Below are 210,122 nucleotides of genomic sequence, written 5' to 3' on the forward strand. Positions count from 1 at the left end.
GAAAGTAAACCCTATAAGGTCAGGAACCTTATCTGTGTTCCTGTCCACAGCAACTTCAGTTACAAAAATAGAGCTTAGCACGTTAATAGCTTAGCATTCGATACTCGTCTTCTTGTTTTAAATGAATGCATGATCTTGAAATGCCTATACTAAAATGTTTATAGTTTGGTGATGGTTAGAATACCAGACAGAAGTGTTGGAAATACCAGAATCTTGACTAAATAGATGGAAAGGATTGCCCAAACTGAAAATCTATCCAAAAGAATAATTTAGATCTTTATAAAAATAACACAATTTGTTGAATATGATGGAATTCAGACAATTGAACAGAAACTATTATTACACTTAACTACATAGAAAGCATATGTGAATTATATATTCAGTAAATCACAAACAAGTTTTCCAATTCCTTCTCCCCCTAAGGAATTGGTAAAAATCCTTACCCTAACTAAATCTTTTTCACCTTTCAATTTCATTTACAATTTCAAGCCTCATAGAAACCAAAGAGGGATTCTCTGATGCCCTGAGTTAGGTTAGGTCCTCCTGTCATTTGCTCTCACAGATTTTAAAACTTTTTTTTTTTTTTTTTTTTTTGGTTATACTTAACACTTTTGAATTTGAACTTAAAATTTTTTTGATGTTTATTTATTTTTGAAGGAGAGAGAGACAGAGTGTGAGTGGGGGAGGGGCAGAGAGAGAGGAAGACACAGAATCTGAAGCAGGCTCCAGGCTCTGAGCTGTCAGCACAGAGCCCGACGCGGGGATGGAACCCACAAACCGCGAGATCATGACCTGAGCCAAAGTCGACGTTCAACTGACTTAGCCACCCAGTCGCCCCTGAATTTGAACTTAAATAACAATTTGTGTTATTATTGCTTCAGTGCTAGCTTTGCTACTATTATATGTTCTATGAAAGCAGAGCTTTGTTTCATTAAGGTAACCCCCAACACTTGCTTAGTGCCTGGCATATATCTGTTACTCAATAGATACGTAATGAATCAACTACTAAATTAATGAAAGAGTGAATGAGGGAATAAATGAATGTATATGAAATGTCACTGAGTGAGCAGTCTCTGGTCTGGTCGAGATTCCTCTACTTTGGGTGTCCCCTGAATTCTGTTGATGACCTTTAGCTTGTTCGTTTTCTATGCCAGTGTTTGCAGGAATGTCATTTTCTTTTATTGTGACCCTGATTTCTCAGCAGAAAGCCTGTGTTTGCTTTGAGTTTGTCCAAAATAATACTCTTTATCAATTTCATCACAAAGGAGACTTTGTTTTGTTTCAATAAGCTCTGCAAAGATGCCTAGTGCCACTTATTTCTTATCAGAGGAACCTCCCTTTTATTTGCATGACCCTGGAGTTCTCTAGTCTTTTACTCTGCATTCTCTGTGTTCCTTGGTCAGCAGCCTCTATCTTCTGCCCACATTGCACGGATGGCAGCTAAATTCTCCTTTTGGTGGACAGAGTAACTTACTGATTGGGGTCAGAGCTACAAAGAGATCCCCACTGGGCAGAAATATGCACACAGTGAAGCTTCCTTTGTAACTTAAGAATTATTTCTGGCTGTGGGACACCTGTGGTTCAGTCAGTGGAGCATTGGACTCCTGATTTCCGCTCACGGCATGATCCTAGGGTCGTGGGATCGAACCTCATGTCTTGCTCTATACTGAGTGTGGAGCCTGCTTAAGATTCTCCTCTCTCTCTTTCTCCCCTCTCCCCCTCCTCCTCCCTCCCCTGACTTACGTAAATTCATGTTCTCTCTTTCTCTCAAAAAAAAAAAAGAAGAAGAAGAAGAAGAAGAAGAAGAAGAAGAAGAAGAAGAAGAAGAATTATTATTTCTGGTTAAAACAGGGAAGGCTATTTTCTAATTTAACTATTTCAAGTCCAGCATATCTGTAAAGCATTTATATTATTTCTATTTAAAGGCTATTATAAATAATCATATTATTTATTTATTTAAATAATAATTTTTCTCCACATAAAGATTATTTCTTTATGATAGTCTACAAGTGGAGATGCTCAAATTGCTTGTCTAAATGTGTACCGTCAGGACAAAAGAAGACCATCCTTACTGAACTCTTCCTGACTGCATGTTATGCTTTTTAAAAACAAATCTTTAGTAATAGTATTGCTGAAAAATTATAACAATTTGTTGTGGTATTTCTTTGATTATTATCAAGAATCAGCGTGTTTGCAAATGAGCTGGCCAGGTGGATTTTCTCTTTTGGGTAATGATCTCTTTTATGAGTATTCTATCGACCAGTTATCATTGGGCCCTAGGACTTTTCATATCAGTTTGCATGAACTGTTTATGTAGATGATATATTAACTTTTATATTTTATTGAAAACATTTTTCCATTTTCATATTTACCTCATGGCTTTTTTGCATAGAAAAATCATTTTTATAGATTCAAATCTGCTAATCTTTTGCTTTATAATTTCTCCTGTTTATTTCTAGGCTTAGGTAATCTTCCCTCTTATAGTAGTTTTATAAATAGATGTCCGTAGTTTCTTAACATGTTTCTATTATTGGAATTTTAGATACTTAACTTTTTTTTTTTTTTTTTTTTTAAATTTTTTTTTCAACATTTTTAATTTATTTTTGGGACAGAGAGAGACAGAGCATGAACGGGGGAGGGGCAGAGAGAGAGGGAGACACAGAATCGGAAACAGGCTCCAGGCTCCGAGCCATCAGCCCAGAGCCTGACGCGGGGCTTGAACTCACGGACCGCGAGATCGTGACCTGGCTGAAGTCGGACGCTTAACCGACTGCGCCACCCAGGCGCCCCAGATACTTAACTTTTTAATCAACATGGAATTTACTTTGGTGTGTGGGATAAAGAAATCAATTTAGTTTTCATATTTCTAGACACTTGTCCCAATACCATTTATTAAATAATTCATCCCTGCCCGATGGTTTATTATGTTTTCTTATGGCATAATGAATACTTATATGAAATAGGATCAATTTGTGAGTATCAAAAGCAAAATTTCTTGGGCAAAATTTTCTCGAGCACAGGCTACATTCTGTTATCTTGCTACAAGGGCACCAGCAAGGTGACTGAAACAAGTGTGTCAGTATAAAGACGGAAGGATTATATAGATTATATATAGGAATTCATTTTCATTTACCAAGTCATAAAAACATCATGTCTTTATCAGTTGTTACAAAAGAATTATGTAATGGGATGGTCTATTATCCTAGGTGTGCATTAAATTTTTCCAGTATGTTTTAGAATGATTTTGTTACTTAATGAAAACAAATCACTGATATTTTGATGGGAGTTATAGTAAACTACTTATTTGGCATCTAAGGCTCAAGTCTCCAAGTTTCTCCCCTATTGTGCCAGCTGCCCCCTTTCAGTCTTCTCTGCTGGATTTTCATCCTTGTCCCAAACTCTACATTTTGGTGACCCCTAGACATCTCTTTGTGGCATTCTCCCCATAGATGACCTCATCCAATCCCACTGACTCTACATCCCACCTCTCTGCTGATGGCCCAAGAAGTACCCCTGAGTCTCAGATGCATAGCAACTGCCTGTTCAACATCTCCACTTGGCATCTGATAGACATTGCAAACTTAATATGTTCAAAACACAGCTCTTCATTTCAGTTCCTAACTCCTACTCCTTCTTCAGTCTCTGCCGTCTCAGTTATGAACACTAAGATCCAACCAGTTGCTTCAAGACAAAAACCTAGGGGCCAGCCTTGATATCGTTCTTTTTCTCACTCCTCTTACCCAACCCATCAGCAAATCTTTTGTCTATTTCTGTATAGATCTGGACTCTACTTCGGATTCCCCTGCCCCTCCTACCCCAACACAAGCCCATTTTTTCCAGCCTGAATTACTGAAATAGCCTTCTAACTGCTCTTACTACTTCTCCCTCATCTCCACCCTATCTGTTCTCAGCACTGAGACCAAACTTTTTTTTAATGTAATTTTTTTGTTTTTTTTTGAGAGAGAGAGAGAGCACGAGTGAGTGAGGGGCAGAGAGATAGGGAGAGAGAAAGAGAGAGAAAGAGAGTGCAGAGCCTAAAGTGGGGCTCAAGCTCACCCAAAGTGGGGCTCAAGCTCCCCTGGTGGGGGGCTCAAACTTATGAACTGTGAAATCATGACCTGAGCCGAAGTTGGATGCTTAACTGACTGAGCCGCCCAGCTGCCCCCAGACAAAAATTTTTTTAATGGAATTAAATCACATCCTCACCTGATCAAAATTTTCCAATGGCTACCATCAGATTTAAGATAAAACCCAGAGCTTATATGGTCCACAAGGCCCTATATGATCTGTCTCATATCTCCTACTAGTCTTCACTTGCTCTATCTCAATAACACCGGGTTACTTACTGTTCTTGGTAGACATCAAGCATGGCTTCATGTCTGGGTGTTTGCGTTTGCTATTCCCTCTGCAAAAACACCATTCCTTCAGACAGCCACATGGCTTTCCACTGCACTTTATTTAACTTTCTGTTCATATGTTACTTCCTCAAAGACCTTTCCTGATCACTTCATTCTAAACAATATTCTCCTCCTTTCATTCTCTCTTGCTTAACCCTGTTTTATTTTTCTTTAATGCACATATTATATTCAATGCACCTGACATTATGTTATAGTAAGGCTTTATTTGATGTGTCAGCTCCATAAGAATCTAAACACCGTGTGGGCAGTCTTTGTGTTATTCATTCTTTGTATGGTTATCCCCTAAAACTTTGCTAGGCATGTAATAAATGTTCAGTAAATACTTGTTGAGTGTCTTGATTAAACCTTTATTATTTAAAAAATATTTAAACATTTAGAACAACGTCTTTGTGTTCAGTAGCACAATGTGTTTTTCCATTTTCTCAAGCTCTAATAAATATATTTCAATAAAATTTTGCTCCTTTGTTTAAATAGATGAAAGATAGTATACATTAAATCTACTTCTAAGATATTTTTGTTGTTGTTGTAACAGTGTATGGGCTCTCTCTGTATTCACTTTTTCTAACAACCATCTCAATCTTTTTTAGAACTACATATTAATATGCATTTTAAAAGTTTCCAACTGATTATTTCAATTATGTTAGGGTGCTTTTGATGCCTGTTTATCTTGCATCCATCTCCTGTGTTCAATCAATTTTTAAGTTATTTCTTTGAACCTGCAATTGTATAATGACTTCATTTAAAAATAAGTGCCATTTTATCGCTTCATTATTAATAATATACCTTTAATTTTGTATCATGTCTTATTGCACTGGTTATAACTTTCAGAACAATATTAAATAGTTTTCATTCTTTTGTACATATTTTAATGGGGCTATCACTAATGTTTTACTATTAAATATAATGCTAGCTATTGATTTTAATTTTATACTTGTTATATTAAGAAAATATTTTTTCTGGGGTGCCTGGGTGGCTCAGTCGGTTAAGCATCTGACTTCGGCTCAGGTCATGATCTCGTGGTCCGCGAGTTCGAGCCCTGTGTCAGGCTCTGTGCTGACAGCTCAGAGCCTGGAGCCTGTTCCAGATTTTGTGTCTCCCTCTCTCTCTGACCCTCCCCTGTTCATGCTGTCTCTCCCTGTCTCAAAAATAAAATAAACATTAAAAAAAAAATTAAAAAAAAATATTTTTTCTATTTCTACTCTTAAAATAATGCTATTAGGGATTGGTGTTAAATCTTATCAAATGTATTGTATATAGAAGCAATTAAATATTTTTTGCATTTGACATAATGATTTGATGTATTATTCTAATAACTCTCCTATTATTTAATGATTTCCACCCTCCTGAATATGGCTTATTCCATTACTGCATAATGTAACTTGATATTTGCTTTGCAAAGTTGTGGGCATTTTATGTCTCTCACTATGTATTGCTGGACATTTTAGTTCAGGGTTTTCTTACTGCCTTTTCTTCCCTTTCCTGTCCCCTTGCTATTTCACTATTAGTACTAACACTTATTATTACTGGCCAACAGATAATAGGGAAGAAGCCATTACTTCCCTGCTTCAGAGTCTTGTCTCAAAAATACCTTGCCATCTTCTTAATAAGTAAAAAGGACCAGCTGGCAAATATTTGTAGAGGAAGGTTCCCATTAGGCTGGGTTAGCAGCACATCATCTTCCATTATAGATAAAAGTGTGTGGAGTCCCCATTTGACCTTCGTTAATGGGAACTACCATTTGTTAAGAGCCTTTCTTGTGTCAGACACCTTACATCTCATTCAGACGTCACACTAATCCTAGGAACTGGATATTAATATTCCCATTTTACAGATTGGGAAACTAGAACAGAGAAGGGTTAAATAATTTGAACCAGCTCAAACAGATGTTGGGTGGCAGAGCTGGGATTTAAATATAGGGTTTTCTGGTTCCAAAGACCCCTCTCTTTCTGTACAGCTACAAGGCTCCCAGGGCAGGGCTCTGAAGAAGCAGCAGCTTGGTAAAGGTGATAAGAGATAGCCATAGATAGCCACACCACAAGACAGGGTATAATGACTACTATGAAAGAGGATCAAGCACGATGTTTTTCAGTATGCTTCAGATTCACTTGGAGAATTCTGGAGAGCCTTTCAGAGGAGGTGGCATCGAATGGGGAGGAGGGTCTTGGAGAGGGAGAGAACAATAGGGGCGCATAATTAGGAAAGCCTAAGATATGTTTACAAAAGAAACAACAATGCTCTTTGGTTGGTGGATTGTGTTCATGCTGCTGTGTAATCAAAGATCAGGCTGGAAACTTAGATTGGGTTTCTATTGTGGAACCTAAAAGATAGATGGAGGGGTTTATTTTGAAAGGGTAGGCTGTGAGGTTACTTATTTGTAGTTATCTAAACAAGGGGTTAGTTAAGTCAGATTAGGGTAGATCAAAGACGGTAAAGATGGGAGAATGAGACTCCTGCAAGTGACTATATACATCGTAGACAAGAAATAAAGGGAGCCTGATTTCAAGAGTGGCAGTAGGCATGGAAAGCTGGGACCTGGTTTAAGATCAGATACAGGGGTAGGTTTGTTAAGCTTGTGCGGATAGGATGCTGGCTGCACAGGGAGTGGCAGAATCAGAGATGCTTTTGGGTCACTGAGAGCCTGAGCCACTAGAAGGACTTTGCCCTAACAGATGGAGTGATACTGGAAGCAAGGCTGGCTGGTGGGCAAAGAGCTGAGACACCCAGACAGAAGGTGGTTGTTTCTAGAGAGTGCGATTTGGAGTCATCTGCCCAAAAATGATAACTGACATTGGGGAGGTCGTTAATGTTTTTTATGAGAGTGGTCTTAGGAAAGACCAAGAACTGAAGCCAAGCAGAGATTGTCAATCATAGTTATACATCAAAGTCAGCTATGGATCCTTAAATACACACACACACACACACACACACACACACACACACACACACACACTACTGGAATAGCTGAAAAAGCTCCGTCAGAATCCCCAGACGTGGACCCAGACCCTGTATAATTTAATGGTTGCACAGGTGATTCTGGTGGGCAGCCAGAGCTGAGAGACACTGGGGCATGGGTAAAAATTTGCCTTGAGAAGGGAGGAAGAAAAAATGATGTAGCTCTTTTTCCTAACCCTCAGAGGTTCTCTTTAAATTTCCTCTTTCACATCCATTGAGCATCTCTTCGTTTTGTAGATTCTACCAATATGTAGCTAATACTTTGAGAACCTTCTAGTCACTTTAGCAGGTCTATATCCCTTTTATTATTGACTGTTAACTGAAAGTAAACCATTCTTTTAATCCAGGGGTTGCAAACTTTCTTTCAGTACGGGATACGCTGCAGAAAATGAAATCTTGTATGAAATCCCAACATGTAAACAGACAGACAGAATACCGTTTGGTGATAGCCACAGCCTGGAACCCGCTTACTTTCCCACTGTCCCCAGCAGGGATTTGGAGAGTTCTTCCACGTCAAGATCTCTTTCCCACAGGTTCAGTCTCCCCCCTTCTCGGTAAGGAAGCTAAGGTTTTTCAGTTGCAAAGTCATTGAGCAAAGGTGGGCAAATTAGGGTAGATCTCCTATGTCCTTATCCAGTGTTCCTTCCTTCCCAGGATGTTGCCTCCCCCGCTAACATCTCCCTCCCTACAACCCACCTTCCATTCCAACAGAGAAAAGCTCACAGGGAGTCAAATTACCCACAGAAGCTTTGCTACAAGGTTAAGTGAGGGAAGAGTCTGTACCTCCTGGCTGCCCTGAATTATGTGGTTTATCTACAGGGATCTCATTTATCCGCGCTGCTCCAGTTTCAGCTCTCCCCGGTGATTCCGAGTGGCCTGTGCAATCGTTATCTGGCTAACTCAGGGAGATAAAAAGCCTTGTTAGTTTTAAAGGGAAAGTTTCTGTGATTGAAATTTTATCAGCAGGATGACCATGGACATACGTTTTTTCTTGTACATATCTGAGAAAAAAGGAATGACACCTAAGGAATTGTAATTGAAAATGAGAATTATTAAGTGCCTTTTGCATATTTCATGTGACTGTCAAAAGAGGGTGCTTTGGGGAGCATATTCAGCATTCAATACACTTCCTGATTATCCCAAAGCCATCTCCTGACTGCACCCCAGCTCATTGGAATATTTGTCACAATGGGAGGAACTACACCTTCTTAAAGGGCTAAGATACATTTCTGACCTGAGGAGAGTTAAGTTTGAATTCCTGTGTCTTTTAAAATGTATTCAGAAACTTGAAGGATTCTTCCCAAACAACTCCATCTAGGAGATTTGCCTGCTCTACTCATTCATGCTATTTATTTGTACAACGTGTCTTTGCTGAGTTGAGTTGCTAATATTTGGTTGTATAATCATGCCTTTAGATGGGATCAGGAAAAGCCAGTCCATTTCTCCATTAGTATACAGGAACATATTCAATCAGAATATGATTGAATTCAGAAGATTGAATTATTATCTTTTGAAGGAGACTGGAGCACGATTTTCCTTTTCTTAATGCCACGTGATTCTGCAGAGTACCATGTAACTCACAACTTCTTTTTCAAGTCTCAGAAAGAGAGTGGTTGTTGTCTCTAAATTATCTCCCAGCTCCCTGCAAGAATATACAGATCTTTCATTTCTGGCATCATTGCAAATTTTCTTTATCAATATTGTAAGGAAGGGCCTGGGCTTTGTGTCCACGGGGGAGACTGTGCTCTAAGTACATTCATCTTTAATTTATGGTAAGTCAGCACCCAAACTGACAGAATGGAATCTTTTTCCCAGCTGTGGCAACCTCATGTAGATGACTAAAATTCACAGGCACCCTACTTTGTGTGGCTACCCATCATAGGTGCTTATCTTAATACCTACTTGTATCTCAGAGCCCAACTCACATTTATTCACATAGTAGTACTGAAAAATAAATTGGAAGTTCAATAAATGAATAATTCAGCTAACACATTCAGTTTTTAATATCTGAAAAATTCATGTTGTTTACATTTTCTCCCTCAATCTCTCTCCTTCTTCCTTTGATTTATATCAGCAGCCAAAGCAGCTGTGGATTGAAATACATAAGTATTAATTTCTCGATCCAGATTTTATTCCTTCTCCTCCCTCTCTCTTCTGCCTTTGGCCACTCTTCATCCTCCCTCAACTGGTCATTCAGCCCTGTGTGTTGAGAATAAGCTCACCCAGCTTTGCATATTGTCCTGGAGGCTGTGGCTAAAGGTATATAATCATGATAATGATGGCATGCCTTGGATTTACAAAGACTTCTCAGTGTACAAAGGACACTTAGTTCATTATCCCTGAAGATGACAAGGCTTGAATCCACACAGGGCAACTCCCCCCGTCCTCCTACTAGGAGACTCTAGGAACACGTTGAAGAGTGTACTGAACTCAGTATTTCCCCAAATTCCCTGGTGAAGAGCATCACCTGGGTACTTGTTACAAATTCAGATTCCTGGACCCCAGATAGATCTCCTAAATATTTTTGTCTAGGAAAATCTGTGTTTATATCAATAGCCCTAGATGATTCTTATCACCAGACAAAGCTAGGAAACACCGCTTTAGAAAGACTTCTATTGTTCTCAGTGGCTCAGTGCCAGCAGTCCTGGGACGAACCAATGACCAAGGTGCTGGGCATTTATATGGTGGCAGGTTTATAGTGCCAGAGGTACATCAATAGCAAGGTACTAGAGTTTCCACCTGGGCTACATTCTTGGTCCTGGAATGGTGCTCCAGACGGTGGTGGATCCTGAGGGACTGATGAGTTAAGAGGAAGGAATAGGTGTCTCTTAGTAACAGAGATTGACCTTGTCTTTTTTCTTTTCTTTTTTTTTAAGTAGGTTCCATGCTCAGCATGTAACCCAACACAGGGCTTGAACTCATGACCATGAGATCAAGACCTGAGCTCATATCAAGAGTTGGATGCTTAACTGACTGAGCCACCTAGGTGCCCCGCGATTGACCCTATCTTAATTGTCTTGGCCCAGACCTGGTGTTCTCTCTGACCTAGGTTTGCAATTTGGATGTGTTCCTCCTCCCAGCGTGGTTGCTTGGTCCATTAGTGTAACACTGTACAGAGTTGTTCCTTTACTTCACAGAATATCTTCCCTGCTCCGGATAGGGTCTTGGAGAGAGGTAGGTGGTAATGGGCCAGCAGAAGCAGGTAGAAACTGAAGTTTGCAAGTTGTTTCTGGAGTTATATAGGCAGCAAGGTGCTATTGTTCAACGTACAGTATTTCAGTTAATCCTAATTCATCATACTGAGGGGTAATAGTTCCTGTTCTGTACCTCAAATTTTAGTTTTCCATGGTGATGTTAGGTATTTATAGAGCAAATTTGAACATAAAATTTTAGATTTCCAACAATCTTACACCTTTTTATTTTTAGAGGATAAGCAATCATTGAATTGAAATAAAACAAAAGTTGGCTTTTAGTTATATATCACTGCTGTGTACTTTATGCCTAATAACTTAATTATGTCACTGAAATTGATGAATTTGAAGAAACATGGAAAATTACATTGGCTATGGCTGTGAATCTAGTGATGTGAAGATGCTGGATTTATGTATGTTAATTTGATTCATATGCAAGTCAAAACACGCATATTTTTAATCAGCAGATGGTTTAATATGCCTTCCACACTTGTAAAAAATGAAAGTACTGCAAGCTATTTTTTGCCTTGTCATTCATTCTGTCAACAGTATTTATTGTGAACTTAGTCAATGTGGTACATATGGGTAAGCGGCAGAATTACAAACACAATAGAAAATATGTCTCGTTTGTAGATAGAATAAACTTGAACACAGATTTTTTTTCATTTTATGCTTTGAGAAGTATTTCTCTAGGATTGTATGTGTCATTTGAACTTTATGACTCAAGTAAGATTTCCTACATATTAGAATTTCAGAACTGTTTGACCTTCCCTTGTCATTTCACTAAAGTTAATCCATTCATTCACTTATTCAGTAAATAATATTATGTACCCAGCATGTATAGAATACTTGCAACATACTACAATGAAAACCTGATCCTGCCTTCAAGGAGTCTACGGTCTGATGGAAAAGGCAGCTAAACCACTGAAAGGAAAACTCAGGTTGCCAGCTTAGAACGTAGCTATATGCCCTCAACCACACATCCCCAAATCACCTCAGATGTGTTGGATTCTCATGGGAGTGTTGAGAGTGGCCAGAGTTTCCTCTGGAAAGAGAAAGACACAAGTGGCTGGTCTCCTATCTGAGACTGTGCATTGGAGAGGGACCCCAGCTTCCTGATAGTTCTTTCCGGAGAGTGTTCCTGCTCTCAATAGTGGAGTGTTTCCACTCTTAAGTTTGCTAGGGAAGCTCCTTGTTTAAAGGGATGCTTGGATAAATCCCTCTGTAAAATAGATCCTTCTATATGCAATTGCCTCTTAATTTATTTTTGCACTTCTCTTAGGTTTCCTAAAGTGAGGACGCATACAACTCATAGCCTTAGAATGCATGTATTGGACATTTAATTTTGATCATATTTAGACTTGTGAGAGCAACTTATCAACATTTTGAACTATTCCTCTATTTGTTATTTAAGTATAGACTTTTTTATTGTGGTAAAACATACATAACATAAAGTTTATCATTTCAACCATTTTTAAGTTCAGTGGCATTAAGTATTCATAACTCTGTGCAAATATCACCACTATCCACTTCCAGAGATTTTTCATCATCACAAACAGAAACTCTACCTATTAAACAATAACTCTCCATCCTCTTGCCCTTCAGTTCTGGTAAGCTCTATTCTACTTCCTGTAACCATGAAATATATGCCCTTTTGTGTATGGCTTATTTCACTTAGCATAATATTTTCAAGGTTCATCCATGCTGCAGCATGTATCAGAATGTTATTCCTTTTTAAGGCTGAATAATATTCCACTGAATGTATATACCACAGTTTGTTTATCCACTTATCTGTTGATGGACACTTGTTTTATTGTCACCTTTTGACTATTGTGTTACTAGGAGCATTGGTACACAAGTATCGGTTTGAGTCCCTGCTTTCAATTCCTTTTTTTTTTTTTTTTTGTATATACCTGGGAGCAGAAATGCTGAATCATATGGTAATTCTGTTTAATGTCTTGAGGAACTACCAAACTGTTTTCCACAGCAGCTGTACCATGTGGTTAAGCATGACTTCAAAAACCTATTCGTCCAGAGTCTTGACCCCATTCAAATAAATGATTTGGATATAAGACATTCAGTCTTGATTAACATAACTAGTTTTTGTTCCTAGAAGTTTTATCTTAATGCTACCATTGTAGAAAAGAAAGAAAAAGAAAAGAAAAAATAGCTCTGGAAGAGGCTTTTATTTATGGTCTGTATGCATGCCACACTTTGTTGGAATTATAGCATTTAATTCACTCCGACCTGAGTTCTTACCTCTGTCTATTTCTTACAGTTGCACTTTTAGGGCAGGAACCATGAACACAGGTGCCTTAACAGGAGATGTGCTCAATAGGTATTTGTGGCTGAATCAATTGATTCTGCATAATAAAACCTAAGTAGATATCTGATGAATCTGTTAGTATCTATTCCCTGTTTCTGAACATTAAGTTCAGTGTTCCACCCATTATAGATTCACTAGAAAGGAATATTTCATCACAGAAGCAAAGTTTTTAGAGGCTAAAAATGACTGAATGTGAAAGAGACAATTACTGGATATGCATGCCTACCGCTAAGTGGGGGCAGATTTCATAAGGAGTTGAATTCTACTTAACTGTGAAGTAATTTGATCTGGTGATGGATGGAAGGTGAGGTTTATATGATGGGAATGGCCTTTTGAGATTGTTTGTGGAGTTGGGAGTGACTTAGGAATGTAAGAGAACATGCAGGCATGTTTGCCTTATAAGAATAGAAATGAAGACTGTTATTTGGTGGAAAAGGAAAACACTGAAGGGCTTGAGATATGGGGCTACGAGGTTGGAATCTTGACTGATAACCACAGCCTGGAAATTTGAGATGGACTTGCCTCTGTTCTAATAGAGGATTTCTTGGCACTATTTTGGGGCACTGGAAAAGTTATATTTTCCTCTTCTTCTTCTTCTTCTCCTTGATTCCTTTTTTTTTTAAATGTTTTATTTATTTTTGAGAGAGAGAGAAACAGACTGGGGGTGGGGGGAGGAGCAGAGAGAGGGAGACACAGAATCTGAAGCAGCCTCCAGGCTCTGAGTGGTCAGCACAGAGCCCTATGCGAGGCTGGAACACACAAGGGGTGAGGTCATGACCTGAGCCAAAGTCAGACGCTTAACCGACTGAGTCACCCGGGCGCCCCTGGAGAAGTTTTCAATTAGCAATAATCATGCCTCGGATAAACCTCGTTGGCTATGATACTGCCACTGCGCAAAGCTTAGGGGCACTGGAAATGAAAGATATAATAGGTTTACATTTTTTCTCTGCAGAATGAAGTCTGCAGAGATTTATATCAATCATATAAAAATATTTATTAATAAAGAAAATATATCAAAATATTGACAATAGTTTTTCTTGGAAATGTTGTCATGGGTGATTCTTTAAAAATGTTTTTTTTGTATTTTCTAAATATTGTGTAAAGAGAATATGTTATTTTTGAAATCAGAAGTTAATATTTTTCGGGGTGCCTGGGTGGCTTAGTCAGTTAAGCGTCCCACTTCAGTCAGGTCATGATCTCACGGTAGGTTCGAGCAGACAAGGTGGAGCCTGCTTGGGATTCTCTCTCTCCCTCTCTATCCCTCTTTACTCCCACTTTCTCTTTCTCTCAAATAAATGAATAAACTTAAAAAAAGAAGTTAGTATTTTTCTCTGGAAAGTGCAGTTTCTAATTAATAACTTTATTTTGGAGGGAGGGAGGGGCAGAAAGAGAATCCAAAGCAGGTTCTGAGCCTGGTACTGGGCTCAAACTCACAAACTGTGAGATCATGACCCTAACTGAAACTGACTGAGCCACCCAGGTGCCCCAAAAGGTGCAGTTTTAAAAGTTCACATAGTATTATTAGGAGATTTTTTTTTTTTAATTTTTTTTAACGTTTATTTATTTTTGAGACAGAGAGAGACAGAGCATGAACAGGGGAGGGGCAGAGAGAGAGGGAGACACAGAATCTGAAGCAGGCTCCAGGCTCTGAGCTGTCCGCACAGAGCCCGACGCAGGGCTCGAACTAACGAACCGCGAGATCATGACCTGAGCCGAAGTCGGACGCTTAACCGACTGAGCCACCCAGGCGCCCCAGGAGATTTTTTTTTTTAATGTTTATTTATTTTTGAGAGAGACAGACAGAGCATGAGTCGGGGTGGGGGTGGGGGCAGAGAGAGAGGGAGACAGAGAATCTGAAACAGGTTCCAGGCTCTGAGCTGTCAGCACAGAGCCTGACATGGGACTGGAACCCATGAACTGCAGGATCATGTCTTGAGCTGAAGTTAGACACTTAACCGAGCCACCCAGGTGCCCCAGGAGTTTTTGATCTAAGCCATAGAAATAGGCATTGGCTAATCAGAAAGAAAATTTACTGGAAAGAACTCAGCTAGCTTTGGGAGCAGAGAGAGGGGGGAAGAACCAGGAGGATCTGAAAGGTGGTCTCAGTTCCTGTATCATTGAACTCCAGGGGGTTTTTGGTCTTTTTCTCCCTCTACTCAGTATCACAAAGGGTAGCTTCTGAGTACTTGCTCCCTCCTAAGGTGAGGGAAGGGCCTGGCACCTTGATTCACAGGCTTAGCTGACTATTTCCAAAGCAGGAGGAAATTGAGGTGCTATTTTCAAAAGAAAGTAGAATAAAATCCATGCCTGTTTTGTCATATTTTGTAAAAGACAGAATCTTACTGTACAAGCAATTATAACTGATTTCAAAAAGTGAAACAACTATGTTCTACATATACTTGTTTAATCATGTTTTTGAGACAAATATACTTTCTATGTTCTTCCTTGGACTCTGAAAGCTAATCTTCTTTAATGGTATGTGTGGGTATGGGATTAGAGGAGCATGGGGCGGGTACTGATCTTGGGGGACCAATTGTTCATAGAAAAAAATAACATTTAATTCACTCACTTTTCAATTAAAGAACAGTAGGCACAAGAGTTAATCCATTAACTATGAGAATACACTTTAATTTTATATTATGACTCATTAAAAAATATTTTAAGTTGACCTCATTTCACAATGGATTTGAGGTGGGATGACCCATTGTCTAATCAAAGTTTTTTGATTTGCAAATGTGAGGTTCCCATTTCAAAGTAGCTAAAGACAAAATGGGCTGAGATGGAAGGATTCTGTCTAAAAATCTCATAAACCTCAAGGACAAGGTCCTCTTGAAGAAACCCAGAAGTAGAAAGCCTTTAGCATGGCTGGAGGCCTTTCAGAAGACAAAATGCACCATTTGTGTGGCCCACGCTGTCAGAGTGCTATTTCTCTCAGCATTTATGCTTCCTTCCTCTTTCTGCAGAGAGAGAGAGAGAGAGAGAGAGAGAGAGAGAGAGAGAGAGATTGGCTTCCTGCTGGAAACACAGGCACCCCAACTCTCCTAAAAACATCACCGCCATTTCAGCCACAGGAAGGGATCCTTTTTTTACTGAACCCCCTTGAGTGAGAAAGACTCTCTGGCAGGCCAGCCTGGATCTACACAGCCCTGTCCACTGTGAAGTACAAACATGGCCAGAGGTGGGGAAGTGTTTTGTGGCTGAGAAAGGCTGAGAGAAAGGGGTGGGTTATCAACTGGTCAGACAGTGCACTAAAGGTCTGCCCCGTATTAGTTCAAAGAGACAGAACAGTGGGGGAAGAGAGGACAGGGGAGGGAAAAATAGAAGAAGAGTGTTACTGAGGGAAACATGGAGAAGCTGGAGGTGATTCAAGAAGAGAAAATCAAAAGGATGGGGAGAAGCTCAGAGGAGAGTGTTTTAAGTCAGGATACTTTAAGCTGCATGAAACTGAAAACCCCTCTCACAGTGCCCGTAACCAAGTGAGTCTCTCTTATGACAGGAAGTCCTGAGGTAGGCTTAAGTCAGCCATGCAGCAATGTCTGCAAGGCCTAGGTTCTCTTCAGTTTCTCACTCTGCCCTTGTTGGTACGGTCTTTACTATCAGACTACATATAGGATCGAGCTGTCGTATCCAAACACAATTAAATCCAAGGCCAAAAAGAAACCATCTTTTAGGTGTGAGGAACCCCTCAGCACATTTTCCTCATGTCTCATTGGCCAGAATTGTGTCACAGCCCATTTCTGAACGAAACATTGGCAAGAGCCAAGTTTGTCTTAGAAGGTCAAGACATCCCTTGGAGCCTGGCAGGGGACTGGTCTTCCCAGAAAATATGGATGTTAAAAGAGGGGGGGGCACTAGAACACTCCTCAGGTTCTGAGAGGAAGGAGGCAATGGGGGAGGGGAGGTAACCAGCTGTGCTGGTTGCATAGAAGTGAAAAAAAGGACTAGAGGAGCAGAGACAGTAAAAGGGAGAGGAGGGAGGCAGAAAAGTGGGCAAGACGAGTAAAACAGAGACAGACAAGCTCATTAAATTTGGTGTCTTAAATTTGGTATAATGCTGTTGTCATATCTTGCTGTTCAGCTCTGCAACTGTTAGAAGAACATGCTTTACCTATTTAACATGTTCTCACTGCTATTTGAAAGACTGGTTAACTTTTTGGTAGTTAAACTTACTAACCATTTTTCAACTTCAGAATTACAGAGGAGATGACCATAAGAGTCTCCAGGGAGAAAACTGTTCTTCTTCTTTTCTTCTTAAGATAGATCAAAATTTAAGGAGAAGTGAGGAAGTTGTGATGAAATACATACAATGATTATTTAGTTAATTGTTTAGTCTTTTTAATTTTATCTTTGTAACTGTAAAAGCAATATAGCTACATTAAAAAAAGAATTGGAAGCCAGAGACATGAAAACAAAATCACCCACAATCCCACAACCAACAACTGTTATTATTTATTGAGAATTGACTCCTAACTTATTTCATCCAATTGCATAAAATTTTTGTAGGGTGATCTATTTTTCAAAACAGTTATATCATCCACATTGTACACATTTCAAAAACAAAAGGGTATATTAAAATATACAGCAGGTCTCTTTTGTATCATATCTTTTAGTTTTCCAGTGTGCTCCCCAACCCCACCCCAAACCTCTATTATCAATTTCTCTTATTTTCTTCTGTAGATGACTGACCCATTAACCAGAAATATGTGTGTATACAAAGCTTCCAGTCTCCTTTGTCAACGCTCTTTTTCTTCCCCTACAAAATGGCAGCCCATTGTGTATCCTGTTTTGCACTTTTCTCTTTTCATTTAACAATATTACTTGGATATAATTCCATATACAGTGCCCTGGAAATTTAACATTATAATTATTCATATTGCCACATACTCTTTATAATCATCATCCTTAATGGCTGCAAAATGTTTGAGTAAATGATTCATTCGTTAAAAAAATATTTATCAAGCACCTGCCACCTAAGCAAGGCGCTAGTGATTCTAAAATTAAAAGGAGATGGACCACACCCTTGAAGGAGTCACAGCAGAGTGGAGCAGACAGGCAGGGAAACAAGTAATTACAGGTAGTCTCCTACTGCAAAATGGAAGAATGTAGGAAGTGTTGAGGGAACAAAAGAAAGAACCTTGCAAATGCTGGATGGGTGAAATAAGTGAAAGGGATTAAATGCACACTTACGGTGATGAGCACTGAGCAAGGCATAGAATTGTTGAATCCCTATGGTGTACACCTGAAACTAATATAACAGTGCATGTTAACCACACTGGAGCTAAAAAGTGTTGAGGATAAGTAAGAGGAGTCAGCTTGCAGACAAAGGGCAAGGAGAGTGTTTTAGGCAGAGGCAAGAATGACATGGGCACAGGCAAAAAACATGAAGTAACATTATGGTCCAGGTTCAGGTGGCTACAAGGACACGGCCATAGTCCCTACCCCAGGATCTTTAAGCTGTGGCCAAATCTTCAATATAAATAATGCCATCATGTACAAATTGCAGTATATAACTTTCCCCATATTTTGGAGTATTTCTTTGGCTAGATTCCCAGAAGTGGGACTGCTGAGTCAAAGTGTAGGCACTCCCTGACCTGGGACACACAGCCAAAATGCCTTCCAAATGGATGATATCCCTTCACAAGGACCAGCAACGAATGAGGAAACCAGTGCTCATTATCTTAATACCTTTGTAATTATTTTCAAAAAAAAAATTATTTATTTATTTATGTATTCTTTTTAAGTAGGCTGCACACCCAACGTGGGGTTCAAACTCATGACTCTGAGGTCAAGAGTTGCATGCTTCACCTGACCGAGCCAGACAGAGGCCCCCTATCATTAATTTGTTTTAATGTCTATTTCTATTACTGGTAAGGTTGATTTTCACCGTATATTTATTACTATTCGTATTTGTTTGTATATAGTTTGTTTTCTGTTTATATTCAATCACTGAGATTTCATATTTAGCTTCAGCTATATGAGCCCTACTTACAGACATTCAGATTTTTTTTCATGTCTGCTGTCAATATTCTTTCCCTGGTTTAGGTTGCCTTTTAAAACAATGCTTGATGCATTTTAAGATACTACCCAGTCATATCCACATCATTTTCTTCTTTTGCTTCTTAGCTGAGAAATACTTCTAGCTAGAGGTTAAACAAATACTCTGTTTTCTTCTGGTTTGCTTTACAAATGTACTTAAACTTACTTTTGACATAGGAAATGGGAATTCAACTAGTCTTCCCGATTACTGATGAGTTATCTGAACTCTCCCTTCTTTGTTTTTATTTCAAAGATAAATCCTGCTTAGGGATCAACTCAACTTAGATCCAACTGGATCTAATTTCCAGTCCTTTTCTGAATTGTGTTAGCTCTACTTAAGAAAGACCTTTCCTCTGACTTATCCAGGAATCTACAGGAACTGTTCTATTTATATATATAGAAAGAGTTACAATATCGCAGGAATAGGTCTAGGTAAAGCTTCTCAGTGCCTTCCTGTTAGAAGGGAATCTGCTGTTGAAGGCAGACCTTACCTTTGAAGCTTAGCCTACCTGGTTAGTATGCTGTGTGTTTTCCGTAGGTGGAGGGCACTTATGAGGGAGAGAGGGTTCTAGCATCCAAAGGGCTGAAGTCACTGTGTTAGCTAGTATCATAGTTCTGTGGTATTGAATAGATAGGATCTCCTGATCCTCTCACGTTTGTGGGTCCCCTGTGACCTCAATATACCCTCAATCCCTCTCAAGGCCAAGCTTATCTCAAAGGATGGTTTATTGCAAGAAAAAGCAACTTCTTGCCCCTCCAAAGCTGGATTACAGGTTGTCAACTAGCTATCCTATTTTTGAGAAAAGTGATAGGCAGTTAACCAGAGAAACCCTATGCAAAAGGTTCTCAAACATAAGCCTACTAAGTATCACATGGGGAGTTTAGGAAACGCGCAGATTTCTGCGTGCAGTACCAGGTTACATGGGTGGTGCTGGAAATTTTTCCTGATTTCATCTCTCCTTCTAATTCTGTGAAGCTTGGAAAAAACATTCCCATACACATTTACACACAGTTCTGAACTGCTCATATTTCGAACCTGCTCCCTAGCACCCATGAGGGTGCTCCAGGAGGAGGTCGGATACGCAACCAATAGGCACACCTTCTCAGCGCTCTAAAACAGTTTCCAGCCACGCGTTCTATCCTTCCCCAGGGGTCAAAAGCTTAATGGTTTATGATTTATAATCCCAATTCCAACTTCCCAGAAGACTTCCTGGAACCAGTCAGGATCTTCGGCACTATTCCTTCTGGCGGGGGCATTTGCTGTCCGAGTTTGTGTTTATTGCAAGACCCTAGGGTGAGAATTGTATCCCGGCTGGGACTCCTTTGAGCCATCTCTCCTTGGTTGTCCGCATTTCTGGGACGAGGCTCATGTTTCCGGCAGGTGGGGAGGTTGGGTTGGAGCCACACTTGGATTCCGGAGACGTTCCTTTGCAATTCTCCCAATCTACTCGCCCCATTTCCCGTCTCTTTTTTCCTCCCCCTTCCCCGCTCCCCAACCCTCTGCTCCCAGCAAAGTCTACGACCCCTTTCCACTCACGCTCAGTGGCCGGGAGTCTTCTCTTGCAGCACTACCGGGTGGTGGAGGAAGGGGCGAGTGTGGTCACACCCGGAAGGGGGCTTGTCCGGGAACAGGGGGCTCGCAGGATCCGTACTACCCAGCCCTCTCGCCCCGGAGCGACCCTCTCCCCCGCGTACCCCCAGATGCAGTCTGCCGCAGCGGGTGGCGGAGAGGGACCAGCTGCTCTTCAATCCCAGTCTCTCCGCCAGGCTGCTCCCAATCCCGGGGCGCGCTTCCGCCTCCCTTCCGCCAGTCTTCCTCCCCACCTACTCCGCTGCCGCGCTGGGGGGTCGGCGGCGCTCCCGGCTGGTCCTAGAAGGGGCGGGGAGAAAGGCAGCGGGAGGAGCGGAGAGCGGTGGCAGGAGGCGGTGCGGCTACGTGGGCCCGCGGCCGCCCGGGAGCGCCCGAGCCCGTACGCGCGCGCGCGAGCCTCGCCGAGGCTCTGGCGGCGGGCAGCCGGCGGCAGGGCGGAGCTGCGGGCGGAGGAGCCGCGCGCCGAGCGGGCGGAGCGAGCGGCGGGCGGAGCGAGGGGTGGGAGGGCGCGCGCGAGCCGGCGGGCGGGCGAGCGAGTAGCGTCTCCACCAGCATCTGCTGTGGCCGCGTTTGCCCGAAGCTCGGAGACCGACGGACCGACAGATCGCCTGGCGGACAGACGCGGGCTCTCGCCTTGGGCTCGGGGCCAGCTTTGGCGAGGCTCGGGGTTTGCAGCGCGCGGTTTCTCCGCTAGCTCACGGCCACCCCGGCTCCGGCGGCCTCGACGCGCAGGGGGCTGGAGGTGCGGGAGCGGCTCTCCGCCGGTCGGTCCCCGTGCGGCTCAGCCGCGGCCCGGAGCTGCGTCCCAGATCCCCTGCTCCCCTCCGGGCTGCTCCGAGCAACGGTGCTCCGGGGCTCCAAACTCGGGTTGCCGGGGCAAGTGTCTTCATGAACCCAGAGGATGTCCGGGAAGCACTACAAGGGTCCTGAAGTCAGTTGTTGCATCAAATATTTCATATTTGGCTTCAATGTCATATTTTGGGTAAGTTGGAGCGCTTCTGGGATTTCAACTATTGTGGCCGATCGATCCGCGGCGATTTCCCCCACGTTGCTTGCTGCTTTTACTTTTCGCAGCCCCTCGGGCGCTTGCCCGAGCCAGGAGAGGCATTTGCCTTCCGCCTTTCCAGCTTGCGCGTTGGAGAGATAAACATTTAATCCTATTTAGGAGTGGGAAGAGGTAAAAAGAAAAACCGAGCCGGAAAGGGGGCACCCAGGCCTTGGGGTGGCTTTTTAAGGGACGAATAGCAGGGATGCAGATGAAAGAAAGGCTCGGCAGTTTGAGAAATGAGCAACCTCACGAATTAGATTTGCTCCCGGTGGGATATGGCTGTTGGGCTGAGCGTGGTGTCATAATAGGGAAGGCTAATCGGGCAGAGCCGACCCTGAGGTCCACCTTCTAACGGGGATCTGATTGGACGAGGGCTTGGCTCCGTGTTGCCGCGGCTGGTCTGTGCCATGCTCAGCGTGTATCTTCTTGCACCATCTCGGGCTTTGTGTAGGATGCAGATGCAGTGGTATACGGTTCTGTAATGTCCACGTAAATAACGCTTCCTGCGCGCTCTTCCCCATCAGCTGGAAAGCGCTCCTTTTGCATAATGGACTGGCTAGTGGGCGCGTGGGGTGGAGGGTTTTATTTCCATGTGTATCTTCTCAGGGTGATAACAAGTCACCATCAACATGTTTCAGTGTGTTCGTGCCTCACGTCCTCCTTTTCTAAGGAGTGACACAGAGTGGGCCGTTTTGGGGAAACCTTGGAGAAATGCAAAGAGAATGTATGAGATACGTTTTATTGGCGGTACGGAGAGCAAATGCTTGAACGAAAGATTCAAACCACGCTCTGGCTTTGCTGGCAACACAGGGTGCTGGGCACCTATTGTAATTAGGCTGGGATGCCTACTCTTTTGTTTTGTTTGGATTCTTTTCCTTGATTTCACAAACGTGTTCAGCAACCAGACAAAGAGTTCACTAGGGCAAGGAGAGAACGTTGGTTCAAAGACTGTGTTATTCCTGCCGCCCCCCCCCCCCCCCCCGCCAATCCCATCCCATCCCATCCCATCTTCTTCCTTAATGTGCCCCCCCCCCCAGTGGAAAGTAAAGATGGTGGCTGTCTGGGGGTGTTTTCCAAGTTGCTATTCAGTGTAGGTTCAGTATGAGACACACAATAATGCAACGGTGGGATCAGTCATAATCCACGGCAGTATGCACACATTGTGTGTTTATTTTGATTGTTCTTTAATTTTAGCCATTTGTTGTAGACATGTACAGCTATGAGAATAGTTATCCATATAGCTCTGTATATTCATTTTCTTTTTCCTACTCACATTAACAAAGCCATTTTTACATTTTTTCCTATTTTCTGTTGAAGTGTCTTGCATTGGTTTGCATGTTTTGCAAAGGGAAATGGAAGGGTTTGGGGACCACTCTGTGTCACCATGTCATCTGTCCTCAAGACTCATAAAGAGAATGGGGGGGGGGTGGAGAACATGAATAAATATTGTATCTAGTCATTCACAGACAGGTTTGTATGTTTTTCTTGCCAGAGATTGTATGTGATTCCTGTGAGTGGTCGCCCCCTCCCTGCTGCAATTAATAGGAAGAAGAAATTATTTTTTTTCTTTGCTTCTCTTTTTGTCATCTGAAAAATGTTGAAAAGTGCTGGGTAGTCACATTTCTGAGTGAGGTGTTTTGATTTTATTGGACCTTGAAACTTTGTGACTTTGAGAGTCAGGGACTACTGAACTGAGACTGGACCTTGTTGAGGTAATGAGTCCAGGCCTCTGCATTCTACTTGAACACTTTCAAAAGTTGCATGTTTCAGCTACCGGGCAACAGAAAGCACCCAGGGGCTTTCTCTGTAGTTTCATAGCAGGAGGTGGAAAAGAAATAAAGGGATTCGGGCCTGTTTCCCTAACAGTTTGGTGTAGTTTTGTACAGTATACAGAGGAAAATTTAGTATTTTCTGTGGATTGGGTTGTAGCAGTTCCACTAGAACTGTGGAGTGCATCAAAGAATTACGGAATGCGTGCATAGAGATTTCCAGAATAGAGCTTCCTCTTGTTTGATTTTGAAGGTCTTTTGGCGGGAGTTTTATGGGAAGCCTGAGAGGAAACCTAGGCTGTGGAACTAAACAAGCTACCCCAGGCAAAATTCCTTATAGCCTTTCTCTGCTTTGTATATGCTTCCTCCCTCCTTTCTGTGCCTAGTGCCTTTTACCCAGGTACCCCTTCATACCTTTCCTATCCTGCTGTCTACTTCAAAATTACCCCATATTTAAATCTCCCAGTGTGTCAGTACCATAGTCTCTCGTCACAATCAGCAGGACGGTAACATGACATTCGATTAAAGTACAGTAATTCAGACTAAGATATTAGTGACTGAAGAACGGGGGTCAGTAACTTGGCAGTCTGCTTCTGTCAAGTTGCACATCTCTACCCAATACAGAGTTACCATCCTGTCAGTTACTGCGAGAAACAGCAGACTCGATGCTACCCTTACACAGTTATGAAGAAGAGATTCATAATAGAGAGCACGGCTTCCTAATCTTTCATTTTCATGCTGTGAGATGCTAGAATAAATGTGACATACATCGAGGACGTTTGGAGGTGTAGTTCTGGTGAAATAAAATTGACATGTGGACATTGTCACCCTGGCACTGTGAGCTTGGTTCTCTTGCTAATGGGTAGTTTGACTCCTTGCTAGTCAGTTAACTGCCCTGGGCCTCAGTTTCTCAGCTCTTAAAATGAAGGAGTTGGATGAATTGTAAGGTTCTTTCTAGTTCTGACAAAGAATGTATCTGTCACGTTCCAATAGGCTAGGGAAGAAAAATACAAGAGATGGGCACCGTGTATAATGAAAATAGCATCTATGGGAGTACTTACTACAGACCTTTTCTCTTACTGAGAGTTGTCTGAAGATCAGTTTTCTTACTTCATTTTTTCTTCTTGGCTTATTCACTCATTGGTGTAGTTTGCATTCTTCCCTGTCCCCAACTGTGAATCTCAAATGGAGTCCTGTGAGTCATTAAAAAAAATTTTTTTTTATTATTAGAGTTACAGTTTGGTGTGTAAAATATGAATCCTTTTATATAACAGTTGTACGATATTCTGAGTAACAAAGTCAACATCTTGTACAGATTCCTTTCTCATTAGTTGTCACAGGGTGGTGGGGAAAATCTCATTTTCCCTATTTAATGTTGGAAGACCTCAAGCCAGAAGGGAATTGGTTTTATTGAGGGTGTCACCCTACTAGGACATTTCTTGGAAAACCCTTAGGCTGCTTTGAGGTGGGTGAGGGAAGAGACAGGGAATTTTGTTTTAAAGTCTCTTTTTTTGGGGGACTGAACCCCCACATCACCTCACACCATTAATAGATGTTTTGCTCTGGACTTTTTTGGATTTTGGTTTTAATGCTTAACTGTTTGTAGGCAAGTAAATTGACCTCATTCTGGTGTTGTTGATCTGTTGTTATGTAACAATCAACCCCAACTCTTAGTGGTTTCAAACAAAACTTTTTTATTATACCTCACAGTTATGTGATTTGAGCAGGCTCATCTGGGCAGTTGCCCTTGGGGTCTCTTGGGCAGTTGCAGTGAGATGTGAAGTCTCACTGAGGTAGGGTGGCCAGGATGCTGTACTCACATGACTGGCAGTTGATGTTTGCTTACAGCTCAGCCAGGATTGTTGGTTAGAGCACCTATTTGAGGCTTCTTCCTGTCTCTGAGACTGAAAGAAGGTTCCAGCCAGTTAAAACTACTTACCTGCCCCATTGTCACTTTTGTCTGTTTTACTCGTTAAAGCACACATGGAGTCTGCTAAATTTCAAGGGGGAGAAGAAAGAAATTCTACCTTTTATGGACAAACGTCAAGGTCATGTGGCTTGCGGCCATCTTTGGAACATACACTCTGCTGCACTGAGCCATAATTTCTGGTTTATAAAGGAAGGATAACATTATCTAATGGAATTATAGTTTCAAGGATTCAGTGAGTAACATATTACCCAGTACAATGTCTCAATATGTAACACATGGTGACTATCATTATTGTTATTGTCTCTAGACTTTATACTGGTTCCATTCTGCACTGTAGAACTTCTAGAATACTTTAGCCTGATACTTTGGCATCATTATCACTAGGAAATGTTAATACCTTTAAGATCTTCCTAGGATTCAGTAAAATGGATTCAGTAAATTTGTCACTTATTAGAAAAAAAAGCCCCATGGATCAGTGGAAACCTTGAATGACTTGGGAAAACCAAGAATGGCTTGGGGACACCAACTGGTTTTTCTCTTCTCTTTACAGTACAATTAGAACAGCCTTGGATACTTGAGGCCAAATTTCTCTTTGATGTGCTTTCAAATATTACATTGTGTCTTTAAGAGGAGGTTTATCCTGGGTTGATGGCAGAATATTGTATCTAATTTGTTTCCACAGGGCTTAAATTCAGAGAGGAGAGAGATTTAGGGAACCTTGTGGGGGGGCATCAAGTAGGAAGCCTTATCTTATGATTCACTATAAATTGTAAGATGTTCTGGAATGACGATACATCAGCAGTTTATAAGTCATAATTTTTGTTTTAATTTGCTAGACATCTGTTAGCTTCGATGGCAACCATATGGGAGTCTAAATTGCCTTTTGAATTACAGGGAGATGGTAGGAAGAAAGCTAAATATGGTTATGAAAGTGTCATATGGAAAAAGTGTAACAAAGGTGTATAGACCTCAGTGGGGAAAGTAATTGAATACTGAACTTGCTTGGTCTGGCTGTTCACTCTTGGGTCAGTGAGAAGGCACTGAAGCATTCACACTTGATGATATCCCTGGAAGATAGAAATGAAGCAAAGGGGGAAAAGGTAGAAAACCAAATGATGTTCCACCCAGCATCAAATTGCCAAGGTGAGCTAAAATGGATCACTCTGTCTTAATGTGTCCACAATAATAATCCCAGGCATAAGGTGAAAGCAACCCGTGTTTTAACAAAGCTTTATAATTATGGTCTCTTTCTTCTAAGCATCTCAAAGCATCTTAACAAGCATATTATGACATCTTTGTGACAGATGAAGAAACTGGAGCACAGAGATGTGGAGTGACTTTTGAGCTGTTTGAAGAAGGTGTCAGGGTTCGCTTTTCAAGTATTAAGTCTCCTCTAGTAACGATAGCCCCAGCTTCTCCTTTGAAACTTATTTTAGAAGATGCTTTTAATTTTAAAATAAAACATCAAGTAAGTCACTTACATCTGTTCATAATTGAAAAGTGATAAAGTTTTTGCATATGCCTCGATTAACACCACCCACTAGCATAATGAGTTAGGATGAAAATGTTAGAGAATATGATAGTATAATAAACTATGTGTAGTCTATTGAAAATTCATAAATGAAAATTGGATTATTAAAGACAATTAAAGACAATGGAGTACTGAAGACACATGCTTCTTTCTATATGTGACACTGATGACTATCTTACATTTCTAACCTCTGAATCATTAATCATCACTGGGTTATAAGGGCCTCACCTGCAGGGACTGTCTCTCCATCATTTTCATAATCTCAGTGTCTAGCACATTGTCTGGAACATAGTAGATGTTTAATAAATATTTGTTGAACGAATGAATTATGAAATCATTGGAAAGTACCTAGACGTCATCTCCTCTAACTTCCTATTCAGTGAGACATTTTCTCTAACATCCTGCCAACCCATCTAAACATGGATCTGTTTTTGGACCACTTTAATTGTTAGAGTTTCACTTGTCCTCCAAGTAGATGTAGTATGTTTCCCTGTAACTCCCATCCTTGTAATTTACTGTGGCTGATTTTTAATTTTTGTTTTGAAACAATCTTAGACCTACAGAGAAATTGCATGTGGTATAATTTGTTTTTATCCTGAATCTTTTGAGAAAAAGTTGCCAGAAAGATGGCTGTCACACCAACACTTCACTGTATATTTCCTGTAAACTAGGGTATTCTCCCAGATAGCCACAGGACAGCCATCCAAGCCAGGAAATTACCACTGATACATTACCATCATCTAATCCTCAGACCTCATTCAAGTTTCCCAGTTGTTCCAGTCATGTCTTGTAAAGCAAAGAATCCAATGCAGAACATACATTGTATTTACTTAGCTCTTTCAGTCCTTCTCTGTCAGGATCTGGACACACTTGAAGATTATAAACCAGCTGTTTTGTATAATGTCCCTCCCTTTGGGTTTGTCTTCCATTTTCTCATTCTTAGATTCAGACCGTGCATCGTTGGTAGGAAAATTACAGAAATGGTGCCGTGTTCGTTTCATGGCATCCCATCAGATGGCACTGATTTCTGTTTGTCCTGTTACTGTTGATGGTCACTTGATTAAAGTGTGGTCTGCCAAAGCTGCTCTGCCATGAAGTTACTCTTTTTCCTTTTGTAATTTGTACATATTTTGTGACAGGTTACATCCAAACAACGTAAATAGCCCAGTCCCCATCAAAATTTCAACCTGTTAATTTATATAAATCAGTAAGAAGTTGCTTCCTTTTCTTCAGTGCATTTTAAACTGTTACTCTCCTGGGGCACCTGGGTGGCTCAGTTCGTTGGGTGTCCAACTTCAGCTTAGGTCATGATTTCACAGCTCATGGGTTCGAGCCCCGCGTCGGGCTCTGTGCTGACAGCTCAGAGTCTGGAGCCTGCTTCAGATTCTGTGTCTTCCTCTCTCTCTGCCCCTCCCCTGCTCACACTCTGTGTCTCTCTCTCTTAAAAATAAATAAACATTAAAAATAAAAAATAAAATAAACTATTACCCTCCTTACTTTGATGTTGCAGTTGGTCCCAGGTTTGGTGGCCATGCTGCCTCCTGTGCCATTTATTTATTTATTTGTTTGTTTATTTATTTTTAATGTTTATTTATTTTTGAGAAACAGAGGCTGGAGGAAGAGTAGAGTGAGGGAGACAGAGGATTGGAAGCAGGCTCTGCATTGACAGCAGAGAGCCTGACATGGGATTCAAACCCACAAACTGTGAGATCAAGACCTGAGCTCAACCGACTGAGCCACCCAGGCGCCGCCCCCCCCCCCGCCCCCTCCTGTGCCCTTTAACTCCCATCATTCTTTGAACATTTCTGTGCTTTCTGGCAGAACAAGATGTTCCAAGCTCATTTTGTAATTTTGGGGTGTCATCTATTGTATCAGTCATTTCTCCAAGGAGCCTTGGTTCCTTTGAGTGGCAAATGTTATTTAGAAGCCAAGATCTAGTTGCTAAGTGTGCTCATCGCTATGAGGGTATCACCACCCCTGGGAATTCCCAGTAGATATAATGGCGGCATATGTGTATGTATATACATATATGCACATATGCATATATTACATATGCGTTTCTATATTTATTTATATTTTGAAAATCATGATTTCCATGATACCTCAAATCCCTATTTGATACCATGGGGTTTATTCTAGGTTTTTCCTTTTCTATATTTGTAAATACCTTCTTTGATCGTGAGATTCCTGGCTCCCATTATTCTTAACAGTTTACTTATTTGATAAGTTCTCCTCATATGTAGCCAGTCTTCCACAGCTGCTCCTGTTGCCCTCCTTACCTGCTGATGCTGCAACATGAATGCCACAACCCTGCACCCCAAAATACCCTCCCTACTCTGATTGGGCTCTGATACTGTGCTCTGGGCTTCCACATCCCTCTTCATACCCGTCTTTGCACAAAGGCCTACCTTGCTTGGTCCCAACTAATGGCTTTAGGACAGAATTTTTCAGAAGAAGGGAAAGGGCCTATATAACACTTTTGTGATATGAAACAAAACTTACCTCCTTTCTCTATAGCCCTTCAGTATTTAAAAACAGGTATTTTGTCATTCCTAAACCTTCTGTTTTCCATCTTTAAAAACTGTTCTGTTTTCCAGCTTTAAATTCCTCCATGTATTCTTCATGTACAATTTCCAGATTGTTCTTTGCCCTTGTCACAATACTCTGCCTGTGGTCAGCCACACTTCCATTAATGTAGCAACCAGAGTGGAACACATTCTTCACTCACTGTTCCAACCATGCAGAAAGCAGTGGGCTGTTACTATTGAACTTCCTCTTAAGTCTCTAGGCCATGCTGGACCTATAGGTAGAAGCCTCTGCCACCGCCTGGATTTGTCTTTGAGTAAGTTACTCTCACAAATTATTTCCTCAGTTGCTTCTCTCAAATATGGGGAAAATAATTCCAATATCTCATGGAGTTGTTATCCAGTATTAAAGGAGAGCATGCACATGAAGGTGCTTGGTAAAAGGTAAATCTCTCAATACAAATAGTAGTGATTAACCTCAGCTAAACCACACAGGCTTTTCTTGGCAGCCAGAGAACATTGTTGGCTCAAAGTGAATTTCTAGTGAAATGAAACCTTCACTTCTTTTTCAGGTGAACTTCTGTCAAACTCATCTCCTTAGGCTAAGTGCTAATCAGCAGCCCTAACCCTCTAGTTAATTATTTGAATTTAGATTTAGTGCTATATGTTTATCCCATTTATATGTCTTATTCCAGCCCTGCAGTTTTTAAACTGTGCTGCCAGAAGCCCTAGGCTTCCTTGAGGTATGCTTGGGCTGACAGGGAGTATCTGTGACCTCTCTCCCCGCCTGAGAACTCAGCCATTAGGTTTGATATTTTGGGATACCATGAAAAACTTTGCTTGAAAAGAGGGGTCTCCTGCTTAAACAAACTATTGAAAACCACCATTCTAGCTTTCAGATGTTTTTGAATCTTGATGGTCAAGGCATGTTTTAACAAAATCATTGCTTGTGTGGGTCCTTCTTGTATGTGTGAATCTCTTCATGCCCAGGAAGTCCGTCTCACTAACTAGAGTGACTTCTGTAAGATCAGTTGGCATTTCACCTCTTTATAGATGTAGCAGTGTAGTTAGTAAGTTGTTAGGAAATTTTAGTCTTCCCACCAGGGGATCTGATTCAGTAGGTCCTGGATGGGGCCTTGGTATTGTGGGGTTTTGTGTGTGTGTGTGTGTGTGTGTGTGTGTGTGTGTGTGTGTGTGTTTGTTTTGTTTTTAAATGCCTGCAGGTGATTCTGATGCCCAGCTGAGTTTGAGAAGCTCTGGTTGTTTTTCTTGGCAAGATGTAGCATCTCTTCCAAATGCTGTCTGGAGAGGACACTTGGGGGAGCTGGGAGTGGGTAGTGTAGAGCCATGACCAAAGAGTGACTGATTTCACCAGCACATGAAGCTAGTGTTCGTTGCTTATGAGAAAAAAATAATGCGGCCTATTTTATCCTTCATGGAATTTTTTATTAATCCAAAAATGCCAGTTTATTTTTAAATCTGAAAGTCCTAAAAACAAAATGAGAAAATCTCTGCTAAACAGAACCTCTTGTGCTGCAATTAGTATGCTAAAAATTAGCATCATATAGGGATAGAAGCTAGTTATTTACTCGACAGGAACAGTGAAGAAATAGACATTTTGTTCTTTTGCCCTAGCTGCCCTGCACACTTCAGAGCAGTGGACTGGGTCTAACCACAGATGCCAGATAGTGAACTGTCCTCCCCTTCAAATATCGGCCTCCCTGGCCAAGGTGCTCTTCCTTTCCTGGGACTTTCTCCTGTTTCTCCAGCCCTCCGTACCCTCATTTGGGGATGGGGTGAAGGGGAGTTGCTTTCTGTATCTCTAGGGCAGTTTTGTTGATTTCACTGCTACAATGCCATTGCAGGGACATTTCTTCTCCCACATCCCCGTGTGCGGCACTGTCACAAAGAGCTGACAGTGACACAACACAGGAGACTCAAGCCTGATATTTGTCAGTTTACTTTTTTTTTCTCTTGTTAATTTTTATTTAAAATTTTTTACTATTTATTTTGAGAAAGCGAGTGACGTGTGTATGTGCGCTCACACACGTACACACGTGTGACCAGGGGAGGGGCAGAGAGAGAATCTCAAGCAGAGAATCTGACACAGGGCTCAGCCTCACAAGCTGTTAGATCATGACCTGAGCTGAAACAAGAGTCGGACACTTAACCGAGTCACCCAGGCACCCCTGTCAGTTTACTTTAGCAAGGGAAGCTTCAATGTAGAATATTCAGAGTGTGCATAATGAATTTTCAGATAATTTTCTTGATTTTTTCCTACCCCCTTTAAAAAGATTAGGTATTTGGTTATGGCTGGGCTCCTAAAGTGGACATTTTTTGAAAGAAATAAAATCTGGAAAAAAATTCTAAAGTATTTCTCTGAGATGTTTTACTGGGGCATAGTTATCACACTGCTCTGAAAAAGGAAAGAAAAAGCGCCTGGGTGGCTCCGTTGGTTGGGTGTCCGACTTTTGATCTCAAGTCAGGTCTTGATCTTGTGAGGTCAAGCCCTATGTTGGGGTCCACTCTGGGCTCTGCAGTGGGTGTAAAGACTACTTAAAAAAAAAAAAAAAAGACCCAGAATGGGGGACAAACACTGTGAATGCAAGGTATAATTTTTAAGCAATGTAATCACCAACCTTGATAACCAATTAGTATTTGGAAGTAGATGGCAAAACACTTTGGCTCCTCTCATTGAAAAGGCAAAGTGATGTTGTATACCTCTTCCAGCTACTGTTTACTATTTACAGAAGTATTATAAGACATAGGGCTCTTTTTACTTGTTGAGATTTTTTTTTTTTTCTAAATTATACTTGGCACTAAGTCTTGAATTTCTAAAAATCTGGAGGGAACAGCTGGTGCTCTAATAAATATTCAGGCCAGCTATTTTAATGCTTTGTACTTCATTAAGTAGTCCTAATAAAAGGGGAATACTTGAGTTAAGCATTTCTCAAAGTATGTTTTGCTTCCAACAAAAATTTCCCCCAGCTGTTAATATTTCCCCCCAAGCAGCCTTAAAATTTAATTCTGCCAAGTAAGTAGTTCTAATCACTATTGAAGCATTTAATGCCAAAAGTTAGTTCTCCTGTTTTAAGGTATAGTTCTATAAAAATGCCCCAGCCCTTTAACGGATGCAGACTCCACAGGTCATTGACCTTGTGGAAAAATGGTTTATTTGGGACCGTATTAGAGAGTGATGAAAAAGGTGCATCGTGACTTGGGCAGGCGAGGAAGCAGGCTGAAGAGTATGGTGTTGAGTTTGGATTTCACATGTGTCTGATTTTTACCCAGCTCTCTTCCCAGGCCTGTGACCTTAGGTTATTTTGTCACCTTACAGTTCAATCTCCTCATCTGCAAAATGGCGTTCTTAGTCGTAGTGTTAATTGATGTCGTTAATAGTAGTATTAAGACTCAATATCTGTCTTGGAGTCATGAAGATTAGAGGAGTTAATATGTATGAATGGCTTGGAAAACTCAGTAGATATTAGCAGTTATTACTGTTTTCCTCAACACCCATGATTTTTTTTTTTTTTGATTGTTTTTTTCTTAACTTCTTTCAGAACCATTCAAGTAATCTTACATTGTAACATATATTTTTTGTTCTCTGTAATGTTCTGCCTACATAAGCGCATTCTCAAAATAACTAAAGGGAAAAGAGATCTAACAAATGTTCACAGTGTTCTTTTCATTGTAATGAATGGCATGTAATTCTTATCATGGATACCAGACCATGAATTTGCATCTATTGTTTGTTGTTAATTTCCCCGTTTTTCTTTACCCATTTAGATTCCCTTTTCATTTTCTTTGCAAAACCATACGGTCTTGGTCTCCTATTAGTGTTTTGTGCTGGGACAGTTGAGTTTCTGATGTTGAGCTCTGGTGTTAGGCCTAACACCTGGCGGAAATAAAAATCTTTTATTAACATCTGTTGAATCGGGATATTCTAGAAATATCTGGATGGCTGTAACTACATATTTTTAGCTTTTAGCTTTTATGGTATCATCAGTCATGTATATTTTGGTCATTGTTTTACTCTGTATTTCAGAAAAATTCTTTAGATTGTTGAAGGGGCCTTCAAATTGGCACACACGTAGAATTTTGGCCTGAAGTACCTGGTCATTGACTAAAGGGCCACCCATCTTGGTGACTGACTGTGTGACTTCTCTGGGGCAGTAATGGGGTGCACTGGGTGCTATGCTCTTTTGCCTCCAGTGGCGTCACGTGACACAGAGGACCCAGAGTGTCCTAATTTCTTTCTTTCTTTTTTTTTTTTTAGTGTGTTGAATTTTTATTATCTAATTGTCATCGTATTTTCTTGACTACTGGGTTTAAGAACATAGCTTCATTTCCAAACATTTTTGTTTTTTTTATTTACCTTTCCATTAATTGATTTCTTTTTTTTCCCCAATATATGAAGTTTATTGTCAAATTGGTTTCCATACAACACCCAGTGCTCATCCCAAAAGGTGCCCTCCTCTGTTTTTTTTTTTTTTTAAGTTTATTTATTTATTTTTGAGAGAGACAGAGACAATGTGAGCAGGGGAGGGGCAGAGAGAGAGAGGGAGAGAGAGAATCCCAAACAGGCTCTGTGATGTTAGCGGAGAGCTCTATGAGGGGCTCGAACTCACAAAACTGTGAGATCGTGGCCTGAGCCAAAACCAAGTGTCAGATGCTTAACTGACTGAGCCACCCAGGTGCCCCAGGCTGTCCTAAATTCTAAGCATAATCTTCTCTCTAATTAGGCTCACCTCTAGGAGAAAAGGCCAGGGAATGCTAATTTAGTAGGTGCAAGGAGCCTTGTCACTCACTGTTATGCAGAAGGTGTACAGAAAACCCCAGCCCTTGAAAGGGAAGGAGGAGGGATGAAAGGGAGGGTAAGTAGAATTTTTACTGTAGTGTTCACTGGTCAAAAAGAATGATCTGTGGAGCATGACAGGATATTATAGGAGCATACTTAAGGTAATTTTAGCCTACCTGCAACATGCCCAACACTATTAATTTTGATTCCCTCGTTGGCCTCACAATCCTTTGATGGTTTGTGACTTCCCTTTGCAAACACTGAAGTTATCCCCTTGTCCTTCTGATATGTGCTAGCCAGTTTCTGTGAGGCCTGGAGGATGGCCCACCTGATAATCCAAACAGCGAACCCCAAAGTTCAGTCATTTGCAAGCTTCCTGCATGGTTTTGGACAAACTCTGGTGCCACCTCAGAGTTTCTCAAATTTTAATGTGCATACAATTCACGTGGGGAATCTTGTTTAACATGCAGATTCCGATTCAGTAGGCATGAGAGAGGCCAAAAATCTAACACTTTCATAAGCTCACTGGTGAGGCCACGGTGGCTGGTCCACTGATCTCATTTTGAATTGCAAGGATCTAGACCATTGCAAACTTATTCTTTTCTTTTAAATCAATTCTGTTTTTAAACCTTAAATACATTTATTAAAAAAAAACACTTCAAAAATATAATTATTCAAATACATACAGTGACGATAATCTGGCTTATTAATTTCTAGGTAGTGATTGGTGCCTGCTAGCAGGCCTGAGTCAGAAGCTTATTTTCCTTTGTTACAACAGAGGTTAACAAGTGTACAAAGTGTTCGACGTCCTGGCATCAAATGAAGACTTTCTCCTTGACTAGACCAGAGGATTAAAAGAGAGTTGAAAAGGAAGTGACTTTCTTATTCAAGATTGTTTAATGCTGTATTCTAAAATCATCTCTTCTGGCACCCCAGGTCACCAGGGAATCTCACTTTGGGGAGCCCTGCTTTTAAGTAATTCGAAGGAAGGCATACATTTATAAGCTAAACTCTATTAGTGAGATGGATGGATCTCTAGAGGTAAAATGGTTGGGGAGATGTGTTGAAAGTTTTGCCTACTTCAGGTTCTGTTTCCTGTCGGGGAAAAAAGAGAGGTACCCCCCATTTCTGAAAAGTTGCTACCAGCTCTGGGCCCAATGAGTAGTTACATCTTAGGCAGAAAAAAGAAAATGCTTTGGAAAATTGGATCTCCGGCTAATAGGAGGTTGACCTTAAAAACTGAGGAAATCTATCTCAGTGGGTTCCTTTTACATCCATCTCCTCTTCCTTCAAGTTGCTTTGGATTATGTTCAATTTGGAATGAGTCCATTTACTTGATGTATTCTTTAGAATAGGGCATTTTCTTTATACTTTTCTACTGTAAAAACAATACAGCAACACTAATATACATTTTTTTGAAGGAAAAGAAATTCACCACAATCCCAGTAATACTTTCTTTTGGTTCAGTTATATTAAAAATGGAGACTCTTAGTGAAATACTGTGAGAGCAGTGAACAAACACCCCGAAACAAACAAAAAGCCATTTTAGGGTCTCACTAAAGAGACTTGTAGTCTCTTACAAGGATTTGAATTTAACAAACCTCGGTTACTTAACTTTGTAAAGGAAAAAAAAAAGTGCTTTTCCATCAATAGCTTAAAATTTTGTTTTAATGTTTATTTATTTTTGACAGAGAGAGAGAGAGAGAGAGAGAGCACATGCAGAGGAGGAGCAGAGAGAGGAAGGCGCAGACTCCAGGCTTTGAGCTGTCAGCACAGAGCCCTGTGCAGGGCTTGAACTCACAAACTGTGAGATGATGACCTGAGCCGAAGTCAGACGTTTAACTAACTGAGCCACCCAGGTGCTCTGCCATCAATAGCTTTTAAGCATTTCTTCTGACTTTACCTGCATTTCCCCCCTCAGGATAACATTTAGAATAAGTGTTTCAACATACAGAACAAATACCTTGTGAATAAACATCAATTCCACACAACCAAAAAAAAAAAAAAAAAAATCAATAGATCTCCTTTGGCATTTGAAAAACCCTGTACTTTTAAACGAAAGAGTTACAGTGGTAGGTAGCTGAAAAACAAAAACCCCAAAACCCAGGCTCTTAGCTTTAAATATTTTTCAACATGACCTTTATGTAGACAGAAAAATAAAGCTGAAAAATTTCTGAGCACCAGTTGTATTATTGGTGCCCTGCTTATCCAAATATGTGTGGCAACTGCCCACATGGTAACTCATGTGACAAATGCTACCTCGTATTTTTTTTTTTTTTTTTAATCTCATAACAGTAATCCTACGGAAAATAGTGTTTATTTGGTACTAGTTCCTTTAGCTTTGTCTGTTGGTTGCGGAAAGAATAAATTGAATGAAGAGATGGCTAGATGACCTAATTCCATGTGGCGTTTTCATTTTTTTCCTGAGTCTGCAAGATTTAATAATCCCTAATGTTCTTACTGTATGTTTTGAGAGTTTTAAAGTTGCTCTCCAGGGAGGATTTGAAACAATTACATAAAAGTTTGAAAATTGTGTTTTATTCTTCTTTTTTTAAGATACAGAATCAATATCTTAAAAATGGAAGGACTGGGGCGCCTGGGTGGCGCAGTCGGTTAAGCGTCCGACTTCAGCCAGGTCACGATCTCGCGGTCCGTGAGTTCGAGCCCCGCGTCAGGCTCTGGGCTGATGGCTCGGAGCCTGGAGCCTGTTTCCGATTCTGTGTCTCCCTCTCTCTCTGCCCCTCCCCCGTTCATGCTCTGTCTCTCTCTGTCCCAAAAATAAATAAAAAACGTTGAAAAAAAAAAAATTAAAAAAAAAAAAAATGGAAGGACTGGTGTCACTAAAAAGAGGAGAGAAATATTTTGTATTTTGTGAAATACAAGTATTCCATTTAGATATTTATATACTTGGATTTTTAATATATCAGTATAAGTCAGTAAATTATCAAATATATATCCTTCATGAATATTAAATATTGATGTATACCCTTGGATTTTTTTTGTTGTTGTTGTTAGTAGATATGTGCTTTCTTTGGAGAAAGACAAGCTTCCTAAATGACCATATGACCTCCAAACAATTTTATTTATGATAAAAGACTAAAGTTTCTTTTATGACAGTTTAGTATAAATATGCAAACCAAATGAAAAACTTTTTTAAGTTAAAAATAAAAACCAGAGGGGCCCCTGGGTGGCTCAGTTGGTTAAGCATCCAACTCTTGATCTCAGCTCGGGCCTTGATCTCGAGGTCCTAAGTTCAAGCCCTGTGTTGGGCTCCACACTGGGTGAGAAGCCTACTTTTAAAAAAAAAAAAAAAAAGAAAAACCATAGATCAGTTTTAGTCTCGATGGCATAAACAGAAAAAAAAGACTGTGATTATATTTTCGGTTCTTAAATGAAGACTAGAAAATGAACTCTTTGAACTATAAAATTACTACATCTTAATTGAAGGCACCAACAGATCATTAATTATTGCTAAGAACCTTTTTTTAATTGTGAGCTTTCTATTGAATATCCCCTGCCTTGCCCCTCTTCTTTCTGTGAATTTAATTTCAGAATTGTGAAGACCGAGCTTTTTGCTTTCAGTGAAGGTGAATCTCTTTCTCATTCCTTAAAGAGGTTAACCTGCTGATGACAGAACAGAAGGTTGGAATTATTTTCAGCAGGAATGAATGGCGGTACAGCTATTCAGTGTTCTTTGGTGGATCTGTTTAGTGCCCGGGTATTGGAACTATCCTTTCACTGGTCTTTTGCAGTCCTCTTTATATGATCTAAGTATTTCTATGTTGAAAAGGACCTGAAAAATCATTTAGGTTTTTACCTCCTTTCCCCGCCCCGCGGGGTCCTAATAGTGAATCCCTCCTCCCCCCCCCCTTTTTTTTTTTTGCCCCAACCAAAATTTTCAGCAGAGCCAGCCACGTTAAAACAGGGAACAGCTATAAAACAGGAGCCTAGCGTCTCACGGGGCTCACGCCTCCTCCGCCACGCTGCATGGGGAGAGCACGCAGAGGGGACCAGGAGAGGCCTTGCGGATTTTGCTGAGGATGGTGGGGAAGGCATCTGTTTAGCATTTACGAATTCACCTAGAAGCCGGTGTTGGCTTGTGTTGCCTGTACGCTGTGGGCGCGCAGAATTGCCCTAGTTTTCAAGTGCTAGTGCTTCGGCTCCATTTGGTTCTTCTGAACGGTTTTGGTGCATTCTGATTAACATCAACCTTGCTTGTGTGAAGTGAGTACTCAGGTCATTTACTATGTATTACTCTTACGCTTTGGAATGAACAGACTCAAAAACTTGGCTTCATATGGATTCCATATGTGGCTTTTAACACAAAGCCTTTCGATTAATTTGCACATAAAGTTGCATATTGAATAGATTAAGCTTGATGGTGTAGGTATTATTTGAAATTCTTTGTCATCTCTAATATTGTTCATATTTAAACAAGCTACTAGGTGTTTGAAGTTTCTGTGGTGATGACCTTAATCTATGAATTCATATAGGTCCTATTTGGTTTATTTATTTATAAATGTTTATTTTTGGGGGAGACAGAGCAGGAGTGGGGGAGGGGCTGAGAGAGAGAGAGAGAGGGAGACACAGAATCCAAAGCAGGCTCCAGGCTCTGAGCTGTCAGTACAGAGCTCGATGCGGGCTCAACTTCACGAACCATGAGATCGTGACCTGAGTCGAAGTCAGCCGCTTAACTAACTTAGTCACCCAGGTGCTCCCCTATTTGGTATTTTTCGTATTGAATGCAGCTACCCATGGAATTTATTTTGTTTTGCACCATTAGCCCCAGATAGTCACACATGATATAAAAAATGGGACATTGCTTCTTTATTTATATATTTAATTTTATTGTCCCCCATCCCCCATGCTAGACAGAGAATACTTCCCCCCCTGTTTAAGGTAGTGGTTAAGAGTGAGACTGACTGCGTTCAAATACTGGCCTTGACCCTTTGAAGCTGTGTGACTGTGTACATTTACTCCATCGCTCTGAACTGTTCCTTTTGGGCAAAACGTGAGTCTACTTCTAGGATAATTGTAAAAGTTCAATAAGATGTTGCCATGGATCCCTGAGAGGGGTGAGCACTCAGCGGATACTGATACTGTAATCAAGTGTAGAATAGATGACAACTCAGGACAGGTGCAGGCTTTTGTTTGGTTCATTATCATCTGGGAAAGGTGTTGGTGTCCGGGAGCCTCACCTTTCCTTGTTAGGGAGATACACTCTGTATAATAGAACTTTTCACTCACAGCAAAGTTTTGTTTGTTTGTTTGTTTCCTTTTGTCCTTCACTCACTGGTAGAAATTGTACCTCCATGCTTTCCTTTGGCAACTGGATCTGCGGGTTTCTGGCCAGGACACCTGCTCCATTCCCCACTCTCCTGGACCCTAATTTGCTTTCCTGTTTAGCTGCAGCTGTCCACCATGCCCATTCCTGGCGTGACCTGATCAGCACTCTGTTTCTATATCACAAACACTGGCTTTTTTCATAGTTCTCATGTCCTGTCTCGAGGGTCATTTTGAGGCCACAGACCTACCTGGGTTGTTTTTTGTTGTTTTTTTTTTTTTTTTTTAATGGTAGTATATGCAGAAATTACAGTTCCAAAAAATAACATGTGTAGATCTTATAGGCATATGAAAGGCATAAAATTTTTTATGCCTGGAAAAATACCTAAAGTATTGTAGCTACCCAATACTTGTTAATTGAAATGAATTAGTTAAATCTAAAGTAATTTCCTTAGCTTAGGAAAAAAACTAGCATCCATTTCGGCCCTCTGCAAAGATTTTTTTTTTTTATGTACAAGTAGGTATGTTTATGAACCTGTTTATTAATATATAACTTATTGTGATAATAATTACAACTTTTTAAATTGAATTTATATTTGTATACTTACAATTTTTTGTTATAAATGATGTTTATGGGCTGTTGAACTTTAAGGAATCTGGCATTTTAAGTTGTGTTTTCACTGTATGGAATGTCAGAGTATAATTCTGACAAGAAGAAAGTTGCCTGCCTTCCCAAAGTTAGTGCTTTTCAGAGTGTGAACATTTGCCCAGTGGAATTTTGTCTCGTTTTTCATTTTCTGAACTATCATAGGTGATTTTTCTTCCTTGAACTGTATAGATGAAGATTTCTGGAACTGAAGTTTTTCCCAGATTGAGACCAGCTTCTCTTCTGTCCATTATTAGTTTGGTTTTTTTATTTCTTGTTTATTTCTAATCCTAAGTTTCCAAAGGTGGAGGAGGTGAAAGAGAGGAAGAAGAGAAGCAAAGGCCATTGTCTTGAGGGAAGGATGTGCTTGGGGGGAATCCTAGACTGGGCTATTGGACTAAGCAATTAAATATGGGATGTTTCAAAGTTCCTTTCCAGTGAGGGGCCTATGCCCAGCTTTTGTATCCCATGACGAGTGTAGTAGAGGTTCATGTGGTGGAGTTTCTGGGACCATGAACCCCATAAAGATAATTATCTAAATTTAGGAATATGCACAAGTTATCAGAAGACACTCCACATGTTTCTTGTGCTTCTCCGTGTCTTACTGGGTGTGCCAGGAATCCTCTTTACCTGGGCCATTTCTTAGAGGTGTATTTGCAGTGAGCAGTCTTGAAGGATGAGGTAATGTCTCTCTCTGGAACAAAGCGTAGTCTCATTTACTGCTTATTATAAAGCAGAAGGTTCCCTAAAGCACAGGTTCCTCAGCTGTGATGCAGACATAGAGCAGCACGTGCAGCTTCCATCTGGGCCCCTCTGTGCCAACCCCCCCGACCCTCAGACTTTGGGACAAGGAGAACCCACTCAAACATGATGCTCATGCTCTCTGCTGTGAATACTAGTCCTTTGTCTCTGACCCAGGTGTTTCGTGTCTTCTGCCAGCTTCCAAGAGATGGTAACAGGTTAATTTATTACCATGTAAGTAGAGTAAAAGCAAATAAGGCCTAGATACAGGTGTATTGTGTGTAAGTTGAATACTTATCCAGTTAAATATACTGAGCTGTGTCCTGTTTAGACCCTAATCACCTGGGCCTAACCTACAAATAGTGTGGTTAGGAAGGCAGTAGTGGGTGGTTCCTCAGAGCTTTTCGTGTACTTCATATCTATGCCCCTGGCCTGTGTGTCTCCAGGGAACCAAGGGAACCAAGGGAGACCACGGCATCTTTGCCAAGAATTGTATCCTGAGTCAGGTAAGATATAAAACTGAAATATGCAAGAGGTTGATCTTGAGAGTACTGAGCAACAGAACCCAGGAGTATTGGTGGCGGTGGGAAGAGAGCACACAATATTAGGAGCTTAGGAGGACATCTGGCCCTGAAAGAAGAGATATGGGGAAGTCCAGGCCAAGGCAGCAGGCCAGAGCTAAGAAGAGGCAGGAAGAACCCATCTCAGAAACATCCTGGCTCTGCTGAATTGGACTGGGGAAGAAAATTTGTTTGCTTTGTGATATTTGTGGAATGAATTGTTTTTAAGCAATCACTTAACCTGTTGGAGAGTAACACCGAGATCATCTCCAAGCTGGTTTACGCAGTTTAGAGAGCATTTATATTAAGTCATGCAGCTGATGAAAGGCAAGTAAGAATATTTGTTTAAAACAATATTTTTTTTGTGTTTTTTCTTCATCAAATACCTGTAAAAGTGTATTTACTTGTTAGCTGCAGTAGATACTTGCTCTTTCCCTTGTGAAAAGAAGAATATGACCTTATGGTAATTAGACCTGATATTAAGATTTTACATCGAGGGGCGCCTGGGTGGCGCAGTCGGTTAAGCGTCCGACTTCAGCCAGGTCACGATCTCGCGGTCCGTGAGTTCGAGCCCCGCGTCAGGCTCTGGGCTGATGGCTCGGAGCCTGGAGCCTGTTTCCGATTCTGTGTCTCCCTCTCTCTCTGCCCCTCCCCTGTTCATGCTCTGTCTCTCTCTGTCCCAAAAATAAATAAAAAATGTTGAAAAAAAAATTAAAAAAAAAAAAGATTTTACATCGAGAGTGGACTCTCAGGGCTCAAATATGAGGTAAGCTATTGAAACCCCACTCCTGTTGTTTTAGTGTGAATCTTATTTGCATTCAGTCAACCAAATTCTAAATATTTTTTATTCATTTAATGATATGTGAAAGGTATTAACCATCTATAGCCATCAAAATGAGATCCATGGTGACTGCTGAAATCTAAGGATTCATGGATTAAGAGTGCATGGATCAGGAAGTGGATTTTAATGGGGGAAATATCTGTGGGAGTGACCCCTCTGTCCCCCATCCCCAAGGGCTGCACAACATAAGTTGTGGTCTGTACAACTTCCTGGGATATGCATGATGCTCCCTGGAGTTGTGCAATGTGGAGCTTTGTGTATATTGGGCAGTCATCCAATGGTTGAAGTAAGTGGCATGTGAAGTGGGTGGTCCTTTAAGTTAAATGGGTTCAGACATTTCTGCGTAGTGTGATAAGTACCACTTGTGCCTTTCAGCCCTTGAATAATGAGGGTGATGTTGGTAGACATGAGGGCTTCTCATGGGGACCTGGGAGTTCCCTGCTAAGGAGAGGTTTCCTTAGTCTGACAAAGACCCTCAGGTGCCTTGGGACTTTGCAGACTGGGCTAAAAAAACCTCAGACCAGGATCCACTCTCCAACTGGTCCTTATTGGGCCCAGGGAGAACAAAAGAACTGCAGCTGTTGACCCTGTTACTGTACCCTTGAAATCAAATAAACCAGTGGTTTGCTTATGTTAGTGAATAAGCTTGATTATTCATATTCAAAGTAATTAACCTTGTTTGTGAAGTGATTGTCTGTAGTTCCCTTTGGATCTTGAATCCAGGGTATGAAGAGGCTGCTGACCAATTTCTTTTTTCCGGTTTCTTAATACAGTTACTTTACTTTTTAATTACATATGTGAATATATATAGCGCTTGCCAGTGTAAATGCCCAGATTAATAGAGATCACTTTTTTGTGTAGAAGATTATTGCTTGCCTCTGCAAGTAATTCTAGGAAATAAAAACCAAGTATCAACATAAAAACTTTTCTTCACTATTCTGGATGCATTTTCATAAAAAAAGACTTGGGAGTGGAACTCTCCCTACTGCATGAAGATACACTGCTATTGCCTTCTGCAGCAACTTGGTTCTGTCCTGCCACTCAAGCTTTGAGGACCCTTAGCACACAGAGGATGTCTACTTTCCTTACAGCTAGGTGGAGGTACCAGCCCCCAATGTGTTTCTTATTTCCTGCCCAGGTGAGCTGACAACCTCCAGAAAAGCCTAGAGGACTTACCTGTTGTTCCCATACCCCCATCCACTAGCAGAAGTCACTTTATACATATGTTATATAAAGGGATTTCAAATAGTGGAAGTCTGTGGGACCTGGCATCGTTAAGGTAAGGATTTGAATCCCAGGCAGCTTTGCTGCCCTCTTTAAGCTTTTTGAGACTTTGTCTCCTCATGAGTAAAGGGAGTATGTTGAACAACTGTTCTCCATAGTTGTCCCATGTTTCTGCACATCTTGTGAGCTGGGGCACTGACTGCCTTTGTTCTGGGCTTTTTAAGGATGTTTGTATAGTGAAAAGCCTTGGAAGGTAGATGCCCATGAAAAAAAAAATACCTGGGTTCCCTAAGTTCAGGAGCCCTCTCTTGTGGTCCTGATCACTGTGTGAGCCCTCTTTGCATTGTCCTGTGGGAAGTGTTGCTCAGAGAGCTGGCACAAGTATAGATACTGTGGCTACTGCCACTGCTGTGAGTAATAAACCATCCTTTGTCTCTGACCCATGGGTTTTCAGTCTCTCGCCAGCACCCATGGAACTGTGGTAGGCTAACTTGTTAGCTTGTAAGTAGGTTAAAATCTTGGATCCTGCACAGTACTGCAAGTCTTAATCAGTGTATGCTTGTATGCTCTGCTTCTGCTCTCTACCACCTGTCCCTGCCCTGGTTCAGGTCATTACTATTTCCCATGTTCAATATTATAGTACCCCCTACCTTCCCAACACTCCATTCTCCCCATTCTGCTATAGAGAGATTTCTCTAGTGGCACATCTGATTGTGTCACACTGTCCTGCTTTAAGTACTTACTTGGCTCTTAATTAGGACAGGATTAAAGCCAAGCTTCATTACAGGGACCTTGCCTACTTTTCCCCTCCCACATTCTCTTCTGTTCCCCAGCCGTATGTGTATGGAGCAATGGAGCAAAGGGGTAGATCTATTTGATGTTCATTATAAACTGTTCAGGTTCCCTAAGTTCACTTCCCTCTGTGTTGTGACACAGTCTGCTGTGTATGCAGGTGTTGCCTGGTCTGCTTACCATCCCCCTGTGGGAATTGGGGCCTGGAGACTAGTGAATCGTGAACTCCACTTTCCTGACTGTAACTTTGCACTTATCTGGGCTTTCAGTGACCTTTCCACCATTTCTGTCCACCTTCTTTTAAAGGTATAGCATCTACCACAGAAAGTTGTAAAGAATAAAGAGGTCATGGGTACAAAGCACTGATCTCCGGGCCTGATTAGTGCTGGTGCTGCTGTAATTGTCTTTGTAAGAATTGGTATCAGAATTACAGCCTGCCTACAGGCTGTTGGTTACAGAAGCAGCTCTGCTAAACTGCTTCTATTCCCACCCCATCATTTAGGTGTACCCCATTTAGCCGTTTAATCCTATAGCATATATTCTGTATAGATCTTCAGAAATATTTAAAAAAATAATAAAAAAATACACCAGAATCTATTATAATACTGAAAAGAAGGCGATTATATAGGTTTCTTCTGGCCAGTTGGATGGCCTCTATAAAGGGGGGGGGCTGTGGAGTGCTCTTAGCCTAAGTGCTGGCCTTTTTCAGTTTAAGTGGGTCTGGGCAATCGTTTTTGTTTTGTAGTCTTTTTTTTCCCTGTTAACACCCTATTTTCCACCTGATGGCCTTTGATTCACAGCAAATTGTTTTCTAATGGATAAATCAAAGGTGGGTTTGAATGGTTAACATACAAGCTGCCTATTAAATTGTGAAACTTACAAGCTGTCACATCATATGGATTCTCTGTCTAGCTAGGTCTACCATTAGAACCATTTTAAACAATGGTGAGAAGATAAGCATTAGTCAATAACCCTCCCTCCTGCAGGGACTGTGTTGTTGGAATTGCACGTCTATCGGGTGCTTGCCACCTGGGTCTTCTCTGGTGTTGATTCATTTGGGGGCGCATTTCCCATGGTTTCTGAGGTCCTTTTGAGACAGGACCTGAATAATGCAGTCTCATCCCAGGTCTTGACAGCACCTGGCTCCCAGAAAGCATTCCATAAATTGTTTTGAATGCGTGAATGACTAAATAGGAAAATGTGCTTAGTTAACAGTAAACCACTAGCCGAATGTGAACAAACCCCCCCTCCCCTTCTCTGATGTGGAAAGATGTGCTGGTGCAGGAGTCGGGCTGGCAGTGCAATTTGGGGTGATGGAAAATGGTTACTATACTTGGCTCTCTTTCTGCCTGTGCCCTGTCTTTCTCTTCTCTTGCACCTCTGTCCCTGAAGAGTTAGCCAGCGTGGCAGTAGAGGAAGTTCTAAGTAGTGTATTGTCCTGATTTCTGCACTCTGTTTCTCTGTTTTAGTTCAAACTTAAGGTGCTTTTCAGAGAATGGTTCTCTTTTGTCTCTTCTTCCACCCCCTCCAGTTAGGGTTTGTAATTCCTTTTATCCTTTAATTCTCTCCACCTTGCCTCTGTTCCAGTCTTCATCTGTAGAGACTTATCTCTGACACAATCCTCTCTTTCCTCCCAGAGCCACAGATTCCTTCTTTGTGTTTCCTGGATACTTTTTGGACCCTTTTCTTGAATGGGTTGGGGTACGTCTGGAAGGTAAGAGAATGGTGACTATATATCTTTAAACATTGGGACAAACCTCTCATAATGGATTTTTCCCCCCCATTTGTGGACTTCTTTTGTACCAAACACTTTTAGCATACACATTAACCCACATTTAATGAATTGGTTTATTTCAAATAATTATTCAAAGGAAAAAAGTGCATATATATGCAGGTCAGTTAACATTATTTGAATATTTGAAATGCAAGCTTCTAGAAAATCTGAGGACATGGTAGCAAAATCTTAGGTAGTGAAACTTGATGATGCTATAATCCAGTCTTTGGCCCCAGTTTTCCTTTGTTGGCTTAGGTAGGACAAGGTAAAAGGTCCTTTGTGCCTATCTCTTGGGAGATAGCGCTATGGAGCGGTGCTGTCACTTCCTACCACTTGAGCTCTTGTGAGAAATCTTGATGCTTGAGTACATATTTGCCTGCATGTGCCGTCAAGGTCACTGAAAAAAGTCAAAACCTTGCGAAGTGGGGGGGTATGATACAAATGTAAGTTCTTAGTAATTTTTACTGTGATTGGGCATTTTTACTTAAGTGCGTGGGAATTCTTGGCTTGACCTAGAAGAGCCTGGACGCTGTTCTGTTCTGTGTGATATACTTCATGAAAATCTAGTCTTTAGGGGTAGTGGTACAGGGTGGTGTAGGCATTGTGATCCAAATGATTCCTTTCAATTTATTGATCAGATTGTCTCCAAGGGTGGCTACCAATAATCATTTTAAATTCTGTTCATCCAAGTGATGAAATGGGATCCGATGTGATTTTACAGATTTTTAATCCTAGAAAGCATTTGAGATTTGAATACCATCTCCAAAGATGAAAGGCAAACTTGATTTATCACTCAGAACTCTAATAACTTCATCTTCAATTGTATTATTGGGTGATATAACTGAAGAGGTCACAGCAAACACAGGATATTGAGTTGTTTAGGTGTGTCCCCTTATTTAGGTTGTTGAAGGATTCATTGATTTGTGGGTGAGGGAAAACTGGCAAGGTAGCTTTAGCATTTACACTTCATTTGAACATTATGTTGTGAAGGATTTTTGAGGCTGTGTGAACAGGATTGTGGGGCAAGTCTAGGGTAATTTAGGGTTGTATAAGGAACTGGCTTGGGGCGCCTGGGTGGCGCAGTCGGTTAAGCGTCCGACTTCAGCCAGGTCACGATCTCACGGTCCGTGAGTTCGAGCCCCGCGTCAGGCTCTGGGCTGATGGCTCGGAGCCTGGAGCCTGTTTCCGATTCTGTGTCTCCCTCTCTCTCTGCCCCTCCCCCGTTCATGCTCTGTCTCTCTCTGTCCCAAAAATAAATAAAAAATGTTGAAAAAAAAAATTAAAAAAAAAAAAGGAACTGGCTTTGCTGTATTATGTTCAAGCCTTCCCCCCCCCCCCCCCCCCCCCGGCTGAGCCAGAATTTTGGCAACCTTCTGACCCATCACCAGGGCAGGTGTTAACCTCTCCGTCTCTTTCGCATTTGCCCTCATTAGTCTATCTACACAACTTTTGCCCTGGTCTGAGGTTTCATCCTCCTCCCTGCACTGGTCGCCCACGGGTCTCTGCCTCCTACCTTCTTCCCTGTTGGCACTCTTTACCCTGAGCCAGAGAGGTCTTATCTCATGTCTCATGTCTTCTGTCTGAACGCACTCATGACACTCCATGCTGTGAGTGCCCTCCTCAGCTTCCTGTTGTCCGTGGTCTAGCGTAAAAGGCTCCCCATTGTTTTCTCCTCCAGTGCCCACCTTGCAGCCTTATCTTCTCCTCCTCTCCCACTCCAGGCCTCTGGCCTTTTTCTTCTCCTTGGAGTCCTTCCTACTTCAGACTCTTTTACATATGCTACTCCCAGAGCATGCAGGGTTCTCTCCGCCCCCCAATCGGTTAAAGCCTTGGAATGTTCTGTCCTATCACCCAGGACTTCTCCATCTGACTATGCATCATAATTGGTTTAGACAGTTATTGCTTGTTTGGGTGATTATTTGATTGTATTCTGCACTAGTCAGCTTCCAGAAGGCAGGGGCTATACGCTGAACGTGACATTGATGGTAGCCTGATGCCCTGGGGTAGGGTGTTTAATGTGCTCCATAGGACTTGGTTTTCCACAGCAATTTGGATTTACACTTGTAGTCCTGGTGTCCTGACTAATAGTGTCCCCTTTCACTTTGAAAATGACTCATTTTGGATAATAGCATATATAGTGATCCTATTTAAAACCAAAGGATGGTGAATGACTCAGGTATGCTTCAATTTTCAGGCTCCTAGTGCAGGGTGGGAGGTGGTTGTTGATAAATTCTCATCTGGCTGAAGATAATTTATATTCTTGAAACTCTGGCAGCATGTATATATGGACTTTCACCTCCCCTCCCCCCCCACCCCCCCCAATATTTTGAAGAGGTAAGAACATCCCACTGTGCACTTAGGATTTTAGAACATCATTGTGAGAGGCATCAAGGCTGTTACAGAAACAGAAAATAAACACAGGGTAGGTACTTCTTCCAATCAGGGGCTGACAGCTTAATTGGAAGGGGTTGAGGCTTTTTGCACTTGTTGGGCCACCAAACACGGCACTTGCTGTCCTCATTCTAGCACAAGCTGGTCTCCAGGTGGCAATGGGTTTGTGGGGGACCTGGTGGGAAGCACAGGAATAATCTACGCTTCAGTTTCGCTGCCCACCTGTAGACGTAAAGAAATCATGCAGGTGGTGCCAAGTGATCTTGTTGAGTTTAAAAAAAGGGGGGGTCTCTGGGGGGCTCGGTCAGTTGAGCATCCGACTTTGGTTCAGGTCGTGATCTCACAATTCATGGGTTCGAGCCCCACGTTGGGCTTTGCGCTGGTGGCACGCAGCCTGCTTGGAATTTTCCATCTCCCTCTCTCTCTCTGCCCCTCCCCCACTCACACATAAGCGCATTCTCTCAAAAATAAACATTTAAAAAAAATCTAAAAGGCAGCACGAGGCCCTGCTTTTCTAAGGCCTGTTATGGCCCAGGCCCCCAGAGACTCAGTTTCCTCTTCTCTGACTTGGTACCTACAAGCGCCAGCCTCAGGGAAGGCTCTGAAGAATGGACGAGAACACGCTTTGCAAGACACTTTGAAATTGGTGGCCCTTTCAGGGGAAAAGGGCTTTTTGCGACTCCAGTGTGAAGATATTTTTTATCTGTGCGCATAGCCTGCAGTCTCAAAACCACACCCACAAACGCGGCCTGGCTTCTGTGCCTCAGTTGCTGAGCCTTGAAGCGGTGACTTCCTTTGTGTTGGCCCCGCAGGGTTGGAAGCCCGGGGAGCCTCATAGAGGCCCCAGGCAGTCGCGAAGGATGCCAGAAAACAAAGACAACACAAAAACATAGACCAGAGAGAGGGTGCAGGTGTGTTCAACTCCTAGGCCTGGGCACTCGCACCTGGCGTCAGGGAGGGACAGTGCACTAAAGCCACATGCCTCTGGGATATCCCGGTGGACCTAAGGAGAGTCTGGTGATGGGCTCTGTGAAATTTAGCATCGCCTTCCTTGCGGTCCTGCCATCTTTTGGTTCGAAGGTTGTGTGCAAAGGGCACTTGCTTTGCTTGCCCAGTCGGTTTAGGCCAGAGCAGTAGAATGTGGGAGCTGGGCAGGACTCATGGACATTTTGCTAGTCCAGTGATTCAGCAAAGCATTTGTGAGATTTTGCTAATAGTTAAATATCTACTATAGGCTGAATTTTAGATTGGCTAAAAAGAAAGGTGAAATGAGGTAATCACAATTATGTGATTTTTTTTTTTTTTTTTTTTTTTTTTTTTTTTTTTTAAGTTCTGGCATCTTGTGTTCCCTGCCTACCAGAAATATTCCAGGAGAACCGTGATAATGCCTTTCGTCTGCTAAGCCTTCCAGATGGCAGTTTCTTAGCCAGTGAGCAAAAGAGGGAGTGTGAGGTTTATGAGTAAGTTAATTCTCTTCCTTGGTATGACCCAGTGAACTCTTATTTGTGATGTGTACCGGGTGCCAGTGATCTGTCATCTGAAGACCTTCGCCCTACAGGGCCTTTAAAAAACCACTGCACCTCCTTTTAAGGGGAGGACGTCTTCAAATTCCTAGTAATAAATGACTGCCGTAATAGAGCACTTAACATGCTTTCTCAGGATACTTTCTGTGATCTAAGTGGACTCCACGTTCCTTGAGAACAGAGGCCTTCCCTCCTGCCAAGTAGCGCCAGTGTAGAGGGAAGCTGGGCTGTGCCTTTTCCAGATGGCGCATGGCCTTAGTTCCTGGACTGTGTTTATAGAGTTCTTCCCCTGGCTATGAGATCCTCCCTCGTACTCATTTGATCCAGGGATGTTGACTGAGCATGCACGCCTATAACTACAGTACAGGATGGTTTCAGATAATTCTTGGATTTTAGGAGCTCTCACTCCAGTGGAGGAAAGACTTATAAATAAATACACAGAAGGGAAGTGGTATGTATGCCCGAGTCTGGAGTGGTCAGGGAGGCTTTCAGAGGAGGTGATGTTGCTGTGCATTTTGAAGGAAGTTTAGGGATTGTCTGAGCACAACACTTGCTGTGTGTGTCTGTGCACGCGCGTGTGTGTTTTTATGATGTTTGTTTATTTTTGAGAGAGAGAGAGACTGAGAGTGAGTGGGGGATGGGCAGAGAGAGAAGGAGACACAGAATCTGAAGCAGGCTCCAGGCTCTGAGCTGTCAGCACAGAGCCCAACACGGGGTTCACATTCATAAACCCTGAGATCATGACCTGAGCCAAAGTCAGACGCTCAACGAACTGAGCCACCCAGGTGCCCAGTGCTGTATATATATTTTTCCCCTCCCAACAACAGAAAAAAACCCTCATCAAACTTGCTAGGATGCAGAGCTGAGCCTACATTCTGCATTTTGCTGTGTATACCCCTGTGCACTGTGATAGCTGTAGTGCTGGTTCTCTGGGGTCCTCTTCCTTTGTCCTGTTCCCAATCACTGTGAAGGCGCTTGCAGCCTGCCTTGGCTGTAGCACTCTTTGAACTCGTATAGTCGATTCTCAGACGTTACCACTTAGTTTATCTGTTAGTTTTGTTCCCTAACTGGATTTTAAACTCCGTGAGGCCAGGGACCACCCCATCCACATCAAGCACAATTGCAGCAGGTGCATACAGCAAGCACTTAGGGAAGGCTGGTTGAGGATTTTTTATATGTTCTTATTACCTGGCTCTGTAAGTCTGACAAGACAGTTCAGCAATGACTCCGGTATAAACAGAGTGGTGTTTTTTGTTTTGTTGCTTTGGTGGTTTTGTTTTTAGGAAAGCATGTGTCTGGTCAGCAGCATATCACCAATTTGATGTCCATTCATTTATTCATTCATTCATTCATTAGCTAGCAGGCTCCACCTTTGGGGATACTCCTCTTTTCCTACACTGAATTTTTCTGAATGCTGCATTTTTACTGTGCTGGGGATTTTTTTCTTTAAACTCTATAATTGTTTTGATAAATCTCTATCTCTTGGATACTGACTTAGAGATAATTCTTTTCCATTAAGTACTTCTTAGTGTGGTTGACCATAAACCGTTTAAGAAATCACCGCATTTATTAACGACTTTTGAGATTTGGCAGCAATTTAAATTGATAGTAATGGAATGCGCTTTGAGTGGAGAACTGTTCAGACAGACAGTGTTTCACCCTGTAAACCAGGGTAGAGAGGAGGACGTTTCTGACAGGAAAACCTAACTTATCTGTGGTTTAGGTCAGTGTATCAAGCAATTCAAGACTCAGCAGTAGTGATTGCTGTGTAAGAATTAAAAGGAAACACATGGTAGGCACTGTTTTAAGTGCCGCATGCATATATTAACTTATTTAATCCTCCCAGTGCCCCTATGTGATGTCTGTGCTGTTCCTCTTCACCCTTTGCTGCTGAGGACATTGAGGCATGGAGAAGCATGTGACCTGTCCATGAGTATGGTCATGTGCCCATAAATAATCCCTGTGGGACTGAAGATATTCTGATTACATATAGTGTGTAACTGGAAGATTAGGAGATTCAGAAAGAAGTTACTCTTTTGACAGTTTAGGGCAATTATGTTTCTTGTTTCCATCACAGATTGTGCATGCTTAGGATCGTTAGCTTTTTCTGGTTTTTCAATTGTGGAAAAAAAATCTATATATGATGATTACATTTGAACTCTTGTAGAGGCTTCTAAAACAAATAACTTCATGTTTTGATAAGCTAAGAGACTTTCAAAGCATTCCTGTTTCCCAAGCAAAGTGGTTTCAGTTAAAAATGATAAACTTTCCCTCTTTGCCGATGATGCTGGTGAGAATGCCTTTGGAAAAATGTGAGTGTAATTTATACATAATATGCTTTTTCTCTGAAGTCTTATTAGAGCAGAGTGTGTACTCTGTAGCTTGGTTTTGGTATCCTAGCAAGTTGGCTATTCTGTTGTTGCTGCTGTTTTTTCAAAGCTGGGGCTGCAGATTCCTGTGCTTTGAGGGACCAGGCAGAAAACAAGCCATCAAGGGGCATCTGGGTAGCTCAGTCAGTTGAACGCCCAACTCTTGATCTTGGCTCGGGTCATGATCTCACGGTTCATGAGTTTGAGCCCTGCGTGGGGCTCTGCACTGACAGAGTGGAGCCTACTTGGGATTCTCTCTCCCTGTCTCTCTGCCCCTACCCTACTTGTGCTGTCTCTCTCAAAATAAATAAACAAACTTAAAAAAAAAACAAAAAACAAAAAAAAACAACTATTGAGTGTCAGGAGTGGGGCTTCGGTAGGGAGTGATCCGGGAGTGAGGTAAAGGATCAGCCGAGCTCCTGCCAGTCCTGGCAGTTGCTTTCCTCCATTGATGGCTGACCAGAGAATACACGGCCTGTGTTGACAGATGTCACCAATTTTCAGTTGGAAAAACACATTGTTTAAATGAAAACTTTCCCAACTTCAGGACTCTGGAAGAAAATTCAAGTTAAACCGGTACCAGAGAGCGTGGTGGGCCCCACGTACAAAGGAGAATAGGGGACTTGGAGGGAGCTCAGCGTCCAGCCCTAGACTCCCCTCCTGTGGCATGAAATTTCTGCTCTCACGTGCCTGTTTGATTGTGCAGTACATACATGTATCCCCGAAAAGTCTTAGGTAAGCTAATTTTCTTTTCTATATTTTAAAAATAGCCTTGGGGCGCCTGGGTGGCGCAGTCGGTTAAGCGTCCGACTTCAGCCAGGTCACGATCTCGCGGTCCGTGAGTTCGAGCCCCGCGTCAGGCTCTGGGCTGATGGCTCGGAGCCTGGAGCCCGTTTCGGATTCTGTGTCTCCCTCTCTCTCTGACCCTTCCCCGTTCATGCTCTGTCTCTCTCTGTCTCAAAAATAAATAAATGTTAAAAAAAAAAAAAAAAAAAAAAAAAGCCTTGTACCTTTTAATGGAAGGTTAAGAGACTTCTGATGAGTCCTTTGTACAGCGAGTAATCACTCACTGTATTTATTTTGTATGTTTGTACTTCTGTGTTTCAATGGAGAATGGGGTTAGATATGGTGTACTGCCTGAGTTAAGGAGGTCATGAGCTAGGCATGCTTTGAGTTACTCAGATTCTTCTGCTGTGGTGTTTGTTGTAATGGGATGTGACCTGTCAGGGGAGCTGTAGGTGCTCGGAAGAGTGGCCCTTAATACTGGTATCTAAATTCGATGCATGTTGCCTGTATCTTCCAGTTTAAAAAAAAATCTATGTCAGTCTGGTTCTTTATAACCTAGTGCTGTTACTGTTTTATTCCTCTCCCTCCCCCCTTGTTTTATATTCAGTCCTTCTCTGGCTCACAACAGCAATCCAGTCCAAAGATTTACTTTTTCTATTTCCAACGCTATCATTATTTTTATGTAAAAAGTATGCTTTGAGTTACAGCAATTCATGGGGATCAAGCTTCTACTCTGTAGGGAGAAAAGAGATGTCATTTGCTACAGAGTTTACACAGACAAATGTCCTGCTGCATGCTGTGTTTCCACTGTAATCCAGGGGTTTATTTGTGTGACGCTTAAAGAAAAATTACCATATTTGGGCTGACTCTAAGCCAAGATGATATAGGCTCAAAGTTTTTCTTGGAGGAATGGGGGGACAAGGGGGATGGAGACATTTGGAAGAAATAGTCCTTTCTTCCCTATTTTATCATTGGGTTTTCATTTACAGATTATTTAACACATTACATTTACTCATGGAACTCTGTTGCTTTTGTTTTTTCTGGGCCCCCTTTTTTCTTTTGAAACAATTTCAGATTTCTAGGAAAGTGGTTAAGAAGACTGAAAAGGAACTCTGTGTGTGTGTGTGTGTGTGTGTGTGTGTGTGTGTGTGTGTGTATAAAATATATCCTTCACTGCAGGACTCCATTCGAGTTTCTCCAGTTATTCCAATTATGTCTTTCACACCTTTCTAGCCTCCTTTGATCTGAAAGAGTTCCTCATTCTTGTCTTTCATGATGATCACATTTTTGAAAATTGCCAGCCAGTTCTGTAGAACATCCTTCCTTTTCTTAGAGGGTATTCTGTATTCCTCCTGCAAACCCCAGCTTGTGTTACCTTCTCTGCAGAGAGGTAGGCTGTACCCTAAAGGACTTGGTGGCTGTCTCGTTTAGGTTTCTACAATGCTCCATTAATACGTTTATTTGAGCATTTTTGATATTCAGTCAGTAATTACTGTTTGATTTCTATGGGCCATGTAGGATGCATTTAAGAATGAAACAGACTTAAAAACAAACCCTGCTTCTATGAAGCTTATTTACATTTTAGTGAGAACGTGTAAGCTTGCATTTTAGTGAGGGTAACAGACCACTAACAAGATAAATAAACTAGCAAGTATGTCAGATAGTGATAGGTGCTAAAGAGGACAAAATCAGGTGGGAGAGAGTGGGGTGGGTGTGATGGTTCTTGGTAGGGTGGCCAGGAGAGGCTTCCCATGAGGGTGATTCTGGAGCAAGACTCCAAAGGAAGTGAGGTAAAGGCCATGCAGGTATCTGTAGGGGAGTGGTCCAGGCGGAGGGAGCCTAGAGGGTACAAAGGCTTTGCCTTGGATGGGCTGGGTGTATGAAGGAGGCAGCATGGTGGCTGGAGCTGAGGGGAGAGCGGTAGGAAAGGTGTAATGGGAGATCAGTCAGGGCTTCTGGCCATGGAGTGTCCATGAGAAGCCTTTGGAGAGTTTTGAGCAGAGAAGTGACATGATCTGGCTTATGCTTGAGAAAAGAACTCTCTGTTACATAGGGAATAGCAAATATGTGGGGATAGGAAGAAGGGTAGAAGCAGGGAGAGCGATTAAGGGAATGTGATGAGCCCTTTGCATAGTTGTTTGTCCTGAAGGCACACTGAAGGGACTTAGTGGCTCTCATACTTGAGGACAACCCATTTGTGTGGGTTGTTGGTGATGCAGACTTTTTTTTTTTTTTTTAACATAGAAACTAGAATTCATTAGGTCTCACCTGTATTGTTAACAACTACCCTCCAGGTGATTCTCAGGTGGGTGGTCCTTGAACCACAGGTTGATAAATACAATAACAAGTGATTTTGGAATGAGTGAATAATTGGTGTATGGAAAATCCTTTAGAGATACTTAGGTATGAAGTGTTTCTGCTCTTCTTGCTTTATTTCTTCTAAACATATTACTCAATTTCTAAAAATTCTTGTAGTGTAAATTTTATAACTGATTCAGTGCATAAAGCTCTAGGCAAGAATGTTTTTTAAAGAGCAGTGTATTTTGTGAAATAAACATAATACTGACATGCTATTTTCCAGCCCCCTAAACACATGGTTTTGGAAGGAATGGATAAATAGTACTAATAGGATTCATTTGCAAAGAAGCTATTAAATGTATTCAAGAGAAATTGGATTCAAGGAGTAGGTTGGATGAAGCCATGAAAGAGAGGAACGAGTATTTTAGATACAAATGTGTGTTTTAGAACTGGAGTGGACCAGGTCTGGCTGGGTGCTGTATTGTCCCAGAGGTCCATGGGATGTATCTCTGAAGGAGCCCTGGGAACAGGGTTAAGTGCAAAGCGTTAAGTGGCTTTTTTCTTCTTATTGAATTAAAATTCAGTCTTGCATGGTAATGTTCATTTGAACATGAAAACAAGTTGTGCCTTTTTTTTTTTTTTTTTTTTTTTTTTAAATTGTGATGTTGTGGTCAAGAGCATGGACTTTGGAGCCAGACTAGTTTCACATCCTGCTCTGAACTATCAGTGTCACTCAGTTTCCACATAGGAGAAAAATAACAATACCTACTTCACAACCTCATTGTGAGGGTTGAGAATTAATGATCATAAGGTACTTAGAGCGGAGTCTGGCATACTGTAAGGACTTAGCAATTACTGGCTTTTTCCTCCTCCTCCCCCTGCCTATTTTTATTGCTATTGTTATATTTCAGTGCTTTCAAACCATATTTTGTTTTCTGGAATGCTATGCATTTTCAATGATTGTTGTTTTAGGATGAGTATATTTATTAGTCGTGTCTAGAAATAATGCTCATTTGTACCTCTGGTTATATAAAGTTTAAAATCTTAAGTATAGTGTTTGTCCTTTTGTATTTATGACCAGCACTTCCTGGAAGTCAGTTGCCATCACTTTTGTAACATTAGCTTCCCCCTGCACTCCCCGTATAAAAGAGGGATGCTCCTACTTGCTTGAGAGATGTGTGATGAGCATTAATGAATAGGTTAATGTTTGTGGCTCTACCCCATTAAGTACTAATTAGCATTAGTTACTGATCTTATAGTCTCTCCAAGTACAGTGATCAACTGATTCTTTGAATCAGGGGCTTAGAACTTTTTCCTATGTACTGTGGGAAATAGTGCGTGAGAACATTTGCTGTTTTATTACTACCCATATCTAAAATTTTTATGCCTCCCCAACAACAAAATAAAGTAAATCAAGTAACTTCTTGTAGAACTTACTAATAAAATGTTACTTGTTAAATTATATATTGAGTCTTTTGTCCGCTGGGAGATCACCATCTTTCATTTTTTATTTTATTTTCTCATCGTTTATGCAGCAGTTCCATCTGTACTTAGCACTAACGTTCTAAAAATTCCCACAAGTCTGTGAAGACCGTATAGTAGAGGCAGTCCTAGGATCGCAGTTTAAAGAAAAAAAAAAAAAAGTTTGTGTTTCAGTTCTATTTCACCAGAGGTAAGATTTGGAGCTTCTGTACCTCAGGACCTTGGTCTATAAAACAGGGATAATAATGCTTTTGAAATAGCATAAGTTAAATACCAGGCACAAACACCAGCATGTATGCCTGACTGTAGCTAATACTCACAATGATTTTATTACTTTTTCCAATATGGTTGAATGTGGTAATATAACTGGAACCAATTTCATAGTTTTCATAAAAAGCAAAAGAAGATATTTTTTCGGGTCTTACTGTCAATTGGATTTCTGCCTGACATAGACTTACCTTAAAGCTCTTATTTCCAGACTTGTGGAGGACACCTCTTCTGTCAATTGACAAAATTATATCCTTCAAAGGATGTGAATATGCAATTGTGTGTATGTTATATTCAAATAAAGTAATTCAGTGTGATGCAATTTGACATTTCCCGATTTTTGTATGAAAATTGTGGGTCACTCAAGGAGTAGGTAACCAAGGGCATAACTCTATATCCAAGGAGGGGCTTGGCCTGAACCAGACTGGCTTCTGCTTGGCTAAAGGCAATGTTTATTTAACCCTGAGACTTTTGCTCCCATAATTACAAAGTTAAAATTCAATTCCTTGCTATGTAGGCCTGAAAGGATTAGTTACACTCTTGATTGATATATAAAGAGTTTTATAATCTCTGGAACTATGTATGGCTTTTGTGAAGTGAAATAATCTAAACCGTAATTTTGAAATGGGACAGAACATATTATCATAGGTTTATTCTTAGGATTCTCCTCTTTTGATTTGCCTCTGTAATTAAATATCTACTTGGCGGTGAGGGTGTATAGAGGAATGATTATTCTCTCGCTTTTAATCACTGTTGATTTCTTCGTGTTACTTTGAAGCGGTGTCCAACTGTCTTCCCCGGCTTTCAGACGCTTTGATGAGACAATAGGACTCTGTTAAGTACATAACCAGATTCTTTCCACACAGCTCCCTCATGAGGTCTATTTTAAGTTAGGTGGCTGGATGTTCAGACTGAAAAGCATTTATTCACCAGTTCTGATAAAAGGTCAAGTAGTTTAACTTCTTACATAGAAGACCGAGGAACCTAAAAGTATTGCTCTCTACCACCATGACTCCTTCCTTGCCCCACCCTGAAAAAAAAAAAAAAAGTGTAGAAAGAAGTAAAATGATGCTTATCTTCTTTGTTAAAGTGTTAGAAGTGAGACCCTTTTCAGATTTGTTCTTATTGGTGAATCTCTTGTCCTGCTCTGTCACCTTCCTCTTTCTTATTCCACCAGTTTGATTATTTTGTTACATTCTACTTATAAGATGCTCCTTTGTGCAGATTCCTTTTCCTCTACCCCACTATTCATTTTTTGGAGCTCCTGAAAGGTTCTGGCCAAGCTTCTCATGTTCTACACTCTGTATTTTCTCTTAAGCATTTTATTTTAATTTATCAAAAAAATTTGTTAAAATATATATATATTTTTTTAATTTTTTTTTCAATGTTTTTTATTTATTTTTGGGACAGAGAGAGACAGAGCATGAACGGGGGAGGGGCAGAGAGAGAGGGAGACACAGAATCGGAAACAGCCATCAGCTGTTTCCGAGCCATCAGCCCAGAGCCCGACGCGGGGCTCGAACTCACGGACCGCGAGATCGTGACCTGGCTGAAGTCGGACGCTTAACCGACTGCGCCACCCAGGCGCCCCAAAATATTTATTTTTGAAGGAGACAGAGCAAGCATGAGTAGGGGGAGAGGCAGAGAAAGAGAGGGAGACATAGGATCCCAAACAGGCTCCAGGCTCTGAGCTATCTGCATAAGAGCCTGACGTGGGGCTTCAACTCGCAAACTGGGAGATCATGACCTTAGCCAAAGTTGGATGCTTAACCCACTGGGCTGCCCAGGCACCCCTATGTTAGTTTATTTGTAAGTTTATTTGAGTGAGAAGAACATGAGCACAAAAGCAATGGAGCCAGCAGGGGCGGGGGAGGGGGGGTGGGCAGAGAGAGAGAGAGAGAGAGGAAAAGGGGGAATCCCAAGCAGACTCTGTACTGTCCGTGCAGAACCTGACACAGGGCTCCATCCCATGAAGTGTGAGATCATGACCTCAGCCAACATTGAGTCAGATGCTTAACTGACTGAGCCACCCAGGTGCCCTCACTCCGTAGCTATGGCTGTGGAGTCTCCAGTTTTTTTTTTTTTTTTTTAAATTTTTTTTTTTTAACGTTTATTTTTGAGACAGAGACAGAGCACGAACGGGGGAGGGTCAGAGAGAGAGGGAGACACAGAATCTGAAACAGGCTCCAGGCTCTGAGCAGTCAGCACAGAGCCCGACGCGGGGCTCAAACTCACATACCGTGAGATCGTGACCTGAGCCGAAGTCAGACGCTTAACCGACTGAGCCACCCAGGCGCCCCTGGAGTCTCCAGTTTTAACTCCAGAGCCGACTGGCTTCTTTTCCAAGCCTTTCTCACCTGACGTTTCCACGTGAATGTTTTAAAGGGCATGTCACACCCATCAGTCCAAAACTAATTCATGTTCTTTCACAAAAACTGGTTCTTCTTATTTTCAAAGCACAATCTTGAGGTTTACCCCATCTGCTTACAACTTCCCAGGGAGCCCTCAGACATTGCTGATGGGAGTGGAAATAGTACAGCCCCGGTGGAAAACACTTTGGCAGCTCTTCAAAAAGTTAAACAGAGTTACCGTATGACCCAGCAATTCCACTCCTAGGTATTTGCCCAAGAGAATAGCAAACAGATGTTCATATAAAAGGTGTCCAGGAATGTTCAATAGCAGTGTTGTTCATAATAGCCAAAAAGTCAAAACAAATGTCCATCAACTGATGAATGGGTAAATAAGATGATCTATACATACACTGGACTGTTATTTGGCTGTTATATAGAGGAATGAAGTGCTGATACATCCTATAACATGGATGAACCTTGAAAACATTATGTAAAGTAAAAGAAGTAAGACCCAAAAGGCCACATATTGTGTGAGTCCATTTATATGATGTCCAGAAAAGGCAAATTCATAAAAACAGCAGACTAATAGTTGGCAGGGCTGGGGAAGAAGCAAACAGGATTGCCTTTGGGGATATGAAAATGTTTTAGACTTAGATAGTGGTGATTATTGCACTATATTTTGAAGATGCTAAAAATTACTGAATTGCACAAGTGAAAATGATGCCTGTATTAGTTCTTTAGGGCTGCTGTAACAAAGTACCACAGACTCAGTGCTGTAAAATGGAGAAATGTCTTGTCTCATGGCTCTGGAGGCTACCGGTCTGAGATCAAGGTGTTGGCAAAGTTGGATCCCTCTGAGGGTGTGGAGGGAGAATCTGTTCGAGGATTCTCTCGTAGCTTCTGATGGCTTGCTGGCAATCTTGGACGTTCCTTGGCTCATAGACCCTTCACTCCAGCCCTGCCTTTGTCTTCACGTGACATTCTTGTTATGTGCATGTCTGTGTCCATATTTCCCCATTTCATAAGGATGCAGCCCTATTGGGTTAGGGCCCAGCTTAATTATCATAACTAATTACATCTGTTACAACCCTATTTCCAAATAAGGTCACGTTTTGAGGTACTGGTTTTGACTTCATATGCATTTTTCAGACACCTAATTCAACCCATAACAGGAACTTCTACGTTATGTGAATCTTACCTCAATTAGAGAAAACCCCAAACCAAAAAACAACTGTTAGGGAACTTCTGATTGCTGTCAAGTAAGAGACCAAAGCCCTGAACCTAGGCTGGCCCCTGCCTATCCCCTCAGCCCTTTCATTTTCTCTTAGTCCGTGTTCTGGCCTGCTGGCTTTCTCCCTTTAACAGCAGGACCTGTGCTTACGAGCTGCTTTTATTCCTGTTTTTGCCATCCCCTTCCTTCCATTTGTTGAAGCCTTTCCACCTTTCCAACTGCAGCTCCAGGGATATTTTCACGTAGGGCTTCCAGGATAAGGCAGCCTCTTCTATTACATATGCTACCCTTCATTTGGTTATCTACCGCTGTGCACCCAAGCACTTGGAAACTTCTGGTGTTAAACAGCCACCGTTCTGTTCTGCTCTTGGAGTCTGTCAGGACTCCAGGTATGTCAGGAATTCAGATACACTGTAGATGAGTGGTCTATCTCCTCTGTGATGTCTGAGGTTGGCAGACCGGTTAGAGCTCAACAGCTTGGGGCTGGACTCTTCTGGGAGCCTGTGTCTGGTGCCAGGCCTGGGATGACCCAAAGACTGGTCTGACCAGCGCTCTTATCCATGGTTCCTTGATGTGGCTTAGACTTCATCACAGCGGGACAGCCTCAAGATAGTTAGACTTGTTACAGGATGGTTCAGGGCTCCATGAGTGGGTATTCCAGCGCGCAAAAAAAAAAAAAAAAAGCAAGAAGCTGCACGACCTCTTAGGACCTAGCTTTGGCAATCCATAGCATCATTTCCGCCCCACTCTCTAGTGGTGGAAGCTGTCCAGGCCCCCTGCCCCAGATTCACAAGGGGAGATCTAGACCTCCCCTTTCAATGGAGGAATATCAGAATTTGCAACTGTGGTTAAAAACTGCCACAGTACTTCTCCATCTGTGTTCATTCAGAGTGTTCCCCTGTAAATCACTCCTTTGTGTCATCATTTGATTAATTTGTCTTTCCAACTAGGTGATAAACCTACTTTGCTCACCATAGCATTCCCAGCATCTAACACAGTGGCTGGTACATAATGGGTGCTTGGTAAGACTATGAAATGGAAGTTGACTGTGAAGAATTCGAAAAGGCACAGCAAGGGAAGGTATTCCGTTCTATCCCAAACCTCACGAGCTTGTGCAGCGAATCCAAGCGTGACCAGTAGTAAATACGCCCAGGGGCCCGTGCCTGTATTTTTAATCCTCCTGATCTCCATTGTCCAGCCATAAATCTGGCTGCCTGGTGACTATTGATACTGCAGGAGACCCCTGAGATCACTACCCAAGAACACATCCTCTGGATGCCAGCAATAAAACATAGCAACACAAGTATAAGTGAAGCCAAATGTTTGCTGAATGAATTCCCCACAAGAGAATAAACAGAATTAAAAACTTAGAGTTTAAATAGGCTAGTACTAATAAGGTATGTGTGTGTGCTCATGGATTGCTGCTCATGGATTGCTGTGCCTGTTGGGTGAGGAAAGGAAGGTAGTAAGGGCTATAGCTTATTTTTAACAGACTGACTTTATCAGAGCTGTGTGGGGCTGATCATATTTATTTAACACGCTCTGCAGAATTGAGAATGAGATTCTCCTTCCCATCTCCTCGGCTCCTCACTTCTTTGAAAATTTCAAGTCTGAGACACAGACACACACACACACGTAACCTTGCCAGGTACACGGTTCGCTTGCTCCTCCGGCTCCTGCATACCGCTTGACATTTGTGCTACAGGCTTGGCAGCCGAGTGCCAGTTTCCCTTCCTTGCCGGCAAATTTTCAGGGCAGTCATTTACACAGAACCTCTTAAAATGCAGAGGGATGCGGTTCAGTAAATTAAAATGCAGTTTTAGTTTTTGCTTCTACACACCAAAGACCCCAGCACAGTGTGGGGTAATGTTAAAGACACTGGCTTTGGAGTCCTGTGGACCTGCGTTTTGAACATTAACCCTGCCACTTCTTATTGCTATGATCTTAGGCAAGTTAGTTACCTTCCGTATGCCCCCTTCACTTAAGGGGGAGATCATAATAGAGCTGTTAGAAGAACTTAGTGAGATCCTATGTATGAGGATCCTTATACAGTCTGGCACATAGTGAATGCTCAATCAATGTTAGCTATTATGACTATTATTATGCAAATGTAACTGCTTGGGGTTTACTTGGAATTTAAATTTAGTAATATTGGAATGGCTTTCAAAGAGTGCTCAATCTTATTCTGATTTTGCTCTTAATTGGAAAGTAAGGTTATACTGTTCTAAGTTTGGGATATTTGTAGGTTATTAGTGTGATTGTTCCCACCTTGTCTTTAATACTTTTTTTTAAATGTTTATTTTTTGAAAGAGAGAGTGCGAGCATGAGCAGGGGAAGGGCAGAGAGAGAGACACACACACAGAATCAGAAGCAGGCATCAGGCTCCAAGCTGTCAGCACAGAGCCCAATGTGGGGCTCGAACTCACGAACTGTGGGATCATGACCTGAGGTGAACTCAGATGCTCAACTGACTGAGCCACCCAGGAGCACCCCCCCTCACCACCCCCGCAACCTTGTCTTTAATACTCATGACTTTTGCTTTGAAAAGTGTCTATTCAAGAATAAATAGAAATTGAAAAGGAGAAATGGCTTAAAATTCCAGGACTTTAGAAAGTTGAATGTATTTTTCTGCCTTTTTCTGACATTCACCATAATTAATGCTGTCAGAATAGATGCGTTGATTTCAGGATGTCTGGTTTAACACTGGTGATTCCTCCCTTTCTGGACAAGGGTCATCATGGGAGGAGCTCTCCAAGGGGGCCTCAGTTCAGAAGGTTCTTGATAGTTCCTACTTGTGTAACCAGGGATGGTGGTAGATCTGTGGTCTGTTGTGAAGTGAATTTGGAGGAAGGAGAGTTGGGTAACAGATGGTTTCTTGGATATCTGGGGCCTGTCCAGCTCTACGCTTTGAAAAACGATGGGCCAGACCTTGAACTGGCACGGAGGAGGGCTTGATTGCCAGAGCAGGAAGTGAGGTCCTGGGGTGATATCTTTGGGGCAGCTGCTGCTGGTGGGCTGGCCCTGGTGGCATTAGCTTCCCGTGGTGTGGTGAGGTGGCTGTGTGTGGCACAAAAACAACAGTGAACTGGGAAACCTGGCCTGGAATCTGAGGTCCTAAGCACTTAGGAGCCACTGGCCTGTTTTGGGAGGGGTGTCAGCTGCTCTTTGCCTTGTGGGGCTTCTGCCGTCTTTGTCCTGGATGGAAATGTGTGAATGTGGGAGCCAAAGATCTATGCGTCCTGCACTGGTCAGCCTGGTGCTCCGGCCTGTGTATGAGAGCCGTGAGCAACGCTGTGTGGGAGGGCTTGGCTGTCCTCTTTGACTGTAGCTTCCAAAGACTAGGCGCTTAACCCAGAATTTGCTAACCTATTCTGATACCTTTTCGGACTAATTAAATCATTCTTGGCTGGGTGCTACTGTTTGGCCTGCCTCTTCTTAGCTGGGAGTCCTTGGGCAAATTACCTAATTTCTGTGCCTAATTTTTCTTCTCTATGAAGAGGCCAGACCAGATGATGATAGAAGTATAAGATCTTTAATGCCCAACACTGATTAAATCATCATATGTATCTTCATACGTATATATATTTATTTGCATCTACTTGACACAGGATGTTACATTAGTTATGGGCGTACAACTTAGTGACTTGACAAGTTTATGCATTATGCTGAGTTCACCACAAATGTAGCTACCATCTGTCCTGTTACATTGCTATTACAATATGTATCTTCATATATTTTGGTGTTTGCTTCTTTGAATAATGGGCTCCACAAATTTACTTCTTAAAGTGAAGCACAAACCCTTTCTTTTGCTTTTCTTTTTTAAAGATTTGGGTGGTGTTTGTCCATATCTAGCTTTTAAGAATTTGGAAATCAAAGTATGGATCATTATTTTATTTTATCATTATTTTATTTTATCATTATTTTATTTTATCATTATTTTATTTTATCTTTCTCTGAAGCCTGGAAAGGATCTCCTCTCATTTGTTGTTGGGACAGTACTGGTTGCAACTGCTGTTAGGGAGGTAACTTCCAGGACACATGACATACAATTATAGAAGCATATTCTTGCAGTGGCAGTGGAGGCCATCTGGTCAACCCCTTCAGGTTGAGAGGAGGAGACTGAGACCTGAGAAAGGTTTCACCACTTGTCTGAGACTGTGCAGCTAGACCCTGGGAGGGCTGAGACTATGCTTTGTTCTTTGTGATGTCCCTACTGTCCTTTGGGCATCAGATCTAGCTGGTTTCTTTATTAGCACTTGTCAGAGTTACCAGAGGTAAAGACCTCACATTGCCTCTCCTCTGACCTGTTAGGTTCTTAAATGCCAAGTGACCCATATTCGGAAGAATTATTTCAAGGTAGAACAGACTCCAAGAGCTTTGGGCTTCCTCTTCAGAATGGTCTGTGTAAACATGGGTTGTTTCTCAGGAATTGGGCTCAGGTCCTGGAAGTGTCCTTCATGAGAGGTCACTTCTTATGTCCTCCCCAATGATTCCTTTTTCTCTGAGGGCTCTAATTTTTAAGAGGGAAGCAGGGGTACAATTCTGAGGATTGATGCAGATTTGATGGAATGCAAAAGAAGCAAGAGCTGAGTGGGGTGGGTTAATATGGAACTAAGAAACCTTGTGACAGAAAAGTGCAACCAGAACGGCATTGCAAATCTACCCAGCGTTTGGATGAGGTTCTAGTGCAGAGCTCTGGGAAATTGGAAACCTTCTCTAGACATTGTGTGTGCATTGTCTGAGGTGAGTTGCAGCATCTTTGTCTTGCTTCCTTTTGGTTCTTATTGTCCTAGTTCTTGCCTAGCTGTAGCTGCCAAATGCCCTGTATGTTTCCCAGGACTGTGCTGCCGGCCAGATTTGGCCATTTCTGCCTTAATTCCATCGCTTCTTCCTAATTGAAATAGACACATTTACCTTATTTTCTTCACTCTATGACATTGACTTTTAAAAACATGGAATTCCAGTGGATCAAAGAATCAACGTGTATATTTAATGTAGTGTTTTTCTTTTCCCTAAAAGCACTGTTGAGAAATCTCTGCATCTGAGAATCTGGAAATACTGAATTGAATGCTGTACTCTCTCAGTGAAGAGAGAAACTGAGGGATTGAGCACAAAACAGAAAGGAAGGGCCGTGAAACCATAAAGGTGGGAGTGATTTGCTAAGTGCAGTGGAAAAGTACTGTATTCTGTTTAACCCCCTGAGGTTTTCAGGCTTGGGTAAATTTTGCACAGGGGCGGCCTCTCAGCAATTTTCAGGCAAGTGTGGCACTAGGCTCTCCTGGTCCCACAGCACAAAAACTCTGTAGCAGGGGGTTATGGTTCAGATTATATGTAACGAGAGGAATGAGAATCTCAGGAATATCCAAAGATGGAAACAGTGTTCCTGTGAGGGGCCAGGCCTCACAGGTCATATGTTGACAGGTTGCTCTGGATCCAAGATCTAGATCAGGGGTGTCACCAGCAGGAGTTTGTGACTACTGCCTCTTTCTTTAAACCAGCTAGGATGACTTTTCATGGGTCTAGCTAATTACCATCATCTTTGTTAAGTAGAACTTTTAATTAAATTCTTTATCCTGTGATGTTGACCAGAAGGGCATAGTGTGTGTGATGTCAGGGAGGAGGGTAGAAGGGCTTGACTGCAAGGCCATGTAGCGTGGGCCTCACGTGCTCGAAGGGCCTCAAATTGATTCTGTTACTGTTCTCTCCACATGAGCCTCTATACTCAGTCACAGAGACAAACTGGCAGGATTGAAAGAAGACGGCATTCATCATCCAAATCTAAATTTGTTTCTCATTAACGGATATTCTGCCTGTAGTGCACTATGAATTAATATGTTTTATAAATCTTGTAACTGTCTTATGAAGAGCATAATTAGTCATAAGTGTTTGGGTGTTAGAAATGTTAATTTGTTCAATGTAGGTATTAAAATATCTTGTCAATTCTTTATTAACATAACTGAGAGTATTAAAATCGAGAGTGGCTCAAGCCTTTCTTGACCTCTGCAAGGTCCCGCTGAACCATCTTTGCATTGGGTCATGGGCTCACTTAGAGTCCAAACAGCTGGGAGTGGGGCCATCACTTGAGCTGGAAAACTTTGTCCCCATGGTACTGGGAGCAGCCTAGGGCCTTTTCCTTAGAAAGTACGGTGGGTGTGTCAGGTCTGTGGCTGAATTGAAGATGGGAGTCTGGCTTGTAGGACTAGAGTAGGGCCCTAAGCAGAACTCTGAGTTAGTCTTGAGATCCCTCCCTCAAGTTTTAGGCAGCTCAGCTCCTTTCTCTGCATCTACTCTTGTAAGCTACAGATGAATGATACCAAGTGACTTTTGAAAACCGAACACTGGAAAACTCATTTGTGCTTTGAGATATCCAGCCACTGCTGAAATACTTTCTTAAAAATGAAATAATTGTTTAGGCAGTTGGCAGTTGTTTTGGTAAAATTTCAGAGTGAATAGCTCTATGAGCAGAACAGTTCCAGAAATGAAAGGATAAAGACATGCAAGAGGCTGTTTAGTTAGCTAGGTGAAGGCTGGAAGTGATAATTGGTTGTGCCTAGGGAGGGATAACATTGGAAAGCAATGAGAAAATGCAGCTTGAGTGTTAGCATTGTTGGGGGGGATCTTTGAGATGAAAAACTGGCATTTAGCAGTGACAATGACCATGCGTTTTAAACTCATAGACTGCCTCTCCCACCTGACCCCTCCCCGCATTTCTCATTATCTACCTGTAATAACTTCTGCTGTAACCACCACCAGGAGAGATCTTAGGCAGGACTGGGTTATATCAGTCACCATGTTTGTTGTTGTTTGGCCAAAGCTTTGATGTCTACAACAGGGACTAGAAAATTGTATGGGGAAAGACTGGTGTGTTAACAGACACTGAAGTAAGCAGGCTGGGACTCTGTTGCATTATGAAGGAAGGGATTTTGGGCCTTGGTGTTTTGCAAAGACCACATTTGCATTATCAGAGAACACAGGCTTATGGGTAAGATGGTTGCAGCTGTTAAACTAGCTTAGTGTATATGGATTCTTGTTCACTCACAATATCGCTTTTCCGTGTGCTTGTTGAAACTCTAATATCCTGGGTAGGTTTTATTACAATCATTTACGGTATGGTCAGAATATCTGGAAATACGATGAGAGAGTAGAGCATAGCCACCATTTGTAAGCCTCCTACTTTACGGACAGATTGCTTATCAGAAATTGGGGCACTATTGTACGTTTTTCTTCAGACTACTTTTGTATAGAGTGATTGGGTATTTGAGTATGTTATTTTTGCCAGGCAAATGTTAGGTTAGTACCCCTCTCGATAGGGCATTGTGCATTTCAATCAGCTGTGGAACTTAGAAAGTGCAGATGCTGGGCTCAGCCCAGAGCTGTTTGACTTGGTCTCCAGCACAGGGCCCGTCACTGTCCTTTTGACTGTGGTGTCTCTTCCGTCCTCCCAAGTTCCTTCAGTAGATGCACACCGAGCTTGGTGACTGTCACTGGGCTGGGTATAAAATGGTGAACAAAACAGAAATGATTCTTTTTTTTTTTTTTTTATTTTTTAAAAAAAAAAATTTTTTTTTTTCAACGTTTTTTATTTATTTTTTTTGGGACAGAGAGAGACAGAGCATGAACGGGGGAGGGGCAGAGAGAGAGGGAGACACAGAATCGGAAACAGGCTCCAGGCTCCGAGCCATCAGCCCAGAGCCTGACGCGGGGCTCGAACTCACAGACCGCGAGATCGTGACCTGGCTGAAGTCGGACGCTTAACCGACTGCGCCACCCAGGCGCCCCAAAACAGAAATGATTCTTGACATCTTGGCATTGACCTCTATAAGGGAGCCAGGGAATAAGTACATAAATACTGCAGGAAAAAGAAATGTATACATTTTGGTAAGTGCTGTCGCGAGAGAAACAAAACCCAGCATTTGAAGAGGAATCCCAGAAAGAGCACTGCGTAGGTTGGGGGGAAAGCCTCTCTGGGGAAAGGATGCTGTAGCTGGAACCTGAGGCATGGGGAAGGCCAGCCAAAAGGTGAGAAGAGCTGCAGTATTTCAGGCAGGGGGGCAGCACGTTGGAAGACCCTGAAGTGGGGAAAGGCTGGCTGGGGAGGAGGGAATGAGAGAGGAGTGTGCTCCTGGAGAGATGACGGAGGTCATGCTGGGTCTGTCCTACATTCCCTTAGTATTGTGCCTACAAGGTGGCCTGCCTATGTTGCCCTTTATCATTATCATTATCATTGCTATTTTAATTGAACTTTTATTTTGAGATAGTTGTAGATTCACTTGCAGTTGTAAGAAATAATAGAGCGATCTCATGTACCCTTCACCTGACTTCTTCCAGTGGTAACATCTTGCAAAATGATAACATCACAACCAAGAAACTCACATTGATACAATCCACCAAGCTTATTCAGATATCACCAGTATTTTGTGTGTTTGGGGGGCGGGGTATATGTAGTTTTATGAATTTTTTATCATGTGTGCATTCATGTTATCTACCACAATAGTCAAGGTATAGAACAGTTTCATTACCACAAGGATCTCTCATGCTGACTTTTTAATTGAGATATAATTGACATACAACATACTAGTTTCAGGTATACTGCATGATTTGATACATGTATATGTTGTGAAATCATCACCTCAGGAAGTATAGTTAACATTATGTTAACACACATTTAAATGTTCCTTTAAAGGCAAAAGGGTCCTTGCCAGTTACAACATTGTTACTGTTTAGGTCTGCTAAGCAAATTTGAGGGTACTGTTGGCTTTGTTCTGGAAATTGTAAATGGATTTCACTTGAACATTACAAAAACTAAAAGATTAAGCAAAAGAATATAATTGAAGGATGTATCATTGTTCTTGTAAATCCCTTGATGCTTAGCCATTGTCTTCTAGCCTTTTCATTCAGTGCTCACTGTCCCCTGCTTGCAGCACTGGGCTTTAAGCCTTCCCTTCCAACCTGTCTCTGTGATGTTTGTTGCCTGTGTTTCCTTAATGTTTTGTTTCCGTTTTTTCTTTTTTTTTGAGTGCATAGTAGGGAGATGGGATAGAGAATTCACTTAACTGTTCTTTGGAATGCAATATACCTCAATTTCCAATGAAGGGATCCTGGTGCATTTTTGACAGGTAGTGGTTTCTCTCCAGAATTAGGAAGCCCAGGAATAATGAGGTACAACTACGTTATTGATGATAATGCGTTACTACACTTTAACTTTGGGACAGAGCCCTGTGTGCAGTTGGAACATGTTTTTTTGGTACAGGGGCCCCTAGCTGAGGGGCAAGAGAAGGCTGAATTCACGGAAATGTAGCTTGCTCTCCAACCTCCCAGGCCATAGAGATGGGTCAGCCTGGTGGAAGGGGTCTTTTTGTATTTCTCATAAAGCAACTTAGCAAGCTTACCCATTTCTAAAATAAGGTGCCCTAAGGGCTGTCAATGGCCATGCCAGAGAGAAACCTCAGTGAGGTCTGGATTCTGCCTCCCTGCTCAGGACACCGTGTTCTTACCTGGTGAGATGTGATTAGAACCACATTTAGTGTTCATACCACATGGAGCCACCTCCCTGTCTCTCATGGTTACTGGTTTTATTTTATTATCTAAAAAATCTTAATTGCAGTGTAGTTGACATACAGTGTTATGTTAATTTCAGGTATATAATATAATAATTCAACAATTCCATATATTAGTGCTGACCACAGTGAGTATGTTCTTAATCTTCTCCTATTTCACCTATCCCCCACCTACCTCCCCTCTGGTAACCATCAGTTTGTTCTCTATAGTTAAGAGTCTGTTTCTTGGTTGGTCTTTTTTTTTTTTTTTTTTCTTTCTTCTCCTTTGTTCATTTGTTTTTGTTTCTTAAATTCCGTATATGAGTGAGATCATATGGTGTTGGTCTTACTGACTTATTTCACTTAGCATTATACTCTCTAGATCCATCCACATTGTTGCAAATGCAAGATCTCATGCTTTTTGATGGCTGAGTAATATTCTATGTGTGTGTGTGTGTGTGTGTGTGTGTGTATAATCTCACCTTTTTTTTTTTTTTTTTTTTTTTTAATCTCTTCATCTATCGGTGGACACTTCAGTTGCTTCCATATCTTGGCTATTGTAAATGCTGCAATAAACATAAGCATACATGTATCTTTTCAAATTAGTGTTTTCATATTCTTTGGGTAAATAGTAGTAGAATTACTGGATCATATGATAATTCTAGTTTTAGTTTTTTGAGGAATCTCCATACTGTTTTCCAAAGTGGCCGTACCAGTTTGCATTTCCATGATCAGTGCATGAAGGTCTCTTTTGTCCCCCGACATCCTTGCCAACATTTGTTTCTTATGTTTTTGATTTTTGCCATTCTGGCAGGTGTGAGGCGATAACTTATTGTGGTTTTGATTTTGCATTTCCCTGATGATTGATGTTGAGCATCTTTTCATGTGTATGTTGGCCATCTGTATGTCTTCTTTAGAGAAATGTCTGTTTCATGTCTTCCGTCCATCTTTAATTGGATTATTTGGATTTTGGATGTTGAATTATATGTTATATATGTATCTTGGCTTTAACCCTTTATTGGATTTATCATTTGCAAATATCTTCTTGCATTCACTATGGCCTCTTTTTTGTTGCTGATGGTTTCCTTTGCTGTGCAGAAGCTTTTTTTTTTTTTTTTTAAACATTTATTTATTTTTGAGACAGAGAGAGACAGAGCATGAATGGGGGAGGGTCAGAGAGAGGGAGACACAGAATCTGAAACAGGCTCCAGGCTCTGAGCTGTCAGCACAGAGCCCGACGTGGGGCTCGAACTCACAGACTGCGAGATCATGACCTGAGCCGAAGTCGGCCGCCCAACCGACTGAGCCACCCAGGCGCCCCCAGAAGCTTTTTATTTTGATGTAGTCCCAATAGTTTTTGCATGTTTCCCTTATGAAACCTTTCTAGAAAAAAGTTGTTATGGCCAATATTAGAGAAATAACTGCATGTGCTTTCTTCTAGGATTTTTATGGTTTCAGGTCTCACATTTAGGTCTTTAATCCATTTTGAATTATTTTTGTTTATGGTGAAAGGAAGTCTGGTTTCATTCTTTTGCGTGTGACTGTCCAATTTTCCCAGCACTATTTGTTGAAGGATTGTCTTTTCCTTATTGTCTAGTCTTCCCTTGTTGAAGATTGATCACATAATTGCGGGTTTTTCTGGGTTCTCTAGTCTGGTTCGTTGATCTATGTGTCTGTTTTTGTGCTAGTATTATACTGTTTTCATCATTGAGCATGATGTTAGCTGTGGGTTTTTCATATATGGCTTTGATTATGTTGAGGTATGTTCCCTCTAACCCTACTTTGAGGATTTTTATCATGAATGGATGCTGTACTTTGTCAAATTGCTTTTTCTGCATCTATTGAGATGATCATATGGTTTTTATCATTTCTGTTGATGTCACGTATCACATTGATTTGTGAGTGTTAAATCACCCTTGCATCATCCCAGGAATAAACGCCACTTTTTTAATATGTCCAGTTTGCTAATGTTTTGTTGAGGATTTTTGTGTCTATGTTCATCAGAATGCTGTCCTGTAGTTCACTTTTTTTGTAGTGTCTTTGTCTGGTTTTAGTATCAGGGTAATGCTGACCTCCTAGAATGAATTTGGAAGTCTTCCTTCTATATTTTGGAATACTTTGAGAAGAATAGGTATTAAGTCTTCTTTAAATGTTCAGTAGAGTTCATCTGTGAAGCCGTCTGGACCCTGGACTTTTGTCTGTTTTGTTTACTGATTCACTTTCTTGGCAGGTTATCCATTTGCTCAGATTTTCTATTTCTTCTTGATTCAGTTTTGGGAGATGATGTTTCTAAGAATTTATCCATTTCTTCTGTCCAATTTGTTGGCATATAAATTTTCATAACCTCCTCTTATAACCCTTTGTATTTCTGTTGTTATTTCTCCTCTTTTATTTATGATTTTATTGAATCCTTTTTTTTTGGTGAGTCTGGCTAAAAGTTTATCCTGGTTCCTAGTTTTAATGGACATCTTAATGTCTGTGTGTACAAATCCTATTTGTAAGTATTTGATATATTTAAAAGAGTTAACGTTTCATCGCCATGGTGAACTGACATTTTAGCTTGTCAAAAGTAGTAGTATTTGGGTATAACTGGAACCAGGTTTCATTCTGGGCAGTACCTTCCACAAGTGTGTGTGTTGTAGTTATATCATAGAACTTTCCAAAGCATTTGTACTTTGATAGTACATTTGATTCTTGTTATTGGTACTTTTAACTGCAATTTATAAAGAAGGAAACTGTGGAAGGGGGAGGTTAAGTGGCTTTCCTCAAACCAGTATTGGAGTCAGGGCTAGAAAATGAGTTCTCTGCTTCCTTCTGGAATTACTCAGGATGTGGATTAGTCTCCTGTGACCAGAACACCCCTGAGTACAGTGGTCCTCAGATCATAATTCAGAGGTGAGTAGTAAAGCCTAAGAGGGGGAAGTGCTACCTTCTTCCACCCCTGACCAGGTGGCTTTGTTTGTTACCATGTCTCAAGTCAGTGGTTCAAGTGGCTATATCTTTAAGAAGGCGACCCTGAAGTTGACACATCCCTTAAAGTCATATATCCGTTGTAGTCATAGGAGTTTACCCAGCTTTAGGGGAGCCTGGGAAGTATAGTCTCCCTTGGGGGGCGGGGGGCGTGGCATGGCTGGTTAAAAGTATTGGGGCAAAGGAGCAATGGGAAGATGCCAGGGTATGGTCTATCACATTAGTCATTCTTCCTTCTTGATGCAATATTAGGGTGTGTGAGGGACACTAGATGAATGGTTAGTTAATAAAGATGGATAGTGAAGGGCCACCACAGGACATTTTATGATGTTTCTACTGTAGCTCTTAATCAGACTGTTTTTTTTTTTTTTTTTTTAACATATGCTTGACTGTGCTTCTTGGGTCCACTTTGTTTGCTCTTTATCAGAGTGCTTTGTGGTCCTGTTTATGGTTGGTACCTGTAAGACCTCCTAGGTGAGTCCAGCTCCTGATCAGTGTCCATTTTGGTAGCTAATTTTGAACCCAAAACAAAAACGATGTTGGTTTACCTGTCATCAGATTTTAGAAGAAAGATTTCTGCTGTGAAAAGCGACTGAGTAGAGTAGAGCTCAAGCAAGAGAGGGCTGTGTAGGTTTGGGGTGTTTTTTATACAGCAGCTGGGCTAATTATTGCAAATTCTATTAGCTTGTTTGTGTTGGATGTGGGGCCCTCTTGCTTGTTACTTGAGGGCAAGGTGCTCCTGAAGCAACAGAAATCAGTTAGCCTGTGACTTATCTTGTGCTCCCCTTCTGCTCAGAACCCTTCATCTCTAGCTGGTTGTCATGTTCACTCTCCCTCAGGTTCAGCTCTGTCTCCCTTGGTCTTTCCCGGGAGTGGGGACCTTCCAGCCCCATTAAGATAGGGGCAAATTGTGCCTTGCCCATCCAGGGAGTTTTGGGGTATTAGGAATACTCTGAACCGAGAAGTGGTGATGATGAACAAGCTGCTAGAAGCTTGTCCTTTAATACACCCATGAGTCCGGAGAAAATCTGAATAGATTTTCTGGGTCTGTACCCAGAGCCCAAGAGGATGGAGACTGGTTTGGGGGCTGTGTTCATGAGAAACTTCCTTCACTCCCCCACTCCTGTCCCCCATACTGCTTGGGATGCTGGCTGTCACCACTGTTGCTCAAAAAATGGATTCCCTACAAACACCTCCCTGGATGAATATGTCTATTTGGGAGGACCAGCAACAAGGGACACATCTGGTTTAACTTCCACTGCCACCACCACCTCTGCTTTTGCCCTGACCCTCCCTGCTGCACCTACTTCCCTTAGAATGCACTAGGTTGGGTGGTCCTCCACTCTGGCCCCACAGTGGACTAACAAGGAGCTTTGAAAAATCCAATATTCAGATCTCCTCCTTAGCAGTTTTAAGTTAATTCGTCATGGATAAAGCTTGCACAGCAGTCTTCTCTCTCTCTCTCTCCCTGCCCCCCCCCTCCCCCCGGTAATATTTTTTAGTTGGATTTAATATTATGATTGAAAATCCCAGTAGATCCAGGTGGACTGTCCAGTGTTGGTGGTTATTTTTTTCTTTTCTTTCTTTTACTACTCTCTAGGCAATTGTCATTGTGACCTCCTAGTCTAATCCTAATTGGCTACATAAAACCTTCTAAATTTAAGTCTTACGCAAGGGAGTGATGTAAGCCTTGGTCTGTGATAAGGGATGCTTTGCTCAGTAAACAAATAAATACCATTTATCAATAATTGCAATTTCGTCTGGGGGAGCAACAAAAGAATTTAAAGGTAGTGGTGGGGGAAAAGAAGAAACATATGTATTTTTTGAGGGTGAGTACTGAGGGTTTGGAGTTACAAAAATCTTCAAAGGCACATCAGATATATTGGGGGGAGAGACTGAAGGAAGTATTGTGTGATTTTTTTTTTTTTTTTTTTTTTGTGGGTAAAAATAAGGCACTGCATTTATTTCCTTTGTAACAGTGGGAAATTGTTACAGATTTTTTTTTTTTTTTCTCCTGGAGAGAAAGGATGCTGCCACTTAATACTGGGGAGGGTGAAAATGCTGAGATTTGGTTGGGGTCAGGAGACCTGGGCTTCGTTTTCCTATTGTCATTTCCCAGTGTTGGGATCTGCACTGTCACAGAAGACTGGCCCTCTCCGTGGGTGGTTCACTGGGGACCGGGAAAGGAGGTCAGGAGCTTGTAGCTCCATGTGGAGCTGCCCTGGTGGGTGGGTTGGTCACAGGAGAGATTCCAGGTAGATGCCTGCTGTAGAGACTTACCTTTGTCCCTACCATCTCTGTAGCAAGAAGTAACCCAGATGGGTCTGTGAATGCCTCAAGTTACAAGTCCAATGTTGTGTGTGTGTGTGTGTGTGTGTGTGTGTGTGTGTGTCCATTTTTTCTAGGGGAGAAGTTCCATAGCTTTTAAAAATCAGAAGGGATTCAACTGAAAGAATTCCTATCACAGGTATGTTTGTCTGTGATGGGGGAGGGACATCTGCATAATGGAGTAGAGAATCCTGTGAGTTGAAACGATGTTTTTGGCCATTCATTCACACTCCAGCAGCTTATGTCTAGCATGTTATGGATAAGGCACCGAAGTTCAACTTTCTCTTCAGATTTTTCAAAAAGTAAAATGCTAGGTGCAGTGTATATAAGCTTTGTTCAAGGCATTACAATGTTTTTCTTAACTGTGTATTCCAATCACAGGCACAAGTATTTAAGGAAGATTGTAACAAAAATGTATATGTAGACAAAGAGGACTGATAAAACATAAATAGATGGTCAAAACCACATGGAGGAAGGAGGGGGAATGATTATACCAAATAACCTAGGCTAGCAAAGTTCTTGCCCATGAGCACTACATTTAAATCTGAGCTTCCTGGAAACCAAGGTAGAAGGAGAAACGGGGTGAGTATTAGAATTCCTTCTTAGAGGGGCGCCTGGGTGGCTCAGTCGGTTAAGCGTCCGACTTCGGCTCAGGTCATGATCTCACGGTCCGTGAGTTCGAGCCCCGTGTCGGGCTCTGTGCTGACAGCTCAGAGCCTGGAGCCTGTTTCAGATTCTGTGTCTCCCTCTCTCTGACCCTCCCCCGTTCATGCTCTGTCTCTCTCTGTCTCAAAAATAAATAAACGTTAAAAAAAAAAAATTAAAAAAAAAAAGAATTCCTTCTTAGAATTCTTTAAAGAAAGCACATTACTTCAGTAGGTGAGGGGTTAATGTCTAAGGTTTTTACAGCAAGTCTTCATGTATGTGCCATCCTCTGCACTTTTACCAGCCACATGGAAATGCTTTCTTTGTGACCGCTTTCTACAGTTGTTTTTTAGAAAAAGTCTTTGTGTGGGATACTGAGATCGCAGCATGTGGTTCTCTGAGCTCTCTCCCCCATTCTCCTGAGAACTGGATTGTTTGAGCTGCCAGGAGTTGTAACAACCGATAAAGCAAGATTATACCCAGAACGGGGACAGTGAGCAGGGTGAGAGTGGGTTTTCCTTGCCGACCTCCCTGCCTGAGTGATGATTTTCCTCTGTGGTCATTCAGGATCCTGAGCAGAATATCCGTTGGATATCTCACCTTACGGAGTGGCCCTTTGCTGTGGTCAGTTTTCTACCTTGCCACTTTATGAAGAGTTGGTGTATTGTTTTGTTTTGTATTTTTACCTTCTTGCAAAAGCACATTCACGTCGGGACCTTTCATTAATGCCTCATAAAGATGAAAATGTATTTTTTAATTTGGAATGAGACTTGCAGTAGAGCCTCTTTAGAATCAAATTGCATTTCCTTATCAAGCTTTCATTTTCTGTTCTTCTTCATTAAAAAAATAGTCATAAAAATTTGGGAATGGAAAAGACTTTTTATTCAGTTCATTTTCGTTCATATGTGTTCAATAGTTGTGTAAACTTTCCCACTTGAGCCATTGCTAATCATAGCCACTAAGTTGTAGTCTAAAACTAAAAACATATCCCAATACAGAAATACCTCAGAATACATTTCCTTGATAATCGTGTTTGATCTGGAGTGAAAGGTAGAGAATAAGATGGGCAGTGGAAAAGGTTTAAACCCTAGCATAGGTATATAGAGAATTCAGAAAAACTGTATCTCCCTTATAGTTTTATCTAGGAATAGTATGTGGTGCAGACAGATGTTTCCTTACTTTTCCTTGAGTAGCTTGTGAGGAGAGTCTGATATTGCTTTGGAAGGTTTTGTGGTCTAAGTGTTCTGGGTCTGTCCTGTTTTCTTTTGCAAGTACAAATCTGAGCATGAATATTCCAGAATGGGGGAAAGCCAGAATTGGACTCGATGAATTGCTTTATGTAACAAGGACTATTTCAAGGGTATGGGTAATCTGCAAAAATAAAATCAAGCTTCCTTTGGCCTATTGCTACCGCATCACATGAAAATAGTTGAGTAGATTCTCCTTTGATTCTGAGAGCACATCTAGGATGCTCTGATGTAAAATATAGGCTGCTGTGATGTGCATGATTCTGGATGGTCCTGACTGCCCAGAGCAGTTGAGACTGCGGTACAAAGTGATGCCATTCAACTGCCCTTTGGGAGAAATGTGCTATATGCATAAAAATGCCGTAGACAGAGATGACAAATGGTGGTTTCAGCATGAGCCGCACGTCAGGTAACCAGAACATGCTCTGATTCCAGGGCTAGAGTTGCAGTTGCTTCTGATGAGGGCAATTCCATGAAGTCCACACAGCGGAGAGGAGCTGCAGGGAGATAGCATATTTCACAGTGGTTTGTGGTTTTCCGGAGCAATCCTGGATTGACAGCTGAGATACAGAACCAAAAAACACACATTAACTCAAAATGGGCGAATTTTAAACAGCCACATGTATATCTCTAGTTTTTGACTGTTTTTAAGTCTTTAGAAATTGGTTCTTCCTGTGGTTCTTCCCAGGGATGGAATAGGCTGAGGGATTGATAGTTTGGGGCTGAGCTAATTTTTTTTTCTTTTTTAATTTACATCCAAGTTAATTAGCATACAGTGCAACAATGATTTCAGGGGTAGATTCCTTACCTGTAAGGAATCGCCCCTTACCTGTTTTAGCCCATCCCACCCCCCACAACCCCTCCAGTAACCCTCTGTTTGTTCTCCATATTTGAGTCTCTTATGTTTTGTTGCCCTCCCTGTTTTTATATTATTTTGGTTCCCTTCCCTCTGTTCTGTGTCTTAAAGTCCTCACGTGAGTGAACTCATGATATTTGTCTTTCTCTGACTAATTTCACTTAGCATAATACCATCTAGTTCTATCCACGTAGTTGCAAATGGCAAGATTTCATTCTTTTTGATTGCCGAGTAATACTCCATTTTGTGTGTGTGTGTGTGTATGTGTGTGTACACACACACATACACACACACACACCACATCTTCTTTATCCATTTGTCTATTGATGGACATTTGCGCTCTTTCCATACTTTGGCTATTGTTGATAGTGCTGCTATAACCATGGAGGTGCATGTGTCCCTTCGAAACAGCACACCTGTATCTCTTGGATAAATACCTAGTAGTACAATTGCTGGGTCATACAGTAGCTCTATTTTTAATTTTTTGAGGAACCTCCATACTGTTTTCCAGAGTGGCTGCACCAGTGTGCATTCCCACCAGGGGTTGGGCTAATTAAAGGCTGTGTAAACACAAGGCATTTTATTTTATATTTAAAAAAAATTTTTTAACGTTTATTTGTTATTGAGAGACAGAGGGAAACAGCATGAGCAGGGGAGGGACAGAGAGAGAGGGAGATACAGAATCCGAAGGAGGCTCCAGGCTCCAAGCTGTCAGCACAGAGCCCAACGTGGGGCTCAAACCCACAGATCGCGAGATGGTGACCTGAGCCGAAGTCGGTTGCTTAACCGACTGAGCCACTCAGGTGCCCCCTTTTTTAAAAAATTTTTAAATTTTTAATTTTTTTATTTTTATTAAAAAAAAATTTTTTTTTAACGTTTATTTATTTTTGAGACAGAGAGAGACAGAGCATGAACGGGGGAGCATCAGAGAGAGGGAGAATCTGAAACAGGCTCCGGGCTCTGAGCTGTCAGCACAGGGGCCCAATGCGGGGCTCGAACTCACGGACCGCGAGATCGTGACCTGAGCCGAAGTCCGCGCTCAACTGACTGAGCCACCCAGGCGCCCCTTTTAAGTTAGCATTATAGATGGACTGCGATATCTGCAGAATATTTTGCTTAAAAATGGTATGCTTGTTGTCCTCTGGGCATTTTTTGGGTCAGAGACTCCGGAGATTTCCCACAGGGGGGCACGGTGCATAGCAGCTGCCATGAATGGGAGGTGGAGGAGAGGCAGAAGTATGTTTCTGCTCTTCTCACCTGCTATAGTTGTAGGTCGGTGGCATTGTCCACAGATCAGTCCTGGAAGGGCAGTGCAACATTCTTTTCATTGAATTAATTAGCACTCCCACAACTGAACTTTAGCCAAGTCGTTGCTTGATAATTGGCATATTTCTTCCCTGACATGCTGATAATCCAGTTATTGCTTCAAGGTTATATTAAAATGTTTGACTCTTTCAAACCTTAGACCACCAGACTTTCTGAAATAGTTCTTTGTTTTAGCAACAACAAAAAAAGAGAAGCCTAAATAATCTATTACTGACAAACCATTATGAACTGCCCTTATTCATGGAGATATTTAAAAGATTTTATATTTTACGTATGTATATGTAAAATATTTAAAAGATTTTATATTTTACATATGTATATGTAAAATATTTAAAATGTAGAGCAAGTGGAAAGTGAATCGAATTTTGGATCTGCTGAATTTGAAGAGCCTGGTAGCACCTGGGTTTTTTAAGAGTGACGTCCAGGGGGAGAGAAGGGTTGAGGAATCCTAGCTGAGTGTTTCTGGACAAGCTGCTTAATACTTTTTAGCCTTTACAAAAGGCTTGAAATCTGGTTTTTAGGGTTGTGTTAGAGATTAAATGAAGAGTCCTATAAAGCATACAGTTGACCCTTGAACAGTGTAAGGGTTAGGGCCGTTGACCACCCACCCCCTCTCCCCCCACCCCGACCCCCCGTCAAAAATCTGCATATAACTTTTGACTCCCTCAAAAGTTAACTACTGATAGCCTCCTGTTGACCAGAAGCCTTATTGATGACATAAGTGGTCAAGTAACACATATGTTGTATGTTATATGTACCATATCCTATATTCTTACAGTAAAGGGAGCTAGAAAAAAGTTATTGAAAAATCATAAGAGAAAATACATTTAGAATACAATACTGTATTTAATGGAGAAAAAAGAATCTGTGTCTATGTGGAGCTGTGCAGTTCAGGCCCATATTGTTCAAGGGTGAGTGGTACTAAGAACAGAGTATATGCTCAATAGATACTCTCTTTTCCGTTTCCCTTCTTGTGGATTTCAAGGATAGTTGTAAAACGTTTTTACACATTTGGGAACACCACTTTCTCCAAATATAAGCCTCCTGGGCTGGTTCCAGTTTGTTCGCTTATCTTGAAAATTGGAACTTCAGACTGCATTTGGCGTTCAAGTATGAATCCCACTACTGTTTAGATTATGGCAGGAGATGACTTCATAGTCCCTACATGTCTTATTCCTATTAACATGTCCCATGTCACGTTAGCTATTTTACAAGACAATGCCTTGCTGATTCATCTCAGTTCTTCAGTTCCAGAACGGCATGGTGTCAAAGATGCAGTGACGCTGTCATTTTGATGAGAAGATGTGAGAACAGTTTTCAGTGTGAGAATCTCCTTAGCATTACAAAGCATTCATTTTTGTGGAAAGAAGTCTTCAGGAAGCCCAGGAATTGACTAAAATAACCTTTTTTTGTTTGTTTGGTATCAAGTAGAGAACCTATATGAAGCTTGAGTGATTGGTGATGGGGAGCACCATTGTATGAACGGAGTTTTGGTCTCCTTTCCTAGAGTGGACAATAAGGAGTTTACCTGGTGCCGCAGCACCACTGAAATCTAGAGCACTGAGAGCTCACTGCAGTGCTGGGTGATTGAAGGTCCTAATATTCTCTTTTTTTTTCTTTCATCCTGGCTCACCCCATTTTCAACAGTTCCAAAGGTTAAGTTAGCATCACACAGGGAAGAGGAAATGGCAGGTGATCAGAGTGGTAGTTCAAAATGACCAAGTAATTCCAGAAATTCAAGAAAGTAATTGTTTCTCAAGTGCCTATTAGGCTTGGGTTGCCTTAGAGTCTGTACGACTCAGAAGTGATTAGAGGAGTTTTGTGGCTTTTCTAATCTCTGCTGGCTGGGACTGGTCTCAAGCTCCAGAGTAAGTAGCAGGGGGATAAGAAATCTCAAGGAGCCAAATGTGGACACTGGCTCTCTTTTCCACTGTGAAGAAGAGCTGTGTCTGTAACGTGACACAGGACCAGTCCACCAAAGCCAATTGGACTTTTTTTTTTTTTTTTAAATGTTTATTTTTGAGAGAGAGCAAGCAAGCATGTGGTGGAGGAGCAGAGTGAGAGGGAGACAGAGACTCTCCCAAGCAGGCTCCATGCTGTGAACACAGAGCCTGATGTGGGGCTCGAACTCATGAGCTGTAAAGCAGATTGGGCTCTTATGGTACATTAACTTTATATTGTTTAATTGAAACACTTCTGATCCATTTGAAAGTGTTTGTTCCACTAGAACTAGAACTCGGAGATGGTTGCATAAATCAGAACTGTTTTGTCCATTGCCTGGATGATACCTAAGCTGTCTGGGTAAGTCAGTTCATGAGAGATGAGATAGAAGACAAAAACCAGGGGTGCCTGTCTGAATCTTTTGATTCGGCGCAGGTCACGATCTCAAGGTTTGTGGGTTTGAGCCCTGCGTGGGGCTCTGCACTGGCAGTGTGGGGCCTGCTTGGGAATCTCTCTCTTCCTCTCTCTGCACCTTCCCCAGTCACATGTGTGTGTGTGCTTGCTCTCTCTCTCTCTCTCTCTCTCTCTCTCAAAAATAAACATTAAAAAAAAAAGACAAAAACCACAGTGGCACTGATTTTGTCTTTCACGCCCTAGTGTGAGCTGGCTAATAATGGTTTTAGGTTCAAAATCTGTTAACAGACTTATTTTGATAGCAGCATTGCTTTTATGCTTGAGTTTCTGAAATCTGATCTTTTATAATAGGCCCATGGCAAATGTTCTTTGTCAGCCTTGTGAAAGCATATGATGTTAATGATCTAGCTGGGAGCTTCCTCAGCAAAGTGCCTGGTAGGGTGCAGTCTAACTGAACTGGTAGTGAGACCCCTAAAGATCGTACTCTAGTATAGATGTCATTATCCCGCTTTCGAATGACCTCCTCACCACCACCATGCTGCCGTGACTGTGGGTTCTAATGTAAAAAGAACATGAGACTTTTTGAGAATTTGTGAGCAGAGAATGTAGAAGAAGGAAAGAAACTGTGAAAAACAAATAACTTTGGAGGACACAGAATACGATGTGGCAGGTGTAGCTTATAAACACAGTGAACTTCCTATCCTAAAAGGAAGAATAAATCTTCCCCTGCCTTGCCTCCTATACTGACCTCTCATTATTTCACTTCATTGTCCTTATTTGGAATAAGAGGAGTATTGTAGGATTATAAAGATGGCTATCTCTTTAACTTTTGTTTCAACATCTTCATTTAAAGGGGTTACCGGTGTTTCATGCAAAGATCCATTTAATCGGATTGCCTTCCTAATCCCTAAATATGAGCAATTAAACAGGGGCAGAAGTTTTGATTTGTAGGGGGAGAGGAAGGAAAGGAGAAGAATGTAATTTTGGAGACTGATGACACTTTGGAAGAGAGATGGGCTGGTTCTGTGGCTTCATTGGGGATTTAGAGTAGGGGTGATAGGAGGGCTGTGAGCACTTAGCCACCTATGGGGGTGGGGAGAGAGGTGCGTAAATGGGGCTTCGTCCGAAAGAAAATTCGACATTGGCGAAGTGTTTCTAGTTTTGCCAGTAGAAAAATGCAGAGAAAATTCTCCTCCTGTACACACCACAGGCCTCCTTACATCACAGGTCTCCTTTCGACCAGTTCAGCAGTGATAGTATCAGGCACACAGCAGACTGAAAAGGCCTTTGTGGGTCCATTTTTAAGCTTTATCAACCATTTAGCAGTTACCAAAGATAATTAAAATGTACTCACAAGAATACGTGTGTGTGAGTGTTTATACCAGTTCCAGATGGACACTGGAAAACAACCAAGGTGTCCATCACCCAGGGAATGGTTAAACCAATAGTTGTATCATTTATAAGTGGACTGACACTCAAAAAAGGACCCAACTATGGCTATATACAGCATGCACGGATTGCAGAAACATTGTGCTGAGTCAGAAGGGTGACATAAATGATTGCACACTGTAGGAATCATTTATTTGAAGTTTTGAAACAGGCAGAACTAGTATTTACAGAAAGATCAGTAGTTGTTTGGGTCTTGGCATGGGGATTAAGGGAATTTTGGGGGGTTGGTGGGAAGGTTCTAGATCTTGATGTGGAATGATTACATGTGTATACAGTTGTCACAACACACTTAACTGTACATTCAAAGTGAGTATATTTTAAGTAAATTATACCTCAGAGTTGATTTCTTTTTCAGTTTCCGTTAAAAAAAGTTAAAAAAAAAAAAAAGGTAAAGAAAGTACTAATTATGACCTGTTTCTATAGAAAAACGTTACTTTCCAAGTGTAACAAACCAGTTAAAAAATAACTTTCTAGGCTGTAATTCGTAAGTAATGGGGGACTATCGGCACTTTTATACTGGTCCATTTTGATTGTTTTGAAATGTCCTTCTGGATTACATGCTTATTTCAAAAGCTTTTGGGGACTTTTTAAAGTGTATATTTTAACAGGGTTTTCCTGTAGATCTTTGGCAAACTTAAGGAGTAAACAGTATAAACAGTATTACTTTCTGGCACATTTTCCTCTTGTCTTTCTTTAAGTGACTCTTCAGTTCCTGTTGTTCCCGCTGTTCCTGCCTTTGAATTTAGCAGACCAGCAAAACTATCCTATCCCTGCAATGAAGAGAAAACACCTAACATATGGGAGAAGCCTAGCAGAGCAAAGTGGCTGATAGAATTCCAATGGGCTATCAAATAGGCAAAAAAAAAAAAACTAGGGAAGCTGATTTCCTGCTTGAGGCAGACATAGGTATTTGAGGTTTACTGAGTTACCAAAATGTGTGTTCGTTCTTGTCTTCTCAGGTTCCTGCACCGATGGGTATTTATTTGGAGAGTCAGCTACTTGAAGAGCTCCTAGTTTAAGATCTCAAAATTTCATAGCTATTATCTTGTCAAGGTAAACCTAAATTTGATGAAACCCAAATTAAAGGGAATTAAGTGTCTGAAGAAATCAGTATGTTGTATATTTGGCATGTAAAATGTGGGATGAAGTGGCTGTTCAGTTTTCAAGGGGGCTCCTCTCTTCATCTAGATATGGTATGTTGGAGTTCAAGACCAAGTTCACCTGGGCTGCCAGACAATGACCTAGAGTTCCTTTCCTGATCAAAGCCTTCTTCAGGATAACTCCTCTTTCTTAATACTGATAACTTGGCTACAAGAACCACTTCACCCTTGAGGGGCCTGGTTTAGGTAATGAGTAGAAATGGCACCAGACTTGGAGTTTGACTCATGTTCAAGTCATGACCCTGGCCAGCACTGTGACCTCCATTTCCTCATCTGTAAAAGGGGGATGTCCACAGTGGTTTATGGAAAATTGGATGAGATGAAAGAAGCAGCAACTTCTGGCATTGTGCCTGGCACATAATTGGCTAGTGACTTTGTTTCCTTTGTTGGGCAGCTTCCTGGCTCTGGTCCATATCACATACAACTATATGTCCAGTGGCACCATAAGCATTTTGTGGAATACTTGACTGATTACTAGGGGGCTAGAGGAGTTTGTGATCTGTGTGTGGCTCCTTTTGAAATGGAGGTGGTGCACCTTTATTTCCTGGTCTCTTGTCTACTTTGCCTTCCCGATATACAGTGGTGTGACTGGAATTGCAGACAGCAAGCAGGCTAGGCTGCTGAGAATCAGTCTGATGTTGGAAGCTCATTACCTGTGATTGCAGTAGGGGAAAGAGGTGTGACTGTGTAAAATGGAGCTTGATATGCTATTGAAATAACTCAGCAGATTCTTAAAGAAGAAAGAAGTAAAGGCGGGGGCGGGGGGACCTGACCACCCTCTGTGGCAACAGTTCCTTGATATGCTTCTCCTAAAACGGCAACACCAGATAGAAGATACGGTGTATTTTGCCTCAACATTTTACACTTTGGTCGGAGGAGACACACTTAGCACAAGGTAATGAACATTTCTGTTCCATGGCAAAGTATTTGTAAAAACTTAATTACATCATTGGCGTTTCCGTTCTGAGTCTAATTCTGGTAGTCTGTACGTGGATAACCTGCTCCTATCCAATTGTAGGTCTAGGCAATTGTGGAACGGAAGCAATTATCCAGCTGATGTAAAGAAATCCTGCCAAGGAGGAAAGAAAGGCGCCCCTCACCCTTTTGTCAATTACTCCAAATTGGTGTTTATAGGGAATTAAATTCCCTGGTAATTGCCCCCCCCCACCCCCCACCTCTTTCCTTTGTCTGTTAAAGCCCTCATCAGAGGCTTTTCCTGAAAGCCCTGGGAATATTTCCGGCTACTTCTCCAAGTCAGGCTGGTGAGCCAGCTGTTAAACACCCACATTCTTCGGTGCCTCCGGCAAGGATTGGTCTTAGTTTGGGGGGATTAGATGACCCATGAGAAAGAATACAAAAATATGCCTGCCTCAATTTGCTGACCCATGTTTGCTGTGCAGGAATTCACAATGTGATGGCCTACAGTTGTCTGCTATTAAAGATTATGTAGGTCTCCTTTCCAGCATGGACCAGTCCAGGGTGGACTTTCTTCCCCTGTGGAGAGCACTGAGGGGGAGGTGTTGTGGAGGGAGCCTAGCATTAGCGATCGGTGTATGGAGTCTTGTCACAGAACCGCCACCCTTCTGCTGTATTATTTTCTAGGCCTCATACCTATTCTGGGCCTCAGGTTTCTCATATGTAGAATGTAATAGGAGCTTATTTTCCAGCCAAGCTTCTAGGGTTTTTGTCAAAAAATAAACGTGACATTTATAATGACAAGTTGGAAATGAACACCTTAAAAAACAAAGCACTTGACAAATGTAAGATGTTATTAAATGTAAACTCAATGACCTTATTTCAGTGCTCACATTAGAGAAACAACATTTGAAGTCTTCTGGGGGCACACAAATGATTGGAAAGCTTAAATTTGCCTTTGGCAAGGATCTGTTAGGACAGATCCATATGCCACAGGGCCACCTTATCTCTATGAATATCATAACTGAACTTTCTTTGGCTTTCTTTTCCTGTCATTTAATCTTTGTCCTTTATTTTCAAGCATTGGGAATAATGGGTACCCTGGGAGATTTTTACAAATAGTGAAAATAAGTATAAGGACCAATGGGAGATGAGAAGAGATTCTTTAATTTTTTTTTTTTTTTTTAATGTTTAGTTTTGAGAGACCGAGCGCAAGTAGGGGAAGAGCAGAGAGCAAGGGAGACATAGAATCTGAAGCAGGCTTCAGGCTCTGAGCTGTCAGCACGTTAGCCCATTGCGGGGCTCGAACCCACGAACCGTGAGATCATGACCTGAGCCGAAGTCAAAGGCTTAACTGAGCCACCCATATGCCCCAAGAAGAGATCCTTTAAAAAATAGGCAGTGTAGTTTTAAAATCCTTTTTTTTTTTCAGAAGTGGCCGACTCAGGAACAGAAGAGAGTTGTTAACTTTAAATTGAAATTAACACCCAGTACTGCCCTTTCTTTACTTAGTGAGACATATGGTGAGAACAGATTTCTCTGGTCCTCTGCAGCCTCTGTGACTGGTCACCATGTTCATGTGACATTGGCTCAGTTGCCTCACTTCAAAGACTCCATGATGCCTTGGAGTCCTAATGCCCCTTTTATTTTGTCATCCTGCAGACCATGATAAAATTAATTCCTTTTTAACTTTCTGAGACATGACCATTTTTACAAAACAGGAAAATGAAAGGAGTCTCCAAAGTGGTACACAGAACGTCCAGTTTGCAGAAGAGAGAGCTCAGGCCTGTGCTTGGCTGGAGGATGGCTTGGCTGTGAGTTTCATTTAAGAAACAAGTAAAAGGACAGGGTGGGAAGCATAGGGAACGCCTTCGGTGAAATGCCAAAGGGGCCAGTTATTATTATTGGAAGACTTGGAAATGGCCAGGCCTTGTGGACCTGGGCCCAAGTGCCATGGTCTTTGTGGAGATGGCAAGTGTGCCTCGCCTCAGTGAGGTCTGCACAGAAGGAGCTTGTTTCTGACTTGTTTGCTTCCCCCCCGACCCCACTCACCTCCTTTAGAGTGGTGAAATACATGTTTACTCTTCATGGAGCTGAGGAAAAGGCAGACGGCCCAGGAAGAGACTAATAATGAGGCCCCTTTGGAAGGTGTGAGACAAGTTGGCAGCATGGCTGCCCGGGGAAAACACAATGGGTCTTTGTTTGCCATGGAGAACGCTAGAAGTCCTGGTGTCTCATGCTCCAGGGTTCTGTAGCTCTGGGGAGCCTCGCCCTCCCTGCCTGTGCCAAGCAGGGCTGTCTGATTGGATTGCTGGTGCACACAAATGCCTCTTCATCTCTGCCTGTGACCCACCAGAGCATCTCTTTGTTGTTGTTACTGGGGTATGCTGAACTGACCCTTCCGCAGCCCCCACTCTCTTGGGGCTTCTTCACTCTTCTGGAAGGATGGCTGGGAAGCGGTCGTTGGCATGTGGTGGCGGCAGCACTGCATGCGGGCCATCGGAGAAGACCCGTCAGAGGAGAGAGCGGCCCTGCATTGGCCCCTCACCCTTGGCTTTTGGCCCCCTCTGCCTCCCGAGAGCCAGCGCATTCAGTTCCCTGCCTTTGTGCCGGGGGCAGGACAGCACCACCTCCTTGGCTTCCCTTTCCCCTTTGGAAGCCAAAGTCACTCCTCCAACTGGGGAACTGGGAGTTTCTTGTGCATGCTGCCGGCTCGGTGGGGAGATCAGAATGGGGATTCTAACCGCTCGAGTGAAGAGTTGGCAAGGGCGCATGTGCTGTGCCATTGTTCGTTAGCTGTAAGGGAACTACAAAAACAAGTGTCTAGAATTAGATTCAGTGCTCCAGGACCCCTTTCCTTTTTCCATTTAGACTTTCTCAACAGAAGCTGCTTTTCGCTTGATTAACTGTACAAACTCTCTTTGGAGTTTTGTATTTTGGAAACCACGTTGCCAAAGGATAATTGTTAGGTCTGTTGTCAGAGCCCCAAATAAATTCCTCATAATATAAAATGGAGAAGAAAGAATAGAAGGCTTTCATCTATCTTCTTGCCTATTAGTGAAAGACTACTGAGTGACCTAGTTCATCTGCATATTAAATGTGCTAGACCTATCTCTGTCCCCACCCTCCCCCCTTGCTTTGTTCCCTTGGAAACGATGCCCTGGCTCAGAAATTGCACAAGGCTTACTGCAGATGTGAGAAGGCAGTTAATGGGGAGATGTTGGATTTTTGCAAGGTCTTCAGTGGTTAGTAGAAAAGAGAGGAAGGGGAAAAAAAATTAGAGGTTTGCTCTTCTGGTAACAGATCCAGAATAGTACTTTTAAATGAATTGCAAGCCGTTTTTACCTAGATTTTAAAAGGAAATCATACTATAGCTTCTTCTAACTTGAGACTACCCTTAAAGATCTTTCCCAGTACATTTGGCTGTGTAGGAGGTCAGGTGCCAGTGGACACAAGATTCAAAACGTGCCATTAGGGAGTCTTGACGCTCACCGCTTTAACAGCGCTGGTTCTTCCAGATTGTGTCGTGGTGTCTTATTTTGTCAGGCCAACTTTTTCGGAAGACTGAGAAACCGGATTTAAAAATAGGATTTAGTCAGCGGCCAGAGAGCAAAATTGGCGCGTCTTCTCAGCTGCATATGTAGTCTCCATGTCGTGGTGCCACAAAGGAACCTTCGTGATCTCCTACGGGGTCTCATCTCACAGTTGAGATTGGTGTCCAGGGAAGGAAGCTCGATCGTCCAAGGCACAGATCTGGTTTGGAGCACATTCTGGATTAAAAATCAGATTTCTTGACTCCAAGTCTTGTGCTGTTTCAACATCAGTCCCAACCTCAAGAAACCACTTCCTCTGAGCTATATCAGAGGTAAGGGCAGGTAAAGACAGTGCAAGAATGCTATTCTCTTGAAGCTGGCCACCAGTCTGTTGGCTTGAGAAATGGTGGGAGGAGGAGGCATGGTGTCCTCAAACTTTAGGTTTCCTCTTGTTGGTATTTGTTGTTGAGAGAAGGAAGTAGATGGAGTCTGGAACCTTGGGTGCTCTGAGGATAAATTGTCAAAACATGCCTTGAGTCGATTCTCTAGGCACCTCCATTTTCTCTGAAGTCTGATTCATCATGCTTTGCATGGTGATAGTCCTGTAGTATGAGGAGGCAGATGTCCTTTAGGGTTCTCCTCTTGGAACCTTGGGACAAGGACAAGTTAGCTTGAGGAGATCACAGAATCTTTGACTTGGAAAGCCTGCAGGTTAAAGTAGGAACCAGTTGTGTCTTTGCAAATACTCTTGTGTATTTACTCCTCATTTGTAAGTCTGTTTTCTTACCTGCTGGTTATTTGTTCATTGATTCATTTATTCAACAGTTATTGAGCTGGTGTTAAGTGCTTACATAGTACGATGGTGCTTGGGAAGCAGGGTTGAGTATTCTACACACTCTCCAGCCTCAGTAATACTTAGGCATATGTGCTTGTTCAGTAACTGGAAAATTTTAAATAAAAAGCATTTTTGATTGCTTATCTTGAATGTTAAGGATTGGATAACTTTTCCGTAAGATGGCAGTCGCTCAAGTGTCCTTATTATATAGTAAGAGTAATTCAGAAGGTCTCTGTAAGGTCTTGCCACTCCTTTTCCTCCAAACAAGCTCTGGTGCCAGAGGGTATAGTGGGTCCCATGGCCTTTGGCTCAGGGGGTGTTTTGAGATTGGGAGGTGAGTTTAGGGGCAGAGAAGGAGCCAGGGTCAAGGATGGCAGGTGCCAGTCTGTGTATGTGTACAAATACCGCAGAGACCTATTGACTGTGTGGTGGAAGTTGGATGGGAATAGGGAATGGTGAAGCAACACATCCTCCCAGGTGTGGTGGACAGAAAGCCTGCCATGACCCAGGCTCTCTGTGGGGCACTGGACATGTACTCTCCCACTCCCTCCTCTGAACTACATGAGGGTGGTCTGGTTACCTACTTCTATATTGCTGATGAGAACACTGGTGCACTGAGGCTCAGCAACACCGACAAGGTCATGGGGTCATGTGAGAGAGCAGGCGCTTAATCTGAGACTCTCTGCTCTCTGAGCCCCCCTGGCTCTTGCCTTCACGCAACACTCCTCTCAAGTTGAAAATTTGTCAGGATCATGGGGCTAATTGCCTTCCTTCTTTTAATCATTCAAATGCCATCTCTGTAGAAACAAAATGAAGGAAAATTATGCTGGTGTATGAAGAATAAAAGTAGAAATCTAAGACCAAACTGGTAAAATGAAATAGAAGTGAAAGGGGTCAATGCATGGCCTTGACTTTCAAACCACTTTGCCTGGATTATTTCAGTTGACAAATTGAATTGGGTTACGGTTGAGGGGGATAGTGGGAATGGAAGGTGGGTGACTTCTGGATGAATAACAACATTTTGTGTTCTAGATGTAAGTAGATCTGCCTCTTCTTGTAGATACCAAGGACTGTGTTTTGTTTTTGTCTCACATAGGGAATTCACAACTCATGGTAGTTATTTTACATCTCTTGTGGGTACCATGCTTTCATGCATACTTGTCTTCATTCTGGTCATTAGTACTTTGATACAGATCAAACCAATGTAACCCCTGCCCTCAGGGACTTGCAGTTTTAACAAGGGAGACACCTTAATTACAGCATACAGTTGGCCCTTGAACAACCCAGGGTTTACGGGCACTGGCCCCCATGAACTTGAAAATTCATGTATTAAAAAATAAATAAAATGGGAGCCACCTGGGTGGCTCAGTCGGTTAAGCGTCCAACTTCGGCCCGGGTCATAATCTCACAGCTTTGTGATTTCCAGCCTCATATGCGGCTCTGTGCTGACAGCTCAGAGCCTGGAGCCAGCTTCAGATTCTGTGTCTCTCTCTCTCTCTCTCTCTCTCTCTCTGCCCCTCTCCCACTCGTGCTCTGTCTCTCTCTCCTTCAAAGATAAATAAACATTAAAAAAATTTTTTTTTTTTTAATTTTTTTTTTCAACGTTTTTTATTTATTTTTGGGACAGAGAGAGACAGAGCATGAATGGGGGAGGGGCAGAGAGAGAGGGAGACACAGAATCAGAAACAGGCTCCAGGCTCCGAGCCATCAGCCCAGAGCCTGACGCGGGGCTCGAACTCACGGACCGTGAGATCGTGACCTGGCTGAAGTCGGACGCTTAACCGACTGCGCCACCCAGGCGCCCCTAAAAAAATTTTTTAAATAAAACTCACATATAACTTTTGACTCTCCCAAAACTTAACTAGTAATTGCCTACTATTAACCGGAAGCCTTACTGATAACATAAACAGCAAATTAACATCTATTTTGTAAGATCTACATGTGTGTTATATACCGTGTTCTTAGAATAAAGTAAGCTAGAGAAAAAAGCTAAGAAAATCACAAGGAAGAGGAAAATGGATGCAGTACTGCACTGTATTTATTGGGAAAAAAATCTGCATGTAAGCGGACCCATGCAGTTCAAACCTGTGTGCTTCAAGACTTAACTGTAGTGGGATTAGTGCTGGGGAGGCACTGATAAAGAATATAATGTGAATTCATCTTTGAATTTTAGTGATGTGGAAAATAAGCTAGTGGGAAGACATTCTGGACTTCATTTTACAAGGAGCTAGAGGATTCCTGAAAGAAAAAAAAAATTGTTCTGCAGCATTGTTTGCCTCAAGACTTGGGATTTTAAGCTTAGGGTAGAGATCACTGTGGGTGTCTTGTCGATGAGGCTTCTGTTCACATCTGTGTGTGGCAAGCCGGTGAATGCCGTCCTGCACTTACTATCAGGACCGGAAACAAATCTCTTCTGCATGCTTTCCCATTTCATTTTACTCCTGCGTGTGTGGTGTGCATTGACTTTCCTTGCAGGTTTGCATGAACTTGGTCCTAGACAGCATCATAATTTGAACCAGATTACTAGTGGTAATCTCTTGGGCCCAGACATCCTGGTCAGCACCCGAGTTTCTCCCTACTGGGCCTCTAAGTTGACCTCCATGTCTAGTTAGTCTTGTGAAAAATAGTGGGATTTGGTTTCATGCTGTGCGTCTCTTAGGCAAAAAAAAAAAAAAAAAAAAAAAAAAGGGTGGGGGGAGGGGGCAGACTGCTGGCTGTACAGGTGATTTGGAAATATTTCTTGTTTTGTTTTTTTAATCAAAGTTGGTGGCACTGAAAACAATGGGAAAGAATTACCGTTCCTTTTTCATACACTATAAAATCTGCTAATGATGTGATTACAATATATTAAGTTAATTCAGTAAATACAACATTAATCCATTTTGGACTTTATTGTATGGTGTTGTCCTTGTTTGTGGAGTAATGTAATTGTGATAGAGTAATTAGTACCCTACAGGGGGATTAGCAGAAAAGATTGAGATAAAGGAACAGGAGAAAAGGAGTTGCCTAAAAGAACGGGGAGTGTAGAAAGTTCTGAGTGTAGAAAGGAGCTTCCTGAGGGCAAGGTTATGCATTCCTGACCCTACTTGCACATGGAAATCTGCTAGTGATGATTGACTGGGTTATCCAGGGAAAACACATTAGAGATGACAGAGTTCTGAGGTGGACCCCCTTTTCTCTGTAAGCAGTTTGGGATGTTCCAGCCAAGCCACCCACACTCCTTTGGGCTTTGCTATATTCTCTGAAAGGTTTTTCCATCTCTGTAGTTACATGTTTTCGTTATTTTGTTAAAATATCTTCTTGGCTGTCCTCGATTCTATACAAGTCTTAGAAAATGAAACTCAAATCAGGAGTTCCTCAAAATGAGTACTTGTTTTCTTTTGAGAGCATAATGAGCCTCTCAGAGCCAACAAATTGTTCCAGTTATTTTTTCTTGCCCCTTTTACTGGTTCTGGGGTTTCTATTGGTCAGCCTGTGCATCCAGATTGAAGTCATTAACTTTGGTCCACAAAGGAGGGATTTGAGTAGAGGCAGTAGAGGGGAGAGAATGGAGATCTAGCCAGAGTCTCTCGTTTTCCACAGAAATTACAGTTGGAAAAACCTCCAGGAACAAATTACATACTTCTTCACAGCCCCTGCCTGGGCAGCAGACAGGAAGCTCTTTCTATACCTGTCTGCACCTGGCTGACATTGTAAACATTCTTAAGTGACAGGTTTCTCATTTTTAATTGAAAAATAGGCTTTCATGTTGTTAAAAATTCTGTGGTTTGGCTTTAAAATCGAGTATCTCAATTTATTCACAAGGAAATTAGACATGGTTTCTAGTTTTCTTATAATTTGTCCAACAGTGTTATTCACTGTTCATATTGGCTATTATGGCCATCATCTTGGTGATCTGGTGTCTGTTCTCCTCTCCTTGACTTTTCTCCGGGCAGCCTTCTCCAGGTTGCGTAGGTGAGTTGTTCTCCACTGCTCTGTGCAGGAGAGTTGAAGAAGCGAGTGTTGATGGGGCTTCCAGCCTACCCTGGACGGCAGAGCCTGGGGTAATTCTACCCTCAAAATCTTCCCAGTGTGCATCAGAGTGAAAGAGGTCAGCTAGACAGCTCAGCCTTGCCGGAACTGAGCAGTCTGGGTCAGGAGAGTTTTCCCTGGACTTTGGGGTGGGGTAGGCCGGTCCATGCAGCCCCCTTTATCAGCCTCCATTTGCACTAGCTGATCAGAATGGACGGTCACCACCCACAATAGTTTCTCAGACCTCTGTGTGTAAAACCTGCATCTGAACATGTGTGTTTACAATTGTGATGGACAAGAGCTTATTTTCCTTAGAGTAACGGACCATTCTTTTTCACCTAGTATTTCTGTTTTCTCTGGGCAAATAGGCATGAAAGGTTTTGTTTGTTTGTTTTCCTAGACAAAACCTGGAGAGACTCACTAATGGAAAAAAAGGTTGTTGTGTAATGTGAAAATGTCACAGAGCAGATGTCTTAGCCAATCATCATGTATGCATATAAATTATTTTACGGAATGATTTGAACATACTCTTGGATCTAAAGATTTTTTTTTTTTAATTTTTAACATTTATTTATTTTTGAGACAGAGAGAGACAGAGCATGAACGAGGGAGGGTCAGAGAGAGGGAGACACAGAATCTGAAACAGGCTCCAGGCTCTGAGCTGTCAGCACAGAGCCCGACGCGGGGCTCGAACTCACAGTCTGTGAGATCATGACCTGAGCCGAAGTCGGCCACTTAACCGACTGAGCCCACCCAGGAGCCCCTAAAGATTTTTTTTTTTAAAACCTAATCTGGCATATAAATACAAGTGTGTGATATCAACAATAGCCAAAGTATGGAAAGAGCCCAAATGTTCATCGATGGATGAATGGGTCAAGAAGATGTGGTATATGTATACAATGGGGTATTATGCGGCAATCAAAAAGAATGAAATCTTGCCATTTGCATCTACGTGGATAGAACTAGAGGGTATTATGCTAAGCGAGATTAGAGAAAGACAAGTACATGACTTCACTTATATGAGGACTTTAAGACACAGAACAGATGAACATAAGGGAAGGGAAGCAAAGATAATATAAAAACGGGGGGGGGGGGGACAAAACATAAGAGACCCTTAAATATGGAGAACAAACAGAGGGTTACTGGAAGCGTGGGTGGGGGGATGGGCTAAATGGATAAGGGGCATTAAGGAATCTACTCCTCAAATCATTGTTGCACTATGGTAACTAACTTGTATGTAAATTTAAAAACAAATTTAAATAAATACAAATGTGTGAAAAATTTCACATATATTCTTACATAAAGTTTCATAAATTGCAGCAAAATAATTTTTTTTAAAAACTTTTCATGTCCATCCTTCATATTGCTTATGAAGATCTGATTTGAATAAACCTAACTTGGACACTTTTGCTCTCCATAGATAAGCCTAAGTGCCCTCTTAATGCTGCATGAGGTGGCTAGGATTAGAGAAAGTCTTGAAAAGCGACCTTGGTAATGGGGAGTGATGGCTGTGTGTGGAAGCCTTAATGTTGAAGTACATTCTTGTAATGCAATTTTTCTGTCTTTATTGTTTTCTTACCATTTTAGTGGGAAAATGAATAACCATGTTGTTTCAAAGAAGTGTTAAAAAATAATCAAATTTAACAGGATGGAGCTCTGGCCTTTGGTTAAACATTCATTTCCTCAGCTCATGTTCCTGCGTGCACTCTCTCTCTCTCTTTTAAAACAGAACTACGAATCTTTTCTTTTCTGCAGAGTTGCATGGGTTGTGCTATTAATTCTTTCTCAGGTTGCTCATTGGTTTAGGGCACCAGAAATTTAACTTGCTCCTGGTTCATGTGAGAAATGCTGCCCTGAGGCATAGGTTGGTGGAGGTTCAGTGGTTGGTGGTGGTTTTTCCTCCCTCTGATTGAGGTTATCATGGTTCTGTTACAGGAGGAGGAACATGTGTGCACACACTGGAGGATGTCAGGATGGAGCTGGGAGCATGGCAGGAGCAGGGCCAGCTTGGGCTTCTTGGGAATGGAATACTGGTGGAGATGTTCTGTGGCAGTTGACCATGCCCTCTCTGAGGACCTGCGGGCGGCAGCTGTTGTGCTTCAGGGCTTTGTGTGGAGGAAAGCTGCCCACTCCCCAGCTGTTCCACCCAGCACATCTCCCTGTGCCCTTGACAGTCATAATCACGCCAGGGGTATTTATTGTGTACTAGAGAGAGAATACAGGACAATGGTCAATGTTGTGGGGCACATGTGGGTGGAAAACAGACCATCTTACTTTCTCTAGAAGCTTCCAGCAGGTGTGCCTTGGGGTGGTGCCCTGCTCAGGTTAGAGGAGGGGACTCCTGAGATGGCCAGAGAATGACGAGAGGAGAAGCGGAGAGCTGTGCTGGACCTGGAAGGAAGGAGGTGGTGCTGTCTACTTTTGTTAAATGGGACAAAGACAAGAATGAAAAGAATGTTGAGGTTTGGGTGGATGTATATTTTTGTTTACTCTTTCAGATGCAGTATGCTGGGAGGACCCCTTTCTCAATGCTTGTTTCATCCTAGAGCTCAACAGTTCTGTCTATTCCACATAACTTCACATTCCTCTGCAGGGAATTTCAAGTCTCAAATCCAGTGGGTGTGGATTTTCTAAATAAAGGGCAAACTATTCTCCACTTTCAAAAAGGGAAGGGACTGTGACTGTTTTGTTTGCATCCTATCCCCCAAGCCCAGCACAGGATTTGGCATATTATATATGCTAATAAATACTGGTGAAAAGAAGGGAACAATCGAGGGGTTATTGTTTGGGAAAGAGCCAAACAATATCATATGGGAGGGGGAATTCATCTCTCAGTAGATAAAACCAAATATAATTGTGGGATTATTTTCTCTTCAAGTGTAAGCATTTAGGGGGATGGTGAGTGAACTTTTTCACAGGTTGGGTTTGCTCTTCAGGGATATAAAGGTGATAGGGTTTTCAGGGCATGTTTCAAGTTCATGCCTGGGGGAGGGTCAGTGAGATTTGGGACTGCCACTTGACCACGCAGCTTTGCATAATTGATTAACTCTGCGTAGCTGTTTGCATTTCTTTCCTAAAATAAATTTCATTTTCTAATTAGCTCTCCAGAATTAATAAGTGCCAAAAACAGGATGTGTGTCGAATCTTATGATCTGATGTGATGTGGGCAGCTCCTCGATAAGGTATCATTCATGATCTTGAATCTCTCAGGGCATTCTTCATTCCTGAATTGGTAAACAGGTCCTGAAAACAGCTAATATTTATCATTTACTATGTGCCAGGCATTGAACTGAGGACTTCACTGAGTTACTTCCTTTGATTTATCTTTTGATCATAAGAGGCACCCTAAGAGTTAGCACTACAGGCATCTCCATTTCGAGCTGTGGGAACTGATTCACAAAGTGGCGAAGCCACTCAGTGTTGACACAGCCTTGAGTTAGTAGAGTTGGATTTGAGCTGAAACATTTGGGCTCTGGAGCCAGTGCTCCTGCAGTCCAGGCCACCTTGCTGCTTTTCTTTGTCCTGGGCATTCCCGTTTTCCGTGGCGCTTCCTCATTTCTGCTGCCTATCATCCTAACACTTGTCAGATGTGAAACAGTGTGAGTGGGTACAGTATCTGTCTGAAATAAATGAACCCAAATATCATAACATGGGTTAAAGAGCTGGGCAAATCACATCACTTGCATGATGATAGGTCCTGATCATGTAAGGCATTCAGAAGTCAATTTCGGAGCAATACTCTGTGGGAAAGTTACGTATTTTACACCGGCAGAGATGCTTTGGTAGGAGAAGCCATATGTTGAGAGACGTGGAGTTTCAGGGTGGAAAATTAAGGATTCTGGTTGGCACAACCATTGGAAAATCTTAAGGGCAGTAAACCTTTCAAATTCAGTACGTTAGTAACTTCTGGATGAGAAGTGCCAGGTACTGTATTTCGTAGCCCTTAAATATAATGTGTGAGCATTGTGGTTGATAAGCAGGGATGGACCCTGCTCTTTTCTGCTCATAGAAATATGGAAAAGAAGATGAATTTTTTTTTTTTTTTTTTTTTTTAGAGTTTCGTTTTAGATTTTTTGAAAAAATGTTTATTTATTGTTGAGAGAGAGTGTGTGCACAGGTTGAAGAGGGTCAGAGAGAGATGGAGACACAGAATCCAAAGCAGGCTCCAGGCTCCAAGCTGTCCGTGCAGAGCCCAACATGGGGTTCAAACCCACATATTGTGAAATCATGACCTGAGCCAAAGTCGGGTGCTTAACCGAGTGAGCCACCCAGGTGCCCTAGATTTTGGGTTTTATCTTAAAGCAGAACATAAAACAATTTTTTAATCTCTATGAATATCTGGATAGAGGACTTAATAAAAGCAATAGCTAAGTTTATGCTAGAAAAAGATCTTTATTAGGCATGACATCTTTTGAATCACAGTGTCTGGATAATCAAAGATAATGTGTTCAGATAATCTAATTTGGTGTGCATCTGTTTATTTTTTCCTTATTTTAAAGGCAAAATATATGGATATTGTAGATTTGCCAGCACAACTTTAAATAAGATTTGTAGCATTACAGGTTGATTGAGTTAAATAATTTGAAGTTTAAAACAATTTTTTTAATGTTTTTATTTTTTGAGAGAGAGAGCATGAGATGGGGGGAGGAAGAGAGAGAGAGAGAGAGAGGGAGACACAGAATCTAAAGCAGGCTCCAGGCTCTGAGCTGTCAGCACAGAGCCCAACATGGGGCTTGAACTCATTAACCGAGAGATCATGACCTGAGCTGAAGTTGGATGCTGAACCGACTAAGCTACCCAGGCACCCCAGTAATTTGAAGTTTTAATAAGATGAAAAAGTAGATGGGTACACATAAACTGGGGGAGGAAAAAAATACTGTTTTTTTAATCTTCTTATAAATCACATGAATATCCAGAAGGTGAGAGAATACTCTAGGCTTTCAGAGAAAGGAAATAATTTTTTTTTTAATTTTAAGGAAGATGGTTGGAAATGGCATTGGATATCATATTCAGGATATTGTACTGTAGCTTCTAATGAAAGAGGAAAAAGTTCCTAGAATACCGTGTGAGGTACTGATTATTTAGAAAAATACAAGCCACAAGAGATATTTTTTCTGTTAACTGAGATATGTAAAAGAGCTTGGATATTATTCCTGACCTTCCTTCTCATTCTGAAGAAAAGAAGCGCATGGGTTAACCCCAGTGGCTCAGGGTCCTAGTTACCCAGTAAGTAATCACAGACACCTGGTAAATAGAGAAGAAAATAAGTACGAGGAGCTGGGTGCTGGCAAACTGTTCAGGTAATATGCGTGTTGAAGAGCATAGAGTGGAATGATTAGCGTTTCTATGGTCTCATTGGGAAAGATGCTGACAGTGTGGGCTTTCTTCTTTACAAATAAATTCACCCTTCCCCCCCACCCCCTGCCATTAGAGATTTTTTATGTGTTCAAATCGTTCCCCCAAATTTAGAAAACCTATATATAAAAGAATAAGAGTGTGTGTGTGCGCACTCCCTGCTAATAGTGCTTATCCCTGCTAATTTATATATTATAAAGTAATTTTACATATTTTTACAAACATTTGTATATATACAACATATTTTATATTTGTGCTTCATCTTTTTTTCAGTTTACCACTACATCGTGAGCTTCCCTCTGTGTCACTAGATCTTCCCTGAAAAGGGGATTTGTAGGTACTGCATTTCTGTGGCTGTGGAGAGCCCTGATTTGCCCATCGCTGCCTGGCAGTCCATGCCCCCATGTGTGGCGTCTTGTACCTCTTGGCTCCTGTCCATGTGCGTTCCTCATGCTTGTCCTCTGGTCTGGGAACTCCTGCTCCCACCTGCTTCACCCAGCTAACTCTTCACCTTCATCCTACTCTTCCTTATTTAAATGGATTTAAATAAAGGGGGAAGTGGGCAAAGACTGGTTTCACTGGATCACAAAAAGTAGGCTTGGTAGGGCAGAACCGTCTCTAACCTGTTCAGTAATGTCATTTCTTGGGTGTCCATTGCCGGTCTGGTCCCTTGTTAAGCTCCCTTTGTGCTTTCCCGTAATATTCATCGTTACTCTGGCTTGGAGGTGGCGTTCTCATTTTGAAAAAGATGAAACCAGGGCTGGAAGTAAGGTAGGAGGCAGAGCCAGGATGGAAATCCGTGTCTGCCTCTGTGTCCTTCAGTCACACTACTGTTGCTTTTCGTTGTGACTCACTCCACCATGGCCATGGGAGGAGGGGGAGAAATCTCTACGGGGCACATAGTGAACCAGCACAGCTTGTGTCCCTGTTACTGCAAATACAGATGGTCCCTTGATTTATGATTTTCTGACTTTGACAGTGCAAAAGCAATACACACTTAGTGGAAACACTACTTCAGATTTTGAACTTGGACCTTTTACCAGGTTACTGATATGTGGTCCAGTGCTGTCGCGTGATGCCGGGCACTGGCGGCAGTGGCACCTCCCGGGCAGCCACGCAATCCCAAGGATAAACAACAGATGCACTTACAACCACTTTGTTTTTCTCTTTTAGTACAGTAGTCAATAAGTTACATGAGATAGTCAACACTTTATTATAGAACAGGCTTGTGTTGGGTATTTTTGCCAAGCTGTAGGCTAATGTAAGCGTTCTGAGCGTGTCTGAGGTAGGCTAGACTAAGCTGTTTGGTAGATTAGGTGCATTAAATTTATTTTCAACCCACAATATTTTCAACCTATGATATGTTTATTGGGATGTATCTCCAACGTAAGTTGAGTAAGACCTAATCCATTGTAAGACTTCCTTAATTAAACCCCTTAAGTTAAAGAAGTCTCTGGGAGGGGTGCCTGGGTGGCTCGGTCGGTTGATCGTCCAACTTCGGCTCATGGTTTGTGAGTTGGAGCTCCGCATCGGGCTCTGTGCTGACAGCTCAGAGCCTGGAGCCTGTTTTGGACTCTGTGTCTCCCTCTCTCCCTGCCTCTCCCCCTCTCCTGATCTCTCTCTCTCTCTCTCTCAAAAATAAATAAACATTAAAAACAATTAAAAAAAAAAGTCTCTGGGAGAATGCTCAAGATCTGTTAGGAATAACTTTAAAATTTCCTGAGAGTTAGTCTTCTGTTATGTGCATATAAGTAAAGTAAATGCTCTTGGTGGAGGACAGAAAATCACCTTTAACAAAATCTATCCGTGAGGGAGGAACCTGCCAATCGTTAATAGTTGGTGAGTTTAGAAAAAATAAACGCAATTCAAGTTCCATAAGTGCTAAACCTTTAAAGGGAGAGCATGATTATTTTGGTGAAAGGGTTAACTAAGGATTAAGGAGTCAGGAGATCTAGAAAGTTAAAATTTCTCTTTGTACCAGTTTAGTTCAACAAATACTTTCCCAGGCCACATGGAATGATTAGCCTAGTAGAAAATTCTTGGCCTTTTTTTAAATGATGAAATTGTGGCCAGTTTTGTAAATACAGTTTATTCTTGACTCTGTAAACCATGGGTCAGATTAATTTTGTAATGCCCCAAGGGAGGTGGGTAGATGGAGAGCTGGTTTCTCTGCTTAGCAGTGTTAATGGCCCACTTCTACCATGAGATTCTAGTGTTCTTGAGTTGTCTAAATGCTTTAGTGTTCCTTGCCATGTAATTTTAAACTGTAGGCACATTTTGGGGGGATAATTTTTATTCATAATTTGCTTAAAAAATAAACTAAAGCAGACTAAAACCTAGAACATTTTGTGCTGCTGCTTATTCATTGTTTAGTCATTGGTGGGTGATATGAGGAGAGGAACAGAACTCAACAGTTTGAGGATTCTTGCTCTCAAATCAAAACCGTATTAGAGGACTGTTTTTGTACAGTTTGAAACCATGATTTAGATTCATTTATGTACTTTAAAGCAGAGTTACTCTGATCAAAAAGTTGATATGTGATGACTTAGAGTTACAAAATGCAATAGACAATAGAGAGGAAGAATCATTTATAAGATATATTTGCTGGTGTGCATTTCTCTATCACTGGGTCAGACTGTAGAAAAGAACTAAAATTCTGGGGCCCTGAGCTTATTCACCCAATATGAATGGAAGAACCCCTTCAGGAATTTCTAGAAATTATTGGAGTTGCTTGGCTTGGTAGCCATGCACAGAGCATGAAGAGAACCAAATAAATTAAAAAAAAAAAAAAAAAGTGGTTTTCTGGTTGTGGCACTGTGTGGCAAGGAGCTCTTGTCTACACTTGGAGCCATGTGGTCCATGGGCCCTCTGCAGTCCATGCAGGTCTTTGTTTGTGGCCATCATCTTACATCCAGGGCAATGGCCTCATTAAGGTGAACAAGCTGCCCCTCGGGTTGATGAGCTACACACAGTGCCTCACTTGCTTTGGGCAAGCAACCATTTGCCAGGGTGGATGTCCGAGTCCATGCAAAGGGTGGTGGTCACGTAGCCCAGATTTATGCAATCCATGTCTAAAGCCCTGGTGACCTATCACCAGAAATATATGGATGAGGCTTCTGGGGAGATCAAAGACCTCCTCATCCAGGATAACTGGATTCTGCTGGTTAGCTGATTCCTGTTGCTACAAATCCCAAAAAGTTTGGAGGTCTTTGTGCCCATGCTTGCTACCAGAATTCCTACTGATCAACCCATCATGGGGAGCAGGGTTCACCTTTGTAATAAACAGTGGTCCTGAGGGGGAACAATTTTAAAGTGTGGTAATGGAGAAGTGCCCTCCCTCCTCCAGCCCCCTACAGCCCCTCTGCCATAGGAAAAATGGGCTTGTAGAATTTTTCTTGGGGCAGAGTGTGTGTTACTTGAGTTGAGCCCTTGATGAAAACAACATATGGTTAGTTTTATGAGGACTTAGAGACAGATGGTGACCTATGGGCTAATTATGCAGTGGGCAAGATTCTGTAAACAAATCACTGTGATTGTGACATGGCTCTTTCTCAGGAGTTAGACAATCTGGACTGTTTATTGTCACATGAGGCAAACATGTTCCAGGTGAATGGGGAAAAGGTGCTGCATGAGGGAAGAATATTTACAACTTCATCTCCATATTCATTTTTGTGGCTAAAGGCAAAAAAGCGTAGCAAGAAGATCAAAAAGGCAGTACAGTGAAGCCTTGGCTTAGGTGAAGGTGGCCTGACTTTGGGCGGTTGACTTTCTGGAGGGCTGAGGGTTTTCCCTGTTGAACATCATTGTGTTTCTTATAATCGCTTTGAATGCGCCTCTTTCTGAAGGCTCCCTTGCCCTCTGAAGACATCGTGTTGGGAACATAAATAAGCTGTTGAGATGAACTTGGCAGGCAGCTTCTACCTCAGAGCTATCACACTTGCTTTTTAATCCGCCTGGAGCACCTGTTCGTGGACAGCTCATGGTTTGGTTTTGCCCAACCCAGCTCATTAAGATGACATTCCCTTTCCTTCTCCTTGACCTTAGCTTCCTTCACCACACTTTTCAGTTCTCTGACATAATTTTTACTTAAATATTTATGATGTGACCTCTCTTTCCCCAAATGTAAGCTGCACGGAGGCAGGGGCTTTGCTCTGCTCTCTGCTCTGACCTGGGCCCCTGGAACAGAGCAGGCACATGGCAGCATTTAGATATTTGCTGAAGTAATTAATTGAGTTAAAACTCCTTTAAATTTAAATGTAACAACTGTGTTACAACATGGGTTTGTTCTCTTGTTTGTACCCTGGCCAGCTTTCCCTCTTGTGCATTGCGCCTGGGCTCATGGTTCTCGTGTTTGGCCCACTGTGACGTTGATGTCTTTGTTCTCAGTGTCCCCCCCCCCCCCCCCCCCCACTGGACTATCCCATCCTTCATGGTGGAAACCTTGGAGGTTTACCATTACGTCCACAGCGTCTAGTGATGCTTGATGGTACTTGTTAAATGTATGAACAAACTAATTCACCAAGGGAAATAGTTGCTGTCCTGGGCTCACTCTTTCACAGACCCCTATGAGGTAGAGGGTTTCATGCCCATTTTGCAGATGCTGAACTGAGAGAGGCAGCTTTGATTTAAATCCAGATGTTTGACTTCAAGGCCTATTACTGATATGTTGGTAGTTCCCAAACTTTTTAAGCCCAAGCACTGCTCCCCCCCCACACTTTCACTGTCAAATTTCCCAAACCTCACACAGAAGATGTATTTTGTTTTAATGTTTACTTCTTACTTTTAAAGATTTTGTTTCTTTTAATGTTCATTTTGAGAGAGCAGGAGCACAAGCAGGGGAGGCCAGAGGGAGAGAGAGAATCCCAAGCAGACTCTGTGCTGTCAGTGCAGAGCCTGATACAGGGCTCAGTCCCATGGAGCATGAGATCATGACCTGAGCTGAAATCAAGAGTCGGACACTCAATCTACTAAGCCATCCAGGTGCCCCACAGATTTTATTATTATTATTATTATTATTATTAATTATTATTAGAGCAGTTTTAGGTTTTCAGTAAAATTGAGAGGATGGTATGGAGATTTCATATATACCTTCTGCTCTCACATATGCATAACCTCCCCCATTATCAGTGTCACTCACTAGAATGGTAAGGGTGAACCCATGCTGACTCATTATAATGCCCAAAGTCCGCAGTTTACCTTTTGTGTTCACTCTTAGTGGTGTATATTCTGTGGGCTTGGACAAATGTATAACGACATGTTTCCATCATTGCATTAGATGTATTTTTGCTTGTCTGATAGAATGGGATTTTATTATACATTTTTTTCTAAGTTTAATAGTATTTGCTAATGTTTTTATTAACTATACTAACATTATACATCTGAAAAATAGCTGGCACACCCCGTGTGGGAAGCCTTCTTGTCTGTGTCAATTCTTGGTGCTCCCGGGAGTTTGCCGGCCTCTTGCAGAGACTGTCCCCCTGGAAGCCTTGGGCCCACCTGTCACAACATCTGCCGGGCCCTCTGGCAGCATGCAGCCCCCCTTCCATGAGTGGCCACAGACTTCTGGGTGGGCCTAGTTCTTCAAATGCCCTTCAGGCTTGGGGCCGGCCCCTTTCTCACTTCTAATGTGCTGCTTTGTAGTAAGTCTCTGGTTTGAGAGCTAGATAATCCAGCCAGCTAGAACTTGTTGGAATGGCTCCCAGTGAGCTGCAGGAACTCCTACCTGGAGTTTGGTCTGTTGCAGCTGCACAACAGCCAGCTTAGCTTGGTTCTGTATGGACTTACGGTAGAGGAGAGGAAGAAACGAGTGCTAAGATGAAAGCACATCGACCTGGTCGAGTGTCAGCATTCAAGGGGAAAGTTGGCTTCCTGTGGATGCTTGAAGACCCTCTCCCTCTCTGTGCCCCTCCCTCTTCCCCCCTGTCTGTGCCCCTACTCTCTAAGCTACCCTGGCTCTCAGCTAGTTCAGATACTATGTTGTGTATTTTTATACACGTTGTTTTTTTCTTTCCCACCCTACAGAAGGCTGAAATTTGCACTTGGGATTTATATATGCTTATAAACAAGGCAAATTAGGGGTACAAATGAGAAGCTACAGTGGATGTTTACTACAGGGGAGTACTAGTTTTTGTTTTTCTGCTTTATCGCAGAACATATCTGAAACTGCTTTTAATGTGGGAGTGTCTAGACTGCAGCCCAGGGTGAACCAAGTCCCACCTAGTGTATCTACAGCCATTTGCCATTATTTGTGCCCTTTTTTTCATGATAAGGCTGAAAAGCCACCACCATAATGTGAGATATTGATCTGTTTCTCCCCCCATCTATCAATTTACTCATCCATCTACCCATCTTTTCATACCCTAACTTTTCCAAAACCAAAATTTAATATACTTACATATATTAAGTGTATGTATTTAATAAACCCGGTTTTAGGAGTCAAAATGTAAGGTAGAGGATATATAGACAGACTACGGCATTAGAATATTTAATAAGCACTGAATAAATATTTGCTATTAACATTAACTATTACACTTTTTTTTTCATTTATTGTTTTTAATTAGGAGAATGGGTGAAGGGAAAATAAGGGATAAAAGTAATGTTTTTGCACTGGTAGGCAGTTGAACTTGCCAAAAGTTCAACATTGATTGGCAAATGTTTTCTGAGCTTCCTATAAAGCAGTGCAAAGAGTGAACCACCATCAGCCCTGTGTTACAAAATACATAATACTGCTTAGAGAAGTTCTAGAACATGGTAAAGTTCTAGAACATGGTAAAGAATTTTTAGGGCAGCTTCCTATACTGTTCCTCAGCGTTGGCCAGTGGGACAACCAAAAAATACATCTCAGTAAGAGCAGTCTACCAGGAACAAAAGCAGTTTTGAAAACATATTCTATAGAAGATGTTATGGAAATATTTGTTCCCCAATCTTCCACTATTATTCTTCTGCAAACACAGTACATTATACTAAGCCTAGAGTAGAGGGTTGGTATGGGAAAGAAAAAGGTAGGCAGGAGATATGAGCTCTAACCAAGACTGTTTCTATATCTGCTTTTTTGATATAGCTGCATTTCTTTTATGTCTGTTATCCAATGCTCTTAGCTCTGTATTTTCCTTATACCTCTGTTGACCCTGTCCTGGTAATTGAGGAATATCCTAGGTCTTTTTCTAAGATTTCTGATTTTTGGTAGCCCTAGAATATTTTCTTGGTTTATGCACTTGAGGTGATTATTCTTCTGGAAAAGTCTGTTGGGTTACAAGATAACAGTATCCTGGAATTGTCTTGCTTCCTGAATTTGCCTTTCTTCTCAGCTCTGAGATTTTATGATCTCTTAAATTTTCAGTGAATGGAAAATTAAATTATTATGAGTTGTGACCTGCAGTTTGGGAATTTTATACTAGATGATGAAACTAGAGGAATGTGTAGTCTTTATGTAGGCAGGCAATGCCTTACGTAAGGGTTTGGTTTTTGGCTTGAATATTAGATATTTGCCTTCTCATGGACTGTGATAGATCTGGCTTCTGCCTTTATTGGGAATTTTCTACACATGTTGCTACAATCCTTCAGCTAAGATCACATCTTCTAGTACTGTTGCTATTTATTCTCACCACTTACAGAATGAAACCTGGACATGATTTGATACTTGATTTGAAGTCAACAAGATGAGGGGTGCTGGATGGCTCAGTTGGTTAAGCATCTGACTCTTGATCTCAGCTCAGGTCTTGATCTCAGGATTGCAAGTTCAAGTCCTGAGTTTCAATTCCATGCTGGGCGTGAAGCCTACTTAAATTAACAAGATGAAAAAGTAACATTGATCTACATTCTCTTTAAAAATGATTTAGCTCTTTTGGCTGAAAAAGTTTAGTTCTCTCCCCCGTGGTGCTCATTATTTTAGGTGCTCCCATTGTACTGTGTGCATTGTAGTACCTAGATTTATCAAAATAGCAAATTAACCTCCCTGTAACACCAGTAGACTCTAAGCTCTTTGAAGGCAGAGAGCCCCAGTGACTGGTGTAGTAATATCTAGCATATTGTCACTCCTCAGTAAATTTTTGTGAAGTGAAAAAGGTGACCAGCAGTGTAATGAATACTTTTATGATCCCAATCAGTTGGTGGCTTGCACATAGCTACTATATGTCATCTCAAGTGAACGTCTCCAGCCAAATCCAGGTTCTACAAACCACTGTGTTTTAGAGGTTGGGAGTCCCCGAAATTGAAGATCTGAGTCCTCTTTGCATCTTTTTTGCTGCTTTGTTTCTCTTGTAGTTTCATTTTTTAAAATATTTATTTATTTATTTTGAGAGAGGAGAGGCAGCATGTGTGGGGGAGGGGCAGATAGGAAGACAGAGAATCCCAAGCAGGCTCTGCACTGTCAGTGTGGAGCCCGACACGGGGCTTGAACCCATGAAATTGGGAGATGACCTGAGCCAAAACCAAGAGTCAGACGCTTAACTGACCTAGCCACCCAGGAGCCCTGTAATTTCATTTTTTTCTTCCGCATTCCTATTGCCTCTTGTCTAGTTTATCTTTTTGGTTCCCTAACCTCTGTGGCCTTTAAGCTGACATGAGTCCCCATTGCTTTCCCAGGCCATCAATAGATGGCAAAGTGGGTTTTCCCAGGAGGATTTACAGAGTAGCATATTCCGTGGGTGTCCTTGGTTCCTTGAGGACCTCAGCTCTGTTGGCTCAGAAGTGGAGTTGATGAGCATAACAAGAGTTCATCTCCTCATTGTGTTGACTGGGTTCAGGAAGTGGATATACAAAGCCAGATTGCCAACCTACTGACTTGAAATGGAAATGAACTCTTTCTATTTCCATTTCATGGCCTGGGATTCTAGTGTGGGAGTAACCAGCACACATTCTCTTCCTGTAGCCAGGCCTGCATGGGGAGCCAAATCATTATCAGATGCTTAGTTAGCTAGCATGGAATAAAAACAAAAAGCTAAGTGTCAAATGGCATCAGGTTAAGCCCAGGGTGTCTGTTTCACGGTCAGGAGGCTTGCCAGTGGGAACACCCAAAGGGAACTGGCTTCAGCTGCCTCCATCCTGCTCCGCAGCAGGGCTGACTTTGCCAGTAGTTCCTGAACCCTCCAAGGACTAAGGATGTTGCATGTGGCTCCCTTGTCCCTATTGCTCCCAGTGGCAAGACCACTGTGGCTTTCTTAAAATCTCAACTTTTCTCCACTTTCAGGACTTACCAATCCCCATCTGACTGCCCCATCTGATTCTTGCCCCTAGATATAATACTTTCAATTTTGTAAGTCTTAGAGCTATTTCTCTGGGATGTGTGTACATATCTTGACTTTTATTTTTTTCATTTATTATTATTTTTAATGTTTATTTTTGACAGAGAGAGAGAGAGAGAGAGAGAGAGAGAGAGCGCGCGCACAAGCAGGGGAGGGGCAGAGAGAGGGAGACACAGAATCCAAAGCAGGCTCCAGGCTCTGAGCTGTCAGCACAGAGCCCAGTGCAGGGCTTGAACTCACAAACCTCGAGATCATGACCTGAGCCGAAGTTGGACATTCAACCAACTGAGCCACCCAGGCGCCCCTGCACATCTTGACCTATAAAAATTAGGTCTAAGAGCAGTAGGATTTTCCTAATTTCAGAGCCTTCCTATTAGTTAACACCCCATCCCCGCTCTTACCCCATAGCTCTTGTCTTCAAAAACCTTTTATGCTCCCTGACACGTATTGGTGGATGTCTAAATTTCTCTGCCTAACATTCAAGGTCGCCATCAGACTGCCCAAACTATTCAGCCTTATTATCTCCCCTTCTCCCCTTTGAGTAAGCAGCCCAGAACAGAAACCCCAGTGTAAGTCATCTTTGGTCTCTGCCAGAGTTTTCTGAGCCCTTAAAGTTTATCTTGTCTATTTTATAGGATTGCTGTCAGGGCCAAATAAAATGATGTGTTTTCATCTATTCATTGGTGCAGGGTTCTGGATGAGGCAACTTTTTTAAGCTATCCTATGTTGAGCTCAAGCACTTTGCATACATTATTTTACTCCATCTACTTTGAAGTAGAGGTACTGTTCTTATTCCCATCTTACAGATGAGGAAAGTAAAGCTCAAAGACGTTAGTGTTTGTGTCCAAAGTCTCAGGTCTCAAAGTGTCTGATAAGGGCTGCTGGGGCCTGTCCAACTGCTTTAGTCTCTCAATTTCCAGTGCCCTCTGCTACAATCAGGTTGGATTCTCCACTTACCCCCCAAATAGCCTCGCTCACTTCTGCATCTCTTCCCCTTCACCCCAGCCAAGATCTACCTACCTTTCCGGGCCCCTTTCAGATTGTATCCCCCTGGCTCCTGTCTGTTCCTTTCTCCTCCAGCCCTCTTTGCTTACCAGTATCCCTGAACTCCTATGAGACTCAAGGATATACTGGAGTCAGACCCATCTGGGGTTATTTTCAAGCTCTGCTGTGTTGCTTTGAACAAGCCAGTTAACCTCTCTGAGTCACTGGAAAAAATGGGCATAATGAGGACTTTTGCTTCATGGGGTTCATGGATGATTCTTGCAAAATAGTGTGTGTGCAAGGTCTTGTATATGGCTAGGTGTTTCTGTTTTCCTCAGTAGATGAGCAACTTTCAAACTTAGTTTCACTTTGACCCACAGTAGTAGTAAACATACATATTAGATTCAAAAGTTCCACAAGAACTTTCTCTTCTATTCTCATAGCTCGCGCTCTCTCTCTCTCTCTCTCTCTCTCTCTCTCTGTGTGTGTGTGTGTGTGTGTGTGTGTGTGTGTGTGTTAAAAACAATGCTGATTTTGTGATTTTGACCCATTTAATTGATTTTGACTATAAGGAAGGCTGTGCACAGATTTGGAAAAAAAATGATTTGGCTTAGATGACAATAAGCCCCTTGAGGGCAGAGAGACTTTTTCATCCTTCTGCATCTTCCCAGGCCCCACAGGTTTCGGGAAATTCAGTCAGTTCTGGTTGATAGATTTTCCTGTGGGCGCAAGAGGAGGAAATTGAAGCCAGTTATACAATCATTTATTGAATGCCCCTTTGCAAGGACTGGCCAGCAGGCCCCTGGGGGCAGCTTTGTTTCTGCTGCGCTCAGGAGCCTGCACCCTCTTGAAGACATCGTGCCAGCGTCCCCGCACTTGGCCGACCAGGCTGCAGCACAGCTGTTTGGGTGACAATTGGCCACAGTGTTTGAGTCCTGCTCTTTAGGCCAAGGCACGTTTGCCGGCCTGGGGGACGTGCTGTGTTGGATTGTGAATCTCCTGCCCTGTGTGCTCTGCGTCCGCCTGGGGCCACGCACCCACCTGGCCCACAGGCCAGCATCTGTGTCTGTGTCATGTTTTCCCTGCTGTGCTGGTGGTGACAGCCTCCCGCCGCCTCAGAGGGAAACTCCGCTGTATATATGCTGCCCGCCTGCCTCCCCGGCATCCAGGCCTCCAGGGTGAAAGCCTCTTACAGCTTACATCCTCAGGCGGGAGAAAACAAGCCTGCCGCTTATGGTGCTTTAGCACCAATTTGTCACCCACTTCACTCAGCGCTGGCCCTGGGCTTCTCCTCTGTATGGTATCTTTCTTTCCCATGGCTGCTCCAGCTGGGCTCAGGCCTGACATTGGAATCACATGTCTTGGCTCTAGCCTGTGGCATTATTCTCAAGGTTGTCAGCATACATCCCTACTGCCATCTTTTTCTGTTGCAAAGGTCTTTTCATTAATAGATTTTTTTTCCCCCATGAGACTTGTTGAGGCTGATGCTTTTCCCCTTCAAGGTTTTACATGCCACGTGGAAGACTGATTTCCGGCCACTCTCAGAAAAATGCTGGACTTCGTTTGGTTTTCAGCAAGATCGGCACACAAGAACAAGCTCTTGTTCTGCTTCAGTTACATTCAATGTCACTTGCTTCTCCTGACCCTAAGAGGAGTTTAGAATTATTAGCCCAGATTGTAAGCACTCCTAATCTCGGGAGTTGGAGTAAAGGAAACTTTTCCACCGTTTCCCTAAAACGGACCTGGCAGATAGCCGCTGCCCCAACTCTTCTCTCGTTTCCCATCCGAATGTGTCCAAGATGCTCTCTGCCTATTGCTGTCTTCTCACGAAAGCCAGAGGACTTTCCCTTGGGTTTCCTTTCGGCGTCTAAATTGCTCACTTGGCTTTTTATCCAAGCTTGTATTAAATTACTTCATGAGTTCGTGCCTAGAGAGCCTCTGGCATAACCTGGCTCACAGAAGTGTTGTTTTTTGTGATGGGACCGCCTGACTTCAGCATCTGTTCATGTCTGAGCTGGGTGTGCAGGTGAGGTGTGTGCTCTGAGCCAGTGGAAAAGGAGAGAACACAGGCACCCAGGCTGACCATTGGCAGCTGTGATTTACTCAGCAGGGGTGCTACTTGTGTGAGTTTCCAAACAGCCCCTGGGCTCCCCAGCTGCTTAGGGTAAGGGCTGCAAAGGAGCCAGCAACTTCAGTTCCTGTGGGAAGTGTGTAACTTTCCCACTTGAAAGCAGCCTGAATTTAGCACAGAGCAGTGGGATTAGATGAATATGAATGCTGTCACCTCAACAACAGTATTTAATCGTTGTTCTTTTCAGCAAGTCCGGTCCAAGAGGATTAAGTGAATTTAGGAAATCCATATATGGGAAGAATTTCTCAACCGGTAAATGTGGGGGGTGGGTTCGTCCTACGGTGTGTCTGTATCCTCCTCCATCCTCTAAGACCCCCCCGAAATGGGATGAAAAGTTGCTCAAAAGTTCTCCTGCAAAAGCATAAGAATAAGAGATCTGATCCACATGGAGGTTATATTAGGAAATGATCAGATAAATATGTTTCTAAAAGTCCTATTAAAGTGTTCAACAGCCATAAGAAACATGGAAATATTTAAGTATATTTTAAATTTAGTTGGCATGCAGGAATTGGATGTTCCTGTGATTTTTAATAAAAAAAAATTTTTTCTTTTCATTGCACAAGGGGAGGAAAAAAACATAAGTGTCAAAAGGGAAAATGCCCTTTATCTACTTATGCAAACAGTCCCTTGTTCCTAGCTGTCGCAAAGGACATGACGAGCCATATTGTGCAGGGTCCAAGGTTCATGAGAAGCAGGTTTGTAAGTGGCAGGTAGTGGGAAAGTGATTTATGTTCCATGAAAATTCATTCAGCAGTTGTAGCACTCTCAGGGCATCTGACGCTTAAGGGAGCCATTGTCTCAACACTGGGGGACAAAAAGGCATTAGTTACTGAAGGGTGCTGGTTTGGGATAGTGATATCCTGTCTCTGTTTTCAGGAAGGGCAGGAACATGTTTCTCTAGGGTTTTTACAAAAAAAAAAAAAAAAAAAAAAAAAAAAAAGCTTTTGCGCTCTCTCATCTGGTTACAGTGGAAATGAAAGAAGAACCTTACAAATTAGGAACACAGTCAATTTTAGTGTCAGGATCCAAGCAAATGGCAGAACTTAAATCAGATGCCCCTTTACAAAACGTGTGAGTTTATTATTCCCATTTAAATTTTGAGAAAAGAAATGAAAGGCTATTGAGGTTAGGTGTGAGGAGCAGTAATTAGTAATGGATAAAGGGAGTCAGAGTGAGATTAACTTAGATGACCTATATGTAGCTTCTGCTTTTATTTCATTCTGTCTGCTTTTTTCATCTAATCTAAATTAGCTGCCAGGATTGCATTTCTCAATATATAGAACAATGGTCAACAACTGTTTTTGTTTGTTTTCCTAGTAGACCATTATTTTAATCTATGTGACTTGTGGAAAATGATGAAATTTTACATAGGCAGGGATGATTCTTTTCAAAGATTTTATCTATGTTAGGCAGAAATTAAGAATTTGATAGAAATGAGAGAATTTGGTTTATCAAAGCACTTAAACTGTATATATCATTTAGGCTTCTAACACTTCTTGACTTTTTGGTTATTTGAAAAGTCTAGAAGCCTAGAAGGAAGCCAGTGATAGCAGAAGGAGAAAAAAAAGTGAAATTATTAGTGAAATTATTGCCCATTGCTTCAATGTGGTGTGATAAGTCTTCCTTTTAATTTGGTCTTAAACATTTTTGAGCATCTGCTTTGAGTCGGGGAGTACTTACTGGTCCTAGGCCGCAAAAAACTTATAGTTTAATATTAGTTTTACTCAACCTTGACACCACTGAGATTTGGGGACCGCTAATTGTTTGTACCTGTCTTGTACATTGTAAGGTCTATAGCACCCCTAGCCTCAACCCACTAGATGCCAAAAGAACTGATTCCCTGTCCCCCTGTTGTGACAACCAAAAACGTCTCCAGACATTGTCAGACGTCCTTTGGGGGAGAAACAAAGTCACCCCCATTTCAGAACCCCTGGTTCCACACCATGCATGTTGCTGTCGAAACACAGCAGCATTCTGTGCTGTTAACAGGTATTTGTTATCATGTTCATTTCCAGTTTGGGGAGGGCCATTTGAAAATGCCCTGCAGTGATTTTTATCCTAGTCTTCTAATTGGTGAAGGTCAGGGGAGAATTGTTCACTGTGTTTAGGTGAGTGTCTATGTGTAGGGATGCCTGCAGCAGCAGCATTTTACAAAGGAAATGGAGCCCTGGAACATGAAGCTAAAGGAGGGCCCCTAGATCTCTCTGAGACAGCAGCGGGAGGATGGTTTTCATATGTGCACGCGGAGGAGGGTCAGGGAGAGAACCCCAAACAGGCACCGCTCTGTCAGTGCAGAGCCTGACCTGGGGCTGGTGAATTGTGAGATGATGACCTGAGCCAAAATCAAGAGTTGGATGCTCAACTGACTGAGCCACCCAGATGCCCCTTGATCAGTTTCGAAATGATACCTAAACAGAAATAGATTTTGCTTTGTCTCTTTTCTCTCTCACCTGCCTTTCCCCTTTTTCTTCCCTTTCCTTTATCTCACCTCTGCTTGTTCTGGAGGAGTTCTGGAGGCAAACCTGTTGCTCATCAATACAAAGACTTTGATGAATTAGAAGATGTCTTTCCTTACAGATTCATTACAGGTATCTACCAGAGAAATGCTGTGACAGTTGTACAAAACTGCAGTGACCTGGGGCCCCTAGAGCTCTGGGAGTTGTGCAGTGAACAATCCGGGTAGCAGTGGTAGCTGTGTTTGGGCAGTTTCATTTATTCCCATGTCATTGGCTATCACCTAAATGCTGCTGGTTCTTCGATTTTTGACACTGGACCAGAACTTTTCCCAGAGCGTCATGCCTGCATGTCCAACTGCCTTTTAGACATTTCTTGGAAAACCCTCAAGCAGCCCAGATGTTACATGTGCAACATTGGATTACTGTTGTTTACTCTGAACCTGCTTTTGCTTGTATTTAGTAGTCATCATAGACTTTCCTCTTTTCTAGATAAATAAAATCACAAGCCTCTGAGTCTTCCCCATAGAGTTCGGGAATCCTGTGATTTACTCCCAAATTCCCCTTTTATTTCAGTTTTAGTCACCTGTCAGCTGGGGCCTGGGCCCTTGCAGCCATCTCTTAAGGCTCTCCTTTCCTGGTCACACCCCTTCATGTACCTTTCAACCAGAGTGCTCTTGTAAAATGCAAACCTGATGTGGTCCCCATCAGGGCTGTCTGATTCCTTCTCCTTTATTGTCCCTGCCTCCTCTGTGGCCTTATTTCTAATCTTACCCTCTTCCTCCAGATCTTCAGTCATTCCCAGTCTGCTAAGTACAAGCCCTAGAGATTCAGCAATGAATACAACAAAGGCCTTGGCCTCTTGGAGCTTACTTTGTTGAAGGGCTGAGCTCTTTAAGCCTTTGCTCACCCTCTTCCTCTAGGATGCCCAACCCTGGCTAATCTGCCTGGACCATGTCTGCTGGAATTTCAGGACACAGCTACAGTGTCATGATCCGCAGTAGAATTACCATTCTCCTTTTTATGTCCTCTTTGTATCCTGACTTTCAGTACCCACCTTGAGCAGGGTCTAGCCTTACTAGGCTGTGTGCTCTTGACAACTTCAGCAGTGCTCAGTACATAGTAGTTGCTTAATAAACCTTTATTGAATGAAAGGTATGCAAGTATGGACACTTTTTTGGATCATGTCCCTCTACCATATCTAATATTCCTCTCTTTGCTCATGCTCTTGACTCTGCCAAGAATATCTACCCCTACACCCCTCCTATCCATTATGAGCTGTTCACTCTGTTCTTAAACATACACTTCTTGTGGGAACACTTTTGTACTGTTGGCGGGGATGAAAACTGGTATAGTAACTCTGGAAAACAGTATGGAGGTTCCTCAAAAAATTAGAACTACTCCACAACCCAGCAATTGCACTACTAGGTATTTATCCCAAGGATGCAAAAATAGTGATTCGAAAGGGCACATTTTACCCAGTGTTTATTTATAGCAGCCCTATCAAATTATGGAGTTAACAATTAACAAATTATGGAAAGAGCCCAAATGGTCCATCGACTGGACAGAGAAGTGGTGTGTGCGTATGTGTGTATCCGTGTATATGGATACACACACCCAATGGAATATTACTCGGCAGTCAGAAAGATTGAAATCTTGCCATTTGCAACAACGTGGATGGAACTGGAGTATATTATGCTAAGCAAGATAAGTCAGAGAAAAACAAATACATGAGTTCATTCATGTGGAATTTAAGAAGCAAAATAGGTAGAACATAGGGGAAGGGAAGGAAAAATAAGATAAAAACAGAGAGGGAGGCAAACCTTAAGAGGCTCTCAAATACCAAGAACAAACGGGAGGGATGCTGGAGGGGGAGTGGGTGGGGGATGGGCTAGAGGGGTGATGGGCATTAAGGAGGGCACTTTTTGGGATGAGCAGTGGGTGTTATATGTAAGTGATGAATCACTGGGTCCTATTCCTGAAACCAGTACTACACTGTATGTTAACTAACTTGAGTTTGAGTAAATTAAAAAAAAAATTGAAATTTTTTTTGGTTTATTTTCGACAGAGAGACAGAACATGAGCAGGGGAGGGGCAGATAGCAAGGGAGACAGAATCGGAAACAGGCTCCAGGCTCTGAGCTGTCAGCACAGAGCCTGATGCGGGTCTCCAACTCACAGACCATGAGATCATGACCGCGGGTCAACCGACTGAGCCACCCAGGCACCCCTAAATTAAAAAACATTTTTTAAACTGTCCTTACCGTGAACTCTTGCTGATTCATTTCCTTGATTACTGTTTAACAGAACAAATTGCTTTTTTCACCATCTTGATAGTATCTATTCAATTAATACTTGAGTACCTACCATTCACCAGGTGTTGTGCCAGGCTCTAGGGATATAAAAGTGAAAAAGGCCTCATCCTGTCCTCCAGGAGCTCCCAGTCTAACGTGGGAGAGAATTTTGTTCATGCCTTGCTGTACCCGTGGTCAGCAGATGGCCGTCTCCCAGGTAACGTTCAGAGACCCAGGCCCCTTCCATATGGCTCTGCTGACCCCATTCCTTGTGCTTTACTTTATGTGGAAGGGAAAAAAAGAGAGCATGGAGTAGACATGCCTGCTTCTGAAAGCCTTGCCTCAGGAGTGGCACATAACACATCTCTTACAGTCCTTTGACAAAGACGAGTCACAAAGTTGCCCCAAACTGCAAGGGCAGCTAAACACGTGATCTTGTTGGGTGTCCAGGAAGAAGTGCAATCACAGTACACACCTAGCAAGTCCAGCCCGCGTGCCTCATTATAGTAGTTGCAAACCCTGGTATTATTAGTTGCCTATTTAACAGTTCTCTTTGTTTAGAACACTTTGACCCAAAATACTTGTACGACTCACTCCCTCATTTTGTTTAAATCTCAACCTCATCTGAAAGTCTTCCAAGTGTAAGGCCACCCAATCTAGAAAAACTCCCCTCCCCCTTATTAAGCTGCCTTTTTTCCTTAAGAGTGTGTAACTCATACGTAGTTTTTCATTTGTCTCCCATCTCACCTTTTCATCTCTCCCTCCCTGTCCACCCTCAGAATACGCGCAATGAGGACGCAAGATGGGTTTTGCTTCCTCCAAGATACGTTTGGCTCTATCTGCAGAGCCTAGAACAGTGCCTGGCACTTCAAGGAGTGTGAACTCCTTGAAGGCAAGGATTTGTCTTGTGCATTTCAATAAATATTTGGTAAGCAGCACCTTGTGCTAGGCAGGCCCTAGAGATGTATGCTGAACCAAGGGATTTAGGTTCCTGCCCTCCTGGAGCGTATATTCTATTCCATTTCTCTTTCAACTTTATTTCTCTTGTGCTTAGCATTTAGAAACATTTAAATATAGGTGTGTGGAGGGAAAAAATTCATTAGCAGCATACTTCAAAAATCTCCCTGTAGTCAATGTTATTCAGTTGTAGGAGATCATGGGAAAAACTTGGATGAAGATCTACCCTGCTCTCTAAAAAGTTGGCCTCTAAGTCACTCTTTTCATTGCTAATAATACCACCAGTGGGGGGTGGGGGGGGTGGGACATTTGAATAAAGAGGCATTTGTCACCAAATGGTAAGTTAGCAGCATGTCTCGTTATCTGGGTTGGAATACGTAGTCATTAAGTGGCTTTGGACTAAATTTGATTAGAATTTAGAATCTACTGGGAGACCAAAGGAAATACGTTTCTGTTTAGAAAAATTGCTTTTTCCACCGTTTGATGTTTTGGATTAGGAAAAGATTAAAATTAATTTTAAGGGAATGCTTGTCTTTGAAGAGATTGGTTGTGTGCTGGTGGAAATTGTTCAGGGAAATGACATCTCCGGAGGCGGGGAGCAGAAGCAGCTCAGTACAGTCAGTCACCTCATTCTATACTGAGGGAAAAATGACCGAAACTGCTTGTTGGTTTTCTGTAGGCTGTAGCAGTTGGTTGGCTCAAGTTTCTACTTTCTACCATTGTGAAAATTTAGCCTGAATTTCAAGAACACCTGAATGTTCAGGGTCTGTCTGAAGATACAAGGGCTAAAGAATGTAGCTATGGCTAGTCTGTAGATACAGTTTTTGCAAATACAGAAAAGCTTTTGGAACCTACTTATGTTAGAAGCATTTCCAGCTGATGATTATTGAACTAATTCAAGCAAAATCAGTATCTAATGATGGCTTAAAAAAATGCTTAAAAGTGTTTAATAAAATGGTGTGTATGTCATAATTTAGCATATATAAATGTCTAAACTCTCATATGAACTCCTCAATTTCTTTATTAGCCTACTTTTACTCCTATTTATAAATTATTCTACCTTTCTGGTTAAGGACAGAGATAAATAAAGATAGAAAAAAATTCCTCCGCATTATAACATCACCCTATCATCACCTAACATCACCCAGCAACATTCATTTTGAATATCTGATCATATTTTGGGGTACCTGGGTGGTCAAGCATCCGACTTCAGCCCAGGTCATGATGTCACGGTTTGTGAGTTTGAGTCCTCCTGCATCGGGCTCTGTGCTGACAGCTCAGGGCCTGGAGCCTGCTTCGGATTCTGTGTTTCCCTCTCTCCCCCTCCATGCCCTCACTCTGTCTGTGTCTCTCAAAAATGAATAAATGTTAAAAAAAAAAAAATTGAATATCTGATCATGTTTTCCATTCGTACATACTATGTTTAAGGTGATTCTTTATGATTTCCAAATTTGACAGACTGGGAACCGAGATCCTAGACTGATCTTTGGTAAGAAATCTTACCAAAACAGATGTCTTTTTGCTGTAGGGAATGTGGGAGGGACATTGTCTATTGTCTGCTGATGCTGTTAAAATTCTCTAAGGGCTTGTTTTCATCTGTGTTTCAATGCATTGTGTTGGGGGAAGGGAATGTATAAGCCAGAAGGTACAGGTTTGAGGCAGAGAGGCGTGGGTTAGAATTCTGCTCTGCTATTCTTAGAGGGAGTTACTTCTCATTTGCTGATTCTGTGTCATCCTTATCCTAGTGGGGACATTTACAGGATCTACCCCACGGGCTGCTGGGAGATGAAAGGAGAAAACCTGCCGAGGCTCAGCACACAGTAGATAGGGACTCTTGTCCCTGCTTATGTCCTGCCCAGGACAAGGATTGAAAGTTTTCAATTTGTGTCAGAATGACAGCCTGAACAATTAGTCTCTCCGACTCTTGGCCTGTTGGGTCAGCTCCCCTCGCCCATATTGGGTTTCCAGTGACTCCACTCAGCTCTGACACTTGGTTAAGTGTGCGCAGGTGGTCAGCAGCAGGCAAGGCTAACAGTGAAGCTAGGAAAAGCTAAAACAAAAGGGCAGAATTCAGAAACTGCCTTCTGGAGTGTTTTGATGACGGGGGAAGAGAAAAATAAAAACCCACCAAACTTTAAAAGCACTTGGAAACACTCTGCATATGTTAATCAGGAGCCGGAGAGCGTTAGATCTCTGAGGTTGCACCACATTAGCCGCCCTTGGGCAGCGCTCAAGCCACTGACCCCGCCCCTCCTCCCCCCTCTGCAATTTTTAAAGCTTTCCATTTAATCTCAGCTCAGCCTTTGGTGTGGACTGACTTTGTCAGCCAGGAGACTGAGATCCAGGAACAACGTAAAACATGGGTTTTAATTGCTTTCATTAAAAAATTACCTTTTCTAAGCCTTCTTAAAAAGCTTTTTAGTTTTCTGCTCTTATATTCCAGTAGAATTTGAAACGCTTTTCATTTTTTTTCCCAATGGCTTTTAAAAATTATAGTATTCTACCAGCATGAAATTTTAGAGAAAATTTTAGATTTCTTATGCTCAGTGTAGACAAACATATCTTTTATTTTTTTTATTGGTCTTCTCTCAAGCTGCTGTGTTTTAAAGCTGGTATTTGAGTGATCAGTAAAATAGCCCCAACCCCAAAGAGGATTCTAAGGTGGATGCCTATGCCGTGCTCAGGAACATAGCTGAAAAGTTGTGGTAGGTAATACCCTTCCTTCTTTAACTCTGTCGGATGACTGATATATTACAGGGCCACCTGCTTCATGTAGCTATGGGGAGAATGGCTAGGAAGGCAGAGGACTCCTTTCAGCATTGACTAAATTACATCTTATGTTTTGGAGTGCCATGCAAACCTCACGTCAATATACTTTTTTTTAAAAAAGAAATCCTTCTTTTAGTAAAGAAATTAAAAGAATAAATTTAAACAGAAAATTTTTAGTTTTCTCCATGTATCACTGTTCACACCTCTTCATCTGTTTTTATGAAGTCATCAGAGGATCAGCTTAGAAGGGAATTATGGTCCTGATTGCCCGCTGAGAAAGATTCTGTTCTTATCTGCAGTGACTGACTCACCATTTCTGAAGAAATATCTCCGAAGTACTATAGCTCTTCCTTTCAAATTAAAGTCCGTAATCATATCTGCAGGGGCTGCATAGCAATGAGAAAATATACCCTGGAACTTTTCTTCCCAGATGAAAGCACATGTTGTAGCAGCCCCCCACCCCCACCCCCCGCCGCCGCCATTTTAATTGTAGGCTTAGATAGAAAAATGAAAAGATAGAAATCCCTCTCTTTCAGTAACTAAAATAATATGTAATGGTGAACTGTGGGATTGGTGGATTCACAGTGTCAGGAAGCTAAGTAAGAGTCATGGGTGTGTAGGGAAGTGGTGGGGGTGGGGTGGGGGGGTTGGGTTGCCAGAGAAGGCTTTAACAGGAGCTGGCATATTCTGTCTCAGGATGCTTAACCACCGTTGAGAGCTGTGTTTCCCGAAATTGTGCCAAGAAACCTAGTTCCTGGAGATGCACCCCCCCACCCCCCGCCACACAACCTTAAGAGTTTTGTGGTCGAAGAAATTTGGGAAACAATATATCCTGTTCACTGTGCACATTTGAGGACCCTCAATAAAGGAACAGCCATAAAGGAACCTATCTTACCGTGGCATTACTAAGCTGGCCAAGAGACTGTGGCACAGAGCTAGCTCAACGTACCCCCACCCTCTTGACTCTTCTCTGTAAGGGCTATGTCGAACTGGCAGTCCTTAGAAAACACTTTGGGGAGTTTTCTGATGGGCTTTGGATTTACATTGTACAAGAAGTAAGGAGATGCTAGTCAAATTTAATAGTGTAGGAGGTACCGTTGCTACCTAAGAGGGGAGTAGACAAGAATGAGCTCATCTTAGATTTCTTTTTTTGGATGATATTGTTAGAATCTCTTTTGTTTTAATTCCACTTACAAGGTCAACCACCTGAGCAACAATGAAAACAAATTTTAAAGATGGACAGAATTTTTGTCCACATTATTTCTATTCTGTCTGTGGGTATACGGAAACGGAGATATCAAACTCAATCATAGTTATGGAAATATTTTTTAGAGTTTTAGATTTATGAAAACCTTGCAAGGATAGTATAGAGTTTCTTTTTCCCCACATCCTGTTTTCCATTCTTCATTTCTTATGTGTTAATGTGGTACATTTGTTCCATTAATGAATCAATATCAACATGTTGTTCTTTTTTTTTTTTTTTTTTTTAAATTTTTTTTCAACATTTTTTATTTTATTTTTGGGACAGAGAGAGACAGAGCATGAACGGGGGAGGGGCAGAGAGAGAGGGAGACACAGAATCGGAAACAGGCTCCAGGCTCCGAGCCATCAGCCCAGAGCCTGACGCGGGGCTCGAACTCACGGACCGCGAGATCGTGACCTCGCTGAAGTCGGACGCTTAACCGACTGCGCCACCCAGGCGCCCCTCAACATGTTGTTCTTAACTAAAGTCCCTTCTTTATTCAGATTTCCTTATTTTTCTTTAACGTCCTTTTCTATTCCACGTTCTTATCCAGGATACCACCTTCTATTTAATCATCATGATTTCTAGGCTCCTCTTTTTTTGTGATAGTTTCTCAGACTTTGTTTTTGATGATCTTGACAGTTTTGAGGAGTACTATTCACATATTTTGTACAGAGCTTCACAATTACAATTTGTCTGATGTTTTTCTCATGATATTAGGGTTAAGTTTTTTGGGGGGAAGACCACGGAAGTAAAATGCCATTTTGGTCATATCAAGGGTACCTACTTTTATCAGTGTGACTTACACTGTTGATGTTGGGCATGGTCACCTGGCTGATGGAGGGTCTGTCAGGTTTCTCCACTGTAAAATCACTCCCCATCCTGCGTTTCCACACTGTGCTCTTTGGAAGGAGGTCACTGTGCACAGCCCAGAGTTCAGGAATGGGGGGTTATGCTCCTCTTCCTATTGAGGATAGAGTATTTATTTGAAATGCTCAAACAGATTTCTAAGTGTGTGTACTTTAAAAACTCCTTGGACAATAGGGGTGCCTGGATGGCTCAGTCGGTGAAGCATCCAACTTGACTCAGGTCACGATCTCATGGTTTGTGGGTTTGAGCCCCACATCGGACTCTGTGCTGACAGCTCAGAGCCTGGAGCCTGCTTTGGATTGTCTTCTTCTCTCTCTGCCCCTCTTCTGCTCACGCTCTGTCTCTCTCTCTCAAAAATAAACATTAAAAAAGTACTTGGATAGTAGAACGGTTATTATTGTATTCATTATAGTTACCTACAAACTAGTTCTGATGGACATTTTATTCTAACTAAGAAGGGAAAGTAAGCTTCCCAAATTACAGCCACCCAGCTTTGATTAGACTGTAGAATTTGTATCTCTGCCAGTGTTTGTTCTTAGTAGCATGCCAGAAGTTCCAGATGCTGCCCTCTCTTTTTTCTGTGGTGAGATTTAATCCTGTTTGTGTGTTTTTTCTGCTTCAGTTGCATTACTGTCAGTTTTGGAGACCACAGACCTGTTTGTACTGCTTATGTTACTGTTGAGTGTGTGCCCTATTTTGAAAAGTGCTATTATAATAAAACTGTTTTAACATCTTTATGTATTTTAAGGACACTACTATCAAAGGAAGTCTTTCATGTCTGATTGGCTTTGACTTTGTCAACCCCAACAAGAGTATATAAGTAAAGATTTTCTGTGTAGTCAACTTTCAGGTCACTTCATATGTAACATTTGTGCACACGACAGTACAATGTGGTTGGAGGGATCATTCTGCTTTTTGGTTCTTTTCAGAATATGGTATAATTTTTAACAAATTTGTTACCTAAAAATAGCCATTTCAGTTAATTTTTGGTAAGTATAAACTTGGTGAGAATTGGAAATTTCTTTCATATATATATATATATATATATATACACACACACACACATATATATGTATGTATTTCCTTCTTTATATATGGATTTTAAAAGGTTAGAAATATTTTTAAAGATCTTCCATATATATAAAAAGATGAAAAAATAGATTGTCATTATTTTTAGCCAGGAATGATAATAATTGGACTTTAGGAGAAGACTTCCCTTAAGGCGTGATTCACACTCCTCCAACCCAGCAGTTTTATTGCTAGACATGAGTAATGGCCTATCCCTATCCACAGAAGAAAAAAAAAATGGGTTAATAGAAATAATTTTTCAGTTTCAAGGTTTTCTCCTGTCAATTTCAGTTTTTGGCACTAGCTACCACAGGCCTGTTGGTGAGTATTAGTAGATGTGAATGAATGAATAAGTAGCAAAAGTCCGTTAACAGAAAAACTCCTACAACCAATTAGTTCAATAACTGTCTCAATACTATTTTGTTGAACACACACATTTAGGCTGTGATTTTATATGACATTCGTATACTGCCTTCTCTTACCAGAAAAGTTGTTCCTGGTTCGTAAGAAGAAACAAAGTATTTTAGAATTTCATGCATTCTCTCAATGGGCAGTACAACTTACAGGTGCTTCATCATCTGAGCAAGTTTGAAACCCACTGCACTGATGAATAAGAGGCAAGGGAGCCTCTGGGAGCTTCCTGAGACAGGAAGGCATGGGTCATCTGAAAGTTGTGTAATAATTGCCTCTATATCCTTCTGCAGGAAGGATAGAATTGACTTTCCCACCCACATATTTGGCATGAAATTTCTCTGCATCTCAGGCCAAGGCTGTGTGTAAGGATTATGAAGTCCCTAGTGGGTTGGGTTGTAGGTGGAGATACCAGTCCTGTATTGAAGAGCTATTCCTGCTAGAGAGGGGCGTGTTTGTGTGTGTGTGTGTGTGTGTGTGTGTGTGTGTAATACACACACGTGAGCGCAAATGCCTGAAGTGATTTTCCAATCTTTTCACAGGAAGAAAAAAAATTAATAAGCTTGCTTTTATCCTTAATAACATCTAACAGTGTGGTAGAAGTTTTCTCTTCAAAAGGGTAGGCTAGATGACTGGGAACTGTTGGTCTCTGGTTATCAGCACTGTCATGATGCTGATGGTGCTGGTGGTGGTGAATAAAGCAAGGTTACATGAAAACAGTCTGAAAATAGAGTTTTAACTCTGTCTCCGTTCCAGCTACTTCCTAAGTTTTAACTACTTTCTTTTCAATCTCCTTTTAGCATAATACGTGGGAAAAAACTTTTTAAGGTGAGGTGTCATTTATTCCTTCAGTTTGTTTTAGAACACTTACTAAGTGCAAGGCACTGCACTGGGGACACTGCAGTGGATAAGATCTCTATGGTCTCCATTCTCTTGAAGCATACATTCTCGTAAGGGAAACTGTTGAAAAACAACTACAGATATAATTAAGAGATCATTTCAGGTTGTGGTAAGTGAGGTGAGGAGGGGGAATAATCAGGTGATGTAGTAAAGACTAACATGGGTGGGCAGGAAAGACTTCCCTGAGGGACTGTCCTCTGAAGTGAGCCCCTGGGAATAACCCATCCAGAGGAGAAGGAAGAAATTCAGTTAGCATGAAGGTTGAGGTGGCAAATGGCTTAGTGTGGTCAAGGAGTAGAAGGACGACTGGAAGGAATGGTGTGACGTGAAATTGAAGGGGTGGTGGGAAGGAGAGGATGGAGACCTTCGTGGCTCATGGAACATGATGTGCCTACACAAAAGTGTTCATATGGGTGGATTTTCACAAATTGCACATACCTGTGTAACCAGCATCCGGATTTAAAAACAACAACAACCAGACAAACAACCTGAACATCTCCAGTACCATTAGGAAGCATTGCTTTGAGGCTGCTGGAAACTATAGCTCACCTACATTGTTAGCCTCTTGTGTGTACAGTCTAATCACATTTCAGGGTCTGGCTTTGGAGAAACTTCTGGTTTTCGTAAGCTGTGTTTTATAACCATCCAGCAGCACACATGGCATTTATCTGTGAGCTTTTATAGTCTGTGTCTTCCCTCTACCTCCAACCCTCATTATGAACATGTAGGTGAGATTATTTAGTAATTAGGGCATATCCGTTTGCTAAGAATCTTTTGTTTAGAAAGCAAAAATTGCCCTTTTAGAGAATGCTTTCTCATAATATTTGTGGATCTGTCCTTTAGGTCCAGGCTGAAACTTTTGTTTTCTTTTTAATTAAAAAAATTTTTTTTTAAACGTTTTTATTTATGTTTGAAGGAGAGAGACAGAGCATGAGTGGGGGAGGAGCAGAGAGAGAGAGGGAGACACAGAATTCGAAGAAGGCTCCAGGCTATAAGCCCGACGTGGGGGCTCGAACTCACGAACGGTGAGATCATGACCTGAGCCAAAGTCAGACGCTCAACCCACTGAGCCACCCAGGCACCCCTGAAACTTTTGTTTTCATTCAGAATTTATGCATGTTAATAAGAGTTTATATTTTCTGTGGTAATGGAATAGTTTAGGGTTTGTTGCCTCATTATATTTAGCTTCTTTTATAAAAAGCCTGCAGGGGCATTTAACCAAATTTAAGCTAGAAATAAATTTAAGCTAGAAATTAAAGATAATATAGTAATTTCAAATAGCTTTGTGTTCAAGATGAGATTTTGAAGTTATTATTCCACAGTGAATTTTAATGATTATTGTGTACAATGGCATTTATGGATGTGCGGTAACTGAACGAATATAATCAGCACATTAGATTATGGATTTGTAATATGAAATGAGAACTTCTTAATAAGCTTTCTCCATAATGGCTCATGCTGTGAACACACAGAGTGTGAGACACTGAACTTCACCACATCGTAACAGGGCTTTTGGAATCAGTAGGCTCATGTTTCAAATCAAGATGAGTTTCAAATTTTCTAAAAACACAGCTAAAAAGTTAAAAAGCAGTTACATAACCAGATATTTTATATCCTTTTGGGGAGTTGGGATGAGATGTTTCTCTTTATAATGGAAGGAAAATTTTACTTTTGAAGGGATCAAGTATAAAATGGAATTGAACTTACACTTGGAGAAAAACTTGTTGATTGTAAGACCTTGTTACTTGTTAGCATTTTGACACATCACCAGAAATGCTTTTGACATTTTCTTTAGGAGAATTTGGAGAAGAACTAGCTGAAGTCTGAAATTTGGTTTGGTATGGTCTTGCCCAAACCGGTGGTTAGTTGTTTTGACTCTTTGATCTGCTGATCCCAAGAAACTATCTGGAAATACACCCAAAAGTATGTAAGTGCCTATTTCACCATTGAAAGGTTCTTTCAGTGACAGCATATGAACAATTTCCTAATGAAACGAACCCCTTCTTAAAACATTTTGAAAGAGAAGCCTATTATTTCCAATCTGTATCATGTTATCTTTTTAAAAACTCATTTTTTTCCCCATTATCAAGATAATATGATCTGGAAGGACAGTTTGGAATGATGCATGATCCTTTTCTTTCTAATTTTCTGTAATACCGCCACCTAGGGATAACATTTTTTAAACTGTTTTGTACTTAATGTATTGTTTTCACTTCCTTTAAGATGTATTTTAGTGTTTTAGCTTGGACTTTAATGATTTTTCCCTCTTGGAGATTTAGGTTGGTCCTAAAATGCTATCCTACTGGTTTAGTTTTACTTAATTTACTCTAATACATTTGGACGACAAATTAGATAATTTTACACTAGTGGTGTTACCTAGTAATATGTTTTGCTTACTGTTCCATTTTAAGATGTTAGCTCACAGAAGTTTTGTTTTTTTGTTTTTTTTTTGTTTTTTTTTTTTAATGTTTGTTTAGTTTTGAAGGAGAGAGAGAGAGATTAAGTGTGAGAGGGAGACACAGAATCTGAAGCAGGCTCCAGGCTCCGAGCTGTCAGCACAGAGCCTGATGTGGGGCTCGAACCCACGAACCGTGGGATCATGACCTGAGCCAAAGTCAGATGCCTAACTGACTGAGCCACCTAGGCGACCCCACAGAAGTTTTTAATATAAATATATATTACATAAAATATTGAAAATCTATGCCTTTAATTAAATACCATTGCTTTGTTGACTGGCATTATAGTGGCATCAAGTAAAGTAACAGTTAATGAGTCATTTATCATTTAAAATCTTTCACGTTGTATGACAACCTGGTAAATTCCAGGTACTCCTTGGGAGGTGTACTAGTTTCAGGGAAAGGTTAGGGAAGTACAGAACCTGAACTTACAGTGGTCATCAACGCTCTCTGTGGAGTTGGAGTTTATTTGCTCTTCTACCTGAAAGATGCTTCAGCTACAGCTATATCCATCAAATCATGTAGGGATCTATCCATTTCTTGGCTCTTCTGTCTCTTGGGTTGACTTCATTCTCAGTCAGAGTATCCCCCTCTGGGTTTAAGGTGGCCACCAGCAGTTCTTGGCATCTTTTGTACCTTTTTAATAACTAGCAAATGAGAGTTTCTCTTTCTAAATACTCAAGTAGAAGTCTTAGTCTTGGGTCTCATTGTATTAGGTTTGACCACTTGTTATTCCCAAAGCAGTCATTGTGGTAGATGGAATGTTATGCTTCCCAGGATTGGGTCATATCCCTGTTAGCCCACCAGTGTGATACCCCAATGAATCTCAAGATGATGTAACAAGAAGAGAAATATTCTCTAAATAAGCAGAGAAGCCCCTGGATGGCCACTATGTAGATCAATAAAGAATCAAGTCTAATTCTCATTATGCCTTTAGCTCGGGCCAGAGAATTTAACATGTAACTGTGTATCGTCTTTTTTTCCCCCAACCATTGCTTCAGAATATATTTTGTTAAGATGGGGAACTGAGACGTCTACATTTTTAATATCCATCTTAGCACTAAGCATGGTCCTAAATAACTGGCCCTAAATACTTAACTGGCCATTTCTTTTTTTTTTTTTTTTTTTTTTTTTTAATTTATTTTTGGGACAGAGAGAGACAGAGCATGAACGGGGGAGGGGCAGAGAGAGAGGGAGACACAGAATCGGAAACAGGCTCCAGGCTCCGAGCCATCAGCCCAGAGCCTGACGTGGGGCTCGAACTCACGGACCGCGAGATCGTGACCTGGCTGAAGTCGGACGCTTAACCGACTGCGCCACCCAGGCGCCCCTTAACTGGCCATTTCTAAAGTGTAATAGAGTTAACTAGGAAATGCTGACATCATACTTTTGTTTGTTCATTTTGTTCTTTGGTATGTGTTTAAGAGAAACGACTTAAGTGCATTAGTGGGCAGATTTTTTCTTTTTTGCTACAAATATGTTGGTTACCATAAAAGGTGATAGAGTTTAGGACTGAGACTATTAACCTGGGGTTCATATGCTTCCTAAGAGATCATGGAGGACTTTTTTGATGTCTATGAACCCCGTAAAATTCTAGCAAAATTTCGTGTGGGCGCATCACACATCTATACACCCGTTCACATTTTTCTTGAGAGGGGCCCATCTTTCATTAGATGCTCAAAGGGGAACTGTGAACCCACAAAAGGTTCAGAACCACTGATGAAAATATACTGACAAGAAATGGTTCCCGACTTGATGAGGTTAAACAACTTTGTGTGGGAGAACCAAAAAAGAGTGATGGGAGAAACACAGAGGCATTTAAACTTTACGATGAATCGGTAACTCAGGTGACCGAATTCAGTCTGTACAAGCTTCAAACAAAATCTATTATGGATGAGACTATAACAAAATGGGCTTCCACAGTGCTGCCAGTTCCGTTAATGACAGGAAAGGTGCTGCCAGCTGATTTTGGCTCCATGCTTTGAAGTAGGCACAGGCTCACCTCTTGCCATTTGGAAATAAAGGGCAAGTGATAAAATATGTTACTTATGTTACTTATGACGACGGTTTAATAAAATTTTAAGCGTTTTTTCCCTGGGGGAGGGGGGCAAGCCAGCAATCCTTGGTGGCAGTTTAGTGTTCGATGTTCAACCCCTTGACATCTCTGTGCCACCTCGCACTGGGAACTACCCGAGAAAAGCGAGAGGGAGAGTGAGCCTGAGGTTTCTTTTAATCCAGTCAGGGCTGCTGTTGTACTTGTCCGTTTTGGTCCCCTCCCTCCCCTCCCAAACTCAAGTTATCGGTGAGGTTAAACATCATCCTTCTGCCTGGGGTGCTGCCGAGGGCTCCAGCTCCAGTGCTGTTGGCTGTGCGAGCCTTGTCCATTTACGTACAGCACATTCTCGGTTAATATCACTGGCTTCACTGTTTTCAGGTTTGAATTACTACATAGACATCAGATATTGTGGGTTTTGTGAAAGTATTTGTAGTCTCTAATATTTAGTTAAGGAAAAAGCGTTCTCCTAGGGAGTCGGATAGATTCGTTTAAAGGATTGCCTCATGAAAATGTATGCAGCGTGGGTCTGTTTTTAATGTCCCCCCAACTCTCGAGGCCATTTGTTTTTAATGTCTGCCTCTCTCTCTACCCTGGACCTTGTTGACTCCTGGTTTAGGTGCTTTCACAGCCAGCAGGCACAGAGTCTTTTGCTCTGCATTAGTGGCCTCAAAACTTTATTAACAGTGATCTATAGTGAGATGTGTTTTACATCGTGACCCAGTGTATGAATGCATAAATGTGTTTATAGGTGTAACTAAAAAGGTTTCACAAAGCAATATTTACCTTTATAGCATACGCTGCAGAATCTGATACTATATTTTCTGTTCCATGGGGGAAAATACTACTGGTCTGCACTCATTCAATCAGTTTTCATGACCCACTAATGGTTTGCTACCTGCAGTTGCAAAGTCACCTCTCCAAGGAATACTGTGTGACATCGTGTCCTTTGTACCACTGTGGTGAGGGATGGCTCAGGGCGCCACAGAACCTTTGAGCCTCTTTATGTGGTACAGCAGAACTATGTTGCGTGTTGTTAGTACACTGTGATTTTTGGAGGCAGTAGGGCAGAGCGGTTAAGAGCAAATGTTTTAGTTAGAGGGCTCGATTCATTCTTGGCTCTGTGTCACCACTATTTGTCTCTGGCGCTAGGCAAGTTTCTTAACCTCTCTTAGTTTCTCCATACTTAAAACAGAGATCAGTAAGAATACTTACCTTAAACTGTTATGAGGGTTGGGGTGCCTGGGTGGCTCAGTTGGCTAAACATCCCACTCTTGATTTGGGCTCAGGTCATCACCTCACAGTTTGTGAGATTGAACCCTGCATCAGGCTCCATGCCTGGGATTCTCTCTCCCTCTCCCCTTCTGCCCCTCCTCTGATTGCTCACATGCATGCACTCTCTTAAAAAAAATGTGAAGGTTGAGTTATATAAAGCAGTTAACATTAAGCACACACTAACACATAAGGAATAGTTGCTGTTGTGGAAAGAGCCTCAATGTCCATCAACTGATGAATGGATAAAGAAATTGTGGTTTATATACACAATGGAGTACTACGTGGCAATGAGAAAGAATGAAATATGGCCCTTTGTAGCAACATGGATGGAACTGGAGAGTGTTATGCTAAGTGAAATAAGCCATACAGAGAAAGACAGATACCATATGTTTTCACTCTTATGTGGATCCTGAGAAACTTAGCAGAAACCCATGGGGGAGGGGAAGGAAAAAAAAAGAGGTTAGAGTGGGAGAGAGAGACAAAGCATAAGAGACTCTTAAAAAACTGAAAACAAACAGAGTTGATGGGGGGGGTGGGAGGGAGGAGAGGGTAGGTGATGGGCATTGAAGAGGACATCTTTTGGGATGAGCACTGGGTGTTGTATGGAAACCAATTTGACAATAAATTTCATATAATAAAAAAAATTAAAATTAAAAAAGGAATAGTTGCTGTTGTTAATATTGTATCTTAATATTTACATGTATCCCCAGTTGGATTACATTTTTTTTCTGCCCTTGGAGTAATTTATATTGAGCCCACTAAGAGTACATGGCTTAAGTGTAGGGTTAAAGTCCGTGTTCCAAACATGGATTGTAAGCAGCGTGGTTAAATGGGAACAATAGATTGCAGCCATTTACACCTTGAATTAGTTAGGACTAATTTCAATTACAAGTGACAGAAACCCCAATCAAACTGGCTTGACAAAACCAGGAAATTATGGACTCACATAATGGAAAAGTCTACGGGTGTTGGTTTAGGCATTGGCCACATCCAGCTGCTCTGGCGATATCAGCAATGTCTCTTCATTTCTTGCTCTGCCTTTCCCTGTTGGCTTTATTTTCAGGCGAGCTCGCTCCAAGCAGTGGCAGAAACAGCCACCAGCTGCTCTAGTTTCATATCCCAGTAGTGGAAAGAGAAAGCCTCTTCTCTGGTAGTTCCAATTTGGTCCCACATCTGAGGGGCACTGACTCTGATGGATTTCAAGTCCTCCTTTCCTGGAGCTCTGCCCCCTCTGTTGCTGAACCAGAGGAGGCGGGAGCATCTACCCTGTGGACTCAGCCCCCCTCCAACCACATGGGGAGAGCAGGGCGGGCTGCTGCCTGGGGAAGTCCTAGCAGATGCCCACTGTGCTCCTCTACCGTTCCTTCTCAGAACATAGGACTTTCCACGTAAAGTACTGTCTTTGAATAATCCAACAGAGAGTAGTGTTGACACTTATGTGCTTTGAATTCCAAACTACGTTTCATCTTCGTTCTTCTACTATAGCTGTGCTCAAAGGTCTACCATACCATCTTTCCTAATCACTGCTAAAAAATAAAAATAAAAAAAAAATAAGTTTTCAGTCACCCCATCTTTTTGTTACCACTTAAAAGTCATTTTCTTATTTTATGCTGCCTCTGATCTGCTTTCCCAAGCTTTTAGCACCTGTTACTTTGATTCTAAACCATAGGCTACAAAGATGTGACATCCCACCTCCTCAGTGGTCACTCCTTTTCGGTTTGTGGTCTGGCCAGTCTGAAGGTCATGACTGCATTCTGCAGCCCGTTTTTCATCCTCTGCCTGTGAATGGGGATCAGACTGCATGAGGTTAGGCTTCTCAGTGATTGGACAGCCCAGGGCTTTCCCTATACTTGTGATTGTACACACACACACACCCCACAGATGGGGCAAGAGACGATGGGTACTCTGGTTTCCGTAGGGGCTCCAGATGGTGAATTGTGTCTGCCAGGGTGTTTAAAGAGTACTGTGGGTCTGGGGCCAGCAGAGTTGAGGTCACACCCTGGAGCCTTTCATCTGCCGGCTGTAAGATATTTTAAGTCCACTATTTAAATTGGAAACAAGATAAGCACTCCTTTATTTATTTATTTTATTTATTTTTTAATGTTTGTTTATTTATTTATTTATTTATTTATTTATTTATTAGCATTTATTTACTTTTGAGACAGAGACAGAGCATGAACAGGGGAGGGTCAGAGAGAGAGGGAGACACAGAATCTGAAACAGGCTCCAGGCTCTGAGCTGTCAGCACAGAGCCTGATGCGGGGCTCGAACTCACGGACCGTGAGATCATGACCTGAGCCGAAGTTGGACGCTTAACCGACCAAGCCACCCAGGCGCCCCAATGTTTATTTATTTTTGAGATAGAGCCAGAGCATGAATGGGGGAGGGTCAGAGAGAGAGGGAGACACAGAATCTGAAATAGGCTCCAGGCTCTGAACTGTCAGCACAGAGCCCGACGCGGGGCTCGAACTCACCGACCGTGAGATCATGACCTGACCCGAAGTCGGATGCTTAATGGACTGAGCCACCAGGCGCCCCTATTTTTTTTATTACAATTGAAGTACACATACAGTTTATCATCTTGACCATTTTTTAAGTGAATGTTTCAGTGGTATTAAGGATAGTGACATTTTTGTGCAGCTTTCAGTGCCATCCGTTCCCATAACTCTTTTCATCTTGTAAAACTGATACTCTGTACTCACTAGACAACAACTTCGTATTGTCCCCAGCCCCTGGCAGCCACCATTACACTTCACCTTTATGATCTTGACTATTTTAAGTACCTCATATAAGTGGAGTCATACAGTGTTTTTCTTTTTGTGACTAGCTCTACTTAACATTGTGTCCTCAAGGTTCATCCACGTTGTGGCGTATGACAGGATTTTCCTTTTTAAAGCTGCGTGATAGTCTATTTTACGTATATAATACATTTTGCTTGTCCACTCATCCACTGATGGACGCTTAGCTTGTGTACATTTTCTATTTACTGTAAATAATGCTGCAGTAAACATGAATGGACAAATATCTCTTCAACACCCAGCTTTCAATTCTTTTGGGTAAATACCCAGAAGTGAAATTGCTGGGTCATATGGGGATTCCATTTTTAACTTTTTGAGGAACCTCCATACTGTTTTCACGGCAGTTGTACCATTTTACATTCCTACTAGCAATGTACAAGTGTTCCGATGTCTTCATGTCCTTGCCAAAACACTTGTTTTCTGATTTTTTGATAGTAGACCTCCTAATGGGTCCGAGGTGGTATCTCATTGTAGTTCTGATTTGTATTTCCCTAATAATTATTGATGCTGAGCATCTTTTCATGTGCTTATTGGCTGGTCATATATTTTCTTTGGAGAAATGTTTATTCAGTTCCTTTGCCCGTTTTTTGTACTCCTTTATTTTTAAGGCCATTACTGTGCTCTAATATTTTGTAACTGCATAGGATGGAAACACCAATGTGGTGAAGTCTAGACAAAAGTATGGATTCAGTTATTCCCAAAGTATGTACTGTATTATTTGGGGGGCAAAATTGGGAAATTCCCTACAGATAATTTAAAAAATCCTTTTAAAGTCTCAATTTTTATGTGCAAATTTATATCTGTATGTGTATATATATGTTACATATACATGTGTATATGTATATATATGTGTGTGTATAGATATGTGTGTGTGTGTGTGTATGTGTGTGTATTTTACATATGTAAAATACCAGGCAAGGAAGTGATGTGATTTACATATATTATCTAATGGGAGCTTTGTAACCCCATCAAGCACATCCACTTGTGTGAAAACACATGTGCACACAGAGTTAAAGCCCCTTTGTCACACTAAATTGGGACTGGTAATTAACTTGAAGAGTCAGTTAAAATGAGGATACATGAAAAATGACTCATGCTTTAGGCATTTAATTTTAAATGAAAGCATAATTTTTAAGCCACATGATTAGCATTTTGTTTTTTCCTGGCTATGCATGTGGAGACCCTGAAATTCTCCTGCCACTGTTCTGTCAATTGCTATAAAATTTTGAGTGCCACAAATGTTTTGATATTTGCCCAGACTCCTCCCCCCCCCTTTTTTTTTAAGTTTATTTATTTGTTTTGAGAGAGAAAGAGCACACACACAAGCAAGGTAGGGACAGAAAGAGAGGGAGTGAAAGAATTGCTAGCAGGCTCCATGCTATCAGTGCAGAGCCTGACACGGGGCTCGATCCCATGAACCAGGAGATCATGACCAGCCTGCTTTCTTTGAGGATGGATCCTCTGACTATAGTATTTTTTATAAACTTCAGCCACAATTTATCAGCTACAACTGACCTTTACATTTCTTTAAGGTGGATCTAGAATTTAGCAATACTTGAAAAGTAATCTACGTTCAGGATCCTTCCAGAATTTTTCCAGCCTGTTACAGTGGTCTCTCCCACACCTAATTTAATAGCAGACTTTTTTTTTTTTCCAGTGTTTGCCTTCAGTGACCCTTTACAAAGCATTTAAATTAGTTTTTACAGAAATGACTCTTTTGGCATTCATATCTAATTGCTTTTACATGGTGCTTGGATAGTATAAATGCAGAGTAAATACAATTGGCACTAAAATGTCTGAAAGGAAACAGCTCACCTGGCATAGGCACACAGCCCCCGTTGGTGGGAACAAACATGAACAGGTGTGTTGGCTCTGTGACCACCAGAGGCTGACACTTCCACGGACTTTCTGTGTGTTCTGAGCTCTTTGCCTACATCGACTCACTTGAAATCCACAGTACCCCGTCATGTGAGGTACTATTATTTTTTTTCCATAGGAGGAAAATGATTCACAGAGAGGTTTAAGAGATTTTCCTAAGAGTAGCCTGCCAGCTGCCAGCATTCAACCTGCCTTAGGCTTTCGTCAATATATTTTGCAAAGGGAATGAGAGCATTTTACATGGAGGTAAATCAAGAGCGGGGAGAGAGAGAGAGCAAGTGAGAGCAAAACTATACAAAGATGTCTATCCCTTAAACAGAAACCCTGTAATAACACATAAAAAGACTTCTGAAACCTTCTCCATAGCACCCTAAAATTAGACTCTAGGCTTTTAGAGGTCAAAATGACCTCCATAACCTATCTTACCAGGATAGCCAAGGCCCAGAGGGGTGAAATGATTTGCTTTACAAGCACCCAGCTAGTTAATGGCATGTTCTTCATAAGATTTCGTTTCCTGGCTTACTCCACATTTTCTTCCAGAAGAAAATGATGCAATGCCAGGATATAATGTTCTTGAGAGAAACATTCAGGAAATGAGAGTCTCTCAGTTTGCCAAGAGAGAAGGAAGTTTGGTAGATGTGAACAACTTAGTGTTCTTGAATCTCCATCTATCTCAAGCCAGTACAAAACTTGGTCCAGAGAATTGTAGGGCTGGAAAGGGTCTAGTGATGTGGCTTTATCCATCCTATCTAGAGAAGGAAGGAATGTGGCCAGCTGAGCACATACAAGGTAGGTGGTAATATCTGTACTATTTTACATGTAAGGAAGCTGAGCTTCAGAGAGGTCAAGTAATTAATCCAAAGCCACACAGCCAGAAAGAGATGGAACCTGGGTGTGGACCTAGTCTTGTTGAAGCTGAAGTCTTCGTGCCACCTCATGCTGCCACTCCACAAGGCATGGCAGCTGTTCATCCCGTGTAGTTGTTTCACAACAGGTTTTTTGGGTTGTTTGGCTAATTCTTCCTAAAGCTAATTATAAATACCTCTTTAATTTAAATCTATGTCCTTCTGCAGTCCTCAGCCACAGAAGCAATTGATCATAGTGTTTTGGATAATCTTTACATTTTGTGAATGAAATTGCATCTTGGGTGGATGTTTTTAAGCCCACGTGAGGGGAGAAAAGACAGATTGGGGGCATGTGAGTGCTGGTAGAATCTCAGGATAGGAGGAATCTCTTTCACTTTGCCATTATCTGTGCTCACACCAGCTGTGTGTCATCTTAGTTGGTCCAGCCTGTGCTAGATGCTTCTCAGCCCAGGAATTAAGAGCCATAAGACAGAGGGAACTCACTATCTTAGCCAGCCATTTCTTCTTTGGCCAGGAAGACGAACTTACATATCGTCTTTTACAGGATGAAGCTTCCTTTTTTTTTTTTTTTTAAATGTTTATTATTTTGAGAGGGGGACAGAGAGAACTCACATGCATGAGCTGGGGGAGGGGCAGAGAGAGAGAGAGAGAGAGAGAGAGAGATTCCAAAGCAGGCTCTATGCTGTCAGCATCGACTCAGGGTTCAATCCCACAAACCACGAGATCATGACCTGAGCCAAAATCAAGAGTTAGATGTTCAATCAACTGAGCCACCAGGTGCCCCAATAGGATGAAGCTTCTTAAAACATTACTTTAGACTTTTCTTCTGTTTACAAAAAGTAATTCATGTTTATAATAGAAACTTTGACAACTGAAGAATGCTCATGTAAGAATATGAAAGCCTGTGTGTATTAATTATCTATAGCTGTGTAACAAATTACCCCAAAACGTAGCTTAAAGCAATAAACATTTTTTTTTAAACATTTTTAACATTTATTTTTTGAGAGACAGAGTGTGAGTGGGGGAGGGGCAGAGAGCGAGGGAATCTAAAGCAGGCTCCAGGCTCTGAGTTGTCAGCATGAGCCAAAGCTGGACTTGAACCCACGAACCGTGATATCATGACCTGAGCCAAAGTCGGATGCTTAACCAACGGACCCACCCAGGTGCCCCTTAAATCAACAAACTTTTATTATCTCATGTGCTTTGAGAGTCAGGAATCTTGAGAGTAGTTTTTTCATGCAGTTGCAGTCAAACTGTGAGTTGAGGCTATAGTCATTTGGAAATTTGGGGCTGGAGGGTCTGCTTTTAAACTTAGCCATGCGGACATTGGCAGGAGGCTTCAATTCTTGCCATATGGGCCTCTCCATAGAGGTGCTCACAACATGGCTTCCCTCAGTGCCATGCTGATCTGAGACCACTTGCACTAGAGAGCCATCAGGCTAGAAGCCAGAATCTTTTATAAGCTGCTCTGAGAAATGGCATTCCATCACTCCTGTTGAAATCTGTTGGTGACATATCCAACTCACAAGAGTATGAATACCAGGAAGTGGGGATCATTGGAGGCCATCTTGAAGGCTGTCTTACCATAGTTTGTAAATTAAAATTTTGTTTGAATGAATTATATGGTTTTTTACCCATATTTCACCAATCCCCCCACTGAAGTATTACAAAATACAAGAGATCACCAGAGGGGAAAAAAAAAAATGAAGGGAATGAAGTATTCAGGGATGAAGGCCCAATACACTGTTATCCCATCTCCGATCCTAGATGAACTTCCTGATTTTATTCCAAGTCTGCCATGTCAGTATGGTGCGGAGAAGAAGGGAGTAATGGCAAAAGAGTGGTTGGAAAGATGTGGATGTGCCTTGTTTTTGAGGTCTTTTGTGTTTGTGGGAATCTGAGATCCTCCTGCCTTTAAAATGGGATAAGGAGTTTAGGGTTCAGTCTAGGCTGTAACTTGGGAGTGGCTCATGGTTCCTGGACTCCTTCAGTGTGCTGTTTCAGATGCAGTATAAGAAGCAGAGCTTTGTAGGAGATGTTCCAATTTTTACAAATAATTATTTGATAAAAAATATATAAATACTTCATAAATGTATTTAAAGTGACTTAAAAGTGTTTTTTTGGTGGGGGAAAGAATTTTGTTTATGCAAAAACAATATACTGAGATCCAGTAGGAAATCTTAACATCTGGATAACCAATAATATTCTACAGTCTCCTTCCCAACAGTTTAGTCATACAGATGATATATGAAACTCACAGGTACCTAATATGTAATATAACACACTTATAAACAGTTGAGATTTTTATATCACACATGCAGAGCTTTAAAAAAACCACACACACATACCTGTATAGTATTTTGGTGAATAATGGTAATGAGAAAGCAAACTGTAATAAGCAAATTTGAATGAATTCTTTTATAGTACAGTCAAAAGAAATTTACCAGTAAAAATTGGCACAACACAAACAAAATGAAATAAATTTGAATAAATCCCTGCACAGGCAGTCGTAGGACATGTTGATAAATATTTCAACAAGAACTGATACAAAGTATAACATAAAATACTGTTTTTGAAGAATTCCTATGTCACGCATTCCATAGAAGCAAATATTTCATTGAATGGTAATTTGTATATGCCAAGCACAGGGGAAAAATTGAATGTTTTCCCGAAGTGGCTTGAAGCAAATGTTTCCATGCTGGCTTTGAGCTGTGGATTGTAGTCATCACATGGATGTGAACCTTAGGTGTCAGGGGAATAGTCCACTCTTGGCTTCTGGTCAGCCCTGTGGTCCTTGGCCCCCTGCCCATCTGGGGGACCCTCTGGCAGACTAAAACACTAATGTAGTGAACTGGTGCAGCCTCTCTACCCTGCCTTCCTCAGCTAGAAGACACCTGTGGATTTCTCCATCCCAGGCCAGATTTGTTATTGGTGTCAAGTGTGGAGAGCAGGTAACTCTCTCAGGTAACTACTCCTTCCTAGTCGGACTCTGAGAGGCAAAGTGTCCCAAGTCATTGTTTTGAAAATGGAGTGACTTCATAAACAACAGTTGACTCCAGGGTGCTGTGTGCATCTTTCCTCTTTGGCCTTGAGATCTATGGCCTTGGAACAGTCCATTTCCTGTCCTGGGTCTATAAGAGTGTGAAGAACCCTAGCCTTCACGTAAGCATTTTACCCCTGTTGCTGCTCATACTTTAGAAGAGACTGTGCCAGACAGAGACAGGGTCCTTCAGGGCATCGAGACAAATCCCTTGCAGGCAGGTACACAGCTCCCCTCATCCTGGTGTCAGCTGGAATCCAGCCAAATCAGCTCCAAGCAAGGGAGAAGATAAACCTAGACATCTTTCCATGGGGGGCAGTAACTTGGATAGCAGTGCCACAGAGGAAAAGGAGCAAAACCAGGGAGATAGACTGCAGAAGCCACAGCTAGGCTCGTCTCAGAACTTCACGTAGGGTCCTTTCCACCTCCTAGCAGGGAGAGACAGCACCAGAGACCTGAATGTTGGCTCCTTCAGTGGCTCACAGGGGTGGGGGGTGGGGTGGGGGTGCAGCAGGGGCAGCAAGGGGTTTGTGGGGAGTAGAGTTTGGCAGCTGAAAGATCTTCTGTCAATTGCATAATCTCTTTATGCTTCAGCTTCCTCACCAGTGAAATAGGGTACCTGCCTAATGGGATTGTGGTGAGGATTAAATTAGTAATGTATTTAAAGGTACTAGGACCATTTCTGCTACAAAGTAAGGATTCAGTAATTCTAGTTGAAATATAAAAGCTGTGTAATCCCAGGGCACCTGGGCCACTCAGTCAGTTAAGCCTTCGACTTTGGTTCAGACCATGATCTCGTGGTTTGTGGGTTGGAGCCCTGTGTTGGGCTAGGTGTTGACAGCTCAGAGCCTGGAGCCTTCTTTGGATTCTATGTCTCCCTGTCGCTCTGCCCCTCCCCCACTCATGTTCTGTCTGTCTCTGTCTCAAAAATAAATATTAAAAAAACACCTCTGGGGATGCCTGGGTGGCTCAGTCAGTTAAGTGTCCAACTTTGGCAAATGTCATGATCTTGTGGTTTGTGAGTTTGAGCCCTGTGTCGGGTTCTGTGCTGACAACTTGGAGCCTGTAATGGGCTTTGGATTCTGTGTCTCCCTTGCTCTCTACCCCTCCCCCGCTCATGCTCTGTGTCTCTCTCTCTCAAAAATATTTAAAAAAAAAAAAAAAAACAACCCTGTAATCCCATGTGAGTCTAATAACTTCTCTAGTTTAATCTATAAATGAAAGGACTCAGGTGGTCTGTAAAACATTTGTTGGTTCTAAGTATTCCTCCCACAGATTATCACCCATCCATTCCTTTCTTCCCAAGTCCAGGGCCCATCCTGTCTCCCTAGCCTGGGCACAGGTGGCATAGAGAGTACATCCGGGAAGATGGAAACAACTGTGGGTGTGGGAGACTCTGGCCCACACTGCTTCCTAGAGCTGTGTTGCCTCTGAGACTCGGTTTCCTCATTTGTATAATAAAGGGGATAGCACGGTCCACTTCACAGTGTGATGAGCAATGGTACGAGACAGAAGGCACCTGTAGTTCCTGGCACAGGCTGGTGACCAGCACGAAGTCTCTATGATCACCGTCTCTCAGCGTCGGGGGAACTTTCGTTCTTGGGCTCATGAGCCCTGTCTGTGGGAACTCTCTTCTGCCCTGATCCCCGGGGCCTTGTCGCCTCCTGGCAGCACCCATCCATCATGTTGCCTAATTAGTGAGGAGCTGGCTGGGTGAACAACAGTGGAGCAGCCACGCCTGAGGCTCATGTGGCCTTTCTGCACTCCTTCTCCTGCCAGCGACCACATGTGAGGTTCGAAGCCCGCCTTGAGGAACTGATGGTCTAGGCTGGAGGCTGCACCAATGTTGGTCTGGCTTTGTGACCAAAGCTGGGTTTTGTGTTCCCAGGGCAGTGTGGATCTCTTGGCTTGAACATACTGAAAATCTTAATATTCTTTCATTGTGATTCTTCTAAGGGTCACAATAGTTTTTGGTCTTAAAGCCAAAAGGCTCTGAATTATTACAGATCTGTGTTATTCTGACAGAATGCTATCGTTCAACCAACCAAATAGGACAAGTAGGTTACAGATTAAACTGGTTGCAGAAGTCCCAGAGTTTGGAGAAGGAGTGAAGTGGAAAGGATATTGCCGGCAGGTCTTCTCCCAGCTGTAACGCAGCATGGGTTGTGGTTCTGGAGTTGGATGCCTGGGTGTGTGCTCCGGGCCAGGTCACTTATGTCTTTTAAGCTCAATTTCTATATTTGCAAAGTTAGTAGTTAGTAGTGTTCACCTCTGAAGGTTCTTGAGAGGTGTCTGTGAAATACGATCCAAGTGAAGTGCCTGCCTGCACCCGATCCATTTTAAGGACTCAAATAAATGTTAGCCCTTGTTTTTTTATTGTAACGGACATATCTTTTTTTGTTGTTTTTAAGTTTATTTATTTTGAGAGAGAGAGAGAGGGAGAAAGAATCCCAAGCAGGCTCCACATTGTCAGCACGGAGCCCAACATGGGGTTCGAACTCATGAACTGTGAATCATGACCTGAGCCGAAATCAAGTTGGATGCTTAACCAACTGAGCCACCCAGGCGCCCTGGGACATGTCATTTTTGAACTCACAGCTCACATCTGGCAGTTTTTTACTTTTTAGAAGTACATAATTGTAATCATTTTCAAATCCTAAAGTAGACCCTGCCGGTTTGCAGGAAAAGCTTCTAATGTCTTGGATCTTTGGGTGCACCTGTCTTACTTGATTGCAGAATAACCAAGTGGAGGTAGGCAGTTAAAAATATTAGCATCTCCTGGATCATGTTCTCAACCACATTATAAGTGGCTGCTTGGACATAAGGGCAGTGCCTGCATCTGTGTGTGTGCGCGCTTGGCTCAGGGCTACATGGCGGTTACAGTGGTCAAGAGGCATTTGTGGTTTAGAGCTTGAGGTCTGGAGTCAGGTTTCCTGGTTTTGCATCCTGGCTCCATCGCTATCAATTTGTGTGACCTTGGGTGAGTCACTTAACTCAGTTGTTTCCTTGTCTGCTAAATGTGGGTAAAGTACATTTCCCCCCAGGGTAACTGTGAAGACAGATCAATGAGAAGCGATTTGCAGTATGGTCACACCAAACTGGGAGCAGTCAGTACCATACTCCTGTTCCCAGCAGGATGATGGGCAGTTTAGCCTTTGCACGTGCACGTTGCAATATAGTTCATTGGTAGTAAGCATAACTGGTAAGTACACGATGAAAAACATGTCTGTTTCTCACTTTAGCAGTGATTAGATTAGTCACCCAGTTAATGCATGGTCTCATTTATATGTAGAGTCTAAAAACAGTCAAACTCGAGGCACCTGGGCAGCTCAGTCCATTAAGTGTCCAACTGTTGATTTTTGCCTCAGGTCATGATCTCAGTTTGTGAGATTGAGCCCAGCATCGGGCTCTGTGCTGACAGCATGGAGCCTGCTTGGAATTCTCATTCTCATTCTCATTCTCATTCTCATTCTCATTCTCATTCTCATTCTCATTCTCATTCTCATCCTCATCCTCATCCTCATCCTCATCCTCATCCTCATCCTCATTCTCTCTCTCTCTCTCTCTCTCTTTCTCTTTCTCTTTCTCTTTCCCTCTCTCTCCCTTTCTCTCTCTTTCTCTCTCTCTCTCCTTCTCTCTTTCTCTCTCTTTTTCTCTTTCTCTCTCTCTCTCTCTCTGCTCCTGCCCTGCAGCCTCTCTTTCTTAAAATAAATAAACATTAAAAACAAACTCCTTAAAAAAAAAAAAAAAGTTGAGCTCATAAAAGCAGAGAGTAGAATGGTAGTTGCCAGGGACTAAGGTGATGAGGGAAATGGAGAAATGTTCAAAGGGTACAAAGTTTCAATTACGTAGGTGAATGAGTCCTAGAGATCTAATACACAGCATGGGGACTGTAGTTAGTAATACTTTATGACGTATTTGAAATTTGCTAAGAGAGTAGGTCTTAAATATTCTCAATACACACACAGTGCTAACCCTGTGAGGTGATGGATATGTTAATTAGTTTAATTGTGACAGTCATTATAACGTGTAGTATATTAAGTACATCACACTGTACACTTTAAATATATACAAATTTTATTTAATTATTCCTCAGTTGAAGCTAGAAAAAAATGCAAATTTCAGTGATGCTGCTGTGCTACCTCTGAAGCAAATAAGAGAGCTTTGTAAAGTTTTCATGTGATAAAATTGGCTTACTCTGGGTTAAGTGTGAGGTCTGATCATCTCAATCTGGCCTCTAGGTTTTTTTGCTGTTTTGTAGAACATACTTATGTAAACAAATGTTCTCTATGTAAACATTCATGAAAGTCAAAATACCAAAACAGATTAAATATAGAACAAGGCTAGATGCTACATCAGTGTTTTAGTGGCAGCAAAAAACATCATCTGTTACATTTAATTATCATGGCTAGTTTGAGTTTTGTTGGTTTGATAGTGTTTGTAGTTGATTTGTAAATATATTTGGGATTTTATACAAGTTTTCTGTTTCTGCACATTTAAAAAATATTTAAATAACAATAATCAACCTTGAGGGTCTGTATTTTATTCTTAAAAAAATTTTTTTTTAGGTTTATTTATTTTTGAGAGAGTGAGAGCACAAGCGGGGAGAGGGGCAGAGAGAGGGATCACGAGAATCCCAGGCAGGCTCCATGCTGTCAGTGTAGAGCCCAATACAGGGCTTGAACTCAGGAACCATGAGATCATGACTTGAGCTGAAACCAAGAGTCAGATGCTCAACTGACTGAGCCACCCAGGAGCCCCTGTGAGTATTTTATTTTAAAGAGGGTTTGTACATCAGTCATGAAACACTGACTAGATCATTCAGAGTGTGCAGAGAAGGGGCCTGTGCACAGCTGATTGTTCTGATTTGCTGGATACTCAGCACACATTTCTCTGTCCAACTCCCACATTGGGCGGAGGAACACCTTTCCCGCCCTGGTTCCTCTGAGTGTTAGGTGGTTGATTGGGTCATTCTGGCTACACAGAGGAGCTTCTTTGATTCGTGTGTGCTTTTAGCAGAAAGGGAGAAGATTTCTCTTTGTTGTTGCTCACTACGTTCTGCCTTCTGTCTTCTATTCATCAGATATAGCCACTTGCAAATTCTTCTTTTTTCCCTTTAAATTAGGCACACCATTATTCTATTTTCCATTTTCTTCTTCACATTTTTATATTAGGAAGTCTACCACGGGCATAGTCTCAGCCCCCCAGTGATAATATCTGAGCTTTCTCCAGGCTTTCTTTCTCTGGGAGCTCTGGGCTCTTCACAGATCACACCATTAGCCCTCACGGTTGTTCCTGGAGGTAGGTAGGATCAGACAGAGTGTCTGGGTGTGGGAACAGAAGGGCCGGAGGGAGTGAGTCTGAGGAAAGCAGTGGGTTACTTCTTTTATGTTAGCATTTCTGCTTTAGGCAGACTTCTGCAAGTGCACCTATTTTCATATTTTCTTCAAAGCATTTTGCAAGTGATAACAGTCATTAACTTCATTGCTCAGAATGAAGTGAAAGGGATACTAACGAAGCTAGTGAGAAATAAGAACTTTCATTCAATTCTTTTTAGGGTGATTAAGAAAGAGCAGCTTTAGCTATTGGTTTTGGTGTGATTTTTTTTTTTTTTTTTTTTTTTTTTGCCTAGGATTTGGAGTGTATTTAAATTGCTCTTAAATTCTGAAATTGAGTGATCAAAAGAAACCCCTCTAATAGTGTGTAGTTGTCTACAGTCTATTCAGTTTAGCTGTTTGAAGGTGCAAGATTAATATTCCTAAAGCTCAGCTCTGATCACTTCAAAATTTTGTTTCTTTTAAACATTATGAGCTTTGAAGTCAAAAGACCTGGCTTCATTTTATGGGCTGGTTATATAATCTGTCTGATTCTCACTTATTCCTCTATAATGGAAATAATACCCACTTCAAAGGATGGTTGTTACAATTAAGTGAGGTCATGTGTGAGATACTAAGCACAGTAGGTGTCAATAAAACTAAATAAAACTAAAAAAGGCAAAAAGCTGAAAACCTATAATGACTTTGCTGTCCCTACAGTACAAAATTCAAATTCTTTTAAATTAAAAAAAAAAAAAATTTAAAGTAGACTGCATGCCCAACATGGGGCCGGAGCTCACGACCCTGAGATCAAGAGTTGCGTGCTCTACCAACTGAGCCAACCAGACGCTCCCAAATCCAAACTCTTTGATACCAAGTTCTAGACTCTCCAGTCTGGCCTAAATACGCTGATAACTGAGTTGTTTTCAGCCAGATAGACAACTTCACTCTTTTCCATAAAATAAAGCAGTGTTTTTCAAACTTCTTGACCAAGACCCTCGGTAAGAAATCTATCTCACGTGTGAAACAAGTTTCACGAAGCAGTCCTTTATCTTGGCCACACGAAATACTTCCTGTTCACTGAGGAAAGAAATTCTGGTCTTGACCCATTGTGCTGCTATCGGCAGGTTTTCAAACCTGGTTGAAAAACAGTGATCTAGAAAGGCTTTCCATCTCCATTTCTTGAAATTTTATCCTTCCCTCGAGACCCACACTGTCCCGTGAAATCTTTCCTCATCTTGGCGTCTCATGATCTTCTCTGAAGTTACCACTTTTTCCTCAATCTCCTATATGGCATTTACTGCAAATTAGCTTTTATGTTAATTATTGGTTTATAACTTACCTCTATGACTAGGTGGTAGGTGCCATCAGGGTTGGTCCCTGTGCAGAGAGCAGGGGGTCCTCCCCACTGAAGCCCTCTGAGGGGTTTGTTGAGAAAGCGTCTGGTGTCTTGGATGCTTCGCTACCTTTATGCTGACATTTGAAAGCTGTAAAATCGGATGCGTCTGAGGGGGGCTTTTGGGCGTGGGGAGGTTCAGGCTGTGACGGCTGCTTACATTGGACATTTCATCTCTTGGGCTGCCTTGGATTCCTTGTGTATCTGGAAAAGAACAATATCTGGTTGGGGGTATGATTCCAGCTTCTAAACAGAGCTTCTCAATTTCCCTTTTCCTGACATGACTGGATCTCAGAGGCTGCTTTCAGCTCCAACAGTATATGAGCAAAGATCAGTAACAGCCTCCTCTCTGCCTAAGCACAGCCTGGTATCTTTAAACCTTGAGCTTTTGCAGCATGAAACAGATAATGATTTTAGCCCAGGAGACCTGTATTTTATAACAGAAGACGTTTTTAGATAGGTTTCTGTGTGTGTTCCCTGCTCTGTAGGCCCTGTATGTGAGGATAGTTTCACACAGTGTGGTTAATGTGGAGCCTTTCCTCTGCAATGAGAAAATATTTAGACCACAATAGAATGTTGATCTCTTAACCCCCTCTCTCACATTTGAAGCCCAGTTTTGAGATCCTCACTAATGATGAGACTTAGAGAAGTGCAGGACCCATTTTATGTTTACACAAATTATCTATCCAAAGGTCGACCTCATTTAAAGGAACTGATTTAATTTAGGAAAGTTATTTCTTTCTCTTTTAAATCTAATTTAGGAAGCTTGACTGAAATAGTAATAGATAGCAGAGAACTGCCTGTGCAGTAACATAAATGAACAAATCTAGAGACAGCAACACTGGTCTTGGGGACAATACATGGATAAAATACATATCAGAAATATCTGGGAAATCACAGATTTAAAAACAAATTACTTGTCACTGCTTGCTTCATTAGATGTTAAGAAAACACACTGATAACTGCATAATAAAATCCAGTTAAAGTTACTGATGCACAGTTTTTTTTAATGACTTTCTTTTAAAGAGACTGATAGACCTTTAGGATTCTATACAAAATCTGTTCATGCATAGGCAATTTTTTTTTCTTTTGAGCATCAAACACTTATGGGGACTTATAAAGTGAGTTTAGCTTAATTCGGTGCTCAGAGAATTTGCAGTCACACTTCCTTATTTAGATCCTTTCCCATCCAGTCTGCCGTTCACGAGAGCTAAAATGTGTGTCAAAGGAAGCAGGATTTGTCTTAAAGGAGATTTGGAGAAAAATCTTCCTTCAATATTTAAAGTGCTTGACAAAGTCATGTTCACATGGAAGTCAATTTTGAGATGAGGAAGTTAAAATCGGGTAGCTTATTTTACATTACTGGCTGAAAGGCCGTCTGATAGGATTGGCTTAGAGCACTAATTAATCACCCAGAGTCTCCTCATTCACTAATCACATGGCCTGAAACTTCCTTGCTGGCTGAAGCTCAAGGGCAAACCGTGGGCTTCCAGCCAGTTTATTTTTCATAAGCATTATGCTACCTCTATAAATTAATGTGCATCTAATATATGCTGTCAGTGGTTTACTTTCCCATGGTGACCCTCTCTGGTTAAATAGCTTTAAATGAAATCTTATACTGAGAATGAAAAGAAGTTCCTTAAAAAAGGGGCCGGGGTGGGGAGGAAGGTTTAAAATCCTTTTTGTAATCTTTCTTCCCATGGTATATACTGTATCCGTTCTTGTAAAAATCTGCTAGATTAATTGAGTAACGCACAGGTGATATGATAATTGCCTTTTGTTATTTGAAAAGCGAACCTATATGGTACTTAAAAAAGGCTTTTTCCATGACATTTTTAATTGCCATAATAGTGTGTCTACTGAGTACATGTTATATATAAAATACAGATCTTCATTCATTAATTCTCATGTCAGGCCTATGTGGATGCTATTACTGCCTCCATTTACAGGTAAGAAAATCAAGAGCCTGTCAGCTTGTCTAGGGTCACATCTAGTAAATGCTGGGACCCGGATTTGAACCACCTTTTTTTTCTTTTTTTCTTTTTTTTTTTTTTTTGCCACAGGCCACATTCATTTGATTGTATTACTATTCATGATTCATACGGTCCATTTATACTGTCCCTTTTAACTTGAAAATATCAGTGGTCTTAAGGATAATTCCTGCTTCCATACCAGATTTTTACATGCATCTGAATTAATCATTTTAGAAGCCTGTTGATCTCTAGGACATTGTTTTTTGTCTTCAAATTATTTTAATATGCACCTTTGTTCAGAGAACAAAAAGTTGTGGGTCTCTTTAAACCAGAGGAAATAGGTACAGCTTATTCATACATCACTCACACTGTTGTTCTTCTTGAGACACTTCCAGACAATTCTAAGAGAAAAGGAAAATTCCAGAGAGCACATACATGGATCGTTTCCAAGGCAGTGCCTGTTGAGAACCCAGCCTTCCATCCTGAAGCTGTGAATGGTTTGGCTGCAGCCTGTCTTATATGTAAATTAATTTCCAGGAGTCTGTGTAATAAACTCTTTTATATAAGAGTGATTTGTCAAAGCCCATTTCCCTTGTTAAAAATACCTAACTAGAGAGAACAGGTTGATATTTAGTGGTTTATATGGGTTCTGTGTTAAGCCAATACTTTTCTCCTTAGTATGCAGTGCTGATGTTCTTGGTTGAAAAGAATCCATTCCATTTCTTTTTATAGTGTCATGAAAAGTTGGAAAGAGGAAAAACTGAGCTGAACATACAGAATAAATAACTAAATGGTGCCTTCAGCCTGCCCTTTTGTTTTCAGACATTCCCCCTCCCCATCCTTTGTGAGTCATTGAGCCAGTAAGACTGATCAAAGATGCCTCAGTGTATAGAACATTTTATGTGGAGGTTTATTTGTCATCCACAACAAAGGACTAATTGCCTCTAGGCCTTCTTTCACATGATAATCAATGGATTTGGATCTCCTGGGTGTGCTCCATGTATCCTGTGTTCATCTCTCAAGATGTTTTAGGTTTTCATTGAATATAAAGCATCAAAAAGGTGACGTCAACCAAGCAAAATATTAAGGGGATTTTAAGCATGAGTATGGAAATGTAAAGTGTTCTTGCTTGATTTGATCAGAATTGTAACTTCTGTGATAGCTATTCAGAAGGCCACATGGCATTTCTAGGATGTAGCATATTTCTCAAATTTTAGCATTTCAAAAGGCCCACTGGGAGAAAATTCAGTTTTCATTTTAATATGAACTTGAGGTTCTCAGAGATGATTTCTTGGATGCCGGTGTTACTAATGTTACTAAGTTTTTTTTTTTAAGTTTGTTTATTTTGAGAGAGACTGTACAAGCAGGAGAGGGGCAGAGAGGGGGGGACAGAGGATCTGAGTCAGACTCTGTGCTGACAGCAAATAGCCCGATGCGGGGCTGGAACTCACGAGCCACAAGATCATGACCTGAGCTGAAGTCAGATGCTTAAATGACTGAGCCACCCAGTCGTCCCAATAAGATTTTATTTTAAAGAAATATTCTGAATTCTAACAAGGAGTAGTGCACTATGAATATAGTTTCCTATGGTGACTTTGCCTAAATGGTGTGAGTGTGTGTGTGTGTGTGTCCATGCACACGTGTGCACACCATGGGGACCAATAGGCACTATTCTCATTTTATATGATGACGAAGGAACTGAAGTTACAGTCTCCTGTGTTCTTTAACAAGTGTTTCTAACTACTGTTCAGTGTTTACTAAAATATACCTGAAATATTTGCAGTTATTTCTAAGGAGTGTTTTTAATATTCCCAGTCAAATGGGGATACTTAAATGAAAGAATTATACATTGACTATAGCAAAGATATCTGTTTAGTAACAGTCACTTCCCCTCCCCCCAGAAAATGTATAAATGTCATTATGTTTCTTAGAAAAGAAAGTAGATTACATTGGCAAGACAAAAGAAACAACAAAAATTTTAAATCTACAGATACATGGACAGATATACAGATATTTTGCGTTAGGTTAAAAAAAAAAAAAAATACCAGAGATCATTATGACTTCACATCGCCTCTGCCTTCCAATCTGGCAGACCGGAGCAAGACATGGTGCTGGAGAACAATCTATTGGGTGTGAGGAAGTACCAACTCCTCTTCTGTGAAGTAGGAACAGCAAATAATAAGAACTGTGAAGGGTCTGAGATTTTGCCCTACCTGCCAGCTACCAGGTTACCTTGCCACAGTGTCATGGATGCGGACAGAGACCCGAGACTCCTAAGTTGGAGACCTAGGACTTTATTAATCACAGCACTACGAGTAGCCAGAGTGTATCTTTCATACTCTTTTCCATAGAGTGATGCAGAGAAGGCCAGTTGACCACGGTATACATAATGACTTGTGTCACAGGAGGGGATCCCTGAGTTGAGGGAACCGCAAACTTTTATGATTGGCAGTAAGCCTGCCTGATCCTTTAAGGGTCTCTGTGAAGAAACGTTGTCTCTGTCTTCTTGGGCTGTCTGCTCTGCAAATGTCCTTGAAGGTAGTCGGTAACAAAGGACTCGCTTATAGTTCCGATCAATTCCTCCCTCATACGAAGGGCAAAATCTTGAGGAAATTATCTCCCAGCACAAAATACTCTGGTTACATACCAAATAAGCGCAGATTCCATGAACAATTAGAGTACACCGATTTTCAAGGGCTACATGTGTGCCAGATGACCTGGCCGGGAGGCTACAGCATGTATGTCACCGTGTTGTTTTAATAGATGGATAAGGTGTGATATTTCAACAACTATGTAGCATATCCTTGTCAAAATGTCTGCTCTTGTGTTGGATTGCCGCGGTCCTGTGTGGCTGGGGCAGGTGGTGGCATTCTCCGTTTATACTCGAGGAGATTGTTGTTCAGTTACTTGACCAAATTTACACAGCTAGTTAATGTTCTGGTTGGCACGAAACCTGGGGTTTCCTGGCACCCAGTCTGTTGGTCTTTGAAGCACATTGTGTAACCCTTTGGTCTCCTACACAAGCAAAGAACATTATCAGCTGATATAGAGGTGACCTCAGGCTAGTCCCAAGTTCCCTTCTGGTTGATGCTACACCTCTCAACTAATCTTGGGTCTTGCCCAGCCACACATGGCATGGATTGTCTGGTGATGGGGCCAGTCATGTCCAGAGTCAGGGACTAGTTTGAAAGGAGGGAAGTTACTTTCTGTAATGTTTTCTTATTCTAAGTTCTACTTTCCATTTAATTAAACATGAGCAGTCTCCACTATTTCAGCCCCTTTCTCTCCCTGACTTAATGTGTAAGTACAGGTGATGAACTCTCCCTCCACGGGCTTTGGTGACACCTTCCTTAATTCCTGCTGCCTCTCTGTCTCCTTCTTTGTAGTCTCCCCTTCGAGATCCCTCTGTGTGCCTCCCCATAAATCTTCGTGTTCTCTAGGACAATGCCTTGGTCCTCTTCTGTACAAACTCTTCATGTGGCCTCAACAGTAACCACAACAACACTTACTGAGCACGTTCAATGTGCCAGGCACTTTGCCAAGCCCTGTGGATGCATTCTCTCATTTAGTCTTCGCAGTGACCCTACGAGATGGATACTGTTCTTCTCTGTACTTTATGGAGGAAGAAATAGAGAACCAAGAGGTTAATTATTTGTACAAGGTCACACAATTAGTAAGTGGTGGAGCCTACTTTCTAACCTAAGTTCAACTCTGGAGCCACCTTGCTGACCAGCTTCTTGGTCCTCTTGTGTATGTGCCAGGATGTTTTCACTTGAGTGCTCGAAACTGAACTCTGAGATTGATCTTTCTCCCTTAGTAGTCTTCCTAACTTCAAAATTCATGCTGCAGTGTACCAAGGTGCTTAAGTTAAAAATCTGGGAATTTTCTTAGATTCTTTTTTATATGTCCTCTTCCACAAGTAATTCCCTCATTCATTCAACAGATATTTAAGATCTGTGAAGCACACGTTCTAAGTTTGTTAGATGCAGAATGAACTAAACAGACAGAAAATCCCTGCCCCCATGGAGCTTGTTTTCTTTTTAATTTTTTTAAGTTTATTATTTTGAGAGAGCAAGTGGGGAAGGGGGAGGGAGGGAAAGAGAGAGGGAGAAGGAGAGAGAGAGAGAGAGAGAGAGAGAGAGAGAGAGGGAGAATGAATTCCAAGCAGGCTCTGCATCAACATCACAGAGCCCCATGCGGGGCTCGAACTCATGAACCATGAGATCATGGCCTGAGCCAAAGTCAGATGTTTAATCTACTGAGCCACTAGGTGTCCCTTGAATTAAAAAAAGAAAAAAAAAAATTTCTTTTAGGGGGAGCATGTGACGGGAGAGAGTGCAGGGGTGGGGGTGGGGTGCAAGGGAGAGAGATTCTTAAGCAGGCTCTATCTACCTCAGGGTGGAGCCTGATGCAGGGCCTAATCCCACGATCCCAGGATTATGACTTCAGCTGAAATCAAGAGTTGGACGATCAACTGACCAAGCCACCCAGGCTCCCCTGGAGCTTGTTTTCATAGAAATAAATATCCCCATTTTATAGATTTGGACACGGAGGAACAGGGAGGTTGAGTGACTTGCCCAAGGTCATGTATTTAGGTTTCAAGCCCAGGCATTCTGGTTCAAGGAAGCATGGTCTTAACGTTACATGCTCTGCTTCTGTCACGATGTCTCACAGAGTATTTTCCTTAACCTCTTCCATCTTCATCCTCTTGTCACTGCCTCTGCCTTTTGGGGCTGGTGTCCTTGTCACCAGGATTACCATGGTAGCCTCCCGATCTGGCTCCCTGTCTCACCTCCCTCTAGTTCATCCTCTGTGCTGTACGGGAATGAGTTTGCTAAAATGCAATCTGATCCTGTCACTGTTTTTGCTAAAACCTTGGTTGGCTTCACATAGCTTGGGGATGCCTTGGTTCCCCAAGACACAGCCTGTAGTGATTAGGCCTCTGCTTAGCAACCTCCAGCCCAAAGGCTCTCAAACTTTACCATGTATCCCAGTCACCTGGAGGGCTTGTTAAAACAGGGCTTGGTGGGCCCTATCCCCAGAGTGCCTGATGTGGTAGGTCTGGGGCCACCTGAGAATTATATTTCTAGCAAGTTCCTGGGTGCTGCTGGAGCAGCAGGACCCACACCTGGAGGAGGAGCATTGCTTGCTGGGCACGGGCCTGACGGTCTCTGCTTCAGCCCCAGAAGCACTTGCCCACTCCTGAGGGATGTGCTCTTCCAGGCTTGGTCCTTCTGCACAAACTGCCTTCTCTGCAGGAGATGGTCTCCCCCACTCCTTTCCTCTAAACACAGTTCAAGTGTCACTTCCTAGGGAGCTTCCTCTGACCCCGCAGTGATCCCCTAGCCTGGCCTCTGTGTTTCTATGGCAACGTGTTTCTGGGAAGGCTCTGTTCCCTGTTCCCTGTGCGTGTTGTGGTTTCACTCCTTTCTTCCCCATCCACCACCCCTCGACAGTTAGCTTTTTAAGAAAAGAGATCATTGGTTGTATTTTTCACCTTTCTGTCGCTGGCATCTAGCAGTGTGCCCAGTATATATTGAAGATACTTAGTAAGTGAATTGAATTATGTAATCCTACTTGTGCTTTAAAAAAGAGTAATCCTATTTTAATTTTCATTTGCATTAACCTTTAAATCTTGCCCAAGATGTTTTTTAAAACCTGAAGATGTTTCAACACCAAACAGTGTGCACCTGAGAGTATTAAACTTTCAAAGCTGCCATTAGCTGGAGCTGCACCGCTTGGCTGTTTAATGCAAACAGCAGGAGCTTATTCCCATGAAGGCTGATGTTTGTCTGTAGATAACTTACTTCTCGTGCCTATGGTTTAAAATACTTGAGTTATCCCTCCGTCCTCCTCAGCCTTCGGAACATCTCTCTGGTCTGTTCTTAGCCTTGGTTTTATCTAATCAGAGAGTTACAGATGGAATAGCCCAGGCGGTGTATGCCTTGCTTTTACGGAGACAAAGATTAGTGGGCTGTAAATTTGCACCCTCCGTGTCTCCATCCAGAATTGCACAGCTTAATCCCTCACGTTCCTTGCTATGTGCCTGCCTTGCCTGCGTAATTTCCAAGAAGGATATAGGTTTTATTGCCTGCATAACCCCCTTTTCTCTCCCTTCCCATCTCACATTACTAGTTCTTGCCAAGATATTCCATTCCAAACTTTAACAAAGGAATTTCCGAACAAGATTGTCCCTGGATTGTAGACATGTCTTCAGAGGGGTGCTTTGGCCTTCTCTTGGTGTGGTACAAGTTCAGAGGCAGAGAGAGCCTTTCTGTCCTTTCTGGGAAAACAGAAGGAGAGGATACAGGAACCACGGAAGAGGCTCCTCTTCTGCTCTGTCTTACCTTTTTTTTCAGGCTCTGCTGTGGTAATTGCTTTGGGATCATTTCTTGTGCTCTAACTGTATCCTTCTGCTTCCAAAAGTCAACAAGCAAGCAGAGGGCAGCTCTTTCCCTTAGGTGGTTGTGCGGCTGAATCATGTATTCCTCCTCACACCAAGTGGCAAAAGCTTTGCCCCGTAGTCCAGAACCACTAGAGCTTCTACTCAGTTATTTGGAAAGGAAAGACCCCCTCTGCCAGGTCTTGATTAGTCTCTAGAGCACCATCACGCTCATGCCTGTGCCACACACTTAATTTTTAGCAGGGAGCTTGTCACAGCATTAAGCATGAAGGGAATTAAGCTGGTCTCTTATTTATTGTCTTAGGACTCTCCTGGTTGCAAGTAACAGAAAGCCCCCAAAGTTGCTTGAACTAAGAAGGGAGAGAGGAGAGGTACCAGGAGGACCCAGGGCATTACTTAGGACTCACAGTTGGGAAGTGCAGCCAAGGGTCCTGGGGATAAAGAGCAGAGAGTGGTCAGGAATGGAAGTTACTCTCAGTCTCTCTTCTGCTTTCTACATGTGTTGCTTTCTCCCAGTCTGCACCCCAGTCTGTTCTAGCATCAGAGACACTGAGGCTGACAAAACCCATTGTGTCCAGTACCCCGTTCCTGGGGAAGAGAGACTGTCTCAGCCTAGTCTTTGATGGAATGGCTCTTTCTGAGCCACATGTCCCACCTTGGTCAACTCCTCAGTCTAAAGAGGGTAGAGTGGGAGTGAATCCTCCTTCACAAACATGGCTGCAAGGGCCCACCTTTGTGGGTGGGAGCCAGTTTTCAAAAAGGGAGGGTGTAGCTTGAGAAGCTACCCCAACCTCAATATTGGTTATAATTTATATCTCACATTCTTCCAAAAGGATTCTCTTTTTAAAAATGGGTGTATGAGGGCCACCTGGGTGTGTCAGTTGGTTAAGCATCCTACTCTCAAGTCATGATCTTATGGTTCATGAGTTCAAGCCCCACATTGGACTCTGTGCTGACAGTGTGGAGCCTGCTTGGGATTCTGTGTCTCCCTCTTTCTCTGCTCCTCCCCTGCTTGTGCTGTGTCTGTCTGTCTCAAATAAATAAGTAAACTTAAAATGGGTATAATGAAACCAAAACCCAAAAGCAAGGAGTGATAAAATTAGGGAGAGGGAAGATGCATCAAGGAGCCCTATGGGAAGAAACTTAATTTAATGTGGGATTTCAAAATAAGTAGGTTTTAAAATTATGGGTCCAATCAGACCCCAAATTCCTAATTCAGATTGCTAAAATAAATAGAAAAGATTTTAAATTAAACATGATCTTGGTATTCTGACTAGAGTTTATTGGTTTCTTTTAAATGCATGTGACACTCCTATACACTGATCCTGGAAGAATCTTCCGGCCGGTATCAGGGGAGGGAGACGATTAATTGGAAGGCAGGTGCTGCTGCCCCCTTAACCAGGCACATGCTCTCTGGTTAACACAGCTGCATCACTTCCGTTGCTGGTCCCTGATTATGTCACCCCTTTACAACCCTGTGTGTGTGTGAATGTCAAATAGGGGTCCATGTGGTGAGACTGAAGTTCAGAAGAGAGAGGCTTCTGATCACTGTGAATGAGGAGGTTTTCTCCTCAGAGGAGGAGGCAGGGCTTCATCTGGAGCCGCTATACGTCTGGGCAGAGGAGGCAGGCCGGGAAACGCAGGAGGAAGGGGAGGGTGCTGATACTCACAAAGTGCTGACTGAACCGGTGCCATGATGGGCTCTTGGTATGCCACCCAGTCTCACATGAGCACATGGACCCCTACAGTCATTTTGTGCAATTCCTTGGGTGCCTTGTTGCCTCTGTTAGACAAATGAGAACCATGGGAATCGCCCTCCAGTGATTCTTTCTGTCCCTGAGAAGATCGCAGTCATAACCCCACCTGGCTCCTGTTACCTTTGTCATAGGGCCCAGCCAGGCTGCTCCTTTGCCTGCAACACTGTTCCCCCCATATCTGCCAGCCAACTCCATCAGCTTCATGTTTTTGCTTATGGGTAGCTTTCTTTTAGTTGTTTATTCATTTTGAGAGAAAGAGTGAGCGAGAGCCGGTGGGGGGTGGGGCGGGGCAGAGAGATAGCGAGAGAGAATCCGCACTAACAGCACGGAGCCCAACACAAGGCTCCATCTCAGGAACTGTGAGATCATGACCTGAGCTGAAACCAAGAGTCAAATGCTTAATCAGGTGAGCCACCCAGGTGCCCCTATGTGTAGCTTTCTTAATGGAGACTTGCCTTGGCCTCTCTGTTTTAATATTGCAATATCTCCTTCCACCTTAAGACACATTTCAGTCTGGTTATGCTGCTCTCCCTGCTTTCCTGCAGTTCTTCTTACCTTTTAAAATTCTAGGGGTGCCTGGGTGGCTCAGTCGGTTAAGCGGCCGACTTCGGCTCGGGTCATGATCTCATGGTGTTGCATCCACACGACTCCTGAAACAGAATGCTACGGGCACCAGTGACAGTCACAACAAAGTTTATTACAATGAGAGGCAAGGCCGACCGATCAGGACCAACACTCTTGATAAGAGTGCGGCCCCGAACAGCCGGGGTACAGAGTTTTTATAACCGATCACATCGTTTTATCATCACCTGGGAACAGAACAAAGAAACAGGTTCCAGATGAGTTAGAAACAGTTGCCTAATGAGGTGTTTACTTTACACTTTCTGCCTCTAAGTTGCAACCAGTGGATCTCCTTGACCCTGCCTCTGATGCTCTTTTCTTTGAACTTTTGTTTCCTTAATTGGTGAAGCCTAATTTACAAGGGTATGAGGCAGTAGTTTACCAGAGCAAGGCAAGGCTGTTATCTCTTAACCTTCAGTGTCAACACAAAGCTGTTATTTTTCAAGCTAAGCATTAGCCCTACACTACAATTTAACCCTTACAATGGTCCATGAGTTCGAGCCCCACGTCGGGCTCTGTGCTGACAGCTCAGAGCCTGGAGCCTGTTTCAGATTCTGTGTCTCCCTCTCTCTGACCCTCCCCTGTTCATGCTCTGTCTCTCCCTGTCTCAAAAATAAATAAAACGTTAAAAAAAATTTTTTTTTAAATTCTATGTAATCTGTTCATTTATGTTTTTTATTGCCTTTCCCTCCCTGTACGCCCCAACTAGAATGTCAACCCTATAAGAGCAGGCACTTTTGTCTGTTTGGTTTCCTAATTTTTCCAGAACCCCCAGAGCACTGCCTGGCTGATAGGAGATGCCCAGTAAATATATTTTGGGTGAAGGAAGAGCCTTTGTCAAGATCACAGAACCACGGAGCACTGGAGGTGGGGTTCAGCAGGCTATGTGTGTTCAGACAACATGGAGGTCGGTAGGGCCAAGTGAAGTGAGAGAGGTCGACTCCAGCTTAGATGGGGAATGTCCTGTTTATGAGTTTGAGCTTTATCTGTCATGCCATCTTATCATGAGTGTTCCGGACAGTTTGAATGTACCAGCTGGTACGTGGGGACCCAGTGGCAAAATTAGGATTGACGTTCTGTGTATTGAATTTTCTACCAGCCCATGCTTACGCCTTTGACATGGCAAGAATTATGCCCAGAGGCTTTTTATTCCTAAAATCAGCCCCTGCTCTAGAAAGACAATATGCATTTTGTTAACACCCTTGTGTGGAATGCTCCACCCCACCTGCCCTAAAGTGTCAGAAAACATCAAATAAAAAGTACCTGTGTTATAATTTAAGGAAAATACATTCCTCCCCCCCGCCCCCCCGCCGCCGCCATTGGCACTCTTTCCTCTCTTCTGTGCCAAATATTTTCAATGAATCTCTCCTGTTTATTTAGGCAGAGCTTAAAATTTTTTTTTAAACTTCATCAGAATGTTGACGGGAAAAGAGTTCCTTCCATTGTTATTTAGGATAATATTTTTGAGGCTCTAGTTTAGGTGAGAAGACTGACCTGATCTTTCTTTTCCTCTATTGTGTTTACCTTGCTGCATTATTATTTTGAGCCTGTTCACAGGATGCTGGGCAGATGCCATTGACGTAATTGTCATTTTTTTAAACAAAGAGGATTGAAAATGTCCACTTAAGGGTTGTCCGTGACCTTTAATGTACACCTGTACATAATTGCTTCCTTTTACGAATAAAACACTTAGTGGGGAGGGGAGGGGAGACATGTATATAGATTTCAATTAACTTATTTTTTAAGTGTACAAGCTGAAATATGCTTCAAAGAGAATTCAGATAGCAGCCAAAATACCATAAAAGAAAGCTGTCCTTCAGAAATGCCACTAGATCTTAAGCTAGTTATGAAATTGGCACCTGAGATTTATTTCTGTCAGAGAGGACATAAGATGAATTTTGAAGAGCTGTAGTCTCCATGCAGAAGATCCTAGAAACATAGGAATTATCTATAACCCCTCCTCTCTCTCCTTCACCCCTGCCCCCCCTTCACCATATGGAGTCATCACTGAAAATGTTAGTTTTACTTCTAAATAGTCTCAATTCATCTTTTTCTTCACCACATTTCCATCCGGGTCACAGCCAGGTCTTGTCTATGTGACTAAACCTGCCTCTTTCCAGTCCTTGTGTGTCAACCCTGGTCTTTCTTTTCTGCAGCCCAGATTATCATTTTTATGAAGCCCAAATATGATAAAGTCCTGTGCCCTTGCCCCACCCCAGCCCACTACACACAGATGGCCCTTGGAAGGCTTCCTGTCGCTCTTAGCTTAATGACTGAACTCCTTAATGTACCTTATAGGGCCCTGCATGGGCTGGTGGACACTCACATCTCTAATTTCAAACCTGCCACTTCCCCCAACCCCCATTGTCCACACACTAGTCACACCAGTCACCTTGTAGACCTTTTTACTTGCTGTGTTCCTCTCACCACAGGGCCTTTGCACACTCTCTTCCCTCTGCCTGAAACTTTATTTCCTTTCTTTGCCGGTTAATATCTCATCTTTTAGACCCCAGGTCCTACATGCCTTATTTAGGGAAACCTGCCTGGACTGCTCTCAGGGTCAGATCTCCCTCTTTTGTCTGTATTGGCCTTATTTTCTTCCCTTTAAAGCACCATCAAGGACAATTTTGTCTTTTATGCTTTATTTGATTAAAATCTATCTCGCTTACTGGACTGTATGCTCGCTGGGGGCAGGGATTGTATATTTATCACAAGAGAAAAGTAGTATCTAGTACATAGAACTCAAGAATATTTGAAGATGGTAGGTGGACAGATGAGTGGCTTCTTAAATTGTCTATTTTTATACCAGTTAGAACAGGGCACTGTTCCACTTCCACGTTGTGGAAGGCTCAGCAAGAACTGAAGCAACAGATGGAGAGAGATCTTCTGTTCATAGCCCCCAAAGGGGGCAGCTGTCCCTCCTGGCACAGACACCCAGTTCCCCTACTCACATACTAGGGCCATTTTCCTCTCTAGCCTTTTCTGGGGTCAACCCGGCTGGTTTATATTCTGCCAACCCCAGCCAGCTTCCACCCACATGCCACTCTGTGTGCACCTAGTGCCATTCTCAACCCCAGTCAGGAACAACATTGCCCTGAATGCCTAGAAACTAAAGGGCCGATTTTGCATCTTAGAACAAGAGTTTCAGGAAAGCACTAAAATAGTTTTGAGCTTGGACTGAGGAGTCAGATCTCCTGAGCAACCCACCTTAAAGTTTCTAAGTCTCCCTATCTATAAAAGGGGGATAATGTCCCTATCTCCTGTATGGGATTGACTTGGGATACTTTAGACCAGCATTGTCCAACAGTAATGTAGTGCAAGCCACATATATAATTTAAATGTTCCAGGTACTGTATTTATAAAAGGAAAATGAAACGGGTGAAATCAATTTTAAAAATCTGTTTAACCCGGTATATCCAAAGTTTATAATTTCAGCATGTTATCAATAATAGAATGACAACTGGGGCACCTGGGTGGCTCAGTCAGTTAAGCGTACAACTTTGGCTCAGGTCATGATCTTGCGGTTTGTGGGTTTGAGCCCCGCGTCGGGCTCTGTGCTGACAGCTCGGAGCCTGGAGCCTGGTTCGGATTCTGTGCCTCCCTTTCTCTCTGCCCCTCCCCTGCGCACACTCTGTCATTCTCTCTCTCTCAAAAATAAACAAACATTAAAAAATTAAAAATAGTAGGATGACTAATTCCTTTCATTTATATTAAGTCTTTTAAAATCCAACGTATTAGTGTACCTCAGCATGCACTAGTCACATTTCTAAAGCTCAGTAGCTAGTGGCTATATTTTAGGCAGTGCTGTCTTCAGGAATTCATATAAAACACAGTACCTCGTTCATACTTTGCCAGTTAACAACTGTTGGCAAAATGATCGTAACTTACTTTAAACACGTCAAAAATTGGGTGGTCAAACATTAGTATTGCCCGTTTGCATTCGTTGCCACAGGGGGAGAGGCCTCAGATCTGTTGTTGTTGTTGTTGTTGTTGTTGTTGTTGTTGTTGTTTTTTCTCTTTCAAAGGAATAAAGAGTTGACTTGAATTCCCTGGAAGTTGGCCCCTAGGCTTCGGAATGAGGTCGGTTTGGTGGTTTACGGTCGACTTTCCTTCTGGAGGTGGGAAAGGGGAAACTCAGCGTGCCTCCAGCGCTGCGTGCCTGTCTCTGTTTTCTGGCTCTCTTCTGTTTAATTATTTGAAGCTGGAGCAACTTGATTTTAAAACAAAACACATGGGCCGAGAGTAATTGGGAGGACGTTTGCTAGTGATGTAGTGCTGAAGGTATGTGCAGTTGAGGCCCCGGCCCCATGCTGCTTTGCTTAGGTAGTGAGTGCTTTCCTTGACCTCACATTCAGTGGTTTTCTGTTTGTTGGGTTTTCTTTTTCTGAAAATTCTTAAACCTTGTTTGGAAAGTCAGAGCAGAAAGTATTAGAGCAGGATTGTAAAGGAAGCTGTGAGTCTTCTTTAAATTCTGAGTTCTCTCTCTCTCTTCTTTGTGGAAGATCATTGGTTTCCAGTCTGTTTCTATGATCCGGGAGGGAAAATGGGTTTTCAAAGTGCAAGAGGAGAACTTCATGCAAAGAGGAGAATGTTGACCCGCCACTGAGTTTCTCTGTTCTAGATCATTCCCGTTGCTGACACCAGCACGGGAATTTCTGTTCTATGGCCAGTTCTTATGTGAAGGCCATGTTCTCATGGTTTTACCTCTTCAACTCCCGTTTGCTTGCTGGGGGCAGAGTATACGATGTCCTCCTCATCTCACATGTAATTCTAACCCAAGGGCCTCTACTTCCTGTCCCAGGGAGGAAAATGGGAATTTATCAGGACTGGTAAGAACATATACTACATTGGTGTTAATCTCCTCTTGGTTCAAGCTGTGTGCTTCTAAGCAAATGCAACTCTGTAAGCCCCATATTTCTCTTAAAAGGGGGTTAGTAACAGTGCCCATTCCAAAATAAAATTGCTGTGAAGCTTAAAGAGACACGACATACAAAGCAGTAAGCACAGTGCCTGGCAAGTAAGAAGAAATGAATGTTAGTGATTAGCAGGGCCCTTAGCAGTAACATGTCCACCCCAGAGGAACGGCTGACCATGGTGTTCTCTGCCACGACATCCCACCCGTTGCTTACAGTAACTGTGATTAAATGCCACATCAGGAAGATGATTGAACATTTGTCCATGAAGAGCTTTAGTGTAGGGCAGGCATTTCACCGGGACAAGTTTCACATCAATAGGTGTGAAGTCAAGCACTTTTTGATTTCTAGGTCTGATGGGATGCTGTGTATGCAGTCATCACTTGTTACCCTGTTGTGCCTAGGACCTATAAATAGGAAAGTAACGTGCTGAATTGCTTTATTTTTGTACTACAGAGTCCCGGGTATCTTTGAGTCATTTCGGGGACTGGTACATTTGTTGTTTTCCATCAAAAACATAAAGCGACATAGCACTCCAACCAGGGCCATAGAGGGGACCTTAGTTTTCTTTTGGGAGGTTCAGAACAACAGCTCTTTCTAAACCCTTTTCAAACCTATAAGAACAAAAGAAAGGGGTCCTCAGTTTTTGCCAAATCAAGGACTTGCTGAAGCTTTTGCGCATGGAGGCTCAGAAGGTATTACATGCTGTCTCACTGCAGAATCAGATAATTGGCGGGAGATTTGGGAAGTTCTTCTAAAAACACAACCAGATTTTCAGGGCAGTCAGCCGTCTGTTTTTTCAGTCCTGCGTTTCCCCTCTGCTCCTTCTGTTTTCCCCCAGCCCCTCTTGGATCCATTAGCCGATGCCCTCAAAGCGTCAGCAACCCCCACGCTTCCCTGCTGCGAATGATGACCTCGCCAGGTGGACAGCTCTCAGTTTTCCCCCAAACTGCAAAGAATAACCACCCTCACTCACTCTTGTCTTCTCTGCACACCCTCTCGGTGGACAGCTTTCCTGACATTTAACTTAATCAAGATGTTAGTAAAATAAACAGAGTGTGCTGCTGTCATCCGATTGAAACTGCTCATTAACCTGCCCACTCTCTTTTCACTTCAGCGTTTGGGAAGGAAATTCACTCAGAGTTGCTATTGATAATGAAGATGAGGAATAAGATGTGTTTTCCCTCATGCTCCGTTACACCCAGTTCTGACTGCTGAGCTCTTAGTGGGCAGACAGCCCTGTACAATGTGTCCTCAAACATGTGACACCCTGATTACAAGACATGCTGCTGGGGTGCCTGGGTGGCTCAATTGGTTAAGCATCCGACTTCGGATCAGGTCATGATCTCACAGTTCGTGAGTTCGAGCCCCACGTCACGTCGGGCTCTGTGCTGACAGCTCAGAGCCTGGAGCAGCTTCAGATTCTGTGTCTCCCTTTCTCTGCCCCTCCCCCCACTCATGCTCTGTCTCTCTCTCAAAAATAAATAATGAAAACATGAAAAAAAATTTTAATTTGATTAATTAAAAAAAAAAAAGACCTACTTTAGTTAGGTAAAATCAAGAGGGGAAAAAACTGGGATGCCACTGATTTCAAGATCTGTCCCAATTTTAGACATGTTAAAATGTGGGGGGGGAGAATGTGTATCTTAGAGCAGAGGGAATACAGTGACAACTAACTAAAATGGAAAATCCCTCTGTTACTATTTGCTCCCCCTCCCTCCCTGGCGGGCAGCGCTGGGGGTGTGTGGTTTGTGCTTCACGGTGCATGTGAACGTATGGCACAGAGTTGAGAGCAGGCCAAGTTGTGGAAGGCCTCTCAACTGCAACGTAAATCATTTAACTTTCTGAAAAATGGCAGCATCCAGGACTTTGGGTCACATTGAACTTGGTAGGATTCTTGTTACTTTTTGAAGACGTGGTGAAGAGTATGTTGAGGGGCATCCTGGGCTTCTGCCTGCCCTCCGGGACCTGGCCCATTTCTGACGGCATGATGGCTTAGACAGAGTCGCCAGCTCTTCCACGTTCATGTCCCTGGTCATCCATTTTTTTAGTGAACATTTGGCTTGGGTGTACGGGGGTGGGTACTGTTTCCTCTCCTACCCTAAAAGGCAGCATTAAACATTATTAATGACTCTGATTTTGCTCAAGGTTCTGCCTAATTATTATTCTTCATAATTTCAGTGAGTTCTAAGCACCGACATGTCCCCACCCTGTCTTTTAAAAATGTTTTAGAAGTTTTTTCCCCACTTTGAGATATAATTGACAAATAAAATTATAAGATATTTAAAGAGTACAATGTGATGATTCAGTGTACGTTGTGAAAGAATTCCCTAGCCTTGAGTTAACACTTCCATCACCTCATGTAGTTACCTTCCTGTGTGTGGGACATCATTTCCATTTTCTTAGCAAGGTTCAGCAAGGTTGTTACAGTGTTACCGACTACAGTCACCATGCTTATGTTAGATCCTCAGACCTTATTTACCTTACAACTTACACCCTTTACTACACCCTTGGCCACTACATTTTTACTGTTTCTATGGGTTCAACTTATTTATTTATAATTATTATTCTTAATGTTTTATTTATTTATTTAGAGAGAGTGTGCAAGCAAGTGCAAGTGGGAGAGGGGGAGAGAGAATCCTAGCAGGCTCCCTGCTGTCAGCATAGAGCCTCATGCAGGGCTCAGTCCCACTAACCGTGAGGTCATGACGTGAGCCGCAGTCAACAGTCAGATACTTAACCAACTGAGCCACCCAGGCACCTCTCAACTTCTTTATTTAGATTCCACGTGTAAGTGATATTGTGTGGTATTTATCTTTTCTGTCTGGCTTATTTTATTTTGCATGGTGCCCTCCAGGTTGTTGCAAATGACGAGATTTCCTTCCTGTCTAAGGTTGAATGATATTCCATTGCAAATGTATACCACATTTTCTTTACCCAAGCCTTCTTAATGCTGTAACAGCTTTAATGAAGGTGATTATGGTGTTTCTTTTCCCATAAAAGGCTATTACTCAGATTTTAGGCAAGGCTATTTCTCAGCCAGGTAAGGTGATAAAAGAATTGGTTGAAAACTTTATTTATATTTATTTGTATTAGTAAAAACATGGCATCTACCCTTATACTTAACACTTTCTTTCTTTCTTTCTTTCTTTCTTTCAGTTTTTGGGAATAGCATTTCTTGGAATTGGACTGTGGGCGTGGAATGAAAAAGTAAGTTGAATATCATGAAAATGCACACATATTGGCTGTTAGAGGCTGCACTTTGCCTTACATGTTGTCTCCTTTCCTCTTTGACAGCTGCAGAGTATAAAGAAACGTGGTTCTTTAATGAAAGAAAGTGTTCTTAAAAGATAGTGTCATATTTCAAAGGCTCTTCAGAAATGAAGGCTAAATCAGTCATCTTATCAAAATAATTACAAAAGTAACAATACATGTGCATAACATCAGTTAGCAGGAGATGTGCGTTCTTGTGGAACGTTTCCTCACTCTGGCACAAGAATTTCAGTAATGCTTATAAATACCACTAAACCACCTGCAGCCTTCTCTCTTTCTCTTTTAACCCTTTGGAAGATTACTCAAGCCGTAAAAGATGGGTTTTCTTTTTAGTGTGAGCATTATGTAATAAGCTGTTATTAGCATGTTGTATGAAGGAAGCTGGATAAAATTCATGTTTGAATATCAGATAAACTTAACGTTAATAAGAATGTGAATACTTGTCTGCTGATTGAAAGTATTTAGTAATGTTCGAAATTTAAATACAACATAGTAAAAGGAAATATCTGGAAGTACAGAGTGGCATATTGTAGGCTACGGTGAAGATACAATGTTCTCGGCAGTTTATGCTCTAAGCAACACTCTCATGACCCGACCTCTCTGTGTCCACTCCTCTGCCTTACTTCCCATCAGCACCTTTTAATTGTTTCTTTACAAATTCTACTGAGGCCAAGCACTGGAATTCAGAAATTAACGTGAGCTTTTTTTCTTCCTTCTTTGGAAGTGAAATCGTTGGCAGCGTTTTATCACCCACCTTGTGAGAGTGAGGGAGTGTATGGATCAGTGAAAGCTTGTAAACAGAGTTTAGCTTAAGTTTTCCCAGAAGACCAGTCTGTTATCTCTTTGGTATTTCATCCTTTGAGCTTGACCACGGCCTGAAGCCAAGAGTTTCTGTGAGATGTTCTGTGTATTAGGAGAGGAAAAACTAAGAAAGTCCAGCCATCAAAAGCCCCTCGGATGCCAGTAGGAATTTCTATAAGTAAAAAAAGGAAAAAAAAAATGTTCAGATAGAACTCATCAAATAAAACTCATATTCTGAGTTTTGAAAGTGAACCATCCTTTGTTTATTTGCAGACTACTTATACAGAATGTAAAATGTTTTACAGAAAGTGAACCACCTTCCAGCAACATTCTGAGGCAGGCCAGTGATGAAGGGAGACAAATTAAGTTCCCAGAACAGACATTTTCTCTCTAGAAACTTTTATGTTGAATACATGTCTTCTGCCTGGTCCCCTTGTAGGCTTGTAGGTTTGTATTGGTGGAATCTCAGAAATGTTACTTTTGAAGTCTTCTGATTGGTTAATGCCAGATAACACAGCTTTTTATAACTCTCCTTTAATAAGAGTCCATTTCTATCTGATTTGAAAAGATGTTGGAAGGCATTAAATGAACTAATTGTCTATTGTAGCAATAAACAGACCATTGGTAATTTGGAAGGTTTTTTTTTCCACTTTGTGAAATATAATTACCTTTTTGTTTCATCAGTTACCCCAAATGTCTCTTCTCTGATAAAATGACAAAATTCTAAAGCTGGCAGTGTCACACAAATATCAGAGCAAGGGAGTGACGCAGCCTTTGGGTAGGGTTGAAATAGCAGTCCCTTCTTTGTCAAAGCCACTACCAGTGAATGGAAAGTTTCTCTGGAGAGCTGAAGTTACTTGGCCAGCCAGCCAGCCAGCTACTATGTAGCAGAACTTCGCCAGCTGGGAATAAATGGAGGTAGCAGAGGGTAAAGGACTCATAGCAACCCTCTCTAGTGAACTTCGGCCACATGTCTGGCCCCTGGGCGTGGGGACACAGCAGTGAATGACGTGCAGTCCCTGCGCTGTGGAGCTTGCATTCTTGTGGGGCCCTGACAATAAGCAGTTAACTAGCTGAGGACCTCTTCCTACCACCTTGGGTGCTACCTACCCCGATGCTGACCACCAAGGTCTCTCGAACTGCAATGGACCCATACTGGTCTCCTTAATTCCTCAAGGGACTTCTTGAAGATGTATGTCAGATAATTTCACTTCTCTACTCCAGCCAGCTGATTTTCCATAGCTGGCTGCAAAACATAGAGTTGATACAATCCCTGTTGGGCCCTTGCCCCAGCACTGAGGCCTTTTTGTTGCCTGATGGCATCTGTGCCTCTGCCTTCACTGGCCCTGATGTAGACACTGTCCCCTCAGGAGTTTCATGGGACCCCGAGTGCTCTTTGCCTAGCTGTCACCAAGCTCTGATCCAAGTCCGGCTCAAATCACCTTCCTGTGGAACCTACCTGACCACCAGCCTCCCTACTATGGACCTGTTTCCCCACACCCATGTCCATGTGACATTCTGTCTGTCTCACTTCATCCTTTCCTGTCTCCTGTCATTAGACCTTTCATGACATGTCCTCACCGTCTTGAATTGTGCCTGACACGGACAGACTCTGGGGAAGTATATTTTCCAAGGAGTAAATTCGAGAAGAGGGGTGAACAATAAATCAAGGTCTCAAAGAAGGTACAGTGGGGTTGGAAGGGGGCACATAGGGAAGAAACCCACCTGGGGGGAAGTGAACCAGCAGGAAGGAGGGACAGGTAGGGCTTCAGTCTTGCCCATGGTGGTCTGCAGGCTCTGTTCTTCCCCTTAGCCTTCACACCCCCACTTCTGGGTTACCTGAGGACACTGGATTCAGGGTGAGCACTAAGCAGGCCCCTGCACTGCCACCATCAGAGCACCCCTAACATGAGGCCGTGGAACCCAACGTGATTCAATGGGTGGTCGCCAGGCCACACTACCAAGCTGCCCCTCCTGCTGAGCTTCCTGTCCCCACAACCCCCTCCCTCTGACCCTGTCTTCCCACAACCCCCTCCCACTGACTCCATTCCCATTTTACTCCTCCCCCGCCCAAACCCGCCTTTGTTCAAGTCCTGGTGAGTGCTATCGAGAAACCTAAGGTATCGTTAGAGAGTGGTGAGAGAAGGGGTGTCTTTTAGAAAAGGATGGTTGGGAATGGTGTCCCTGTGGAGGTGGCATTGGAGCAGAGACCCGAAGGAAGTGGGCAGGGTCTGCAGGGTACTGGGGGAATAGCATTCCAGGCAGAGCGAATAGCAGGTGTGGTGGTCCTGAGTCAGGGACTTGGGGTTCCAGGGAACAAGAAGGAGGTCAGTAGGACTGGAAGGGAGAGAGCAAGGACAAGAAGAAGATGTGGCAAGAGGGGCAGGCAGAGAGGTTAGAGCAGGCAGGGTCCTGTAGAAGTTTGGATGAGAGGAAGTCACCAGAGCATTCTGAAGTTTGATAAGGGAGTGTCCTGATTTGGCTTTTTTTTTTTCTTCTTTTTTCTTTTTTCTTTTTTAAGTGTCTGGCTTTTGTTTTAAGATTGCTCTGGTTCCTATGTGGAATAAGAGCACAGCTTTGAGACTAAACAGACCAGAGTTCAAATACTGGCTTCTCCATTTACCATCGGTGTGACTTTGGGCAACTGTGTTAACTTCTCTGAGATGTCCTTTCCTCATGTGTGCATTGAGGACAGTAACCACCTCATAGGCTTGTTTTGAGGACTAAATGAGATGGTCGCCAAGAAGTGCCTGGTATAAAGTAAATGCTCCTTGTATATAGGGCTGCCTCCCTTGGACGCATGACTATAGCATGGGGAGGAGCAGAATGGTGGTGTTGGAAGCTGCCTCAAATTTTAGGAGAGTTCAGGCTTTGATCTATGGAGCAAAGAATTGGTTTTGTTTGGGGGTCTCTTAAGGAAGATATGATCTGCATTGATCACCTTGGTGACTGCGAAAGCTCCTCTGTCAAAACACCTTGGGTTAACTTCTCACCTCTGATGGGATGAAATTTTGAGGTGAACCACAGTTGGCCAAGGGTGGTGGGTAGCATGCACCTGCTGGGCTGAAAACACCAGCCCATGAATCAGTGAGCTCCCCCCAGTAGGGATGTAGAATTGGTAAATCTCCACACTGGGTCGGTCCCAGCTAGAAGGACCAGATTTCCACTGGAAGGATGAGATTTCTTTAACAGACAAGGCTTTACACATTTTTACACATTTTTAGTGACAAAAATTATTACCCCCTTGTGCATACATAATACCAGGCTGAGCCTTAAACCTAGGGCTAATATTACCATTGAATATTAGACATGATAATGAAATAATCCATTTTATCTGAATTCCAAATTGACTGTGCAAAGGATAACTGTGTCTCCAGGGGAAGCTGGTTTATGTGCAGGTTTTCAGAAATCATAGAATCTGCTGTTTAGAAGGAACATTAACAATTATGTAGCATGAATCACCTCTATAGTAGGCTTGGCAGCATCCAGCCATAATCAACTTACTTTTTCAGATAGCATTTATTGAGCACATAGCACGGGATTGGGTTCGTACTGGACTCAGGATATAACTCCTCAGAGAATTTACAGTCTAGGAAAGATACACACACACACACACACACACACACACACACACTACTATACAATGTAGAACATTGTAATATATGCTAATTTGGGGTGTATATAAGTTTAGCAATTTCTGTGCCAAAATACTCACCACTTCTGTCTCTTTGGGTTACTTTTACTGTTGGAAAGACCTTCCTTCTACAAAAGTCGAATCATGTCTTACTAGTTTTTACTCCTTGATTATGGATCTACCCTGTTGGATCCCACAGAGCAAGTCCTTCTACCTGTTGGCCCTTAAGGCATTCAAGGTGGAGGCCTGGTTCCTTATGCGTTTCAAGCTAAATATCTGCGTCTTTTTGTGGGTGAGGAGTCCCTTCACCATCTTGGTTGTGATCCCCTGACCTCTCTCTAGTGTGTCCTCTGTACCATTGAGAAGGTGCTTTAGGGGCCATAGGAGGTGTGGCTGGATTATGTCCCTTTTCTCATCTGTTGTCAGTGCAGTTTGAGATCCTGCTGTTGATCACTGGGAGTCCCAAGTTGGTCTCAGATCCAGCTAAGTTCACCCTGTTCACCTCACGTCTGGCTGATTTTCAGAATCAAATACATTTACCCAGCTGTCATCCAGCACATTCCCTATTCCATTGATGTTGGTTTTAGCTGTACATTTGGATCAAGCTTCTCCCTCAATTCTTTCTTCTAACTCAGGCTTTCCTTTAGGTCCTTGCCCCCCAGTGCCATCTGAGGGAAATTCTGATTTAGTAGGTCTGGGGTAGACACTGGGGTGCTCTATTTTCACAAGCCTCCTAGATTGTTCTGATTGCAGTCAAGTTTACTTATCACTGATAAAAGCCACTTCTATGTTGAGCAGGCCAAGACAGAACCCAATGACATGTTACTGGAAATTTCCTTTGGGATTGACATTCATTCACTTATATGTGCCCTTGGGCATCATCAGTCAAGCAATTTCTAATCCATCTACTTGTCATTACATCAGGCTGTTTTTCTGTTTCTTGTTTTTGTAGATAGACTATATCCTTCGCTTTATCTCTGATTAACCAGCCTAGGGACTTAGTTGAACCTAGTACTTTCTTACTGGACCCATACTGGGTCCTGGAGCACATTATTTTCTCACCCAGGAATTCATAAACCCTGTCAGTAAAGCAAGTACTAAGGCATGGTTTATCATTTCCCCCTTCTAGAAATGGTTTTCTTACTTGGCTTCCAAGATATCCCACACTTCAGTTTTTCTACTTCATAGGCAATGCTTTCTCATACTTTGCTAATTCTGGCTCACCTCTCTGACCTCTAAATTTTGGAGTGCCCCAGGCTCGGTCCCAAGACCTCTTTCTCTATCTTCACTCAGGCTCTAGGAGATCTCCTCCAAGTGCGGGACTTCAAACACCATCTGTCACTGATGATTGCCAAAGTTAGATCTCTGATCTGGATGTCATCTGAACTCCAGACTTGTATAGCCAATAGCTTACCCAACATCTCCACTTAAATGTCCAGTGGCTTCTGAAACTTAATCCAAAACACCACTCTTGATTCCCCTTCCCAAATCTGCTCTTCCCAATTGCAATAAATGACAACTTTCTCTTTCTACTTGCTTGGGTGATTCTTCACACTCTTCCTTCTTTTCTTCTCATACCACATTCAGTCCATTAGCAAACACTGTTGGCTCTACTTGGAGAATATATGGAGAATCTCATGTCTTCTTTCCACCTCCACTTTTATACCCTGATCTAAGCTGCTACCACACCCACAGTTATTTCCCTGCCTCTACTCTTGTCTCCCTACTCCTATCCCAGGTCCATCTCCATGAAGCATCCAGAGTGATCCTTTTAAAATATAATATAGAATGGCTAGTATCAAAAAGACAAGAAATAACAAGTGTTGGTGAGGATGTAGAGAAAAGGGAACCCTCGTGCCTTGTTGTTGGGAATGTAAATTGATGCAGCCACTGTGGAAAACACCTATGAAGTTTCCTCAACAAATAAAAAATAGAAATACTAGATGACCTAGCAATTCTACTTCTGGGTATTTATCCCAAGAAAACAGAAACACTAATTTAAAAAGATATATATGCCCCTATGTTCATTGCAACATTATTTACAATATCAAGAATATGGAAGCTAGACCTAGGTGTCCATTGATAGATGATAGGATAAAGAAGATTTGTGGTATGTCTATATATAATGGAACATTACTCAACTGTAAAAAAAAGAAAATGAAATCTCACCATTTGTGACATGGATGAACCTAGAGGGTATCATGTTAACTGAAGTAAGTCAGAGAGAGAAAGACAAATACCATATGGTTTCACTTATGTGTGGAACCTAAAAAAATAAAATAGACTCCCAAATACATAGAACAAACTGGTGGTTAGAGGTGGGGGGTGGGGCGTGGAGAGAAGTTAGAGAATAAGTGAAATAGGTGAAGGGGAGTAAGATGCACAGACTTCCAACTGTAAAATAAGTTACAGGAATGAAAAGTAGAACATAGGGAATATTGTGAGTAATATTGTAATAACTTTGTATGATGACAGATGGTAACTAGACTGTTTTGGTGATTATTTCATAATGTATGTAGATGATGAATCACTATGTTGTATACCTGAAATTAATATTTTATGTCAACTGTACTTAATTTAAAAAAAATGTAAGTCAGATCCTATCACTTCTTTGCTCCAAACCTTCCAATGAGCATATCATCACTCTCTGAGCCGTATATGGTGCCCCCCTTACTTCTGGGACCTTCCCTGCTGCGCTGTAGCCCCCACTGACCATATTGCTGTTTCTCCAAAATCTCAAACATAACTCCGCCACCCCAGCCAGGGCCTTTGCACTTGCTCTCCCCTACCTGGTATGCTGTCCCCGAGAGTTCCACTTTGGCATGTTCCTTACTTTCTGATCTCTGTCCACAAGCCTTCCTGACCTATTTAGAGTAGCTACTCTCCCTCTTCCCTGGATTTTTCTCCTACCTATTTTTATAGGTTTTACCACTTTCATGCCAGCAAGTGTGTTGATCACACACTCCACTAAAAAAGCAGCTTTGTGAGGGCAAAGACTTTTGTTTCCTGCTTCACTCCAATACCTAGAACATTGACTGGCATATAGCTGGTGTTCAAAGAATATTGCTTATAAAAGAATGAATGAGCAAATGAACGAAGCAAGCATTCTTTTAAATCGTAACACCAGTAGGGTTCAGTTACGCAAGTCTGAAGTTGCCCCAGATCTCTCATAAGCATGTAGTGTTGACGGGTCTTACAGCATAAAAGCAAGTAGAATTACATATGGTTCTGTCTGATTTGATAATGGTACAGTGTTACAAACAATAAATCCATTAATTCTAGATGTCGGGAAAGAAAATAAACGTTCATTTCTGGCATGAAAATAGGAATCTATATATGATTGCCCCGTTTCGTGGAAAAATGAGGGGTACCTTTCCTTTTCCATTTTGCTTCCTGTGTGTGCCTCTCACTTAGTGTTCAGGTGGGGGCGAGAGGTGGAGGGATACATCACTAGTGGTCGCAAAGGGGACACTGCAGCAGAGTTGTCGAGGGCCAGGCAGAGACTCAGCTTCTTGGAGCAGGAAGAGTGTCTATCCCTAGCCTTCAGTCAAGGCCCCCGTGGCTGCCTGTGTCCCCCCAGCACAGGCGCTGGCCAGCCGGGCAGAGGGTGCAGCCTGGGCTCGTGGGATCTGAAAACCTCTTGCGGGCAGGAGCCTGTCTTCTTTGCCCTTTTAATGCTCCATTCTGGCTGCGTGCCTCCTACATAAACCACATGTGCCCAGAACGTATTGGTGAGCAAATGAATGAGAACACTCAGAGGACCCTTACATACTGTAAAGACTGCACCGGACAAAGCAGCTCTTCATGAAGGGGTTTTGTTTTCACTTCCATGACCTGTGGATCCCTAGGGTTAAACTTTGAGAGCTTTCAGAGGTGGGTAAACTGAGGCCCAGAGAGGTTACACTGGAAGTCTGCGCCGCCCCCCCACCCCCACCCCCACCCCGTCCTCCCTCTCCCTCCATTGCACTAACCTGCCTGGGCTCTGCAGCAAGCATCCTGGAGGGAAAGTTGGTGGCAGTCCTGACCTAGTAGGGGAATGGGAATTAGAATATCTCAGGCCTGGACTGCTTTTCTCTCTCGCTTTCCTGCGGGATAGACAAGAAGGGTTCTTTTTCCTGGAGGCTTTCCCCTGACCACTGTCTCACTGTAAGTCTCCCTTTAGAACCTCCCAGTTATTTCATGTCATAGTCATTGACATGATTGTTTTCCGAGACTCACCTTGGAAAAACTGCCTCCATTTTCCTGGGAAGGAAAATCTGAGACCAGGAGATTCAGTGATTCAGGCAGTTCATAGCAGTGGCGGTCAAGTTTCCATAGCCAGAGGGAGGCAGTAGGTGTAGGTGGTTCCCCAGCTAACTGGAACAGAAAAATGCCTGCTTTGGCTTCAAAACTACTTTAAGGAGACATTTCTGAGATGCTGAAAATACTTCTTTGGAGATAGCATTTTATTGACTGAAACGTAGTAAGTTTGTCTGCCTCTCTCTGTGTTATCCAAGAAATCCTCTCAAGTTCTCTGTTGTAGCCAAAAATCTGAAAACCAAACAGCTCTTTCTCAGTACCTGGAAAGTTAGCATGTGAGCTGATGTGTTGTCACCAGCATGTTCAACAAACACATGAAATATATTGACACCTGTTTTCTTTTTGTGTATCTGTGTAAACTCTTTTTCAGAGGGATTTCTCAGGAATGAAAATTCAGGTGGGTCAACAATCCTGTGACTTTGGAGTTCACTCTCAGATATCATAGCTCTACTCTGTTCTTGAGGCACAAGTCCAAGCCCGGATGGGCTGGATGGTAATCAAATCTCCGAACCTAACTCTGTGTTACAACGTTCTTGCTCTCCCAGCCCCATCTGCCTTGGGCCCCTGAAGGAGGAGAGCAGGGTGAGGCCTTTGCCCCCTGCTTCCTGTTGTCACCCTTCCCCAGCTCACCAGATGCTCCTCTGCCCACTTCCTGCCAGAGCTGAAGTGGGAGTGGAGCTTTGCTCTTGGGACCTGGCAGATGGTGAAGGGGATGATATCTTGGTCTTTTTGAGGCTTCCCTGCTGAGTCCCTCTGTCTAGTGGTTCCCTTGAGTTTGGTGGATTTCTCTATTCTTGGCGGCTGCCTGGTTCCCCTGCTCAGACCTGGCCATCTTCCTCAACCAGTGCTCCTCTGCACTCTGCCTTTTGAGGTTTCCTGTTCTCACCCCAGGTTTCCTGTTCTCACCCCAAGCTGCCTCTCCCTGGACACACTCATCTGGGGGTGAGGCCAATGCCACCAGAACAGCACTGGCCTGCCCTAAGCCTTCCTCTCTCTCTAGATTTCCAGGGCGGGAGTCAGAGCCAAGCCCACAGGCTTCTTCCTGGGCAGTCTGATCCTAATCACTGTGTCTCAGAGCACACACCGCCCCCCACCCCGCCCCTCCCAGTGGTCCCCTTGAAACTCCTCACTAGATTTAAGGTAAAAAGCAAGCTGCTGGGGAGTGGTGTTGCCCAGCACAGTAACCACTTTCTCTAGAGAAGCGGGAATTTCTCACTCTCTTCTCCCTTAAGCCACTTTATATCCACTTGATTTCTGTGGGGTGTGCAAGAGAAAGTTCTTCTTTGCCTGTGGGGTGTGTGGGGGATGGGGGGGGCGGGTCTTTGTCTCCTATTCATGTTGGTCTTCAGATAGTGATTAGGGAAGTCTAGGGTAAAAACGTCATTCTAATATCACGTTACATCTTTTTCTTAAAATTTTAGAAACAGGTGTACGACGTCGCGTTGAAAGTAAGAATCTTCTTGCTCATTGCTGCATGCTTTTCTCAGACGGTAGAGCATCAAGGCCGTAGGCAGACAGACTGCTCTGGGGTCTGTTAGCCTGAGCTCCGCACCCTGCCCTACCACTTTCTTAATTGGATGGGCTGGCAGGTTACTCCGTCTCTGAGTCTGTTTCTTGCCATGGACACTGGTCCTGCCTAGCTTTATTGTGAGGGTGAAGTAATCCAGGGAGCCTCATGCCGGGCACACAGTGTGCTCAGTAGTGCAGATCCCCACAGAGCCTACCAGCTGCCTCCTTAACACCCACGTGCTGCCCAAGGAGTGAGCTTTCTAAGTGCACAAATGACCTGGGCCTCCCTCTGCTCACCCCACCGACCTGTTAGTCTCCTCTCACCACCTGTTCCACTCGCACGTAGACCCTTCGGTGAGCCAGACCCTGTCACTTTGTCTCTACACTTGCTGACATCACCTGCCCCTCCCCGTTGTGTTCCCATAATACCCACTGCAGATACTTCTGTCCAACACACTACTTCCCTGTCTCCCCTCTAGACTCGCTCCTGGGGGTGTCACTATGCCTTCACTCGGACTACCCCTGACAAACGCAGTACTTGTCGCCTCTCAGGTGATCCCCAGGAAGGTCTTTACTCAATAACTGAGTTGTATCTCTGGAGCCCTCGAATACAGTGATTACTTGCCACTAGGCTAGACTTTGCTTTCGTCTTTTTCACTTTAGTTTTGGGGTCACCGTGATCAGAGCCTCTGTTACATATTTCAGTTTAAACTTTATACTTAGGGCTGTTTCTGGGTACGTATTCCATCATCAGAACATGCATGTGAAAATATCTGGGCAGTGGCCTGGGAACATGCTGGATTTCTGAAAAAGCTTTGTTTCCATGTTCAGAGAGGCAGCCCCTCAGGCCGGGGGAGCATTTCTGGCCTGTGAGTGGCACTAATGGATAGGACTTGGTACAGCTGGCTGCCCCCCCAGCTGCCTGGCTGCAGGATTTGATGGAGACCTGGAAGGTGATGGCCTCTCCTCCTCCTCTTCTCCCAAAGCAGGTCATGGCCATTTTTTATCTGTAAGAAGGGATCCTTAAATCTCGTCGATGACCTTTGACAAGAAAAAAAAGGGAAACTGCATGCCTTTAATGCGGCTGGTCTTCCTTTAACCCTGCATCTGTTGGCCAGACCCCGAGTTCCGCTGCCCCCACAACCTTATGTCTCCCCAGACCGCTCAGGCCCCAGTGAGCTCTTGTCTCTTCGCCTTTGAGTTCTGTCTCTGGACTCTGCTGCAGTTCTTTAGACAAATGGACGTTGGGGGGTTTGCAGAGTGGCTTTCCTGTCTAATATCTGGGGGGATCTCTGGTGAATGTTTAAGGAGCAGGTCTCCCTGCGGCCTTTGGTTTCAGCTGGGTCTTCCTGTGGCTGTTGTTTAAAGCTGCACCTCCTGCTCTTCAGGACCACCCCTCCCCCGGTACCTCATCTTCTTTAGAATGTCCTATCCCACCTCCTTTCTCAAGTAGGGAAATTCTTCTCTCCTTTTTACTCTAGAACTGCTGCCAGTTCCACCCCAGTAGGGTCTGGTTTCTGGAGGGGTAGGTGAATCAGGACCCAGTCTCATAAATCTCAAAGGGGTCCATCTGGCCAGGCTGTGGGTGCACATTCCATGTGACTGTCTCTTTGTTTCTCATCCAGCAGTCGGAAGGAATGTGCTTGTATATGCCAAAGCAGAAGAGTCCCAGACCTTAGGGGCTTATTAATGCTATTTTTGCATTTCTTTTCTGTGTGGGTTGTGAGAGAAGAAACTGAAGCTTGCCAGGTGGTACACAGAGGACTCTCTGAGCTGGTGGTGGAAAAAAACCACAGACGCTCTTGAGGTTTATTGGTTTGAAACCCTTCTGGAGCTTTGTTTGCCTTTTCATTTCTGCACGTGCATAGAAACCTTTTCCAAGAAGAAATCGTTATCCTCAGAGCATATTCCTTTATTGCAGAACCCTGGTGAGAAGCTGCTTAAATTCCAGAGGTAGCTGAATGAATGAGGTGCTGATGAGGAGGAAGGAGAGCAGAGGGAAGGTGGGCTGATTTTTCACATTCTTACTGAGATATACGTGTTCATCAAACCACCGGATGACGCGATCCCACAGGGAGTACGACATTGTTAAGTAGCTGGAAGATCACTCAGGAGTGGTGAATTTTTGACCACCAGGGCACCCATCTGGCTCCTTGACAGCAGAAGCCTGCTTTCCCTGGTTCAGGGTGCCGCCATCATGGCGGCATGGCTGCTGACTGCTCCGTGTGCTCACCACTGTTGACTCACACTTCTCGCTGCTCTTTTCTCCGCTGCACCACTTCTGTGTACTCTTAGCTTCCACCCACTCATGGCTTCTGCCTACTCCTGGCTTTTGCTTACTCATGGCTTCTCTCTTCCGCCTTTACTCTGAGTGCCTTTAGGTGATTTCCCATTGCCCAATAAAGAAGATCTGATTGGCAAGTCAGTTACTGCCACCTCCATTAGGCATGATCATCAGATATGGTATGGCTTTCCTTAGAAAGGGTCAGGCACAGGGTCACCTGGGCTTCTTAGTTGAGTGTCTGACTTTGGCTCAGGTCATGATCTTACAGTTCGTGAGTTTGAGTCCCAGGTTAGGCTTGCTGCTGTCAGTGTGGAGCCTGCTTGGAATTCTCTCTCCCTATCTCTCTGACCCTCCCCTGCTTGCATGCTCTCTCTCAAAAATAAAATAAACATTTAAAAAAGGGCAGGGGAGGGGGGTCAGGTAAAGTAAGTACCAGAGCAAAACAGATTCCACTCCAGTGCAATTGGGTTAGATGCCTCTCCTATGTGCTTCTAAAGCATCAGATCGCTTCCTTGTGGTGTCATATAATAGTGATGATAATGAGGAAAGTGGTAAACATTCACTGGCTTCTTCTTTTGTGCCAAGCTCTTAGCATAGTGTTTGGATTTATTTGAATTATTTCCTTCATCCTGAGGATGTGAGATACCATTTCACTGATGTGGAAATTGAGACTTGGGTTTGGTAACTTGTCCAAGATCACACAGATAGTAGGTTGTGGAACTAGGATTCAGGACAAGATATATCTGTATTATCGTGTCCTGTCCCTTTGCCCTCATCTAGCCCTGTCCAGGCTACCCTCTTTCTGTGTTTCTGGATTCCAGGGGAAATTGTAGGTGGACAGGTGGGCATGAGTACAGTGCAGGACAAATGCTCCCTGCCACACTCTAGAGCAGCCTGAGTGACTGGAATATCTGAGTCTCCCCTTTACCTTAGATAGAGGATGCATATTGATACGTTTTTGTTGGCTCTCTAAATTTCTGTATGATATTGCCTTAGACATGTTCCATGAACTTGTTTTATTTCTTTTTAGGCACATATTGGTCTTCTTGCTAAGTTCTGAGAGATACTATCCAGTCCCTAGTAGATAATGGAAATCTTCTATTTTCACTGGAGGATCCTCTCTTGGAGGCTCTGAATTGATATGCCAAGAGCTAAGCTAGTTGTCCAAAAGCCAATTTGTGGAATCGCTAATTTGCTGAATATATTTGTTTCTTTCAACTTTTTTAATTGCCTGGTATTCATCTTGTCTTTAGAGCAGCACTTTACGTTATGGTCAATTTGTTTCTGCCTCTGCTGCTGCACCGGCTATAGGTCTGGAGGAGCTGAGGGCATCAGACTATAGATACAGAAATACATAGTATGAATATGAAGAACTCTTAAAAACCAGTGTTTATTAATATAATCTTAATGATAAATTAAGAATATATGTGTAGGATATCTCCCTATATTCTTGAGTCTGTAGTACTTGAATATATTCTTGTGATCTATAGTCTTGGTCTCTGGCTTTCTTATTCTGACTCTTTATGTTTCTCTACTGCTACTGTTCAGAATTCCATTTTCATGTCAACCAAAACAAATGGGTAAAGGAATAGGGGCGCCTGGGTGGCGCAGTCGGTTAAGCGTCCGACTTCAGCCAGGTCACGATCTCGCGGTCCGTGAGTTCGAGCCCCGCGTCAGGCTCTGGGCTGATGGCTCGGAGCCTGGAGCCTGTTTCCGATTCTGTGTCTCCCTCTCTCTCTGCCCCTCCCCCGTTCATGCTCTGTCTCTCTCTGTCCCAAAAAATAAAATAAACGTTGAAAAAAAAAAATTAAAAAAGGAATAAGTACATGTGGCTAATTGCTCTACTTCTCCTCCATTTTTCTTCATTTCATGATTCAGCTTCGTGGGAGGGTATTTTCTGACTTGATGCATGAAGCCCAGTGCCCTTAACAGCTTTTGCTCCCAGGGCTCTGCCTGCAGGATTCTTGTAGAAGTAAAAGAACTTACTAGTAAGTGGGATGCAAATACCAGGCTGTGTGTATGTACTTCTCACATAAGCAGCAGTGCTGGGGATGGAAGAGAGGAGCCAAATGACATTTTGTATTTATTTTTTTCAATAAGTTTGAGTTCTTTTTTTTTATCTTTATTTTTGAGACAGAGCACAAGTGGGGAAGGGGCAGAGAGAGAGGGGGACAGAAGATCTGAAGTGGGCTCGGTACTGACAGCAGCGAGCCCGATGTGGGGCTTGAATTCACGAGCTGTAAGATCATGACCCGAGCCGATGGCACTCAGTCGACTGAGCCACCCAGGTGCGCAAATAAGTTTGAATTCTAAAAAGTTGATATTTAAGCTCAAGGGTTGAGCGTTCAGATTTACATGGAGAATTGGAATTTAAATTATGTAAGTATTGACCGAGACAAAGCACCTAAAAATTCCATGCAGAACTCATTTCATTAATGATGCTGAGTTGATAGCGAGTCAACATGAAGGAAGACTGTTTACACTGGCTTAATTGCTGTGTTGACTGTAAATATCAGCCAGCTGAGTAAAGGAACCATATTAAGTCCAAGCTTACCTCTGCTCTTTTCCGCTCCCCATCCCACCCCCCAAAACCTTTTTTCCCCCTGCTAAAGTGTGAACTTCCGGTTTTGGAGGGGTGTGTGTGTGTGTGTGATGCACCTGTATATATGCACACATGTGGCATTAAAAGCACAATTTATTCAGCTGTTGTCAGGTTGTGCAGGTCCTCAAATGCAAACACAGACTCAAATAGAACCAGCTTGTGCAGTCAAGGGTGGGGTATTCTAAGTATTTGGGAGTGACTGGTAGAACTCATTGGCAGGCCAGGGATTATAATACTGACAGGATTTTCCCTCCCTACCCTTATTCTTTGTTTCTGCCTAAGCCTGGCCTTCTATTTCTCAGTGCAGATTGACTTTCTCCACGTGGTGGAAAACACAGTATATGTGGCTCCAGAATTTGGTATTTTACAACTTCAGCCACAGGAGGGAGACGCTTGTTGTAAATCCTAGTGTCAGAGGAAGGCAATTCAGACTTCTCAACTGTCCTGGGGCAGTGGGGTCATGTGAGAATTGGCAGCTCTGAGGGGCACATGGAATGCATTTGGGGGAGAAGGAATCCTTACAAGAAGGGGAAGTGTTGTTCCCCAAAGAAGAGAGTGGTGCCCACAGGTTCCCAGAAGACTAGGTATCTGCTGGTGTTGTTCTTGCGCATTCCTCAGGATTTACCACCAATCAGAATATCTATTTTAAATCACTTGGCAGACTTAACTGTAATCTTAGACCTTGTATTCCCCCCCGCGCCACCCCCCCCCCCCCCCCCCCCCCGGCTTCTTGTCAACAACAAGCTTTGATTATAATTATTCTTCAGCAGGCATGGTGCTAACACTTCTTACTCATTTGTCAGATGGAACTTAACAAAATTAAGAAGTCCAATGAGAGACCCCATCTTTAAGACAACAGAAGGCTGAACTATCAACTCCCCATCATTTTTGTAATCCAGAATCTTGTTGCCAGGATTACGTTCAGCTCTTCTTTTTTTTTTTTTTTTTTTTTTTTTTTTTTTAAATTTTTTTTCAACGTTTTTTATTTATTTTTGGGACAGAGAGAGACAAAGCATGAACGGGGGAGGGGCAGAGAGAGAGGGAGACACAGAATCGGAAACAGGCTCCAGGCTCCGAGCCATCGGCCCAGAGCCTGACGCGGGGCTCGAACTCACGGACCGTGAGATCGTGACCTGGCTGAAGTTGGACGCTTAACCGACTGCGCCACCCAGGCGCCCTCAGCTCTTCTTTAATCTGTGTAGTCAGAAGCAGTAAGACTGCTTTTCAGTGAATATTTGGAAACACAGCACAGGTGAAGTACAGTCTTTTTTTCATCTCTGTCTAGGTAAGTAGCCCTAATCCTGAGGAAAAGGAGGCTGGGCACTGGGCATTGACTTCCACACTTTGTGTTTTAAGATTGGAGTTAGTTTTCAACAGATAACGACCTGGGTGTATTCTGAATCCATTAAAAACAAAGTTCTTGGTAGTCTTTTTCATGCTTTGCAGAATATTGTCTCCCACAAGCACTCAGTATCTGTCTCCAGCCCTGGCTTTTGCCGGAATTTAGGATTAAATAAGTAGAATCTGCAGGCCTACTAGGCCCCCAAATGATTGTTGTTTCCATGGAAACAGTTGAAGGCCTCTCAATTAAAATTGCCCCCGTAGGCTGGACAGAGTAAGAGTATGAAAATAAGTTTGTCTGGGAAGCCAAATACTCCTCCTCCAAATGAAACCCAGAGAAGACAAATGATCCAGGAATCTACTGATAGTTGACATCATTTTTTTTTTTTTTCTTTTTGGGGTGTAGCTTTGTGTTTGAGACGCAGGTATGTGTGTTGGCTGGCTGGTGGCTTGGCCAGAGCTGCCCAGATAAATGCCCCTGTTGTCCATAACCTCTTTGTGTAGAGCCACAGATCACAGAAGAGTGTTTGGGAACAATTGGATCTTTGCTCAAACTTGAGTGTGAGTCACAAAAAGCCCATTAAAAATAGGTGAAATCATAGAATGGTATTAAAGTTGGGAGGAACCTAAAGGTCCTTGTGCCCCGTTTCCCATCCAATTTGGGAATCCATCCTAACACAACTGAACAACAAGGTTCATAGTTTGGCTTCCCCATGAATGGGAAGCCTTCTCTGATCCATTGCTGGAGGGTATTAGAAAGCCCTCTTTTACAATCGTACTGACATCTCTTCCTGTCACTTCCACCTCTGCTGCCTCTTTTCGGTAACAAGTAAATTGAATCTACTTATCTCATAATTAACTCTTTAAATTTTAAGAGAATGTTATCTATATACCCTCCAAAGTCCTTTTTTTCCCCTGTCTTATTAGCAGGTCTAAAACATTAAGACTTTAAGTATGGACACCTGTGTTCAGAGACATTCTAGGGGGAGAGATTGATTTCCTTCTAACACTGGCCCCTCACCACTGGTGCTTGGATTTTGTGTGTCTTTTCTGGCAATTTTTTTCTCAGCATCATTTGTGCAGGTAGAGAGTTGATAACTATTTCTGTGTTTTCCTCTTCTCCCCTGCCTCCCCAGAGTAGTCACAGTTCGAAGCTTGGAAATATGAGAAACACAAGACTGGATCAAACCATTGGTCTAAGCAGTCTCATGAAGGGTGTGGTTGTGTTTGTGAGGTCACCTCAGAAGTTAGTGAATACACCCTACATTCCTAACTGCTTTCATAATCTCTCAACCCTTTATCTGTGACTTATTTAAACCTTTGGCCTTTCCTGTAAAGTTTAAATTGTACATTTTAAGAGTCCTGTATTTCTCATATCTGTCCTATTATTAATATCCTATTGTTCTTAAGTTAATGCTCCGTCTAAAAACACCAACAATAACAACAAATTGTTTTTGTCCAAATGATCCTACAACCTTAAAATGGATGGAAACTTCAAACTCCTAAACTTTGGTGTTAATTCATGCTGACTGGGAAGTGCTGGGAAGCAAATACATGGCTTCCACTTGGTAGGCAAACACTGAGGTAGGCATTCTGTTTTGGTTCCAAAATATCAGTAGCTGTGTGACTTTCAGCAAGCTACCGAGCCTCTCTGGGTTTCATTTTCCTCAAGTATAGAATCAGATACATACTTTATGTTCTTTCAGGTTGTTGGCAGTGCTATGAAAACAAATTGTTATAAGACTTCACAGCAAGCTATACTATGATATTCTGGGATATTTTGAGAGTTCAAAACAAATTTAATAAAATAAAATATTGATGATATTGGGTATTTAAGACTCCTATACATCCGCAGTTTCAAAAAAACAGGTGTCTGCCTCTATAGGAATGAATAGTAAATGTGTACCTTGCATTTTAGGGGGAAAAAATCTCATAATTTCTAACATAGGGTCTGGGTGGTATGTGATGTGGTATCACAGCTGAGGGAGAAATGATTTCTGTAAAAAAGTTGCATGTCCATGAAGAAATGAAATCACTCTGGGTTCCTTTGGAAGGAAAACAAAAGGGTGGAAAGTCTGGGAGTAACTTTTGACGTATGAATCCTTTAAATCTCAATTATTGATTTTTTAAATTTCTTGAGGGAGAGAATACATGTGGGGGGCAGGGAGAGGGGCAGAGGGAAAGAGGGAGAGAATCCCAAGCAGGCTCCATGCTCAGCTCAGAGCCCGATGTGGGGGCTTGATACCATGACCCTGGGATCATGACATGAGCCAATATCAAGGCTGTTCTGTACACATAGGTCTGTGATGGGAACTCTCAACTGACTGAGCCACCCAGAGGCCCCTATATCTCAGTTCTTAAAAAAAAAAAAAAAGGTATTAAGTTAAATACCCCTAATGAGTCAGTGTGAGATAGCCATCAGCACAGATCATCTAAGTGGGCTTTGGGGGATCGGAGCCGGGTAGGGTCTACTGTGAAGCTCAAGGGTGGATCCTGAGGCATGGTCCTTCCCTGGAAGACTTGCAGGGGCTTGTTGCTGGGGCTGGCCTGCTGTGGTAGCCTTCAGCATCCAGCTCCACACCCTGGTTCCTGAGAAATGCCACAGGCTTGAAGCAGGCCCTTGTCTGCCTTGGGGCTTCAAAAATGACTCCTCTTCCTGGGGGTTGGGAAGTGTGTTTCTCTTACCCACATGTTTTTAATTATGACTGCTTATATTTGGACATAGAAAAAAAGGTAACATCCACATCTTCTCCATACAAGGTCTGATGACAGTTTCCTGGGGTCATTTCTTTGCTTTATGTAATTTTACCAAAATTGTAAACTTATCTAGACCTTAGAAAAAAGTAGTCTTTTGTTTGTTTTTTGCAGTGTTTCTTGAGTATTAATCATGCATAATAATCAGATGACCTCTGAAGTTTTTCATTGAAAGGGGGAATAAACCATTGTATTAATCTTTCCATGTTGAAACACTGACCGGGCATCCTGGTGCCTTGTTGTGTGTGCTTTTCCGTCCCCAGGGAGTTCTGTCCAACATCTCTTCCATCACTGATCTCGGTGGCTTTGACCCGGTTTGGCTCTTCCTTGTGGTGGGAGGAGTGATGTTCATTTTGGGATTCGCAGGGTGCATTGGAGCGCTACGGGAAAACACCTTCCTTCTCAAGTTCGTGAGTATCCCACTCGGCTCTCAGGCTGAGGGCTAAGCTCCCGTCTCTCCACAGGAGGATACCCCATCTGTAGGCAAAGTGGCTCTACCAAAGGCAAAGCAAAAATATGGCCCGGCTAATGCTTTCCTTTTGGGAGAGCTCTCTAGATCACCAGCTACGTGCTCCCCCGTTTTTCTTAACAATATAAGTACCACCCCCAGCCCGTGCCCTCCGTGGAGGTTTTGTACGTGTATATCAGGATTTGCATTTCCAGTCCCTAAAATGCCTTTAGATTAAGGTAGGTATACATATAGTTTTCTTCTCTTAAGTGATTTTTACCTCCTCTTTTAAGCACCTAGTTGGTAGTGAACTCTTCACATAGTTGAGAAAAACCAGACATAAGCACATTGGCTGTGGCCTGTCCTGATTAAATCTGTTAAGCAGTAGGTTTCGGCGAATATGGAAAAACAGTAAGAGGGACGTCCTCCTCCTTCTCTGCCAGTACAGACTTCTCCTTTTGTATGATCAGCATAATTTTCAGGTCCCTTGCAGGGTGTGTGCACTGTTAGCATGAAAATTTTTAGAGGAGGAGTTTTACCAGGGGCAGATAAGTAATAAAGTAGAGCGTGAGAAATGAAAGCCTTTCCTTTGGAGATTCCTTCCAAAGGAGAAAAAAATGGCATATGCTTACGTGTATGTATCTGAAACAGGTTTGTTAGGTGTAGTCAAAGGTCAGCCAAAGGTGCCTGTCAGTCTGGAGCTTGGCATGCGGGTGGGCACCTGTGTGGATGCCCTCTGAATAACAGCGGAAGGGTGAAAACAATCCACCTTCCTGTGGTGAGGGAAGATGGTGGGATTTCTGGACAACAGTATTCGTGTAATAACCCCTGTTGCTAGAATCATACTTCTCATCATTCAGGGACATTTTCACTTAAAACAAGAGCCTACACTTGAACTAGTCCCAGCGGCCATGCAATATGTGATTCTCTTTCCGGGCCACATCATCCTCTGGCATTTTTCTTGAATATCCCTGAAGAGAGCAGACTCACTGTACCCTACCCAGGGTAGCCCGTTTCAAATTTGGGCAGCTCTGGAGCGGATGAGGTTTTGGAGAATCGGACCTGAACGTTCTTATGTTTATCCTGAAAGTTTATATGAATCTACTAACAGGGAAAACTAAGGGATATTTGGTCTTCTCTACACTTAAGTGACCAGTTGGTTCTCTGTTCTGTATACATAGGTCTGTGTTGGGAACAACTGGTTTCCTAACACTCCGTTTGCCTTATCTCCCAGTTCCCCCTTTTAAACACATGCACACACAGTTATTTCATTGCGCATACACACACAGAGTTACTTCATTCCTTACCTAATCAAAGACCTGTGGAGCCCCCAGGAGAGCTCTGTCCATGATCCTAACCTGCCAGTCTTCCTGGCATGAGAGCCTTCTAAATGCGTGGGCTCACCTCACTCAGTTTTTCTGTAGTCTCATAAGGCCACAGATAATACTGAGCATTTGCCACTATTTTATCAGTTTTAGCCTCTGTGGCCTCAATATGGGATCCCCTTTAATATGATCTACTTGAATACAGTTTAGTTTGTAAGAGGAATCCCTTTAATGTAGTTTATTGTATTTGTACTTGAAGATACCAGAGTTAACTGAACAGGCAGAAATAGATACATTTCTCTAAATCAGCACCTTAATTTCTAAAGTCCCATTTTGGAAGTGAAGAAAATTGAATTGTTTCTTGGCTTTTAAAAGTGTCGGGTAATATTTAAAATGGTCTCTATTTAGTACAAACAATAAAACCTGGCCCAGAATATTCTTTGAGCAGGAGCTGTGAAATAAGTAGAAGCAAGTGTCAACATGGCTTGAAAACAGCCTCGAAGATTGGATTCTGTAAGGCTAGGAGATTGGCTGAGGGAAAATCTGAGAGCTAAGATAGTGTGAAATAGAAATGGAGCTTCCTGGTCAGCTAAGGCCCTAGTTTGAAGCCTGTGAGTCAGTCTCTGCACCTTTGAAAGTGGGGGAAATTAGGTTACAGGGCCAGGGCATATAGGTTTCTGCCAAATACTCTATAAGAATTTAATTTGGACTTAATTTTTGACATATATGTATCATATAACATTAAAGGAAAATTTCCCAGGGTAACTGGAAAATGAACTTGCCTAACCTTTATGGTGATGAGAACAAAAAGCTAGTTAAAATCTCTTCATGACTTGCATCTTGGTATTTTGTGTACTATTGTATTGTACTTGGTATTTTGTGTACATTTGTATACAAATGATTTTCTCATTTGTATAGTGTGATAACTAGTATATTTCTGTACCTAATAAAGGGACGGGAGTTGTTTTATACTATGGGGTAGGCATTGAGTAAAAGTGATAGTTTTTTCCTGTCTTTTTTTCTAGATTGAGGAAAGCTTACTTTGAAATTACTGGTACCACTGATGATAATTAACAGTTGAGATCCTATTTCTACTGAATGCATCAAGGACAGATAACCAGGAGATCTATGGAAGCTGAACCTGAGCCCTGGAGGGTCTAGAATTAAGGCCTAAACTTTGGGGTCCTAGACTTTGCCAGGAACTTCTTCCTTTCTTCCACCCCTCCCCTCATGCCCACCCTCCCAAGATGGCCCTTGGTACCCTGGAAAAACACTGTCAGATATGCAGACATTTGATGTGAGAAGGCCCCACCCCACTGCCCTCTCCCACCCTCACCGCACATAAGACTGTGAGGTCTTTGGAGGCAGGATTATGCCTTACTCATCCTTGCTTCTGCAAAGCCCTCCAAATCCAGGGCCCAATCTATTATGGGTCCTTCGATGTTTGCTGGAGGAATTAACATATTGTTGTCTTTGCTTTGTTTTAATAAGTAACTGTGTAGTCTGCTTCGCGCCACTCCTCCAGCACCTTTTTCTCTCGGTTGGCTGCTTGATGTCTGCTTGCTGAGGCAGAGAGCTTTAGCCCCCTCTGCCTCTCAACCACTCTCCGTCCTGTAGCTTTCAGGAGCTCTGCTGAGCAGCTGTGGCCCTCTTTCTGTCCTTGTTACCAGAAGTTCACCTCGTCCTTCACAACCTCATTTCTCATAATCTGTTTCAGCACAATGAATTAGAAAAGAGTAAGAGGGTGGGGGCGATAGGAAGTGGAAAGAACCGTGGGTGTGAATGATACGTTGGTATGACTGCCATCTGAGTCCTAGATGGAAAGGCAATTTCTCCAGATTTATGGGCCATCACATTACGTGTGGCCTCCAGCCTTTCTGTTTAAATTCTTGTTGTCTGCATTAGCCAGAAGTCTTCCTTTGGCTGCAGGTTGATGTTATTTAAAATCTTCTGAGACTGGTATTTACAAAGAAGGGTGAGCACAGCCAGTGTTCCTAAGAAAGCTTTCAACCCAGTTTTCATGATGGTAAATGATTTTCACATCCTAGTCACCACCGCCGCCGCCACCCCCCCCCCCCGCCCACACACACAAACTTCCTCTTTGACCTCTTCATCCAAGATGAACACATCTGCTATCTTACACCATAAAGCAGGTGCAAAGGAGAATTAAAGCAGTATCTGAATCCAGAAAAGGAACGTGTTGCATACAGAATCAAGGCCATAGTAACAAATGGCAGTCGATCTTACAATACTGAGATAATTTCTCTTTCAGCATTACGAAAGCTTACTAGAGGTAGGGGCAGGTCATGGTTCAAGAGTCTGGCAGTACATCAATCAGAAGAAACTCATTAGGTCTTAATGTGGGTCTAATGAGAAATTCCTTTTATCCATGTTTGCTTATAGGCTTTGTTGTTTAATTACCAAATGGACCACAAGAGTCCCTAAAATGTGATTATGAATGATTTTTAAAAATCCTTTCTTGGAATATAATATTCTATTAATGAATCTTAAACTGAAGATTATCTGCTTTGGACATGTGTAACAACCACCCAATGTAATTACAAACCTTTTTAGAAGGAACCTTCTAACTATATATGATCAAAATAGCCCTTTTAACTGTTCTCTGTGTGTCTTTTGTCTTAGTTTTCTGTGTTCCTGGGAATTATTTTCTTCCTGGAGCTCACTGCTGGGGTTCTGGCATTTGTTTTCAAAGACTGGATCAAAGACCAGCTGTATTTCTTTATAAACAACAACATCAGAGCGTACAGAGATGACATTGATTTACAGAACCTCATAGACTTCACCCAGGAATATGTAAGTTTAAATTTATTTTTAAGTTGAAAGCCTTCTCGAGGAATGAGAACATTCCTCCTGGCTTCTGCATGTGCCAGCTGGAACCTACCTCTGATTCTTCCACATGGTTTTGTTTGTTTGCTTGTGTATTTATTATTTTCTGACCTGCTTTATGACTTACATGATTTGCACCCTGAATGGAAATGCCCTATTTTCACTTACCTCAATTTCTACGAAGTCCAAGGGACCAAGAAAACTTCTTGAGCAACAAGATTATAACTACAGTTGCTGTTTCCTATTGACATCTGAAGAATATTCTTTTGCTAGAGGTGTAGCATTTTATTTGGTGTTTAACATGAATTCTTTCTTGCTCCTTGTCCCCTTTAAAAAAATTTTTTTTTTGCTTATTTTGAGAGAGACTGAGATAGTGTGAGTGGGGAGGGGTAGAAAGATTGAGAGAGAAAGAGAGAGAGAGAGAGAGAGAGAGAGAGAGAGAGAGAGAGAGAGAATCCCAAGCAGGCTTCACACTGTCATCATAGAGCCCAGTGTGGAGCTTGAACTCACGAAACCATGAGATCATAACCTGAGCCAAAATCAAGAGTCGGACGCTCAACCCACTGAGCCACCCAGGCGCCCCTTGTTCCCTTTTGATCGTCTTCCACACTTCACAGCTCACAATAATACATTTAGCAATAGAAAATTTGTCCACAAAGTTCCTAACATGCCCATCCAAATATCCTAGCACATGCAGTTCCATGCAACTGAAAGTTGAGAAACTTCTAAGCCCTGGTGGCTTCTAACAAGTAAAGAATCTCTCACAGGGCCACCCCCCACCCCAGGTTTCTGAACATTACCAGGTGATGTCCTCTGTAATGCAAATGAAGTAGCAGGCACCCCTTTTGACTCAAAATGCAAAATGGTATAAACAAGGTTCAGAAGAACTACAGATCTAGTGCCAAAATCTGATTAGCAAAGTGACCGTGGGCTAACAGAACCTTGACCTATTTCCCCAAGAGTAAAACGGAAATAATAATAGCTACTGTTTAACTCCTGCAAATATTAGGGCACTCTAATGAGATGTGCATGGTTTTATATTAGGCTTAAGGTGTAACTGTCCTAAGGTGTTAAGGTCTTTATTTGCATGCACTGAGAAGCTGGATAAGGTGAGCAGAACTGGACAGTGCTGTCTGTGCCATAAATGCAGGACTGGAGGGCCAACAGAAGCCCAGTGGATCAACGGTGGTCTCTTGGTTGGACAGCTTTCCAGAATGAGCTGGGGTCCCTTCTGATAAAGGGAGGAGACGGCTGCACCAGCACTTGCTATCTGGGAGACCACCCTCCTTCCTTAGGTACTCAGAAGTCAGCTGAGTTGTGTTGGTTTTGTTCAGTAGCATCAATGACCGTCCTCGAGTAAGCTGCACCTCAGGTGTGAAATTAAGCCCTGTTTCATCTCCTCAGCAGACTTCAGTGTTTTGTTAGGTCATAATGGATGCAAGCTCACACCTTGCCAAATGTCATCACTGACTAGTTTGCGTGACAGATCTGATGAAGCTTTGTAGGAAAACCTTGAGACGCACAACCCAAGCCCTCAAAGGACCAGACGGGTTGGAAGAACATGCGTGCACACGTTCTCTTGAAATGCTGTCTGCTTTATATGGAAATCCTGTTATTTCATGTGATTTTATTTTTCTGTTATGGAGTTTAATGTGTTGAAGTAGCTATTGGTCCTGAAAGCCTTAAAATGGTCAAGGCTTGATGATTTAACTCTTGAGAGGTAGAGCTAGTCCATTTGAGGGGAGTGACGAAGTTGGCTTCTGGAGCAAGCAGTTCTCGAACCAGGCCCCATTTGAGACTCACTGACTTTAACTGCTCATTTTATATACATTTTAATTAGATGATTGAATTTTTTTAAGTGCATTTACATATTTTTAAATATTTGTTTTTGAGACAGCACCGGTGGGGGAGGTGCAGAGAGAGAGGGAGACAGAGGATCCAAGGTGGGCTTTGTGCTGTCAGCACGGTGGGGCTCGAACTGATGAACCATGAGATCATGACCTGAGCCAAAGTCGGATTCTCAACTGACTAAGCCACCTAGCGGCTGCTGGATCATTAAATTTTTTAAGTTGAAAATATAAATACATGCTCTTTAAAAACTTCAGAGTAGTAACATGTATAATGAAAAGTAAGCCTCTAAAACTTTTGGGGGTAATGAGCATGTTCACTATCTTTTTTTTTTTTTTTTTTTTTTTTTTTAAATTTTTTTTTCAATGTTTTTTATTTATTTTTGGGACAGAGAGACACAGAGCATGAACGGGGGAGGGGCAGAGAGAGAGGGAGACACAGAATTGGAAACAGGCTCCAGGCTCCGAGCTGTCAGCACAGAGCCCGACGCGGGGCTCGAACTCACAGACGCGAGATCGTGACCTGGTTGAAGTCGGCCACTTAACCGACTGCGCCACCCAGGCGCCCCGCATGTTCACTATCTTGATTGTGGATGGTTTAAAAATGTATACGTATGTCAAATGTTATAAAATTGTACAGTTTAAGGGGTGCCTGGGTGGCTCAGCAGTTAAGTGTCCGACTTCAGCTCAGGTCACGATCTTGCAGTTTGTGAGTTCGGGCCCCATGTCGGGCTCTGTGCTGACAGCTTGGATTCTGTGTGTCCCAGTCTCTCTGCCTCTCTCTCTCTTTCTCTCTCTCTCTCCAGAAATAAACATTAAAAAAAGTTGTACACTCTAAATATGTTCAGTTTATTGTATGTCAATTATACCTTAACAAAAAGGATTTTTTAAAAACCCTTAATGCGGTAGAGACCACAATTTTTAGACAGTAAGCCTCTAGCCCTCCCACCCATAACCCCACTTGCCTCCTTCAGGCACAGTCAGGGTTCAGTGTCTTATTTATCCTTCTAGAATGTTCCTCCACGTACCCAAGCCTGGCAGACCTTGTTCTGATTGAGCCTGCTGAGCAACTCCTCCCCTTCCTCCACCTAATACCATGGGTCTCCTAAATCATTTAAATCAGATGCTAACACATCTTACAAATCTTGGGCCTTAATCACTTTGGAAGCTTTTATAGGAGCTGCTTAGGTTTAGTTTGGTTTACAACTAAATTCTGAGACAGAAAAGAAGGTTAGAGCTGGTGGAAGCTGGGTGTCGGTCGTTTGGTCGTGAGTATAGGCGCCTGGTCGCCTCCAAGTCAAGATGTTCTAATTCTCTCCTGTTTGCTCTAGTGGCAGTGCTGTGGGGCTTTTGGAGCTGATGATTGGAACCTAAATATTTACTTCAATTGCACAGATTCCAATGCAAGTCGAGAGCGATGCGGTGTGCCATTCTCCTGCTGTACTAAAGACCCCGCAGTAAGTGAAGGCCAGCAGACTGTTGGCCAGCTCCACACGTCACACCGAGAAGGGGCAGGGGTGGGGGGCTTGGGGGGATGAGCAGAGTGACTTTTTTTCTCGAAGCCTCTTCTCATGTGCTCATTCCCAATTGTAGCTCCTGTAGGGGGCACAGTGCTCAGATCTTCCCAGTAGGGGTAATAATTGCTGACCTTAATTTAGTAGTACGTGCTGGTTCCTAGTCTCAGTCTTTTTGTGAGTTGGCTCAATAAAATTCAGAATGTTCCTCCTGGCGGATACCACCATTATCTTCCCTCTTTGGGTGAAATGTAGGCCGGTAGAGTTTAATTAACTTTCCCAAGCTCATATTGCTAGCAAGTGAGGAGCCGAGCTTCAGACCCAGGAAGCCTGCCTGTGGTGTCTCTAATTCCTTCTCTGTGAGAAGGATGCTCTTAGGTGAAAGCTCCCTGCATTGGTTTGGGGTTAGTGATCCTTTGCGTCCTGACTTGGTTCTGGGGGAGATATTAGGGATAGGAGAGGAGTTGAGGTAGGATAGGGCTCATCTACTAGGTAGGAAGACCGCAGCTGCCTGGACTTTCAGTTGCAATGATGATAATAACTGTAGTTGGTATTTGAGAAAAAGATAAAATATTACACCTGTGCATAACCCCTTCTACCATGACTTTGGTTGTATTTTGGGTCAAATCATGTGACTGGGATATGGGATGTCTTGAGATACAAGTGTCTTGTCGTAAGTTAAAAGCCAGGAGTGAATGTTAGAACAAGCGGGAGAATTTGCTTCTGCACATGTCCATCCCCCACTCTTCGGCCTTCTGGGACATCAGTCCAGGCAGCCTCCTCCAGGCCGCCCTTCTCGAAATCAAGTGGAGCCCAGTGAGGGACACTGAACTCGTCAGCAATTTCCCCATGGAGGGTGTAAGGTGTGGGGCTCTTTAAAAGAGGCCATGGTCTTCGGGTGGAAAAGTAGTTCTCTGAGGGCTTCAGAGGGGTCTCTGGGCTATTACTCTTGGTCTGAAAGAGACTGAGAATCAGAAAGGACTGTGCTTCCCTGCTCTGAGACCCTGCCAGGAAGTCCACCTTTCCTACTGGCTAGTTTCATGCTCTCTCCTCTGAGGAGGGCTCACAGGCAGGAGAGCACCCAGTACAGAGCCCTGGGTGCCCACGCAGGTACTGGCTGGCAGGTGCAAATTATTCTGTCTCCAGCTCCTGCCCTGTGTTAACATTCCATCAGAAGTATGAAGCGTCTCTGAAGGCATTATGGTCCCCTTTTGACTACTGATACTCTGGGTAGAGAGTTTTCATTCCATAAATGCCAAGCTAATAAAATCCACCCCGTACCCTGCAGAGGGGAAAAAATAAACCTAAAACCGCAGAACCCACGTTTCTTGTCAGACCTGTGAAATGTCAGGGTGTCTGTCCATGTGATGTGTTGTCAGCACATTGTTTTGTTTTTAATTATTAAAGTAATGCATTCTCATTGAAAAATCCTTTAAGTGATACAGAAGTATATAGATTAAAAAGCAGAAGTCCCCCCTCCAAAGAGCATAAGTAAACATGGTCAGTGTGCCCTTTACCATGGTTTTATCTATGTCTTAGTTTTCTGAACCCCATATGCTTCCTGAAGTTGTCAATAACATGCTTGCTTTTCTTATATTTCCCGAGCCTCAGTTTTCTTCTTTTGGAAAAAAGAAGGCATATTTTAATACTTACTTCTGAGAATTTTTATAACAATTACTTAGGATAATACATAAAAGTGTTTAACATGGTACCTAGGACATCTCCATGCCTAAGCACGCAGTTTATTAACGACACTTAACAGGGATCTTCTGCTAATTCTTAGGTGGGCTTCCTGTCTATTGAGTGAATTTCACTTTTCTGTTTTCTTCCTCCCCAGGAAGATGTCATCAACACTCAGTGTGGCTATGATGCCAGGCAAAAACCAGTAAGTGGAATCTCATCTTGTCACTTAGCACAAAGGGTGTTTCTGAGGAGCTTTTGAACTTGCATGGTGACACTGTGCTCTCCTCTTCCCTTGTGAAGGAAGTTGACCAGCAGATTGTTATCTACACGAAAGGCTGTGTGCCCCAGTTTGAGAAGTGGTTGCAGGACAATTTAACCATCGTGGCTGGTATTTTCATAGGCATTGCATTGCTACAGGTAAGACCAGGCTCCTTTATGGATGTCACAGAGAAATGATGCTCTGGGAGAGCCCTTCCCAGGACAGGAGCTCTGCTTAATCACCTTAACATTACAATTTTTAAGACACATTCGAAGGCTGGGAAACAGACCTAAACTATTGGGTTTATATTTTATTTAAAGCCCATTTTAGATGCTACTATCCTGAAATACTTCAGGAAATCTTTTTTCCTTTCCAAGATGGAGAAATTGATTGGGTTAGCAGTTGTCTGCTGACATTCCAGTGTTTCCATGGGCAAAATAATACTGTATTGTGACAGTTGGGGCAGGTAGGAATGGTCAGAAGTAGATCCCAGTGGCAACATTAAGACTTTTTAGAATTTCACACACATCCAGTGTTCTGTTCTCTCTCTGGACCACCTTGTCAAAATGCTAGTGAGGAAAGGAAGACACCCACTTTTCCTCCTAAGCAGCCCCAAGAGCTGAGGTTTTTATCTTGTAGAGATGTAATACTTTTCTTAGAGGGTCACAAATGGGGCACAGTGGTTGAAAGAGATTAAAGAAGTCCTAAATAAATGGAAAGCCGTTCCGTATTCATAGATTGGAAAACTTGATTTTGTGAAGGTGGCAGTACTCAAATTGATCTACAGGTTCAATGCAATCCCTTTCAAAATTACAACTGCCTTCCCACCCCCACCCCGCCCCCAAATGGACAAGCTGACCCTAAAATTCATGTGGAAATGCAAGGGATCGAGAATAGCAAAACAAATTTGAAAAAGAACAGAGTTGGAGAATTCACACTTTCCAATTACACTTACTACAGAGCTGCAGTAATCAAGATGGTACATAAGGTTGGATCCACAGATCAGTGGAAGAGAATTGAAAGTCAGAAATAAGCCCTACGTCAATGGTCAGTTGATTTAAAAAAAAAAAAAAATTTTTTTTTTAATGTTTATTTTTGAGAGAGAGAGCGTTAGGGGAGAGGAGTGGCAGAGAGAGAGAGGGAGATACAGAATCTGAAACAGGCTCCTGGCTCCGAACTGTCAGCACAGAGCCTGACACAGGGCTCAAACTCACCAACCATGAGATCATTACCTGAGCTGAAGTCAGATGTTTAACCAACTGAGCCACCCAGGTGCCCCTATGGTCAGTTGGTTTTTGACAAGGGAACAGAAATCAGTCAATGGGAAAAGAATAGTCTTCTCAACAAATGGTGCTGGACCAACTGGATACCTATAGGTAAAAAGAATGAATTTGGGCTCCTACCTCACACCATATATAAAAATTAACTCAAAATAGCTCAAAGACCTAAACTTAAGAGCTAAAGCTATAAAACTCTTAGCTAAAGCTAAAGACAGCGTAGGTGTAAATCTTTGTGACCTTGGATTAGGCAGTGTTTTCTTATATATGACACCAGAAGCACAAGCAACCACAGAGAGTACATAAGTTGGATTTCATCAAAATTTTAAAACTTGAGTGCTAAAAATGATAAGAAAGAGAAAAGACAACCCACAAAATGAGAGAAAATACTTGCAAATCATTGTGTCGGATAGGGGTCCAAAGTCTAGAATATATAAAGAACAACTCAACAATAAAAAGACCAGCCCAATCTAAAGATGGGCAAAGAATTTGAATAGATATTTCTCCAAAGAAAGTAACAAATAGCCAATAAGCACATGAAAAGATGCTCATCATTAGATATTTGAGAAGTTTAAATCAAAACCACAATGACCTAGCACTTCACACATGCTAGGATGGATATAATTAAAAAGGAAGACAATGATGAGTCTTGGCAGGGATGTGGAGAAATGGGAACCGTAATACATTGTTAAAGGGAATGAAAACAATAGAGTCACTGTAGAAAACAATTCGGCACTTGCTCGGAAAGTTAAACGGAGTTGCCATTGTGACCCAGCAACTCCACTCCGAAAAGAACTGGAAATCTGCTCACTAGAAAGTTGTACAGGGACATCCATAGCAGCACTATTCATAATAACAAAAAAGTGGAACCAGTGTAAATGTCCATCAGCTGCTGATGGATAAACAACATGTGGTTTATCCATAGAATGGAATATTAGTCAAGTCATCAAAAGGATTGATCTTGAGTGGTTGCGAGGGATGGGAGAAGAGGAATGCCTGTGAATAGGTACAGAGTTTCTTTTCAAGGTAATGGAATGTTCTAGAATTAGACAGTGGTGATAGTCGTACACCCTTGTGAATATACTAAAAACCACTGATGTGTATACTTTAAAATTAGGGCATGTTTTGTAGTGTATGAATTATGTATCAATTTTAAAAATGAAAGAAAAGAGATTCATTGACCTAGGAAAAGCCTAATGATGTTTTGAGTTTCACTGTTTGACTCTCTTTTCCTTCCTTTCCCAGATTTTTGGGATCTGCCTGGCCCAGAATTTGGTTAGTGATATTGAAGCTGTCAGGGCTAGCTGGTAGGGCCCGGCAATGCTGCTGCAAAACACTGGACAGACCCAGCCTTCCTGCCCCTCCAGCGTGCCCAACCCAATCCATGCTGCACGGACCCTGATCACAGAGGCATCTTGCAATCTCACCTGATGGAGCTGCCAAGAACTTGGTTTGGGGGAGGGGGGTGGTGCAACTGGGAAATGCTGCTCACTGACAGAATTAAACAGATAACCAGTATGAAAGTCGTTGAGCCGTGAATCTCTACTGTAGCCATGAATTTGTGGATGGATACTTACCAAAAAAAGAAAAAAAGGGAGGGTGAGGGACCCAGATGTACCTGAATTTGTGGAACACACAGTCTCGTTCTCCACTTCGATAACTGGAGGGCTGGAAGAAGCAGTTTTGTTCTTTGTCACACCTTGAAGGGACTGCTTTCTGTTCCATGGCCTAAAGAAGTACATCTTTCCTAAAACTCAGCCCCTTACCTGGGGGGGCTGTGGTGTTTTGGGGCACCCCTTCACTGTACATTTCAAGGAACTGTTAACAACTGTGATCCCAAGAAGAAAACAGCTTGTCTTCGGGGTTCAGAGTTTGTGACCGCATTCAGCAAGTAATGCGGGTGGGCATGCGTGGTCTCTCCTGGAGTGTCCCTTAGAAGGGACGTTGTGTATCCCACGTGCATGGAGTAAGGGCAGCAGGACACTTTGTGATGCTGAATTTTAGCAGGACAGATCGTTGTTCTAAGTAGGCCTGAGCTTTATTTATCAATGACATTCAAGGAGAAATTGAAGTTAATGAAGAGGTTATTGGTTAACATCCCTTACCCCCGCCCACCCTATTAGTTGTTGGATTCTTTGGAAACTCTGGAATATTCTGGGTTTTGTTTGGCTTTTTTTGCGTTTTTGTTTTTGTCTCCCAAAAGTGAGAGCTGGGATGCAGTTTCTCTTAAAGTGTTTTCTTACTCAGCTCAATGTTAATTTTTTGGTATAATTTCCCTGCATGATCTGTGAACCTGAATCCACCAGCTCCTTTTCCTGCCATGTCTCCCACGAACATTTATAAATGTTATTTGGTCGGCATTTCACTTCATAGGTTCCCGGCCTTGAGAGGTGTGGCGTGTCCTCCCTGGCTGCGAAGCGACTGGTAAATGCTTCCACAGACTCGATAGTCCCTTTACCCCATCAGTCTCCGGGGCCTCATCCACAGCCCCCAGTTTTCTCTTTGAATGGAATTGAACCTAATGCTGAGACAGTGTTGACTCACAATCAAGAAATTTATAATTTCTTTTCCCCTTCTGGTTTTACTTTGCTTTTATTTAACAACAACAACAACAAAAAAGCATGGCCAGAGCTCCCTCCTAGTGCAGACTAGCCATCAGGATGGTAACAAAGCACAAATACTTAGGAGGGAGGGGCATTGATGGGGCAAGTGTTCTGTGACCCAAGGTCGGACACCACTTCCAGGTGCTGCCGCTCATCCTTACCCCCACGAAGGTGGGGAGGGATGAGTCCTGCCCCCACATTTTAATCCAGCTGGTATCCACCAGGATGCCACTCTCCTGGGGAGCAGACATCAGCCTGTGGAACGGCGGGAAAACCACAGGTACATTTTACGGTGATGCCACACTTGCCAGCACAAAACTGGGCAGCTAGCATGCTTTGTGGAAATTTAGCAAGCTTTTCTGTTTTAGCCCCATGTTGCATCGCTGTGGCTGATGAACGTGTCAATCTGCTCAGAGAAAAGACAGAAATTCTTTGAAAACTGTCTCCAGAGTGTGGGTGTGTGTGGCTGCATGTGTGTTTTTGTGTCTCTGTGTAGTTAGAGATGTTCATTCCATCTTCTGGCTGTAAGATGATTTTATGTCATCTCTGCCCCCACGCAGTTGTCATTCTGTAATGTCATTCCAACACGGAGAAGACTCGAGCCCCGCAATTGGCACTCTTGTCTTTATTACCTCATTCTCCGGTGAACTCCCTCTGACCAGTTGATTCAGAATCAGGCAGGATCCCCTCCCTTTGGCACATCCAGTGAAAGGCCAAACGGCAAGTCCAAGTGCGTTCTAAATTTTAATTAGTCACCCTTTATTTTTTACACTTGAGAGTGGTTGTAATTAAGGCTGTCATTAATAAACTGGTTCTACCTTACGTGGAGTTCTGTCTTTCTTCATTACTTGTCTTGGAATTGCAGAATTCTCAAATCCAGTGGCTCTCAGACTTTAACAGGCATCAGAATCAACCAGAGGGCTTGCCGAAACAGATTACTGGGTTTGCCCCATCCCCAGAATTTCTGATTTAGGAGGTGCGTTTCTGACAAGTTCCCTGGTGATGCTGTGCGTCTTAGATGCACAGTTTGAGAAGTACTGCTCTGATCAGCTCTCTAAGGGGGAAAGGGACATTTCGGGGTTGGGGAGGGAAAAGTCCCTTTGTGCTACTGGGTGCAGATAGAGAGGTGGGTATGTAGGAACTGTCTGTCCTTGAGGTCATTGTCTGCTGGTCACAGTCACCTGGGGACCACGTAGGATGCAGATCATCAGGCCTTGCCCCTGGCAGTTTGGGAGGGCATGAGCCAGAGCCTATGCTTTTAAGAAGCTCCTGTTAAAAATTTAATGCACAGTGAAATTCGGGACTCATTATCTTGGTAATATTCACAACTTTTTTCTAAGAAAATAATTGCTAGTAGTCCCTGAGAATAAGAATCTTAAAAACCCATTTGAAAAATGCTATTGTAAATGTCCTTTCATTGTGAATTACCACTGTCGAAAGACTTGTCTTTAAAACTATTAGACTTTTTTCAAAGATCAAACAAAATGTGAAGTTTCATAGAGACCCAAGTAGGTCCCAAGACTTGTTTGAGAAACGTTTTACCTCATTTCCCTGGATATTTGAGACCAAAATGTTATTTTGACTTTAGAGAAAGTTGCCAGTGGCAATTGGAGATAAACAGTCCCTACTGAGTTTTCTTAGCTGTGCTGGTAGGGACTATGTACCTCTGTGAGGTGATTGGCCCTCCTTGCTCACAGCAGACACAGAGCCAACAAAGAAAATTCTAGCTTAGATGTAAAAGGATGCTTTGTCCACAAAACTCAGGGCTTACAGGAAGTTTCTTCCTGTTTTGAAGGTAGATTCCTGCAGGATGGTTCCTAAATTTCTCTTTATCTGTATTGTTTGCTTACGACAAAATCATTGCTTCCATGATTTAAAAATATTTAATACCATTTTTAAAAACGAACACAGGAATAAAAGAATTTTGCATCACAAAGCACTTAAAAGAGAAGTCAGTCTGTCTATTTTTTCTCCCTCCTTTCTTCTCCCAAGGAGTAAACCTTGATGTCTCTGTCAGCCTTCTCCCTACTGTAGGTCCCAGTCTTCCTTCTCTCCAGGAGATTCTGAACAGTGTCTCTTGGCCTCACTGTGCAGAATGTTTCCTCATTCATGCCCTGGGTCTGTGTGGGCAGGAGTGGGGTCATTCTGCAGTTCTGTGGAGTCCCTCTGAGTGTCAGTTTCCGGCTCACTTGGACAGGAGCCCTGGGAAGCCGGGGGGCTGAACAATGAGGAGCTGGAGCCCAGTGGCCTGGCTGGCCCTCTGCAGCTCTCTTTGTCATTTGTTCAGTGAAGCCCTCCTTCTCTAGGGAAATCCTGTTTAGACCTCCAAGGAAGAACTGGCAACCTCTCCATGAACACTGGCCAACGAGGGTTCATGGCCAGCACACTCCAGTGAGGTCATGGGACTGCTCGGAGGTGCTGCCCTCTCAGCAGTGAGAAGCTGCGTCTTTGAGGGAAAAATACAGTGTTTGCCTGGAAATATACTAACTTTGGCCTTCTGGTGACATAAAATCTATATATGACGACAGATAAGGCAGATGTCTCTGGGTAGGGGTAGGGGGTAGAGAAGAGAAGCCAAACTCGGAACAAAGACCAACGCCAACTTTAGACTTCCTTTGCCTTCTTTTTTGGAAGAGTTTGTGACAAAGGTCGAGTTTATAAAATCATAGAAGTGCTAGTTTTTAGGACTTCTGTAATTTTGAAGAATTAAATACAGCTTCCTTTGGATTGTTCATGATGAGTACTTCTCTTATAAGCTTGGCACCCATGACAGGATGCCTGAATTAGTCCACTCCTGGTATCCGTTAACCCAAATCAAACTCCTTGGGACCTGCACTGGCCAGTGGAGGCCCCAATTTACTTCTAGGAACTCCCGATCGGAGAATACCTGAAGGAAGAGCAGGTTAGTTTAAGAGTTTCTTACTGTGCAAATACATTCTAAAAAGAAAACAGCATGCAAACAAGATAGTGCTTCCCATGTTGTTGCTTTTCTTTGAATGTGTACTTGCAGTGTATGTGGGAGAAAACCAACTAGAAAGACTCCTTTTAAATCTGGAGCTTATAGGCTCCCTAGCTCAGGGTTTAGGGCACTGGTCTTGTAAATCTGGAACTTATCTTCGTATATTAACTTTTGCAGAGCAAATGGGTTGACAGGAACGTATTAATGGCCTGCCCCCTAGTGGTGACCATGTAGAACAACTACTGGCTGGAGTTCTGGTTTCTGCAGGAATGAAATCACTATTCAGAAGTACTTGTGCTTTGGAGACACTTGAGCGTTATATGGCTGTATTTTGTGTGCTCTGGGTTGGTAAGTCCTTCATTCCCTTTATGCACTCCTGAAAATGACATAGTTTGTTTTGGAAAGTGAGAGAGCAGGATGTTTGGCTCTCTTTACCATCTATGTCCTGGGACTTTACAGGGCTCTGTGTCAGGGTGCATGCAGGTGAAGCTGGGCCCTGCCTTCCTGCCAAGACTCAGACACAGTTTACATGAGAGGTGGTGGCAGTCTAAAACTGCTTATCTGCCGGGCAAGCAATTCTCCTGAAGCAATGAATACGACATTTCTGGTATTTTCTCTATAAGCACCCGTTTGGATCCCCTGGAGTTTGCTTTGATCCGAGAATTTGCCACTTTGATTTTAAAGAAGATTGGTACGGTGTTGGGGGTGGTCTGGATTACCAACTGTAACTTGTGTTTTAGGAGTTCGTTGTGAGTTGAATTGTCTTCCAAAAATTCGTATGTTGAAGTCCTAAACCTAATACAGCAGAATGTGACCTTATCTGGAAATAGAGTGGATGTACTTAGTTAAGATGAGGTCATACTAGAGTAGGATGGGTCTTCTGGGGAAATTTGGATGTGGCTGCACACAGAGGGAGAATGCCACATGAACACAGAATGCCGGGAATTGCCATTAAGCCACTGGAAGCTAGGAGAGCGGCAGGAACAGATTCTCCCTCAGAGCCTCCAGAAGGACCTAGGCCTGCCAACACCTTAATTTTGGGCTTTTACACTCCAGAATTGTGAGACAATTTCTGTGGCTGAAGCCACCAACTTTGTGGTACTTTGCTGTTGTGGTCCTAGGAAACAAATACAGAGTTCGATTGCCTTGTGCTGGTTTTCAGGGAGGAAGTGGGAGGACTGTTCTGAGGTCCACATGCTGCTTTTCACATTAGAATTGGTATGTATGTGCCCTGGGCAGAGCTCTACCGTATTGTTTAAATGGATGCACCTGAACATAGCTTAGGACATGCTCTCTGTATCTTCCTTAAGCTCTTACACATAGTCTCAGCATGTTTTGTGGGGCATCTTAAACATAGGGAATGATTTATTTTAAAAAAATTAAAAAAAAATTTTTTTTTTAATGTTTGTTTATTTTTGAGAGAGAGGGAGAGGGAGACATAGGATCCAAAGCAGGCTTCACACAGTCAGCCGAGAGCCCGATGTGGGGCTGGAACTCACCAACCGTGAGATCTTGCCCTGAGTTGAAGTCGGATGCTTAACCAACTGAGCCACCCAGGGGTCCTAGGAATGTTTTATTGTTAAAAGTCGTGGTCCATTTTTAAGTAAATGATCTTAAATGTAACTTGTTGGGGTGATTAAAGCCTTATAAATAAAATAGCTATATTTCCATGATGTTTGCTTTCTTTAAGTTTTGTTACTTTGTGACTGAATCAGCCCACTGGCCCACCCACAGCCTCCTATAAGCTGGTACTGCGGGTAATGTGTCATCTATGCCTCGAAGTAACAGGCTGCATTTACTGAAAGTTTACTATGTTCCAGGCACTGTGCTGTGAGCACTCTGCATACGTTTTTGAGGAAATGTAAACCAAAGGAGAGAATAACCCCACGCATGTGGAAAATTTAGACTTCATCCCGAGTTAAACCAGTATCTTCCAAGGTGGTGCTGGCCCAGAGGGGAAGAACACAGGGCCAGCCTCAAGAAGGCCTCAAGGAGGAAGACAGGCTTGACCTGGGCCCCCAGCAAGAGCAGAGGAAGCCATCCCAGGGCAGGAGTGAGAAGGTGAGTGTTGCTGGGGAGGCCCCAGGGGTGAGGAAAAGTGCAGATAAGCAGTGAGAAAGTCAAGCACACAGAGTTCCGGAACTGTGGCCCAGTCCCTGGCACAGGCCAAGACCTCAGAAACTTGCTGAATGACGGGGGTTGGTACATGAGGTGATCCATAACCCCCTCCTTCTGGAATGAAGAGGTGTTTGATGCAAAGTAGGATTTGTGGTAAAGCTGGACAATGTCTGCAGGTACAAAAACCTGGCTTTTGATGAGAATACTCAAAAAATCATTTCAAAAATTTGCCAGAATTTTCTTTCGAAGTATTTTGTGGGAAGCAAATAAAATAACAGCCATGACACCCATGCCCATGCATGAAGTCACTGTAACTTTACAGATCAAATGGCCTTAGAGCTCTTCAGGGCAGCAGCAAATACCTTATTTTCTCCTTGTTCTGGAACCCAGCCATTTGCTCCATCCAGCTCCACCGTCCCTGTGAAATTTCTATGATCTGGGAGCTGGCAGGGTGAGCACCAACATGTTGCAGCGGGGAACATTGCATGGAAGCATGTGGAGGTTGGAGGTGACAGTCTTGTTCTTTTTCAGGTTGAAGCCAGGCCCTTGCCTGGGAGTAGTTTTTCTCAGCAGTAGATGCACATTACAATCCCATCAGAGTATCAGACAAAAACAAACCAAAACCAAACCCAAAACACCACCATGCAGACCTTCCCCACTCCCCATTTTTTAAAAAATGCATATTTTTGAGAGAGAGAGAGAGAGAGAGAGAGAGAGAAGTGGGTGGGGAGGCAGAGAGAGAGAGACAGAGAGAGAGAGAGAGAGAGAGAGAGAGAATCCCAAGCAGGCTCTGCACTGTCAGGGCAGAGCCCAACATGGAGCTCAATCTCATGAACCATGAGATCATGACCTGAGCTGAAATCAAGAGTCAGACACTTAACTGAGCCACGAGGTGCCCCCTCCATTCCCCATTTTTTAAATGTTTATTTATTTTTGAGAGAGTGAGAGAGTGTGTGTGTGTGCACAAGTGGGGAGGGGGGAGAGAGGGGGGACAGAGGATCCAAAGTGGCATCTGCACCGACAACAGCAAGCCCAACGTTCGGGCTCAAACTTGCAAACTGCAGGATCATGACTTGAGTGGAAGTCGGATGCTCAACTGACTGAGGTGCCCCCCATTCCCCATTTTTAAGCTCCCAGGTAATTCCTCCTGCACTACCAGGGTTTTTCACATTTTCATGTTACATGAATCATCTGGGTCACCTTAAATCACCTGGGTCTGATTTAGCAGGTCTTGAGTAGCAGTGGAGGCCATGGTTCTAGCAGGCCCCAGGTGACGCTGCTGTCATCTACAGACCACACTCTGAAAGGCAAAGGCAATGTACAGGTAGGCCTTAGTTACAGCAGTGCAAAATTCATACCTTATCTTTGATATTTCTGGATGACATCTTTCCTAAAGTTACTGAGTTGAAATTTTCATGTCTGGGAAGGAAAACTCAGGGTGGCAATAAATAGGCAATATGTGTGTATTTGTTGAGTATATCTTGTGCTAACTGCAAAAGAAGAATCTCAGTGCAAGAAGCACAGGAAAACAGAAAAAAAAATATGTGTTTTCATTTTTATATTTTATATCTTTGTGTACTTATATGTGTATATATATTTGTATATATTTTATATTTTTACCATCTAAAGGTCTGTATTGGTATAGACTCACGAATTAGTGTGTCTATGACTTTTTTGTTTTAAATTTTCTCCCATCCAAGTACTAACCAGGCCCAACCCTGCTTAGCTTCCGAGATCAGACGAGACAGGGTGCGTTCAGGGTGGTATGGCCATAGACTGTTTTAAATTTTCTAGTACTGGTTATGCTCTTTTGTAGTCTGCTTTATTCAAAATAGAACATTTTCACTATCACTGAATATTTTATACAGTAAACATTTTTATGGTCACATAGTATTCTATTGTATAGATTAGGGTTTTTCAAAAAAGGCAAAATGAAGGCAAAAGTCCAGGCAATTTTTGAGGTTCCCCAGACCTTCTCAAAGAATCCACAATGTCAAGACTATTTCATAATAATACTTAGACATTTCCTCTTTATTATCCTTGCTGAGTGCACAGTGGAGATTTTCGGAGACTGAATGCTGTAGTGATGTCCTCGCTCTGACAACTAACGGAATATATATTTGGGTATTTTTGTGCCTTAAACATTTCTCCTTTTTAATTTTTAATATAGTAAATATTCATAGAAATAACCCACATAAACAAAAGTTCTTTGGAGCCTCAACCATTTTTAAGTGTAAGAGGATCCTGAGCCAAAAAAGTTCAAGAATTGCTGGTCTAGATAAACCATAATTTAACTAAACAACCATCACTATTGGAAAGTTAGGCCCTTCCCAAGTAAATACACTTGCAGTAAACTTTCTTGTACATTTCTTATACTTTGCACATTGGTAGACTCCTAATAGTGGAAGAACTATATCAAAGGACTAACTAAGCACATCTAATTTGTGGCACTTACAGTTAAGCCTTATTTAAAACTGTGCAAAGTTGATACCTTATCATTCACAAATTTTAAAATGAAAATTGTTAATTTGGTGAAGATTTGCACCCAAAATCAAAAGAGGAAAATTTTCTTTTATCTCTTCCAGATTAGCACTTATGTTAACCTAATAAAATATTAGAAGGCTGGTTACCCCACCCCCCAAATCTGTTGTGATGGAGGTATTTGCCACTGAGCTGAGTGCAGAGCAGTGCTGTCCTCTCCCACCATCTTCTCAGTGGGAGAACATGAATAAGAAAATGGCTCTCGAGGGTACATTATATCTTTTGGGAAAGATCGTCTCAGGACTCTGGCTTCAAGTCCTAATTTAATTTTTACTAATGCTTTCGTTACTCTGCTTCCTTGAACAATTGCTAATGCTGGCTCTCAACATGCGTCTTCTCAACCTCCTGTATATCAAGTGTTCTACTCAATTTTAGGGTGATGGAGGGAAGACAGGGCAGTGTTAAAGCAAATACAAGGAGTCAAGTCATCCCACTCGAGTTCAAGGAGAGCCTTTATGAGATGTCGATTCCTTTCTGGACTCTGTCATGGGAAGAGCTGGAGTGAAACTGGACATTGGAACATATGCCTGAATGACTCAGTCTCTGTGAATAGAAGTCTGGTCACTTGCTAAGCCTGAAGGATACTTTTGTTAAAAAACAAAAGTCAACCGAGTAAATTTTAAAGATCTTACTGACTTTATTCAATGATTCATGAATCGGGCAGCGTCTATCTAGCACATAGAAAGGAGCTCGGAGTTGCTGTACAAAATGAAAGACTTCTATGGGCAGAAGGCAGTGGGAACAAGGAAGTTATGCTAGCATAAAGCAGATTGGCTGTGGCAAGGTCACTTTCCTTTAGGGGATGGCAGGAATCTGTCAGGTCCATAATCAACTCACTGGTGTGATTGGTGATTCCTGGTTGACTGGTTTAAGATTCCGTTTCTGGGAGAGGCCAAAATGTAATTAAGTCTTGGTTTGGTAACTCCATTTTGGGCCTATTGTCTTGTTTTTAATACTGTCAGTGAAAAGTCTTGGGGTTGCTTTTAGAAAAAAGGAAACCCATTTGTGGTAAAGTCAGACGGTCATAAACTGTATGCGCTCCTTAGAGCTCGGCCACGCCCCCGCCCCTAAGGTGGGTCCTTAGATACACTACTTTCTCTCCTACCTCAGTGCTCTACCCTGTACGATGGAGATGGTGGTACCTATACCGTGGGATTAAAGGGGTCAAACTGCTCTTTTTCTCCAAACCCCATGCATGCCCTAGACTCACCTAAAAAAAATGGCTTTCTCAGGGAGATCCTGTCAGAACTCGGGGGGCCCTCTCTCCACTCCCCCAAACACATGCTCCACAACACTCACTTCTGAAGAACTCCTAACACATGAATTCCCATGAACGTTGCCTTTTTTCCATGGAATTGGCCCATGTTGTGGACCGCTGTGTCTCAAGCACCCAAATATTCATGAAGCTGCTTTTCTGAGCATGTCAGTACAGGATGAGAATAGAGAGTATAGGCTCACCTAAAGGATGGACTTTTATTCTATAAAATAGATCTCTACTTCCCTGTAAGATGCTTTTTTCAAAGTTGAACTGACCCTGACAACTGCCAGACAACCCTGGATGAGCTCTGGCCTGTGTCTAACCCTCACAGGCTCTCTTCTCCTCCCTCCCTCCAATCCTATTTAAGCATCGAACAGGGAAGGCAAATGTGGGTGAGGATCAGACCTTGGGAGAAATTATTTTGCTAATGAATTCTGACTTTTTCCCAGGCTTGAAGGATTTTGGAAACAACTATTTTTTGAGATAGCTATGTTGCCGGGAGGGGGGATCAACATTAAGCTGAGAAAAACTCTTGTGAGATTGCCAAATGAAATTGAGATCCTCATGAGTCTCATGAGCTTAGGTTCAAACAGTAAGAGTATTTGTGCTGCACTAGTTGGCTATCCTTCAGGTATCCAGTGGTGGGAAGAGAAACTACCCTTTCCCAGACAAGAGGAAGTCATGGGTCCTCACATGGAAAGGTGGTAAGGCACACATGGACACATGGAAAGCTGAAGAGAAAGGCTATGTGCATATCAGGGGTGCATTCACTCCCTTTACCTTCTCTAGGAGCTCAAGGCCCCAGATTATCAGCAAGAGGCTCTTGATGTCTGGGCTTTCCATCAAGGTGATGGGGGCAGGATGTTGTGGACAATGGGTGTATCTGGAGTTATGCCCAGTAAGACTGAGCAAGCAGGAGGATATTCAGGTCATATCTCCAGAGCATGTGTCAAGAATAACCATTCCAGGGAGTTTGGGGTGTCAGAAAGATCTGTGACCATTCCGGGAGATGTCTACCTTAGACCACATCTGGAGTGGAGCAGCTTAAGAAAGTTGTTATTGGTCCCTGGGTCAGAACTTAGTGGCTTCCAAAAAGGTTGAAGGTTGAATAATGATCCTGGATTATTGATGCAGTAAATGGCCACCTGCCATTTGTTGGCCAGGTCAAGTTCTGAAGACTTTAAGGAAAGTTTGATTGGCCTAGTTTCTAATAGGCCAATGTTTTTCCACTATAGCTGCAGATAGATATCACTTCTGGAGCTTTAAAAATTCAGATGCCCAGGCTCCATCTCCGGAGATTTAATTCCCTAAGTTTTGAGTAAGGTATACCTTTTTTTTGGCAGGCAGGAGGGATGTTTTTGGTGTTTCCTGGGGACCCTGATGCAACACAAAAATATGTGCATTTAGGAAGTACTAAAAGGCACACTGCAGGCTGAGGGTCTTATTGTTATATGGAACATCTCCTATAGGCATGGCTTAGCTAGATAAGGACCTGCCACTGGATGTCTCCTCAAGATGCCCTAAGCACCTCCAACCCAGTGCATCAAAGCCAGCTCACTGTTCTCTTACAAGAACCTGTTTCTCTTCCTTTGTTCCTCCTCTCCATTAACATCTTCACTGTCTTCTCCACTGCCACCCAATTCAGACACTTCACAATCAACTTTGCCTCCAAAATCCACCCTTTTCTGTCCATATGGTCCCAGTTTAAGCATGAAGAACTGTGATGACTCTGAGGCTTTACCCTCCACGTGAGCTAACAGGTCAGCCTGCCTCTGTTTCACCAATGCCGAGAGGAGGTATGAGATTCCTGGGTCAGAGACACAGGACTTTATTACTCACTGCCCTGCAGGTTGTAAGTTTCTCATGCCCCCTAGTCCCACAGGGGGCAGTGACTCAGATGGTGACTATACACATAGTAGGTTTGTGCTTCAACTGAGGAACACTTAGGAGAGCCCCAATCTTATAAAGGGGTCTGCAAACAATCTTGGCCATATTTTGCCATCAAAGGAGGCATTATCTCTGTCTTACAAGGCTGTTTGTTATACCAACATCCTGGTAGGGTTAGAGACAAAAAGCTATCTCTTCACAGAAGCATAGAAACACAAGATGCCCATGGAGAATTGTCTCTCAATATTAGGAACTTAGCACAATTACCTATTAATCTTCCTGCTGGTGCGTGCGTGTCCTATTAGCAATAGTTCTGGTTGTAGAACAAAACATAAAGCCAATATTCCAATCTTCTGTTTAAAATCTTTTGGTTTTCTATGACAAAATAAAAATTTTAAATGTCTAAGCCCCACTGTCCCCATCTGGTCTTCTCTATTTTTCCCACCTTATCTTTTGCCTCCACCCTTCTTTCCTATGTATTCTCTGCTGCAGGATGCTCGGAGTCCTCTCTCTACAGACCCCTGTAATTGTTTATGCAGTTAACACTCTTACTTGTTTACTTAATGTAATAGATTAATGTTTCTCATCTTCTTCCCCAACGGACCATATCTGTCTTCTCGTTCTGTCCCAACATGGTGCCTGATGTACACCATAAGAGCTCAGTAAATTTTTGTGTAGTGAGGAAAGCTGCTACATCAGCAAGTGAGGCTGTTCGGGGACTTTTCTGAACTTTGAGAGTTAAAGCCGGTAACCCCAACTGTTTTAATCCTTTGTCTTTTGTTTTAATGAGTTCTGTGTCTATGGCTCATGAACAGAACAACTTGTCTTCAGAGGTTTTGATGCTTTAATGACTAGCCTTGCTAATCAAAATTGCATTCTACTCCAAATAACAGAAAACCTTGCTCTAGGGGTTTGAACAGCAGGTGTGTGTCTCATGTATTACTGAGAGTCCTTGGTACAGGGCAGCTCCTCCAGGTCATGGATGCTGCTGAGGGTCGAGGCGCTTTATTCTTCCTCTGCTTTTTCATGCTCTGCCTCATTTTCTCAAACTGAAGACGTTTTGTTTGTTTGGGTCTCTTCTTGATACTATATTCATCTTCCAATATGGCAGAGCTATGGGAGCTCTGGCACATATTTGGTCCTGAATTAGTCACCTCCAGTGAAAACAAGGTTTGACAACTGTTCCTGTGCTATTGTCATATTTTAGCTCACGGTCTGTGTGATGTTGGTGGTTTGAATCACAGAGAATTACCTGGCCCTTGGGGCTTATTCACTCTGGAGTATACAGGGAACATACTTCCGTTTGGTATATGATGTCAATGAAACATTTAGGAGCAGGGTGCTTTTCTTTTTGGGTTAGCAGTGTCCCCCTTTTGTATAAAAGCACCCAGCTCATGGGGATGGTTAGGAGACTTTTGGCCTCAGGAGAAGGGATGCATTTCTGACCCAGATAAGAAGGGACTTTTTCAATTTCTGCAGTCACCTCAGTGTGCTGCCAGCCCTGTGAGGGGACAAGAAGGTCAGCACCAGCCCCCTTCTGCTAGCAGGATGGAGTGGGGGCAGGCCGAGGCATGGCTTGTAGCTGTCTGCATTTCCACGCACCTAACGTTCATCAGATTGCAGCTGTCACTGACCCTCTGAATTTCAAGTCTTTGAGGGGATAAAAACAATGCATGTTTGCTCAGGGTCAATGCCCTTGGGTCAAATATTTGGACCTCCATTAGAAATGGCTTTTCCCGTAGTGCTGCTGCTTTTGCCCTAAAAATCCACTCCCCTTACTCTTGCTCCAAAAGTAGGTA

At 42.4% G+C, this 210,122-nt stretch overlaps 1 protein-coding gene and 1 pseudogene across 4 annotated transcripts; one reads left to right on the forward strand and one right to left on the reverse strand.

The window, feature by feature from the left end:
• Positions 1-13,655: 13,655 nt before the first annotated feature.
• On the reverse strand, positions 13,656-13,788 carry LOC131508134 (U4 spliceosomal RNA; annotated as a pseudogene).
• Positions 13,789-21,012: 7,224 nt separating this feature from the next.
• On the forward strand, positions 21,013-198,382 carry TSPAN5 (tetraspanin 5). Of its 4 annotated transcripts, XM_058721847.1 has the most exons (8): positions 21,015-21,496; positions 164,420-164,470; positions 184,021-184,167; positions 188,174-188,344; positions 191,556-191,681; positions 193,576-193,623; positions 193,722-193,838; positions 196,203-198,382. In XM_058721847.1, exons 1-8 carry the CDS (start codon positions 21,416-21,418, stop codon positions 196,266-196,268), a joined length of 807 nt encoding a protein of 268 aa, XP_058577830.1. In that variant the 5' UTR covers positions 21,015-21,415; the 3' UTR covers positions 196,269-198,382. The 4 variants fall into 4 exon arrangements, with proteins under 4 accessions (XP_058577833.1, XP_058577831.1, XP_058577830.1 ...); XM_058721850.1 differs by lacking the exon at positions 184,021-184,167 and having other exon boundaries at positions 21,013-21,496; XM_058721848.1 differs by lacking the exon at positions 164,420-164,470 and having other exon boundaries at positions 21,014-21,496.
• Positions 198,383-210,122: the final 11,740 nt, after the last annotated feature.

This window comes from Neofelis nebulosa, chromosome 3 (assembly GCF_028018385.1).
Source record: "Neofelis nebulosa isolate mNeoNeb1 chromosome 3, mNeoNeb1.pri, whole genome shotgun sequence".
NCBI classification, from domain to species: Eukaryota; Metazoa; Chordata; class Mammalia; order Carnivora; family Felidae; genus Neofelis; species Neofelis nebulosa.

Bases quoted from the DNA above. Each gene is read 5' to 3' on its own strand.
- TSPAN5 (XM_058721847.1), top strand. From the start codon at position 21,416: ATGTCCGGGAAGCACTACAAGGGTCCTGAAGTCAGTTGTTGCATCAAA. The intron at 184,168-188,173 runs GTGAGTATCCCA...CTTTTGTCTTAG, and splicing joins ACACCTTCCTTCTCAAGTTC to TTTTCTGTGTTCCTGGGAAT. The intron at 193,624-193,721 runs GTAAGTGGAATC...TCCCTTGTGAAG, and splicing joins ATGATGCCAGGCAAAAACCA to GAAGTTGACCAGCAGATTGT.